Source organism: Cetorhinus maximus, chromosome 20, assembly GCF_964194155.1.
Source record: "Cetorhinus maximus chromosome 20, sCetMax3.hap1.1, whole genome shotgun sequence".
Classification (NCBI taxonomy): Eukaryota; Metazoa; Chordata; class Chondrichthyes; order Lamniformes; family Cetorhinidae; genus Cetorhinus; species Cetorhinus maximus.
Genome location: NC_135898.1, coordinates 45,686,745 through 45,975,102, shown reverse-complemented (window position 1 = coordinate 45,975,102; position 288,358 = coordinate 45,686,745). Strand labels below are relative to the sequence as shown.

The 288,358-nt window shown below is 43.3% G+C and overlaps 1 protein-coding gene across 4 annotated transcripts; it reads right to left on the bottom strand.

Moving 5' to 3' along the window:
• Positions 1–67,726: 67,726 nt before the first annotated feature.
• Positions 67,727–270,585, bottom strand: pcgf5b (polycomb group ring finger 5b). 4 transcript variants are annotated; one of them, XM_078565989.1, is made up of 10 exons: positions 270,375–270,585; positions 268,438–268,785; positions 174,985–175,081; positions 143,638–143,693; positions 125,960–126,019; positions 122,981–123,126; positions 121,953–122,051; positions 113,522–113,611; positions 94,583–94,722; positions 67,727–70,848 (listed from the first exon to the last, which is right to left on the bottom strand). In XM_078565989.1, the coding sequence occupies exons 2-10, from the start codon at positions 268,547–268,549 to the stop codon at positions 70,599–70,601; spliced, it is 1,050 nt and encodes a 349-aa protein (XP_078422115.1). In that variant the 5' UTR covers positions 268,550–268,785; positions 270,375–270,585; the 3' UTR covers positions 67,727–70,598. The 4 variants fall into 4 exon arrangements, with proteins under 4 accessions (XP_078422115.1, XP_078422117.1, XP_078422116.1 ...); XM_078565991.1 differs by lacking the exon at positions 270,375–270,585 and adding an exon at positions 269,887–270,361; XM_078565990.1 differs by lacking the exon at positions 270,375–270,585 and adding an exon at positions 270,197–270,361.
• Between the last annotated feature and the right edge of the window lie 17,773 nt (positions 270,586–288,358).

Below are 288,358 nucleotides of genomic sequence, written 5' to 3'. Positions count from 1 at the left end.
TTACAGTTGGCGGGCAGGCGGAAATGCCAAGTGGCCTTTTCCCTGTCGAGAAAACCTCATCCACAGGCAGGATGAGGCTTCCTAAAACAAATAAAAATAAAATAAAAATTTTAAAACTTAATTAATAACATGTCCCTGCTCATGTGACAGAGTCACATGAAGGGACATATTTCATGATTTTTTTTTATATAACTCTTCATCTTCCGGAGGCAGCTCTGCACCTCAGGGGGATTATGAAGTGTGCAAGCGCACGCATGCACAAAGTTCACGCTCGCCCCGCTTGCACCCCCCACCCGTACAGACAGTGCTGCACTCTGCTGCTCGGGCTTCACGCTGGGCGGGCCTTAATTGACCCTCCAGTGTGAAATCGCCTTCTGGCCTCCATTGCGGGTGGCAGTTGGCTTCCTGACCATCCCCCACCCACCACCACCACCGAGCCTACCCAGCAAGGGCAAGGGTCTGTCCTAGGGCATAGAATCTCAATGGGCTTTTATCTGAGCCACGTGAAAATTGACACAGGGACAAACAGGTTAAGGAAGTTAGATGTGGGAATGAGGAGTTGCATTTCTTGGGATACCAGCTAATACTGGGACAGGAAGGAGTTGTACCACTGGGATGAGCTCCACCTGGACCAGGTTGGGACAAGGCTCTTTGATGAAAGCATAAATAGGACAGTAGAAAGAATCTTAAATGAATGCAGTTGCAGGGAAGGGTGGTTAGAGGGGAGGACGGTGTGCAGGGAGGGTTCAGGCAGAAATAGAAGTATCCTAAAGATTAAAGAAAGGAATTGGTGTCAATCCCAAGACTTTAATAGTAATGGTAATATGAATACTTCAAGTTCAGAAAAAAAATGAAATAACAACAAAATAACTGATTAAAATATAACAGAAATGATAAACATGTTATACATGAGACATGAGAAATAAAATGTGTAATTTCGAGCGTAAATTCAGGAGTATGGCTATGGTTTTATGGTCAACACTGACCTCTCTGCAACAGGCAAAATTGGGAGATAATTATTACAGTTTTTAGAACAAAGAGGAAGATCAGCAACATTCATAAGGGGATATCAGTAATGGTAAGCAGACAGTAGAGAAACTGGACAGAATTGTGGAATAAAAAAAGAATGCAAGCCTTTGGTGAGAGTTGTTTATAGACTGCCAGATAACACAGTGATAGAGTAGTGGGATACATAAAAATGGAGATCAGAGAAGCTGGTTACAAACACAGAGTGGTTATAATGGGAGATTTCAATTTTCAGAAAAATTCAAGTCACAAAAACAGGGAATTCCTTGAGTGCATTCACAAAAGTTTCCTGGAACAATATGTTCTTGAACCAATGATAACCGAACACCTAGCTAATAGTGACCATAATGTGTGCTGGTATGTTCAATTCATAACTGCTTTATTATATACAACGAAACTATATCCAGCTACTCATGGCTAGGTGTTACACTGCTGAACATTCTCCTCCTCGACTGTTCATCATGTGTTCTCTTACATCATCATAATGGGAGGCGCTACTTACACAGTCCCACACATTAACCCTTACAAATTCTAATACTACACGGAACATGGTAGAACATTAGGTTTGAGAGGGAGAAGGGAGTCATGAACCAATGTTTTAAAATTAGGTAAGGCTGGCTTTGGAAAGTAAAGACAAAAATTGACCACAATAGACTAGGAAAATCTAATAATGGATAAAACTACAGGTGAACAATGGGAGGTGTTCAAAAAGTATTTGGTACAATACAAGTCCTGCACATGCCCAAAAAGAGAAAAAGCTCAACTATGGAACCATGAGAGGTAATATACCAAATTTATGTCAAGGCAAAGAACAGCACAGATCCCATGGACTGTACCATGAGAAGGTGCTAAATGTCAAATAATGATTTTAACCCTCAGGCTGGAAACCTAAATTGAACTTTTAAAATCTGTTGTGCCAAAGCTGATGGTAAATGCCAAGCTGCTCATATCCTAGAGGGAAACTTGAAACAGCTGCCACAACTGTTTTACAATTTGTATTTTTATTTCAAGATACATGCCTTGAATTCAGTAGGAATGAGTACACCAAGTCTTAGAGGTTTTTTACAAAACTAAATTAAACATTTATTAATAGTAGAAAAGATTTTAAGAACACACATATGTCTACAAATTACTACTATAATAACTCCTAACTCCCCTAATTAATATGACTCCCAGTTACACCTTTGTTAAGGCAATAATAAAACAACATAGGTTTCAACAGAACCAGGCGAAGTACACAATACCCTGGGCAGGGATGTTCACAATGAATTTTCTTAGCTTCGGTACCTGTCGACAACAGCTTGATGCATAGAAGCTGGAGGCTTTTCACACTTGTTAGATCTTAGAATGTCTTCTACTTATACATAACCTTATCTCCTTTATACAGGTTTCTCCCCTGTTAATATAAATTCCATTGTCCCATTATGTCTTTGCATCTTTACTTTTTCCATAAAATAAATCTTTGATAGTACTCATTATCAGTAGCCTCTGTTGGCTAGGTGTAATACCTTATCATCTCTTTGAAATTCATGACTCTGGTTTATCAAAAAATGCAAATGTTCCTCACACCTCACATTCTAAAACTTCAGCCATGTTTACATATTTAGCATTTCAAACCTAGCTTTCTTTTGATAACTCAAAAGCTCCAGACTAGCTGTCTGCAATTCAATTAAACCCCAAACGCACACACTCCTACACAAAGAGAAACTAATCTAAACCCCACTATTAACCTACCTTTACAATAAATCACAATAATATTCTGAAAATTATTACATTTTCATGACAAAACAGACATTTAGAACACAGACTAAAAAGTGACTTGAGGTTCAAGCTCAAGATGGCAACCCCAATTTTGCATTACTATACATTCCACATTCCAATTCAATTGGAATTGAGACAGCCTCTCTACAAAACCCACCAAAGACAATGACCTCCTGGGAAATATGAAGGACTCACATCTCCTACCCCATTAACAAGGCATTAAGGCAATCACCTGAGGTATTTAACTGTTGGAGATGGACCATTAAGACTAATCACTTGGACAATGGGACCCTGGTTAAGATGGCTTTCCAGACATGAGCTAATCAAGTCACCCTTGGAATACACGGGATAACAACCTTATTTGGGAATCCTCCTTGGAGTTGGAGATGGAAGATCACATGACAATCCAACCCTTTGTATGTTTTAAGCATACATTTTCTCAGCGGAGCTGGGCATAAATAGCTGAGAAGCTAAGAGAGAATACCCAAGTGTGGATCCCTCCTGCCTCCCTCTCTCTCCAACCCGCCTGGCAAGCTTCCAGCCCTGATTGCTGACTGTGACCACCCAGGGACACCACTGCTGCAGACAGAGACTTCTTAAAAAAATTCAGTACAGCACTACCATCCAAAAGAACAACCAAATCAGCCAGCTACATCTTTAAATCAGAAGCATCGGGAACAGTGAAGGAAAGTCTGAAGCCAACTGAGTCACCAAACTAGAGACTATATATTCCTTTTCACTTTTTTATGGACTCATTGAATTGGCAAGTATATCCTTTTCAAGCAAAAAGCCTTTCACGGTCAAACGAGGAAAGGGAAAAGAGTGGAGCCATTTGACCTCTCCTCACCTGGTTGTAACAACTAAGAAAGATATACGGAACAGCAAAGGGATACAAAGAAAGTAGTAAGAGAGAATATGAGATAGAGATTGTGAGGCACATCAAGGGCAACAGAAATGTTAAGAAAAATGGGTAGCTGTGAAGAGCAAGTGTGATAAGAGTAAGGAAGCATAAGTGAGATTAACTCAGAAATCATATGCCTATTACTCTAATATCAATTGTGGGGAAGTTACCAGAATCTATTATTAGGGACAGAGTGACTGCGCATTTGAACAATTATGAACTGATTAGGGAGAATCAGCATGGATTTGTCTAACAAACCTAGTTGATTTTTGAGGAGATAACTAACATGGTCATTTGGCAATGTCATTTGAATGGACTTCCAGAAAGCATTCAACAAGGTTCCATAAAAGAGAATTTTAAAAAACTGACAGGGCATGGAACTGGAGGTAACCTATTGCTTTGGATTGGGAATTGGTTAGGAGGTAGCAGACAGGGTAGGGGTAATGAGTAACTGTACTCAGACTGGTAAAATGTGGCTAGTGTCCTCCAGCATTCTCTACTGGGGCCATAGCTTTTCATCAGATTTTATAAATGATTCAGATAAAGGAACAGAGTACCATGTATCTTAGATTGCTGATAACACTAAGATAGGTGGCAGAATAAATAGTGTAGATAAGGGCAGAAATTGGAAAGGGACACTGATAGATTAAACGTGTGTATAAAACTGCAATGGATGGAATTCAGTGTGGAAAAGTAGGATGTCATCCACTTTGCAATAATCAAAAGTTGACCAGAATATTTTCTAAACTGTGCAAAGCTGAGGATTATGGATGAGCAGAGAGATTTAGAGGTCACACTACAGAAATCGCTGAAAGCTAGTGGACAAGGACAAAAATAATTAATAATGCTGATGGAATGTTGGCCTTTATCTCAAGAGGGCTGGAGTACAAAGGGGATGAAATTATGTTGTCACTGTACAGCTCTGGTGAGTCCCTGTCTGGAGTAGTTCATTCAGTTCTGGGCTTTCCCCTCTGGAAGGATATATTGCCCTTGGAGAAGGTGCATGGCAGCATCATCAGAATGATAATGGTGCTACAAGCTTAAATTATGAGGACAGCTGGAAAGGAATAGGTTTGTATTCCTTTGAATGCTGTGCAGAAAAGGTGATTAAATTGAGGTGTATTAAGTTTATTACGAAATTTGACTGACAAAAATGACTTACATTCATACTGCAAAGATAAAGTGAAACTATTTCTTCTAGAAGAAGGGGGCATAATCTTAAAATTAGAGCTAGGCTATTCAGGGATGATGTCATTCTTCTCACAAACTCTAGTGGAAATCTGGAACCCTCTCCCCCTCCCCAAACAAAAATCTGTTAAGGCTAGGAAAACTGGAAAATCTCAAAACTGAAGTTGATAGATTTTTGTCAGATAAAGGTAGTAAGGGTTATGGAACCAAGAAGGGTAGAGGAGATAAAACATAAATCAGCCATGAGCTAACTGAATGGTGGAACAGGCTCGAAGGGCTGAATGGACCACTTCTGTTCCCATGTTCCTATAAAATATGAAGACTGCTAAATGAAACCAAAGACTGTGGCTCACATTTAATCCCAAAGCTTGGAAGAATCCAAGAGGAGGATAAATTACATATAAATCACTTGGTACAAAGTATTCTGAGGGACACTGGGTATCTTACTGAAATTGTAGCTCTTGTGAAAAGCCTTTAACTTCCCTGGAATAGTGCAGCAGTCATGTATTGACAGAACATTGGCATCACTTCTCTGGTGAATACCCAAGATATCCCTGTCCACAAATGATTGTAATGACCTGCAATTTATCCAGTTATCATTTGGTTAAGTGAGTTCAGGCTCAACTACAAGATATCTACAACTCGGTGTCATAAATATAAGATAATCACAATAAAAGCAATAAAGAATTCAGGAGAAACATCTTAACCTCACGAGTGTTTAGAGCATGGAACTTGTTCCCCACAAGGTGTAGTTGAGGTGAATAGCATAGATGAGTTTAAAGGGAATCTAGATCAGCACATGAGGGTGAAAGGAATAGGAGGATATGGTGCTAGGGTTGAATGAAGTAGGATGAGAGGAGGCTCATGTGGAGCATAAACACCACCATGGACCATTTAAGCCAAATAGTCTGTAAATTCTATGTAAAATATTTCAGAACAACTGCCACATTCGCAGCCATCGCCAAAGATGCTCAAGTAGGAGGTTGCCTCAAATTATCAACAACAAAGTGACTACTTGCTGCACAAAGTATTGACATTTCTGGGTATCAATTGGCTATTACAACCTTTACTACTAGCTGGAGCATAAGTGCCCTGAGTCACTGGTCTTGTGCCGTCCATAAACTGTACTTTTTGAGGTCAGTGCAATAGTTAATTCGTAAGAAACAATGAAAGATGGTTCTCTATTCAGTTGTGTATTTCTCCAATTTCACAGCTACATGATGCCACTCGAGAATCACCCCAAAACAGAGCATTAGTTTTCACATGTACACCGATGACATCCTGCTCTACCTCATCACCGCCTCTCCTGACTCCTCTGTTGCTAAATTAATAGACTGCTTATTGAACATCCTGTACTGGATAAGCAGAAATTTCCTTTAATTAAATATTGGGAAGATTGAGGCCATTGTTTTTAGTGCCCAAAGTGAACTTCTGACCTCATATTCCACCACCACTAAGACTGCCCATTTCCACCCCTGTAACATCGCCCGACTCCACCCCATCTCAGCTCATCTGTTGCTAAAACCTTCATCCATGTCTTTGTTACTTCAAGCTTTAATTATTTCTGGCAGCCTATCATGTTCTATCCTCCATTAACTTGAGGTCATCCAAAAATTTGCTACCTCTGATTCGTACTTGCATCAAATCCCATTTTCCCTTCGTCTCTGACCTATATTGGTTCCCGGTCAAACAGCACCTTGATTTAAAATTCTCATCCTTTTTTAAAATTCCCTTAATAGCCTCACCCCTAGTTCTGTAATCTCCTCCAGCCCCACAATTCTCTGCAATAACTATGGTCAGCTAATTCTGGCCTCTTGAGCGTCCCCAATTTTAATTGCTCCACCTTTGGTGACCGTGTCTTCAGTTGCTTGACTGGGGGCCAATGTAGGTCAGCGAGCACAGGCATGAAAGGTGAATGGGAATTGGTGCGAATTAAGACATGGGAAGACAGGTTTTGGATGATTTCACATTTATGGAGAGTAGAATGTGGGAGACCAGCCAGGGAGAGTTTTGGAATAGTCATGTCTAGAGGTAACAAAGGCTTGATAGAGAGTTTCAGCACAGGATGAGCTGAGATGGGGTGAAGTCAGGCGAAGTTACGGAGATGGAAATAGACGGTCCTAACAATGACATGAACATGAGATTGGAAGATCACCTTGGGCTGCAATGTGACACCAATGTTGCAAACAGACTGGTTTAATCTCAGACTGTATCTTAATCTCAGAGCTAAGTAAACTAATAATGAAAGTTTTTTGATTTTATTTATTTTGAAAATGTAAGGTTACTCTTTGGACTCAATGTATTTTATGCCCAGCACTGGGGTGAATGGAATGTTTCTGCTTGTCAAGGGTTTTCACTCCACATTAGAGTCAATAATGAGCCATAGTAGAGGGTGTGCAGAAAGTCAGGGAACATTGGTCTGAAAGTACATAAAATTTAGATGGATTGAGATTACTTTTAGCACTTGCAGAATACATTATATGACAAGCCAAAATGTCCTTTTTGTCGTGTACTTGCAGGAAATATTCCTGTACTCTGATCAGCAGGATGAATTACAACCAGTGCTCAAATGATGAGTCAGTCAGAAGCTTTGTGTAATAATACTGCCGAGCCACTTTTTCAACTGCTAGCCCTACACTTCATAAGTTCAAAATTGTAACAATTTGAATTGAAATTTCCACCTTGGGGGCCAGGTTTGTATCTTCAAATGGAGGTGGGAATCAGGGTGCAAAACCTGGGCAGGTATTTTCCAGCCCCACCCACTCCCAGGATTTTCCAGTCTTGCCAAAAGTCAATGCACTTCTGGCTGGCCCCTATTGCGGGTCCCACCATAGCGGGACTGGAAAAACCCAGCTCTGCACTTAGAGGAAGAGCTTTTTTCAAAGGCGAAACAGCCCCTCCTCTGCCTTCCTGACCCCGCCCCATTTTCATATGGGCATTTTGTGGGTCAAAAGGCCTGGTGTGCAAAATACACATGTGCCTCTTTGGAGATCAGGATTCCCATTGCCAGGACCACAGGGAAACCCTGCACATCATTTTCATGTGGTAATTCTTGTTTTGGAAGCCCTAAAATAAATACGCTTCCTTGGAGAGTTTGTGACCCCTGAGGGAAGCCTGCTGAAGAGCCGGAAACATGCTGACAGGTAAGTGTGAAACGTTTTGACACCTTCAAATATCACTATTAGATGTTGTTTTGTAATGTAGATGTGTTTTAATGCAGTGACTCATCATAGGAATCAGCCCTGCAAGGGTAAGTTAACCCTTAGATTGACAAGCATTGTGCAATTGTTGTCATGCATTACAGTGCTTTTCCAATTGTATGCCATAATGCATTAAACAATGTAAAAAAAAAATGTCCTGTCAACCTCTGCTGTCATATTTTGTGTTGTGATTTAAATCAACTGGCAGCTCTGGCTGTTAAAAGACAGCTTGCTTTTGAAAGTTGAAAAAAAAATCTCTGTATTAACTCCCCTCCATTGTTTGATAGGCACTCTGCTTTGAAATGGAAATGCGACGACATTCTATTCTATCAACTTCAGGCAATGTAGCTGGAAACTTTTGTTCTGACAGCTGTGACCATTATGAATGCTTGGCTGGGTTTAAAAAGCTTCTAATGGCCTCAGCTCAGCCCATCAATAGATCCAACAATGATTGACACTTCTAGGAGGCTGTATAACAGAATAAGCACTTATAGGATCATATTATTTTTTACACTGGAGTATGTTTTTTTTTCTTTCCAGTCTCAGTCATAATATGTTTGAATTCAGAATTTTATTAGATTGTTAGAGATTTAATTTTTTTTCCTCAATTTTAAAATAATTGCTATTGCACAGCTCATGTGTCTATACACAGTGGATACTGGATGAGTGACTATGGAGGATACATGGGGGATCTGAGAGATTATGGAGGCTATATGGAGGTAACAAGGAGGATCTGCAGAGGCGTGGGTATGGGTGCAGGTGAGGAGACATGAAGTGGCATGTCCAATCTGAGGGGGCATGAAGTGTCAAGGGTGATCAGAGGAGGCATGGTGTGGCATTGGGGAGGGGTGAGGAAAGGGGTTGACGTGGTCTTGATGTTGGGAGCTGAGCTGCTATGTTGGAGAACTAAGCCAGGCCTTCTTACCAGCCCAGCTTTGCACCCACACTCCTCATGCACTCTATCGCAACTTCCAAAATGCATTGTAGACCCAACCCCTGTGTAAAAAGACAACTATCCCAGGCAAAGTCAGACATGGGTTAGGTATACATTTCGGAAGTGCAAAAGTGCGCAGTTCATGTTTTCCCAAGCCCAAACGAAAATCTGGCCCCTGGCATTCACACCTATTCAGTGCCCCGCTCCTCCTCATCTCTGTAAGCTTCACCAGACATACAACTTTCCGAGATCTCTGAGTCCCTCCTATCCTGGCCTCTTGTGCATCCCCCAGTTTTTCTGCCCCACCATCGGAGGCTGCGCCTTTAGTGCCTGGACCCTAAGACCTGGAATTTCCTCCCTAACTCTCTTTCCTTCTTTAAGACAATCCTTAGATCAAGCTTTTGATTACCTGTCTGAAGATTAAATTAGGTGGTGTGGTGCCAACATTTTTCTGATAATCCCATATAAATGCAAGCTATTGTTGTCATAGCTGAAAGGCATTTTGGGTTGTGCAGACCTCCAGCATTTTCTGTCCTGTTTGCATACTGTAAAAATGTGAGGAAAATAGTGCAATGCCACAGAGTAAACCAAGAATTAGGACTCATGGGCTACAAATAGTGAACGGTGAATGTAAGACACATATTGTTAAGGATGAACAACTTAATGCGAAGAATGGTCAACATTGGGAATAGGTCTTCTGAGTAGGATAGTGAAGGTTTATTCAAGATCCAGCTATATGATACATGATGGGTGGACTTTAAATCATTTGCTTGGATGGATGAGCCAAGCCTTTCACATCTATTTTATCTTATGATCTTGTGATGTATCCAGAAGGCCCTGCAATATTCCGGTCTGTAACTCCGTATATATATATATATATATATATGAACAGGACAGCAAGGAGAGTTCCGACAAATAATTATTTCAATGTGGGCTACAGGTTTTCTTAATATAGAGAAGCTCCAAACATTTGGGGTTACAGACCAGAATATATATCTATCTATCTATCTGAAGGAGAGGCTCATACTGTGTCAATATATGAGTTTCGTTACAGCATTGAAATGAGGAGTCTCCTTGCTCAGTATTTTCCACAGTTATGCATCAATTGTACAATGTCGTTAGTATATACTTCAGTAAAGAGTACAGAACCCAATAGCAAGCATCCCAGCAGGTGAGTTACTGACTGGAACTCAATCCAACAGGAGGAGAAAATGGATTAAGGCTAAGGAACCACCTACAGAAAGTTCTAATCTGCATTCAACATCTTTATTAATGGTAAAGTGCCTGCAGTGCTGCCGATGTCTCACATCCATGTGCTGTCACTTGATAATCATGTATATTGAATACATCTACCATCTAACCTAGCAATCCCTTCTAGTGGAATCCAAACCAGTTCTCAACTGGCCCAGTTTCAGTGAAAATTGAAACTGGTCCAACTGAACTGGTCCCAGTTGGCCAGTCAAGTTGGTCCAGATTGGCCAGTTGAGCTGGCCCCAGTTGTTCAGTCAGGCTTGTTCTGGTTGGTCGGCTGCATTGTTTCCAGTTGGCCAGTTGAGCAGCCTTGCTGATTCAAGTTGTGGCCAGTTAGCCTAGTTAAATTTACTGGCCCAATTGGTTCCATTCAAGGCTAGCTACCCAGGGTGACTGTGTGAAGTAAAAAAAGGAACACTTAGACCATGGGGCCAGGGTGGGGGTATTGGTTACTGTCAGGGCAGTTTGAGGGTTTGGTAATTGTGAGAATGGTGGGGGATGGTCAATATGAGAGGGGTGGCGAGGGGGATTGGGCTCTTGAGACTATAATAGCAGGAGTGGGGTTAAAATCAATTAAACTTACAATTTATCTTATTTTGTCACATTATCATCTGTCTGCTGGCTAATTCATTCACTTGCAATCCCATTCAAATCACTCAGACTGACTCTGAAGACTCCCAGGATCTGTCCCCCTTAGGCTGTCCCAGAACATACAGGACAAAAGACATCCCTTATGGGACAAACAGTCAAAGGACAATCCCTTAAAATATGGGACAGTTGATCACCCTGCAGCTATTTATTCAAAACTTGTGAAAGGGAAAATCTAGAAAATTAATTCACCCATTCCATTTGTGTAAGTACCACTAACAAATGTAAAAAAAGTACCTTTTGTGTCTGTGTGTACTGTGGGTCAGTGAAGCAACTTGACCGCACTGCACTTTAAGTTTCACATTTTGTTGTGATGCATAAAAACACAAAACCCATGAAGCAAAAATCAAATAAGTACAGAAACCAAAAAGTAAACATAGTTAAAGGGCGGAATCGTCCCTGATTTGTAGTAGGTGCAGTAGCGGGCGGGTAAAACGACATTTTGCCCATCGGCCGCGATGGCAGGTTTTCACGCTGTATCGTCCCAAACCCGCCACATTACTTATGTATTCCCGGGAAACACCCCGTTTCCATGGCGGGTAGGGTCTCATTCACCCGCCACGCCATCACCTCACCACTTCATCACACCAGGCATCACATTTAAAGTACAGCTGCGCTAAGTGCTAACAGCCCAGGGCTGCAACAAAGAAGACATGGCTGCAATAGGCAAGAAGATTGCAGTCCTCGAGCACATTTTGAATGCTGTGGAGTCCCACTGTGATGTCCTCTACTCCCGCTCTAGATGCAGGAGGGGCAGCTACATTACCACTCCGGCTTGGTAGGTGGTGGCAGTGGTGATCAGTGCCAATGCTGCACAGGAGAGGTTGGCCATCCAATGCAGATAGAGGATGAATGATCTCATCTGTGCAGCCAGGGTATGGCAACCATCTCATCACTCTAAACACACACACTCAAGCCCATCACACATTCACTGGCAACTCACTCACTGCCAGCTCAAGGGACATCGCCACCCATTCTCACACACATACCCTCAAATGTCCACCTGGCCTTATCTCCTCCTCTGGAGACTGCCTCCTCAGCCCTCACCATCTTAAAGCCATGCACAGATCAACATGTGCCCCCACACACACCCTGGGATACCCTCCTTCCCGAGCACAGCTCTTGCCCTGCAGCCTCTTCCCATGCCTGAGGCCACTTCTGCCCCTTCCTCAAGCAAGACCTTGCCCTGCAGCCATTGAAAAGCCACCCACATATGGCTGACCTGGTAGGTAGAGACCTGCCTGTGAGCCCCCTAAAAGTGATGTGTTGCTGCCTGTGAAGCCTGGCACTGATGACTGAGCGCTGACCGAAGCAAGGTAGACAAACAAACTATGAAGTCCTGAGCGAAGTGCAGCCCATCAAGTGTATGCCGTATGTATGCTGTCGTGAAACATGTCAGCATGTTTTCCCGTTAATGTGGGCGGACGATCCAGTGGAGGTGGGGGGTGGCAGATGAGTCCGGCGGGCTGGCCTTGTAATGAAATGCTGATGTATTACAATGAGGTTCCCAACGTCTGATGGGGGGGGAATGCGGCCCATCATTGGCGGGCGGAGTGGACAATCACAAACTGGTTTCATGCCATCAGAAAACCGATTTTTGGACTTCTTGCCATATCATCCACTCATGCCACCGAACACGCCCGATGCCAGTGGGCATGGAGAATCCCAGCCAATGTGCAAAAGCATTAAATTACAGCTATCATTATACAAAACTTGTAGTGTATATACATAGTTGAGATGGGAAAATTACAGCTATCATAAACAAAACTTGAACACTATTTTACATTGTTGAGACAGGATCATTCACCTCCCAATTTTCTCAAAGGTGCCAACTCCTTGCAATGAAAGAAATATAAAAGCAGTTAAACACCTAGCCAAAAAATATTTAGCACAATAAATTTCAGAAACCAAAACAAAGCTCGACACAGTGAAAGTGCAGACAGAAACCAACCAAAAAAACCCCCAGTTAAAGTGCAGGAATGTTAAATTGCAGCAGTTAATCAAAATACAGACCTTAAGCATTATTTACATTGACAATTCTGGATGGTTTGCCAGATTTTTGTCTTTTATTGGCGTCCTGAATCTTCTTGGTTATTATTCATTTTTGCGAGCTCATTCTTGAAAGGCTCCTCATTCAGCCCCTGGGTCTGGCATGCTGTAAAGTAATAGAAAAGGTTTAAGCTAGAAATTATAGTCAGAGACCTCCAGAAAAGGTGACAAAAGACCTCCAAGCTGAGAGAAATTGTATCCTCTAAGCTGCCTGCAATAAAACACTCTTCCCTTCAGTTTGCCGGATCGCCAGATACCAACAGGCAAGGATGTGACGAATAATGAATTCGTCCTTTGGCTGTGTGCCTTATTCCACACCTTCTGGTATCTCAATACTACCTGGTAGCTTTACTTGTAAGTAAAATCAGGGACTTACTCAGTATCCTACGTGTCAAATCCCTGGAACTCCCTCCTTAACAGCATTGTATGTGTACTTACATCGCATGGACTGCAGCGGTTCAAGAAGGCAGCTCTCACCACCACCTTCTCAAGGGATATTAGGGATGGGCAATAAACGCTGGCCTAGCCAGCTGCACACATCCCATTAATGAATTTTTAAAAATGTAAAATTGGAAGATAATACAGACTCAGATTAACTACAGACCCTACATGAGGTTATTCAGTAGTTCGTACGCACTGAATGACAAGCCATTAGTGATGAAGGCAAGTTTAACATTGCACCTACTGTCAAAATGATCCATTGCTTTTTGCTGGAAGCAATAATTATTATCAAATGTTTTTAAAATTAATTATAAGGAACATTATTTTGTCATCAATTGCAGTGTACAACTGCTCGCTGCCCTCTTCATGCTCCATATAAGGGCTAGTTGACTTCCTGTGTGGTGCTGGTGGTGCATCACCTTGCCTAACAACACACAAAAATAATTGGCATCATTCATATATCAGAGTTAGGAGACAATTTACACCTCTCCAATTTACTGTTTCTGATTAGACAGAGCTGCATTAGTAACAGAAAGAGATGTGGTATGTAACATTAAAAGAACAGTTGTATCTCACCTATTTTTGACAGTTCCACGATTTTGCCCTGTAGCTAGTGGTTCATAGCCTCCAGCTGCTTCTTCTTGGACTGGAAGGTTGTATTGTATCGAATCTTCCCATAGAGCCATTCTCTCTTCCATGTTGCTCTCAGGCTTCCTTTGTTCAAGCAGACCTCTCCTCAATTCTGCCAGAGAGGAGAATTTTTGAAGTCACCTAGTTCTGATTTAAGATCTTGTAAACCATTCACAATGGAAATCAATGCGAAGGTATTTACCTTGGGTGCATTTGCATCCTCAATCCTCAAGAGAGCATTTGCTCTCTTTGTCCTCCCCAGTGCAGGTGTGGGGTGGGGGGTGCGGGGGGTGCGGGTGGTGTCATGACTACTGCTGCTGTCCTCGGCATTGGGCACCCCGAACCTTGAGTCGCTCTGTTCCTTCCGTCTGATCTCTTCATAGGTGCTTATGGATCAAAAATAACATTAAAATGTAACAGCATTACACAGCACATTTTAGATTTACCTGTCCGGTCATTCAGAGCATTTTATCTGGTTTCAAGACAAAATGTTAAGATTCACGAGTCTTCTCACCCCTTTTGGCAAAAAGAAAGTTTCCTCACATCATTGAAATCTACCTGTGAACAGGAGGATCTGAGCTTAGGACTCCAAATCCTCTTTCTACTCTACCTCTTGTAGTCCACCCGCTGTTTGATGGGATCCATCGGACCTTGCAGGGATTTAATGATGGTCCCTGATGTCCTCATTGTTATGTAGAATTCGACAGACATTATCATTAAGGATCTGCTAGGCAAACTCGAGACAAACATTGAAGAATTAAGCAAAAAAGTGGTACCTAGCTATGAAAAAAAAGAGCAAAGATATATGTGAATGTTTAAAGAAGTGGTATTAAAACAGTTCCATTGCCTCAGACCTGTCTCCAGCAAAGCTGTCAAATAAAATGCTTTCCTGCTACTCCCTTCCTCTCAATTTAAATGCAAAAAACACAATTTTTTCTGCTCTCCACCCAGAACACATGCTCTGCAGGGGATGCATATGCATGGGGGCGGGGCGGGGGTGGGGAGTGGGGGGGGTGGTTGGTGGAATGCACACTGCTGATTGGCAATCACTGTGGCAAATCAGCAGCCTATTTTGGGTAAAGTTGGCCAATCAGCTCTGATCTCTTGCTCACTCTGTGCAGATAATATTGCTGTTTCTCTGCTTCCCACTTCACAGGCTATCCTCGTCCCCTTGCTCCTGCTCTCTGGTACTGGCCCCCTCCCTCCTGCTCTCCCTGGCACTTGACGCCTCTCTCCTGCTCCTCCCCAACCTCCTTCCAAATGCGGAACCCTTTGTTGCTTGGTTCGCCATTTCATTTTGGCCGCTCCTCTTCCAAACCCTTGATGTGAGTGAGTGGCTTGTGAGAGGGGTGGTCAGGAGGATGGTGAGCAAAACAACAAGGGGTTCGATGATTGGGAGGAGGTTGGGAAGGTGCGGCAGGGAGGCATCAAGTACTATGGAGAGCAGGAGGAAGCAGCCAGTACCAGGGAGCAGGAGGGAGACAGCGAGGATAGCCCACGGAGGGAAGGGTATTCGGACAGCAGAGGGTATCTTACCCTCTTATGTTTATATGTTCATTTCTTTGAGTTTTGATCCACTTGCGTCTGCCAATTTTTTCAGCTCATGCTCTTAATTGGTGTCCACCTGGGTTTTTCTTGTCATTATCCATTTCTAACAGGGGTTATCAAGAATGTGAGTTATTCCCTAATCACTCTAAAGAGGGTGTGTGAGGGATGCTGCCACTGAGTTATGACTGACACTATATCATGGCAACTAAAGGTACTTATAATGGTTAATCCTATAATGGCTTTTTTCATGTTACTCAATGAGAAAAATTCTTCTGTTTTTTTTCCTACCTTGAGAAGTTTTCAATATAAACAGTTTCTTTTGCCATCATGTGACACTTTAGGTGTGGTTGTACTCAAAATCAGAAAAATCTTGAAATTGTTGAATGCACAACATTAATAAACTTGTGTCTGTGTAACATATTCACATGTGTGAGGTGAGGAGATAAATATCATTGTGCTTTTTGTAACACATTGCAAACTTGATGTGAAAATGCTAATTGACATGCCAATGCCTTACTCAGGCAGTCTTTTGATTTAAGCCAATCCAGTTGGTTTAGGAACATAGGAACATTGGGCTTAGGAGCAGGAGTAGACCATTCAGCCCTTTGAGCATGCTCCACCATTCAAAAAGATCATGGTTGCTCTGGTTGAGGTCTCAACCACACTTTGCTGTCTGTCCTGCCCCACCATAACTCTTGATTCCCTTGTCTATCAAAAATCTGTTTAACTCTGCTTTGAATAAATTCAATGGCCCCACTTCTACTGCTTTTTGGGAAGAAAATTCCACGTACTAATGATCCTTTGAGAGAAAAAGTTTCTCCTCGGCTCTGTCTTAAACAGTGTCCCCTGGTTTCCCTCTCTCCCACAAGTGGAAACATCCTCCAGGGATCTAACCCATCAAATCCCCTCAGGATCTTTTATGCTTCAATGAGGTCACCTCTCATTCTTTTAAACTCCAATGGGTATAGGCCCAACCTGTTCAACCTTTCTTCATAAGATAAGCCCCTCACCCCAGAAATGAGTCGAGTAAACTTTCTCTAAACTGATTCTAATACAATTATGTATTTTTTCAAATAAGAAGACCAAAGCTGTACACAGTATTCCAGATGTGACAGTAAAGTTTCCAGTCCAAAGAAGCATTAAAGATACATGTAAACTGGCTCCACTTAATTCCATTGGTTCCAGTTTGCCTGTTAACTTGCCCCTGCAGCAGTCAACTGGTTCCAGTAAGATTCAACTGGTTATAGGTAAAGTCAACTGGGCGAGTGGGATCACAACTAGATTCCCATTATAAGTGCCAGTTATCCCGGCTATATACAGCTGGATCGGTCATGAAGACAACTGGTTCCAGTGGGATTCAAATGGCCCAAGTCAAAGCCAACTGGGTGAGTGGGGGCTACCAACTGGTTTCCAATTACAATCTCCAGTTGTTCCTCTTGTGTCCAATTCAAAACAGGTTCGGACCGTTTAATTCCAGTAAAAATCACTTATGACCAGTTGATATTTCTAACTAGTTTAGATTTGTGGGGGTCACGAAGGAAGTGTGGCAACTGGCTGTCCTCAAGGAACTCCTGGGAATTGTTCCGTATTTCCTCGTGCTGAGTCATTTTGGTCCTCCAAATGATCTTCAGGTGGCTGCCTGAGCCTGCCTGCATTTTTGGCTTCATATGATTCTTTAGAGTGGTGGTTTTGAGGTGTTGAGCCAACCCAGGGCAGGGCTGCATTCCGCATGCCTTCTCCTGCCAGTGCCACCTTTGGGCTTGTGTGGGTGCCTTTCCCTTGCTCTGTTCTTTTGAAATACTGTTTATGATATTATCCAGTTGTGATGAAGGCTCCACGCCTGAAAAATTAGCTTGTCCATTCTCACCATGGATCTAGTCTGAATCAGTTGAACACGATCAAGTGCTTGATTTTCCAAATGCTACCTGCCGCTGCATGGTCAGAACCTCAAAGAATCAGAGCTGATACACGGCAGAACCAAAACTGATGACCCTGACAGCTATGGTGAGGCTGACCCCAGATATCAACATAACATGTTTACAGCATGTGGAACATTTCCCTGTCAGGACAGCCTGGGGTTCTCTGCTCTGTTTTAGATGCAGAGCGATCAAATCTACACGAGATAAGTAGTGAGTTGAACTGGGAGCCTGAAGTAGCCCAAATTGAGCAATTTTGGAAGTGTCTGTGAATATCAATATCCAACTCCTGTTACTTCAAGGTTAGATGCATTGATCCTTAGAGGAATGTGGAGAACTGGACTTGACCTCTGGGCTTAAGCCAGTCACAAAAGACTTAATACTGTAGCAAGTCTAGCAGAGTATAGAAAGTACAGCTGCGAAGTCAAAATGGAAATTAGGAAAGCAAAGAGAGGATACCAAAAATATTGGCAGGTAAAATCAAAGAAAATCCTAAAACGTTTTACCAGTGCATTAAGAACAAAAGTAACTAAGGAAAAGGTAGGGCCTATCATTACATCTGAAGTGCTGTAACTTGCAAGGCTACGAACCAGGTGCTCGAAAGTGCAATAAAAATGAACGGATAGTTTCTTTTTTCTCTTTTTGGCTAGTGCAAACAGGATGGGCTGAATGGCCTCTTTCTGCACCGTAATTTTTCTATGGTTCTATCTATAATGCAGGTCACAGGATCAGGCTTAGATGTCTCACAGTATCAGGTAAAAGACCTGAGATCCAATCAGTGCCAACATGCTCAGTGCTCAGCAATGTGTATCTGAAACGCCAATTCTCGGGAACTGTGCACAAATTGTCGGCAAGGCCCATCAAAAGCCTGAAATTCCTTTAACTGGGCCAATCGCCACAATGCAACTGGAGTATCTGAGCAGCTGCCCAGTCAGTCAGCACCCATTACAAATGGCTACAGTATGAGCTATGTTCCCCTTTCTTTAGCTTGGACACAAGAAAATGCATCTATTTTCCCCTCACTCCCCTTTGGCCTTGCCAGCTGTACAGTGATTGTGGGCAAAAGGGCAAGTGGCCAATCCGCCCCCATTGCCAATCAGTACCATTCATTTCAGAACCACAACGTAGAATACACGAGTGTTAGCCTTGGCTCATTCAGTGTCAGCACTTCCACCTCTGAGACAAAAGGCCATAGAGACTTGCTTGTAAAGTGCTTTGGGAATTCCTGAGGTTGTGAAAGGTGTTATATAAATACAAGCTCTTTGTCTCCTCTTTCACTGCATTTGGTTCCCATAGCTTTTCCACCATTAAAATACCATGTACACTTTTTGAACCACACAGCTGTTTTTAATAGCATTAAAGCTGAGATGGAATTTAATCATGTGAAACAATTGGTGGATCCCTGAAGGATCACAAATTTGTTTAATGCTTTATTTAAGCCTTCCGGAGATTCAGAAGAATGCAAACCTTTGACTCAACACTTTTACAAACGTTGAACGTTCCAGTATTACAGGGATGATTGATTTTGCAGGTCGGACCAAAACAGACAATTGATAAACAATTTAGTTATGAGTTTAGGTGCTCCTACTTTCTGATATCAACCTCCTGATTCTGCAATCGCTCCCAGCTAGGAGTGACATTCTCTGACAGCGCAGGTCATGGTGCACAGCCCAGGATTTTGTGCCCATGAAGACCTTGGCCAATGGCCCACAATCTCTCAAACTATGAGGGCCACACCTCACTGGGAGCACTTGATTCTGCAATCAGCCTGAGATTTTTAAAGCATTGACAAGTACAACCCACAATCATAAACAGAGTCATTAGGGTGAATAAATAGGATCAATATCATTCTTAATCCATTGGATTCTGGGGATTAGGTTAAAGGTTTTAGCCTTTCGACAAACACACAAATTGTACGCTGTGAACAATCAAAGATTGTTCATTGTTTAACATGTCCTGTCCTTATATTGCTGCCAAAGCAGCACAGCAAGCAACATATGTATCTGACTGAAGGTGGCGGCACAATACATGGCAAGTAGAACATGTAAACTATGGCAATTGATATGCCTGGGGAGCCTGGGTTATGGATACTTGACATTACAGGGGGTATTTTAAACCCACTAACCAGCAGAAACAGTGCATGTGGGGGTAGTGGGAAAGGGGAGGGAGGGGTTACATTCCCAAACAATTGTCATCCTTCCACCATTTTAAATGACCTTAGATCAGACAGGAGAGATTTGCTTTCCCCTGAATGAGAGGCTCAGTTTAAATGGTGAAATGGGTTCCAGTGATGACTAAAGGGCAGCAAGAGCTCGGGCATCACCCTGGCTGCACGATCCAGGCGAGTTTTAAGTTTGCTTTTTACAGGTACCTGTCAGGACAGGTGGAGGAGTAGTGAACCCACTGACAGCACAAGCAGATTGTGTGGGCCTCCTGTGTCCCAGCTTCCCTGCCTCCAACCAAATTGCAAACTTTGCCAAACTCCTACCAATTACCCACACCCTTCCGCCCTTCCTCATATGGGGTCTTCTCTGTGGATCCCCAGGGACTACTTGACCACACCCCACCCACAAATTCCCCTGACTAGAAATCGGGTCTTATAAGTTTCTAGTGAGTTTCCAGGAAATTCAGACACAAAATTGAACATAAAGGCAGCCAATCACACTCTGCAATTCCACGCATTTTCCATTGAAGAGAGAAAGCCAGTTACTTTGATGCAAAGGGCTGGATTTTCCCTTGGGCTTCGGGGCCCCGATGTCGGGGTGAAATGGGGGTCTCAAGCCCGCACTTGCTGGCAGCGAGATTGGCAGGAAATCTTCCGGGAGGTGGTGTACCTGCCTCCGTGCTCACTGCCCTCACTGTCTAGGCTGCAGGCCCAGAGGGCCAGCAGCTCAGGACCTTTGGGAGAGCTGGGCGCTGCTGAGCTGGGTCGGTGGGGGGAAGGGCGAGTGTGCCTCAACATGGGGGCACTCGCGGAGTCGTGGATCCAAAGCAAAATTCACAGGGGCCGAAGATGTTAGGCCCCTCGGAGTGAAGGAGGAACCTCTTTGGGTGAATTGTTTGGGCTGTGACTGCGGCCTTTCCTGTCCACGGCCCCATCACTGAGGCCCGGAGCTGGGAACTGCTTGACTGGCGACAAACTGCCAGCAAGACTGCAAAATCGCCCCTAATTTGGGGGCCTTAACCATTTTAATGGGCTGCCTACCTCGATGGAGCAGGCAGCTGATCCTAATCTCTGCCTGCTATCTGCAAAGTTCTTGGAAGGAGGGGATAGCTGCCCATACTAATGAGCCAAAGTGATCAGCCCAAGGAAATACCACCACCGTTAGTAAATTAGCACATCATTGACAAACATCCCACAGGGAAAACTGCCACATTGCACTGCTAAAATAATAAAATGAGTGTGACTGTCTTAATAAGCTGATTATATGCATCTATACGGCAGAATACTTAAAATTTTCTTACAGAAATTTAATGGTCACATTAGGAAGCGTTGCATAAACTTATATAGTACTTAATAAAATATCATTTCAAATCTTATTTGTGGATTAAATAGTTGGTCTAATGTTTACATAATGACAATATATAGAAGACAGTGAAGCTTTCACCCTCAATAGTTTGGTATATCGTGTATTTATTACAATGTATTTCTGAACAGCAGAAACAACAGAAATTTATCACCCATTCTTGACAAAATTTAATCCTTGTTGTTTCCCGAATTAGTTCATTCACAATGGGCTGCTTCCACTGTGTGACTATCAGCAACTATTTCACTTGATGGAATAGTATAGAAGTGAAACATTGGAATTCAGTGGTGACTAGCTGTTTCTACCCAAATGTACCTGTTTATGTTTCAGTAAACAAACTAACACCTGGGCCAGGACATTGAGTTCAGCGAGTGGGGGGGGGGATGGCAGAGCCCGCTCGCCGACGCATAAAATGATGCAGGATGACATCAGGCGGAACTCCCGATGTCACCCCGCATCATTTCAATTTTCAGGTCGGCGGGGGTGCAGCTGAATCAGCTGTGCGCCCGCCGACCTGTCAACGGCCTACTGAAGCCATTTAAAAACTAATTGACTTAATTAATGGACCTGTCCGTCCAACCTTAAGGTTGGCGGGCAGACCGGAAGTCTTGGGGGGGGCTTCAGACAAAGCATGAAACCTCATCCACAGGCAGGTTGAGGTTTCATGAGGGTTTTTAGAAATTTAATAAAGGTTAGAGTTAAAGTGATGGACATGTCTCAACTCATGTGACAGTGGTACATGAGAGGACATGCCAGGGAAATTTTGTTTTTGTTCCTTTACCATTTTTAAATGTTCAGCCGATCTCCCTTAATTGGCCCCGCCACGTAAAATGGCGGCACGCCCCCGATTGGGGGCGCCGATCGGAGGCGCGCTTGCCCACGCTCGCTCCTGCACTTCCCCCCCCTAATGGGGGGAAAATTCTTCCCCTGGACTTAGAATAACCTGAAGTGGGTTAGCTCTAGTTTATTTTCCAAATAAACATATTCAGAATGATTCAGACTCCAGCTTTGGACATGCCTGTCGTTTCAGAGTAAATGGTGGCATTCATGAAAAGCTCGGGATTTCATTATTTAAAAATTGAGCTTTTTCACTTGAACTGAGAAACCCAATTGAAGTAAATAAAGGTTAAATAATGATGCGTTGTTTCCACACAATGTGAACCTGTGCTTCTGTGGTAATGAGGGGGCACAAATTTATAAAAATTAAAAGGGTGGGTGTAAAAATATTTTTCTGCACTTGTTAGAATGCAGAATTGGGACCTATAAGTACTGTTATTTCAAAATAGACAGATGTTTGTAAAAGAGGAACAGTAAAGGGTATGTGAAGCAAGCAGGAGACTGCAATTAAACATGATGGCTGTAGTGAAGAAAAAAAAACACCAAATAGTCCACTATTTGAAAGAGATGACTCCCATCTCAAAGAACTACATTAGCTGCTGCTCTTTAGATAAGGAGCGACAAGAAGGATGACATCAGCAGGAGGAGTGGAAAAATGCTCAGGAGCTGAAGGAGTAAAAACCCAGCTCCAAAATACAGCAAACAGCAAAAGGCCCAGCACACTCCAACCTCAAAACACCGAGATCAGCGAGACACCCAACATCCCCCAACCCTGGAAGCAGCGATGTGTCTAGCACATAGGAAACATAGGAACATAGGAGCAGGGATAGGCCATTCAGCCCTTTGAACCTGCTTCACAATTCAACTGATCTGGCTGATCTTCTACCCCTACACCATCTTCCCGCACTCTCCCTGTATCCATTGATATCATTGGTATCTGGAAATCTATCGACCTCTGCTTTGAATATACTCAACGACTGACCCTCCACACCCCTCTGGGGGGTGATAGGGAATTCTAAAGATTCACCATCTTCTCAACGAAAAAGTTCCTCCTCATCTCAGTCCTAAATAGTCGACCTCTTATTCTGAGTCTGTTTCCCCTAACTCTAGGCCCCCCAACCAGGAGAAACATCCTTTCTGCATCTACCCTGTTGAGCCCTGAAAGAATTTTGTACATTTCAATGAGATCACCTCTCATTCTTCTAAACCAACCATGTCCAACACACGGCCCGCAGGCTGGATGTGGCCTGTGAAGATCCCCAATGTGGCCCCTGGCAAGTGGAGTGAAAGGTTCTGAAAGAAACTGCTCCTCCAATTACAGGCCGTTCCTCTCCCGCATTTGCTGCTGATAGGCTCACCCATGAGCCTATCAGCAGCAAATGTGGAAGAGCAGCAATAGGTAGGAATCGGAAAGCTTTCCAATCAAATTTGGAGTCAGGCAGGGCTGTCCTCTTTGCCCGCCTTGTTTGTGTGGTGTATCAAACTTTTTTGCTGAGTCCATCAAGAAGGATTCAAGCATAAGAAGGGTGACAATCCCTGGCAGTAGAGGCACTCAGGCCAAAGCCTCCCCATACATGGATGATGTCACCCCATTCTGCTCAGATTCACTGTTGGTGTACAGACTGATGAGCATCTGTGATTAGTTCGAACTGGCCTCGGGAACTAAAGTAAATTGTGGCAAGAGTGAGGCCATGTTCTTTGGGAACTGGGCCGAGTACTCCTTTGTCCCCTTCACCAGAGTCAGACTGCCTGAAGGTGCTTGGGTTATGGTTCAAAGAGACCAGAACATGAGCCAAAAACTGGAAGGAACATACACCCATGATAAAATAGAAGCAGGGCACGTGAGAGCGATACTCCTTCTCCATTATGGGCAAAAGTCTGGTCTTGCCCATACCCCACTTCTGCACCATGACAATCACATGAGCCAGCTTCCACTTTGTCTGGAGATCAAAAATGGGCTGTGTTGACAGGAATGCGATTTACGTGTCTTTCGGTGGGGTGGAGGGGTAGTGGGGGTGGGGGAATGGTGAGAAAACACACCCAACATCTCCACCTTTGTGTGTGCCCTAGGTGCATAAACACCAAGTGTTGCTACGTGGTGAGGTTCCACCTGTCCTCAGTGTTGTGAAGGGGAAAGGACACTGTTTAAGCATGGTCCACCTGCCATGGTATACTGAAGGGCTGGAAATTGTGAAAAACCCCTCAGGCAGTATCTGTGTAATGGAATGTATATTGTAAATATCACATGTAATTGCAATTGTATTGAGGCACCTCAGAGTGTCACATGCTAAATGGAAAGAACTTCAACTATATTGCACTTTTGGTAATCTCCAATTTGAATGTAACTTTACAAATTTTTATCGATAAAGTATATTTTTGGAAAGAACTGTATTTGCAAGATTAAAGTCATGTAATATTCAAAATGAAAAGAGAGCTGAAGAGCAAGAGACTGAGTTGGAAGCAGAGATTTCATTGCATTAGGTACTGAGGAGAGGAGGTACTTATTCAATTAATCTTATCTTCTCTTAGTAGCCTTTGTATAAGCATACCAAATGAAACATCCAGAGAGGCCATTCCATCTGCTACCATCTTTCACCTCTGTTTGTTTATAGTAGCAATAATCCTGGAAGAGAGGCCAACATAGTTTTGCACCATCACCATCATTTGATCAAGAAAAGTTCAAAGATTAAACCAGCGTCATTAAATTACATTCTTCTGATACCTCTCCAACATTTTCAACAACATTTTGAGAAGTTTTGATTCCCTGCTATACAATATGTGGAAGAAAGCAAAAATGAAGGTAGCCTACAACAGGTAGCTGATCCCTGCTAGAGCAGCAGTATGCATGCTGAATTTGTTCTCAGAGCTGCTCAGCTAGGGGGATGACAGAGCAAGCATTCCTGTTCCTTATTACTATAATATAATTCCTTGCTAAAATCAAATTTAAGTAGATGGTGAGTGAGAGTAAGATTGGACTTGGTTGTGATGCCATTCACATTCAAACAGCCTGCTGGCTCACAGGTGAAGAATGACCATTTACACGAGGCCTGTGACAGGGTACAGCAGCCTGTCAGTGCCTTTAAGAGGGATGGGAGTAACATTCCAAGGGCATTTTTTTTGAAGTTATATAAGTCTTAATTTTTTGATGACAAATCACCCAAAGTGCATCCCATGGACAATCTCAGGTCTGGAAGCTGATTGTGATGTTTGGCTGGGAATCTGGCCTGTCCCTTTAAAGCCACCGTTCTAAATAGGCCAATCCAGGTGACTGTAGCTATTTATAAACTGCCAAGGTCAATTATAAGGAGTGGCAACAGCTCATAAATTTCAGGATTCAGGTCAATGACCAGCTTTCATTCTCTCTTAAAGACTTCTTGCATCTGTAACAGATGGTGGCATCTGGTGTGTGATGTATGGAGTTGGCAACATGCCAGCTTTTATATACATGCAAATAGATGGGTTTAGGGTGTAGCTTTCACCTGTTACAACAAATGATCAAGTTTCCTCATGCCGCCAGAAGACATGTCCCAAAATGACCCGCATTGCCTCATGGATAAGAATGTTGGATTGGAACTTGTTACGTGAAGTTATTCTCCCAACTTTCAAGATAGTTTTATAGGAACTGAATCATTACAAAGTGGAGGGAATAAATATTAAAGCACCATAGTGAAAAGTTGTTTTCAATGAGTTAAAACTCAGTGACAGCCTCAGGGAAACATTAGAAAAACAATTTTCTGATAATTGAGCACTTAGGTTATTTGTCAACTTAGCCGGATTACATTTTACTTCTTGTATTCTTAGCAGGTACAGGCATTGCATGACAATTCTTTTCCTTTTCCTTAGTGTGGAGGGGGCACAATTCCAGCTGGAGATGTGCATGTGCTTCCATATTGGACAATTAACAGGTTGATTAGTGCCTAAGAAATGGGCACTGGGGTAGCTGTGACTCTGTAGAGGAAGTTGTTTTGTTCCGATTCGATCTGGAATCAGTGAGGGCCTTCACACCCAATTTATACTTAAACTTTAACACTGGTGCAAAGTAGTTTTGGCTTTGCCCCAGTGTTAAACTTGGATAGTGAGGACACACTGTAAATTTTAGTACAGTGCAGTGTTTCAAATCCAGCTGTTCAAAAGCCAGAGTTGCCTGAAAGCCAGACATTTTTAAAATGTGCCAAGTATCAATTTTAACTGAGGAAAATTAAAAAGTTACCGGGACAATTCTGCTTGGCCCGGTATGGTGCCTGACTAGCTATCGACTTTGCCGCTAACGCCCCATTTGCAATTTTCAGGTACAGAGAGCGGACTGTCCATTTTCTTGCTCCACCCATTAATATCAAGCATGAGTGGCCTAATCAGCATAGCTATCCCATCAAGCCTGATCTGCCATTCAGGTCAGGTCATGGTTGATCTATAAATTAGCTCCATTTACCCACTTCCTCTAGATCCTTTGATACCCATACCTAATAAAATCTATCAATCCCCGTCTCGAAAACTTCAACTAAGGCAGTATTGTTATGAAAGTCAACTTACCTTCTTGTTGAGAGCAGAGGTTGGGAGCTCCCGATAGGACTTGAGGCTTCCGCGCATTCGCAGGCAAGGAGCAGACTGAACTTGTGCAGTTGTGCATTTTTAAGTTCTTTGGGCCCAGTGCGCCTGTGCAGAAATGAAAATGGTGTGAAAACCCAGATCATGTGACTGGGAGCTGAGGCCATTGAAGACAAGAGTCCCAGGCAAGGGCCAGGGAGAGGAGACAGGGAGAGGCCCCAAAAGAAGAGTTCCATTCAGGGGACAGGAACAAGAAGGGGTCCCCAGTTAAGTTAAGTTAAAAGGAGAGGAGCAGAGAAAGAAGCTCTAAGTAGGAAAGGGCTGTGGTTAGCAGACTTTAAGTGAAGAAGCATCTACAGAGCTTCTCCTGAGCCAAGTAAGCAGCAGGAAGTTGGTGACTCCATGCTGCAGGCCATTGAGGTGAAGGTAACCCTTTGGAGCAGCACTGTTCTGCTTGACGTGGCTGAAGAGCTGAGTGCTTCTGAGTTGGTGCTTCTGAGTTGGTGCTTCTGAGTTGGTGCTTCTGAGTTGGTGCTTCTGAGTTGGTGCTTCTGAGTTGGTGCTTCTGAGTTGGTGCTTCTGAGTTGGTGCTTCTGAGTTGGTGCTTCTGAGTTGGTGCTTCTGAGTTGGTGCTTTTGAGTTGGTGTTTGAGTGCAGATTCAGGAATCCAGCGAACGGAATGTGGGGGATAAGATCGAAACCCTGCGAGGTGGGCCATCATTGAGGCTATCTAAGTTGAATCGGCGTTCGGAGAGAATGCCCAGGTTAGATTTTTGAAGCTGAAGGCTGGAACTCCTCATGAGAGAGAGTTTCACAAGACTGGTTGAGTCACAGTGTCTACTGGTGTCTGGGTGGATTGTGGAGAGATCCATGAACTCTGCCTTGGTTGCATCTGCCATTTATTGTGTTCGACCACAGGTTACCTCATTCAAGTACCTCATATTAATTCTGAATTTTAGAGCATAAGATAGATATTGTAAATTGTTTTATCTTTCTGACCTTGTATAGTAAAGTTTATTTTTGTTTGTTCAAAACCTTTGGAATCTTGTGGTTTTATTCACTGAGCAAGTGTCTTGAATCTCAAACTTCGTATACTTTAAACAAAATATTATTGGTCCCCAGTTGGATCACACCAACCAGTTGGGGGTTTGGTCTAGGATTATAACAGTGTCCACAGTCTTTTGAGGGAAGAGTTCTAGATTTCTCTTCACATTGTTATGGAAAAGTGCTTCTTTATTTCACTTCCGAATGACATATCTACCTATTTATATCTAGCTAATTTCTACCTATTTAACCCCTTTATCATTTTAAAACCCCAATTAGTTAGCTCCTCTTCCTCCTAAACTCAAGGAAATAAACGCTAAATTTAAGCAGCTTGTCCTGAAAACAGTATAATTCGGGTGAATCCACACTACACCCCCTCCAAGATGATGATATCATTCCTGAGGTGCCATACCAAAAACTGATGTTATGGACATGAGGTGGGTCGATTTGAACAGCCCTGATTTCTCCTCTCACCACCCATCCGTAAACAGAAAGTTGTTTTGATTTTGATTTCCCCCTTTATAACCAGTAGCATATTTCCTAACCCCTCAGTTCTGGTGTTGTAAGGAACATATTTATTTCCATTGGACTGTTATAAAGAACATATCTTTTTATTTTATGTTGGACTGTGGATTAGAATTACAATGGCTGCAGATTGAAAGACATGTCCACTGGAACAGGATGAGAGATATATACAATGTTGCAGTCTTGGAACAGAGTGTGCAATGAAAGACAGGATGGTGCCAGAAAGGAGACCTGGACCAAGGGAGCTGCTTGACAACAGCATTTTAATTGGTTCCTGACCAGGCAACCAGTGTTTGTGTGAGAAGCAGTGCAGCTGAATAGCTTCTAGCCTAAAAGGAACAAGCCTAAAACTTATTTCTGTGTGTGTGGAAGATTCCAGCAATTCCACAATAATAGCTAGCTGGCTTTTTCTCCTCATATCTCTATAACCAGCTCTTTCTCTGAAAACCCCTGTCAAGAGGCAAAGGGGAAAATCACCATTAGAGACATTAAAAGGCAAGTGCTCAACCAGTGGACTAAATACTGAAAGTGCTGGAAGACCACCTTGTGTCACCAACAAAAACTGAAAGGAATTTGGAAGACATTGATCAAAATTGAATCCTGTATTCTGGAATTGGTGCTATTGAGCTGTTTTATCCCACCCTTAAAATTCATGTTTCTGTATGTCTTATGTGTCTTGCATGTGTGTATAGGGACTTATGAAGGGGTAAAGTTTAAGTTATAGTGTTAGAAATTAACAGTTCATATTTCTATTTTTGCCACAGGTTAACGAATTTGTTTGATAAACAGTTATTTACTTATTAAGTTTACAAATCTGGTGCTCATATTCTGTTAACCTAAATTAAACAGTTAGGTACAACTGGGGCAAGCTGGTGGTTTGATCAAAACTTTTCACATTTGTCGCGGCTCAGTGAACAGTGGAGCTTAATATTATAGTGCACTATCCCCAGTGAGTTGTGACAGTGTGGTCTAATTTCTATTAATTACCCCACAGCAAACTTGTGATAGGATGACTTCAAAGAGTTAGTTTATTTGCACAGACTCAGAATGCAGGAGGGGGTTCCCCCCTGTGCACTCGTACAATAAAAGAGGAAGGGAGAAAATAAAGATTTACAGGGCAGCGATGACAGGGAAAAGAGTTATTGTTTCTGAGTCCAGAATCAAAGTCCAATGGTGCAATCCTTCACAGAGGTCAGCAGGTTGAAGACTGATGCTGGATAATTCACTTTTCCAGTAGAGTTGACTTCCACAATGGGATAGGCACATAGAAATGAATTAGTCTTGGAGGCAATGGTATAGAAATACAGAAGTTCCAGTAGAAACAGTGTAGATGAAGGTTAGGCATTCAAACCTAGACAGAGCCCTTGTTCGGTGCTGCTGCTTGGTAGATGGAAGAAGGCAGATGGAGCTGTGCAGTTTCACAAAGCATTAATACAGGTTCCTTCAGCTGGGGGGAGGGGGGAGTCATGTCACATAATTCCCACCTTTCCACTTTGGCTTTGACAAAGGGTGTGTATCCTTTTGTATGGGTCCCTAAGAGTGTTAATGTTCCAACCACTAAGTCTTAAAGGGGAGGTTGCAGGGTCCTTTGTCCTAGCAGATAAACCAACTCTGGTTGGCCAGGCCTGGCTTATAAAATGTAGATTGCCTCTGTATAGTTCCCTTTTGAAGTTGGTCCCTGCAGCCCACAGGAGGTCATTAGGGTCTCTTCCGAGATAATGAGGTGCAAAGTTCTTCAATACTGCCAAGTAGCCCTTTTTGTTCAGGGTCACAGACAGACATAGCTTCAGCCATTTTAAAAGGTCTTTGCCCATTGTTTAAATTTTTATATATATGTTTTATAAAAATATAGAGTGTGAGGTCTTAGCCACCTGACACTGATCACAATATTCCAGGTGTGGTCTGATCAACACTCTGTACAACTTTTGCACTCCCTCACTTTGTATTCCAACTAACTTTTGGTAATGATCAATAGTCCATTCACAATTTTGGTTATTTTTTTGTACCTGTACACTAGCTAGCCTTTAGTGATTTAAATCTACTAATTCCTTTGCTTCTCCAAAAGAGTATGGTGGAGCCCCTTAGCCAGACCTGTACTGTCATCGTGAATAGTTGTCTATATTGTAGTCTACCATGGAATAAGTGAAAACTCCTGTGACATTTACAGTGAAGTCCATAGTACAGCAAAATTGTTTCTCATGAATGCTCACAGTATTGATATAAAGGTTTTTGGTTTTAATCTACAAAGTACCTTATTCTAGCTTCAACACATTAGGTGATTAGTTTGAGGAAACTTAAGAGCCATGGGTTTGCAGAACTCATTGCTGGCTAGAAACCTGCTCCCACATAGATGAGTGGCCATGCTGAGGGAGTCCCAGTAGCAATGACACTGGAGTAGGCACAGATGATGCCATATTCATCCCATCCAGCATCCCTGTGCAAGTGACTGGATGTGCCAAAAATTGGGCAGGATCAGCCAGTCACAGCAGTAACAGATGTGACTGAATTATTTTCAGGGCCTTCGCAATAAACATCCTTTGATACTACTGCTGGTCAGCCAGATGCTCCTGTAGTCCTACAGTGTGTCAACATATTTGATCCACCCATAGAAGAATCATCTAGAAGAAGTGACTGCAGGCCAGCCAGTTTAACATCAGTTTTGAGCAACCTCTTACAATCTATAAATTCAAGAAGAAGTTAATGAGCTTTTTGAAATAATCATAGACAACCAGCCTGGTTAAAGTATTACAACAGTTCAAAACACTTGAACAGTACTTCATTGGCTGTAAAGCACTTTAGGATATCCTGAGGACATGATAGGTGTTTGCTACAATCCCCATTGGGGAACCGTAAATCAAAATAACCAAATTTACCAAATGACACCCATATGAAGAAATTACCAACAAGATTTCACTTTTTATAACTTTTACTTTAGCACAAATCAGAACCAACACAAATTAAACACAAATTAACAGGCAAATGACACTTCAAATAAAAAGGTAAATTTCACTTTAAATAGCCAATACAAAGATACATCTCATACAATGGTAAGTGCCCATATCACTCCCCACAGGCATGTGGCACTGCATACAATACCAAAGTTCTTTAACAAGGCCTCTGGTACATAGGATCGCTCACATCAATTCGGCCCTTGAGTCACGTTTACCAGCAGCCGTATTCCATCTAGGGTCCCCAGAAATGGTCGCCACCCAAATGGTGCAGTCCTGCAGAACCTCCTTAGCTAGATTCACAACAGCCTTAATGGTATAGATTCCCCAGAGCCTCCTTTATCCCATTCCTTTAATAAACCCTGTTAAATTGTCTAGTCAGCTCTGGCAAAACAGTAAAATTGTCCAATTCATAATCCCTGCTCCAACTCTGCCTTTGGCTTTCTGTTCTATTTAACTATATTACACACAGCTTCTTGTAAATGTGCCCTCCCTGTTCTCTCCTCTGCTGCAGCTCCTTTGTGTCCAACCAGACAACTTTCATATGTTAAATTCCTTCCTGTTGGTGTTGCTTCCAGCTGAAGATTCACCTGATCATTTGGACCAGTATTTCTTTCATTCAAGAAAATTACAATTACAACTCAAACATTCTTAAAACCAATTACAGGTTCCACAGACATTTTAAAGAAATTATAAATTTTCCTTACTGTATTGTTTCTGGTTAAGAGTTGTCACAGTGCTACATTAATGTATGCCCTTCTTTGATTAATAAATTTGATGAAGTATGTTGAACAAGTGCTGTAAGAGACCATTGGATCATATTGAACAATGATCCTAGTAGTTACAGGGTCATTGTAATCATCACTTTGCTTCTGTCTGTGCCTCATAATTAGCCTGGACAGAAATGGGACATCTTGAAAAAGAAATTCATACATGTAACCCCGTTACATAGACTTGCATAATTTTCCCCATGGGTATCTTAGTGCAATGTTCTTCATTGATCTCATTGTAGTGGCCCTCAGGAAATTGTAATCTGTGTTGTGCCACCAGAATCAATGTGAACAAATTCCTCCCTGTGAAAGCCCATTATCCTTTTTTCCAACCTTCCTTAGCTTTTGAATACACCTGGCAGGCACAGACGATAGTCTTAAATGAAAGCATCTTTAAAGTGACTTCAATAATAAAGGCCGCAGGATCTTCCTCTGGGAATCATCCCAGTGATGCTATGTACACCTAAAGGTCCCAACGCCAAGAATTTGTTCTCACCAACTTCAATTCACTTAGAGAACAAATTACTGAATACCACAAAGGCAAAATTCAGAGAACTCACAAGCACTCAGTCAGTAACGTAAAAAGATGTGCTCCAGCAGTGACATGCATGGAGAAACACAAGGACAGATGTTTATCACTTCTGTCAGTGACAATTTTGTGCTGTTGCATATCCCTGCACAAGTGATTGCAGATGATGCCTCAAAACAATGAGCCAATAGTGATTCAAGCCAGATGTGCTACTGGCATTAATGCAGGTATATCAGCGCTGGCCACAGATACAGGTAGCAGACCTCTGATATCCTAGTTAGATAAGCATCCACATGTCACTGCAATTCCAACTGCTGAGGGAGTATGCAGGGATGTGAGTGTCGCTGGCTGTAATAAACTTGGAGAGTGCAGGAGGCGTTTATTGTAAGAAACAGAGAACTGTATTAACAAACTCCAGAGGAGACTACATGCTTGTTCCAAGACCAAGGCTAAAAAGCTCCACACCCAAGATTCCCCACACGTAGGGCTGATTGATCTATACAGTCACATGATTCCCTTAACAGTAAGAAATGGTTTAACTTACAATCATTACATTCCTCCCCCTTTACTTTAGTTTTGTAAATCAGAGGGTAAAACATCTTAACCTATATTATATACAATTATATACAGCTCATACTATTATAAATTCAGTCTTTGAGGAGGTTTTCGGATTCAGGTAGAGCGACGCAACTCTACAACTGGAGGTTCTTCCATTGGATCGACTTGCACAGGAACTGCAGCTTCAGGGACATTCCTAGGCAATGGCAGTTCAGAATTTACTTCTACAGAGACATCAGGAATGTCTATTCTTTGTCAATCTGACACCTCGGGTGTCAAAGTTTCGACTTTGATTTCAGGGGGATTAACTGGCCATTGGAGGGTTTCTCGACTTCTGAGATGATCCACGTGTTTCTGAACAATCCTGTTTTCCACTTCTACCTGATAAGATAAAGATCCTGTTTCAGAGACGATTGTACCAGGGACCCATCTCAGTCCAGTTGTAAAATTTCATATAAAAGCTGTCTCTCCCACAGTAAACTCTTGACCTTTACTGTGAACATCGTGATTCGCTTTCTGACTCCCCTGGTTTCTCTCCACCTTCTCCTCTAAATTAGGGAACACTTGACTCAATCTTGTACGAAGTCAGCGCTTCATTAACAATTCTGAAGGTGTTAAACCAGTGGTCGCATGAGGAGTTGTGCGATAGCTGAACAAGAATCTTGAAATTTGTGTTTCTAATGTTGCCTCTGATAGTTTCTTCATACCTGTTTTAAAGGTTTGTTCTGCTCTTTCTGTTAACCCATTAGACGATGGATGGTATGGTGCTGTACTGATGTGTTTAATCCCATTTAGGTTCGCGAGTCTTTACAATTCAGTGCTTGTGAAAGCTGTCCCATTATCTGATACAATAACTTCAGGTAAACCATGAAAACTGAAACTCTGAGGCAATTTTTCAATGGTTGCAGACGAAGTGGGTGATCTCACTGCAAACATGTCCATCCGTTTAGAATGTGCGTCGATAATCACCAGAAACATGTTACCTAGAAATGGGCCGACATAGTCTATATTTAGTCTAACCCAGGGTCGACCAGGCCATTCCCATGGATGCAGTGGAGCTAAAATAGGCAACTTCTGCTGTTGCTGACACTGGAGACAGTGTTTCACCACTTTTTCTACATCACTCTCTATACCTGGCCACCAGGTATAACTTTGCACGAACATCTTCATTTTCAAAATACCAGGATGTGCACTATGAAGTTCTTCCAATAACGGTTCTCTTCCTTGAAACGCCCGGCAGCAGGTTCCCACCCCAGCTGCAGAGCTGCTCCATGTTGCACACTCTCTAGAGCCTGCGAGTCCCTCTCAGCGCTCTCCATTGCTAGCGCTATCTCCATGATGCGCTTCAGGTCTATCTCAACTTCTACAAACAAATGGCACTGAATGGCATCAACATTTATGCCACAAACCAAACGATCTCGCAACATTTCATTGCAAGTATCACCGACGTCACAGTGCTCCGTTAACTGTTTTAACTTTGCGGTCGACTCATCGGGGGCTCTTACTCGAGAGTTAAACTTGAATCTTTGCACGATCACTGAGGGTTTAGGCTGAAAATGTCCTTTCATGAGGTTGACTAGCTCTGTGAAGGATCTGGAATTTGGCGCTTTCAGAGCTGTCAAGCTACAGATTAAGTTACAGGATTTGCTCCCTCAGACACTTAGGAGAACTGCCTTCTGATTCTCCTCCGCTGTTATTTCATTAGCTACAAAGTAGAACCCTGATCGCTCAATGTATTGACTCCAGTCCTCAACGGATGAGTCATACATGTCAATTCTACCAAAGTGAGGCATTGCTGGTGAGTATACTTCTTTTCTTCCCTTAAATTATCGGAATAATCACGGTTGCAAAGTGAGGTGCTGCGTTGGCGTTATTTATCCTCATCACCGGTTGTAATAAACTTGGAGTGCAGGATGGGTTTCTTGTAAGAAACAGAGAACTTTATTAACAGACTTCAGAGGAGGCTACATGCTTGTTCCAAGACCAAGGCTAAAAAGCTCCACCCCCAAGATTCCCCACGCTTAGGGCTGATTGGTCTGTACAGTCACATGATCCCCATAACAATAAGAAATGGTTTAACTTACAATCATTACACTGGCAATGTCAGCATTTATTGCCTATATCTAATTTTCCTTGAGAAAATGGTAATGAGCCGCCTTCTTGAACTGCTGCAGTCCGTGTGGTGTAGGTACACCCATTGTGCTGTTAGAGAGGGAATTCCAGGATTTTGACCCAGTGATAGTGAAGAAATGGCGATATATTTCCAAGTCAGGATGGTGTGTGACTTGGAGGGGAGCTTCCAGGTGGTGGTATTCCCATGTGTTTGATGTCCTTGTCCTTCTTGATGGTAGATGTCACAGGTTTGGAAGGTGCTGTCGAAGGAGCCTTGGGGAGTTGCTGCAGTGCATCTTGTTTTTTAGTACACACTGATGCCACCATGTAGGTGGTGGAGGAAGTGAATGCTTAAGGTGGGTGGATAGGGTGCTGATCAAGCAGCATGCTTTGTCCTGGATTGTGTCGAGCCTCTTGAGTGTTGTGGGAGCTGCACTCATCCAGGCAAATGGAGAGTATTCCATCACACTCCTGACTTGTGTGTTTGGACAGGCTTTGGAGAAACTACACGATGGGTAGCACACATTAGACAAACAAACATTTTAATGTGCTTCACTGGCAATGAATATAAGTAATTTATTTGTAATGTATCTTGGTCCTTTTTATATTTTGAATAGAAATGCCAATTGTAAAGTCAATAGAACATCTGCATATATTGGCAAAAACTGAACAGGTAAATGCACTTCACTGATTATAAATGTGCTCAATAAAAAGTAATGATGACCAACTGCCTGAAAGGACCAGTCAGTCAGACTGTCATGCACCCTGGGAGCAGTAGCTGGTCGGTTACTGGTGGCTACTTGTTTCCATTGCCTCAATAGATTTTTATTGCTTGCAACTGCTCCTCAATCAAGTCCATGGTGTGGCTTCAGTTTATAGTATACTGCTAAAATTTTGCAGAACTTCCTTGACAGAAAGTAAAATACTTCTAACTGGTCCAAATTTCTGAATTTGTGGTCCAAATTTCTGAATTTGTAGCCCAAATATCTGTTCAATGAAGGTCTTAGATTGTACCTGTCATAGCTGCTCTATGTTGGGATATAGGATCATGCAGATTCCATCATTAGCAAAAGTAGCACTGAATAGTCTGTATCTCCAAGAAACCAGCAGTCTGTTTCACATCTGGGGAGTGCAGCCAGTGCAAAGTCCACAGTTGGCTCAGTTGTACAGGCAGGGGCACGAAGAGACTGAAAGAGCAATAGTGATCGGAGATTCAGTAGTTAGCAGAACAGACAGGCATTTCTACAGCCACAGTCTGATTCCACAATGGTATGTTGTCTTTCTGGTGTCAGGATCAAAGATGTCACTGAATGGCTGCAGAGTACCCTGAGGAGGAGGGTGACTAGCCAGCAGTCATGGTCCACATCAGTACCAATGATGTAGAAAGAAAGAGGGACGTGGTCCTGCAGTCAGAATTTAGGAAGCTAGGTAAGAAATTAACAAGCAGGACCAAGTGGTAATCTCTGGATTATGCCTAGTTCCTAGGAGGATAAAGCAGATGAATGTGTGGCTGGAAAGATGGTGCAGGAAGGAGGGCTTTAAATTCCTGGGACATTTGGACCAGTTATGGGGTAGATGGGCCCTGCAGAGGCTGGACAGTTTGCATTTAAACAGAGCCAGGACCAATTTCCTTGCAGGGTTATTTGGTAGTGCTACAGGGGAGGTTTTAAACTAGCTTGGAGGGGAGTGGGAATCAGGAGGTAATGCTGGCGAGGGGTGCAATGTGCACTTAATACTGGGAGGGACAAATAGCACCAGAGTAGGAAATAGTAGGTTATTAGGTGGGTTTAGAGTAAGGGTGAAAGCAATAAAGTATAAGTTATGGTTACTGCACATGTGTGAAGTTTGGTAAATAAGATTGGTGAGTTGCAGGCACAGATGGGAATATGATGTTGTGGCTAGAACAGCAACCTGGCTCAAAGAAGGGCATAACTGTATGAAGCATTCCTGGATACAAAGTATTGAGGAAAGATTGGAAAGGAAGAAAAGAGGAGGGTTGACAGAGAGAGAGAATGAGTAAGTCACAGACAGGATTTATAGGATCTACTTGGCTACAGCTAACTAGGATAGTGGTAGTGAAAAGGGCAGAGAGGTGCAAGAGTTCCTACAGTGTGTTCAGGAGAATTTTCTACAGCAGTATGTTTCCAGTCTAATGAGAAAGGGGGCATTGCTGGACTGGGTTCTTGGGAATGAAGTGGGCCAAGTGGATTAAGTATCAGTAGGGGAACATATGTGGGAAAAGAAAGAAAAAGTGTGCTTATGAAAGGTGTCAGGTGGATTAGAGAAAATGCAGAAAAGGTTCACGAAAATAGACGAGGAACTTCAGTTACATGGGCCAGGATTTTCCGGTGGTCAGGCGGGCTCGGCAGGCAGGCCCGGGAGTGGCCGGGAAGCTGACCGGTGCTGCAATTGGGCTCTGTCTGCGATTTCACACTGGCTGGCCAATTAACGGCCAGGCAGTGTCAAACGCGCGCTACAGCGCTCAGCACTGCCGGGGTGGGGCATGAGGAGCGTGAGCGCTGAAGTTCGCGCATGTGCACGGGTACATGCAGTAAAATTTTGAAAATAAAAAATAAAGATTTTTAAAATATTAGTAACATGTCCCCTCATGTGACTCTGTCATCCTGCCCGTGGATGAGGCTTCGTAAAAAATCCAAAGGCTGCTTGGTGCCATTTTTGCCTGCCCGCCAACTGACAGGCAATGAAAAGTTTCATTTAATTATTACTTTAATGGCTTTAATAGGCCTGTTAATAGTTGGTGTGCGCACTGCTGACTCCAGCACGCACGCGCCCACTAACCAAAATATCACACGAGTGCACGATGATGTCGGGACGCTCGCCCAATATCATCGAACGTCATTATATGCTCGTTCGTGTCAGGTGCGCACCCGCCCAACGAGCGCAATATTCTGCCAAGAGAAAAGTTCGGATTGTTTTCCTAGCAGAGAAAGCTGAGAGGAGATTTGATAGAGGTATTCAAAATCTTGAGGGGCCTGGACAAAGTAGATAGGGGGAATCTGTTCCCAATAGTGGAAGGATCAAGAACCAGAAGGCACAGATTTGAGATAATTGATAAAAGAAGCAATGGTGAAATGAGGAAAAAACTTTTTCACACAGCGAGTGGTTAGGATCTGGAAAGCACTGCCTGAGGGTGTGGTGGAGGCAGGTTCAATCAAGGCATTCAAGAGGAAATTGGATTATTATCTGAAAAGGAAGTGCAGGCTATGGGGAGAGGGCAGGGGAAATGCACTGGGTGAATTGCTCTTTTGGAGTGCCAGCACAGATGAATTGGGTCGAATGGCCTCCATCTGTCTGTAATTATTCTGTGATTCAATTCTGCTACATTTGATTGGCCACTTAAAAAGTATCACATGAAGACCTTGAAAAGTGTGATCTAACTTGTATGATTTTCTGTTGACCGTCGCATTCCCTACTCACATTGAAGGATCTAACAACTATTTGTAAAATGCCTACATTACCAGTTGTAAATCCACAACAATTGACGATGTTTGTAGATCTCATGTGATCTCCCATTTAGCTCTGATTTCTTTTGCACTACAGTCATATCAACAGTCTTATTACTTCAGGCGGTGTGCGCTAAGATAATTGACTAACGAAGCAAATGTTTTTGGTTGAATTCCCAGCCAGACAAATCACAGTACATGAATACTAACAGCCTGAACATCCATTTCTGAAAGTACTTAGGATGTTGCACGTGGCTGGAAGATCTCGGCACAATTACTTCACTACTATGGGCGAAATTTTACGGCAGCAGGATTTTACAGCAGCGGGATTTTACATTCCCGCCGAAGCCAATGAGGTTTAGAATGTCTCACCACATTTTATGGCCCCCTCCCCACCGAAATTGGGCCGTAATATTCTGCCCCATGTCTTCAATAAGGTATAATACAGGCTGAAAAAGTTTCAAAGTTGAAAGACTTGCGTGGTACCAATGTGGATGAAGTGCCAGGAATAAATTCCCTTTCCAGCAGGGTTACAGGTCAAGGAGGCTTGCTGAAAGAATGGATTGGTAAATATAAAACACGGCTTTACAGCAGGCTCGAAAAAGATGCTGAAATGAAAGCTGAGAAGACTGAGAAAGCTGAAGTGTGACCCGAGACAAGTGTGTTAATACCCGAGATTAAATCACTGTCAGTTTCCTTTGCCATTGGCTGGACACTTTGCTTTCTATTAATGCTGTGTCTGACAGCCCTGTTAAGATTGGCAACATGCCATCTTGGGCAATAGTCAGAGTGAATATTAATCTAGGCAGAGGCTAAAATCTAGGACTCCCAGTCTATGAATAATTGCCGTAACGCATCTGAATTACCCATGGGGTTCCTTTAAGTTAGTTAGATCTTATAGACACTTAACGGATAGGTATTTAAAAATGTGCAGAACAGTTTTACAAATTCAGAAATGCTTATAAGAAAGTGATCATGTACTCAAAAGAAAATAATTGTGGATAGTTTGGCTGGAGGAAGTCAATATTGTCTAGATTTTGTTTAATACTAAAAACTAGAACATATTGGATAAATAAATACCCATAATAAAAACCTATTTAATTAAAAACAGGTTTAAAAATTATGAAAAGAATTTAATACTCACCCAGAAGAGGCTGGGAGGTGAAGGAGGCCATAAAGCCCAGGAGGGGAAGGGTGAAGGACATCCTTCCTACCCAGAGGCCAGTTGCCACTCAAGTAATATTCTACTAATAGTGGGCAGGGCCCACAGCACATGGGCAACTTGCCAGATTAAGCCTGGCAGCTATGTCTGCGGCTTGGTTGTGGGGTCCCTCCATTTCTGGCATCCTGAGTCCAATGGAGGGACCTGCTGGTGTGGAAACAAGGGGCCCCTCAGTGTGTCACCCACCCTTGACAATGAACCCCACTCCCACCCACCACACCTGCAAATCCCTGACTGGCCCTGGTGATCCCACACCACTCACCTGCACTCTGGGGCTCCGGCAATGATCCTTCCCCTAGGCTCCACTTTAGTATTGGCAGTGGCCACCACTCCCAGATATTTTCTCTTGGAGAAAATGATTACCTTGGAAGCATTTCTGAATTTGCAAACCCATTCTCCACGTTTTTAAATGCCCATGTGTTAAGTATTTAGAAGATCGAACTAATTTAAAAGGAAGGAGGTCTGGTGGGAAATTCCCCCCGGTGAAGTTGGGAACCTTGACGGAAGCCAGCGGCTGATCTGGTTGGGAATTGATCCCAACAGGGCACCTGGAAATGAGCCCGACAGGCTTTCCACATCGACAGGCCCACCATCACAACCAGTAAATTCGGCCTAATGACTAGAAAGAGATGTAAATATTTTTAAGCAGGATAGGAAATGGGGTGGAGGGGAGAAAAGAAAAAAAATGGGAGCTTTGTGATAGGATGGAAGCCTGAGAGCTTAAATGGCAAAAGGGATGATGGTGATGACGCAAAGCAAAAAAAGAGACAGTCATGGGACAAGTAAAGAGGACCCAAAACTGTATCAAATGGGAAAGTAGATAGTGGTTGTCCAAAAACAAAACAAAAAAAAGCACAAAAAGAGAAAAAGATTGGGGAGAGAGGTTTTGAACTGAAATTGTTGAACACAATATTGAGCCCAGAAAGCTGTAAAGGGCCTTATGGAACGTTGGGGTGCTATTTCAGAAGCTTATGTTATGAACATACAAATAAGGAGCAGGAGTAGGCCATTCAGCCCCTCAAACATGCTCCGCCATTTAATAAGATCATGGCCGATCTGATAGTAACCTCAAATCTGCATCCCACTTACCCCCGACAACCTATCACCCCCTTGCTTACCAAGAATCTATCCGCCTCACCCTTAAAAATATTCAAAGACTCTGCTTCCACCGCCTTTTCAGGAAGAGAGTTCCAAAGATTCACGACCCTCAGAAAAGTTTCACCTCATCTCTGTTTTAAAAGGGCGACCCCTTATTTTTAAACAGCGACCCCTAGTTCTAGGTTCTCCCACAAGAGATGTGGCAGAAAATGAAGAATATTTTTTTCCTATTTGTTTATGACCAGTTAGGCCAGCATTTATTGCCCATCCCTAATTGCGCTTATTCAGAGGGCATTTAAGAATCAACCACATTGCTATGGTCTGGAGTCATATAGAGGGCAAACCAGGTAAGGACAGCAGATTTCCTTCCCCAAAGGGCATTAGTGAACCAGATGGATTTTTACAACAATAATTTCATGATCATTATTAGACTTTTAATTCCAGATTTTTTATTGAATGCCAGGGTGGGATTCAAACCAAGGTCCCCAGAGCATTACCCTGGGTCTCTGGATTACCAGTCCAGTGACAATAGCACTACGCCACCACCTCTCCATTAAGCTAGTTCCGGCCAAATAAAATTGGAGTGGACTGAGATTTTTCAACTCAGAATGAAAGATCTGCAAGAATTATGACAGAAATACGCCCCTGTGTTCAGGGAAGAGCTCGGGAAGATTCAGGGACTGCAAGATAAAGTCCACGTGCATCCCGAAGTAACCCCCAGATATTTGAAGGTGAGGCCAGTCCCCTATGCATTACGAGAAAGTGGATATTGAATTGGAAAGGTTGGGAGTCTTACAACCTGTACAATTTTCCGAAGGGGCAACGCCCATATTTCCAGTACTAAAGCCTGACCAGAGTGTGCGAATATGCAGGGACTTCAAATTGATTGTTAACAAAGTGGCCAGACTTGACAGGCATCCTATACCAAAAATTGGTGAATTGTACTCCAAGCTGGCAGGGGGAACCGCATAAAGGAAACTCAACATGAGCCACACTTACCAGCAAGTCGAGCTAGAAAAGGCCTCTCAGGATTTTGTGACTATCAAATACATAGGGGGTTATACCAGTATACCAGGTTACCCTTCGGAGCCTCGTCGGCTTGTGCCATTTTCCAACGGACTATGGAAAATTTGCTCCAAAGTCTACCCCATGTGGTGGTTTATCTCGATGTCCTAGTAACAGGACTAACTGATGAAGAACACCTGGCTAACTTGGAAGAGGTATTGAAGCGTTTCTCACAAGCCGGACTACATTTGAAAAGGGAAAACTGTATCTTCCAAGCAAAAGAAGTGATTTACCTGGGTCATAGGGCCTTCACCCAATAGAAGACGAGATGAAAGCTATTCGTGAGGCAACAGCCTCAAAAAATGCCACAGGACTCGAGTCCATCTTGGGAATGGTTAACTACTACAGTCATTTTCTCCCAAATTTGTCAACAGTACTGGGTCCATTAGACGGGTTACTCAAGAAAAACCACAGGTAGACTTGGCAAGCCCCACAAGAACATTCTTTTACAGCAGTAAAGCAGTTACTTCATTCATTGGCCCTGTTGGTACATATCGACCCAAGGAAAGAATTGATTTTAACATGCAATGCATCCCCTTACGGAGTAGGGGCAGTACTCTCCCAGCAGATGGCAATGGCTGTGAGTGGCCCATTGGCTGCGTTTCAAGAACATTCATTGTGGCAGAACAAAGATACTCACAAATAGAGAAAGAAGGATTATCTATTGTATTTGGCATTGAGAAATTTCACCAATACATCCTTGGTCGCCACTTCACCATTGTATCCGACCACAAGTCACTAATAGGCTCGTTTGGGGAAGATAAGGCAATACCCCAAATCGCCTCGGCACACATCCAAAGGTGGGCACTGATTCTAGCTGCTCATGAATATACACCGACCGGGAAGCCAGATTGCCAATGCCAACACGCTGTGCCAATTACCAATAAAGGACATCAATGTGCATGTCCCCATCCCTCAAGGACTTGTGTTGTTATTAAACTTTCTGAAATCATCACCAGTGAATGCCAAACAGATCAGAAAGTGGACAGACCATGATCCAGTTTTGTCTCACATCAGGGAACAAGTCTTGCAGGGATGGTCTAACAAGCTAAAGTCGGGTAAAATGAAACCCTATTTTAACAGGAGATACGAGTTCACCTGCCCGGATGGCATCTTACTGTGGGGAGTGAGAATCACTGTGACCTCCAGAGGAATTCAACCATTATTGATAGAATTGCATAGCGCTCACCCTGGCATTTCTAGAATGAAAATGTTGGCGTGCAGCTACTTATGGTGGCCAGGGATGGTCACTGAGATCGAAAACACGGTCAAGAGCTGCATGCAGTGCCAACAGGTGCAGAAATTGCCTCCTGCTACACTGCATCCTTGGGAATGGCCAGGAAGGCCATGGGTTCACCTCCACGTTGACTACGTGGGCCTTTTTTGGGCACAACGTTCCTCTTACGCTCACTCCAAATGGATGGATGTATACGAGGTGAGATCACCCACATCTGCCGCCACCATAGACAGATTGCGTCAGAGTTTCGCAATACACGGCTTACCAGAGATAGCAGTGTCTGATAATGGAGAAACATTCACCAGCGGGGAAGTCCAAAGATTTACAACTCTAAATGGCATAACACATGTCAAGACCTTGTCATACCACCCTGCATCCAATGGGTTGGCTGAAAGGTCAGTTCAGATCTTCAAGGCTGGAATGAGAAAGCTAGAGGGAGACTCTATAGCAACGAAGTTATCATGCTTGCTGCTCAGCTACAGGACTATGCCACATATGACCACCAGTATTGCCCCCACAGGGTTATTAATGAAGAGAAGTCTCAGGACATGGTTAAGCCTCATAAGGCCAAATTTAAGGCAGAGGGTAGAGAGAAGTCAGGAGGCCTAGAATAATGAAGATGATTACCACAGTCATGAAAGAAACTTCGCTGCAGGAGAAGCTGTTTTCGCAAAGAACTTTGGAGATGGGCCCAAATGGCTATCAGGTGAAGTCAGTGCAGTGATAGGACCCCTATCCTACCATACATCCAGTTGAAGGTCAGATAATCAGGAGACAAGTAGATCACCTCAGGAAAGGGAAACAGATCCACAAAAAAAGTTGCACCAAACGTTCTCGTCGGAGTCTACACCACCGATAGAAGAAACTCCTCTTGCTTTGGAAGTACCTGTAGGACCTGTTGAGCCTGAGAGAGTTGAAGAAGCAAACTTGCAGGTTCATACTGGGGAGCCTAGTGGACAGATAACTCCTGAGAGGGAGGCATCAGATAAACCATCCAAAGTCGTAGAACTACGATAGTTGACACATTTGAAAAAGCCTCCTGAGAGACTAAGTTTGTAAATAGTTCATTGTTATAAATTGTTCATATTGTAAAATGTACTTTGAAGTAAAGGGGGAGGGATGTGGTAATCTGAGGTGTAATACACCTTTAAGAGACTGTGAGCAGATTGACCACGTGACTGTAAGACCCAATAGCTGTGTAATGTGGCTACCATGTTCATATTAGTCTAGAGTAGGGCCTGGTTGGAGAAGCACACATCATGTTAGTGCTCTGTTGTTTGTGTAAATAAATAGCATGTAAATATTATACAGGGGAGGTGATGGCGTAGTGGTATTGTCGCTGGACTAGTAATCCAGAGACCCAGGGTAATGCTCTGGAGACCCGGGGTCCAAATCCCTCCACAGCAGATAGTGGAATTTGAATCCAATAAAAATCTGGAATTAAGAGTCTAATGATGACCGTGAAACCATTGTTGATTGTTGTAAAAACCCATCTGGTTTACTTTAGAGAAGGAAATCTGTCGTCCTTACCTGGTCTGGCCTACATGTGATTCCAGACCCACAGCAATGTGCTTGACTCTTAAGTGCCCTCTGAAATGGCCGAGCAAGCCACTCAGTTGTATCAAACCACTACAAAGTCACAAAAAAGGAATGCAACTGGATGGACCACCTGGCATCGACCTAGGCACCGGAAATGACAATGGCAATCTCAGCTCTGTCGACTCTGCAAAGTCCTTACTAACATCTGGGGGCTATTGCCAAAATTGGGAGAACTGTCTCACAGACTAGTCAAGCAACAGCCTGACATAGTCATCCTCACGGAATCATATTTTACAGTCAATATCCAGACAGCACCATCACCATCCATGGGTATGTCCTGTCCCATCGGCAGGACAGACCCAGCAGAGTTGGCGGCACAGTAGTGTACAGTTGGGAGCGAGTTGCCCTGGGAGTTCTCAACATCGACTCCAGAACACATGAAGTCTCATGACATCAGGCCAAACATGGACAAGGAAACCTCCTGCTGATTACCACGTACCTGCCCTCAGCTGATGAATCAGTGCTCCTCCATGTTGAACACCACTTGGATGAAGCACTGAAGGTGGGGCAAGGGCGCAGAATGTCCTCTGGGTGGGGGAGTTCAATGTCCATCACCAAGAGTGGCTCGACCGAGCTGGCCAAGTCTTAAATGACATAGCTGCTCAACTGGGTCTGCGGCAGGTGGTGAGGGAACCAACAATGCGAAAACATACTTGACTCCATCCTCACCAACCTGTCTGCCACAGATGCATCTGTCCATGACAGTATCAGTAGGAGTGACAGTCGGTGTGGAGACAAAGTCCCGCCTTCACATTGAGGATATCCTCCGTCATGTTGTGTGGCACTACCACTGTGCTAAATGGAATAGATTTCGAACAGATCTAGCAACTCAAGACTGAGCATCCATGAGGCACTGTGGGCCATCAGCAGCAGCAGAACTGTACTCGAACACAATCTGTAATGTCATGGTCCAGCACATCCCCCACTCTACCATTACCATCACGCCAGGGGATCGACCCTGGTTCAATGAAGAGTGCGGGAGGGCATACCAGGAGCAGCACTAGGCATACCTAAAAATGAGGTATCAACCTGGTGAAGCTATAACACAGGACTACTTGCATGTCAAACAGCATAAACAGCAAGTGATTGACAGAGCTAAGTGATCCCACAACAAATGGATCAGATCTAAGCTCTGCAGTCTTGCCACATCCAGTCGTGAATGGTGGTGGACTATTAAACAACTCACTGGAGGAGGAGGCTCCACAAATATCCCCATCCTCAATGATGGAGAAGCCCAGCACAGCAGTGCAAAAGATAAGGCTGAAGCATTTGCTACAATCTTCAGCCAGAAGTGCCAAGTGGATGATCCATCTTGGCCTCCTCCAGAGGTCCCCAGCATCGCAGATGCCAGTCTTCAGCCAATTTAACACACTCCACACAATATCAAGAAATGGCTAAAGGCACTGGCTATGGGCCCTGACAATATTCCGGCAATAGTACTAAAGACTTGTTCTCCAGAATTTGCTCGCCCCCTAGCCAAGTTGTTCCAGTACAGCTACAACACTGGCATCTACCTGGCTATGTGGAAAATTGCCCAGGTATGTCCTGTACACAAGAAGCAGGACAAATCCAACCCGGCCAATTACCGTCCCATCAGTCTACTCCCGATCATCAGTATAGTAATGGAAGAGGTCATCAATAGTGCTATAAAGCAGCACTTGCTTAGCAAAAACCTGCTCACTGATGCCCAGTTTGGGTTCCACCAGGGCCACTCAAATTCTGACCTCATTACAGCCTTGGTTCAAACATGGACAAAAGAGCTGAACTCCCGAGGTAAGGTGAGAGTAACTGCCCTTGACATCAAGGCCGCATTAGACCAAGCGTGGCATCAAGGAGCCCTAGCAAAACTGGAGTCAATGGGAATCAGGGGGAAAACTCTCTGCTGGTTGGAGTCATACCTAGCACAAAGGAAGATGGTTGTGGTTGTTGGAGGTCAGCCCTCTCAGCTCCAGGACATCACTGCAGGAGTTCCTCAGGGTAGTGTCCTCGACCCAACCATCTTCAGCTGCTTCATCCATCATAAGGTCAGAAATGGGAATGTTCGCTGATGATTGCACAATGTTCAGCAACATTCGCATCAGATATTGAAGCAGTCCATGTCCAAACGCAGCAAGACCTGGACAATATGCAGGCTTGGGCTGACAAGTGGCAAGTAACATTCGTGCTACACAAGTGCCAGGCAATGAACATCTCCAAGAAGAATCAAACCATCGCCCCCTGATGTTCAATGGCATTACCATTACTGAATTCCCCACTGTCAACAGTTGACAGATAAGCGTACAACCAGTTCACGAGCAAATCGACCTCATAGTAAAACATAAAGAGAAGTTTGGCCTTTATTGATTGGAGTTTACAAGAATGGGAGGTGACCTTATTGAACAAGATTCTGAGGGGGCTTGACAGGGTACGTGCTGAGAGGATACCCCTCATGGGAGAATCTAGAACAAGAGAGTGCGGTTTAAAAACAAGGACCTCCCACTTGAGATGAAGATGAGGAGGAATTTCTTCTCTCATAGGGTCATTAGTCTTTGGAATTCTCTTGCTAGTGGAAACTGGGTCATTGAATACGTTCAAAGCTGAGTCAGAGATTTTTGAGCTACAAGGGAGTCAAAGGCTCGCGTGGGGGGTGGGGGGAAGGGAGTGCAGGCAGGAAAGTGGAGTTAAGTCCACAATTAGATCATCCATGATCTTATTGAATGGTGGCGCAGACTCGAGGGGCCAAATGGCCTGGTCCTGCTCTTAATTCTAATGTTTTTATGTTCAATGTGGAGGCTGGTAGAGTGGAATGTTACCACAAAGGGAACCAGGTTGTGGTTCTGAGATGGAGGGGAAGGGGTTAGAACAGAAATGCAGGAAGTGGGACAGACATGGTCAAGTGCCCTGTCAACCATAGTGGAAGTGTCTCAGAAACGAGGAGAAAGGAAGACATATGATGTGAAAGGTGGCATCAGGCAGTCAGAACAGATTCAATGGAGACAGCAAAACTAAGAGAATGGATTAGCGTCCATGCAGGAAGCAGGGTGTGACAAAGTGCAGTCAAGGTAATTATAGGAGTTTGTGTACCAATTGTGAATATTAGTTGATAGCTGATTTCCAGAAATGGAGACAGAAGTCAAGGAAGGGAAGGGAAGAGTTGGAATTGGTCCATGTGAAGGTGAGAGAAGGGTAGAAACTGGAAGCAAAGTTGATGAAATTTTCTAGTTCAGGACAAGAGCAGCAAACAGCACCAATACAGTCACCAATATAGCAGAAAAAGTAATAAGGGTGTAGGACTGAAACATAGAGTGTTCCACATACTCCACAAAAAGACAGGCATAGATAGAACCCAACCCAGATTCCCTTTGCAATAGCTTTATGTGGAAGTAGTAAGTGGAGTTAAGAGAGAAGATATTCAATATGAAAACATGTTTAGCGAGGAGGTGGATGGGGACTTGTTGGGTCTCCATTCAAGGCTCACACCATCCTGCTGGCGGATGGAGGTGTAGAGAGTTTGGATCAAGCTGAACAGTTACTTATCATCAAGCTCCATATACAACTTATCCTTCACATTGCTGCCACTTTACCTGTCTATTGCATAGATTCATTTTTCCTATATGGTGTGTATCAAACAACACTAGTGCCTGAAACCTACCCATCTATCTTCCTGGAGCTATCCTGATCATTCATGCTTTTAGGGCTCTCAGCTCCATACTTCTTGGTGGCAATTATATAAAGCTTAATCTCCCCTATTTAATATAAACTAAATTTTCTCAGAATTACCAGCAATTTTTGATTGTCTTGTAGCTGGGAAATAAAAATAGGCCCAATTTAAACTTGATGATTCACAATAATATCTCAGGATTTATTTGGCTCTGTTTGTAGTTGAACCCTCCCGTGTATTAATATACCTTAGGTTTTATTTGTCTTTCATTAATTATTAATTAAGCTATACTACATAAATGTAATGGCCTGCTTATGTGTATCACAACTCATTTAACCCTCTTGGAGTTTGAATCATCAATTGTTGCTCATCCCTGGCACTTATTGATTTATTTAAAGTTGACCATCGCCCTATCATACCTTTAGGCTCATTGCTCCTTACTTGTAGTTCAGCTCTTTAGTCTACTCTTCATTAGCTGTACATCTTCATCTGGTTGGCATACTTCATTACCTGGAGAGTGATTCATTCCTTTAAGTCTCCTGTTTGTTATTGCATTTCAAGCAGCTAAATACATCCCTAATATCTTCCTACAGACATCAATGAGGCAGAATTAGTTCACTTAGTTAAGTAAATAACTCATTCAATAAATTAATATCTAATCTAAATTCTTTAAACTCTTCTGAGATTAATCAAATTTTCCATCATTGAATTATCCTTCTCCACTTTATTTCAGTTCAGCAGCTGCTTACCGCTTCCAATGATCATCTTATTAATGTTTAGCCTGACCCTCCAACTCCAATTAATTCAGATTTGGCTGTCTCATCAGGTTTATTACCATCAATCATTGAGTAATTAACCAACTCTTCTCCAATTTTAAATATTAACTTATGAAACATTGTCAATCTTTTATCTGAACTTACAATTAATATATTGATAGAACAGTCAGTCCTTCATACCCCAATGTTCTTAGTAAGTTCTTAGTAAGTTGGTGTGCAACTTCCTGATCTGAAGTTAATGTGTTTATGTGGCTTTTAGCAAGGCTATATATATATATCAATGATTGAAGATTTAAATGTAGGGTGCATGATTAAGAAGTTTGCAGACGGCGTAACAAATGGATGCATGGTTGTCAGTGAGGAAGCAAGCTGTAGACTGCAGGAAGATATCAGTGTCTGGTGGGTGGAAATGTGGCAAATTAAATTCAGTCCAAAGAAATGTGAGGTAATGCATCTGACGTGGGCAAACATTGCAAGGGATACACAATAACTAGTAGGATATTGAGAAGTGTAGAGGAACAGAGAGACCTTGGAGTGCATGTCAACAAGGTAGCGGGACAGGTAAATAAGATGGTTCAAGAAGCCATATGGGAAACCTTCCTGTGTTAGCTGAGGCATAGAGTATAAGAGCAGGGTGGTTATGCTAAAACACTAGTTCGATAAAACACTAGTTAGGCCACAATTAGAGTACGGTGTACAGCTCTAGTCACCATATTACAGGAAGGATGTGATCGCAGTAGAAGCAGAGAGGAGAGAAGGAGAGAGGGTCACAGAGGAGATTGGCAAGTTTGTTGTCAGGGATGGAGAATTTTAGCTATGAGGGAAGTCTGGACAGGCAAGATTGTTTTCCTTTGAACAGAGGAAGCTGAGGGGACATTTAATTGAAGTGTATGAAATTTTGAGGGTCCTGGGGTATTTCACTTTGCAGAAAGGTCAAAAACCAGGGGTCAAAGATTTAAAGTAATTGCTAGAAGGATTGGAGGGGGGTTGAAGAGAAATATTTTCACCCAGAGGATGATGGGCTCTGGATCACACCGTCCGAAGGGATGGTAGAGGCAGAAACCCTCAGTGTATTTTTTAAAAGCGTGCTTGGATATACACTTGAAGCTCCATAACCTATAGGCTACAGACCAAGAACTGGAAAGTGGGATTAGGCTGGATTGCTCTTTATCAACTGGCACAACGTGATGAGTCATATTGAATGACCTCCTTCTGTACGGTAAATTTTGTACATTTCTATGTTTAGGCATTCATCCTCTCTTGATATAGAATTTGATGCAGCAAATTATTAAGCAATTATTTTGACTCTTGGCTATCAATAAATTACTATTTCTAATAACTCGTTCCATTGGTATACTAATTAAGGAATTAGTCCTAGCAAATCATTTTATTTGCTCCAAATTCCATACTAACCCATTCCTTTAATCACCATGACTCTTTATCCTGCTTCCTGCCTTCTCACTTTTCCAATCTATAAACTGCTGTCTTGTCATTACATCATCTGATTGGTTGCCTTTATTATCTTCATCTGTTGCCTTCTTAAGTGTTTACCAGTGTTAGGAGATTGTAATAAAATTGGAAGAAATTAGTAATATGTTTAATTGTATTGGACCTTATTAGAACGTGCAATTCAATGTTAATTAAATGAAGTGAGATAACCATTATTTCTGTGCATACAGTGAAGTTTTAGCATTGGGCTGAAGGCACGTGGCAAGGTATGGAGAAATGTGAGATTTGTGTTAAATATGGGATAATGCACAACTTGGATTATGTTGCAAGGCAGGAACACATTAGGAATTGGGTAATGAGAGTGAAAGTTATCTGAAGTCATCCAGAACCAACATTAAATGCTCTTGGATTGTGTGTGCCAAGCCCAGATGGAAAGTGAAACATTCTCTAATGCACTCAGTAGGTGCTTTATATCCAACCTCAAAAAAAGTACTAACTACTGAAGACGTGTGAACTTTTCCATTTCCTACATAAGCCATTCTTAATACCTTCCTGAATGAGACTGACAATTTATGGGCAAATTGTGCTGTTGGTCTGTGCTCACTCGAAACGGGATTAACAGTGCCCAAACCCAGAAAAAACTTACAGCTACAAAGCAACATTTTCATGTCACCAATACAGAAGTGCTAATCCTCTGCACCGCCCCAGTCCCTGACTGCTGATGGTCATTATAGGTTTCATTTCACTGTGCTTTTATTGACACTTTTTATTTCCCATCAGAACTGCTGATAGCAGTGGGATCCTCTTCCGCATTTTTGTGTGGGAGGGACTGCTGAAACATTTTCATAACTCCAAGCTCTAATTCTGACTCGAAACGTTAACGGTGCTCCCTTCCACAGATGCTGCCAGACCTGTTGAGTTTTTCCAGTTATTTTTGTTTTTGTTTTCTAATTCTGACTGGTCTGGTCAATTAAAAAGCTATGCAGCCCATGCAGGAAGAAACAGGTCCCTTTTTAGTAATAGTAAAACGCTATAGCTGGCATCATGAGTGGGAATTGATTAAACTCAAATTACTGGCGAGTGGTTGAAGCTGTGAGCCGCCAGTGAATCACAGCCCAAACCACAAGCCAGAAACATGAACAGAGTACATTCAGATCTTTACACATCATTCTGCATCAACTTACTTACACTTTTATTAACCATATACGAACAAGCCAAGTGAACAAAACAAATAAAAATATACTGGTTAATATATCAGTTTCAAATTTAAAATTAGCTTCTCTGTATTTTTAGCAAAGAAGAATGTTTTACTATGCCCAGTGTAGTTTGATTGGCAACATAAGTGGGAAGGAAAAGTTGGGGAAAAAAAAATAACATTTAAAAACCGATCAGAAACTAATAGGCACAACTATGTCTTATATGGATCTACAGGCAAATGTTTGGAATAACAAGTACAGTCTTGAGGTGCTACTGGGTGTTTGTTGTGCAATAAAATATCAGATACTGTGAAACACTGTTCATGGTCTTTGTACCTAAAGTACTGTAACTAAACTGGTCATTCATTCTTTAACAGAAAGGGAATATGCCGCAAAGACAGATGTCAAATTCATTCATGTGTCAATTCTCATAACTTACTAATTTCATTATTATTGGTAGTGTTGCACCCCTCAGGCAATTCTGTCAGTGATTGTTTCCACTAACTGAATGGGACCTTTTTCTCCTGGATAATAATCAAAGCTCGCCCATAGTTCAGAGCTCCGAGTAGAAACTTGATTTCAGGTTGGGTGCCTTTTGGCAATGAAGTTCTCATTGAAGTGTAATCACTGTTGTAATGTCCTGAAATACAGCAAAGTTGCATAAACAGCCATGAGATTAATAAACAGAGAATCTGTTCCTAGTGGTGTTGATTAAGGGATAAACATTGTTTAGGGCATCAGGAGAACTCCCTCACTCTTCTTTGAACAGTGTCATGGGATCCTTTGCATCCACCATTGGTGACTGCAAGTATTGTTAAAAGGAACACAAATTGGAATTTAGGGCTAAAGCTGTAAAACTTTGCTTTATCCCTTTTCCTTCTCTTGCCAAGTATCCTTGAGAAGTCAGCAGGACTGGGCTGTGAACATGCATCTGCACAGACAAATAACTTCAAGCATGGTCAGTTTTTGCCTTGTTTTAAAATTATTTTGCTCTCGCTGTTCACTTTCCTCCTACCCAAGAGCCATTTTTTAATCTAGCAAGTAGGCAGTACCTGCTGCCTATACTTTGCTTGTATTATTCTTAAAGCAGCTATTAGGAGATGCAATCTCTAAACCTTTCTGTATTTCTGAGAATGCTTCATATTTAGCATTCAAAAATACTAATAAAGTACAAGAGACAAGATAAAACCCATGGAAGTCTACAACAGCTTATTCGCAGGTACCCCATTAGGGAGAAATGCAAGTTTGTAAATTTGTCTGAATGGATGAGCTAGTTTGGGTTAAATGGATTCCTCATCTCCATCAATTTTGTCATCTTGTGAATCCAACTCTGCACTCCCAAAGGCTCCAGCAGTTTAATGAGCTGACCTGTCCATGGTATGTGAAGCATAATGATTAAAAGAGCTAATATTTATCAAAACCAATATTTTATAGGCTGTCAATAATTTGAAAGGATTACCATATCATTAAAATGGGCGAGGAGCATGGCATAAGGAAGTCATGCCGACAAGTTATGTAATAGTTTGGAGCTATACCAAAGCGCAGCCTTGAAATTCATGACATGGTTTTCCTCTTTTGTAATTTGTCAGTGCTTATTGAAAACCGACGAGGAGAAATCAATTTCAAATTGCTGAATTCGTGGCATATTAATGAACAGTTTCTGTTACGATTATCCAGCAAAATTCTTGTCTTGGCTTCATAAAAGATGCACCCTTTCTCATTTCATAAAATGCAAGCAGCTCATCAAGCCTCCTGCGACAGCGCCTTCCAAACATGTGGCCTCCAAGCCCTAAATGGAACAAGGGCAAGAGACATATGGGAACACCACCACCTGTAAGTTCCCCTCCGAGCCACACACCATCCCGACATGGTAATGTATCGTCTTTCCTTCACTGTCGCTGGGTCAAAATCCTGGAACTCCCTAACAGCACTATCTACATCACATGGACTGCAGTTGTTCAAGAAGGAGGCTCACCACCACCTTCTCAAGGGCAGTTAGGGAAGGGCAACAAATTCTGGGCTAGCCAGTGATGCCCATGTCCCATGAAAGAATAAATAAAAACAAGTTGGATGAGAAATGGATCCAATGTTATTAATATTGCTGCCAGTAAACAATATAAAATACGCTTAAGTTTAAAGTTTCATTTATAGGAATGATTTTATGATTTGTTTACTCGAATCCAACATATTTATTTGTAGGAAAGTTGGGTGAGTGCGGCACCATTTCACCAGTCTCTTTTGCAAACTATTTGCAATATCAAGAACACAGGCTTTTCCCCAATTGGCCTGGTCATTATCAAGTTTTCTATGGCCGGAATTTAATGTCTCCATCGGGGTGGGGATGGGACCGTAAAATGTTGGGGGAGTCATTCTAAACTCCACTGACTTCGGTGGGACCGGAATATCCCATCGGCGTAAAATTCCACCCTATATATGTAGCTTATGATTATCATATTAACTTTTGTTGCTGTTTAAATGGAGAGAAACTTCAGAATGCTTCAGTGCAGAGGGATCTGGGTGTCCTCGTGCATGAATCGCTGAAAGCTAGTATGCAGGTACAGCAGGTAATAAGGAAGGCAAACGGAATTTTGGCATTTATTGCTAAAGGAATAGATTATAAAAGTAGGAAAGTGTTGTTGCAATTGTAAAAGGCATTGGTGAGACTGCACCTGGAGTACTGTGCACAGTTTTGATCCCCTTACTTGACGAAGGATGTAGTTGCATTGGAGGCAGTTCAGAGGAGGTTCACTAGATTGGTTCCAGAGATGTGGGGCTTATCTTATTAGGAGAGATTGAGCAGTTTAGGCCTATACTCGCTAGAGTTTAGAAGGATGAGAGGAGATCTAATTGGGGTATATAAGATGCTAAAGGGGATAGACAAAGTAGACGTGGAGCAGATATTTCCCCTTGTGGGGCATTCTAGAATGAGAGGCCATAGTTTTAGGCTGAGGGGTGATAGATTTAAATCAGAGATGAGGAGGAATTACTTTTCTCAAAGGGTCGTGAATCTGTGGAATTCACTACCTCAGAGCGCAGTGGATGCCGGGACGCTGAATAAATTTAAGGAGGAGATAGACAGATTTTTAATTAGTAACGGTTTGAAAGGTTATGGGGAGAGGGCGGGAAATTGGAGTTGAGGCTGAAATGAGATCAGCCATGATCGTGTTGAATGGCGGGGCAGGCTCGAGGGGCTGAATTGCCTACTCCTGCTCCGAGTTCTTATGTTATGTTCTCTAAGTGACAGACTCGAGTTAAATTGCTCATCTATAAGTTCATTATTAATATATTCAGACAACTACCTGTACATCAATAGAGGTTGGAAAGACTCTGGAATATTTTGAAAATCATTTCCAAAATATAATAACAAGACTTCCAGTCCTTACGATCTCAAGTAAATGCCTCATCCTTATTTATAGTAAACCTCAATCTTCAAATAAAGGTTTAAGCCTAATTTTGCAAGACTGATGAAATGGTGATGCACTCACCCATGCTATGTGCCAGCAGAGGGAGAATTGAGCTCACTGAATTTTAGAAGGTAAAATCTTCTTACTTTCCATATATTACTCACCATTAAGAATGGACAGTTTCATTCAATCCTGGTTGGCTGACTGCAGAAGAGTATTTGCCAAAACAAGTTGAAGATAGTTCTCATTTGAAAAATGTTTTCATGGAGAGCCTTGTGGAAGACTCCCTCTTTTTCAGTGGAATTATTGGAGGTCCTACTGCAGGAGGTGCACCCAAGGAGGGTGATCTTCTTTGGAGCTGGAGTCCACCCTTCTGTTATTTCACAGTCCAAGCTACATGAGTGGAGGTTGCAGAGTGAGTTAGTGAAATCTCCCACATCAGACAAATTTAGAAGCTAATGCAGAAGAATTTCAGGAGTATCTGAAGTGCCAAGGTAAGTATTCCCACATTGACGTTTACTATTTATCCACAGAATGACATCAACAATGACCAACTTGCATTCAAATAATGTATTTAACAGAGGAAATTGTCCCATGGTGCTTCAAAGAAGTGTGATGCGATAAACATGGATGCCAAGCCAAAGAAATAGATACTAAGGTGGTGCATGACTAAAAGCTTGGTCAAAGGGGTGGTTTTTAAGGAAAGTGTTAAAAGGGTAGAGAAAATTGTAAAGGCAGAGGAGTTTACTGAGGGAATTCACAAGAGTAGGGCTTAGATGGCTGAAGGCTTGGCTGCCAATATGGGGTGAAGGAAGAGGCAAGAGGCCAGAGTCAGAAGAACCCTGAGTTCTCAGAGTAACGCTGGGAAAGATTATAGAGATACGGTGGGATGAGGCTATAAAGAGATTTAAACACAAAGATAAGAAAGTTAAATTTGACATTTTGCAGTATCAGAAGTCAATGTAGGTCAGTAGGGGTAATGGGTAAAAAGGACTTTTCAGGATAGGATATGGGCAGCAGAATCTTTGTTGAGTTGAAATGGGAGGCTGGTATTTTAAGTGTGATTACTGCTGTTTTGTAGGAAAGCATGGGAGGCTTTTTGCACATAGCAAAGACCAACAAACAGCAATGACCAAGTAATCCATTTTTGATGGTGATTGAGAGATGAACATTGACTAAGAGACCAGGAGAACTCCTCGCACTTCAAAAAATATCTTTGGGTGTTTCATATCTACTAAAAAAGATAGATAGGCCTTTATTTATTGTTTATTCAAATTACAGTGTAGCCCTCCCTCAGCTTAAACTCAGGTCCTGCAGAGCGGCTTAAATCACAACTTTTTAATTCAGAGGCAAAAAATATTATCACTAAGCCAAGCTGAAACAATGGGCGGAATCATCCTAGATTCGCACGAAGTTCAGTAGCGGGGCGGAAAAAGAATGTTTTACCCCCCGGCCGCAATGGCAGCTTTTCACGCTGCATCATCCAATTCCCGGTGCATCCCACCTCATTAATTATGCATTCACTGGGAACGCGCCAGATCGCTAGTAAGTGGGCTGGGATTTGCCCTCCACGCCGTGACCTCAGCACTTCCTCGCTCTGGGTGCCATATTTAAAGCGCACCAGAGCGCAGCCTATTTCCTGTCTTCAGACCAGGATTGCTCCAGGCGACAGATGGCCCCAAAACCAAAGAAGACGGCAGCCCCCAAATTTAGTTACTCCTCTCTGGGGTGTCTGCTGGATGCAGTGGAAGGCCGCTGCAATGCCCTCTACCCCTGCTCTGGCCACAGGAGGTCCAGCAGAGTCACCAATCAGGCCTGGGAGGTGGTGGCAGTGGTGGTCAGAGCCACTGGGGCACAGAGGAGGTCAGCCATCCAGTGCTGAAAGAGGATGAATGGTCTCATCCCATTCCACCAGGGTAAGTCGCTCTTCTCATCACTCTCAGCTCACACACTCACAAAACCATCAGACATCCACAGGGATCTCACACCTCAAGGGACAACACCACTAACTCTCACACACACCCTCACATCTCCATCAGGCTCATATCCTCTGGAGCTCGCGTCCTCTTCCTGCCTATGGCTCTGCTCACCACACAAAACATTCCACGCAGTGCCATGTGTCCTGCTCACACTCTGTTTTCATGCAGGAGAAGCTGGCTCACAACAACAGGGAGGGATCCCAGACTGGGGGTGGAATGGCCCACATTAGGCCCCTCACTCACTTTGAGGAGTGTGCCATCGTGCTGACTGGTGAGGACATGGACCCTGCCTGTGACAATGGTGATGTCGGCGGTGAACACCCTTGTGAGGATCCTGCATCCCATCATCCCTCTCTCAACGCAACTGCTCTCTCTCTCCTGTTTTTGACTCTGCTGCCATGCACTAATTATCTCTACTTTGGTTCACAGGGAGCTCTGCCTGGTGACCGACACCCTCAGCCAGCCAGTCCCTCAGCTCCATCCAGGTCCTCACCTCCAGCCAAGAGAACACTTCCTCCATTGATGAGCTGGAAATAAACAGCCTGGAAGACCTGTCACAGCACTTACCCACACCCTCCAGCAGCGCAGAGACACACACCTCGGTGGGACCTAGATCTAGAGCAGGCTCGGGTTCACAGTTTGGTGGTCACTGCTCAGACTGACTCTGCAGCAGGAAGAGGCAAGTTCAGCCGAGCTTCCCCGCACTCGGAGGACTGCTGGGGAAGAAGCATCTGTGAGGTCCGAGTCAGATGGCGAGCCTCTGGATTCGGCCTTCCAATACATCGTGGAGAGTCAGCAGAGGATGGGGGAACATCACACAGAGCTGTTGGAAGCCTTCAAGAGAGTGGCACATGAGTCAGAGCACTGCGCCTGACTGCTCTCTGATGAAGTGGTGCCCACATGTGCATGCATGGATGTCACCATGGCGAATGCTATAAAAACTCTGGTCTGGCAGAACACGGAGATGCATGCAGACCTGCACTCTATCACGGTGGCCATGGGTGAGTTCCTGCAGTGGCAACATGAGAGAGAAACAGGGCACTTTGATGTCCTTTCAGATGCTTCTTCCCCTCAAGGAAGCAGGCTGGGGCCCTCAGACACATGCAGGGAGAAGGAGCAGCAGCTGGACACCCCTGGGTCATACACTCAGAAACCTCAGAAGCTCTCCTCTCCTTCTGAGTCCCCTTTGCCTGTGACCCCCTTAACCTTATCCTCTGTCACTACAGAGGAGCAACTGGCCTACCAGGGGGACAGCTAAAGCAAGCCAGGGCCCTCAATGCCTTGGCTGTCCAGAGGACACACGCCAAAGTCATCAGAGTCAACAGAGCCAGTCACTGCACAGACTGTCTCCACCCCTGCTGTAGATGTCAGGGCAGCACCTAGAAGAAGTGGTAGGCCTAGAAAAGTTAATAATTCCTAATCACAAGTGGTTGCACGGGTGAACACATTTTGTCGCTTTATAATCTGAAAATATATTTACTTTCACTGATTAATGTTTAATGTTGTCTTTCAGCTTTATTTACAGGCTTCGCGAGTCCTCCCCTTGCTTGCCCCTGCACTAGCAGTTCAGTTGCATGCAGCCAAGGGAGAAGTGTGTGTAGGGCAGGGCCTTTTGGAGCTTTGTGCAAGCACTCTCCCATGCACACGGAGCCTTCCTCAATCATACTCATCTCGCTCTCCCGACCATCTTCAATGCTGCCTGTTGGAGCTCTTTTTCAGTTGTCCATCTGAGCTGACCAGCATCTCCGCCCACCCACTCATTGCACTCCCATGCAGGACCTATGCCTGTCCAACACGAGGCTCCGCTCACTTTTGATTGGAGAAAAACTGTGATTGTCAGATTTCTGCTCAGCTCCCCCACCCTTTCTCCTCCCCCAGTCACCCGTGTCCTTTCCCACATCACTGTTGACGCCCCCCCCCGACATTACCTTCCACCTCCCCACCATCACCTACCAACTCAAACCCTTGTCTTTCCAGGATGTCCAGGTGAACGTGCATGTTCCCTATCTTTCTGAGGGTCCCACCCCCATTGACATTGACCTCTCAAACCACCTCCTTCCCACTCCCAGAGTCTGAGTCAACCTCCGAGTCCCTACCAACCACACTCGCCATCCCTCCCACCGCTACCGTTGCATCCTCACCTTCCCATTCTTCGGCTCTGTCTGCCCTCCCTCATACTCACCATCCCCTCCTACCAAACCCACCCTCAGTTTGCTCCCCAGGAGGCAGTCATTGATTCAACAGACCCCTCCCTTGCACATTCGCCTAGTCATTCCCCCCTTACTCCCTCCTCCGCCCTTACTCCCTCCTCCACCCTTACTCCTTCCCCTCTCCAAACTCCTTCCTCCTTCCAGACTCCTTCAGCCCTCCAAACTCCTTTCTCCCCTGGACACCTTCCCTTCTCCGAACTTCTTCCCCCACCGAACTCCTTCCTCTCCCGGGACTCCTTCCCCCTTCCAAACTCCTTCTCCCCTCTGAACTCCTTTCCCCCTCCGAACTCCTTCCTCCTCTCAAACTCCTTCTTCCCTCCGAACTCCTTCCCCCCCTCCGAATTCCTTCCTCCCCCCAGACTCCTTCCCTGCCAAACTCCTTCCCCCCCTCCGAACTCTTTCCCTTACATCTACCTCCCACTTACCACATTCTTCTCCATTACACCCTCCTCCTCCCATAATCCCTTCTCACCCCTCCCAACCTCACCCCTCCCAAACCTGCCCACCCCCCCCCAACACCTTCGTTCCCCTCTGGACCCGCAAACTTAACTCCTCCCGCACCCCCCCACTCCCCACCCCGGCCCAGTGCTACACCTTCCTCTCCCACTTACAGCTGGACCTTCCTCTTAGCCCATGGCCAAGACCATGATGTTCCGAAGCAAGCCCAAAGCATCAACAGAGACCTCCCATCTTCTGAGAGCTGCTTCGGAGCAGAGCCATGTCCATGAGGATCCACCCAGCATGTGATGCACATGTTCCTCCAGGGTCCAGTAGCATCTTCTGCTCCTTGAATGTCTGTGATCTGAGCAAAGCCCTAATGGTAAAGAGCGACTCCTGCGCATCACACCTGTCCAGACATGTTCTGGGCTGGCGTAATGGTAAATCTGGTGTGGGCTGACGATCCTGGTCGGGTCTTACTTTGCATCCCACTAGCAGGATGCAAAGCGGGTTCACGCTGGCCTCCAGCGGGATTGATGTTCCATCATGACGGACGCCATAGGATGATTCCACTGTGCTCTCATGCCAGCATGAAACCGATTCTTGCCCTTCTCGCCATATTGTCCGTCCCCCATCTGTCATGACACCCTATGCCAACAGGGCCAGAAAATTCCAGCCAATGGCTTTTGAATCTAGTGCTAGTAATAACTGTTGAAAGATCAGATCAGTGTAGAAACAGAGACTGTGTGTGGTCCTGAGGCTGGAAAATACATAATAACCATTTCATGTGACAAATGTTTTTGAAGGTGAGTGGATAGTGCTCATGCACTGTGCACAAGGCTCATGAGGCCAAAATGCACTTACATTTGGGCAAAGGTCCCTAATATAGGTGGGGCACCTGAGAGGCTGTCCAGACATCCAAGGGAGGCCACCTGAAAAATGCATCTCCATCTATTCATCTCCTGTTAAAGAAATATGCCCAGCATAAAATGGAAATCAATTTTAAAGATTTTTTTATCCTAAGAATGCTTGGTGTGAATCCAATGCCATTTGCCCCAGTACATATCCATTGTGACATGTATAGTGAATGCTTCATACATTTAACCTAGTGCTCCTCCTAGGTGCTGTCCTAGTGAAGATAGAAGTGAGGTGGCTGGCTGATGGATGTCACCAAATAGCCCCTGTGATGAATGTGGCCCTTTGCTTCCTGCCTGAAAACCTGCCTGCCTGGGAATGTAATATTCTGCCCTTGAAAATGTTACATGTGCTTGAATGAGGTATAACTGGGTATTTAATGGTGTAATAATGTTGCAAATATCCAATTCATAATGTATACATTTTTAGGAATTAAAGTTTTAACTGTAGATAAATGTGGGTATCTGATTGATAAACTGATAACAACCCTGAAGTAAATGCAATTCAAAGATGCTTGATGTTAATTACGGTTAAAGGCTAACCTATGTTTATCCTGTAAGGTCAAAGTTGATAGTGAAAAAAAATTGAACAATAAGTGATCCATCTTTAAGTTTGTAATGGAATTAGGGATTCCGGAGAAAGGGTCATGAAGCTCCATTAACAACATAAATTATTCATATGGGTTACAGAATCAGAGTTGTATTGAAGATAAAAAAATAATTTGAATTTCTGTTTCAATCACCTCAAAACTTGTCACAATGCCATGGAGATAGTGATTCAGTGTGGAGCCTTAGTTATAAGGTCCTTCTGTTTAACTTATCTGTATGTTTGCTGACAGAAGCAAGCAGTTCAGTTTGCAAACAGTCAGTCAGTTGCAGATTTGGTCTTGTGTAGGCTGCAACTCATGCATATGAACATATGAATTAGAATCAGGAGTAGGCCACTCAACCCCTCAAGCCTGCTCTACCATTCAACAAGACCATGGTTGATCTGATTTTAACCTCAACTTCACTTTCCTGTCTATCCCTAATAACCTTTCACCCCCTTGCTTATCAAGAATCTATCTACCTCTGCCTTAATGATATTCAAAGATGCTGCCTCAACCATCCTTTGAGGAAGAGAATTCCAAAGCCTTGCAACCCTCTGAGAAATAAAATTCCTCATCTTTGTCCTAAATGGGTGATCCCTTAGTTGAAACAGTGACCCAGAGTTCTAGATTCTCCCACAAGAGGAAATACCCTTTTCATACCCACCCTGTCAAGCCCCCTCAAGATTTATACATTTCAATCAAGTCGCCTCTTACTCTTCTAAAAGTCAGCATATACAAGCCTAGTCTGTTCAACCTTTCCTCATAGGACAATCCATCCATTCCAGGTATTAATCTAGTAAACGTTCTTTGAACTGTTTCCAATGCATTTACATCTTTCCTTAAATAAAGAGACCAATACTGTACAGAGTACTCCAGGGGCAGAATTTTTGGGACGGTGGACGGCCCTAATCGGCAGGACCTGGAGTGGCCAGGAAACAGTCTGCCGCCCGCGATCGGCACCCGACCGTGATTTCCTGCTGGCTGGCCAATTTACGGCCAGTGTGAAATGTGCACTGAAAGGCTCACTGCTGCCAGGGTGGGGGCGGGAGGAGGCCGAGTGCTGAAGTCAGCATGGGCGCGGGCGAGTGTGGAAGGAAAGCTCCCTGAAGGCAGAGAGCTGCCTCAGGGAGCTGACGAATTTAAAATCGGTAAAAACAGAATGTAAAATCTGGAGAAAAAAAATCCACGCGACAGACTGAGACACCTCAACATACGACTGATGAAAATTGTTTCAAAACATTTAAATCTTTTTTTAAGTTAATCACAGAGATCTCATTCCACCCCTGGACGAGGTTTCCTCAAAGTTCCAAGGGCTGCCTGGCTGATTTGCCCACCTGCCAACAGTAATGTTGGGCAGGCAGTGAAAAATTGCCATCAATTGCTACTTTAATGGCCTTAATAGACCTCATAATTGTCGGTGGGTGGACGTGCTGACTCTTGCACGTGCCCGCTGACCGAAATATCATGCATGTGCACGATGACGATGACGTTGCGACGTTTGCCCGATGCCATCATGTGCCATTTCATGCTCAAGTGTGTCGGGTGCGCGTCCGCCCAATGCCCTGTATAACTGAAGTATAGCCTCCCTACTCTTGTATTCAATTCCCCTCACAATAAATGACAACATTCTATTAGCTTTCCTAATTACTTGCTGCACCTGCATACTAACCTTTTGCGGTTCATGTACTGGGATACCCAGATCCCTCTGAATCTCTGAGCTCTGTAATTTCTCACCATTTAGATAATATGTCTCTTTTTTATTCATCCTGCTAAAATGGACAACCTCAATTTTTCCACATTATACTCCATTTGCCAGATATTTGCCCACTCACCTAACCAATCTATATCCTTTTGTAGCCTCCTTATGTCCTCTTCACAACTTACTTTCCTACCTACCTTTGTGTCATCAACAAATTTAGCAACTATACCATCGGTCCCTTCATTCAAATTATTTATATAACTTGTAAAGAGTTAAGACCCCAGCACTAATCCCTGTCTCACATAACTCATCATATCCTGCCAACCATAAAATGAGCCATTTATGCCCACTCTCTGTTTCCTGATAGCTAGCCAATCTTCTTTCCACGCCAATATGTTACCCCCTACACCATGTGCTTCTATTTTCCACAATAACCTTTGATGAGGCACCTTATCAAATGCCTTCTGAAAATCTAAGCACAGTACCCCTTGATCAACAGGTCCTGAAACTTCTTCAAAGAACTCCAGTAAGTTGGTTAAACATGTTTTCTCTTTCACAAAACCATGTTGACTCTGCCTGATTATCTTGAATTTATCTAAGTGCCCTGTTATAAAGTCTTTAATAACAGCTTCTAACGTTTTCCCAATGACAGGTGTTAAGCTAAGTGGCCCATAGTTTCCTGCTTTCTGTCTCCCTCCCTTTTTGAATAAAGGAGTTATATTAGCTATTTTCCAACTTACTGAGTTGGGATATCCAACAGAAATGAATAATAGTCAGGCCTGCACTTAAGCAGAGAAATACTAACTTTATTGTTCACCATGTGGAATGCAGGTGGGGGCTCATGTTTAGTTTGGACTTTGCGAGGGAATAACAGCTGAAAGATTTGTTCCAGCTTGCAGCTAGTGGAAGAAATCTGAAGTGGTCCTCACAGAGCCTTATGGCAGAAAGAAGTCAGCAGAATTATTTTGGAAAGCTGTGAGAAGGCAGTTGGGCATCTGCCAGCAACTTGAACAAGGATCTGAGGCATCCATAGTTGTGAGGTCTGCAAAGAAAAGGTGGGGTGGGGTCGGTTGGTGGGGGGGGGGGTGGTGGCAGTGGCAGTCGTGTAGTCAAAAAGCTAATGGTAGGACATCCATAAAATCTTACCTGGGAGAAAAGCTGGAACACTGGCGAGAATTAGAGTGACTTCCAGAGGGCTGTGGCATATCTTTGGATTGGTCCCTAAAGAAATGAATGAACCTTCAAGATTTCACAAGATAAGAGAACTGTTGGGGTGTGGGGTTGAGGGAGGGAACTAACAAGTGCAACTGAATTTATAGCATATGTTTTTAAAAACTAAAACATTTAAAAACATTTTCTTTGTGAAATCTTGTGGCATAGTTCTGCCAGTTATTTATTGGGTGTTCAGATTTCTTCTATAAACATTAACAGTCCCAAATAGGATTGTAACACAAACTTTATAATGACTTCTATACACCTTCACTAGCCCTGAAAGCAACTTTTATATTTGTGGAATGTCAAATTTCTGCATAATTTTAAAAAGGCAACATATTTATAAAATAATGGCTTATTTTAAAGTGTATCTTTATTTCAATTCTCTATTAACCTAATCATAAATAATTTGTTTCATTAGCTGAAATTATAAATTAAAAGGGAATCAGCGCATTTAACCTCCTGGTTCCTGGAGCGAGAACACTTCAATGTGACTGGCTGCCTTCACTAGTTGCTGATGTCACTGCTGCTACATGACCGGAGATCTCCTTGACTTGTGCCAGATTTAAACTGTCATCAGGAACGGGAAAATGCACATCACAGAGATTTTTTAAAATTCATTCATGGGATGTGGGCTTCACTGGTTGGGCCAGCATTTATTGCCCATCCCTAGTTGCCCTTGAGAAGGTGGTGGTGAGCTGCCTTCTTGAACCGCTGCAGTCCATGTGGTGTAGGGACACCCACAGTGCTGTTAGGAAGGGAGTTCCAGGACTTTGACCCAGCGACAGTGAAGGAACGGTGATATATTTCCAAGTCAGGATGGTGATTGGCTTGGTGAGGAATTTCCAGGTGTTCCCACCTATCTGCTGCCCTTGTCCTTCTAGGTGGTAGTGGTCATGGGTTTGGAAGGTGCTGTCGAAGGAGCTTTGGCGAATTCCTGAAGTGCATCTTGTAGATGGTACACACTGCTGCTACTCTGCATCGATGAGGGAAGGAGTGAATGTTTGTGGGTGGGGTGCCAATCAAGCGGGCTGCTTTGTCCGGGGATGTGTCCAGTTTTATCAGTGTTCTGGGAGCTGCACTCATCCAGGCAAGTGGAGAGAATTCCATCACACTCCTGACTTGTACCTTGTAGAAGGTGGACAGGCTTTGGGGAGTCAGGAGGTGGGTTACTTATTGCAGGATTCCTAGCCTCTGACCTGCTCTTGTAGCCGCAGCATTTATATGGCTAGTCCAGTTCAGTTTCTGGTCAATGGAATCTCCCAGGATGTTGATAGCGGGGGATTCAGTGATGGTAATGCCATTGAACATCAAGGGGCGATGGTTAGATTCTCTCTTGCTGGAGATGGTCATTGCCTGACACTTGTGTGGTGTGAACATTGCTTGCCACTTGTCAGCCCTAGCCTGGATATTGTCCAGGTCTTGCTGCATTTGGACAGACTGCTTCAGTATCTGAAGAGTTGCGAATGGTGCTGAACATTGTGCAATCATCAGCGAACATCCCCACTTCTGACCTTATGATGGAAGGAAGGTCATTGATGAAGCAGATGAAGATGGTTGGAGGAACGCCTGCCATGGTGTCCTTGAGCTGAGATGGTTGACCTCCAACAACCACAAGCATCTTCCTTTGTGTTAGGTATGACTCCAACCAGTGGAGGATTTTCCCCTGAATCCCACTCACTCCAGTTTTGCTGAGGCTCCTTGATGCCACACTCATTCAAATGCTGCCTTGATGTCAAGGGCAGTCATTCTCACCTCACCTAGATTTTTGGGGGCAGCTTTTGTGATCAGCACGGAGTGGTGTTGCTCAGCTGCTGACTGAAAATCCCGGTCATTTTGAATGCTTCCTGCTCTAGGTCTAAATTTGAGTCCCTTGGAGAAGACATTGCTATACTCGTTAGTGCTTGGCCTATGTGGATCGAATGCCTCTATGTGCAATGACTCAGCATTCTCCAACACTGCATCTGCTGGTTCCTTAGGGACACTGAGGAAAACATAAGAGGAACATGCGTTAGAATAGCATCAGCAATACACTCCTCAGGCTGGATTTCACCAGCCTTTAGAGATGGGCTGGGATGCACAGGTCAACGTATCCCCCCAAACACACCCTTAGATATTCCCATACCGTCGTACAACCCTTGCCTTGCAGCCTGATCCCTTGCCTGAGGCCACTTCTCTCCCTTCCCCAAGTAAGCCCTAGCCCTGCAGCCATTGAAAATCCACCCCCGCCTTATGACAGGTCTGGTAGGTAGAGACCTGCCTGTGAGCCCCCCTAAAAATGATGTGGTGCTGACTGCAAAGCCTGGCAGTGATGACTGCAAGTGCTGCCTGAAGCAAGATAGCCAGACAAACCTCGAAGTCCCGAGTGAAGTGCAGCTTGCCAGGTGCATGTTGCTTATGTGCAGTTGTGAAACACATCGGTGTGCAATCATGCCGACGTGCCCGGATGGTCCAGTGTGAGGGATGATCCTGGCAAGCAGGGCTTATAATGAGATGCTAAAGTATTGAAATTAGGCTCCAGGTGTGCAGCAGTGGGAACTGAGGCCCACCATTGACGAGTGGAACGGATGAGCGCAAACTGGTTTTACGATGACGTGAAACCTATTTTTGTGATCTTCCGATGTTTTCTGCTCCCACCTGTTATGACGCCCACCGCAAACGGCAATGGATGATTCCGCCCTTAGTCTTTAAGCTAGTTTGAAAATAAATCACCTATTCTTGTTCTGTCTAGGTGTCTTTCAATACTGCAATCATACTGCTTCCTAGTTACTATAGGACTGAGATTACAAAACATTTGCACAGAAACGTTGATATAACGCTCCCATTATGTGAAATGTTTTGAACGTGTGGTCATTTGAAGAATAGTATATGGATTTCAAAAGCACATTTAGAAACTTAGCTTCTTGAATCTTGTCCATTTTTTAAAGGCCTATGTACTAGTCTGTTCATGTCCGGAAATATGCTAGCCTTATATGTCATTTTTTGTTAATTATTTACTATTTAAGCTATCCTTTATCAATAAAATAGTCAAAGCACTCTTTTGGTGTCTGCTAGTGGATTTGACCTTGACAAAGAGCTGTAAGCACTGTGAATTGGATCCATCCTTCGAAACCTATGAAGACATTTTCAGATCTCGGTCATTCCATTGTGAGAAGGAATGCAGCAGGTGACAACAGAGAGGTGATTCGCCCATTTAACAAAGGTGTTTCGAAAACTGATGGACTGCTATATGGATGAAAAAGGGAATATTAAATGAGATGATGTTTGAGATAAATGAGATGCCTGTTTGAGGTAACTGCAAATCACTTGGGTGTATCCAGTGAAAATATAATTGTCAGCAGGAAGGAAGGCAGCAAGATTCAAGAAATGTTGCATTTTTTAGGTGATGCTATCGTGAGATATAGAAGAGGGGAGAATAAATAAGAAAGTGTCAATGTGAAAGGCAACAATACCTTTTAGTGACCTGGAAAAGAAGTGATTTTGTTTTTGCTGTTAAATAACCATTGTATCATTATGCATGCTTAATAAGGTAAGCAGAAGCTAAGTACTTCCCTGTAGCAAAGAGGGATGTTCAGATGTCTGGGAGCAGGTCACCTGCCTAGTTGCTTGCAGTTGCTAGGCTAAGGAAGACCAGAAAACAGTAGAGCAAAGGAAATAACAAAGATTTATTATTTACATCTATAAAAATGAACCTATCTGGAAAAGAACTATCCTAAATAATAAAGGTACATTGATCATACTGCTCAGCAATTTAAAAACTTATATCATAAGTTTCATTTTTTATGCATTTAAGACAAAGTTAATCTTTGTAACTTCCCTCCTAATTAATAGTCCCGAATTTCTGTAACATCCTCTGAACTCACATATCATCCACTTGAAGTACGGTGTGCAAAATTGTTTTTTCAATATTCCAAAGGGTGGCCTCATTAATGACCTCACAAAAGTCAAGATAACGTGTTTTGCAGTCAAATGCTCAAAAGTGCACAGGAAAAATTAAAAAATATATATTTTTAACTCATTGATTTAATGACAATGGACAATAGTCCAGATCCACATAGTTCACTGACAGGACGGTGGCTTATGCCTTTACAACAGCATTTTCATAACTGGTACATTTTATTGCTTCTTTAAATTAGCAAATCACGACAAGACAGTGGGTGAATTGTGCTTCAATTGATACAATTTTCAGACACAGTATTCATTTCTCATCCCAGTGTGATTGCAAATGTACAGAACATTCACTAAAACCCAAACATGGTTAAAGAGGAATGCATGTCTGCAGCAAATACATATTAAAAAATAGAACTGCTTCTCTAAACAGTTTTTTGCAAAACATAAAATACTATTAACATCAGTATTGCAAACATTTACAATTGGTTTTGTTTACAAAAATATTTACATTTTAATAGTAGGATTTACTCATTTGTAATGATCTTCAAGTTAATTGTTCATTTAAAATTAAATGATTCTTGGACTCACTTTACAATCACAACAATTCTTTTTAAATGGAGTTTTTCAGCATAGGGTGCATTGCAAAAATATCTGGGAAGTTCAGGAATTTTTATTTTAAGGGGTATAAAAGAATGTAATACTATTAAAATGACACTCAACTGCACTGGCTTGATGATATTACAATGTTTTTAACAGGTTACAAACCCTTAGGAATTAACATTGTTCAAAGCATTCAAAAACTAATGTAACATGTTAACACAATGGAGGGATGCCATGTTGACTACAGTACATGGCTGATAGATGCTTGGTTGTGTCCTTCTAATTATGGATTACTAAAAAATATTTTAGCCAATAACTTACTGTTGTTGAAAGTAGGTGAATGCTGAACACATTTATATGACATTACTTATCAGTTATTTTTACATAGATATTGTTCCACTTATTTTAAATTGGTTAACCATTAAAATAGCAGTCAAAAGAATGTCGTATGAATGTGTTTCAGTGTTTGTCCACCAGCTTGGCCAACAGTTATTCCTCAGGTTTTCAGATCAACTAAATCCTCTTTATACTTGAACATTAGAAATCAATAGCAAACAAACCCCCATAATTTTCAGTGTCTTCACCATTGTGATCAATGATAAAATGCCATAGTAGGTTTTCGGAAGTTTTGTATTGTCCAATAGAGTATACAATTGTAATAATAAATAAAAAACATGCACTGGTGTAAACAATAGACTCCAAAGGCTGAACACAAATTCAGGCGGATTCTGTCCTAACTATCAGACAACTCAACCTATATACTCATTGACTGAAGCAAGAATGATAATCAGTAGCTACAATTTTTAGGAGTGTCTGAGAGGTAAATCACCAGTGTTACAGGTCCCACCAGCTTAGAAGGTTGACTACAAAAATCACTATTTTGTTGTTAGTTTAGCAATATAAATGTACATTTTCATAAGTTGCATCACTGATGTTCAATTCACATTCAGTCAGTGAAGCTTAGCCCACAGAGCTCACACTAAAATGTACTAAGGTTCCCGAAAACAATGTTGGACATGAATTACTTAAGGATAATGCAAATTATTGTTTAATATTGTTTAACCTTATATTCCAAAGTAAATATGACATCTGATTGTCAAGGAGGTGAAGAGTGCAGGGCAAGATAATCTAAAAAAGCTGTTTTCATTAATGTTGATTGTATTTTAGTTTAGCAACAATGAAGGAAGAGAGCTGGTTCAAGCAATCTTTCATTGTCAATCAATGCCTGATTTTAGTAATTAACTTGACGTGATAAATAGCAGGAGGTCCCAGTGATTTCAAAATTCACCAGTGAGATTTTCATAAAAGGATTAGATATCACTCACAAATTCAACTAAATAATCACTGAGTAGAGGTCATTTTGAAATTTGACTGGTTAAGGAAACATGCTTCTGATTCCAAAATCTTAATTGGTGTACATTTTTTTTCAATGTAGAACTTGATCTTGAAGTCTAATAATTTTTAATGGGCTAATTTGCTTGAAATAATCAGGCTACAATGTACCTCCATATTGGGAATGAAGCATCTCTTGGTAGGTTACTGCCTGTTCCTTTTGTGTGACATTTACAGAGCATTTTTTGCTGACTTTTTTTTTTAACTTCAAGCTACTGCTATAAAATAGCTTACTAGCTAAAGGACAGCTAGAAAAATGGTCCATCAATGTTCATAACAGAGATAATTTTGAAAGGGTTTCCCTCTCCACAAAATGCACCTACTTCCTTATGATTACAACAGTGGTATATAACGAAAACATTTTACAACTTCAAACTGTAATCTTTAGGGTTAATTAACTTACCATAAACAAAGAAAGTCAATACATATGTTAGCCGGAACATAAATTTATTCAAAGACGTAGAACAAGTTTTGCCATTTTGCTATGTTTTAGCATTAGCACAAGCACATGTATAACTTCAGGACGTAGGCTTATAGACACATGGGCAGTGAACACTGACTCTCAACTCACAGGCTATAGTGGGTGATTATTTGCAGTATTCAACACAAATATCACACAGATCGACACAAACGTTTCATGGCTCCAGTAGCAGAATAGCATTGGGCTTGTTCTTGGGAAAAATAAATGCATCTGAAAAATGGTAGACAGATACAAATTTTGTTTCTGTTCTGAAAAATCTAATTCTGTCCATTGTCCAATATATCCATTCATTGTGCAAACTGTCGATGGGTAAATTTAGTGCAGTATCCACCATAGTGGATAACAGCTGCTCTGGTCTAACCAAAGTCAATCCTTGGCCGATACTGTAGTACCATTGGATAAGACTGGAAAAAAACAAGAAAGAAATTGTAAATGATTACTGCTATAATACCAAATAACATTACATTATTTTCTGAAGGTAATGGAACTCCTTATTGTTTTGAAAAAGTATTTAACTTCTATTTAAATTTAAGTTCAATGGAATATTTTAATCATTGCAAGAGTGATTAAAATACATTTAGGAGCCCTTTGCATCATGTGCAGCTGATGTAATCAGGTTATCCTCCCCACTTTGTGATATATAAAAGCCTCATTCTGGATCACATACTTTACTGTTTTGTATCAAAAGTGGCAGCACTGATTCCCTCTAAATGAAATGAGAATCATGGAACATAAAAAATAAACAACCCTAAGCAGCATCAGAGCAAAAAGAGAAAAAGAGGTTGGGTGTGAAGCTTTGTATGTGAAGGTTTAAGTTCAGTCAAAGAATGAGAAGGAGCTTAATCATTATAGGCAATAAAGCATTCTTTTTCATTTGTTTGACTTTCACATACATATAAAAGTAAACTAAAGCAGGACAGAAACTGAAGATGGGAATTTTATTGTTTGTCTTCAGATATCTTTCAACATTGTAGTAGCAAGTGTTTATCATCAGGACTGCTAAGACTTTTTGCTGCCTTAAAGATAGCCTTGAAAAACATGTTGGCTTGTGAACTAATCACTACACGAGATGCATGAACTCTGACTTTCCATGGTATTTATGCCTAGGAGCAGCATAAAGAGATTAACTCGTTTAGCCAATTTATTAAGCTTTATTTAAGGAGAGCTTTGCCTTCACCTTCTTTCCAAAAGTAACAATTGTCTGATTGCCAAAAAATTTTCATACTATTTTATAGAGGGAGCTGACACTGCACATCAACCAAGTGATAATTGCCTTCAGTGGAAATGGCAAAATGCTGCAGATGTTATCATGATTGCCTGAGATAAACAAAAAGATAGAATTTAACTAAAATAGACAGAGGATCTAAGGATGTCCAATTATATATCATTCAAGGTCCAAGCATGTAATTTATTATAACACCAGCATAGAGAATATGCCAACTTTGCATCCAAGAAAGCATCCTTCTTAAGAGTGTAATCAGCCTTGGGGCAGAATTTTGGGGTCGGCGGGTGGGTGCGGTCGGCAGGAGCAGCCAGGAAATGGCCCGCTGCCTGCGATTGCCCCCGACCTAGATTTCACGCTGGTGAACCAATTAACTGGTCGGGAAGGGCTGAACGGGGGCAGGGACCTGTCGGCCACCAGGTCCAACAGCACCTGTCCAGCACACAAGCGGGAAGTGTGTCAGGAGGGTGGGTGGTGGGGCAAAGGAATCAAAGTCCAGATATATAAAACTCAGGAGTAACCTGTTAACAGAAATTCACTCTTTTAAAAATGTTTTGCATCAGGAAACTAATACAACTATTATTATTTTCACCAGGCTTTCAGGTTTGCTCTTTAAAATGGCAGTAGTTGTCTAGTCAATTGCAGATATTTAAAGTTATGAATATGTAACCCATTCATTTCAAAAACCAATATTTTCCATTTGAGGAATATTTACATTTATCAGTAATCTGCCCTTCCATTGCTATTTATCGTATGAGGAGAGATTGGGCCGACTAGGCCTGTATTCACTGGAGTTTAGAAGAATGAGAGGGGATCTCATTGAAACATATAAAATTCTGACAGGGCTGGACAGATGGATGCAGATGTTTCCTCTGGTTGGGGGGTTGAGAACAAGGGGTCACAATCTCAGGATATGGAGTAGGCCATTAGGACTGAGATGAGGAGAAACTTCTTCACTCAGAGGGTGGTGAGCATGTGGAATTCTCTACCACAGGGGGCCGTGGAATCCAAGTCACTGAATATATTTAAGAAGGAAATAGATAGATTTCTAGACTCTAAAGGCATCAAGGGGTATGGGGAGAGTGCAGGAGTACGGCGTTGAGACAGAGGATCAGCCATGATCATATTGAATGGCAGAGCAGGCTTGAAGGACCGAATGACCTACTCTTGCTTCTATTTTTCTATGTTTCTATTTAATGTTACCATGTTAATTGTTGCTTTTAAGCATATGCTGGTAAATATCAACAAAGATTTTTCCACTTTTAGACCTACATATTTTGGGATTCATTTTCACGTTTGTAAAGTATGAATCTCCTCTTTCTTTTTGAAATTAAATGTTCTTAAATTAAAATGCACAATTCTCATGATACATTTCCCACTAGAAACTGAATAAACCCACAAAAATGCTCATTTTTCACTTTTCAAATGGGTCAACAGCCATTAAATTGGTGTAAATAATGGAGAAAACTATTAACGGAGCTGTGAAGTAAAAATTAAATCTCAACAGTGACTTCACAAAGCCTAATTCATTGGTCAAGCCACTGAAATGCCAATGCCAAAAAGCCAAATTCTACAAGAGGCAAAGCAGTAACCTTTCTGAAGCTGTTGCGGGTAGGAACAACCATGGACTGTTGACAAATTCTGTGGCAATATGTCAGGGACTATTGATCCAAAGCTTTAACTGGTCCAGTAAAAGTTTTATTACCTAAAGAAAAGTACTATAAGCCAATGGCAATAGTAATGTACCAGAAAGGACAGATAAGGGGAGGACAGATACAAGAAACTTAAAAATTGATAAACAGGAGGTATTAGAAAGAATGGTTGTACTTAAAATTGATAAGTTACCAGGACCAAATCGAAGGATGCTGAGGGAATTAAGGGTGGAAATTGCAGAGGTACTGGTCATAATCTTCCAATCCTCCTTAGAAACAGGGGTGGTGCCAGAGGACTGGAGAATTGCAAGTATTACACCATTGTTCAAAAAACAGTGTAAGGATAAACCCAGCAACTACAGGCCAGTTAGTTTAACACGGTGAAGGGAAAGTTTTAGAAACAGTAATCCGGGATAAACTTACCAATTGGACGTGTGTGAATTAATTACAGAAAGCCAACACAGATTTGTTACCAGTAAATCATGTTTAACTAACTTAATTGAGTTTTTGATGAGGTAACAGAGAAAATCGATGAGGGTGATGTAGTTGATGTGATGTATATGGATTTCCAAAAGGTTGCCATGTAATAGACTTGCCAGCAAAGTTGAAGACCATGGAATAAAAGGGATAGTGGCATCATGGATACAAATTTGACTGATAGGGAACAGACAGTAGTGATGAATGGTTGCTTTTTGGAATGGAGGAAGGGATACCATGTCATTCCCTTCAAGAGGACAGGCAGGCTTGTGGAATGGGGGACACGTGGCAGATCAAATTTAATACATAGAAGTGCAAAGTGATATATTTTGGTATGAGGGTAGATTGGAGAAGCTGGATCTGGTGCTGGGAAATGAAGCGGGCCGAGTGAACCAAGTGCCTGTGGGAGAACGCATAACCATTGTATTATAGTGTTTAGATTAATAAAGGAGAAGAGCAAGGAACAATCTAAAGTAGAATTCTAAATTGGAAAAGGGCTAACTTCAATGTAATGAGAAGGGATCGAGCCAGGGTAAAATAGAACCAAAGGCTGACAGGAAAAACAGTAATGGAACAATGGGTGATCTTTAAGGAAGAAATGTTTCAGGTATATTCCAAAAAGAGGGAAAGGCAGGAGAGCTAAAGTCAGGGCTCCTTGAATGACAAGGGAGACAGGGAATATGATGAAACATAGAAGAGTATGTGATGCATGTCAGGTGAATTCTTCAAGCGAGAACCAGGTCAAACAGCAATCCGTGTCCATTTGCAGCAAGACCTGGACAACATTTAGCCTTGACCTAAGTGGTAAGTAAGATTCGCGCCATACAAATGACAGGCAATGACCATCTCCAACAAGAGAGAATCTAACCATTTCCCATTGACATTCAATGGCATTACCATCATTGAATCCCCAACAATCAACATCCTGGGGGTTACCACTAATAAGAAACTGATCTGGAGCAGCATATAAGTACTATAGCTACAAGGGCAGGTCAGAGGCTAGGAATCCTGTGGCGAGTAACTCGCCTCCTGACACTCCAAGGCCTGTCCACCATCTACAAGGCAGAAGTCAGCAGCGGAATATTCTCCACTTGCCTGGATGAGTGCAGCTCAAGCAACACTCAAGAAGTTTGACACCATCCAGGACAAAACAGTCACCTGATTTACCCCATTCACCACAATAAACATTTGCTCTCTACACCAGTTATGCACAGTGGCAGCAGTTTGTACCATCTACAAGACGCACTGCAGCAACTCACCAAGGCTCCTTCGACAGCATCTTCTAAACCTGCGACCTCTACCATCTAGAAGGACAATGGCAGCAGATGCATGGGAACACCACCATCTGCAAGTTCCCCTCCAAGCCACACACCATCCTGACTTGGAACTATATCACTGTTCCTTCTGGGTCAAAATCCTGGAACTCCCTTCCTAACAGCACTGTGGGCTTCCCTACACCACATGGACTGCAGCAGTTCAAGGCAGCAGCTCAACACCACCTTCTCAAGGGCAATTAGGGATGGACAATAAATGCTGGCCTAGCCAGCGACGCCCACATCCCATGACAGAATATTAAAAAGCACACAATAACTTGTGAGAGGAAGAGAAGAGGAAATTAAGAATGATAAAGTGAGAATATGAGAGTAGAATGCGGCTTAATCTAATAGATAACCCAAAAATCTTCCACTGGCATGTAAAAAGGAAGCAGGTCCTAAGAGACAGGGTGGGGCCTATTAGGGACAAAGAATGATATATGAGCAGGGCTGACCTTTCCTGTTGCTGCAAAATTGTCATCAAGGACCTCAATACCCATTTTTGTGTCAATCAAAGAGTCTGCTGTCATTACTGTGACCATATTTCCAAATCTTGCTATTCCCTCATTACAATACCAGTTCTGCATGTGAGCACAAAACTCCCTGGTCAATTATATTTCCTCCAACAGGGGGATTTTTTTCAATAAAGGGAGAAGTCATCTTGTAGGAATGATAGAAAACTTTGAATATTGGTAATAATTCTGCTTTTTCTCTCCTTTTCATGCACTTTTCTATATCCTTGGTTTGGATTTTGTGGTCTGCAATGAACAAATGGTGCATGAACAGGACAAACAGTAGTATATCTCTTAACCAGTTAGATTTAAGGATTCTTACTGAGACACGCAGCATCTAAACCAGGCAGTTTACTTAGAAGTATTAATTCAATGTCAAGTCATGTACAGAAAGCAAAATAGAGGGAAAGAAAGAAGGATGCGATTAAGATTGAGAGATAAAAGAGACAGAAATTTTTTAAATGCCCAACAATAATTAAAATCTGAAAGAATGGGACTTCACACTTGTGAAAGTTAATTTTCAGGGCTAGGGAGGCTGTTTGTCAGTAATTAAGGCTGTCAAACCATGAAAAATTCACTTACACTTGAATAGAAAAGCCCCAACAATTTTGGGGAGTTTAATGGGTGTCTATTGGGTAAATATCACAACTTCACACCCTTGATATGTTTAAATGCTGAGTCTCTGGGTCAGATAGCATTAGAGCAAAGTTTCTGATGGAGCTGGGCAATTCAGACAGCAATTTCCTAATTTCCATGTTTAACTCCACATGTCGACTACTGAAATTGCTGTCCAACTTACTCTTCAATAACAGTGAGCATTGATTACTATGTCTACAATAAAACCTGGGCCATTGTATTTAACACTTGGAAGAAATACAGTGTACTCTTGTTAGTTCAATGTTGCTAAATTTAAACAACTACATTAATTAAATTATTTTAGTGTATAAATAACTGAATTAATCATTGACCATTCAGTTATTTATGCTTACAAAGAAATCAGCTCTACCAATATATTATTCAGAGTAGAAATGAATAAAGTGTGATCTAGAAAGTCCATCCTCACGCCTTATAGAAAAGTGCTTCCAAATGAAAACAATTGATATAGATAATACAGTTGGATAAAATGTTCCAAGTTTAATTAAAAATGCAACCAGACTCTGTCTAATTACAAAGTAATTAGTAGAAGCGCATTTTGAATGTAATAATTAGCAGTTGACCTGCAATTGATTACAAAGAATTAACAGTCAAAAACTGCATTCTGAATGAAACCATCCCAATATTTCAACAACTCCTGCTGAGTGAGTTCTACCTTGAAAACCGATCAGTCGGTAACAAATAGTTTCCTTTATTCTATTATTCAATTGTTACTTATAATATTTCAATTGATTTAATGTGTTATAATAAATAAGGCCAATGAACAGCTTGATAGGCTTAACCACCTATTAAGTACTGTGATTACATGATAGTTTGCAAAAGAGCAAATTAAAATTAGGCAACATCTGTTTTATGTTGTGGAACATTAGCGTAAGTATTTGGAAAAACAAAAACAAAAAATGCCAGAAAGGGAGAGCAAATTCCTTTAAACAACTCAAGCATTCTTTGCCTTCCTTGCTTCGAGTTCAAGACATTGTTGGATTTTTGCAAATAACAATGCTTCATGACAGAGATAGTCAATAATAAGACAGATGGTTTGAAGAGGATTTAAATAAGACCCAGGAGTTAAAATACTCCAGTTTAGAGCAGTGGGTAAATTTCTAATTCATCCATTGAAAACTGGCCCAGTTAAAATTGGGCCAGAAATATTTAAGCAGCTGCAATGGGTAGGAGAAACATTATTTATTTTCCAGGAACAATTCTGATGCACTGTCTCTACATACTCCCCATATCCACACCCCAGTAATAGTGTAAAGCATAAAGTTTTTAATTTGGCTGAAAAATATCTGGAGGCTGGCCCAGAAAATGATAGTTGTGGTGGCAGGGGTCCATTCGTAGTGGGGGGTGGTATCTGGTGCAGCAGCGACCCATTTTAGCACCCCCTCTTTCCATGTCCCCAAAAAAGAAATAAAAATTTACACTTAACTTGAACTGCCAGCTGAAACTCAGAAGAGAGTGCAAGGCACCCGCTTCACACAGCTCTGTCCTCTTTTGGTTCCAGAGACATCAGAGGACCCAGCCTACATATTAAAAGGACCGATATGTCTCTTTGAAGGGGGAATTACTACAGTAGCCGCTAGCATTAGCGGAGTGGGTAAGCCATTTTCGAGGCTGATGAAATTGAGATAATATTAATTCTACAGAACGAGTCTCAATCAGTTCTTTAACTCCTTCTTGCTATGTAATGGGGATTCCCTTATCACTTGAACATTTACCCTTCATGTAAAGGAAACAATTCTCCTTGGTTTTAGAGCAGCCCCTGTAATTTCTGACCAATTGCTTTTGTGTTCCATTGACAGATTCTACAGCACAGTAAGAACACTGACTGACGCCAAAACACCACAACACATTCAGTTAGAGGATATGCCAGAAAATTTCAGGCCAGCTCAATTCACAAAAGTAGGAAATACAAAACAAATCCCCGAGAGGCTGACCTAGATTTTTCTTTTTAAATGCCGAATCATTTGATGTTAATTTTAAGCATTCATTTTGTTTATTTAATTTTGTTCTCCTGACTTGTTCACCAGGAAAGAAAAGGGATTGGTGGAGGGGATATTACTGCCAGGTCACATGAGTAAGTTTGAAATAAGAAACAATGGTGTTACACCAATTCTACACTCCTGGCGTTCTGGATGTAATGGTTAGGATTTTCCCATGGGCTCTGGGACCCTGATGTCATGACCAAATGTGGGTCCTGAGACCACCCTTGCTGGGACCTAGACCATGGGAGCTATTTTCCCAGACGCGGTCTCCTAATTAGCTGCCTCCAAGCTCACTATCCAATCTCACTGTCCAATTAAGAACGGCAGGCAGGCTCCCAATGCTGTTGGCCAAATCAGAGGCACAGCAGTCTAGAGATTCAGAATCTCCACCAGGAGAAATGGGTACTACTGAGGAGAACGCGAGGGCACCTCAAAATGGAGATGCCCTCAGAGGGTTCATAATAATTAAGTTTTTAGAGGACCGAAGCGGGCGAGCTCCTCAAAGCAGAGGGGAAATCCTTCAGTGGCAGGATTTGGGCTGCGGGAGGGGCTTTTGCTGCCGGCAGTTCCCTCTTTGGGGGATGGAGCCTCCACTCCAATGGCTCCCCAGACTGCCACCGGGAGGCCGCCTTGATTTAGTTGATGGCCTCTGCATGAGGCGGGGGCCACCGCTCTGCTGCTGGCAAAATGCCGCGAGTGATCTAGATGACCCCTAAATGAGGTCATAAAAACGCAGATTGGCTGCTTACTGTCATGCAGCAAGCAGCTAATCTGCAATCCTGTCTGTCCAAGGGAAACTTTCCTGGCAGAGGGAACGCATCGCCCAGCACAATACTGTACTGTTTTCTCAACACCCGCACCTCCAGTCCTGTTAACCTGGAACCGGGCAAGTTCTGCCCAATATGTTTGGAGAACTGAATAGAAAATCAAGTAGCAAATGGAAAAAATATATTAAAGATGTAGCATGCAGCACCAGTATGATGAACTGAATTACCTGGAAAAACTCAGTAGGTCTGGCAGCATCGGCGGAGAAGAAAAGAGTTGACGTTTCTAGTCCTCATTACCTTTCAGCAGAACTTAGTGAAGTTAGGAGAGGAGTGAAATTTAAGCTGGTTTAAGTTGTTGGGGGAGGTGGGGGGGGGGGGAGAGAAGTTGTGGGGGGCGGGGTGGTTGTAGGGACAAGCAAGCAGTGATAGGAGCAGATAATCAAAAGATGTTACAGACAAAGGAACAGAGAGGTGTTAAAAGTGGTGCAAACACCAGGAGAGAAATGGAAAGCAATGAAGGTGAACAAGGCAGAAGAGATAGGCGGAAATCCTGTCGGAGAGCAGAGCAATACTTCTTCAAGGTAGGCATTTCTTGAAGAGGAGTGGCAGTCAATTAAACACAGAGATAAAAACAAAAAACTATTGCTGATGCTGGAAATCCAAAACAAAAACAGAATTACCTGGAAAAACTCAGCAGGTCTGGCAGCATCGGCGGAGAAGAAAAGAGTTGACGTTTCGAGTCCTCATGACCCTTCAGCAGAACTGAGTGAAGTTAGGAGAGTCTCTGTGTTTAATTGACTGCCATTCCTCTTCAAGAAATGCCTACCTTGAAGAAGTATTGCTCTGCTTTTTGACAGGATTCCCGCCTGTCTCTTCTGCCTTGTTCACCTTCATTGCTTTCCATTTCTCTCCTGGTGTTTGCACCACCTTTAACACCTCTTTGTTCCTTTTGTCTGTGACATCTTTTTATTATCTGCTCCTATCGCTGCTTGCTTGTCCCTACAACCACCGCCCCCCCCACCACAACTTCTCTTCCCCAACCTTAAACCAGCTTATATTTCACCCCTTCCTAACTTCACTCAGTTCTGCTGAAGGGTCATGAGGACTCGAAACGTCAACTCTTTTCTTCTCCGCCGATGCTGCCAAACCTGCTGAGTTTTTCCAAGTAATTCTGTTTTTGTGATGAACTGAATGGCCTGCTCAGCTGTGCTGTACCTTTCATTCTAACTTCTGATTTCCCAATCAGTAACTGCTACAACAAATTTATCAACAAATAAATAGTATATGCCTCAGGCTATAACAGAAATCCACATCTCAAATATTTTTCATTCAACAGCTACACCAAGATGCTATCCTCTTGACTCATGTCTTTAAAAACTGGCCATTGACAGAAGAACAAGATCTAAAAAGGTTGCCAATCCTTCTAGAATCTGATGGCTAGACAGGCTCAAACATTCTTAGACATATATGTAGTTGCTCTTTTCACTGGCCAACTGTTATAAACGTTAAAATAAAACATTAAACCAAGTGTTCTTGTGTTCAGAATAAGTTCATAATTCTGATGAATGACCTGCAATTAGGTATTTCTAGCATCAAATATATGCAACTACTTGAAAGGCAAAACTTTCTCAATCACCTCCAAAAATGAAATAAAATTCTTCTCCGGGATGTCTCTTTCCAGCAATCTCATTGATCAATAATGATATTTTGGTGGTGTCATTTTCTTGCAGTATCATTGGACAACATGATCACGATATGGGGAGGCAATGGCACAGTGGGATTGTCACTGGACTAGTAATCCAGAGACCCAGAGAAATAGTCAGGGGACCTGGGTTCGAATCCCGCCACAGCAGGTGGTGGAATTTGAATTCAATAAAGATCTGGAATTAAAAGTCTAATGTGATGACCATGGAACCATTGTTGATTGTTGTAAAAGGCCCTGCCCTTTAGGAAGGGAAATCTGTCTTCCTTACCTAGTTGGTCTGTCTGGCCTACACGTGACTCGAGACAAAATGACCTAGCAAGCCACTCAATTGTAATAAACTGCTACAAAGTCACAAAAAAGGAATGAAACCTGATGGACCACCCAGCATCAACCTAGGCACCGGAAATGACAATAGCAATCGCAGCCCTGTTGACCCTGCAAAGTCCTCCTTAATAACATCTGGGAGCTAGTGCTGAAATTGGGAGAGCTGTCTCACAGACTAGTCAAGCAACAGCCTGACATAGTCATCCCCACAGAATCATACCTTACAGATAATGTCCAGACACCACCATCACCAACCCTGGTGGATATGTCCTGTCCCACCGGCAGCAGAGGGGCGGCACAGTGGTATATGGTCGGTAGGATGTCCTCAACATTGACTCTAGACCCCATGAAGTCACATGGCATCAGGTCAAACATGGGCAAGGAAACCTGCTGATTATCACGTACCGCCCTCTCTCAGCTAATGAATCAGTGTTCCTCCATGTTGAAAATCACATGAAGGAAGCACTGAGGGTGGCAAGGGTGCAGAATGTACTCTGGGTGGGGACTTCATCCAGAGTGACTCGGTAGCACCTGCTGACCGAGCCCTAAATGACATAACTGCTAGACTGGATCTGCGGCAGGTGGTGAGGAAACCAACAAGAGGAAAAAATGACCTCATCCTAACCTGCCTGCCGCAGATGCATCTGTCCATGGCAGTATCAGTAGGAGACAAAGTCCCGCCTCCTCATTGAGGATACCCGCCAGCGTGTTGCACTACCACTGTGCTATTTGATAGACTTCAAACAGGTCTAGCAACTCAAGACCAGGCATCCATGAGGCGCTGTGGGCCATCAGCAGAAATGCACTTGAACACAATCTGTAACCTCATGGCTCAGCATATCCCCCACTCCACCATTACCATCAAGCCAGGGGATCAACACTGGTTCAATGAAGAGTGCAGGAGGCCATGCCAGGAGCAGCACCAGGCATACTTAAAAATGAGGTATCAACTTGGTGAAGCTATAACATAGAACTACTTGCGTGTCAAAAAGCATAAGCAGTAAGTGATAGAGCTAGGCAATCCCACAACCAACGGATCAGACTGAAGTTCTGTAATCCTGCCACACTGTAAATAGTGGTGGACTATTAAGCTACTCACTGGAGGAGGAGGCTCCTCAAATATCTCCATCCTCAATGACGGAAGAGCCCAGCGGATCAGTGAAAAAGATGAGGCAAAATATTCGCAACAATCTTCAGCCAGAAGTGCCGAGTGGATGATCCAGTCATACCTAGCACAAAGGAAGGTGGTTGTGGTTGTTGGAGGACAGTCATCTCAGCTCCAGGCCATCATTGCAGGATGTCCTCGGGGTAGTGTCCTCGGCCCAACCATCTTCAGCTGCTTCATCAATGACCTTCCTTCTATCATAAGGTCAGAAGTGGGGATGTTCGCTGATGATTCCACAATGTTCAGCACCATTCGCGACTCCTCAGATACTGAAGCAGTCAATGTCCAAATGCAGCAAGACCTGGACAATATCCAGACTTGGGCTGACAAGTGGCAAGTAACATTTGCACCACACAAGTGTCAGGAAATGTCCATCTCCAACAAGAGAGAAACCAACCATCACCCCTTGATGTTCAATGGCATTATCATTACTGAATCCCCCACTATCAACATCCTGGGGGTTACCATTGACCAGAAGCTGAACTGGACTAGCCACATAAATACTGTGGCTACAAGAGCAGGTCAGAGGCTAGGAATCCTGCGGCGAGTAACTCACCTCCTGACTCCCCAAACCTGTCCACCATCTACAAAGCACAAGTCAGGAGTATGATGGAATACTCCCCACTTGCCTGGATGAGTGCAGCTCCCACACCATCCAGGACAAAGCAGCCCGCTTGATTGGCACCAAATCCAAACATTCACTCCCTCCACCACCGACGCACAGTAGCAGCAGTGTGTACCATCTACAAGATGCACTGCAAAAGTTCACCAAGGCTCCTTAGACAGCACCATCCAAACCCGAGACCACTACCATCTAGAAGGGCAAGGACAGCAGATGGATGGGAACACCACCACCTGGATTTCCTATCCAAGTCACTCACCATCCTGAGTTGGAAATATATCACTGTTCCTTCACTGTCATGGTTCAAAATCCTGGAACTCCCTTCTTAACAGCACTGTGGGTATACCCACACCACATGGACTGCAGCGGTTTAAGAAGGCAGCTCACCACCACCTTCTCAAGGGCAATTAGGGATGGGTAATAAATGCTGGCCCAGCGAGCGAAGCCCACATCCCATGAAATAATTTTAAAAATATCCATCTCGGTCTCCTCTGGAGGCCCCCAGATCACAGATTCCAGTCTTCAGCCAATTCGATTCACTCCATGTGATATCAAGAAACAGCTGAAGGCACTGGATACTGCAAAGGATATGGGCCCTGACAATATTCCAGCAATAGTACTGAAGACTTGTGCTCCAAAACTTGCCACGCCCCTCGACAAACAGCTACAACACTAGCATCTACCCGGCTATGTGTCAGAGGTCTATAGCACAGAAAAAGGCCCTTTGGCCCATCGAGTCTGCACCAGTCAAACATGTACCTAACTATTCCAATCCCATTTTCCAGCATTAGGCCCATAGCCTTGTATGCCATGGCATCGCAAGTGCACATCCAAATACTTCTTAAATGTTATGAGGGTTTCTGCCTCTACCACTCTTCCAGGCAGCGAGTTCCAGATTCCCACCACCTTCTGGGTGAAAAATTTCTTCCTCTCATCCCCTCTAAACCTCCTGCCCCTTACCTTAAATCTATGCCCCCTGGTTATTGATCCCTCCACCAAGGGGAAAAGTTTCTTCCTGTCTACCCTATCTATGCCCCTTATAATTTTATACACCTCAATCATGTCCCCCCTCAATCTCCTCTGCTCCAGGGAAAATAACTCCAGTCTATCCAATCTCTCCTCATAACTAAAACTCTCCAGCCCAGGCAACATCCTGGTAAATTTCATCTGCACTCTCTCTAGTGCAATCACATCCTTCCTATAATGCGGATTCCAGAATTGCACGGAATACTCTACCTGTGGCCTAAACAGCATTTTATACAATACCAGCATAGCCTTCCTGCTCTTATATTCTATGCCTCAGCTAATAAAGGCAAGTATCCCATATGCCTTCTTAACCACCTTATGTACCTGTCCCACTATCTTAAGAGACCGGTGGACATGCACACCAAGGTCCCGCTGATCCTCGGTACTTCCCAGGGTCCTACCATTCATCGTGTGTTCCCGTGCCTTGTTTGTCCTGCCCAAGTGCATCACCTCACACTTGTCCGGATTAAATTCCATTTGCCACTGATCAGCCCATCTGACCAGCCCGTCTATATCCTCCTGTAATCTAAGGCTGCCCTCCTCACTATTTACCGCCCCACCAATTTTCATGTCATTCGCGAACTTACTGATCAACCCTCCTACATTCAAATCTAAATCATTTATATATACCACAAACAGCAAGGGACCCAACACCGATCCCTGTGGAACCCCACTGGAAATAGGTATCCAGTCACAACCCCTCAACCCTCAACCATCACCCTCTGCTTCCTGCCAATCAGCCAATTCTGGATCTAATTTGCCAAATTGCCTTGGATCCCATGGGCTCTTATCTTCGTTATCAGTCTCCCATGCAGGACCTTATCAAAAGCCTTGCTGAAGTCCAAGTAGACTACGTCAAGTGCATTGCCCTCATCTACACACCTGGTCACCTCTTCGAAAAATTCAATCAAATTGGTCAGACATGGCCTCCCCTTAACAAAACCATGCTGACCGTCCTGGATTAATCCCTGTCTCTCCAAGTGTAGATTAATTCTGTCCCTCAGAATTGCTTCCAATTGTTTCCCCACCACTGAGGTTAGACTGACTGGCCTGTAGTTCCCTGGTTTATCCCTTCCTCCCTTCTTGAATAATGGTACCACCTTGGCTGTCCTGCAGTCCCCTGGCACCTCTCCTGTGGCCAGAGAGGTATTTAAAATTGCCTCACTCAACAGCCTGGGATACATTTCATCCAGGCCTGGAGACTTATCTACTTTTAAGCCTGCCAGACCACTTGGAACCTCCGCCCTTTCTATGCTAATTTCTGTAATTATATCATGGTCCTTCTGCCTGATTTCCATACCTACGTCGTCCCTCTCACTTGTGAACACCGACACAAAGTATTCATTTAGAACCCTGCCTACGTCTTCTGGCTCCACACATAAAATTACCATCAGGGTCCTTAATGGACCCGACTCTTTCCTTAGTTATCCTCTTACTCTTAATGTACTTGTAAAATAACTTTGGATTTTCCCTTATTTTACCTGCCAATGTTTTTTTATGCTCCCTTTTTGCTCTCCTAATTTCCTTGTTAAGGACTTTCTATACTCCTATAGGGCTTCCACTGTTTTGAGCCCTCGGTATCTGCCACAAGCCTCCCTTTTTCTCTTTATCCAATCCTGTATATCCCTTGACATCCAGGGTTCCCTGGATTTGTTGGCCCCACCCTTTATCTTTACTGGAATATGTTGGCCCTGTACTATTTCCTTCTTGAATGAGTCCCACTGCTCAGATGCAGATTTACCTAAAAGTGCTCCCAGTCCACTCTGGCCAAATCATATCTGATCTTATTAAAATCGGCCTTTCCCCAATTTAGAACTCTGATTTCTGGCCCATCCTTGTCCTTTTCCATAACAACCTTGAATCTAACGGAGTTATGATCACTATCTGCAAAATGTTCCCCCACTGATACCTCTACCAGTTGCCTGGCTTCATTCCCTAAAATTAAGTCCAGGACCGCCTCCTCTCTTGTAGGGTCTTCTATGTACTGGCTTAAAAAGCTCTCCTGGATGCATTTTAAGAATTCCGCTCCCTCTAAACCTATCACACTATGAATAACCCAGTTAATGTTGGGGAAGTTGAAATCCCCCACTATTACTACCCTATTATTTTTACACTTCTCTGAAATTTGTCTACATATCTACTCTTCTATTTCTCTCTGGCTGCTTGGGGGCATATAGTACACTCCCAGCAATGTGATTGCTCCTTTTTTGTTTTTAAGTTCTACCCATATGACTTCATTTGAGGAGCCTTGTAAGATATCATCCCTCCTTACTGCTGTAATTGATACCTTGATCAATATTGTGATACCCCCTCCTCTTTTACCTCCTTCCCTGTCTCACCTGAAGACCCTAAATCCAGCTGCCAAACCTGCCCCTCTCTCAACCATGTCTCTGTGATAACAATGACATCATACTTCTATGTGTTAATTTGTGCCCTCAACTCATCTGTCTTATTTGTCAGACTTCTTGCATTAAAATAAATACCATCCAACCTTGCCAAATTTCCTTGTGCCTTAACTGGCCTATAATTTCTTTGCCTTCCGGACTCACTTGATGAATATCATCCAGGTTCCTGGGAATAACTCATTAGACTTTTTAAATTCCAGATATTTATTGAATTCAAATTTCACCATCTGTCATGGTGGGATTTGAACCCAGGTCCCCAGAGCATTACCCTGGGTCTCTGGATTACCAGTCCAGTGACAATACCACTATGCCAACATCTCCCCGATCAATGTCTTCCCTTATCAATACCTTCCCCTATGTGGAAAATTGCCCAGGTATATCCTTTACACAAAAAGCAGGACAAATCCAACCCGGCCAATTACCGTCCCATCAGTCTACTCTTGATCATCAGTAAAGTAATGGAAGGGGTCATCAACAGTGCTATCAATTGGCACTTGCTTAGCAATAACCTGCTCACTGATGTCCAATTTGGGTTCCACCAGGGCCACTCAGCTCCTCACCTTGGTTCAAACATGGACCAAAGAGCTGATCTCCCAAGGTGAGATGAGAGTGACTGCCCTTGACATCGAAGCAGCAATTGACCGAGTGTGGCATCAAGGAGCCCTAGCAAAACTGGACTCAATGGGAATCAGGGGGGAAAACTCTCTGCTGATTGGAGTCATACCTAACACAAAGGAAAATGATTGTGGTTGTTGGAGGTCAGTCCTTTCAGCTCCAGGACGTCACTTCAGTAGTTCCTCAGGGTATTGTCCTCAGCCGAACCATCTACAGCTGCTTCATCAATGACCTTCCTTCCATCATAAGGTCAGAAGTGGGGATGTTCACTAATGATTGCACAATGTTCAGCACCATTTGCGACTCCTCAGATACTGACACTACCATCTAGAAGGAAAAGGGCAGCAGATAGATGGGAACACCACCACCTGGAAGTTCCCCTCCAAGTCACTCACTATCCTGACTTGGAAACATATCACCGTTCCTTCACCGTCGCCAGATCAAAATCTTGGAATTCCCTTCCTAACAACACTGTGGGTATACCTACACCACATGGACTGCAACGGTTCAAGAAGGCAGCTCACCATTGCCTTCTCAAGGGCAACTAGGGATGGGCAATAAATGCTGGCCCAGATAGTGAAGCCCACATCCCGTGAATGGATAAAAAAAAGGTTCCAAAATCAATAACCCTGTACTTGACTGAGATGGCTCCAAGCCAGTGGTGGTAAAGCCAAATGAGAAGTAGCCATGTACGTTTCCGTTTATATGGTTATAGTGGTCAGATCCATCTTAAAATAAAGCTGAAAAAGGGATAGGGAAATGGTAATCAGATAGATCAAAGCCAGATCAAGCAAATTAGAAATTGAAAATGCCCAAATTAAACAGCACTGAAATAGACTGAAGATTCAATGCACAGCCCTAAAAAGGAAATAAAGCTGTATCAGATCAGTTAACACAGAATGAACTTACAGTGGATGGATACCCATCAATAAACAGAGAATTCATTCTTTTCATACTAGAGGGGTAAAGTCTGGCTTTGTTGTGCTTACTTCAGGTAAGGAAAACATGGAATAAACTAGGAGAATGCTCAAGGGAGGACTGCCTTGAACTTTCCCCCCAGGATTACAGTACTGGCAGGGAAAAAAAAAAACTAGCTACTAGTTCTGACTTTGACTGATAGCTTCACGAATGGAAGTTATGTAAAGCACTCCTGTTCCAGAAGCTGAGTTACTGTGTTCCCTCACACAACAGGACAGGTGAAGACTGATTAATATTGCTGAGTGATCAAAAGACTAACACCCAACAGAAACATTAATGGAAACTGCTCAAAACTCAGCTAAGGATAGGGTTAAAATCCTGAAAAAAGAGAACTCTTAATAAAAGAACAAGAGAACTCCTGAGGCTAATTGCCCAAAAAATAACTGAGGTTCAATACAACTGGAAGCTTTTGTGGACTCAAGAAAAGGACCACCTTCCATTAGTGGTGGACAAAGATTGAAGACAGAAAACTGTAGAGTCAGAATGGAAAGACTGGAGTAAAATAGGTTGGAACTGCATTTAGCTAATCAGGTATGCTGTAGATAAACGACATCATGAATCAAATAATGGTAGATGGCCCAAGAGATCTAATCCTTTGAAGAAACTTGACCAATGTTCCAATACAGAGGAAATGGGTCAACAAGAGTATTGACAATCATGGCAATGTTTAATTTTTTTCTTGAGAATTATGGTCAACTGTAAAGATTAAGATGGTCTTGTCTCCAAACTATTAATGGCCATGAACCAGGTTTACCTTGAACTAGGAGAGACTAATCCAGTTATGTTGGATATTGGACCATTTTAATTACAACTGAGTACAATTTCTGGAGCAAATATAAATTATCCTTCTCCTTTAATTGGCAGTGTTTGTGGAATTAGGCCTCTTATTATTCCCAGGAGAGTTTAGCATACTTATAGCTACAACAGATATGACTGAGTGAGGAACTTAATCCATTTAGATGATTTTGGCAAGCAAAACCTAACCAGAGCATCATGAAAAGCTGAGGCACATATTAACATGGCTAAATAGTGCTGCTGCATAAGTCACCATGATGAAGGGTCAGTGGCATTGACAATGTGTGGAAATGTAGGATATACTATCAAACAAGATTAATTCCTACTCTAATGGACGTCTAGGCTCTTGGCCAAGAATACGTAATGAGGCTTGAGCGACAGGTTGAAACACCTGAGCCCCAGGGAAAATATTGCTTGACTGACAGCTCTGGCTCTCTGATCGATGGTGTCAATTACACAATGCTTATTTACACAAGATAAAGAGATTTCAAGTGTTTGTAGTTTCTGCTTTTGATTCTTTGAAGGGTCTGGATGATTGACACTTTTATTGGTCTGTAGCAAAAAGGAGATTTTTTTCAAGAAAGTGGAAAGTTATCAGTGAATGAATATTTTTAAAGCTTTTTTTCCCCACATCCTTCTGTCCCTATAAGGTTCAATGATTCTATACAGTGTATAGTGGGTGAATGGGCATGTAAGTGCCATACCTTGACATGGGGGCATGAGGTGCTATAGGGGTTGTTTGAGGAGGGCATAGCTTGGGATGGGAGCATGAGGTGCCACAGGGGATGGGTGAGGGGGCATACCTTGGCATCGGGACATGAGCTACTATAGGGGTTGTTTGGGGGGGCCATACCTTGGCATGGCGGCATGAGGGGCCATAGGGGTTGTTTAGGGGCATAACTTGGCATAGGGACATCGGGAGTATGGGGAGTGTTTGGGGATGAGGGGGCATTGGGGTGAGGGCTGAAGGACCTTTCTGTTTTTATTACACCTGGGATGAAGTCACACGGCACCGAGGCAGGCCTTTAAAGAGCCCACCTCTACACCTGGTAGTCCCTGTTCTAATAAATCAATTTTCAGACTTTTATTTTAATCCTTTCACTGTGGGGAACACCACTGAAGGCCCACTAGTACATAGATATGAATACCCAAGTTGATTAGGCCTCAAAAGATCATTTTAAATACATTTAGTTTCACAGTAGGTCAACTTTTCCTCTTACTAAGTTTCATTTACACATACGCACATAGAAATAAGATAAAATTTGGCTCCTCTTTTTCTCCAGTAAATGGGGAAGAATTGATCAATAATAGATAGCTGTGTGAATGTTGGTGCTATTGCAGAATAAAGCACTTTTTTGGGTTAAGTGTGAAAAGCTCCGTCCGTGGCACAGGCCTCCACTGGATGCGGGTGCACTTTGCAGCACTTGCTTTCCAGAGGCACATTTTTTTTCAGGTTGGTTGGCCCGACTGCAGACCACAATCCCCACCCCGCTCCACCAACCCCCAACCCCCACACCACACAATGAAAATCCCATTGTTGCGGGCACTTTCTCCCTAGGCAAGCGGGCTATGCTGAGAATTTTCCCGACTCCCACACGAGCCACCTCGAGGATGAAAATCCAGCCCATAAAGTTCATGTTTTTCAAAAGCTGAGAGGTTTAAGAGTGTAAAGTTGGAAAGTTCAAGGAATATAATAAAATTTACAGTTGTGTTTATGATTTGAAATTTATTCATTTATATTAAATATCTGTGCACTTTTATTGTAATTGGCAAGACTGAATAATATTAATCATAGTACCGTTTTAGATCAAAGGAGAAGGAAAACGTGTAAAGAGTGTTCCCATAGTTAATTTAACAATTAACTTTCTAAGCAAAGGGGAAAGTACAATATAATAGCCAAAGTAAAAAATGCACTGTTAATTAAAGTTGAGATGATTGTGAAAGAATGTCATTCACCATGATCAACAATAACTCAGCATGAGAGGAAGGCAGAATTGCCCAATGTGCAGCCATAGCCTCCGACCCAGGGAAAATGGCTGAACACTTTCATGCTCATGCCGCCAAAGAGGAAGCCTTACCACTGGATTCTTACCTATAGTACTTCAAATATGGATTGTAAAGTTAGTCTGCTAAGGCTGTTCTGTAATGTTGGTGCTATACAGTAATTAATCTTGTGATTGAATTAATTGCACTATAATAGATGCTGTTAAGTTGGATAGTGCCATAAATGCATCTCTGCAATTGAGGACCTTTGATGCCTAAGGCAACCAAGTGCTAAGTTGAGCATCACTGGTGTTTTAATGAAGCCATCTTTCTGCCAGAGCTATCTTGGCCAATAATCAATACCTTTTGGCCTAAGTTTCAAATTTCCAAGTAATTTAGTAATTTACATAATATATATGAAACCCTAAAAATATACATTAAATCCTGGTCTAATTTCTGATGCACGGGGATTTCTCTAATACTTGGATTTTTCCAATACAAAATTAGTAACATCTTGTGGGTGCTAAGCAGGATTTAGTATTCTAAGAAATCTTAAGGGAGTAGGTTAGGGAAAAATAAGCAAAATTGTTCTAATAAATCAATTTTCAGACTTTATTTTAATCCTTTCACTGTGGGAAACACCACTGAAGGCCCACTAGTACATAGATATGAATACCCAAGTTGATTAGACCTCAAAAGATCATTTTAAATACATTTCGTTTCACAGTAGGTCAACTTCCTCTATTACTAAGTTTCATTTACACATACGCACATAGAAAAAAGGTAAAATTTGGTTCCTCTTTTTCTCCAATAAATGGGGAAGAATTGATCATAAATAGCTGTGTGAATGTTGGTGCTATTGCAGAATAAAACACATTTTTGGGTTAAGTGTGAAAAGCTCTGTCCATGGCACAGGCTTTTACTGGAGGTGGGTGTACTTTGCAACTTGCTTTCTAAAGGCACATTAAGGTAGTGCCATATGCACACGTTGGACTTCGGGTGAGTCTTGGACTGCTCAAGCAGGCTGTCTGGCTGATATCTTCTTTTCATCGATAAACAATGGCCTGAATCTTCTGGTCGACGTGCGGGGGCGGGTCCCACTCGCCGACATGTAAAATGACGTGTGGTGACATTGGGCATGTGTCCCGACGTCACCGCGCATCATTCAGAGCTTCAGTTTGGCGGGTGCGCACCGGAGTCAGCTGCCTATTAAGGCCATTTAAATAGCAATTAAAATAATTAACTGAGCTGCCCGTCCAACCTTAATGTTGGCGGGCAGGCGAAGAACCCAGGTGGCCTTCACATTTTTCATGGAACCTCATCTACGGGCGGGATGAGGTTTCATAAAGGTTTTTAAACTTTAATAAGAATTTTTAATAAAATTCATAGACATGTCCCAGCTTATGAGAGGACATATCTGAATAATTTTTAAAAATCTTTTATTCACTTTTTCATAATGAAATTAAACTCCCTGAGGCAGCTCTGTGCCTCAGGAAGATTTCTGCGCTCTTTTGTGTGCATGCACGAAAGAGCACAGGGCCCGACTCAGCCTCCTGCCCCCACCTGCACAGGGAGTGCTCAGTGCTTCCAAGTGCGCATCAGGCTGGGTGGGCCTTAATTGACCTGTCCATGTAAAATGGCGGTGCGCAGCCGATCGCCACCCGCTCAGCCCCCGCAACGAGGAAAAATTCTCCCCAGTGAAAAAGTTTCACTTTGAACAAAGGAGAAGCAGCAGCTCTGAGGAAATTCTCTGCCATAGTTATTGTCACTTTATATGTGCACTGCGTGTGCACTACTAACTGCCTGATGCAGCAAGTGTGTCCAGAAGTCAGTTTGAAAGGATTTAGTAGTTTGAAAGCTTCATGCTGTGTTAACCTTAACTCCTCTGGTAAAAGACATGCAGTAAGTGGGATAATTCTGTGACAAGCTGTCTTGTGAAGCAAAGCTGGCAAAAACAAATGTCCTCTGACCTGTAGCTTTCACAGTAATCTCATCGATTCTAAACCACAGATCACTAGATTCACTGAATCTAATTTCACAACTTCCGATGGTGGAAATTGGACTTGTAACCTCTGGGTTCTTAGTCCAGTATTATAACTACTAAAATAAATTTAATAGGGTACAACACAACAACTGTGGCTGCATTTTTTTGTATTCATTCATGGGATACGGGCATTGCTGGCCATGCCAGCATTTATTGCCCATCCCTAATTGCCCTCAAGAAGGTGGTGGTGAGCTGCCTTCTTGAATCGCTGCAATGTGTGGTATAGGTACACCCACAGTGCTGTTAGGGAGGGAGTTCCAGGATTTTGACCCAGTGACAGTGAATGAATGGCAATATGTTTCCAAGTCAGGATGGTGAGTGGCTTGGAAGGAAGCTTTCAGGTGGTGGTGTTTCCATGTGTCTGCTGCCCTTGTCCTTCTAGTTGGTAGCAGTCGTGGGTTTGGAAAATGCTGTCTAAGAAGCCTTAGTGAGTTCCAGCAGTGTATCTTGTAGATGGTACACACTGCTGCCACTGTGCATCGGTGGTAGAGGGAGTGAATGTTTGTGGATGGGGTGCCAATCAAGTGGGCTGCTTTGTTCTGGATGGTGTCAAGCTTCTTGAGTGTTGTTGGAGCTGCACTCATCCAGGCAAGTGGAGAGTATTCCACCACACTCCTGACCTGTGCCTTGTAGATGGTGGACAGGCTTTGGGAAGTCAGGAGGTGAGTTACTCACTGCAGGATTCCTAGCTTGCAGCCTCCTATTGTAGCCACAGTATTTATATGGCTAGTCCAGTTCAGTTTCTGGTCAATGGTAAGCCCCAGGATGTTGACAGTGGTGGATTCAGTGATGGTAATGCCATTAAATGTCAAGGGATGATGGCTAGATTCTCTCTTGTTGGAGATGGTCATTGCCTGTCACTTGTGTGACGCGAATGGTACTTGCAACTTGTCAGCCCAAGCCTGGATATTGTCCAGGTCTTGCTGCATTTGGATAATGGACTGCTTCAGTATCTGAGGAGTCACAAATGGTGTTGAACATTGTGCAATCATCAGCGAACATCCCCGCTTCTGACCTTATGACAAAGGAAGGTCATTGATGAAGCAGCTGAAGATGGTTGGGCCTAGGATACTACCCTGATGAACTCCTGCAGTGATGTCCTGGAACTGAGATGATTGGCCTCCAACAACCACAACCACCTTCCTTTGTGCTAAGTCTGACTCCAACCAGTGAAGAGTTTTCCCCCTGATTCTCATTGACTCCAGTTTTGCTAGGGCTTCCTAGCAAAAGTCTGCAGGTGGTCAAATGCTGCTTTGATGTCAAGGGCAGTCATTCTCATCTCACATTAGGCATACAATATCACCATCATCTGCAACTTGGCTAGCTGATGTAATCTCTTGATGAAAGGTCGTTTTACCCCCACTAATTCAAATGTGACATATCTTACCCATCACTGTAGGTCTCTCATTTAATTATAAAATAGTAATTCAACTGAGTAGGGATCAAGGTGATATCACAAACCATCAGCAGATTATGCTCATCACAGAATCACAGTGCAGAAGAGGCCCTTCGGCCCATCGAGTCTGCACTGACACATGAGAAACACCTGACCTATCTACCTAATCCCATTTACCAGCATTTGGCCCATAGCCTTGAATGTTATGACGTGCTAAGTGCTCATCCAGGTACCTTTTAAATGATGTGAGGCAACCCGCCTCCACCACCCTCCCAGGCAGCGCATTCCAGACCATCACCACCCTCTGGGTAAAAAAGTTTTTCCTCACATCCCCCCTAAACCTCCTGCCCTCACCTTGAACTTATGCCCCTTGTGACTGACCCTTCAACTAAGGGGAACAGCTGCTCCCTATCCACCCTGTCCATGCCCCTCATAATCTTGTACACCTCGATCAGGTCGCCCCTCAGTCTTCTCTGCTCCAATGAAAACAACCCAAATCACCTTGAAATCAGAGATTGCATTTGTTTTAGAAGCTGAAGGAGATCAGATCTCCCCACCATGTGCTCACTAGCAGCTGCAGGCTCCTTACTTGTCCCTGCAGCCTGCTCCAGAGTGCTTCCGTTGACCTCTAGGCAGGGATCCTGTTAAAAAAAGATGAAGCTGCACATGGTCGAGTTAAAACTGCACTAAAGTCTTTCTGCATCCCGACCTCCCCCACTCACCAAACCTGATCTTGTCAAGATCATGGAACAAAAGTGTAGTTTTAAAAAGATAATTCACAGGGATCACATGAAACACTAATGTTTTACCTGTCTACATTGTTTACCTGATGACATTGCAAATGGTTTTCAGGAATTCCAACAATATTTGCATTTATATAGTGCATTTAACATAGTAAAACCTCCCATGACATTTCACAGCAGAGTTATCAAACAAAACTTGACACTGAGCCACATAAGGCAGGTGACCAAAAGTATGACAAAGAGGCAAGTTTGAAGAAGCGTCTTAAAGGCAACAGAAGTAGAGGCAGAGAGGTTTAGGGAGGGAATTAAAGAAAGAAAGGCTTGCAATTCAGTAGAACTTTTCACAAACATAGAAATATAGGGCAGAAAATTACACAGGGTGGGTGTTCGGGTGCAAAAGCCGGCTGAGCGTAAAATGACGTGTGATGACATTGGGCGAGCAACCCAGTTATCGCACAGTCCCACGATATTTCGCTCAGCAGGCGCGCGCCATAGTCGGCAGCACGCCCGCCAACAATTAAAAGATCTATTAAGGCCATTAAAAAGTTAATTAAATTTAAATTTAGCTGAAAAGGCCATGTGTTCTTTGCATTTTTAGGGAACCTCATCCCCGGGCGGGTTGACGTTTCCTAAAGCAAATAAAAATCACATTAAAATTTTACACTTGAATTAAAAACGTGTCCCGACTCATGTGACAGACTCACATGAGGGGACACATTTCATAACATTTATAAGATCTTTAATTTTTAATCTGAAATCATTTCTCAGAGAGCTGCCTCAGGGAGATTATGTATTTGCACTTGCGCTCATGCGCGAAGGTCACGTTCCCCCAGCTCACACTCCTCCACTGGTGTTTCACACTGGGCGGGCCTTAATTGGCCCACCAGTGTGAAATTGCCTTCCGGGCCCAATCGCGGGCGGTGGTCAGTTTCCCGACAGCCCCTGCCCGCCCCCGCCGAGCCTACACGCCAAGGGCAAAATTCTGCCCGTAGAAGCAGGAGCAAGTCATTCAGCCCTTCGAGCCTGCTCTGCCATTCAATGTGATCATGGCTGATCCTCTATTTCACGCCATATTCCCGCACTCTCTGCATACCCCTTGGCGCCTTTAGAATCTATCTATTTCCTTCTTAAATATATTCAGTGACTTGGCCTCCACAGCCCTCTGTGGTAGAGAATTCCACAGGTTCACCACCGTCTGAGTGAAGAAGTTTCTTCTCATCTCAGTCCTAAGTGACCTACCTCGTATCCTGAGACTGTGACCCCTTGTTCTCGATGCCCCAGCCAGAGGAAACATCATCTCTGCATCCAGTCTGTCCATTCCTGTCAGAACTTTATACTTTTCAATGAGGTCCCCTCTCATTCTTCTAAACTCCAGTGAATAAAGTTCTAGTCAACCCAATCTCTCCTCATACGACAATCCTGCCATCCCAGGATCAGTCTGGTGAACCTTTGCTGCACTACCTGTATGGCAAGTTTATCCTTTCTTAGGTAAGGAGACTAAAACTGCACACAATCCTATAGGTGTGGTCTCACCAAGGCCCTGTACATCTGCAATAAGACATCCTTGCACCTGTACTCAAGTCCTCTGGCAATGAAGGCCAACATGCCATTTGGCTTCTTAAATGCTTGCTGCACCTACATGCTTGCTTTTAGTGCTTTGCCTACAAGGATATCCAGGTCCCTTTGTACATCAACATTTCCCAATCTATCACCATTTAAATAATACTCTGCCATTCTGTTTTTCCTACCGAGGTGGATAACTTCGCACTTATCCACGTTATACTGCAACTGCCATGTATTTGCCCACTTGCTCAATCTGTTTAAATTGCCTTGAAGCCTCTTAACATTCTCCTCACCACTCACATTCCCACCAAGTTTTGTGTCGTCATCAAACTTGGAAATATTACATTTGCTTCCCTCATCCAAATCATTGATATATATTGTGAATAGCTGGGGCCCAAGCACTGATCCCTGTGGTACCCCACTAATTACTGCCTGCTACTCCGAAAAAGACTCATGTATTCCTACTCTCTGTTTCTTGTCTGCTAACCAATTCTCAATCCATGTCAATATATTACCCCCAATTCCATGTGTTTTAAATTTTGCACACCAACCTCTTAGACGGGATTTTATCAAAAGCTTTCTGAAAATCCAAATACACCACACCTACTGGTTCTCCCTTACCTATTCTGCTAATTATGTCCTCAAAAAATTCCAGTAGATTTGTCAAACATGATTTCCCTTTCATAAATCCATGTTGACTTTGTCTAATCCTGCTGATCTTTTCTAAGTGTCCAGTTAGCACATCCTGTATAATACTCATGCATTTTCCCTACCACTGATGTTAGGTTAACCAGTCTGTGATTTCTCTCTCCCTCCTTTTTTAAATAGTGGGATTATATTTGCCACCTTCCAATCTGCTGGGACTGTTCCAGAATCTACAGAATTTTGGAAGATGACAACCAACGCATCCACTATTTCCACGGCCACCTCCTTTAGTACCCTGGGATGTAGATTATCAAGTCCTGGGGATTTATCGGCTTTTAGTCTCATTAATTTCCCCAGCACTATTGTTTTAGTAATACTAATTCCCATCAATCCCTCCTTCTCACTAGACCCTTGGTTCCCTAGTATTTCTGGGAAGTTGCTTCCTCCATGAAGATAGAACTAAAGCAGTTGTTTAATTGCTCTACCATTGTCTATTATAAATTCTCCTGTTTTGGACTGTAAGGGACCTACATTTGTCTTCACTAATCTTTTTCTCTTTATACACTTATAGGAGCTTTTACATTCCGCTTTTATGTTCCTTGCAAGTTTACTCACGCTCTATTTTTCCCCTCATAGTCCACCTTTGCTTAATTCTAAACTGCTCCCAACCTTCAGGCTTGCTACTTTTTCTAGCAGCTTTATATGACTGCTCTTTGTATTTAATACTATCCTTAATTTCTTTTGATAGCCATGGTTGGGCCGCTTTTCGTGTTGTGTTTTTGCACCAGAAAGGGATGTATCACTGTTGCAGTGCATACATTCATTCCTTAAATATTCGCCATTGTCTATCCACAGTCATGCCTTTTAATGAAGTTCCACGAACTACCTTAGCCAACTCACACCTCATACCTTCGTAGTTTGCTTTGCTCAGATTTAGGGCCCTAGTTTTGGATCGGACTACTTCACTTTCCATCCTAACGAAGCATCCTATCATGTTATGGTCACTGTTCCCTAAAGGACCCCACACAAGATTATTAATTAACCCCTTCGCATTGCACAATACAAATCTAGGATATCCTTTTCCCCAGCTGATTCTTTGACATGCTGGTCTAAAAAACCATCTCGTACGCACTCTGGGAATTCAAGCCACAGTATTATTGCTGACTTGGTTTGCTCAGTCTATATGTAGATTAAAGTCACCCATGATTACTGTAGCATCCTTGTTACATGCATCTCTAATTTCCTGTTCAATGCCATCCCCTACCTTACCGCTATTGTTTGGAGGCCTAGAGACAATGCCTACCAATGTTTTGCACTCTTTGTTGCTTCTTAGATCCACTCAGACTGATTATATATCTAGATTTTCTAAGCCAATATCCTCCCTCACTATTGCACTGATTTCATCCTTAACTAACAACACCACCCCACCGCCTTTTCCTTTCTGCCTGTCCTTCCTAAATATCGAGTACCCTTGGATATTCAGTTCCCAGCCTTGGTCATCCTGCAGCCATGTCTCCGTAAGCACAATCATATCGTACCTGTTTACATCTATTTGCACTGTTAATTCATCTACCTTACAGTGCCTCTAGGGCTGTCTTTTTAACATTTTTACACATTTATTTTGTACAATGGCCCTATTTGTTGCTAGTCCTTGTTTTCTCTGCCTTCCACTTTTGCTTTCTACTTTTACGCCTTTCATTCCCATCTTTGTTTCTTCTCTTGTGTCTTCCTGATCAGGTTCCCATCCTCCTGACACTCTAGTTTAAACTCTCCCACAGTACTAGCGAATACCACAGCGAGGATATTGGTCTTGGTCCTGCTGGGGTGCAACCCGTCCAGCTTGTATAGGTCCCATCTTCCCCAGAATCGGCCCCAATGTCTCAGGAATCTAAATTCCTCCATCCTACACCATCTCTCCAGCCACACATTCATCTGGTCTATTCTCCTATCCCTGATCTCGCTAGCATGTGGCACTGGGAGTAATGGTGAGATTACTACCTTTGAGGTCCAGCTTTGTAATTTATTTCTTAGTTCCCTATATTCTGCTTTCAGGATCTCATCCCTCTTTTTACCTATGTCGTTGGTACCAATATGGACCACAACCTCTGGCTGTTCACCCTCCTCCTTCCGAGGTCCTGCAGTCACTCAGTGACATTCTTGACCCTGGCACCAGGGAGGCAACATACCATCCTGGTATCACGTCTGCGGCCGCAGAAATGTCTATCTATTTCCCTTACAATAGAATTCCCTTTCACAATTGCTCTCCCACTCTTTTTTTCTCCTTCCCATGCAGCTGAACCACTCATGGTGCCATGGACTTGGTTCTTGCTGCATTCTCCTGAGAAACCATCTCCCCCAGCAGAATCCAAAAAAGGAAAATCTGTTAGAGATGGAGATCGACCCAGGGGACTCCTGCACTACCTGCCTAGTGCTTTTACTCTGTCTGGCAATCACACATTCTCTTTCTGCCTGTGCACTCTTTCCCTGCAGTGTGACCACCTCATTGTATATGCCATCCACAAAGATCTCATCCTTGCAGATGCTCCACAGTGACTCCAGCCGCAGCTCCAGCTCCACAATGTAGATTTCGACTAGCTGCAGCTGGAGACACTCCCTCCGCACATGGTCACCTTGGACACTGGAAATGTCACTGACTTCCTACATCGCACAGAAGGAGCATTCCACAACCACCAGACATCTCAAAGCGCTTTACAACAAAGTTCAGAATTGGAAGAGTGGAGAGATCTTGGAGTTTTTAAAAATTCATTCACGGGATGTGGGCTTCACTGGAAGGTGCTGTCTAAAGAGCCATGGTGAATTCCTGCAGTGCATCTTGTGAATGTTCGTGGATGTGGTGCCAATCAAGTGGACTGCTTTGTTCTGGATGGTGTCCAGCTTCTTCAGTGATGTGGGAGCTGCACTCATCCAGGCAAATGGGGAGTATTCCATTCCATTCCTGACTTGTGCCTTGTAGATGGTGGACAGGCTTTGGGGAGTCAGGAGGTGAGTTACTCATAGCACGATTCCTCGCCCCTGACCTGCTCTTGCAGCCACAGTATTTATATGGCTAGTCCAGTTCAGTTTCTGGTCAATCGTAACCCCCAGGATGTTGATAGTGGGGGATTCAGTGATGGTAATGACATTGAACATCAAGGTGCAATGGTTGGATTCTCTCTTGTTGGAGATGGTCATTGCCTGACACTTGTGTGGCACGAATGTTACTTGCCACTTGTCAACCCAAGTCTGGATATTGTCCAGGTCTTGCTGCATTTGGAAATGGACTGCTTCAATATCTGAGGAGTTGTGAATGGTGCTGAACATTGTGTAACCATCAGCGAACATCCCCACTTCTGACCTTATGATGGAAGAAAGGTCATTGATGAGGAGGCTGAATATGGTTGTGCCTAGGGCACTACCCTGAGGAACTCCTCCAGTGATGTCCTAGAGCTGAGATGACTGACCTCCAACAACCACAACCATCTTCCTTTGTGCTAGGTATGACTCCAACCAGCAGAGAGTTTTCCCCCTGATTCCCATTGACTCCAGCTTTGCTGGGGCTCCTTGATGCCACACTCGGTCAAATACTGCCTTGAGGTCAAAGGCAGTCACTCTCACCTCACCTCGGGAACTCAGCTCTTTTGTCCATTTTTGAACCAAGGCTGCAATGAGGTCAGGAGCTGAGTGGCTCTGGCGGAACCCAAACTGGGCATCAGTGAGCAGGTTATTGCTAAGCAAGTGCTGCTTGACTGTTGATGACCCCTTCCATTACTTTACTGACAATTGAGAGTAGACTGATGGGGCAATTATCCACATAGCCGGGCAGATGCAAGTGTTGTGGCTGTACTGGAACAGCTTGGCTAGGAGCGCGGCAAGTCGGAATATTGTCAGGGCCCATAGCCTTTGCAGTATCCAGTGCCTTCAGTCGTTTCTTGATATCACGTGGAGTGAATCGAATTGGCTGAAGGCTGGCATCTGTGATCATCCACTCGGCACTTCTGGCTGAAGATTGTTGCGAATGCTTTAGCCTTATCTTTTGCATTGATGTGCTGGGCTCCTCCATCATTGAGGATGGGGATATTGGTGGAGCCTCCTCCTCCAGTGAGTTGTTTAATTGTCCACCACCATTCACGACTGGATGTGGCAAGACTGCAGAGCTTAGATCTGATCCATTGGTTGTGGGATCGCTTAGCTCTGTCTATCACTTGCTGCTTATGCCTGGTGCTGCTCCTAGTATGCCTCCTGTACTCCTCTTTGAACCAGGGTTGATCTCCTGGCTTGATGGTAATGGTATAGTGGGGGATATGCCGGGCCATGAGGTTACAGATTGTGTTCGAGCACAATTCTGCTGCTGCTGATGGTCCACAGTGCCTAATGGATGCCCAGTCTTGAGTTGCTAGATCTGTTCGAAATCTATCCCATTTAGCATGGTGGTAATGCCACACAACACAATGGAGGGTATCCTCAATATGAAGGCGGGACTTCACATTGAGTAAAACACAGTGAGTAAAATACTTTCCTTTCTCCCCCTTTCCATTTCTTTTCTCTTTCTGGGGGTAAACTGTTGATTGCAGGTACTGAAGGGAAAGAAAGTGAATCAATTTAAAGAAGCAGCAGCATTTGTTTTGAAAATGCTTCTGATTTTTTTAGATCCCAAGGGGATCAATGGCAGGTCCCTGATATCTGCCTGGGCGGGGGGAGGGGCACCAGACCTGGCCTCAGTGCCACAGGAGGCAAAGTCGAGGTTCTTGCTCCTCACGGTGACCCCTGGCTGGAAGGGAGCCTGGGGTCTTATTCATCAAGAGAGTATCCACCCCATGTCGGTCCTGGACAGTCAATCGGCAAATGGTGGAGCCAACATGCAGCCAGTGCCAGGATGTAAAGGGTAGACACTGAGAGGCTGTTTTCCCCTGGCTGGGGAATCTAGAACATGGGGGCACAGTCTCAGGATAAGGTTCAGATCATTTCAGACTGAGATGAGGAGAAATTTCTTCACTCAGAGGCTTGTGAATCTTTGGAATTCTCTATCCATCTGGTTCACCAATGCCCTTTAGGGAAGGAAATCTGCCGCCCTTACCTGGTCTGGCCTACATGTGACTCTGGACCCACAGTAATGTGGTTGACCCTTAACTGCCCTTGGAAACGGCCGAGCAAGACACTCAGTTGTACCAAACCACTACAGAAAAGTCAAACCTGATGGACTGCAGTGGTGGCTCAGCCCCAACTTCTTAAGGGCAATTAGGGATGGGCAACAACTATTGGCCTTTCCAGTGACAATAAAGCACTTGCGATGCCATGGCATTCAAGGCTATGGGCCTCGTGCTGGAAAATGGGATTAGAATTGTTAGGTACTTGTTTGACTGGCGCAGACTCTATGGGTCAAAAGGCCTTTTTCTGTGCTGCAGACCTCTATGACTCTATGACTTCATCTCCACAACAACTGTGCAGTGGTCACTTCTACCAATACTGTCATGGGCAGATGCATCTGCGGCAGGCAGGTTGGTGAGGATGAGGCCAAGTATGTTTTTCCCTCTTGTTGGTTCACTTACCACCTGCCGCAGACCCAGTCTAGCAGCAATGTCATTTAGGACTCGGCCAGCTCGGTCAGTAGTGGTGCTACTGAGCCACTCTTAGTAATGGACATTGAAGTCCCCCACCCAGAGTATATTCTGCGCTTTTGCCACCCTCAATGGAGGGGCACTGATTCACCAGCTGAGGGAGGGCGGTACGTGGTAATCAGCAGGAGGATTCCTTGCCCATGTTTGACCTGATGCCATGAGACTTCACAGGGTCCAGGGCCAATGTTGAGGATACCCAGGGCAACTCCCTCCCACCACTGTGCCACCACTTCTGCTGGGTTTGTCCTGCCCAAGGATGGTGATGGTGGAGTCTGGGATATTATCTGTAAGGTATGATTCCATGAGGATGACAATGTCAGGCTGTTGCTTGACTAGTCTGTGAGACAGCTCTCCCAATATTGTCACTAGCCCCCAGATGTTAGTAAGGAGGACTTTGCAGGGTCGACAGGGCTGCGATTGCCATTGTCGTGTCGTGCTGATGCCGGGTGGTCTGTCCGGTTTCATTCCTTTTTTTTGTGGCTTTGTAGCGGTTTGTTACAACTGAGTAGCTAGCTAGGCTGTGGGTCTGGAGTCACAAGTAGGCCAGACCAGGTAAGGACAACAGATTTCCTTCCCTAAAGGACATTAATGAACCAGATGGTTTTTTACAACAATTGACAATGGTTTAATTCCAGATTTTTATTGAATTCAATTGAATTCGTCTCCCCATCTGGTTGTATGGCTGAAGGAGGTTACAGAGATAGGAAAGGGCAAGACCATGGAGAAATTTGAAAACAAAGATGGGAATTTTAAAATTGAGATATTGCTGTTCTGGGAGTCCATGTAGATTAGCAAGCACAGGGTTGATGGACGAACAAGACTTAGTGCAGTTTGGATTCGCCAGAGTTTTGGATGTGCTCAGGCTAAAGGTATATGCAAGGCAGGGGAGAGGCAGGAGAGCAGTGGAATAGTCGTCTAGAAGTAGTAAAGGCAAGGATAAGGGTTTCAGCAACAAATGGGATGAACAGGGGCTGAGTCAGTCAATGTTACAGAGATGCAAATAGGCGGTCATAATGATGGCATGGACATGGGGTCGAAAGCTCATCTTAAGGTCAAATAGTATGCAAAGGTTGCAAACGGTCTGGTTCAGCTTTAAACTGTGATAAGGAGAGGGTTGAAGTTCGTGGCTAGAGAACAGAGTTAGTGGTGGAGATTGAAGACAACAGGTATAGTCTTCCCCCTGCCACTCTAGTTTAAACCCTCCCCCACAGTACTAGCGAATACCAGAAATGTAAAGGATGCCTGGCCGATTGGCCCGTTCACCAACCATAAAAGTGGACGAGCCATGAAAAATCGCTTTCAATTGACTTCTTAATGGACTTAATGGCTGGAGGAAATTTCTGCTCATCTAACACAGGACGTTGGACAAGCAGCATGACAAATCAAAGGCAATGCAGGGATTGAGACCAGTGGTGGTGAGTTAGAGCTAGATGTCATCAGCATACATGTGTAACCTGACATAATGTTTTCAGAAAATGGTATGGAGAGAAAGCATATACATGAGAAATAGGTGAGGCCAGGGATAAATCCTCGGGCCTGAATTTTGCGCTCGTTGGGCATGCGTGATTGGTGGGCCCGGGAGCAGACGGGAAATAGGCCCCCGACCGACCAATTAACGGCCAGTCATCACGAAAGGCACGCTGAGAAAGGCTCAGCACTGCCAGTGGGGCCGGGAAGAGGCGGGTGCCAACTCCACCACGGGTACTGGCGAGCGCTTCCCGTGAGCTCCCTGAAGGCAGTCAGCTGCCGTAGGGGGCTGCAGACCTCCACACGATAAACAAAACAACAAAATGCTGCAAAATATGTCCATGCGGCACAATGAAGCGCCTGAAAGCATACCTCATTAAAAAAACGTCCTCGGCTATCTCTTTTTATTTTATTGTCCCACGGAGATTTCATCCCACCCTGGATCGAGGTTTCAGCAAAAATGTAAAGACCGCCTGGCCCATTGGCCCGTCTGCCAACCGTAAAACTGGACGGGCCACAAAAAATCGCTTTCAATTGATTCCTTAATGGGCTTTATTGCCTGCTTAATTGTCGGCAGGCACGCTTCCGAGTGCCATGCGTGCCCACAAAGTGAGATATCGTGCGAGGGTGTGGCTGGATAGGTCGGGCACACACACGCACCCGCGGTACATAAAATCCTGGCCTTGGAATCTTGAGAGGTAACCGTGTAAGAGCAGGGAGAGACGTCATTGCAGATGATTATCTGGCTACAAATGGACAGATAAAATGAAACCAGATGAGGGCAGTCCCACCCAGCAGGACGGTGCAGGAGAGGTGAAAAGAATGGCGTAGTCAACCCTGTCAAAGGCTGCAGCCATATCGAAACAGATAAAGAGGGTTGTAACTGAGTACTGCAACTTGTATTGTTTCCAAAGGACAGAAATGTAGAAATATAGCCCTACCAGATTTCATTAAATAGCAATTTGAAGGCTTCTCAAACTTGTTTGATGTAATGATTCAAATAAATTATTGTACTATAACTTTAATGTGAGCACTCGCTGAATATAATAACTATTAATTCATCACAGTGCAATTTGCTGGGTGGAAGCCCATGTGTTAAATTAGTCTATCCACTGTGATTTCCACAGGAATGAGACAGAAGCCAAGATCAGGATCTGTCAATCCTATAAAAGGCCCTCATGTAACACAATTTAACAGTTTATGGGGGGGGAAAATCAGACACAGCCTGAAAATGGTTGCGGGGATAGTGATGCAGGATTAGCCAGCACCCATTTCTTCCAATACAGGTGGCACAAAAACTTTGTGCTGCCTGCTAATTTAAATGATTGGAGCACACAGCCAGTGCCAAGCATGCTATTGAGTGACTACACACCTGTGCAAGGGGGGGGATGCAAAAACATGAGAGGCTAGCAGGAATTAGAGCTAGCCTACGTAAAGTAAAGCCAGACTGTCCCTCTTAAAGGGAGGTACATTGTGGTTGCAGAAGTGCTGCATCTCATTCTAAAAGTGATTTTGGCCTGAGGAACATTCAATAATGGCATAACATGGCAGAGAGCAGGCTCCAAGGTATTCTAATGCTACACTGGAGGCCATGATGTAGGAGGTGGAGAGAAGAAATGTACACTATTCACAGAGGGCCAGAAGACCCTCCAGACAAACTTTGCAAAGGCAGTGGGACTAGGTAACTGTGACAATCAATGCCAGGAGTCAAGCCCAGAAGATCTGGATACATTGCGCAAAAGGTTCAATGACCTCACATGAGTAGCCACGGTTACTGAATGTATCTTCAAATGCCATCTCCCACCAAGTGTTACACAATGCTCAATGAACCCATGCCCCATCACCCACCTGCCAGAATCTATATCAATCATGACTTGTATCTCATAATTGTAGCTTCATCTCACCCTCACACAATTAGCACTGCTACAAGCCTCACATACACATCTCATGTACTGCCAGCTAATCAACCTTCACAAAAGCATGGCACCACACTCACTGGCACACTTCCCTTTCTCTTGCAGGACAAGATGGTTCATAACTTATGGCGGCAGCAGGGTGTAACTGGTGCGGTTGCATGTCCATGACCCCATGGAGGAGATAGTACTCACTAGCATTAAAGCGGCCATTGCAAAGATGGCACTAAAATTAGAGAAGATGATGGTGTCCTAAATTCTAAAACACTGTCTTACACCTCACATCCCCCTCATCCCTCAGTCTCTTCTGATTTACAAGCTGCAAATAGTGTAAGCATGCACTTCCTGCTTTCCCCAACTTCCTTCACTCCACACCTACCCTTGTGCCTTTCTCCTTTTAGATATCCGAGACCTGCCACCTTGCCAGGCTGTCGTACAGAGCAACAGGTGGAAGGGCAGGAAGTGATAAAGAAGGAAAACTGCCTCTCATTCTCACTCTCACGCCCACCAGCTTATGCACAGTGCATCATTTAGGGCATGCTTACCTAACCTTTTCGCGTGGGGACCACATTTCCATTTTTTTCTCACTCAAGGGGTCAGTGAGTAAATTTTTGAAAGAAAAGGTTTGGCACAACATTAAACATGAATTTCAAAAAAAAGCTGAGGTATGAAGAATAGAATCAACTTGCTGAGCAAAAATAAAGCAATGTCAAAGCAATGAATTGATAATTTAAAAAAACAGTAATTAATAAAGAATACCATTAGTGTGTGAGGGGGTCAAGTGTGTGTCTGGCTCACTCCCAGTCTCAGGGTGCTCACTCATACACTCACACCCACTCACACAGTGGTGAGAATGTGTGTTGGTGTGTGGGGATGAGGGGGAGTGAGAACCCTGAAACTGGGGAGTGAGCCAGACACACACAAATACTCTCACAGACATACACACAGTCTCACTCTGTCACACACACACCCTCTTTCTCTCTCTCTCACACACACACCCTCTTTCTCTCTCTCTCTCACACACACACACTGGGCAGAATTTTACATCCCATGGGCAGGCGTGCACCCGACCTGATCAGGCGTAAAATCACATGAGAAGACATTGGGCAAACGCTCGGATGTCATCGCACACTCAAGCAATATTTCGCTCAGGGGGCTCGCGCAAAAGTCGGAAGCGCGCCCGCTGACAATTAAGAGGCCAATTGAGCTCGTTAAAGACAACTGTCTCCAATTTTTCGTGGCCCGTCCAACTTTATGGTTGGCAGACGGTCGAATCGGCCAGGCAGCCTTTGCATTTTTCATCATTCCTCATCCAAGGGCGGGATGAGGTTTTCGTGATGAAATAAAATAAAAATAAAAATTGGTGGACAGCATTTTCATCATGAATATTTTCAGGTGCCTGATATGGATGCTTGGACATCTTTTTTCTGCTTTTCAAAACTTTTATTTATAGGTCTTCAGCTCCCTGAGGTAACTCTCTGCCTTCAGGGAGCTTTCTGTCAGCGCTGGCCCGTTCCCACTTTGACATCAGTGCCCACCCTCTCCCCACCCCCACCCCAGCAGCGCTGAGCTTCTCAGCATGCGTTTCATGCTGGCTTGCTGTTAATTGGGCAGCCAGTGTGAAATCGCGGTCGGGGGCCTGTCGTGGTCGGCGGTATATCCCCTGGCCAATCCTGGGCCTACCGATCACACCTGCCCACCGACCTAAAAATTCTGCCCTAGGAGGAGCAAACGAATTTAAGCAGGGATTTTAGGAAGTTTGTAAGAGAGGGAAACGTGGCATGTGGGAAGACTGAATTAGGTGGGATGCAAAATCTTGATTTTCAAACGGGGGTGTTGAGATGCAGAGATAAAGTCAGTGGCGTGTTTGTGGCGTGTCGAACCTCACCCTGGCCTGTGTAATACATTTTCATGCCACGAATACTGATTAGTGTAAAACTTTTAAAAATTACATCCTACCTTGAACATAAAGTCAGTGGTGCACGAGAATCTTGTGGCATCTGATACACGTTTGTTTAAAGGTGGCGTGCACCAGTCAGCTCTGTGTAGTTATGTCTGAGGTCAGCGATTTTCCTTGTTTAACTCTATGGCACAGGGGAAGGGAGCAGGATAATGGCAGATTGCATAGAGGTTTGGGACTGGCAAGGGTGAGTCAGTGGTGAGGGGGAGTGTGGAGTGGGGTCAGCGGCATGGAGGAGTGGAAGAGGGATCCAGGGAAGGACAGAGGATTTGTTCCTGGAGCATGAAGGAGGAAGTAGGAAGAGCCTGGCATTTTAAATGTGATGGGGGATGATGGGGGCAGTCAGTCAAGATAAGAAAATGAGAAGTCTAAAGGGTGGTGTCAATACTATCCACAACAAGTATCCCCCTCCTCGTGTTCCCCACGCACACTGCTGGCACTTCAAATTCCACTTCAAATTTTAATTGTAATAGCGTGGGAGCCAGCAAAAAGCAAAAGAGCTTAAGTAGCTCACATTTCTGGTTATGCAGTCAGGAACTGTACACTGCTGACAAAATCACCCACTAGTTGTCTGTGTACACTGATCACTAAAGGTTAGGTCACAAGTACAAAATATAATCAAAATGGCTAATAGAATGTTAACCTTTCCTTTAGGGAGGTCAGAATTCAAAAATGAAAAAACAATGTTTTAGTTGTACATACTTTGCTCAGTTAGTAGCTGATTTATTTCTACTGGCTGTTGCTGCAATCGTAGAGGTGTTTGGTGGTTTCCAGAGTTCTTTAAAATTGTTAAGGCCTACAGGGAGTAATGAGCACCTGTTGGAGGACTTTTCTCTGACTTCAAGAATTCTGCACCACTGTCTTCCATACATAGGGGCAGTAGAATACATTCTCCCACTAGCTAAATCATGATAGGGAGAATAAGCAGAAGTGAAAACGAGCAGGACAAGCTGCTGGAAGAGGAAGGAGAAAGAAAAGGGTCTTCAGCAGAAGGCTATATTGCACAAGGTGTTCAGAGAGCAATTCTCCTACCTGAACCACAGTGGAGAATGTTGTGTGAGGCATTTCTGCTTAACTAAGGACATTCTCATTGAAATCTGCCTCCTGCCATAGTCACAACTGCAACCTCAAGCAGTGCAATGATCACATTGCCAGTGGTCATGAATTTCTATCCATCGTTTTTTTTTCCTAGCTGGTGCAGGCGATATTTACAATTTCACCCAGCTTACAGTCCGCTATTGCATCAGGGAGGTCATGAGACTCTGGATTCCAAGAAAGGCAAATTCATTTAATTCTCTATTGGCAGGGAGACCAGCTGACAAATCAAGTATGTGGATTTGTGAAAATTGCAGGCTTTCCCTTGGTGCAAGGTGCTTTGCGGGCATCACATGTCAACTCTGAGATGTATGGCAACGCAAGTGTTCATCTCAGTCCTCTGCAGCAGAATACATGTGTGACTTTGTCCTCTGGGAAGCTGGTACACTCACTACCCTGTCCTGCCCCCATATCCTTTCCTTCTGCGCTGACTGCAGGCCACTTGTGTCCAGTGTCTCACCACATGCAACTTCCACCTCTGTGCTATCTCCTAAATCAGGCTTGTCCAACACACAGACCCTGCCATGCCTCTCAATGTGGCATCCGGAGCCAGTTTTTTTAATGCTGGTAAGTGAAGTGGAAGATTCTGAAAGGGGCTGCTCCTGCAATCACAGGCTGTTCCTCTCTCGTGTTTGCTGCTGAGAGGCTCACTAGAGAGAGAAAGAGCGTGGGCAGAATTTTACACCGGCGGGATTTTACACTCCCACCAAAGTCAATGGATTTTTGAATGGCTCGCTGCATTTTATGACCTCGCCCATGCCGTGATGGGGCTGTAAAATTCAGCCCTTTATGTGAGAGAGGGTGTGTATGTGAGAGAAAGTGTGTGTGTATGTGTGAGAGAGAGCGAGCATGTGTGTGTGAGAGACAGAAAGAGTGTGTATGTGTGAGAGAGAGAGTTGCCTGAATTTTACCTGTGACAGGTGCGTGTGATCGGTGGGAGCGGTTGAGAAACAGGCCGCCAACCATGATCGGCCCCTGACTGCAGTTTCACGCTGGCTGGCCAATTAACTGCCAGCCAGCATGAAACCTGCACTGAAACGCTCAGCGCTGCCGGGGTGGGGGCAGGAAGAGGGCAGGCGGTGACGTTTTTCCGGGCGTGGGTGAGCGCTGCGAGAAAGCTCCCTGACGGCAGACAGCTGCCTCAGGAAGCTGCAGACCTGAAAATGCCCAAATAAAGGTTTTAAAAGCTGAAAAAAAATATCATGCACCATAATCCATCACCTGAAAATATAGCTGATAAAAATGCTGCCCACAGACGTCATCTCGCGCGATTTCACGCTGGATCAGGTTGGGCGCGCACCCGCCTGATCAGCGTAAAATTCTGCCCTAGTCTGTCACTACGAAGGAACTACTTTGATTTGTCTTTCTAAGATGGAAAGTGAATGAACTCATACATTCCCACATTGAACTCCATCTGCATAGATTTGTCCATTCAGTTTATCTATGTCATCTTGTAACTTCCTGCTCCCAACCTAAGAACTTATTATGGGTGGAATCTTGTGCTCTTGCTGGTGGCGAGATTGGAGGCAGGAAGGGCATGTACTTAGGTAGGATGGTGGCACATCTGAACCCCAACGCCTTCCCGCCTCTGCCTGAATTGAGTTCTGGGCAGGATGGCCCATGGTCAACCTTCCCATCCCATTGTCAACTGAGGCTCTTAAGTGGCCAATTAAGGGCCACTTACGGGCCTCATCCTGCCACTGCTGGGATTAACCTAGCTGCTGGCGGGCCTGTCGCCTTATGGTCTGCACAACAGCTATCCTGTGGGTAGCTTGTCACCTCCAAGGGAAAGGGGGTTTCCTTGATCTTTGCCTGATTGAGGGACTGGACATTGGGAAGGGGGGACATGCTGAGAGTCTGCCCTTTGTCCTTGCTTCTGGCACCCCTGCCTTCCTCTCCCTGCAGCTCCCACCCCGCAAACCCTCAGCCACATCACTTATTTTGTTCTGGATCGCTCTACGATCCTGAGACTTGGCGGGCTGTTCTTCCAGCAGCAGTCACAGTCTCCTCTGTGAGCTGCCAGCCTCTGACTGGCCGGCAGTTCTTGCTAGGCGAGACATCCGTCCCCGGGGACCTAGTTCCAGGGGAAGGCCCACCGCTGGCCTCACCATTGCATGTGGCTTGGCAGGCCTTCCACAAAAGAGGCAGCACAGGTCTCTCGTCGGCACCCCAGCCAGTAGGCGAGACCCCTGATGCCTCAACAAGATTCTACCCTATGTCTTCTAAGTTTACCTTAATGCTGATCTCTCTCACAGGTGCCAGCAGTAATAGCAATGCCCTATACCCAGCATTGATCTCACACAAAGAACAGGATACAACCAAATTGGATCATTTCTTCTTTTGTGACATTAAATATAGAATGAGAAAACTTGAATGAAATTAAAACAGAGAATGCATGAAATCCATAATTGTTCAGTTAGCATCTGTGAGGGTAAGACTAGTAAACTTGAAGATAAATGTTTCAAATGTAACTGATTTTTCTAATGCAGATACACATCTGAAATTAACCTGCGTGTTCTCCACACACACTGCATATTTACAACATTTTCTGTTTTTGCTTCAGATTTTTGGCATTTGTGGTTTTGTTTTTCTTTTTAGTCATACTAGCACGGAGCTATTTTTGCATGGAAAATAAATGTATTTATTGTGACAACTTCAGAAGGACCTTGAAGAGAGAACAAACCATGGTGCATGCCCATATATATTGATTCAGTTACTCAGGATTTAAAAGAAATAAGTGTAACTTCAGTTAACATCAGCAAAAGGCCAACAAGCTTGAAATACTTTGTGAGAAATGTTTACACTGAAGGCGCTCTTGGGTGCAATAAATGTGCCAGCCTATATAGTAAATCACTGTATATACTTATATTTTAGCAAGAAATTTTCAGACTTTGGGTAGAATTTTTACCAGGACTGCTAAGACGGCTTTGAAGGTGAGATCAGGAGGAAAATAGGATGGGAAGGCATCGGGTCAGTGGGCCAATGAGTTCTCAATCTTTCTGGAGGCATACTGAAAGGGGTGAGGACTATCCGCCCAGCTGTGGCAAGTAGCCAATTGCAATATTTAAGTATCCAATTGTGGGCAGGTCAGGGACGCTGCTGGGATCCTCCAGCAGCGGACGGGCCCCCCCGACTGAGGCCAAAGCCTGACTGGTATCTATCTGTAAGTGGCTTGTCGGCTGCTTGCAAAGCCTCCTATACTTAACCCCTTCTGGAGCCAAAGGGGTCAGCAGGTTACAGCTGTGGCCCAAGGCCGTCCTGTAGAGGGATTTTCCCTCTACATTGGTGGTCTGGCATGACCACAGCTTATTTTTTTTTAAACGGAGATGTCAGCCGAGGGCACCTGAAGATGGAGGCATCCTTGTTGGCCCCTAAAACAGTGGCAACACCCACCTTGACCAGTTGGCTGCAGCCCTTCTAATGCTGCAGGCCCTCTGTTTGGGCTTCCCGTAAGATCACACTGGCAGGCATGCTGCCAGCAATTACTGGGGCTGGGACTTGGAAATGGTTCCAATCAGTGATTACTTTCATAGTGCATAAGATTCCACTCTTTGCATTGGATTTCCATCTGGAAGATTTCCTTGTTAGAGGTGAGTAAAGATGGGATTTCTGCTCGCTGCCTTGATCCCAATTGAATTGGATCCATTTTCTTAGGTCGGGCTTAAGTAATGATGCATGCTTGGGTCCCAGCAAGATCACTTCCACAACAAGTGTGTCCACTGCTACAAGGCAGTAGGACACAGTGGCACTGCAGCACCAAAAGGAAGAGGTGTCAGAGTTAGTGGAGAATAACAGAGAGAGAACAGAGGCATTCAATAGAGTTTTTACGAAATTAGGAAGGTAGCCCAGAATAGTCCTACAATTCCTTTGAATGAGTTTAGGAAGCAGAAGAGAGAGAGATATGAGCGATGGCTCCTAAGCCCTTTCCTTGCATTACAGCTATCTGAGTTTGTGAAAAATTTCAATCAAGACCGCAAATACACTTTAGAGCCAAGGTTCAAGTTTTCATAATTTCAATCTTATTGTACATGATTTTTATCTGTTATACTTATAGCTAGTTAATAACAATGCCATTTATAAGACAGTGGTGTCACATCAGTGTTAGAAACATCACAAAATTACAAGAATCCTATTCTTTAAGAAACACGCCACCTACTAATAGAAAACCTGGCGACAAAGATTCAACACTTTCTTGTACACAATTGTTTGTGCTTGAATATCAATATTGCTTATTCAGAAAGATTTAAAATGCTGCAAAAAGGAACCAGAGACAATGCTTCAATAGACTTAAGCCATATTGAATCTTTGTCATAAGTACACATTGCAGGTGTGGGATGCAGCCTTTATTTCTCCCTACAGTCAATGATGAAAAACTAATTTTGAAACATAAAAAAGTCATTAAAAATTTAAAAATTGGAGAACTATTTATACATACTTACATTTTCAGCTCTGAGTCTCCATCTAGTCATATATATGAATTCCATGGTATGATCCTTCCCCATAATTTCCCCATTGCATAGAACATCGAGCTATGGAAAAAAGCAATCAATCATTTTTATTTTAAACACTTAACAGGGTTAAGGCTCCTCTAACGGGGATAAAGTTTGTTTTTCTCCTTAACTATTGCCCCCTAAACAAAGCACAAAATTATGAAGTTTGCAATTTCTGAGAATGCAAGTTACATTTGTGGGATGATATTTGCAGAGAAATAGGGTGTTTTTTTGTTAAACAGAGAACTTCATCACAAGATACTATTTTTGTTTCTCTTTACAAACATGCTTATATACATACAACACACACAGCCATGCATAAAGCAATCCTAACAAGATCAAATTTAAGTTAAGAGAAAGCTGCATGGACAAATTAATTGCCCCTCTTCAATCCTGGCCACAAATTAATCCTCTTTTTTCAATTGCAACTAAAAGAAATTGACGGCAAAGGAGTTTGAACAATCAGACTGAGATATATACTCCCTGTCATAGAATCATGGGTGGGATTTAATGCCTTCCTCCATTGGGAATCTGTTGGTAGAGGTGGGGCGAAGGGCAGGAGGTGGCAGGTGGGGACCCCGCCATCTTCTAGTCTCCATCCTGATTAAGGTTGAGGTGGGGAGACCCTGGACAGCCTTTCCACTCCATGATACCACTTGAGGCTCTTACGTAGGCAATTAATGCCCACTTGGGCACCTCATTCCGCCACGGCTGGTATTAACCCAGCAGCGGGTAGGGGGCTCGCCATACAGGGAGCTCAACAAGCAAACCTGTGCAGGGTTGCTTGCAGGCTCATTGTGGGGGGAAGGGGTCCCTCGTTGTCAGACATTCAGTGCCTGGTTCAGGGACGTGGCATCAGGAGAGGGGTGAGCATTGAGAGCCACTGCCATATCCAGAAGGAAAAAACAGTAACCACGGGAAATAAGAATACTGGTCCGAATTGTCTTATATACCGTAAAATGAAACACCAGTAAAAACTGGGAAATAAGAGTACTGGTCCGAGCTGTTTTTTTCCTTCTGGATACTCTTGCTGCCAAACCCTTCCAGCCCATACCCTTCAACCCCCCAACCCGTGACCCCCCACCCCACCCCACCACCCCCACCGTCACCCACCTGCAGCCTGGGATCCAGCGATGATACTAGGCCTCAGGTGGGTATCATATTAGAAGCAGCCACCATCTCCCTTGTGGTGCTGCCTTTCAATAGAGCTGCCGGCCTCTTGATTGTCGAGCAGGACTTATGCCCCCGGGATCCTTGATTTTAGGGAAAGCTCACTGCTGTCCAGCTAAGTGCCTGAGTGGTGCTTAATACAGCAGGTCTTCCCTAAAAGAGGGGATGCGGGGCTCTCGCAGGCTCTCCAGCTGGCAGCCAGGCCCCCATTACCCAATTAAACATTGCCTAGAGAAATTTACAGCACAGGAGGGGGTCATTTGGGCCATCATGTCTGTGCTGGCCAAAAGACAGCTAGATAGACAGCTTTACAGTTCTTAGTCCTTAGCCTTGTAAGTTACAACATTTGAAGTGCATATCCAAGTACATTTTAAATGTGACGATGGTTTCTTTCTCTACCATCCTTTCAGGCAATCAGTTCCAGATGTCCATCACCCTCTGGGTAAAAAAAATTCTCCTCAGTCCCACTCTAATACTTCTACCAATTACTTTAAGCCTAAGCCCCATCTCTGCTAAGGGAAACAGGTCCTTCCTATCCACTCAACCTAGGCCCCACATAATTTTGTACAGTTCAATTAAATCTCCCTTCAGCCTCCTCTGCTCCAAACAAAACAATCCCAGAAGATCCAATCTTTCTACATAGCTGAAGTTCTTCACAATTGTCATCAACCTCGTAAATCTGCTTTGTACCCTTTCTAATGCAATGGCATCCTTCCTGTAACTAGAATAAGATGCAGTACTCTAGTTGCAGCCTAACTAGTGTTTTATAAAGTTCTAGCATAACCTACCTGCTCCCATATTCTGCGTCAGGGTCATTAAAGGAAAATATCCCTTATGGCTTCTTAACTGCTTTATCTATCTTGTGCTCCAGAACTTTCCGCGCCCCTAGCCAAGCTGTTCCAGTACAGCTACAACACTGGCATCTACCTGGCTATGTGGAAAATTGTCCAGGTATGTCCTGTACACAAAAAGCAGGACAAATCCAACCTGGCCAATTACAGCCCTGTCAGTCTACTCTCCATCATCAGTAAAGTAATGGAACGGGTGATCAACAGTGCTATCAAGAAGCACTTGCTTAGCAACAACCTGCTCACTGATGCCCAGTTTGGGTTCCGCCAGGTCCACTCAGCTCCTGTTACAGCCTTGGTTCAAACATGGACAAAAGAGCTGAACTCCCGAGGTGAGGTGAAAGTGACTGCCCTTGACATCAAGTCAGCATTTGACTGAGTGTGGCATCAAGGAGCCCTAGCAAAACTGGAGTCAATGGGGATCAGGGGGAAAACTCTCCACTGGTTAGAGTCATAGCTAGCACAAAGGGAGATGGTTGTGGTTGTTGGAGATCAGTCATCTCTGCTCCAGGACATCACTGCAGGAGTTCCTCAGGGTAGTGTCCTAGGTCCAACCACCTTCAGCTGCTTCATCAATGTCCTTCCTTCCATCATAAGGTCAGAAATGAGGATGTTCGCTGATGACTTGACAATGTTCAGCACCATTCGCGACTCCTCAGATATTGAAGCAGTCCATGTCCAAATGCAGCAAGACTTGGGCAATATCCGGGCTTGGGCTGACAAGTGGCAAGTAACATTCGCGCCACACAAGTGTCAGGCAATGACCATCTCCAACAAGAGAGAATCCACCCATTGCCCCTTGATGTTCAATGGCATTACCATCACTGAATTCCCCACTATCAACATCGTGCGGGTTACCATTCACCGAAACTGAACTGGACTAGCCATATAAGTGCTGTGGCTACAAGAGCAGGTCAGAGGTTAGGAATTCTGTGGTGAGTAACTCACCTCCTGACTCCCCAAAGCCTGTCCACCATCTACAAGGCACAGGTCAGCAATGTGCTGGAATACTCCCCACTTGTCTGGATGAGTGCAGCTCCTACAACACTGAAGAAGCTGGACACCGTCCAGGATGAAGCAATCCGCTTGATTGGCACCACAACCACGAACATTCACTCCCTCCACCACCGATGCACAGTAGCAGCAGTGTGTACCATCTACAAGATGCACTGCAGAAATTCACCAAGGCTCCTTCAGCAGCACCTTCCAAACCCATGTCCACTACCACCTAGAAGGACAAGGGCAGCAGATAGATGGAAACACTACCACCTGGAAGTTCCCCTCCAAGTCACTCACCATCCTGACTTGGAAATATATCGCCGTTCCTTCACTGTCACTGGGTCAAAATCCTGGAACTCCCTTTCTAACAGCACTGTGGGTGTACCTACACCACATGGGCTGCAGCGGTTCAAGAAGGCAGCTCATTACCACCTTCTAGGGATGGGCCCAGCCAGCGAAGCCCACATCCTGTGAATGAAAAAAAAATCTACCTGTCCTGCTACCTTCAGGGGCCGGTGGACACGCATATCAAGGTCCCGCTGTTCCTCCACACGTGATCCCTCCATTTAATTTGTATTCACTTGCCTTGTTTGCCCTTGCCAAAGGCATTACCTCATATTTCTGGGGATTGAATCCTATTTTCCACTGTTCCAGGCACCTGACCAGTCCAGTCCAGTGAAGGACAAGGGCAGCAGACACATGGGAACACCACCACCTGGAAGTTAACCTCCAAGCCACATTGGAAATATATCACTGTCACTGAGTCAAAATCCTGGAGCTCCCTCCCTAACAGCATTGTCGGTGTACCTACACCACATGGACTGCATGTCAAGAAGACAGCTCATCACCACCTCCTCAAGGGCAATAAAGGATGGGCAATAAATTCTGGCCTAGCCAGAGACACCCACATCCCATGAATGAATAAAAGAAATGATACTTTCCTGTAGTCACTGTTGCTTTTTTAGAAGTTGTTTCTGCTTAATATTTTGTTTCTCCATTAAAAAACACATGGTTTAAAAACTGCTTATCGCTACATCTCCCCTAATAGCTCAAGTCAAAGGTCAATGTACTGTGCAGTGATACAGAGCCACACAGATCTGGGAGTTTTTCTTTTGGTTGTTCATGGGATGTGAGCATTACTAGCAAGGCCAGCACTTATTGCCCTTAAGAAGGCAATGGTGAGCTACTTTCTTGAATTGCTGCAGTCCATGTTGTCTGGTAAACCCAGAGTGCTGTTAGGGAAGACGTTCCAAGATTTAGACTCAGCACCAGTTAAGGAATGTCTTTATAGCTCCAAGTCAGAATGGTGTATGCTTGGGTGAGAACATGCAGGTGAATCCATGCACTAGCTACCTTTATTCTGCTAGGTGGTAGAGGTCACAGGTTTGCAAGGTGCCGTTAAAAGGACCTTTGGTCTTGGTAACTAGATTGAATCATTGCCAAGTTGAGTGGGATATGACAAATGGCCTTAGCGTTACTGGTGCTTGAAGTCATTCTGTTGCGATTGAAGTTGCAGTTAAGTAAAGGTATTGCCAGGTTCATAATAGAAGGCTTTATTTTGCATCAAATTAATTGTTCACCTGACTGTTCTTTACTTTTAAATTGGATGGCAAAGGTGTAAATAATGATCAAAGCTTCCTCAGAGCTGCTCTCACTCCAATGCTGTAACATCCAATGAACACGGTTTCTATCAAACTCCCAGTGAAGTTATGGCGATGAAATAGGACCAACTTGGGGAAATTTCCAGCTCATGTTTAATTCCACCACACTAATACTTCCTACCTGGACAATCTTAGGAAATGCACCAGAGATTTTTGGGTTTTAAGAACTGCAATAAGAGTTAAGAGCCAATATGCAATTTTATTAATGTACATGTAAACATGGCTGGAAAATATGCTAAGATACAAAACATTACATTTTTAATTTGATTGTGTGCCTTTTGGGTGTTGCATATTAAATATTTTGCTCAGTTTATGTTTCACTCTCTTCAGATGCTCTAACTGACCCTTTCACTTTGCATCCTCTGTGTAATTTGGTACTTTTTTTAGATGTGTCATGACTTTTTTGAACAGGGCTAGTTAATACTGAGAAAACTTTTCTCTTTGCCTGTTGTACCCATAAATTCTAGAAAGGATGTTTTGAACCAAAGTACTTTGTTGGCAAATATTTCCTATTTCAAGGTTAGCAAGTCAGAGGTTTCCTACTAAATAATGTATAACTTAGAAAATCTTTCCAATTATAACAATTTTCCCTGGAGCACAGGTACAACAATCAAGGAAAAAGACCTACTGTGTAATTTTAACCAGCCTTAGAGAAAGAAACATCAGAGCGCATCCCAAAGTGCCTCGTAAAAGGAAAAAATTGAGTGTTTTTCGACTGCCAAAAGGGACAAAGTAGCTCATGTTTCTGACAAATAAAATTTCCTGACAAGTAAAATTTCACTTTACATTTGCTGTTTTATGAACATAATATTAATTTTTAAATGTAATTTTTATGAATTTCCATGGGCACTGCACGTGCTCAGATCTGCCCTCTGATCTGGGCAAAAAATATCAAGTCTGAGTCCAAACTTTTGGGAGAGACTTTGATCTTCCAGTATGAACACATGTGGAGGTATTTAAAGGCAAAAAAGACAATTTAGTGGGTAAATTGTACCATGTTATTGTATGGTTTGTCATTTTAAAATTTTCATTTAAAACATTGCTTTATACAGCGAATTTAAATTACTGAGGAAAAAATGATGGCCGATTTTTTTTTCAAAAAGCATTTTCAGTGGTTCATCAAAAAACTGTCAGTAAAATGCTTAGGTGTTTCAATAAGTTTATAAAATATGAACTTTTAGTGTTGAAATGGATCCAAATCATGCCATAATGCAAAGTTTGTGGACAGGAAGCACACATTATACACAACATTTTTAATAATATTTAGGTAGTATGATGACTGGAAGAGAACCAAGGTAGTGACAGCCAAACCATTATATAAATGTTTCTGTTCTAGTGACGCAGGACAATTGAAGGTATGTATCTCATCCTTGGGAATTAGAAAGGTTCATCCACAAAATTGATACCACTATCGCAGGCGCATTCGTGTAACTCTGGAATATACAGGCACAGTGATTTAACTCTGGAGTTTACCACTTGACATCCATAAAATTATAGAAGTTTCTAGCACAGAAGGAGGTATTCAGTCCATTATAAACAAAAACAGAATTACCTGGAAAAACTCAGCAGGCCTGGCAGCATCGGTGGAGAAGAAATCAGTTAACGTTTCGAGTCTTCATGACCTCTGTCGAAGGGTCATGAAGACTCGAAACGTTAACTGATTTCTTCTCCACCGATGCTGCCAGACCTGCTGAGTTTTTCCAGGTAATTCTGTTTTTGTTTTGGATTTCCAGCATCCGCAGTAGCTTTTAGCTTTCAGTTCATTATGTTTGTACTGACTCTTGGCAAGGGAAATTGAAAACACAATTCTGCTATCTCCTCGCAGCCTTGTATCTTCCTCTGCTTTAAATATTTTTCCCAGCTGAGACAAAGAGATATTTTTTTCCGCTGGGGTGATATCACTGCCTGAATTGCGTCTGGGTGGGACTTCCACCCAGTCAGCCTTGACCCCATTATAACTTCAACTCATTTTCCTGGGTCAGGCTCAATTAGGTAAGCAGTGCAAGTTCCTAATGGTCCTGCTGCCTTGCAGAGGGAGCCTGCCACTGCTGAGCCGATTACTCAATGCTACAAAGAAGATAAAATGGTCTCTGCGTAACTCATGGTATTAGGAGGGCAGAATACAGGGAGGGGTGGCAATAACCAGGTCATCCCTCTCTCTTCTTCAGTTATTTTTTCCCTTTCCCTCCAGTACATCAGTCAGTGTGGCTATCCCATTCTCTTGCTACTCTGGCAGAAAGCAGGTAAGTTGGCTACTTTTCCTAGCTTTAGCCTCTGTATCACTTAACTGTGGCAGAAGCATTTAAGTGGTGGGCAGGTGTTCAATATTACATAGGAACAAAAGAACAGGCCATTTAGTCCATCGAGCCTATTCTGCCATTTAATGAGATCTTGGCTGATCTGTGACCTAACTCCATACCTGGTTTTTGCCCCATATCTCTTCATATCTTTGGATTAAAAAAAATCTATCAATCTCAGACTACCCAAACTTCTACCACCCTTTGCTTGTGGAAGCGTTTCCAATTTCACTCCTAAAAGATCTGGCTCTAATTGCTAGACTATTCCAACTAGGTGGAGGGAGGGGGAAGCAGAAAATGCAAAAGAGCAGATTTAGGGATGGGGATTCGCTGGTAGGAACACTGTCCTACTTTTTCTGCTGCACCATGCTATATCCCCAAAAACTGAATGTTAGAGGCAAGTGAAATCTAGCCCATAAATTTAAATATAAAAGCAAAATACTGCGGATGCTGGAAATCTGAAATAAAAACAGAAAATGCTGGAAAAACTCAGCAGGTCTGGCAGCGTCTGTTGAGAGATAAACAGAGTTAACGTTTCGAGTCTGTGTGACTCTTCTTCCACCCAAACTGTTTATTCAGTTTTACTCTTATAAGAATCTTTATAACTGCAGCTTCAAGTTGTTGTTTTGCTATTCTTAGTTTTTGCAGGAAGATGAAAACTAGGGGTATAGTTTCAAAGTACCTCTAACACCCTTTTCCTGATTGGTTAAAAAATAGATAACTGTATAAGTAATCTGTCAAAAAACTCATCTTTGTAGCAACCTCACAGGGAGTTGCCATCATGAACCTTCTTCTTTCTTCAGCTTCTCCAGTGACAAATGTTATGAGGAAGGACCATCTTTAAAGACAGCTATGCACAAAATCATACATATATTTGAATAATGCCATTGAATAACTGAGAGTAGTATTGACAGAGACTGACAGATATGCTGATTGAATCAGACAGTGGATTCCCTTCCAATCTTCTTTGTTGAATCAGAAAACACCACTAAGCCAAACAATAATTCAAAGTTACTTCAATCTCATTAGGTCTAGAAGATGCTGCTAAAAACAAATTTATATTCAGGCATATTTCATTTTATTTGACACAACGGTCTAAGTATAGTGCCAATGTATCTGAATAGATCTATTCAGGTGCATTGGTCTGATCACACAAAATAAGAGTTGTGATCTTCTGTCTTACATGCAGCTACAAAATGACTGCAAAAAAAAAAACTGTCTTTTAAGGAGCCGAATGACATTTTCTAGCCAGTGTCAGAGCATCGGGTATCTGTGTGTATCAATTGAATGGGCATCTGAAATAAATGGACTGCATTGCTACTCATTCAACTTTCTTTCTCTACCACCTACACATAAGGTAGAGCAAATAAGTTAACATTTGACTGATTATGTTTTGAAGTCTCACCTCACAAGTGCTAGGAAGTTTTAATTTCAAACTCAGAAACTTCTTTATAGTTCCCACTGTGACTCTTGTTGAGCAGCGGATAAATTTCTTCATTAAGCCCTGTTGAGATATGACAAAAAATTTCTGTTAGCAGCAAAGGTGCATCTTAATGTGCATTGCAGTGCAATTTCTGTATTTGTCACACGCTGAACTTCAAATTCCAATAACCATAATGTTACAAAAAAACCGTTACAAAAAAAAGCACAAGCTGATAATGGCTATTCATGAAAAGAAAAAAATTGTTGAGAAATAGCTAGTGGTAAAGTGGAATTATGTTCGATTGAGGGTCCCCATAGTGCCAAATGTAATAAGATGAAATTATCTGTAACAGTGTCTCCTGGTTATTTCTTGTTACCCGATTTGGTTTGCTGGATGGCAATAGCCTGGGAAAAGACATTAATGTACAAGCTCTCCAATGGCATCTTGAGATCCTAGTCACTATAATCAACATGAAGGGGGAAATCTACCCATAACCCACTGACTCCATCTGTGGCATCAGTGAGTGGAATTTGTATCCTAAGAAAATTTTCACAGTAAAGACTAGAAAGCATTGTTGACATGAAAAATAGGGTGAATTGAGAATATTTAAACTTCTTGGATATTAAAAAGCATGCCCAATATCCAAGATTTTGCTGATTTAAGATGCGGTGAAACATAGACTCTGAATATCTTCACAACTCATCACTGAATGAGGTGGCAGAATTACTAATCCTAAACGCAATAAGCATTTAAATCCCTGTGATGTTTCAGAAATAAAATAAGAAACAGTGAGAGATAAAAACACTGTTGTTAGGAATGGAGGAAAATGACAGCCACAACCAGTGTCCTCTGACAAGCCCCTATTTCTTAGCACCATTTGTCCCTGTCACCACCTCTGCATAAATTCTACTGTAACCCTCAAAGGCATTAATTAACACTCTTGAATACATTATACATTGTTTTACCATTCATTAAGCATCTCTTAAATGAAAGCAAAGATGTGTTGGTACCTTTACAGTATTATCCCCTGATTGCCCATTGTTGCGGAGGCAGTCTAGACAAATGGCAATCTGTGGATCACTTCTGTGATAATCTTGATCTTCTTGGTCCTCTTCTTCTTCTACTTTAGCTTTCTTGGCTTTGGGGCCTTCATTATCTTTTCAGAAACGCAGACAATTATTTCAAAATATGTATAGTACATAAATTGTTGCAATAATTCTGTCATAAGTAATTTTCTGAGGCTTAATATTTTACTTCAAAAAATGTTCTTCTTTATTTTCCATAATCATGTTACAGTTTTTGGTAAATTACTGTGTCCAACTTCCAACAATTTAAATGATAAAGAGCCCTATACAACTGAAAGTTTGGTGACCAAGGTTAATTAGCTGCAAACAGTAAGATTGGAAGAAAATTGTATTAGTTACTGGTAGAATTGTCTACTCCTGCTCTCTAATCTTTGGTCATTTCTTAGCACAGTAAATGTTACAGGAAGGGGAGATAATAGCATTTTGTGTTGCATTAAAAGCTATTTGTGCGAAATAACTTACTGTTGCCTGTAATACTGACAATTTACACTGGTTTTCTGTGTAGTTGGGCAGGATCTCCTGATTTCTTATAAAGTTGCTAAAGAATCAATTATTTTGTGCAAATTTTTCATCTTTATGGAAGCCCCCTTCCCTAGCGTTCTTTAAAATGAGAGCACAAGACTTTTTCTGGATGATCATAAATAAAACTATTTTTTTATAAATAAACACTAATTTGGCAATCTCATTTAAACATATCACAGAGGGTGGAGGGGTTTTTATCAAGCCTGCAAGAACGGGAAACATGGTGTGAGGGGTGGATGAATTAGACGAGGACTGAAATTTCAATTTCCCGATGGCAATTTGAGATATAGAGATTAAGTCAGCAGTGTGTTTGTGGCATGCTGGGCCTCATGCTGTCCTGTGGCGCGTTCCCACTTGTAATACATAATACATTTACATGCCATGAATACTCATTTGTGTAAAACTTCTTTTGATTACATCCCAGCTTCAAGGTAAAGTCAACAACGCATGAGAATCTCCTGGCACCCAGTTCACATTCGTTTAAAGGTGGTGTGCAACAGATGGCTTTGTGCAGTTATGCCTGAGGTCAGCAGTTTTCCTTGTTGAACTCTGTGACCCAGGGAGGGGAGCAGGAGAATGGCAGCTTGCATGTAGGCTCGGGACTGGCAAGGGTGAGACATTGCTGAGGTGGTGCCGGACTTGTGGAATGGGGTCAGGGGAATGGAGGAGTGGAAGAGGGATCCGGGGGAGGACAGAGGATGGGATTGGGGGCATGAAGGAGTGAAGTGGAAAGGGCCTGGCATCCGGCATGTGGTGGGGGGTATGTGTGGTGGGTGGTCAGTCAAGGTAAGAAAATGAGGGGCCTAAAGGGTGACGTCAGTACTGTCCATATGCGGGTCCATCTCAGAGCTTTGAGTTCACCTCCAATATTTCAATCATCCTTGCTGAGAGTGGTGTTGGGCAATGTCCTTCACAATGCATTGAAAAGAGGGCCAGCTGAGCCTGTAAATTCAGCCATGTCCCAGAGTGGTAAGTACAACAGTGGACACTAATGTGATCATGCAATAAAGAAAGAATGCAAAAACACAGCATAGTTTCTTCCACAGTAAAGGAAATGTACTTAACTCCCTTATAACCATCAATGCATGCCAATCATGAGGCATAGCAGTATACTTAGCACTCTGACCAAGTTAATCTCAACAAATAACAATGATGCACACATGAATAAAGTGAAGCCAATCGAATGTCAAATATTTACAAGTGAAATTTAAATTTGTAAGCCACCTATGCCATCTCTATACTCTCTATAAGTTAATTTTAAGTTAAATGCAATGGAGTAGGGCAGGAAAACCGTTGCCATAATAAATTTCCTCCCTGTTTGTCCAGGAGGCTCTTTTAGAGCCCACCCGTACCTGCTACATTGTCAGCTGATGGTGGATTTCACCACTGAAAAGCTTGCTCCGCTGTGTAATTGCAGCCAGCGCTTTAAATTTTAATTGCAATCGCGTGGGAACCAGCAAAAAAGCAAGTGGCATCCACTTCCTGTTCTGCCGTTGGGAACAACGCATCACAGTTAAAATTCCACCCATGATGTGGGGAATAGAAACACTCACATAGGGACAGGCTATATTAGTCTTCACCATGTGTCTACTATGCCTCATCTGAACAAGCAGGTGGATGATCTGCTCTTGTATCTTTGCCACTGACCACTAATAGATACACAAAAAACTGAATGAAGATGATTCAACTGCAGTGTTCTTTCCAACTGGCAAAATGAACCAGGCTTGAATTAATGCTTTCTTCTAACACTACCAATAAGATCTTGCATCTCACCAGGCATTCCTGAATGTAAGCCACCTAGCTGAATCAAAGTACCAAAAATATTACTGAAAGGAATTTCTTGTGCTCTTTGGTTTTGGAATGCAGTTGGCTTATTTCTAAAATAATTCTGAAGTGGTTGTACACATTCAAGCCCTGATCATTGGTCTCTGAAAGGAGGAAGTTTTCGACTTCATACAAGAGGATTCCTCACTGGGAAGGAAGGTAATTAGTAAGAGAAATCAACCCAAGTTAACTGTTTGTGTCTCCTCGTATTCAGCAGCAGAAAGGTGCTGGTGAGTAATGTTGTTCTCAACTAAGGGACAATGAATGACATGGGGGCCTAAAAAGATGAATAATTTGAAGTAAAGATGAATAATTTGAAGCAAAGGTAGAGTTAGGATGGGTGACAAAAGCTGCACATTTTAAGCTCCCAAAATACACTATTAGAATCATACCAGCTTCAAGTTTTCCTCACCACCAATGGCTACCTTTATCAATCCCCTCTGCAAACAAATCAAGCTGTTCTAAGGCAACAGCAAAAGAGCACTTTACTCCAATACCACGAGGCCTTTAGGTCAATTCCTTAAACTAAGGATGAAGGTCAGGTTCCATTTAGTTTACCTTCTCCATTCTCTTGTGGTTTATTTTTTTTCCAGAATTCTTCTTCTTGCCTTTTTTCCACTGGTCAACAGAATATAAATATTTGTTAAGTTTTTCAACGTACTTTTCAATTTACAAATAAAAAAGTTACAAAAGCCACTAGGGCCAAGGTTTCACTTCACCATACACTGACAATTTATCTCCAAAAGGAAAAGTCAGATTTCACCAGGAATTTTGTTTTGGCAAACATCACTAAATGTTAAACATTATAAAAGTAACTTAAAGGCAAATCTTAACTTTTCCACAAACCCTTTACTTTGCAGAATAAACTCTACCAAGCAAGATAGTGGATGCATGACAGCTTGCTTCCAAAGTTTCTATATAATCCAAATCCATTAACGTCATTGAAGCAAGAACAAGTAATCAGGATCCTGTTTTAATGCTGCAGTTCCTGCTTCACAAGCATTGAGATTGTCACAGAAAGGGCATAGCAGCAAATATTTTGTTAATCCAGCTTGGGAATGCGCAAAACTCAGTCAAAACAGCTCAACAAAGATTATGCAAAGCATATTTTACATGTCAAAGGACATTCCTCAACTATTGATTTATCATGATTAGCTTTTCGGATTGGAGTCAGCTGGCATATATCCGCCTCTCCAATAAATGGACAGCCTGAGAGCACGCTAACTTCACTGGCAACTCCCGCCTAACACAATCTGAGGTGTATCAGGCAAGTAATTATCTGCTTATTTCACATTCCCACCTGGCACAATTGTATCTACTGCATTGTGTGTTGAATAATCTCTGTAAATATTGTAATTTCCAGTTTCAATTTTTGCGTGTTGGAAACACAGGGGGAAATCGCCGACCCCATTGGTAGCAGGTGTCATGGCGGGCGAGGGGGACAATATGGCGGAAAGGTCAAAAGTCGGTTCCAACCGTCCACTCCGCCCATCAAAGGCAGGCCGCTTTTCATGCCAGCCAACGTCGGGAACATAATTTAAATGCATTTGCATTTCATCATCTTGCCTGCCCACTGGAATCATCTCCCCACGTCGAATTTACCTCCCGTATCGGCGTGACTTCAGAACGATGTGATTCACAACAGCATTTAAAAGGTGTGCACATGGCGAACTGAACATCAAGAGGAACTCGAAGTTGAGTGCAAACTAATGTTGCGCAGCACTAGCAAGGATCACCCGTTCAATTTCAAGGAAGAGGCACCACGCATTCAGGCGAGGGCACAGGCAAGTCACTTTTTTCTGGCTGGCTGACAGTGTGATGCAAGGGCAATGGCTGCACTGCAGTTGGGATGAGGTGTTGGGGGGCAAGGCAGCACAGTCTGATGATAGTGCACAAGCACATGTTGGGGGGGGGGGGGAGGTAAGAGGCCACGCATTAGGGAAACCTTGTATAAAATGAGCGTTCTTTCACAGCTGAGAGAGTTCAGGCATTGACATTGACATTGACATGCTTGGAGTCGGGCCCATAGCTTAGCTGCCCACTCAAGCAATGTAGAAGCATGAAAGTGCCACCAAATGCTCCTGAGCCTTTCACTTCCTTGGGCGCAGACTGCAAATTAATGAGCATTTTAGAAGGCAGCAGAACAATTGGACAGGGAGGAGAATGCGAGAAAAGGTCCCTGAGACAGACAGTCCGTAGCACCTAGAGTAGAGTGTGAGAGGAGGACCCTGGGACAGGCAGTCAGCAGCAGCTAGTTAAGGAGCTATGGTGCAAATTAAACTGGGCATGTGGGAACGATGCTCCCTCTCCATTGCGGGTAAGAACCTGGTCATCAGGTGTGAGGCACTCTCGCTGTTGCTGTACGTGGCACAGGTCTGGCCCATTCCAGACTCCTGCGTGATAGCGATCACCCGAGCCATCTTTTGCTTTGTCTGGAGGTCGAAAATGGATCGTGTCCGCAGGGACGCGATGTACAAGCCTCTAGATAAGGGGGGAGAAAATTTGCCCAACATCGCCCTCATACTGATGGCCACCTTTGTGTGCGGCTGCATCAAGCTGTGTGTAGACCCTCGGTACGCAAACACCAAGTGTCACTACGTGCTGAGGTTCTACCTGTCCCCGGTGTTGCGAAGGATGGGTCTGGCCATGCTGCCGCGGAAAGCTCCAAGTAGTTGGCCCGTGCCGTACCACCTGTCCCTCGTGGAAAAATTTATGCAGAGAAACACCTTTGACCACAAGTCCATCAGGCAGTAGTCAGCACGTAACGTCCTAGAGGCCCTGCAGGAAAAGGAGAGAGTGGATCCTGTGGGATGGTTCCCTGAGCAGACTGTCAAAGTCATTTAGCAGAAGGCCTCATCGCCAGAACTTTCCAACAAGCACCAAGATGAAGCTTGGCTGGTGGTGAGAAAGGCCCTCCCTGTCAGATCCTTCCAACACGGCAGGAGTCTCACCCCCTCTGCACATTGCCCTCGAGGTAGCTGTGGTGGGGACGAGACCATTGTTCATCTCCTTGTGGATTGTGCCTTTGCAAAGAAAGTCTGCAGTAGTTTCTGTCAAGGTTCATCCCGAGCAGTTCTGTGACACAGGACTCTGTGCTCTACAGGCTGTTCCCAGGGACACACACCGAGACAAACATCAAGTGCAGCTGGAGGATCATCAACTCGGTGAAAGACGCTCTTTGGTCTGCCCGAAACTTGTTGGTCTTTCAGCGCAAAGAGTTGTCCCCATCTGAGTGTTGCAGACGGGCACATTCCAGAGTCCAAGACCACGTGCTGAGGGACGCACTAAAGCTTGGGACAGCCGCCGCAAAGGCGCAATGGGGAAAGGTCACTATCTAAGACCTTTCTGCCATAGTGCACCGAGGAGTTGGAACTGTTCAGAGCCCCTCGGGCTGTAAAGCTCACAATGAATGTATGCATTGAATATTAATTGTATTATAATTGTATTGAAGCACCTCAGAGTGCAACATGATGTATGTTGATAACTCCAATACCATTGTATGATTGTCTGTAATGACCATATTGAAATTATTGTAATATTTATTGATTGTATTGATGCACCTCATGATCCATGGGTAAAAGTTGAATCTGATTGTACTTTTTGTGATGGCGATTTTGAAATGTTTTGTAATGTTCTTCCAGATATTTTATGAATAAAGTATATATTTTTTTTAAAATCAGCAGCAGCTAGAGGAGAGTGCGAGAGGAGGACTTGTTTCTAACTGTCAGAGCCAAAGTGTGACATTCAAGGAAAACAGGCAGGTGATTTGGTAGGTATCTCTTTTGCGTCTCTTTAGATTGGACAAATGGTTTAAATCAGGAGAAGTTATTACACCTGAAGGGTACAGTTAAGAAATTCACTTTTAAAATATTTTACATCCAAATTAATTAATTAAATAGAATAGAGATGGCTGGGCAGGTAGTGTTTTGCAGCTGTAGTATGTGGGAGCTGGTGGATGCCGGTGCAACCCACGGTGACCATGTCTGCAGCAAGTGTTGGCCGCTCGTGGAACTTCGGCTCAGAGTTGATGAGCTGGAGTCCGAGCTGCGGACACTGTGACACATCAGGAAGGGGGAGAGTTACCCGGAAACTGTGTTTCAGGAGACAGTCACACCCCTTAGATTAATTATATCAAATTTGAACTGTGTGGGGGGAGTGTTCAATTGAAGGGAAGCTTAAAAAAAAATCAAAAAAAAAACGAGAGAGCAGAGGTGCAGGGTAGTGAACAGGTGAACGATAATCAAAGTGTGACAGGAAGGGGCAGAAAATATAAGCAGAAGAATGCAGCAGAAATCAGAACTAGAATGAGCAATAATGGTAATAAGTCAAAGCTTAAGGCTCTTTATCTGAATGCACGCAGCATTTGTAACAATATAGATGAGTTGACGGCACAAATAGAAATAAATGAATATGACTTGATAGCTATTACAGAGACGTGGTTGCAGGGTGACCAACACTGGGAACTCAATATTCAAGGGTACTCGACGTTCTGGAAAAATAGGCAAAAAGGAAAAGGAGATGGGGTAGCTTTGTTAATAAAGGAAGGTATCAGTGCAGTGGTGAGTAGTGATATAGGTGCAATAGGTCATGATGTGGAATCAGTTTGGGTGGAAATAAGGAATAGCAAGGGGACGAAGTCACGGGTGGGAGTCGTCTAGAGGCCTCCGAAGAGTTGCCTCACAGTAGGACAAAGTATAAATCCGGAAATAATGGAAGTGTGTAAGAAGGGCGCTACAATTGTTATGAGTGATTTTAATCTGCATATTGACTGGACAAATCAGATTGGCAGGGGTAACATGGAAGACGAATTTGTAGAGTGCATCAGGGATTGTTTCTTAGAGCAATACATTGCAGAACCTACCCCGGAACAGGCTATTTTAGATCTAGTAATGTGTAATGAGGTGCAATTAATAAGAGATATCGTAGTTAAGGATCCTCTAGGGGTTGGCGATCACAACATGGTAGAATTTCATATTCAGTTTGAGGGTGAGCAACTCAGGTCTCAAACCAGTGTCCTCAACTTAAATAAGGGCAATTACAGAGGCATGAAGAAAAAGTTGCCTAAATCAGGCTAGGAAAATAGATTAAGGAGGATGTGACTGGAGAATTAATAACAAGGAATATGGAAATGGCAGATAATTTAAACCAATATTTTGCATCGGCCTTCATGGTGGAGGACACTATAAACATCCCAAAGATATAAGATAAGCAAGGAGCCAATGGGAGGAAAGATCTTGTAACAGTCTCTATCAAGAGGGACAAAGTATTTGAAACTAATGGAAAGAAAGGCAGACAAGTCACCAAGACCTGATGGCCTGCATCCAAGGGTTTATTTAAAGGAAGTGGCTGCAGAGATAGTGGAGGCATTGGTCAAAATATTCCAGAACTCACTGGATTCCGGGAGGGTCCCAGCGGATTGGAAAACTGCTAATGTGACGCCCCTTTTCAAGAAGGGATGGAGACAAAAAGCAGGAAACTACAGGTCAGTCAGCCTAACATCTGTTGTTGGGAAAATGCTAGAGTCCATTCTTAAGGGAGAAATAGCAGGACATTTAGAAAAGCTTAACACAATCAAACAGAGTCAGCATGGTTTTGTGAAAGGGAATTCATGTTTGACAAATTTGCTACAGTTCTTTGAGGATATAACAAGCAGAGTTGATAAAGGGGTAGATGTAGTGTATTTGGATTTCCAGAAGGCATTCAATAAGGTGCTGCATAAAAGGTTATTGCACAAGGTAGGAGCTCATGGTATTGGGGGTAATGTATTAGCAAGGATTGAGGATTGGTTAACACACAGAAGACAGAGAGTCGGGATTAATGGGTCTTTTTCAGGTTGCAAAGATGTAACTAGTGGAGTGCCACAAGGATCAGTCCTAGGGCCTCAATTATTTACCATCTATATTAATGACTTGGAGGAGAGGGCAGAGTGTAATGTATCCAAATTCGTTGACGATACAAAAATAGGTGGGAGAGTATGTTGTGATGAGGACATAAGGAATCTGCAAGGGGGCATAGATAGGTTGAGTGAGTGGGCAAAAACTTGGCAGATGGAGTTTAATGTAGGAAAGTGTGAGGTCATGTACTTTGGTCAGAAGAATCAAATGGCAGACTATTATTTAAATGGAGAGAGACTCTAAAAAAGTGCAGCATAAAGGGATCTGGGTGTTCTTGTGCATGAAACACAAAAAGTTAGCATGCCGGTGCATCAAGTAATTAAGAAGGGAAATGGAATTTTGGCCTGTATTGCTAGAGGGTTGGAGTTTAAAAATCTTGTTACAACTGTATAGTGTGTTGGTGAGGCCTCACCTGGAGCACTGTGTACAGTTTTGGTCCTCTTATTTAAGAAAGGATATACTGGCATTGGAGGCAGTTCAAAAGTGATTCACTAGGCTGATTCCTGGGATAAAGGGGTTGGCTTATCAAGAACGGCTAAACAGGTTAGGCCTTTATTCATTAGAGTTCAGAAGAATGAGGGGTGATCTTATTGAAATGTACAAGATTCTGAAGGGGTTTGACAGGGCAGATGTTGAGAAGATGTTTCCACTAGTGGGGAAATCTCGAAACTAGGGGGCATTGTTACAGACTAAAGGGACACTCATTTAAAACCGAGATGTGAAGGAATTTCTTCTCTCAGAGGTTAGTGAATGCCTGGAATTCTCGACCCCAGAGAGTTGTGGAGGCTAGATCACTGAAAGTATTTACAGAGGAGGCAGATAGATTTTTGAAATATTGGTAAGTTGAGGGCTATGAGGAGCTGGCATGAAAGAGGAGTTGAGGCCTGGGACAGATCAGCCATGATCCTATTGAATGGCAGGGCAGGCTTGAGGGGCCAAATGCCAACTCCTGCTCCTATTTCTTATGACTGGGCAAGTTGCACAATCTCCTTGCAAAAGCTGACCATGGAGTAGTCACTGGTAGAGGCACTCACAGCCTTCATTCAGGATTGGACCAGTCTCCCCCATGGTTCAAACTAACATCGCAGCCTTGCAGAGAATGCCTGGAACTGAGCTGGGAGCACAGCATACAGTCCAGTGGGCGAAGCTGCTGCCAATCGGTCAGGTGGAGTGGGGTGGAGGTTGGTGAGGTTTCGGACAGCCATGCAGCGCACTAAACTCTGGCCATCCGAGTGGTGGCCAGCATTCTCTGGTCTACGTTGAGGAGGAGCTGGAGCCACACACATAACCGTGGGAGGTTCCTAGGAGACCAATGCTAATACATCCATCTTTCTTTCATCCTGCAGGAGGAATACAACAGGAGCATGAGGCCTGGTGGCCTAGCTGTATGCCTCATGGCTTACACGGAGATGAAAGAGAAGAGAGCAACAGAGGCGTCTGGCTGGGCAGAGGGAGGAGCAGCACCCTCAAGCAGAAGGAGTGGCTGGGGCTCCTGCACACACTGCTGAAGAGTCACAGCGAGCCATCACTTTGACGCCTAGCTAGACCCATGGTCTACAGATGGTACTTGTCATTCATGCAGATGAGCAAGCACCAGAGTCGCCAAAGACTGCACATGTCCAGGGTATTGGTCGGTCACATATGCAACCTGCTGCAGGATTTGGCGCCATGGGGACCTGGAGGGCATCCACTGCCGGTGACCATGAAAATGACCATAACGCTCAATTTGTACACCAGTGGTTCCTTCCAGGGTTCCACAGGTGACCTGTGCGGGATATCGCAAGCCTCCACACACAATTGCATCCAGGAGGTCACGGACGCCATATTCGTGAAGACACACAACTTTGTGCATTTTGCCCAGGATCAGAAAAAACAGGAAGCAAGAGTAGTGGGATTTATGCAGATCAGCTCAGCTGGTTTGCTCATAATTCCCAGGGCGGGTCCACGACTCCTACATTCTCAGGGATCTCCTCAGAGGCTACAGGGTTGGCTGCTCGGGAATACAGGCTACCTACAGAGGACGTGGCTGACGATGCCCATGCTGTGTCCTCAGGGTGCAGCAGAGAGAAGGTACAACGAGGCTCATGCTGCAACTCGCACTTTGGTGGAGCAAACCATTGGGATGTTGAAAATGAGGTCACAGTGCCTGGACCAGTCTGGTGGAGCCCTGCAATCAGGTTCACATATGGTGTCACGCATTGTCATCATCTGCTGTATCCTTCACAACCTGGCACTGCAACAAGGGGAGGAGCTGCCTGAGGAGGCGGTGCAGGAGCTGCACGTCTCCTCCGATGAGGAGGACATCAATGGGGTTGAGGGTGATGAGATCCTCGAAGACGAGAATGATGGTGATGAAGCCATCACGTTGTCCAGACAAGACAGACGCGTTGTGGAGGCCCTCATAGCCATTAGATTCGTGGAGGATGATGACAACATGCAGTGAGGACACACCATAGAGCCTCACATTGCACCTGTGAACATATGACTCCTGTCTGGCTGATGGCAGCACACATACCCTCTGTGATAAGGCTACTGTCATGGAGATGAAACGAATGCCCATAGTCCCTACATTCCAGGAGGATGATGATGACATGCAGTGGGGATGCTCCATAGATCCTCACATAGCTTATGTAAATGTCTGACTCCTGTCTGATGGAAGCTCACTTGCACCTCTGTGAACAGGGTCAGATCATGGAGATGCAGCAGGGAAACTTTACCCTCTTCTGATCCAATGGCATCCTTTGTGAGCTGAAACCTTCAGGAGCATATTATCACCGGGCAAAGATGCTGATGAGGTGCTGAGAGCACTCAGAGGAAATGATGGATTTCTGTGCCACCAGCCCAGGACATTCTGCCACCAATGATAAGCCCGATTGAGGTGCAGGCAAGACTGATGTGACCAGTGACTGTGAAGGCGCACCATCGGTGTGCTGGGAAGGTTCCACAATGCACAGGGAGGAGGCTCTGGACTGAGACACCTGCCTTTATCTTGTGCAGGGACCAAGCCTTCATTTCAGACTGACATGAACACTGCTCTTTGTAACAAGGAGCCATAATAGACAGGGTGCCATTGTTGGGAGTTTATTTATAATAGTCAACATTGTGTACAAGTGATTAACGCCTGTGCCCACGCCGTGAAACAAAATTTTCTTAACCTCCCTAACCCTGCCGCTACATCTAGGTACTGCCCTGATATCCACAGCGGAGGCGGAGGCAGCCTGCTGACTGCTACACCTTGTCTGTGATGACCTTGGCGGGTGTCCTCTGGGGAGCCTGCTTTGGGTCTCCTGCTGTGGGGCAGGTGCACCATCCTCGACCTGTGGAGCTAGAACTGATGGGGTCGCAGGAAGAGGGGAGTTGGATTGGCCGGGCATTCCCAGAGTCACCAGGCTGGATGGCCCCAGGTTTTTGAACTGCTGGCCCTCCTCCCCATGGGTCGCCGACGGCCGCTAGCTGAGTCCTTGAGAGGAAAGGGAAGTTGGAGTGCAATCCAGCTGCCCTGCACTCCTCGTGTGCTGACACTTATGGAGGCCAATTATAGCGTCAGTGATGGAGTTCAGGCTGCGCAGCAGTGCAGGCCAGATGTCCTGGATCAAGGTATCCATGGCGGCTGTCATCCTGCCAATGTTGACCATAGAACCATAGAAAAGTTATGGTGCAGAAAAAGGCTATTCAGCCCATTGTATCTGCGCCAGCCAAAAAGAGAGAAAGGAAACTAACCGTTCATTTTAATTCCACTTTCCAGCACTTGGTCTGTTGCAGGTTACAGCACTTCAGATGTAGATCCAGGTACCTTTTAAATGAGTTGAGCATTTCAGCCTCAACCACCAACTTAGGCAGTGAATTCCAGAGACCCGCCACCCTCTGGGTGAAAAAGTTTTTCCTCATGTCCCCTCTAATGCTTCTACCAATCACCTTAACTCTATGCCCCCTGGTAACTGACCGCTCAGCTAGGGGAAACAAGTCTTTCCTGCCTACCCTCATAATTTTGTACACCTCAATTAGGTCACCCCTTAGCTTCCTCTGTTCTAGGGAAAACAACCCTAACCTATCCAATCTCTCCTCATTGCTGCAATTTTCATGCCATGGCTACATTCTTGTAAATCTCCTCTGCACTTTCTCCAGAGCAATTATGTCCTTCCCATAATGTGGTGACCAGAACGGTACACAAAATTCCAGCTGTGGCCTAACCAGCATTTTATACAGTTCAAACATTACATCACTGCTTTTGTATTCGATACCTCACCCAATAAAGGAAATCAATCCATATGCTTTCTTGACCACCCTGTCCACCTGTTCTGCCACCTTCAAGGACCTGTGAACATGCACTCCAAGGTCTCTCACTTCCTCAACCCCTTTCAATAACTTTCCATTTACACAGTGTTCCCTTGCTTTGTTTGCCCTCCCCAAATGTATTACCTCACACTTTTCCGGATTGAATTCCATTTGGCATTCTCCATCCAGTTAACCGAACCTTTGATATCATTCCAGGGTCGACAGCTATCCTTTTCACTGTCAACCACACAGCCAATTTTTGTGTCATCTGCAAATTTCCCAATCATGCTTCCCACAATTAAGTCTAAATCATTAATGAATACAACAAACAGCAAGGGCCCCAAAACTGAGCCCTGTGGAACACCACTGGAAATCTTTTTCCATTCACAAAAAACATCCATCAACCATTACCCTTTATTTCCTTTCACTGAGTCAAATTTTTGGATCCAACCTGCCACCTTCCCCTGTATCCCATGAGATCTCACTTTCCTGACCAGTCTGCCGTGGGACCTTGTCAAATGCCTTACTGAAATCCATGTAGACGACATCCACTACATTACCCTAATCAATCCTCCTTGTTACTTCCTCAAAAAATTCTATTAAATTAGTAAGACATGGGGCAGAATTTTGCCCTTTGTGGGCATGCGGGCCCCACCGGCTTGGCGGCGGGCAGACAGCCGACCCCCGCCACCGAAATGGGGCCCGCCGCCATTTTGAGTGCGCTTCCTGTGTGGGGGGTGGGGGGGGGGGTGGGGGGGGAGGGAATCCCCAGCTGTCAAAGTGCGCTCTTTCACACATGCGAGCGAAAGTGCGCACTGCTCCCTGAGACAAAGTGCTGTCTCAGGGAGATTACTGACAGTCCAGAAAACTTTAAAAATAGAAAAATATTAAAATTATTAACATGTCCCCCTCATGTGACAATGTCACACGAGATGGAACATGTTAATAAATATCACATAAAATGTATTAAAGTTTTTAAAAACGGACATGAAACCTCATCCGCAGTGGATGAGGTTTCATGTATTATCAGAAGCCCGCTGGGGCTCCTAGCCTGCCCGCCAGCCTTAAAATTGGACGGGCAGGTCTTTAATTATCTTAATTACTCTGTCAATGGCCTCAATTGGCCATTGACAGGTCGGCGGGCGGACAGCTGATTTCGCCATCCGCCTGCATTCCAAAAATTTATATGGACCGGGATGACGTCGGGGGTTCCTCCCGATGTCATCCCACGTCCTTTTCCGGTCGGCGAGTGGGCCGACAGGAAAATTCAGGCCCTGATCTTCCCCTAACAAAACCATGCTGACTATCCGTGATCAAACCATGCCTTTCTAAGTGACAGCTTACCCTGTCTCTCAGAATTGTTTCCAATAATTTGCCCAGCACCGAAGTCAGATTGACCGGCCGATAATTTTATGGCCTATCCCTTGCACCCCTTTTAAATAATGGTATAACATTCGCAGACCTCCAATCCTCTGGGACCTCACCTGTACCTAGTGAGGATTGGTAAATGATCCTCAGAGCATCTGCTATTTCCTTCCTGGCTTCCTTCAACAGCCTGGGATACAATCCATCTGGTTCTGGTGATTTATCCACCTTCAAGGATGCCAGTCCCTCAAGTACGTGCCCTCTCATTATGCTTATTGTATCTAATATTTCACACTCCTCCTCTTTAACTAGAATGTCTGCATCATCCCTCTCCTTAGTGGAGACAGAGACAAAATATTCATTGAGAACCCTGCCCACATCTTCTGCATCAACCCACAAGTTACCATGTACATCTCTGATAGGCCCTACCTTTTCCTTAGTTATTCTCTTGTTCTTAATGTACTGGTAAAACATCTTAGGATTTTCTTTGATTTTACCTGCCAATATTTTTGTATCGTCTCTTTGCTTTCCTAATTTCCATTTTTACTTCACCCCTGTACTTTCTATACTCCTCTAGGCTTTCTACAATATTAAGTCTTTTGTGGCCGTCATAAGCTCTCTTTATCTGCTTTATCTTGGCTTGTATGCTTCTGGATAACCAGGGGTCTCTAGATTTGGCAGTACCACCCTTTTTCTTTGTGGGGACATGTCTACACTGTGCCCGTAGAATCTCGCCTTTGAATGCTTCCCACCGATTTGATACGGTTTTTCCTTCTAGTAGCTGTATCCAGTCCACTCTCGCCAGCTCACCTCTCAGCTTTGTAAAATTTGTCTTCCCCCAATTTAGAACTTTTATTCCTGTTCTATCTTTGTTCTTTTCCACAATGTTGCTAAATCTAACTTTTTTATGGTCACCATCTCCAAAATGGTCCCCCACTGCCACTTCATCCACTTGCCCAGCTTCATTTCATAAGACAAAATCCAGAGTTGCACCCCGTCTCGTTGGTCTTGTTACGTACTGGCTAAAAATGTTCTCTTGAATGAAGTTCAAGAATTTTGCACCCTTTGTGCCCTTCACACTGTTTGTATCCCAATTGATATTAGGGTAGTTGAAGTCCCCGAGGATTACTGCCTTATTTTTTATGCACTCGGAAATCTGTCTACATATTTGCTCTTCTAACTCCCTTTCACTATTTGGGGGTCTATAGTACATTCCTAGCAGTGTGGCTGCACCGTTTTTAGTTCTGTGCTCAACACATATGGCCTCATTTTATGCTTCATTTAGTATATCATCCCTCCTCACAGCTGTAATTGATTCTTTAACCAATAATGCTACACCCCCACCTTTTTTATCCTCCTCTCTATCCTGTCTGAAAATTCTATATCCAGGGATGTTGAGCTGCAATTTTTGCCCCTCCTTAAGCCAAGTTTCTGTTATAGCGATGAAATAATGCTGCCGTGTGTCTATCTATGCCCTTGGCTTCATTTACTATGCTCTGTGCATTTACATATATACCTTTTAACACTGCCAAATTCCTGTGCTGTACACTTTTTAACCTGTGTTGCTTTTGTCTTTTAGAGTTACTCACTAATTCTCCATCTCCCATTCCCTGCTTAGAATTTGCCCTCAGGTTCCAACCCCCTGCCAATCTTGTTTAAACGCCTCCACAACAGCACTAGCAAATCTCCCTGCAAGGATGTTTGTGCCAGTCCTGTTCAGGTGTAGACGGTCTGACTTGCACAGGTTCCACCTTCCCCAGAACCGGTCCCAATGCCTCAGAAATCTGATGCCCTCCCTCCTACACCAACTTTCCAGCCACATATTTATTTGCTCAATTCTCCTATTTTTATACTCGCACGTGGGACTGGGAGTAATCCTGAGGTTATTGCTTGAGAGCTCCTGCTTTTCAATCTCCTTCCTAGCTCCCTAAAGTTTGCTTTCAGGACCTCATCCCCTTTCCTGCCTAAGTCATTGGTACCAACATGGATCATGACCTCTGGTTGATCACCCTTCCCCAGAAGAAGGTCCTGCAGCCACTCAGTGAAATCCTTGACCCTGTCACCAGGGAGACAACATACCATCCTGGAGTCACTTCTATGGCCACAGAAACGCCTGTCTGTTCCCTTAACTAATGAATCCCCTATTGCTACTGCTCTTCCCCTCTTTTTTCTCCCTTTCTGTACAGCAGAGCTGACTGTGGTGCCACAAACTTGGCTCTGACTGCACTCCTCTGAGGAACCAATGCTTTCACCGGTATCCAAAACGGAAAACTGATTGGTGAGTGGCCCCCAGGGGACTCCTGCACTACCTGCCCAATTTTCTCGGACTGCCTGGTAGTCACTCATTCCCTTTCTGCCTCTAGGGTCCTAAGCTGTGGTGTGACCGCCTCTCTGAACGTGCTATTCATGTAGCTCTCAGCCTCGCAAATGCACCACAGTGACTCCAGCTGCCGCTCAAGTCCAAGGTTCTGCAGCTGGTGACACTTCCTGCACATGAGGTCATCTAGGACGCTTATAGTGTCCATAATTTCCCACATATTACAGGACACACATTCCACCCGACTGAACTGCCCTGTCATGGCTTCAATTTACTTCCCTTGCGCTAACTTTAAATACTTTGGTTTATTTATGCAACTTTATTTTACCTGGCCTCAACTTAACTTTATTTCCCTATTGCTTGTGTTTCTTACTTAAATGCAAGTAGCCCCTTTTAAAAAGAATGTGCTTTTCTAATTCTCAGCTACTTGATGACAATCCCTAACAGCAGTTTCTCACGAACCAATGAATTTACGTTTCTCCTGTGATGTTGGGTGCTAGGTGCTGCTGACTGCCTGGCTCAGGGTCCTCCTCTCGCATTCTCCCCTGGGTGCTGCTAACTGTTTGTCCCAGGGTCCTCCTCCTCTCAGTGAGTTGCCATGACAGCACAATCACTCGGACTGAAGACAGACGGACTCCTCCATCGTCCCTTGCAATCTGAGGAGTGCAGCTGTCATCCCTTCCTGATGTTCCCATGATTGTCACTGCAGCTCCAACAACTGATTGAGGACCGAGTCCAGAGGCTCATCATCTGACTCGGGCTCAGCAGATCTTTTGCGTCCAACAGTCCTCCGAGCGCTGGCAACCTTGGGTGTCCCTGCCTCCACCAGGTGTGGAACAAATTGTGTGCTGTGCTCACCATACAAGTGAACCCAAGCCTGCTGTACATGTAGGTCCCACCGAGGTGTGTGCTGCTGCACTGGTAGAGGGTGTGGGTGAGCGCTGTGACGGATCTTCGAGGGTGCTATCCTCAGGGTCTTCATCCAAGGTACTGCCGGCACTGGAGTCTTGCCTGAGGGTGACACAGCAGATGTGCCTATGAGAGAAAGTGGAGATTAATAGTGCATGGCCACTGCTATATAAAGAACAGTGAACTCAGTTGAGTTTCCAGAGAGATGGTCTAGTGCATGATCCTCACTTGGATGCTTGGCACCATCAGTGCAGAAACGGTTGACGTCCTCTCCCGCCAGCTCAAACACGCAATCTTTGAAGAGAGTGAGGACTTTGATGTCCGGCACTCCACCCCCTGTCTAGGGCCTCTTTTTATTGTGCAGAGTCTTGTCCTGCATAAAGACAAATGGAGAGAGTGTGAGCAAGGTGCATGCCAGGCCAAATGAGGAGGATACCAGGTGTTTGTGTGCTGAGTGAAGCCATGGATGGGATGAGCAGGCGATCTCCAGAGATGAAGCCAGATAGAGATGTGAGGGTGTGTGTGAGAGAGTGAGTGGTGATGTCCTTTGAGCTGGCAATGAGTGAGATGCCAGTGAATGTGTGATGGCCTTGTGAGTGGGTGAGTTGAGGTTAATGAGATGGTTGACTTAGCCTGGCGACTCGGATGAGATTGTTCATCCTCTTTCTGCACTGGAAGGCCGACCTCTTGTGCGCAGCTTTGGCACTGACCACCGCCTCCCAAGCCAGGTTGGTGATGTTGCTGCCTGTTCTGTGGCTAAAGCAAGAGTACAGGACATCAAGGTGGGCCTCCACAGTGTCCAAAAGGCATACCAGGAAGGTCACTGAACTGAGGGGGGCTGCAGTCTTCTTGGCTTTCAGGGCCATGTCTTCTGTGCAGTAGTCCTGCGCTGGAAGCACTTAGAGGTGTGCGCACGGCTGCAGTTTAAATATGGTACCCGGCGTGAGGAAACGGCATGGTGACGGCGTGGTGGGCGAATTGGAGGCCGTCCGCCAGCGCAACGATGTGCCCCCTGTGGGTGAATAATTAATGAGGCGAGATTGGGATGACACAGCATGAAATCCCGCCATGGCAGCCGGCAGGTAAATCGATTTTTTTCCCATCTGCTACTGCACTTTGTACAAATCTGGGACGATTCCGCCCATAGCTCCAAAAAAAAAGCAAACCTGTTACTTCTGCAAAATTACCGAATGTTTGCAGTTCAGAATGGAGCTAGTTCATCTTCAACAATCCACATATCAGTCGTTCCAGCCAAAATTTCCATCCTTAAGGATTTGAGTGTTAATTTGCGCAACGTCATTAATGTATTTTGTGTATCAGCATTGTATATTGCAATTATTTTATTCATATTTTTAAAAAGGCACCTATAACTTCATCTCCTAAGCAAATTTAAACTAGGCACTATAATATTTACAGAGATTATATTTGTTGTCCAACTATTAAGTGCTGTAGATACAAAAGTGGCATGGTGTGTTTATGGAAACAACAGGTAATTGTACCTTGAATATAATTCAAAATCAGTGGGAGTTGTACTAGATTCCAGGAGCAATGTTAATAAGAGAAATCCTCTGCACCACCTCCACTCCCCCTTCCACTGAACCCGCCATCCCAAATCTGCCACTCTTTATTTTGCAAGGGAATGCCTGCAACTTCCCTCTGAAGCACACATGATCCTAACTTGGAACTAGATCACTGATCCTTCACTAACGCTAGGTCAAAATCTTGGAGCTTCCTCCCTAACAGCATTTTGGATGTAACTCTTTTGAGTCAAAACAATAAACTAAATTAACAATAACAAGGGAGAAATTAAGCACAGCCCCTAATTCAGGTCAGCTGTAAAACCAAGGACAAAGTTTAAAGGAAACGCATTTTGGATGTACTTGCACCACATGGACTGCAGAGTTAAAAAAAGGCAGCTCACCATCACTTTTTCAAGACCATTAGGGAAAGCAATAAGTGCTGGTCTTGTCAGCGTTGCATGCATCCCATCAACAAATAACCTGAGATCTTGCTCTTCCCTTCTGTATCAACTTATATGTGACTTTGAGTAATGAATTCAAGTTTCGTATTATAAAATTGCACAATTTTCTTGAGTACCATTAATCAGTACTTCACATTCATTAGTACCCATTTTTTTTGTCAGCGAACTTTTGGAAGCTCGTTTTAACCTGGAAGCAAGACTTAGATAGTAATAAACACATGATGACGGTCAATTTCCCTTGTTCGTTAGTTCACAAACTATTTTTTTCAAAAGTTAACAAAAAGAGGAAAACGTGTCCTTTGGAACCAAATTTGCTGTTAAAAGGTTTCCACAAAAAATCTTAATTTTTTTTTGTCAGTTATAGCAATAACTTTCACACCCACAGAAGAAATCAAGAATGTGGCCTTTGCTCCTAAATTTTTATTTTTAAATGGATGTTGGCTTTGATTTCTGAAGTAGAAAGCAGTATCATCATTCAAAATAAAGGCAAAATACTACAGATGCTGGAAATCTGGAACAAAAACAAAAAATACTGGAAAAATTCAGCAGGTCTGACAGCATTTGTGGAGTGAAAGACGGAGTTAACGTTTCGAGCCCGTCTGACTCTTCTTCAGAGCTAAAGGGAAGTTGAAATGTGGTGAAATATTTCACCACATTTCTACTTCCCTTTAGCTCTGAAGTAGAGTCAGACAGACTCGAAACGTTAACTCTTGTTTATCTCTTCACAGATATCAATATTCAAAAACCAGGCTATGCATGGCACAGTAACAAAATATAACCATATTCAATTCAACACAGCAAATTTTCCTTTCAGCAACAATAGATTTAAATCACAATCTGCAAAGGAATTATTTATGGCTGACAAATTATTATTGACAAAATAGATTTGGTTGACTGTCCTGCCCACCCCGGGAGCTTTGCCTCAGCGTGGTGTGGCGTGGGTTTGTACAAGTTATTCCTCAGACCATCAACTCCCAAGCTCAGCTGTGCCTTCAAGACAGAGTTGAGCAGAGGCCAAGAATTTTTCTGTGGAAAAGTTTGAAAAAAAATCAATAAGAGAGACTGAGTCCCAATCCTGTGCATTTCCCAATGTGCAATATTCGCAGAAGCCTGTCAGCATTGCGTGCTCAGGTAAGAACATGGGCATGTATGTTAAGTGAAAGTGAGAAATATATATTAATTTTAAAAATCCTTTGGAAAATATTTATTAACCAGGTTGATTGATTGATGGGCTATTCATGAGAGGAACAAAAATAAAATCCAAACCAACCATTGTCTACACAACATACTTAAAAACAGCTGTCAGTTAACATTATAAATACTGGTACTAAAACTGTGACTAACAATTGTGCAAAATTACATTTTCAGGAGTATTTCTATTCGCCGGATTATGTAAAGTTAGAACCTTTCACTGATTAGGTATTTGACAGCTTTTAATAGGACTGAGTCTATTAAATATTAGACTGAACACTAAAGAATGAGTCGGTTCACTTACTTTCTTTAAGACCTGGCACCAGCTTAAATATAATTTCTTCTAGCGTATTGTCCAACCTTGAAAACACAGATTCAGAAAGATCACAGTTGGTTCAAGAAACAGTTGTACAACATATAAACATGTCAATCAAAGTTAATAAAAAATGTTCATGTACAGTAATTCAGTTAAAAAGAACACACAGTAAACCTAAGTTTCCTCTCCTGGTGCATATATATCTGGCCAGTGTCAGGGCACACAAGTCTATTTTGACTGGATAACATTGAGCTGCACAATAACAGCATTACACATTCTACTAACCTTCTGCTTCTTTGTACAGTTTTGGGTATAGCAAACTTCAGATAAGTGGTATATCAATTTTTAGGGTGAGGAAGAGAGGGGGAAAAGGCTTTACCATCTATTGACCTTCTTTACTTCTGTGACTTTATTTTGTACTAAATTTAAGTTCATGTGCTTCAGAGCAAGGGAGTAATCCATGTCCATACATCAGTAAGTCGCTCACTTCAAATGCTGAAATACCTGGAAGTTGAGTTGCAAGTATTGGGCTGTAATCATGGTACAATCCATTATATCATGAAAGAGGTTATTCTGTTTTGTCAAAAATCTTAGTTAGGCCTAACTTTTTTTTATTCTTTCATGGGACATGGGCATTGCTGGCTAGGCCAACATTTTTTTCCCATCCTTAATTGTCCTTGTGAAGGTGGTAGTGAGCTGCCTTCTTGAACCGCTGCAGTCCATGTGGTGTAGATGCTGTTAGGAAGTGAATTCCAGGACCTTAACAGCAAAGGAGTGGCGACATAATTTCAAGTCAGGATGGTGTCTGGTTTGGAGGGGAACTTGCAGGTGATGATGTTTCCATGCATTTGCGGCCCTTGTCCTTTTAGGTGGTAGAGATTATGGGTTTGGAAGGTGCCATTGAAGGACATTGGGCAAGTTGCTCCGATATTTGATACATGTGCTTCCGTGGTGGAGCTGTTGTTTTGCTGTTCTTAAGGAGTCTTTTGACCTGATGCATAATGACATCACAACATGTTTTGGACAGTTTAGATGAACCAGCTCACCTTTTCCTGTCTGACATTTTTGTACATGTTCTGCTGTCTATCAATTGAGCCATCTTATTCATAGCACCCACTAGTTTATTCTCTAATCCTATAAGAGTTTCTGCACTAGCGCCTGTCAGAAATGATGCTTGCATCTCAATATCAAAATTAAACTAATTATTATTGCATTAGGGCAAATATATTGAATATGTATTGATTTATATTTTCTCAAGAGCCATGAATCTCATCATTTTAGATATTGTTTAGTAAAATTCTATGAAGCCTTGATGCCAATAAAAGTATTGATGAGGAATCATCAAATCCATTTCAGACATGTCTGGTCACATGACTTAGCAAACCACTGTCAACATTCACAGGAAGACCAAAAAAAATACAAACTCAATCATGTGAAATTGGTAGATGAGTTTAGTCAGTCAACCTCAGGATGACACAATCCCTCTCATATACATATTTCTCCCTCATCCCAACAGCAGAAAAGGACTTAAATAGATAGGCTTTGTTAGTCAGTAATTGGATAATTAACAACATTCTGCTTAAAGAAACCATGTTACGCATTACAATTATTTTCTTCATCATTTTCTTTTATGATGAACAAATAAATATGGAGTCTTTTATAATGCCACAAATGGAAGGATCATAGAACTCACAAGTGATAACGCTACAAGTGAGCTATGAGAGTCATTTCTTGTGGAATTTTCTAGTCAGGCACTGAATAGTCCAAATAAATAATAACATTAAATTGGTACGAAAGCATTTTGATTTAGAAAAACTTCTAATTGAAGAGGTTGCTTTATTACCTCTCAGAAGGTTAGGTAGTAACAGGGGTATTTAAAGATTTCACAGCAAATCTTCTAAGAAACAATTTAATAAATTGGCTTTAAATAAATATTATGCATTTTAATTTGTCTTTTGCATAACTGGAAATATTTTTGGAGTCAGAAAGGTTAAAAACTTTAAGGTATACGAAAACATTAACTGGTTCCCTGGTCAACTTGAAACTTATAACTTTTTAAACCTCAATCTTGATTTAGGTTATTTTCAAACAGCTACCAGAGGAACCACTGAATGTAGTCTGCCACTAAGTTATTCCAGAAGCAATTTCAAATTCACCACATAAATGAAATTACAAGGATCAATTCACCCACTGGTTAAGTTGGCAGGTAGGGGGCTGCCACATTTTCACAGCAATGTGTGATTTTTGTCTGACTTCTGTTGCCATTGCCAACTGATTCAGACAATGTCTCAAGCAGCTTCATGTGAAACTTGGCATATAACACCTGACAATAAACATGTTTGTCATCCATTAACAAATAGCTGTAACAAACTTTTAGAGCGGTAGTACAGTGAGTTAAACACATATGGAGTATCACCTGTATTTAACAGAACACAGTTATCCGTCTCATGCCTGCCTGCACATGGGCATTTTGAACTACCTTACCCTGATAACAAAATTGAAGGTGTGCTACTTCCAATACTTGCACACACATATTGCACGTTCCATATGCATTTCCCCATTATGATCATTATAGAAAGCATATTCCAAAGTGTGTTGCAGTTCAAATATGCTATTTTGATGCTAAATAGGCCCTTTCAAAAACTGCTACAGAAAAAATATACTAGTTGAAAAGGAATGTTCATGGAAACAAATATTGCAATAGAAAATCTTTTATGGGAAACTGTATAGTGTAACTGCGCAATTTGTTAGTTGACCTCAAAGTAATCTATGTTACTTGGCAGATGGGTTTCCAAGATTATTTTAAAATGCAAGCGCTTTAATTATTGGTTTATTCTTTCCTTCTGCCTCAGCAAAAATAAAATTCTGACTATTTACATGATTATAAAAATACTTTTACTCCCTGTAGTGATTTGTAGCTCTTGCTGTAGCCGTCGCTGGTGGAAAGATGCACCTGGGTGAATTTTCCCAAGGCTGAGTCTGCAATGAGTGATTTATGTTTTCCCTGTATTTTACTGCATATGGTGAATATACAGGCAGGGAAAGAGGACTAGACAGGCAGTGCAGGAATCTCCTGTGGCTATTCCCCTGCAAAACAGATATGCCGCTTTGGATACTGTTGGGGGGAAATGGCCTCTCAGGGGAAAGCAGCAACAGCCAAATTCGTTGCACCACGGTTGGCTCTGCTGCACAGGGGAGGAGTAAAAATTGTGGGAATGCAATAGTTATTGGGGATTCAATTGTAAGGCGAATACACAGGCGTTTCTGTGGCCGCAAACGAGACTCCAGGATGGTATGTTGCCTCCCTGGTGCTAGGGTCAAGGATGTCTCAGAGCGGCTACAGGACATTCTGAAGGAGGAGGGTGAACAGCCAGTGGTCATGGTACACATTGGTACAAAAGACATAGGTAATAAAAAGGGATGAGGTCCTAAAAGCAGAATATAGGGAGTTAGGAAGTAGGTTGAAAAGTAGGACCTCAAAGGTAGTGATCTCAGGATTACTATCAGTGCCACATGCTAGTCAGAGTAGAAATAGCAGGATATATCGGATGAATACGTGGCTGAAGAGATGGTGTGAGGGGGAGGGTTTCAGATTTCTGGGACATTGGGACCGGTTCTGGGGGAGGTGGGACCAATACAAACTGGACTGGTTATACCTGGGCAGGACCGGGACTGATGTCCTAGGGGGAATATTTGCTAGAGTGGTTGGAAAGGGTTTAAACTAAATGGCAGGGGGATGGGAACCTATGCAAGGAGTCAGAGGAGGGGGAATCAAGGACAAGAACAAAAGACAGAAAGGGGAATAAGAAAAGTGATAGGCAGAGAAATCAAGGGCAAGAATCAAACAGGGCCTCAGTGAAAAATAGTGGGAACGGGACAAGTAATGTTAAAAAGACAAGCCTTAAGGCTTTGTGCCTTAACGCGAGGAACATTCGCAATAAAGTGGATGAATTAACCACGCAAATAGATATAAACAGGTATGTTATAGTCGGGAATACAGAGACATGGCTGCAAGGTAACCAGGGATGGGAACTGAACATCCAGGGGTATTCAGTATTTAGGAAAGACAGAGAAAAAGGAAGAGGCAGTGGAGTTGCATTGCTGGTTAAAGAGGAAATTAATGCAATAATGAGGAAAGATATTAGCTCCGATGATGTGGAATCTGTATGGGTAGAGCTGAGAAACGCTAAGGGCCAAAAAACATTAGTGGGGGTTGTACATTGACCCCCAAACTGTAGTGGTGATGTTGGGAATGGCATTAAACAGGAAATTCGAGACGCATGCAATAAAGGAACACCTGAAATTATGGATGACTTTAATCTGCATATAGATTGGGCAAATCAAATTAGTAACAATACCGTAGAGGAGGAATTCCTGGAGTGTATACGGGATGTTTTTATGGACCAATACGTTGAGGAGCCAACTAGAGAACAGGCCATCCTAAACTGGGTATTGTGTAATGAAAAAGGAATAATTGGCAATCTAGTTGTGCGAGGCCCCTTGGGGATGAGCGATCATAATATGACAAAATTCTTCATCAAGATGGAGAGTGACGTAGTTGATTCTGAGACTAAGGTCCTGAACTTAATAAAGGAAACTACGATAGTATGAGGAGCGAGTTGGCTATGATGGATTGGGAAATGTTTCTTAAAGGGATGACGGTGGATAGGCAATGGCAAACATTCAAAGAGCGCATGGGTGAACTGCAACAATTGTTTATTTCTGTCTGGTGCAAAAGTAAAACAGGAAAGGTGGCCAAACCATGGCTTACAAGGGAAATTAGAGATAGTATTAGATCTAAGGAAGAGGCATAAAAATTGGCTAAAAAAGACAACAGACCTGAGGATTGGGAGCAGTTTAGAATTCAGCAGAGGAGGACCAAGGGATTGATTAAGAAGGGAAAATAGAGTACAAGAGAGAGCTTGCGGGAACATAAAAACTGACTGTAAAAGTTTCTATAGGTATGAGAGGAGAAAAAGATTGGTGAAGACAAATGTAGGTCCCTTTCAGTCAGAAACAGGGGAATTTATAATGAAGAACAAAGAAATGGCTGACCAACTAAATACATACTTTGGTTCTGTCTTCACAAAGCAGGACACAAATAACATACCTGAAATGCTGGGGAACACAGGGTTTAGTGAGAGGGAGGAACTGAAAGAAATCAGTATTAGTAGGGAAATGGTGTTGGGGAAATTGATGGGATTGAAGGCCGATAAATCCCCAGGGCCTGATAATCTACATCCCAGAGTGCTTAAGGAAGTGGCCTTAGAAATAGTGGATGCATTGGTGGTTATCTTCCGAGATTCTATAGACTCTGGAACAGTTCCTACAGATTGGAGGGTCGTTAATGTAACCCCACTATTTAAAAAGGAAGGTAGTGAGAAAACAGGGAATTACAGACCAGTCAGCCTGACATCAGTAGTGGGGAAAATTCTAGAGTCCATTATAGAAGATTTAATAGCTGAGCACTTGGAAAACAGTGGCAGAATCAGACAGTCAGCATGGATTTACAAAAGGGAATTCACGCTTGACAAATCTACTGGAATTTTTCGAGAATGTAACTAGTAGAGTTGATGAGGGGGAGCCAGTGGATGTGGTTTATTTGGACTTTCAGAACGCTTTCGACAAAGGCCCACATAAGAGATTGGCGTGTAAAATTAATGTGCATGGGATTGGGGGTAGTGTAATGAGATGGATTGAAAACTGGTTGGCAGACAGGAAACAAAGAGTAGGAATAAACGGGTCTTTTCCAAATGGCAGGCAGTGACTAGTGACCCCAGCAATTCACTATATATATTAATGGTTTAGATGAGGGAACTAAGTGTAATATCTCCAAATTTGCAGATGACACAAAGCTGGGTGGGAGGGTGAGCTGTGAGGAGGATGCAGAAATGCTTCAGTGTGATTTGGACAAGCTGAGTGAGTGGGCAAATGCATGGCAGATGCAGTATAATGTGGATTGTTGTGAAGTTATCCACTTTGGTAGCAAAAATAAGAAGGCAGATTATTATCTGAATGGCTATAAATTGAGAGAGGGGAATGTGCAACGAGACCTGGGTGTCCTTGTACACCAGTCGCTGAAGGTAAGCATGCAGGTGCAGCAGGCTGTAATGAAGGCAAATGGTATGTTGGCCTTCATAGCGAGAGGATTCGAGTACAGGAGCAGGGGTGTCTTGCTGCAACTATACAGGGCCTTGGTGAGACCACACCTGGAATACTGTGTGTAGTTTTGGTCTCCTTATCTGAGGAAGGATATTCTTGCTATAGAGGGAGTGGAGCGAAGGTTTACCAGACTGATTCCTAGGATGGTGGGACTGACATTTGAGGTGAGATTGAGGTCAGTTAGGATTATATTCGCTGGAGTTCAGAAGAATGAGGGGGGGATCTCATAGAAACCTATAACATTCTAATAGGACTAGACAGGGTAGATGCAGGAAGGATGTTCCCGATGGTGGAGGAGTCCAGAGCCAGGGGTCACGGTCTGAGGATATGGGGTAGACCATTTAGGACTGAGATGAGGAGAAATTTATTCACCCAGAGGGCGGTGAGCCTGTGGAATTCGCTACCACAGAAAGTAGTTGAGGCTAAAACATTGCACGTTTTCAAGGAGTTAGATATAGCTCTTGGGGTGAAAGGGATCAAAGGATATGGGGAGAAAGCAGGAGCAGGCTATTGAGTTGGATGATCAGCCATGATCATGATGAACGGCGGAGCAGGCTCAAAGGGCCGAGTGGCCTACTCCTGCTCCTATTTTCTACATTTCTATGAATGAACCCTTATTTAGGCTGGTAGTATGCTCTGTTGTACTTACATCCAGTCAAAGCAATGTCATAGTGATTGCTATGAGGCAAAAATTACTGCAACTTACATCACAGAAGGCAATTCATAAAGCATCTTTGAATGTATTGAAGTAAGCTAAAAAACACATTTGTAACATTGGTCTGTTTCTACCTTCAATATATTTAAATTCCTTGTGCTCTTTAGCTGTGCTAGGAAGATGGTTCTCAGAGCATTGTAATCTGAACAAGAAACACAAAGAGCACTGAATTCCATGAAGCAAAATATGCTTGAACTCTTCAGTAATATGCATTAGTGCCTTACACTCAACAACAAAACAGGTTAGCTGTACCCACTATCACATACATTTTATCATTAGCAACCACTAGAACATGCAGGTTCAACTTCAGTTTTCAGAGTTTCTGAGTTTGAGTTTCACTGAATATCTGTGAGCTACACGTTTGTTGTCACGGAGGAAAATGGAAAATGAAAGTCACCATGGTCCCATAGGCTGCTCTCTCATCAGTTTAACCTGAGGGTCACCTCACGTCAGGCAAGGGGCTAGGTTGAGAAGGTAGGGCCTCAGCCAGTACAGGAATTGAACCCATGCTGTTGGCATCACTAACCAGCTAACCAGCCGTCCAGCCAACTGAGCTAACCAAGTCCCTGCAAGTCCTTCATTTTTGTGTAGCATGGAGGTGATATGTCTTCTCCATCTCTCAATCTTCAGGCTGCGCCAACACTGGCTTCTTCTTACAAACTGGTAGGCCAGAAAAATAAAGTGGACAGAGAGGCATAACAGTGAGATGGTGCGCATTGCTCTTAGAAAAGAACAGAATCACCTGGCAAAATTATACAGCAGTGCCAAACTGATTAGCTCTTGGTTTAATCCCATAATACTTATGGGCATGTGCAACTCATTTTCAAGCACAATATGGGTCTATGGTGCTGATAAAATATATCATACACTACCAAAATTGTGCAGTATCCATCTATCCAGCTTTCTGCCCCATGAAAAGTTTCATTTGACATTGGACAATCCAGGGTGTAAATGTCATAGCTGTTGCTAGGAAACGAGACCTTGGGCAGAATCATCCGGTCCCGCTGGCAGCGAACATCATTGCGGGCATGAGTGGACAATATGGTGAGATGGACAAAAATCGGTTTACACCATCGTGAAACCAGTTTGCGATTGTCTGCTCCACCCATCAATGGCAGGCCACGTTTCCCGCTGCCACATGTCGGGAACCTAATTTCAATACTTTAGCATTTCAACATAAGCCCTGCTCGCCAGAATCATCCGGGCACACTAACATATTTCACAATTGTACATAAGCAAGGTGCCCTGGCAAGCAGCACTTCGCTCGGGACTTTGAGGTTTGTTTGGCTACTTTGCTCTGGGCAGCACTCGCGTTCATCGGTGCCAGGCTTCGCAGGCAATGCCACATCATCTTTAGGGGGGCTCATGGGTAGGTCTCTACCTAATGAACTAGCCATAAGGCGGGGGTGGCTTTTCAATGGCTGCAGGGCTAGAGCTTACTTGGGGAAAGGGGAGAAGTGGTCTCAGGTAAGGGAAGCGACTGCAGGGTAAGGGCTATACTGGGGAATGGGGGTATCGCAGGATGTGTATTTGGGGACACTTTTGATCTCTGCAAGTGGCCTCAAGATGGTGAGGGATGAGGAGGCAGTCTCCAGAGGAGATGAGGCCTGATGGAGGGTGTGTGTGAGAGAGTGAGTGGTGATATTCCTTGACGTGGCAGTAAGTGAGATGCCAGTAAATGTGCGATAGCCATGTGAGTGATGAAATGGTTGCCTTACCCTGGTGGAACAGATGAGATCAATCACCCTCTTTCTGCACTGGATGGCGAACCTCTTCTGAGCAGCATCGGCACTGACCACCACTGCCACCACCTCTCAAGCTGGAGTGGTGAGATTGCTGGCCCTGCTGTGGAGGACATCATGGGCAGGCCTCCAAAAGGCATTCTAATGATGGATCACTGAACTCTTCTTGGCTTTCACTGGAGCAGCCCTGGGCTGCAAGCATTGAAAATTGTTTGCGCGGCTGCAGTTTAGATATAGCAGCCAGGGTGAGGAAATGGTGGGGTAACAATGTGGTGGGCGATTCAGAAGTCACCCGCCAGCAAGATGGTGTGTTTCCTATGGCTACATAATTAATGAGGTGGGAAGCGGATAATGCGGCATGAAAACTCACCATTGAGGCCGGCGGGTAAAACGTTTTTACGCCACTACCACACTTAGCACAAATCTGGGACGATTCGGTCCCTTGATGTGAAAAAACATAAGGGGACATATCCACTTCTGTGCTTCTGATGCATAGGTAATGATTGATTGGCATCTTTCCATCTATGAGAGATGATAACAATGCAGCCTCAGAACATTAGTGAGGTTAGGTGAGATCATCTACTGCACTTCTTTGATGACTGAACAAGCCAATTCTGGAAAGGTGAATTCTACCACAAGTGACACACATGAAACTGTCCCTTGCAAGTGGTGTGGAATGATCTCTACTGATGCTTTGTTTACAGGGTTAGCACCTGCTTTGGAGCTTCTACAACCACATATTCTCATGGTGGTGGCAAATTTCTGCCCACAGATGCTTTCGCATAGTGAGTACATTTTGGCAAACTAAACAAGGTCAACTCCTTGACTAAATGGTAGTAGACTTATCTCTCAGCCCTAGTTACCAATGCTAATCTTATTTTTTATGGGATATACTTTTCAGACACTGATATCAGTCCCATCAGTCTCGCAGAACATTCAATGGAGTAGGGTTGGCAGGATGCAGTGGGAAACTGAGAGTGAATTCCTAATTGTTGGATCCCCATTCAAACAGCGCAGCATACAGTTCGTTTGATGCGTGGGAACACCAGCACCTGCAGGTTCCCCTCCAAGCCACACACCATCCCAACATGGAACTATATCGCCGCTCCTTCCCTGTTGCTGGGTCAAAATCCTGGAATTCCCTTCCTAAGAGCACTGTGGGTGTACCTACACCACATGGACTGCAGCGGTTCAAGAAGGCAGCTCACCACCACCTTCTCAAGGGCAATTAGGGGTGGGCAATAAATGCTGGCCCAGCCAGCGACACCCACATCTCAAGAAAGAATTTTTTAAAAATGCCAGCCTCAAATGCTTTCATCCAAAATATGAAAAAGCTTAATTTAAATGTGGAATGGTATGATGACAAGCAATGATTTACACATGGAAATGAAGATGAATGTCAGGCACATTGTAGCCTTTCAGTAAGTGACCTATTAAGGGTGTGGCATATCCATGACAGATAGTAGTCTCATCCGTAACTACCACAGCCATAACAGAGCATTTAAAGTAATGTGTGAGAGCAGACTTCTGGCTAACAATAAGGACAATGAATTCTTGTGGAATAACTCATGCCATCTAAGCCCTGACATGTTGAAGCTGGAGAAGAGATTGGAGCCCAGGACCTCTATACCAAGTAGTGAAAGGATCCACAAAAGATATCCCTGCTGTGTCAAGAAACTTTGCCTTTGGGGCTCTGCTGCTGATGGTCCTGGAATTTCCACACAATTCGGTTAAACATTCCCACACAACTGCACAGCTAAGTTATGGACTCCTCTTGACTTGCTGACACACCTTGCATAGAAACAGGACCAGACAATATATTAGAATGTTATTTGTAAACAGTGCTTCAGGGCGACATACTGTGTGGTATGAGCGAGTTTTGATGAGCGAATCAGTAGATGAGAAAGGATAACAGTTAATGGGCGGTTCAATAGACCTTAGCCTGCAGAAGGCTTTTGGCTTCACTGTTCTCTAACCTCTGGATTCTGGAGAATGGCCTTTTCAAAGAGGTTTAAGGGATTAAAGTTACAGGTCCTCTTCCCATGCAGGTTTAGAAGCTCGTTCTAAGCATTGACTTGTCCAGCAAGCTGAGATGTAATATTGAGAAATTGTAAGCTTAAGAATGCAGACACAAAAATGCTCATCGTGTATTCCAGCATGTGCGTTAGTAGCTGAACATGCGACATGCATTCTTTTAGACGCCTGCTTTGTTGATTCACCACCACAGATATTAACGTGACAAATGCTTCAGTTTTAACCCGCAGTTAGAAAGTGTGTCCTACTGCACAATGGGCATGCATGTAAAGCTAAGAAAGTGCTAAAGTGCTGTAAGGTTGCTGGAGTGTTTTGCATAAAGCCCCATTCGAGGTGTAAGAGATTGAGTGGAAACTAGAGCATATATTTATTTTTCCAGATACTTTGTATTGTTATGATTCCAGCTGATGTTATAATTGGACAAGCCTGATCCCAGGGTAGAACCCAGCTTGATAGATCCTAACTTTTAATTGTTTGTTTAGATACGTTGAGAGGAGCTACTGAACAGAGTCACAGGAGTCAGCCGATGAACTTTTAACAAAAGAATAAAACATTTATTTAACAAGAAAAGATGAACTATATCACAACACTCCTTCACCCACAACTATCTTTACAGGTATATACAGATTTGTAAGGATAACACAAGTTACAAAAGCTATCTTATACTTTAATGTTCACAGTAAGTACACAGCCCATGTAAACCAATAGGCAACCTGTGGTCAGGCACACCACACTCTGAAACCAAGTGACAGATGCCACCTCAACCAGATGCTAAGGATCTCTCAACTCCCTCAACGCACGTCATTTTATGCTCGAGCAGGTCAGGCGCATGCCCGCCTGCCGAGCTAAAAATTTTGCCCTGTATGTGTGTGTGGGTGGGGCCTGCCTCTCTGGACCTCTGTTGCTAGGCAACAGCACAGTTTTTTTCTACTCTCGTGTTTGCTTTAATTTAGCTTCAAGAATCGTAAAACTCATTAGAAATGCAGGTATACAAACAGCTTCAGACCTGCTGTCTCCCTCAAAAAAGAAACTACATCTCAGGTTTCACCTTTTAAAGTGATACTAAAACTCAACTTGACCTTTTCTTAACACACAAATACAGGAGAATAACTCAAACTTAAACTTTAAAGCTAAAACTCATTCCTAACACCCACAAATACAAAGATAACTTACTTAAACTGTCTCTATTTCCTAACAGTATGGAGAACCATACTGTTTACTATTTATTAGCAGATTTTCATATGCTGCTAACTTCCATCTCATCTGTTCGTAGATCTGCCGATTGTTGAATATTACACTGACTCTATGGATAATTTTCTAAGTGCACACTGGTGGTGGTGCGTATTGAAAAATTGAGGAGTCACCATTGTACAACATGTAATGCAGCAGGATCATATTCCGCACCACCAGTACATAATTACCAAATTGACGCCTTTCTACCAACTTCCCCTCCTGTGCAGTCTAGACAATTCTCTTGGGGTTGGTCCGTGCCCAAAAGGCAGCCATCGTTTTGCCTACTCTTACTTTGTGAAATGGAGCAAGAAAACCATTTTAGATTAAATATAAATTCTCTTTTGCATTGTATAGCAAGCTTCTGTCATGTGTAGTCAATTAGCTCCCAGCTACTGGAGTAATTCAATCAATGAATTAAATAATTTTTCAACTAAACCAAACAATCCTGTAGATTTGAAAGAACATTCTATCTGGCAACTCTTAAATCAGTGCAAACACATTTAAGCAGCACTCAAACTTCATTAGATTTTTAAAAAAAATCAAACTTTCACCTCAGCTAAACCACCCAGAAGTTATGAATTACCAGTGAAATTTTAAAATAATTAAATGCAAAATTCTCACCTTGGCCATAGTAATAAAACAATAAATCCCAGATAGAGACTCCTGTAGTGTTCCATAATATAAACTTCAAATTCTTGGCAATTCCCCTTGCATAATAAGTCATGGAACTGCTAAGACGTATGATAGGTTCATACCAATTAGGTTTCAAAATCAATAGATGAACAGAAAACAGATGGTGACACTTTAATCTACCTATTCATCTATGCGAAAGTCTGGTATGGAGCAAACAGCAGCTGTTACACTTCAAAGTATCACACATGCAAGTTTGCCTCACACTTGCACACAATCAGCTCAAAGTTCATATTCAAAAAGCAAATCACACCTGAATAATCTTCAAAAGTGAGAGAAAAAATGCCATCTCTAATAGCTTCTTCAGACATGTATAATCTGGCCCACTACCTGGCCGCCTGGTACTGCCAAACTAGAAAAACATCCTCCTCAGCAATTAGCCAGCAATAACTTCAGGTTTGCTTTAAGTGGCTTTAAAAAAATAGGGCAAGTTAAACACAAATCAACCTAAGCAGCTAACTATTACAATTGAACACAGAATCCGGATTATCCATTAATATGACAGCTATTAAAATAAAACAAAACACAGGTAATAGATGAGCTTATTACAGCCATCTCTTATGATGCTTAAATAACTCTTTACAGAATGGGGATGGCATATTTTGGATGTGCAGCTATATGGGTTGATTTTAGAATCGGATTGTGTAAAATGCCCAGGCAGCACGGAGGTCTGGTGAGCGTGCCCCCCTCCAACCCTCCTCCCTTGATATCAAGGGTGATGTACTCTTCAGCTGCAGGGAAACAGAATGCCAGAGACTACAAAATTAGAAAGTACAGTATTGCCGCCCCCCCCCCCACCCCCACCTCCACCCCCCCCTCCCTCCCCCCCATTCCCCCTAATGTGCTTCACACTGGGTAATGTTTAAAAACAAGAGAAGATAAATATTTGCCTATTCCACAGTAGCTCCAAGCTGAACATCACAGGGTGAAGAGCCATCAACAGATTGGCAAATTAACTTCCTGATTATGTGTGGAGTCTTTTGGCTTATCTGATAGCAAAAGGTCAGGTCAGGGTGTTGGGATGTGACTGGCATAGGGTAGGTTTAAGGGCGTCTGGGTGGAACTGGCACAACGTGTAAGTGAGACATCTAAGTGGAACTAACAGTGTAGGAGTGGAGGAGGCTAGGTAGCTCTGACAGAATAGGGGTGGGCCAACAATTGTAGCAGACATACAGTGTAATATTTTAGCAGCTGGTGCGCCTAGTTAGGTATAAGAAAAATATATTTAGTTGTTAAATGTAGCATTCAGCTAACCCCTTCAGTGCTTATAATGAGGGAGCAGGAGATGGGCTTCATGGAAGAGCTAAGTCTAGAAAGAGTGAAGATGGAGACGACAGAAACTACAAAGTGATGAGATTCAGGCTGGTGTGGTTGGGAGTTAGGGAGTGATTGGGTGTAGTTTGAAAAGGAGGAGCACATTGTATGATTATTTTTGGTGTTGTCAGTTTTCTAGAGTTGTCAACATTTCATGTTTTGTAGGTTGACATATATGCATAGTGATTAACATTTCTGTTCCTTTTCTAGCCTGGGAAAATGGTAAATTAAGCCTCCAAAGTAGACAAGCTACCTTCTTCCATTCAACTGTTTCACATACCACTAACATTGAGAAGGGTGCACCTTAGTAAATTGAATGGAATAACTAACTACACTTAAAAACAGACGACCAAAACATATCCTCTTTAGCTGACAGATGAAGATAATGGGGGTTAATATAGGTATTGAAACTACAGCGATTCAGCAGGCTATTTTTCTGGAGGTTAACCCACGATGTGGTCACACACCTAAGGCCTAGGACTCTTGATGGCTGCCTCCCTGTCATTTGGGTGGGTCTCATTTAGAAAATTGCGTTCCAAGTCAGTGTACTTGTGGGGTACAAACAACTGAATTCTCTGAACTGAGTATTTAATTTCACATAAAAGGCTGTGTGTGTCCACATAATCCAAGTTACTATTCATTTCTAAAGAATGAAAACACATACAGAAGAAAGAGTACTAATTTTCGATTACTAATTTATCAAAAAATTACCATAAATCTGCAGTTCACAAAGAATTTCCTGCAGGCGTATTGGCATTACAATGTCAAGCTGCCTTTTAAGCTGAAGTAAAGCTGTATGGAGCATTATAATGAAAGCATCCTCCAAGTCAAATAACAATAAATAATAGTGCCCGACTTGCACCTATTGGGCCACCCTGGCAGGCACTCCATTTTACTTTGAAGTTCACAGAGCCACTTCATATGCAGAAGTCAGAATGGAGAGTGTACTGGCCCATGACATCCAGCTACACACTTAACTTCAAGCCTGTTGTTCGTCTATTCTGAGGAATGGTAGGAGTGTGGGGGAATCAGACCTAACTACCAAATTACCTGGGTCAATTCCAATCAGTCAAGATTCTCAGTTGGTTCTTGCAAATGATCTATTAATTGAAATTGATGGCATACAAAAACGTGTTCTGCATTGCTTTATTTAAAATGTTTAATTTGAACTATAAACTAATTTGATAATTTTTTAAAGAGAAAAGCAATTTTAAATTAACAGGTGCAAATTGTACTAAAGTAGAACTGACTCTCAATGTAATATAAAAGTAAAATACTGCTGATGCTGGAAATCTGAAGCAAAAACATAAATTGCTGGAAAAGCTCAGCAGGTCTGACAGCATCTGTGGAGAGAAAGACAGAGTTAACGTTTCGAGTCTGTATTACTCTTCTTCAGAACTAAAGAGAAGTAGAAATGTGGTGAAATATATACTGTTAAAGGGGGTGGAACAGGTGAAGCTGGATAGAAGGCCAGGGATAGGTGGAGGCAAAGGAGAGATTGCAAAAGATGTCATAAATAGAAGGTTGAAGGTGTGTTGTTGGTGGTGATACTGGCTAAAGGAGGTGCTAATGGTGACATTAAGAGTAGAAAGCAGGGTGAGCAAGTGACAGATGGCCCGAGTGGGGGTGGGGTTGGTGAAGGGGAACGGTGTGGGAAAAAAGATCGAAATAAGCTAAAAGGTGGGGATAAAACAATAAATGGAAATAAATTTTTAAAATAATAATAGAAATAGGTGGGAGAAAAAAATATATATAAAAAATTTAAAAATAAATATTGAAAAAAGGGGATCAAAAAGGGGTGAGGATGGAGGAGAGAGTTCATAATCTGAAGTTATTGTGCTCAGTGTTAAGTCTGGAAGGCTGTAAAGTGAGGTGGAAGATGAGGTGCTGTTCCTCCAGTTTGCGTTGAGCTTCACTGGAACATTGCAGCAGGCCAAGGGTGGACATGTGGGCATGAGAGCTGGGTGGTGTGTTGAAATGGTAAGCGACAGGACTGACCGAAGGTGTTCCAAAAAGCGATCACCCAGTCCTGCATTTGGTCTCTCCAATGTAGAGGAAACCGCACTGGGAGCAGTGAATGCAGTAGACCAAATTGAGGGAAGTGCAAGCGAAGCGCTGTCACTTGAAAGGAGTGTTTGAGCCCTTGGATGGTGAGGAGGGGGGAAGTAAAGGGGCGGGTGTTGCACCTTCTGCGATTGCATGGGAAGGTGCCGTGGGAGGGGGTTGAGGTGTAGGGTTTGATGGAGGAGTGGACCAGGGTGTCCTGGAGGGAACGGTCCTTACGGAATGCCGACAGGGGAGGGTGAAGGCATCGTGCCGGAGTTGGCGGGAATGGCAGAGGATGACCCTTTGAATGCGGAGGCTGGTGGGGTGAAAAGTGAGGACAAGGGAGACCCTATCCTGGTTCTGGGAGGGACAGGAAGGTGTGAGGGCAGAGGCGGGGGAGATGACCCCATCCCGTCTTCTAATCCCAGTCCCGGTCATGTATTCACCATACCTCCTGATCTTCCCCTCTCTGATGCTGAATGTTCAGTACTCAGCAAAGGACTCAGTTTCATACCCTTACACCCTCACCTCAATGAATTCCGGGCTCGGCACAATGCTGAACTCTTCTTCTGCCGCCTTCATCTCCGTGCGCACTTCTTTGGGCAGGATCCTCCCCCCTTTCAATGGAACCTTTCACCTGCCTCCAGTACTCTCCCTCCACCTGGACCCCTCCCTCTAGCCTCTTACCCGCTCTTGATCTTTTCATTGAGAACTGTCGGTGTGACATCGGCCGTCTCAGTTTCGCTGCTCCTCTCACCCACTCTAACCTGTCTCCTTCTGAGCTTGCCGCACTTCGTTCTCTCAGGTCCAACCCTAACTTTGTTATCAAACCTGCTGACAAGGGTGGTGCTGTTGTTGTCTGGCGTACTGACCTCTACCTCGCAGAGGCTGCGCTCCAACTCTCAGACACTTCCTCCTACCTCCACCTGGACCATGACCCCACCACCGAACATCAACCCATTGTTTCCAGAACTGTCACTGACCTCATCTCCTCTGGTGATCTTCCCTCCACGGCTTCCAACATCGCAGTCTCCCAACCTCGGACAGCCCGCTTCTACCGCCTCCCCAAAATCCACAAACGGAACTTCAGATCATGAACTGTCTCCTCCATCCTCATCCCTTTTTGATCCCCTATTTTCAATATTTATTTAAAAATTTTTATACATATACACTTTTTCCCACCTATTTCTATTATTATTTTAAAAATTTATTTCCATTCATTGTTTTATCCCCACCTTTTGGCTTATTTCGATCTTTTTTCCCACACCGTCCCCTCCCCCCACCCCACCCCCACCCCCACTAGGGCCATCTATCACTTGCTCATCCTGCTTTCTACTCTTAATGTCACCATTAGCACCTCCTTTAGCCAGCATCGCCACCACCAACACCCCTTCCATCTTCTGTTTAAGACATCTTTTGCAATCTCTCCTTTGCCTCCACCTATCCCTGGCCTTCTATCCAGCTTCACCTGTCCCACTCCCTTTTAACAGTATATATTTCACCACATTTCTACTTCTCTTTAGTTCTGAAGAAAAGTGATATGGGCTCAAAATGTTAACTTTGTCTTTCTCTCCACAGATGCTGTCAGACCTACTGAGTTTTTCCAGCAATTTTTGTTTTTGACTCTCAATGTAAATGTGCAGTCAGGCTCTTTTTCCTAAAATCTGACATAAAGTGAAGCAGGAGCACCAACTGTAGTAAAAACCTACGCCCTGAAAACCAGAGCAAATTGAATACCACATAAGCAGTTTAAAACAGGATAAGAGACCAAACAGGGGGTTAATCATTGAGGTGCTTCATTATTTTAAATTAAAATTGCAACTTGACCATCATATTATCATTCAAAGGTTTGACCATTTCTTGCCTAAACTGAAATATTAACATATTTTGATTAATTCTAAAGCAGTTACCATACTAACATTGCAGTAATTCTATGACTACCTTAATCACCCAATAATAAACTAATGTCACCTAGTCCTTCATTCACCTCAACTCCTAACTCTTCCACTATATCTGTCGCCTACCATTGAGCTCTAAAGTCCACTTAATTATTGATCATGCAGGTCTCCACATCTGAATTCCCAAAAGTTCTGAAGTTCTCTGTAAGTCAGCCAACTGGGAAGTCCTTTATTGTCTTTCCCTCATCCAACTACTGATATCAATTACCCTTCTGACTCTCCAATATGCTGGATAACTGTGCTAAATAACTGACACTATTCTAACTGGCATGGAAGCTTTCATGCTTCATTTTTCCCCCTTCTATCAGGTCTGGCACTACATTTGGTTCAATGGTTACAAATCTCTACTATCTCTCATTAAAGCTTGTCTATCATAACTGCAATCTTGATCAATCTGAAGAATCCAAGCCAATTTTAGCTCTGTTTGCAATTTTGTAAATTCATTGGGCAGAATTTACCGAGCCTGCTGGCAGTGGGTGTGATAGGTGGCGTGCGCGGAAAACGTGGCGCGACCTGCTTCGCGGCGGTGTGAAGGCAGGTTACAATCGTCCGCTCAGCCCATCGACTGCGGGCCGCATTTCCCACCATCGGTCGGCAGGAAGCTAATTGTAATACATCAGCATATAACTTAAAGGCCATCCCGCCAGCCTCTTGGAACCCCGCTGTTTCGTCCATCCACGTCGTCGGGAAAGCATGCTGATGTGTTTTACAACAGCACACAGGCGACGTGCACTTGGTGGCCTTCACTTTGGGGGAGCTGAGGTGAGTGAGCAGCAGCATTCTCCACAGCTCACCCATTGTTTACAGGCCTCAGGGGCGCCAGGGGGTGGGGGCAACTGATGCCTAGCCCCGGAGGTGACTGCTTAGGTGGGGGTTGTCTGGGAGCAAGTGCTGGCCAGCCTCAGAGGCAACTGCTGAGGGGTGAAAGGGGGGATTAAGTACTGCCCTGGCGCTGCATCCCACTCACAGGCAATCGAGGTGGGAGGCAGGGTAAGCGAGGGGAGTGGCCACGCATTAGAGACACCTGTATAAACTGACCTTGCCTCTGCAAATAAGACAGGTCAGGCGCAGCCACAGTGATATGATTGGGGTCAGGCTCCTAGTCTGCCCGTCCTTGCAAGCAACGAGGAGGCAGCAAAGGGCTGCCAAGCGCTCCATATCTTACCCACACCCGCACCCCCTGGCACAGACTTCGAGTCCGCCACCACTTTATTAGACCGCGGGGCAGTTGGACCGCACATGTTGTACAATCTCCTCACTGACACTGGCCATGTAGCAGACACTGCTGGAGGTCGCTCACAGCCCCTTGCAATCTCAGCATCCTGGTTTGGACCAGTATCCCCAATCATAGGTTGACAGGCCAGCCATGCAGCGCACTCATCTCTGGCCATCCGAGGGATAAACAGCACTCTCCGGGAAGCATTAAGAGGTGGTCACACAGGACAGGAAAGGTGCTAAGTACAGCCATGATAACCACGTCTCCCTCTCTCTCTTTCATGCTGCAGGAGGATCACGTCAGGATCATGGATCCTGGTGACCTAGCTGTATGCCTGATGGCTCACAGAGACTGTTGAAGACGGAGGAGAGAGTGACTGAGGCACCTGGCTGCACAAAGGCAGGAGCAGCAACCTCATGAAGAAGGGGCAGAAGGGGCTTCCGCACATGCTGCCCAGGAGTGACAGTGAGCCGTGGCTGGCCGGCGCCTAGTGACGCCCAGATGACTGAGAACTAGTGTCGCCAGGACCATGTCTAGGGACCTGGTGACTCACACCTGCCACTTACTGCAGGACTTGGTGCCAAGGGAACATAGAGGGCATCTACTGCCAGTGGCTGTGAAAGCGACCGCGGCGCTCAATTTCTATGCTAGTGGCTCCTTTCAGGGCTCCACAGGTGAATTCTGTGGGATTTCACAATCCGCCACCCACAAATGCATCCATGAGGTCACGGATGCCATCTTCTCCATGGCACACAACTTTATGCATTTTGCCCAGGACCAGGACAGCCAGGGAGCAGTGGATTCGCCCTGATCTCAGGATTCCCACAGATGCAGAGTGTGATTGACTGCACTCATGTGGTGCTCAGGTTTCTGTCGCTACACTCAGTGGACTTCATCAACCACAATGGATTCCACTCACTGAATGTGCAGCTGGTATGCGACCACCAGAAACACATCCTGCAGGTGTGCGCACGGATTCCAGGGAGTGTGCACGACACCTACATCCTGAGTCACTCGCAGATTCCTGCAGTCTTCCAGGATCCACAGAGGCTGCAGGGATGGCTCCTTGGGGACAAGGGGCCGTGGCTGATGACACAAAATGCAGCAGTCTCAGACTGCAGCAGAGCGATGTTATAATGAGGCTCATGCAGCAGCTCGCAACTTGGTGGAGCAGACCATCCGGATACTGCAGATGTGGTTCAGGTGCCTGGACCGGTCTGGTGGAGCCCTGTAATTAAGTACGCAGAGGGTGTCACACACCGTTGTCATCTGCCACGCAGGTTACAACCTGGCGCTGTAACAGGGTGAGGAACTGGCTGAGGAGATGGAGGAGCTGCACGTCTCCTTCAATGAAGAGGATGCCAACGGGGATGAGGGTGAGGGGGTCCTCGTTGGTGACGACAACAGGGATGAGGCTCTCGCACTGGCTCGACGAGGTAAGCGCACTTTGGAGACCCTCATAGCTGCCTGATTTGTGGAGGATGATGACGACATGCAGTGAGGTGTGCCCATAGATCCTCACATCGCAGTTGTGCACACTTGACTCTAGTCTGGCTTATCACAGCAATATCCCCTGAGAGAATGCTCCTGCCAATAGAGATGCAGTGGAGGCCTAATAGTCACTCAATTGCAGGAGGATGATGACAACATGCAGTGAGGACACTCCATAGATCTTCACATAGCCTCTGAGAATGTCTGACTCCTGTCTGGCTGAGGGCAGCTCGCTTGCACTCCATGAGCAGGGCCATCTAAGAGACGTAGCCATGAAACTTTAGACGCATCTGATGCTGTGTCCGTCTTCAGCACCTTAGCCCTTCAGGAGCTAGTGCACAGCATCACTGGTCGCAGATGCTGGTGTGATTGGGGCCAGCCCCACCTTAAAGGTGCCGAGAGCACACAGAGAGAATGAGAGAACTTTATGGAACCTGCCCACTACATTCTGGCAGCAATGACCAGCACCGCCGAGGTGCAGACATCAGTAATGCTTCCAGGGAGAGTGAGGCTGGACCATCACTGTGGTCTGAAGGCTGCACAGGGAAGAGGCCTGGACTGGGACACCTGCCTTTTATCTTGTGCAGAAAAGTTTCACATCTGAATGACAAGAACATTGTTCATCAGAACAAGGAACCACAGGCAGGGAGACATTCTTAGGAGTTTATTGACAATAGTGAACAGTATGTACAAGTGATCGGCACCTGTGGCCAGGCTGTGCAACTACTTTTACCTAACTTTTCTAACCCTGCCGCTATGTCTTGGTGTTCCCCGGATATCCACAGCAGAGGTGGAGGCAGCCTACTGACTGTGATGCCCTGTCTGTGATGGCTTTGGCAGTCGTCCTCTGGAGGGCCGAGATTTGGAGGGCCCCTGCCTGCTTTCTGGGTCTTGCTGTGTGGTAGTGGCACCCTCCTCGGCTTGTGAAGCTGAATCTGTGGAGGCCACAGGAAGATAGGATTCGGATGGGCCGGTCACTCCCAGAGCCACCTGGATGGATGGCCCCAGAGCGTGCACCTGCTGATCCTCTTCCCTATTGGTGCCCGAGGGCCTCTGGCTGACTCCGTGAGCGGAACGGGTAGCTGGAGTGAGATTTGAGCTGCCCAGAACCCCTCTCACACAAACACTGTTGGAGGCCAACTATGGCATCAGCGATGCAGTTAAGCCTGCGCAGCAGTGCAAGAGTGACATCTGGACCAAGGTCTCCATGGCAGCTACCATCCTGCCAGCGTTGACCTCAGTGCATTGCAATGCCGATGCTATCACCTCAGCCTGAAGATGGACGGAGTCCTCCATCGTGCCTAGCAATCTGAGGAGTGCAGCGGACATCCCTTCCTGTTGTTCCCTAGCTTGCCTTTGCATCTCCAGCAACTGTGACATGACTGAGTCCAGAGGCTCATCATCTAACTCGGACTCAGCAATGTTCTGGCCTCCAGCAATCCTCCAAGTGCCAGGGACCTGGAAATTCCCTGCCTCTGCCTGCTGTGGATCAGAAAGTGCAATGTGCTCACCAGATTGTGATCCCAAGGCTACTCTAAAGCTAGGTCCCACCGAGGTGTGTCTCTGCGCTGCAGAGGGTGTGGGTGAGCGCTGTGACGGGACTTCAGGGAGGGTGCCTTCAGATTACTCTTCACAGGCTTCTTCGGAGCTTGGGTCATGGACTCTGTCGGCTGTTTGGCAGATGTGCCTGCGAAAGCAAGGGGAGATAATTAGTGCATGGTAGTGGCCTGTGAAAGAGGACACATCACTCACAGCATGGTTGTCTGACGGATATTGCACTGCTGGATCCTCACTTGGTAGAGCACCGCCGACCTCACCGTCAGCACAGGACCGGTCCCGGTCATCGCCGGCCAATTGGATGGCTCTGTTTTTGAATTGTGACAGATTTCCAGCATCCCTCCACCTGTCTGCAACCTTTCCCCCCTGTTGTGAGCCAGTTTGTCCTGCATGGATAGAGATGGGGAGAGTGTATCAGGACTCCTGCTGGGCCAGGTGATAAGTATGCCTGGCTTGTGTGGGTGGTGAGCTGTCCCACGGACAGGATGAGGGCATTAACAGTGTGTGTGAAAGAGTGGACGGTGATGTCCCTTGCACTGGCAGTGAGTGAGGGCCCTGTGGATGTGTGATGGGTTTGTGAGTGTGTGAGTTGGGAGTGATGAAAAGAGTGACTTACCCTGGCGGAACGGAGGAGATCATTCATCCTTTTGTGGCACTGGATGGCTGTCCTCCTCTGCAGGGCATTCACGCTGACCACCACTGCCACTGCCTCCCAAGCCGGGTTGGTGACATTGCTGCCCATCCAGAGTGGGGGTAGAGTAAATCGGGCCTCCAAGGCATCCAGCAGTCATTCAAGGGACCTGTCGTTGAAGCGGGGGCTGCAGTCTTTTTGCTTTGCTGGCCGTGTCTCCCGGACAGCGGTGGTGAGCTGGTTTGGTGATGAGTGCTGTGCTGGCGGCTGCCTTTTAAAGATGGCAGTCGGCGTGATGCAACAGCGGGGTGATAGCGAGTGGGTGAATGACAGCCTGCCCACCATGGAAACAGCATGTTTCCCGGGAATGCATTAATAATGAGGCGGGCTTGGGAAGAAACGGCGTGAAAACCAGCCATTTCGTCGGCCAGTAGGACTCCATTTTACCCACCCGCTACCGCACTTAGTACAATTCTGGGAAAATTCACCCATTATTGGAGTTTGTAAACAATATAGCATATATTGTTAATAGCAATAGAAAAAGAGTGTCATCTGCTGTCTCACTTCCTTCAAACTACTCCTTCTGGTCCCTCAAAAAAGCCATCTCCTGTAACATAGTTTACACTCTTCTTCCAACCTGGTGATTTGGCTGCTATCTCTTCTAAAGAAAAAGTTTATCTTTTTGGGCTATTACCTCTTCCAACTTCAATCTCAGTGATCTTGATAAAGAATCTTGCACCTTAGCTTCACTTTGCTGAACATTATGACTGACATGAAGTTTTATTCCTGTGAAGTCTGTCACATGCTTTAGTCGCTGAACTCCAATAAAGTCTCCAGTTTTTGTGAAATTCACTCCATATTTGCAAATGCATGCTTCCAAACTTACTCCTACTCTATGACATCTCTTACTCTCTTTCTCAATTCTTCTCCTTGTAAGTCTTCTGGTGATCACTCTAGCCCTAATAAAGGTAATTTTTCATAGCATTCTAACTACAGGCCTATTGCTCTTGCATTGGAATTTTTAAGCCTATAGAAGCTGGCGTTAACATTCAAATTATGATCGACCTTGAACTTTCTGGTCTAACCCATATATGGTTCACAACATAGTCATTCCACTGATGCTCTTTTTCTAAGTAATGCGCTCTGGAATTCTTCTCTCAAACACTTTAATGTATCATCTTCCATTGTCTGGATAGCTCTAAATCCTCTGAAGGTCTGGTGCATTTCACTTCTGAATAAGTTACTTCACTTGGTGTCCTGCCAAAGTTACATCATGGCTATTTAGATTCATCTCAAATTACTGTACTTTGCTTCCATTGATGGCTCGTCATCTGACTCTTTCCATTGATTCAGGGATTTCCAAGGTTTATCAGTGAGGTAAGAAGGGGTGTGGCTCAAATTAAGTCATCATATAAGTGAGCAAACATAGTTATGATGATCAGTGGGGAATCTTCAAATATGAGATCAATAATACAAAATAGATATATTTGAATAAGACAAAAGGGTGCATCAAAGGATGGAATTCTGTGAACAAATAAACTAAAATCAACTGAAATTTAAAAGGGAGATAAATGATAAAATCAGAGCTATCAGAACTAAAGAAACCATGAGGGATATAGAAAGTATAATGGAGAGTTAAAAAAAGATTAGGATAAAAATTAGTATGCAAAAATGGCTAACAGATAACATAGAAATAAAGAGCAAGGGCTTTATCAGCATATTAAAAGTAAAAGAATATTTAAAGAGTGAGTAGAACAACAGTGGATTAGTCCTTGGGTCCTGATGGCCTGCCCCCCTAGGGTGCTGAAAGAATTAGAGGAAGTGGCAGAGGCTCTAACAACAACTTTTGAATTTTTCTGGAGTTGTCCTGAAGAGTAACCACCGTAACATACCTGTTTGAAAAGAGCAAGACGGATAAACCAGGATAAGCAGAGCAGTTAGCCTAATGTCAGCTGTGGGAGAATCCATATAATTCACAACCAAATTAGTATTTAGAAATGAAAGGAATAATCAAAGAAAGCCAACATGGATCTGTTAAAAGCAAGTCATGTGTGACAACTGTAAAAGAGGTTTTTAAAGAAGTTCAGATTAGATAGGTAAAGGGAATGCAGTAAATGTAGAGTAAACATAAAGACATTCAGTAAAGTGTCTTGCAAAGGAGGTGTTACAAAAATCAAGCAAATGATGTCAGGAAATGTTGCAGCATGGGTGGAAAATTGGTTGATAGGCAAGGAGTAGAATGCCAAGGTTAATTGCTATTGTTCAGGTTGCAGAAGGATGTCCTAAGGACCAGTGCTTGATTTACTTTGGTTTTCACATATGCAAGTGATTTGTCCATGGTATGGGAGCAGAATATCAAAATAGACAGGGAGTTTGGCCAGAGTACAGCAATAAAAACTTCAGGAGGACACAGACAAGTTAGCAAAATGGGGAAATGCAATTGAATGTGAGAAATGTAAGCTAATGCATTTTGAGACCAAAAAAAGCAAGAAATGGAAGAACAAATTCAATAGAAAAAGATGCTGCTGGGTATTGTGGAACAGGGTAAACTAGTTAAAAACATATACTTTGAAAGTGGGACTGCGGGTACATAAAGTGACAAAAAATGCCAATGGCATTTTTAAAATAGGGATAGAGTACAAGAGAAAAGAGAATGACATCTTTCTACAGGCAATGCTAAATTAATGGTTAGTGCAATTTGGGTACCCTCTTGCAGAAGACATTAAGCCCATACAGAACATGCAGTGCAGATTATCTCAGATAATGCCAAATATTAAAATCTAGAGTTATGAGGCGAGATTTGAAGTAGCAGGACTACTTCCAGTAGAATGCTGGTGGTCATGTTTTCAGCTATCAAGGCTTTAAGCTCTGGAATTCCATCCCTAAACCTCTCCTCTTCTCTACCACTCATTCTTCCTTTAATATGCTGCCTAAAACCCACTCTTTGACCAAGCTCTTGGTCATCTGACCTTATATCTCTTGATGTGGCTTGGTGTCAATTTTTGCTTTCGAACATTCCTGTGAAGTCCTTGGAAGGTTTTATTAGCTTAAAGGACTACAAAATGCAAGTTGTTGTGGTAAGAGCAGAGAGCTTTAGAGATGATTCAATAGAAGTTTTTTAAATTTTGAAGGATTTTGATAGGATGAACGGGGAAGGACTATTTGCTCTGGTTGAGGAATCAACTTTACCATTAAGAGAGTGAGAAATTTGTTTACATTAACAATTTCTTGAGCGTGGATTCTTTGCAGGGAACAAGTGAGACAGAAACCATTGCATTGTCATTTAAAGGGACAGAAGATATGCATTTGAAGCAGAAGGAAATGCAGGGTGATGGTAAAAGAGCAGAACTGTGGAATTAGTTTTGGATTATTCTAATAAAGACCTGGCACAAATATGATGAGCCTAAATGGCTTAACTCTGTGTTAAAACTTTTGTGGCGCTGTTTGTTCTTCATATCAATTTCCTTTTCCATTCATTGTCCAAACTTATCCATTCTTTGCTGATAATTATACCATTGTTCCATTCAGGCTTCCTGCCCTCAATGCTCAACATCCAATCCTCACACAGGAAATGAATCACCGCATCTTCACTTCTTCTGTGTTCTTCAATGGGGTAATGAAAATAATTTCTTTCAATTCTGTGAAGGCATGGTTTCTTTCTTTCACAGCTTTACTAATGCTTGTTGAGCATGCTCCACATGTAATCATCTACTTCTAGCATTCGTAATTACCATCAAACCTCTAAAGGAACTTCCACATCTCCTTCATCGCTAAAGCTGCCTCTAAAGATACTTGATCTCTTATTTCATACCAGGCACTTCTTTTTCCCTTGATAACTCAATTCCTTAGACTTGATTACTGCCCCATGCCTGGAAAAACTCTATTAGCTCTTGGCACATTCCTGAACAGGGCATTAGAAAAAGCCTGTGCCTGATCCAACTCTCAGCTCTGGTCTTTAACCCCTCTCTTTAGAAACTGTGGCCATGAAATTGGACAGTGCCCAAAAATGGGAATTGTGATGCAGGATTCCACTACATCAGTGGCCTCCAGTGCAGGCAGCATACAAACTTTGTGCTGCCTACCAATTTAATGATTGTGGAGTGCAGCCGGCCCTATATGTGCTGTTAAGTGGCGACCTGTCTCAGCAGGAGGTGCAAAATTGGGAAAGGTTAGCACAAGTTAAAGCTACCTTGCATTACTTAAAGCCAGTCTGCACCTCTTAAAGGGTAGGTGCATTGTGACTGTAGCAGGTGCTGGAAGTCATTCTACAACTGATTCTGGAAAACACAGAAGAATGCCACAACATGCAGAGAGCAGGCTGCAAGGTTTTCCAAAGCTTCACTGGAGGCTTGAGTACTGGAGATGGAGAGGAGGAAAGAAGTCATCAATCCTTGGGCAAACAGAACACCCTCCAGGCAAACTTTGCTAAGGCAGTGGGGCCAGAGAGCTGTGAAGGTTAAAGCAAGCAGTCTATCCATCCCTTCACCCCCAAGGGTTGAGATGCAATGCCACAAGAAGTTCAAATGCATTACAAGTGGTCAAAGTCAGTAAATGTAACTTCAAGTGCCTATCCAACCAACTGCACCAGTAGTCTCTCGCATTGTTGATTGCACTGCACCCCGATCATTCACCCTACAACATAATCTCTATCATTCATGATTCATACTTAACCTTCATAGCTTCATCTCGCCCTCACACACCTTGCACTGCTGAATGCCGCATCTCCACATATCGCAACATGCAAATACTGCCAGCTATTCAACTATGACAGCCACATCACTGAAATGCATTATACCACACTCACCAACACACTTCCCTCTCTCTTGCAGGACAAGGTGGCTTATAACCCAGAGGCAGCAGCACCTAACCAGTGGGGGACAGGCAAGGTCACATGTCCTTATACCTATGGAGGAGACACTGGTCGCCAGCATTGAAGTGGCCATCACTGAGCTGTGGCTAGCGGCAGGGCTGAAACAATAGAAGATGACAGTATCCTCATATCTAATCCTCCTTCTCACATTTTCATTTCTTCCTCGTCCCACAATCTTTTCCGATTTATAAGCTGCGGATGGTGTAAGAATGCACCTTTTGTATTCCCATCGCCCCTCACTATTCCTTGTGCCTTCTCCTTTCAGATAACTAAAAACTACAACCTGGCCAGGCAGTGGAGGAAGAGCAGGAAGACAAGAGATGAAAAAGAAACACTGCAGCCACCAGCTCATGGTCTGATACTGCACGTACTTTATAGGATAGATTATAGGTAGGATCTGCATGTGTCAAACACTAAGAGGGAAAAGGACAAGGGTAACAGGTGCCAGCTTCCTCGAGGACGAGGCTGCATACAGCTCATGCTGCAGAGGACTCAGATGAAGACCCAATGGGGTGGCCTATCAAAGAAATCTGATGGGTACGCACGATGAAATGCTTGGTGCATTGGCAGGCCTGCCAGAAAGATTGTGTGCAATGTCAAGGAGCATGAGGAGTTCAGCACCGACCTTGTACAGTGCTTTGTGCAGATCGTGGAGCCCATCCTTTCCAGCAGGGCAGTGGTGGCCAACTCCATTAACGCATTTGCAGACCCCCAACCATGATGCAGTGTCTGATAGCCAATGTCTCAACTTCCATTTCAGCAGAAACAGTTAAGACTGAAGTCATGCAAGTTCAGCTTGCTGCCTCAGAACCTCAGGCTGCTGCTACCATAGCTGCGGATACCACTGTTCAAAGTCATATAGGGTATCACAAAAGTCCAGTAATCTGTCCTCCAACAGTCCTTCTGGGAGAGTGGCAGTAACTCAGTAGAGCACAAACCTGCTGTTGTCTCTCTGGGCAGCAGCATTCATCCTTCCATCACTGCTATCCCACTGGTGTTCTTGCTGTTGCCTGTCTGCCAGCCAGTCCAGACTACTGCAGCTCATGCCAAGATGTGCAGTCTGAAGCTGGGCTTTCTAGAGCCACAGATGCTCGAGGTCAATCTGGAAGTTCATCTCCAGTCACCCCCACTTAAAGTCAGCAGTCTTCCACTAGCCACACTGCAGCCACTGGGATAGCACTGTGTAGGAGCATTAGGGCAGGCAAAGATTTGCAGAGGACATGCACTGTGAGAATACACAAGGGTAATTAGTTGATGTTTGCATGCTAACTTTATAAATTTGTATTGTAATTTTTATTTTCTGGTGCCTTTTATTTTTGAATTGTGGCCAATCGGGTGCTGTGATGGTCAGTAACAGAGAAGTTAAGGTGTGGGACTGTTGTTGATGGGGAATTGGAGTTGCACTTACTGTTTTCGAGCTCAGATGAGTAGATCACAGCCAGTGCAGCTAGGAAGGGGCTGTGTTAGTTACCTCCTCCTCCGCTCCTCAACTGATGGCTAGGGCTGTGCCCTAATGACAAGATTGTGCAACTTGCAGCAGATCACCATGAATCTTGACACACGCTCTGCCGAGTATTACAGTGTTCTTCCTGAGTGGTCCAGGCAGTGGAAGTGTATTTAAACATCCCAATGATCTGCACTACCTACGTTCAGTGTGGTAGTATGGCATTTGTTATATACTGTGCATTAAACAGCCCTTGTTCCCCAATAGCTACCTTCTAGTTTGTCATGGTGGCACAAATGAAGATGACACAACTCTCTGGAGTTTAGAAGAATGAAAGGTGATCTCATTGAAACATTCAAGATTATGAAGGGGCTTGACAGGATAGTTACTGAGAGGTTGTTTCCTCTGCTGGGCAATCTAGAACGGGTTCAGGATAAGGAGTCAATCATTTAGGACTGAAATGAGGATAAATTTCTTCATTCAAAGGATTGTGAAACTTTGGAATTCTCTAACCCAGAGGGTTGTGAATGAGCCATCAATGAGTATATTTAAGACTGAGATAGACAGATTTATGATCTCTCAGAGAATCAAGAGATATGGGGAGTGGGCAGAAAAGTGGAGTTGAAGCCAAAGATCATTCATGATCATACCGAATGGCGGAGCAGGGCCATATGGTCTACTCCTGCTCCTGTTTCTCATGTTCTAATGTTCCAATGTACAACAGATTGGCACTTTAAGGCTGTTGCTTTGACACCGGCATTAACCTGCATGATACGCTGTATAAAATTGCACACCAGCTGAACGCTGAGGAAGTGGAATTTCTTTTGGTTGCTCCACATCTCAGAGTTGTCATGAGCTTGCAAAGTGACATTCATGCAGTCAGTGGCACTCTGCACTGTGGGAAAACCTGCAATCCTTGCAAAGCTGTGTGTTCGCTCTGCCTGCTTCTCTCTCACAAGTGAAAATGAAATATAGAGCCTCAGTGACTGCCTTATGCAACAGTGGACAGCAAACTGGGAAACATTACATACATCATCTACTCCAGCCTGGAAGAGGCCAGACACATAAAAGTTCACGCCATGGTCACCTTCATGTTCACTGACAATGATGTCCATGGCCTGCTCTGAGGATGCAGTTGTGGCTGCAGCAGGTGGCAAATTTCAATTAGGACATCCTTACTGAAGCACAGGCGTCTGACACACTACTCCTCACTGAACAGAGGTTGAAGTGAAACAATTGCTCCCTGAACAACACCTTGGATGGATATGGCCTCCTGCTGAGAGCACTTCTCCTCCTCCTCCCTCTTCCAGCAGATTGTCCTGATCTGTGATGATTCTGCTCATTCACCCCGTCATGCTGTAACCCATGGAGGACGCATATCACTGCACCCATATCTGGGAGCAAGTGGTTTAAACAGATTTCTTAAAGTTAGGACAAAGCACATGCCATGCCATTCCAGCAACTTTAAACCACTCTAGGAACCACCAAATATTTCTACAATCAAGAACCAGTGGAAATCAATCCTGGTGTTCCTTTAAAAAGTGCTGGTGGTTAGGTGGGAGGGGTGGCAGGGTTGCTTCCTGCTGCTGCATGCATATTTAGCTGTATGAGATTAAGAAGGACATTAGCAGGAGCTTTGAGCTCCAAAACTGCAGTGTTGCTGTTAAATCAGTTTCATCAGCTCACTGACGTCACGAGCTGCTTACTATGTATATTTCCTGCAGAAGCTAGCTGCTTGTGCTCTAATGCCATCACCAAAATAGTGTTTAGCGCAGGAGCACCATAGGTGTGCACGAGTACCATAGATTTGAGTCAAAACAGCACTCATGGAGCTGAAAAACCAGGTGCGACAGAACCAAACTTCTCGGTGTTTATGTTTCTCTGTTTTATGAGTGTTGCTAAGGTCAGTGTGTCTCTTAAGTTCTGTGTTCCTTCTAATCTCCAAATATACTTGCCTTACATGATCTTCTTCTGCTGTGTGCTCACCATGTTCAAACTAAGTTTTATTGCAGAACCTCTATTATCCCACATTCCTTCCCTGCTCTTGAAAACTGTGGAACTCTCTACATTCCAAAGCCTTTTCTTCCTCATATAGTTATCATGCTATTTATCATAATTGCTACTTCACCTTGCTTTCTCTTTCATATGTTTTTCAACCTTGATGAGGTTTCTGATTTCTCAGTTTTAAAAAAAAATCTTAGAATCACAACATATTTTATATCTGAGACGTACCTTAACATTTCCAATGGATTAGTTTCATGAACTTGAATTCCACATTTTGGACAGTCATTTGTGTCTTCAAAATGTTGAACAATACAACTTTTGCAAACTGAAAAAAAAGAAAGGTATTTGAACCTACTGCTTATTGCAATGGCAGTTAAAATCATCTTTCAGTTGAAACATTTTTAGACAAATAATTTCATCAATGTTTTTCATTTGGGTTATCATTTATAAGAGGCAAAGGACAATATGTAATTGCTTTGATCTGGTACATTTAAAGTTAACGTGAAGGTGCAAGTTCTTCCGTTTGCCGCTCAATTCTAAGTGTTATAAAGGGGAGTATTTATAGGCTAGGAACTATATTGTGTGATATTATCCTACAAGCACTTTCCTCATTTGTGTGAAATTGCACTGCTCACGATTTTAAATGGGATGTAACACCTCAACTAAAACAGCAGGCCAACCTTTTGCATTAGCACATTAAGCATGATTGTATTGTGCAGTACGATTTCTGGTCATATTCTCATCAATGTTTATCAACCACTCTAGCTGCTTTTCTTTAAACTTTAAAACTGTTAATCTGTGGCATCCTGGGGACAGACATTGTTGTGTGGAACTCCTCACAGCCTGTCAGCAGCTGCTGAGAAGTAGTTTCAGTCTCCTTAGGTTGCTCACATTACGTTTTCAGCTCACACATTATGAAACTTAAAGCTAGCAATCTCAACATAACAGTAATGGCTGTTCAAACTTCAAGATTAGCTTTATGACTGCAATATTGATGCTGTACAACTAAAATGAGCAGCAGAAGAAATCAATTTCAAATAAATACATTTCAAATATCGTTCTTCAGCTTACACAGTTTTCCTGACCCCATTCTCTTCCCTTCATTTTTACCTAATTTCTAATCGGTTTCCAATAGGTATCTTAATCTATTACTATTTTCAGAAAACAAAAAGTTGGAGATTCATATATTTTATCCAGGAGAGATACCACAAAAATGGGGGAAGAAAGCAATTATAGAGGAGTAGGGTACTGATGGTACTAGCAGCCACCTTTCTCACCCTTTGAATTTTGAAACAAACAAACAGCATAAAATGGGAGTTTCAAAAACAGGGGGCTTTCTAGCTTCTTTCCACTTTCTAAGATCCAGAAAATAGCACAAAAGAGGTGTCACTCTTTAGGACTAGCTTCATAGAATCATAGAATCTTACAGCATGAGCAATTCCACCCAGTTTCTGTAATAGCTATTCAATAAGTCCCATTCTACTGCCCTTTCTGTTTTAGATTTGTTTGAAAATATTCATCCATTTCCCTGGCCGAGGAGGGTGGTGGGGGGAGGCACAATTTGGCAGAGTTCTACTCTGCCTGAGGCACAAACTTCCTTGGTTGGACAGGAGCAGCACTCCTGCCTCTCCTGGCCCCACAAAGGACTTTTTCCATATACCTTTCGAGCCTTTCCTGGATGTCTACAGGTTTCAGTGGTCAGAACAAGAAAAGCACTGCTCACAAATTATATCTGAAGGACCTGATTGCATTTTCTCTAGTAATTTGAGACTCTACAGGGCTAAGTCTACAATCTGGTGTAATGATAAAGTTTGTTCTAACTTTGACCAATGGCTGGCTAAAATTTGTCACGGGACCTATCTGAATGATAACATATTAATGAGGTGATTGACTCAAGGATGCCTCAACCGCCTGGAATTAAAATTGCTACAAGATGGTATTTGAGTGGGGAGAAAGCTGCTCAATTTTAACTCCTGTTGCACCTGGATCCTGCTGGGCAGAAGGAGTTAAAATCCTCCTTATTGAGTAGATCTCGTTAGAACGGGTTGATGGCTTTTGTTAATAATTTATGGGAAACAGTAGAACAGGATCACCTATAGACAAAATTACAGGACATGCATCAAGGTTGATGGGGGCCCACTAGTGTAAATCAAAAGCAACAAAGGCCAAATATGAAACAGAAAATGCTGGAAACACTCAGCAGGCCAGGCAGCATTGGTAGGGAGCGAAACAGAGGTAAAATTTAAGTTTGATGATCCACCAGAAAGTTCTGTTAACAGTTCACAGATCTGAAAAATTGGGCTGAATTTTCCTGGCCCATTAGTAACAGACTGGGAGGCAAAAGGACTGGAAAAATTCAGGGGAAGAAGGCCTGAAAAGGGGAGCATGACATCTTCCCGCCCCCATGCCATATGGGGTGGTGGGGAAATTGGAGGATCGGATGCCCACTGGGCAACCATTTGAGCCATTTAAGTGGCCAATTAAAGACCACTTCCCACCTCTGTGGGCATTTTACCCCAATTGGGAGGGCCCACCTCCATGTGGAGAGATGTCTCTCAGCAGGTTCCCAGGGGGGTGGCCCTCCTTTATGTGCACTTCATGGCCCATGGAGGGATCACCAGCAATGGCTGTCCTCACAGCAATGCCACCGCTGGTTCTCTATGGCTGTTTCCCTCCACAGATAGCCAGGGCCTACCTACCTGGCTCCAGCTTTCGCCAACCATATTTCTCTCTCTTCCATGGTGCCCTGCCATTGAGGCGCTCTTTCCTTGAAACCATGGCCATTGCACTAGCCATCATCAGTGATGGCATGCTGAGACTGCCAATCAGCCAGTCCTATGACTGGGCTGTAGGTCTTGGGGCAGGCGGCCCCAGGTCCCGCTGTCTGTCATAGTGGTGTCATCTCCTGCCTTCAGCATCAGCAGCGGGACTTCCAGGTGAGCAGCAAAATTCAGCTCATTAACTGTCCCCCTGTCCACTGATGCTGCCTGACCTGCTGAGTGTTTCCAAAATTTTCTGTAATTGTTTCAGATTTCCAGCATCCACAGTATTTTTCTTTTGTTTTTGAGGCCAAGCATAACAGACAAGGAATCCCGAAAAGACTCATTGATCGGGTCTGGTTCATCATTTCTGAGGAGTCATCTTTGTGGTCACAAACATAATTGTGGAACTGTGCAGATTATCCAGAGAAAGCAATTCATTTAGTTTTTTTTTGGTTAACCACACTGCATGGTTTTCTTTAGACCAGTTAACATTCAAGTTCGGGAGTGGCAGATTTAGCAAATGCAAACTCAAAATGCTCTGTAATGTATCAGACATGGAACAGGCAATTAAAATTGGTCATGCAAAATTTGTTATAGAAGTTCAAAGATGATGGAAGGAATGGATATCAGTCTGTAATTATTTGCAGCATCTGTACTGACAGATTTATGAGGTCAAACAAGTTTTCTAATTTTCTAGATATCATGATAGTGCCTTGTGTGGGAAATAAATAAACTGCCAGAAACAGTGGGTTAATAGTGACATCATTGGTTAATATCAAATCGGAGGAACTTTACACATTTGGTAGTGTTGTGTCTCGAACAGATGTGTAGAATTTTTTGTCAGATTCTTTACATATAATTAGTGAGAGCTGCTTCATTGATTAATTTCTGTTAATTTAAAGGTACATAGGGCTGAATTTTCAGCTCGGTGGGCGGACGCAATCAGCGGGGCCAGGAAATGGGTTGGCCCCCGATTGCGATTTCATTGCTAGCCAATTAACGGCCAGCCAGCATGAAGCGTGCGCTGAAAAGCTCAGTGCTGCCGAGGTGGGGGCAGGAAGAGGGCGATTACATCAACGTGGGTGCAGGCCAGTGCTGACAGAAAGCTCCCTGAAGGCAGAGAGCTACCTCAGGGAGCTGAAGACCTGAAACAGCAAAAATAAAGGTTTTGAAAGCTGAAAAAAAGTGTCCATGCATCATAATCAGTCACCTGAAAATTTAGCTAATGAAAATGCTGTCCACAGAAATTTATTTATATTTCATTTCATCACGGAAATCTAATCACACCCGTGAATGTGGTTTGATGAAAAATGCAAAGGCCGCCTGGTCAATTCGCCTGTCCGCTAACCGTAAGGTTGGATGGGCTATTTAAAATGACAGACATTTGTTACATTAATGGGCTTAATTACCTTCTTAATTATCAGCGGGCACACTTCCAACTTTTGCGTGTGCCCTCCGACCAAAATATCACCCGAGCGCCGGATAACATCGGGGCGCTCACCCAACCTGCCGCCCAATCAGCATAAAATTCAGCCCCATAAGCTTTGCTCAGACTGCTGCAAGATAGTCAGCATCTGACTTGGCATCAGCGTGCAGGAGAATCCAAGTTTAAGTCTTTTAAGGTAATGGGAATGATAGGGATTCTTTGTGAAACGATGATAACTATTAAGTATAGTTTAATGCATGCTTCCATTAAGCTTACTCGTGTTGTAGAGTTTAAGTGAAGCATTGCAGTGAGTTAATAGAATCAAGATAGATTGGGTTGGCTTGAGAATTACATTTGGAAATCTATACTTGCAAACGAGAACTGCAGGTATCCTGGGTGTTTGATTATTAATATAGTGGGAAAGAGCTCACACCAAATTACATGCGGTGTGCAATATGAAAAATGAATCTTCCGTCAGTTCTATATTGATGTATTTAATAAATGTTATATACTTTAAGCTTCTAAATGCCAACTAATTAATCCATTAAGACATGTTTTAGATTATGCCAACCAGAAGCATGACTTAATACAACTTCAGTAGGAAACCACAGATATTTAAGCAACAAATCTGCAGTCCATAGATTGTTAATGTGAACCAGTCATGGGTAGTTGGTTAGAAATGTAATGGCTTGTGATTTATCGATATTTCACCAAGTACAAGAAGCATAAGAATATCAGGGTTTAGTACTTGAGGTGATTACAAAATCCTTAACATTAGGTTTAAGTCCATGTATTAAAGACACAGTATTCTGCTTTGCTTTTCATTGTGCTGCTTTGTTCAAATTTAAGATTGAATCTTAAACTGTGTTTGGTAAAGTCAAGAGTCTTAGGTGAAAGAAAAGCTATTGTTACAGATCCTGCTTCAGACTGGCTTCAACCAATCTTTGTAATCAACATATTACAAGCTAAAAGTCAATAACATTTGAGAATTTGAAGTCTTGCGACTATCCTAATTCTGCCAATTCTTCCCCACAATCCAGTGACAAAGATGCTCAGTTATTGTCATTTCCTGAAGTAAAGTTGATCAGGTCTCATTTTGTGTTACAGGTTGGGCTTTTTCCAGCATTATTCACAGTGATAACAGTTTCTATTAACAAACTGCAACCTTTGTACACTGTCACCTGTAGTTTTTGTTCTTTACCATCCTGAGTTAGTGTAGCCCAGGACTGCAATCTACCTCTTCAGCAATGTTACTGAAAAATGGAAATTAGGATTGAGTCCAATAGGTAGAAAATATCAGGCCCTATCCCTACTTCATCTAGGCTAAAATTACAGAATGGTTTACCATGTCTGGATTGGAAAGATTTAGACTTGATTGGTAAAGGACAGCTGCACTGTGCCAAAAGCCAACCTTCTCTGTAAGTAGGTGGTAATTACGGTCAGCTTACATCAGGTTCGGCAGTTCTGGTCACTCATGTAAGCAATCCCTATATTTTAGGTTCAGGAATATGTCTGAACTGTCTAATGTCTAATCACATGATAGTGTAACCCAAAGATATGACAACAGCATCTCATTGTGATCTGAAATTTTCATTGTGTCTTTCACACATGCCCTCACATTCACTTCTCCAATTTTTCAATAGGCAGACTGAAACACAAGTGAGACAGCAACAGATATGAATCTTTCTTTAAATATATTTTCTCCTTTTTGATCTGTAAATCCTATTGTTCCACCCTCACTTTGGAAGTTACTTTTCCCAGAATATAAATCTCTTTCATGTTGTCATTAGGGCCAGCACTTTCATGAAAAATAAACTCAATAACTTTGCCTTTTTTATATTGCCAGTTGAAACCATCTTATCATGTCCCTTTGAAAATCAAACAACCTCTCAACTTATCTAAAAATGCAAATTCCATTCACACTGTATCTGCTGATACTTCATCCTAGCTTACCCATCTCCATTTCAAATGCCTGTTTTATATCTTTTGATGATTCAAACCTTGCAGTCTGTCTACAGTTTAATTAAACTAGACACACACAAACATACACACACAATACAGCCCCCATAAGCCTGCTTTAAAGTATCCCACAGCAATATTAGGGGAAAAAAATATTTCCTTTACACCTCCATCCTTATGAAAAAATTAACTTTCATAATTCTAAAAGATGGTTTAATTTTCTCAACCTATTTCGCATTATTTACTATACTTATCTATGTACACAAAACTATTACACTGCCAGGTACACGCATTAACATGACAATATATACAAAGCCTTTGTATCAACAGAGGTCATTTTAGTCCAGTCTCCACGTTTCAAATGTCCAACTTCCTTTGAACTTTAAACTCTTGACAATGCATCTGCAATTAAATTTTCTCCTCCAGCCCCATGGATAATCTGTAAATTAAACAGTTACAATAATAAACTCCATCTGAACAGTCTTGCACTTCAGCCTCGAAATTTGTCCAGAAATTTTAAAGCTTTATGGTCTGTATAAGCAATTGTTTCTGAAGAATTGCTTGCAACATACACCTCGAAATACTGCAACACTAACACCAGACCTAGAGTATCTTTTTTGATGGCTGTGTATCTTTTCTGATATACATTCAGCTTCCATGAAAAATATCCTACTGGCTTTTCAATTCCTGTTTCATCGTCTTGTAACAACACAGCACCAATACCTAAATCACTTGCATCAATTGCCAACTTAAACTGCTTGGCATAATTAAGTGCTGCTAAAACTGGTGTAGTAGTCAACACAGCTTTTAAACGGTCAAATGCATTCTGACACTCCTGTATCCATTGAAATTTCTTGTTTTTGTAGTCGTTCAGTCAATGGAGCAACCACACTGCTAAAATTTGGTAAAAATGTCCTATAAAATCCACTCATGCCCAGAAATCTCTAAACTTCCCATTTTGTTGTGGGCACTAGGAAATTCACGATGGCTTTTACTTTCACATCTCATGGGGCCAACTGACCATGTCCAATGGTATGGCCTAGATATGTAACGTGCACCTTTGAAAATTCACTCTCAGCCAAGTTCACAACCAAATTAGCTTCTTACAGTCGATCAAACAGTTCTTTCAGATGTTGTAAATGTTCCTTCCACGTTTGACTGAAAACTACAAAGTCATCATTATAAACAGCACAATTGCTCAGTCCTGCAATTACTTTCTTTGTCGGTCTTTGAAATGTTGCTGGCACATTTTTCATACCAAATGGCATAGCTTTAAACTGATATAGTCCATCTAGCATTACAAAAGCTGCTATCTCTTTTGCTCTTTCTGATAACAGAACTTGCCAATATCCATGCAGCAAGTCTTTATAATAAACTCTGATTGTCCCACTTTCTCAATATAATCTTCCAACCATGGAATAGGATATGAATCTGTTTTTGTCACTGTGTTTACTTTTCTGTAATCCACACAGTCTGTGTGTTCCATCTGGTTTTGACACCATCACGATAGATGAACTCCAATTACTGCAACTAGACTGTATGATGTCATTCTGAAGCATGAATTTGATTTCTTTTTGCATTTGAGCTAATTTTACTGGATTTAATCTATAAGGATGTTGCCTTATTGAAACTGAATCTCCCACATCTACATCATGCATAGCTGAATTTATTTTCCCCAGCTTATTCCTACAAATAGCTTTGTGTGACTGCAATAGCTTTTCCAAATCACTTTGGCACTTTTCTGTAAGGTAACTCAGTATTACAATTAAATTTTTAAGTACCCCCTCATTGTCCCATTTAATTAAAGGAAAGTCAGTTTCAGAATCGTTCATTTCTACTTCCTTTTCCTTATCTATCACTACTAATACCTCCTTTTGGTTATCTTCCCTGTCAAGGCACTTTTTAAGCATATTTACATGACACACCATCTGCTTCTTTCTTCTATCTGGAGTATTTATTAAATAATTTACTTCACTCAGTCTCTTTTCAATCCTGTAAGGCCCACTAAATCTTGCCTTTAATGATTCGCCTGACACTGGCAACAGGGCTAAAACCTTCTCTCCAGCAACAAAAGTAGAGCTTTTGCCCTATTATCCGCATTTGTCTTCATCACCTGCTGTGATATCTTTAAATGTTCCTTAGCTAACTCACGTGCTCTGTTCAATTTTTCTCTGAATTTTGTCACATAATCCAGGAGAGTCGTTTCTGATGTTTGACCCACTAGTTTCTCTAGTATCAACTAAAGTGGCCCCTTACTTCATGGCCATAGGCTAATTCAAAAGGGCTAGACCCTGTTGGTTTGTTAGGGGCATCCCTAATAGCAAATAACAAGAATGGAATCCCTTGATCCCAGTCCTGTGGGTAGTCTTGACTATATGCTCTCATCATAGTTTTCAAAGTTTAATGCCATCTCTCTAAAGCCCCTTGTGATTCAGGTTGATAAGCCGATGACTTAAACTGCTTTAGTCCTAGGCTGTTCATTATTTCCTTAAACAGTTGTGACATGAAATTCAAACCCTGATCTGACTGTATTTCTTTTGGTAACCCATATCTTGTAAAAAATTTGGTTAACTCCTCTGCATTCATAAAGGTATCGCTTCTGGAAATCTTGTAGACACATCCATGATTGTCAGCAAGTACTGATTTTCATTTTTAGTCTTAGGGAGGGGCCTTATACAATCAATCAGGACCCTGGTAAAAGGCTCCTCAAATGCTGGAATTGAAATTAAAGGTGCAGGTTTAATCACTGCTTGAGGTTTTCCTGTCACCTGACATATGTGACATGTTCTACAGAAGTTGACGACATGTTTATGCAGTCCAGGCCAATAGAAATGTTCCTACATTTTCGTCTGATTTTTTCCTAATTCCTAAATGTCCAGCTATTGGAATTTCATGAGCCACTCTCAATATTTCATTCTTGTATCCAGATATTATAATTATTTGATGTACTACCACCCACTTCTCATCTGCCAGAATGAGACGGCCTCCATTTCCTCATCAACACATTACCTTTAAGGTAATAACATTCTGGAATACATTCTGCCTCTGTTTCCGAATAAGCTATAACTTATAACTGCTTTATTCATGGATCTTTGTAATTCACTGTAACTTACCAATTTCACTGAGCTAAACACTTCAGCCTCATGCTCCTCAGCCTTCTCTTCCTGAATAATCTTTTCAAAGTCGGATCCAGCTAACTGGATGTTCGCATCCTCCCCTATCTCTTCGATTCCTCCTCTTCCTGTTTTAACCTGTGAATCTATGATCTCGTTACTATACAATCTGGAAACTATCCAGGATGCTCCTTTTGCAACATCTCTGTTGAATGCATCGCCGCAGGCTGCTCGACTACAGTAGGCATCACCAACATGTGACCCAGCTATATCATTACATAGGGTAAACTGAACCCCTACAATGGCCAATTTTTCCATTACCTCACCAATCACCCCACCTGTTTTTAATTTACTTTTTAAATTTACCTTCCACAATGGAATAGATTTAGCATCTCCATGAATTCCACTTATTACCAATCTTTTCTGCAATACCCCTCTGGACAAGAAATAGCACTATCCTATAACATTAAGGACTGACTAACCCCTGTGTCCCTTAAAGCTTTAATATCTTTGCCTGCTCCACCCTATACACATGGAAAGACTTTCCCTTAAATGTTTCTGTAACCTGCTCCTCAGAACTCCCCTTGGGTAAACAGTGAACACATTCCCACTTCTTTTCCTACCACTGATTCTTCCTGTTCCACCTGTACACTACCCACTGGTTTTTCTTGCTTCTGGATCTCAGATCCCACCGCATGTACTCTTATTTCCAGGGCTTTTCTGAGTTCCAATTACTGCAATAGGTTTTCCCCGTAACCTCCAACACATTGACTTTGTGTGCCCAACCTTATTACAATGGAAACATTTAAGCTTTTGAATGACACTTCTCCCCTCAGCATCTTCCTTTCTGGTCTGTGGAGAAATTTCCTGAGAATTTCCAACTGTCCCTTCTCTTCCCTGACTACCTGCCTTCCTTTCACCATCCACACTTCACACTTTCTATCCCTTTCAGATTTAAAAGGGTGACAAAAAAAAGATTTTGGTCAATGGACTAGCTCATAATCATGAGCTAACTCTGCCGCCTGCCTAGCCTTTTTAACCCTCTGTTCTTCCAGATGAGTTTTAACTACTGAAGGAAGTGAATCTTTAAATTCTTCCAAAATAATTACATCTCTAAGAGCTGCATATGTTGTCTCTACCTTTACTGCCCGTATCTACTGGTCAAAATTACTTTGTTTTACTCTCCCAAACTCAATGTATGTCTGTCCAGGCTGTTTCCTTACATTCCTAAATTTCTGCCTGTACCCCTCAGGTACCCAAGTCATAAGCACTCAGAATAGCCTTTTTTTACTGCATCATAATCAACAGATACTTCTGACAGCAATGCATATACTTCATGAGCTCTATCTACCAACCTAGACTGTAAAAGCAATGTCCAGATTTCTTGTACCAATTTCGTTTGCTTAGATATCTTCTCAAACGAAATAAAGAACACCTCCACATCCCTTTCCTCAAACTTCAGAAGAGCCTGTTCAAATTTAAACAACTGCGCACTGGGCCTTGGGTTGAAAGTGTTTTTTTAAAAATCCCACAGTAATATTAGGGGAAAAAAGATATTTTCTTTACACAACACAAATGTGAGTGCTCTCTCTCCTGCTTTTGACTGTGCTGCCATGCACTAATTATCTCTACTTTGGTTCATAGGGAGCTCTGCCAAGCAACCAATACGCTCAGCAAGCCAGTCCCTCAGCTCCATCCACGTCCTCACCTCCAGCCAAGAGGACTTCTCCTTCACTGAAGAGCTGGAAATAAGCAGCATAGTAGGCCCATCACAGCGCTTACCCACACCCTCCACCAGCGCAGAAACACACACCTCAGTGGGACCTAGATCTAGGCAGGCACAGGTTCACAATCTGGTGGTCACCACACGAACATGTGTCTACAGCAAGAGGAGGCATGTTCAGCCGACCGCCCCGGGATTCGGAGGAATTCAGGGGAAGAGGCATCTGTAAGGTCCAAGTCAGATGGTGAGCCTGTGGATTTGGCCTTCCAGCTCATCCTAGAGTGTCAGCAGAAGTCGGGGGAACATCACGCAGAGCAATTGGAAGCCCTCAACAGAGTGTCACGCGAGTGGGAGGAGTGCATCCACCTGTTCCCTGAAGAAGTGGTGCCCACATGTGCACATATGGAAGTCTGCATGGGAAGAATGGCAGACACCAGAGACCCTCGTTCAGCAGAATGTGGAGATGCACGCAGGCCTGCACTTCATCGCGGTAGCCACTGATGAGCTCCTGCACTGGCAATGCGAAAGGGAAACAAATCACCTCAACATTCCTCCAGGTGCTCCTCCCCCTCAAGGAGTCAGGACAGTTTTCTCATTCCTCTCTCTGGCAATCAAGTTCCACTGTGCCTGCCCTTCATTTTCCCATCTCTGTCATTAGCAGAGAATATCCCAGGATTTGGACAACTGATTAGCAAGGTAGCCACCACATTGAAAACTGCCCGAGGTTCCTTCCAACATGATCATCATACATGTAAGGGCATGAATCAGAGCACATGCTCATAAATACAGGATTAGATGCTTAATATAATTGGAAAAAGAAGACTAATGTTGCTGATGCTCTACCCCTCATTGGGCAGTAACAAAACTTTTGTTGGAATGAAAGCACATGGATCTTCTATCAAGAAAACATAAACTCTACCTGTGTTGATTTCACAGCAGCTTGGTTTGCGGTTTCCTATACCTAAATGACTAAAGATTGCCCCACAATGTCAGTCACCTCCCCTAATTCTATTCATATCCAAGTCCCGTTTAGGATGCTGTACTAAAGGGGCTATAAAAGCACAAGTTGTCGCTGTTTTTCCACATTTAATAATAGTTAGTTGAAGCCTAGGGCAAGGCTTTGCCTTTCATCAAGTCCAGAAGCCTGAAGTCATTTAGGGCACAGTGATGTCACAAACATCCTAAAATGTGACACGCTGCCTGCTTACGCCAGCAGTTTGTGAAGGATGCTGTATAGGTGAAAAGCGAAAATGTTACCAGGGTAAGTAATCCTTCTTTATGTTATCATCATTTGATCACAAAGCATCTTCAGGACTACTAGCCTTTGCACATCTACTAGAAGGTGGAATACTTTAAGGTGTGTCAGCTGTGGCTTAGTTGGTAGCACACTTGTCCCTAAATCACAAGGTTCCTGGTTCAAGTCCCACTCTAGGGCTTAAGCATAAAAATCAAGGCTGACACTCCAGTGCAGAACTGAGGGACCACTGTACTGTCAGAGGTGCCATATTTCAGATGAGATCCCAACTGCCTGCCCAGGTGGATAGGAGATATCCCATGGCACTTTTTTTGAGGAACAGAAGGGGAGTTATCACCAGTGTCCTGACTAATATTTATCCCTCAATCAACACCACAATGACCAGATGATCTGTTTTTTTATCACATTGCTATTTGTGGGAGTTTGCAGAATGAAAATTAGCTACGCATTTCCTACGACAGTGACTCTCCTCCTTCAGGTACAAGCCCTAAGAGGGCATTGGCTACCATGGATTGGTCCATAATTATGCTTGGCAAAATACTGCAGCGGGTTGCCGTTGTCTTCTTCAGTATGGCTGACCGGGAAACTCTCCTGCTCTTACCACCTGCCATTAGGCGTATTGGAAGGATTTACAGGCCGATAATCAACCTGTGTTGCCACATTATAACTGCACAAAGGTGACTACGCCCTTCAAGAAGTGCTTCATTGGCTGTAAAGTGCTTTGAGACATCCAGATGGCGTAAAAGGCACTCTACAAATGCAAATCTTTCTTTAACTGAATATAACAACTACACCAAAAGCTGTCTTTAAAGCTTCACTCTTGTTCAACGTACAAAAAAGGGGCATATTTTCAACATCCAATTGTGAGAATGAAAATCAGGCAGTTTCTATAAGAGTCAAAATTCAACAGGTTTTACGTGCAGTCTGCAAGATGAAAGTCTATCCCATAGTACTTTAGTTTAAGGTCTTTTCAAAGATTTCACATCTCATTAGAGCAGAAGAATTTAATTTTATTTAACAACTTTTAAAGCCATGTTAGAAATCTGCTTGAATGGTTCAACATCAGCATGAATCCATCACATAAGACTAAAGGATGCATACACCAAATTTAGGATCATTCAATTATTGAACTCAATACTACGCTTAAAAATGTATAATGTTAAAGTAGGATAACTCTAACTCCTAATTTAATTCACTAAATCAGCACAAATAGGAATCTTATTTATAAGTTATAACGAGTAAGTCTCTTTGCATGACCTTGTTCATTGTTATTTGAATAAGATGGTATATGTTGTATCTGTGTTTGTTGTAACAGACCGAGTTGGGTTACAGCGCCATGTCTGGAGCAACGAAGAACGACTGTTCTTGTAATGCTATGTTTGCTTTTAAAAAGTGGTTACAAGAAGCAACTTTGGAATAATTAAGAAAATAGGCATTACTGTTACTGCATTACATATTGACTTCAATGGGCTGAAGGCATCACAGTGGTACTATTTTAACAATTATAACACATATCTAGTGAAACTCCCATGGCATTGCTCACAGTTAGATGAAATGATGCTCGTTTTAGCTCTTTTTGTTGTGACAGTGAGAGAGAAGTTATAGCACCTTCTCTGGAATGAGTATGGCTAATAAGCGCTCCTTTACTTCTGTGCTTCTAAAGTAGTAACAGCACCGTCCTCAAAAAGAAGTAAAATGACTAGAATTACCGTGACACTGTGCCAGCGAATCTTGCACCTTCTCGGCCCACTATCCTCCTCTGCAGCAAATGCAGCAGGAACTGCCAGAGTGGAGTTCCTGAACCACACCAGGCAATGCTTAACACTTGACTTGACCACCACAGTGCAAACAATCATCTTACGAGATGGAAGGTTGCCACCACTCAATGGACTGGGGCATGCAAGGGTTGTCAATTCAAGGATTTCATATAAGCACACAACACGCAGATATCATTGACACATTTCTTCACACAAATTAAGTACAGGTTGCTTTTATAAATTTGACAGTCTGAACATTAAATTATCCCCATATAAAATTTCATTATTTACTTTCTGTTATTCATTGTTGAGTTCTCATGAAGGTTAATAGATAAGGAATGAAGTTAGTGAGGCACAATATATATAACAATGCTTCCATGCTGTATCAGGAATAAACACCACATAAAAAGCACATAATACAATTTTTAGCAATTCTTTAAAAATTATTTTTGTGTTGTTTTTGCCATTTTAACTGCAATAACTTAATTTACAGAAAATTTCAATTCCCCACAAGTTTCCAAGTTGCCTACATGATTACTTCCTAAGAGATGTACAGAGTTATGGTCCACTCCTGACTGTTCAGTAATTCTTCACAATAGGTTAAAATTATACAGGAATTCAAATTAACTGACTTTGAATTAAAAGGAGTAGATGGTACATGGTATCTGTGATTTCATTTTGAAGAATCAAAGTTTTGTGTTAACATTGAAAATCAGTGTTCAGTTCAAAGATGAACTGTGGCAAATAGCCAAAGGCATTAGAGGGTAATGCAGAAGATGGTAACTAACAATGTGAGTTTAGTATTCATATAATCAATTAATGAACTATCCAGGTTGAATAGTATAATTGTATTATAGATATTCTGTGATTCTATAACATCTACAGCTGTTGTATTATTCAAGCTGAGCAGTTCATTAATTGATTATGAAATTCCCTTTTTAAAATGATATTAAAAGAGAGAGACTAAAATAAAATAAAATTTTGTGGATTTAATTCTTAATAGGTAGTAAATTTAATTTCTTCGGAATCATAAGGTGACCTATTCTCCACAATGAGTTATGCTGCGTTATTCTCTTAGTTGCAGCCTCTGTACACATTTCTGCACCATCATTTCATGGTACATTACGTCAAAACTAACCAGGGCCAAACATATGAAGACATACATCTTGTGTTTTCAATGCTTTGCTCTGCTCCCAGTCACTCCCCATTTCACAGTAACATTCATAAAGTAATTTTGGAAGTCAGTAACTATGGAAGTGTACAGTGTAGTTCAAAACAAAGAGTGTTCTGTAGCAAATCTGTAAGAAATTTTTCTCTAAAGACTATAGTGCTATTTGTGCATATGAATAATTTGAGCAAATGAAAAATATCTAGGGGCGGAATCATCCGATCCCGTTGGTGGCAAGCGTCATGATGGGCGTGAGCAGACAATATAGCAAGGGGGTCAAAAATCGGTTTCACACCGTTGTGAAACCAGTTTGCAATCATCGGCTCCGCTCCACCCGTCAATGGCGGTCCGCATTTCCTGCCACCGCATGTTGGGAACCTAATTTCAATGCTCATTTTAAGCCCTGCTCGCTAGAATCATCCCCGTGTCAAATTTACCACCCACGACAGTGTGACTTCAGAACAACATGCTTCACAACTCCCTTTAAAAGGCGTGCACCTGGCAAGCTAAACTTCAAGGGAAACTTGGAGGTGAGTGCACACAACCTTGTGCAGCGCTCGCAAGCATCATCCATAGGACATCAAGGAGGAGCTGCCGCACATTTTTTTTTTGGGGGGGGGGGGGGCGGTGGCAGGAACAGGCAAGTCGCTTTATCCCAACTGGCTTTCAGTGTGGTGCCGGGGCAAGGACTCCAGTGTAGGTGAGGCCAGGTGGGAGGGGGTGGGGGTGAGGGAAGCGGCCACCCACTTGGAAAAGCTTGTCAAAAATGAGCATTCTGTTCACCAGCGGCTCCATTGGCATGCTTGGAGTCAGACATCTGAAGCTTTTCTGCCCATTCAAGCAACGCAAAAGCATGAATGTGCCACCAAATACTCCAGATCATTCCACCCCTCAAGGGTAGACTGCAAATTAATGTGCATTTTAGGGGGCAGCAAAACACTGGATGCTTGGGAAAGCTGTCGAATCCCCTTGTGAAAGGTGGCCATTGTGCAGTCACTGGTGGAGGTGCTCAGAGCCCCTTGCAATGTCTTTATTAAGATTTGGACGAGTATCCCTCCTTGGTTCAAGCTAACAGCGCAGCCTTACAGTGCAGGTTAGAAGAATGCCTGTGCCTGAACTGAGAACACAGCATGCAGTCAAGTGGCCAAAGCTGCCGCCAATCAGCCAAGTGGAGTGGGGCGGAGGTGGATGCCATTTCGGACAGCTATGAAGCGCTCTACACACTGGCATCCAAGTGGTGGCCAGCACTACCCAACATGCATGAAGGGGCCTTCAGACTTAACCAAGACAGGTGCTTAGCACACATATGCTAACCCACGCGTCTCTCTCTCTTTGATCCTGCAGGAGAATAATATCAGGATCATAGAGCCTGGTAATTTAATGGTATGCCTCATGGGTAATAGGGAACTGAAGAAGAAGAAGAGAGCAGCAGAGGCACCTGGCTAGGCAAAGGAAGGAGCAGCCCCCTCAAGATGAAGGAGCGGCAGGGCCTGTTGCTCATGCAGCTGAAGATCCACAGAGAGTCATTACTCGTAGGCACTTCACTAGACCCAGGGTTTATAGACACCGCTTGTCAATCCCTCAGATGACTGAAAACCAGCGTCACCAAAAACTGCGCATGTCTAGGGAACTTGTCATTCACATATTCCACCTGCTGCAGGATTTGGCACCATGGGGATATGGAGGGCATCCACTGCCACTGGCCTTGAAAGTGACTGCGGCACTCAATTTTTACGCCAGTGGCTCCTTCCACGGCTCCACAGGTGACCTGTGCAGGATCTCTCAAGCCTCCATGCACAAGTATATCCAGGAGGACACGGATGCCATCTTTGCAAAGGCACAGAACTTTGTGCATATTGACCGGGATCAGGAAAGCCAGGGAGCAAGAACGCTGGGATTTGCGCAGATCTCAGGTTTCTCACAGGTGCAGGGTGCTATTGACTGCACTCACATGGCACTTAGATCTCCATGGCAATAAGCAGTTAACTACGTCAACTGCAAGGGCTTCCACTCAATGAATGTTTATCTGGTGTGCAGCCACCACAAAAACATCCTACAGGTTTGCCCACAATTCCCAGGGAGCGTCCATGACTCCTACATCCTTAGCAGGTCTCAAGTCCCTGACATCTTCCATGCTCCACAGAGGCACAGTGGCTCCTCGGGGACAAGGACTACCCACAGAGAACGTGACTAATGACGCTCGTGTGGTGGCTTCAGTCTGCAGCACAGCAATGATGTAATGAGGCTCATGCCGTGACCCGGGCTTTGGTGGAGCAAACAATAGGCACCTTGAAAATGAGGCTCCAGTGCCTCAAAAGGTCCGGTGGAGCACTGCAGTACAGTCTACCGAGGGTGTCCTGCATCATCTGACCTTGCTGTGTGCTACGCAACCTGGCCCTGCAATGGGGTGAGGGCCTGGCTGAGGAGGAGATGGAAGAGCTGCATGTCTCCTCCAATGAGGAGGACTTCAAAGAGGGTGACGGTGATGAGGTCCTCGAAGGCATGGATGCTAGAGATCAGGCCATCGCACTGGCCAGAGGAGGCAGGCATGCTTGGGAGGCCCTCATAGCCTCAAGATTCGTGGGGGATGATGACAAGATGCAGTGAGGATAGTCCAGAGTGTGTCCAGTGAGTGTGAAGCCAGACCATCACTTTAGTCCTGTGAACGTTTGACTCCTGTGTGGCTGATAACAACGCACATACCACCCGTGCTCAGGCTCATGTCATGGAGACACAGTGGAGGTCCTAACTGTCGCTGGATTCCAGGAGAATGATGATACATGCAGTGAGGACAGTCCACAGATCTTCACATTGCCCCTCTGAATGTCTGACTCCTGTCTGGCTGAGGGCAAATTGCTTGCGCTCTGCGATCAGGGTCATATCATGGAGATGCAGCCGTGAAACTTTCAATGCATCTGATCCTTTGTCAGACTTCAGCACCTGTCCCCTTCAGGATCACACCATCACCGGTCACAGATGCTGAAGAGAAGGGGGGCCAGCCCCATCTCAAAGATGCTGAGAGCAAGCAGAGAGAATGACGGAACTCTGTGATGGCTGTCCATGACATTCTTGGCAGCACTGTCAAGCAGATCAAGGTGCAGGCATTACTGATGTGTCCAGTGGGTGTGAAGCCACACCATCACTTCAGTCTGAAGGTTACACATTGCACAGGGAAGAGGCCCTGGACTGAGATACCTGCTTTTATCTTGTGCAGGAACCAAGGTTTCATATCTGAGTGACACGAACACTGCTAATCATAACAAGGAGCCATAGGCAAGCAGATATTCTTGGGGGAGTTTATTTACCATAGAAAACATTATGTACAAGTGATTAACAACCGTGCCCAGGCTGTGCAGCTTTATCTTCTTAACCTTCCTAACCCTGCCGCTACGTCTTGGTGCTCCCCTGGCATCCACAGTGGAGGTGGAGGCAGCCCGCTGACTGCTACAGTACATCTGTGATGAACTCGGTGGACGTTCTCAGGACAGCCGAGACCTGAAGGGCCCCAGCCTGCTTTGGGAGTCTTGCTGTGGGCCAGCTGCACCCTCTCGGCCTGTGGAGCAGGAGCTGCGGGGTTCATAGGAAGAGGGGATTTAGATCAGCTGGACATTCCCAGAGTCACCTGGGTGGATGGCCCTGGGGTGTCAAACCGCTGGCCCTCCATCCTATGGGTGCCTCATGGCCCCTGGCTGACTCCTTGAGGAGAAGGTGAAGCTGGAGTGAGATTGAGCTGCCCCACACCCCTCCTGAGGTGGCACTGTTGATGGCCAACTTTGGTGTCAGTGATGAAGTTCAGCCCGCGCAGCAGTGCAGTACCAACGTCCTGGACCAAGGTCTCCATGGCGTCCGCCATCCTGCCAGTGTTGACCTCAATGCATTGCCACACCAGCGCGATCACTTCAGACTGAAGGCGAACAGTATCCTCCATCGTCCCTTGCAATCTGAGGAGTGCACTAGGCATCCCTTCCTGATGTTCCCGCGATTGTCGTTGGAACTCCACCATCTAATTGAGGACCGAGTCCAGAGGTTATCATCTGACTCAGACTCAGCAGATTCCTTGTCTCCAGCAGTCTTCCGCGTGCCGGCAACCAAGGATGTCCCTGTCTCCACGTGGACGTGGAACAGATTGTGTGATGTGCATACCAGATTGTGATCCCGAGGCCACTCTACATCTAGGTCCTGAGGTGTGTCCCTGCTGGGAACGTGGGTGAGCACCATGGCGGGTCTTCAATGGTACTGCCCTCAGGGTCCTCATCCGAAGTGCTCTTGGCACTGTGGTCAGGCACAAGGCTACCTGAGGGTGGCGTGTCAGATGTGCCTCGGAGAGAAAGTGGAGATTATTAGTGCTTGGCAGCCACATTGACTACAGAACAGTGGACTCAGAGTAGTGTTGAGGGAGGGATCATGTGGTGAAGGATTCTCACCGTCCAGCTCAAGGTCGTTTGCCACCACCTCACCGTCCATCTCCAACACGCGACGCTTGAACAGAGTGAGGACCTTGATGTCCGGCACTCCACCCTCGGTCTGGGACCTCTCCTGATATTGTGCGCGATCTTGTCCTGTATAAAGGCAGATGGAGAGAGTGTGAGCAAGGTGCATGTCAGGCCAAATGAGAAGGATGCCAGATGTACATGCATGTGTGCTGAGTGGAGCTATTGGCGGGATGAGGAGGCGATCTCCAGGGGTAATTAGGCTAGATGGAAATGTGAAGATGTGTGTGAGTAAGTGAGTGGTGACGTCCCTTGAGCTAGCAGTGAGTGAGATGCCAGTAAATGTATGATGAGTTGTGAGTGGAATTGATGAGATGGTTGACTTACCCATTCATCCATTTTCTGCACTGGATGGCGAACCTCTTTGTAAAGTGTTGGCACTGACCAGCTCTGCCACTGCCTCCCAAGCTGGAGTGGTGAGACTGTTGGGCCTCCTGCGGCCAGAGTGGGAGTAGAGAATTTCGCAACAGGCCTCCATGGTGTCCAGAAGGTGTCCCAGGCATTCATATCTGAATCGGGGGGCTGCAATCTTCCTTGCTTTCGAGGACACCTTCACCGGAGCAGTCCTGGGCTGCAAGTGTTGAGAAGTGTGCACGCGGCTACATCTTAAATATGGCATCTGGCGTGAGGAAGCGGCAGGGTAACGCCATGACAGGCCAATCGGAGGCTGCCCATCAGCAATCTAGCGTGTTTTCCATGACTACATAATTTATGTAGCGGAGACAATTCGGCGCAAAAATCCGCCATTGCGGCTGCTGGGTAAAATGTCATTTTTCATGCCCGCTACCGCACTTAGTGCAAATCTGGGACAATTCAGCCCTAGGTTTTATACTATGAAAAGTCTTGATTTTAACATATACTGAATAATATCCACTGACTGTGATGGTACATGAACATTATCTGGGATCTGGCAATGTTATGTGGTTAACTGTCAACTTTACTGATGGAGTATAACTCTGCATCCATTGTAGCAAGGGCTTACTGGAAGTTTACATAGTTTAAACTTAGACATATTCTTCAGCTCCCTGTACATGGTCTGAAGTCCCTTACATTATAGTTTGTAAAAAAATAGAGTCCTGCCTCAAACTTCACTGATGTAGCTAATGATTTTGTGCATTCATATTTACAAAGACAATGTGATTTCAATGAGGTAATGAATGGTGTGAGTCCAAGTCTGTTTGCCTTTACTTGCTTCAAATGCTCATAGAAGCTTCACTAGTAAAACTCAATTTACACACTACCACACCACCAGCGCCCCCACCCCCAAACCCCGTGCCAAAAGCATAATACAGGCCACTGACAGCATTACTACCCTTAGGGGTAGCTCTGGGCTCCTTTAGTATATCAACTATTCTCAGCAAATTTCCAAGAAAATTATCATCCAAAATTCATGCAAACAAAAGTATACTTTTGGCATATTAACACATTAAACTAAAGAATAATATTGAAATCTTTTTGCAGAAAATGTGATAGAACAGTTAGATCTGTAAATCATAGAAATATCTACATAATCAAGTTCAATAAAGAGCATTTTAAAGATAAATTGTATTGCAATATGTACTTGAGACGATTTTATATTTCGCTCTCGTATGCAATTTTGTGTTGCGCAATCATTTTATAACATAAATTATCTATTGGCATACAATTCCACCACCAGACTCAACTTCTCTCCACGAGCTAATATTATGTTGCTGCTATCATCAATCATATCTGAGATCCACCAATTTTTGGTGTGCTATAATGTGTATACTGAACTAAGAATTGTATGTCCTCTAGGATTAATATAAGTGATGGCCATTTTTTTCCAATAACTTATGGGCTATATTTCATACTTGGTTTATAATCAGAATAAATACAAAAAGCCAGATAATGCTCAGTAGAGACAAAGTGGCTCTTGATCACCCTGGAGTGCCTTCTTTCATGCAGTGTCATTGCAAGTATGATGTACTGTGACAGTGTGCTTCTCTGCATTGGTTAGGCAGGTATCCACACATCTAAAGGGTGACATCAGGTCTGCTGACCTTATTTCTATTCAGAGGAAGAGCCTCGGCTTGCATTAATCATCTGCCAAAGTGAAGGACGTTCATCCTTGGATTCAAGATATGGGTGTGTGCTTTCGGGGACATGTCTTCACTGGAGCAGTCCTGGGCTGCAAGCACTGAGAAGTGTGCACGCAGCTGCATTTTAAATATGGCATCCAGCGTGAGGAAGTGGCGAGGTAATACCGTGACAGGCCACGCCTTGGAGGCAATACAGCAGATTCACTCGACTGGTTCCTGGAATGAGAGGATTGTACTACGATGAGAAGCTCAGTAATTTGGGCTTATACTCCCTGGAGTTTAGAAAGAGCGCTGATCTCATCAAAACATACAAGATCCTGAAGTGGCATGACAGGGTATTGACCGAGAGGTTGTTTTCCCTGGCTGGGGAATCTGGAACACGAGCACAGCCTAGGAATAAGGTGCCAATCATTTGGCACTGAGATGAGAAGAAATGTCTTCATTCAGCGGGTGAGACTGATAGATTTTTGACTCTTGGGAATCAAGGGATATGAGGAGTGGGCAGGAAAGTGGGAGTTGAGGCAGAAGATCAGCCGTGATCGTACTGAATGGTGAAGCAGGCTCAAAGGGCTGAATAGGCTGCTCCTGCTCCTATTCCTTATGTTCCAGCAAGGCAAGAGGGACCAGAAACTTAACTGACCCAGTAACATAAATACTGTGACTACAAAAACAGGCAAAAGGTTGGATATTCTATGGCAAGGGGACTTGGTTTTTGACTCCCAAAGCCTGTCCACCATCTACAAGGCACAAGTCAGGAGTGTGATGGAATTCTCTCCCCTCTCCTGGATGAGTGCAGCTCCAACAGCACTCAAGAAGAGCGACAACATCCAGGTAAAACAACCCACTTGATTGGCACCCCATCCACCACCTTAAACATTTGCTCGCTCCACTATCACCACACAGTGGCAGCAGTGTGTCCTAACCACAAGATGCACTGCAGTAACTCACCAAGACTTCTTCCATAACACCTCCCAAACCCACAGTGTCTACTACCTAGAAGGAGAAGTGCAGCAGGTGCATGGGAACACCATCACCTGCAATTTCCTCTCCAAGCCATGCACTGCTCAGACTTAAAACCATGGTGCTCCTTCACTGTCATTGGGTCAAAATCCTAAAACACTCTCCCTAAAAGCACTGTTGAAGTACCATATCACATTGATTGCAATGGTTCAAAAAGGCAGTTTACCACCATATTCTCAAGGACAATTTGGAATGGGCAATGATTGCTGGCTTTGACAACCACTCACACATTCCATGAATGCATTAAAAAAAAAGCATAACAGCTCTGAAGGGTAAATTTAAGACTGATGTTGGGAGCTTTCCCTTCACACAGAAAGGTGATCAACAATTGGACCAAGCTACCGGAAACTGGCTGAGACCAGGGCCCCAGGGCAGGTAGCTCGAATTGGGACATTTCCCAACTCAGCAGACCCACTTTGGTAAAAAATACCCCAAATTGCAAGATTTACACTCCCAGTGGGGGGCATGTGCAGGATGGAGTTGGGCCTGTTTTAAAAGATTTTAGGCTCTCTATCCCTCATATCCCCTCAGCAGACCACCCCCCACCCAGCCCCATGGCTCCCCATACCCTCCATGACAAATCATGGCCAACTCATGCATCCCATCAATCACCACCGCCCCCCCCCATCTTTGGCCCCCTCATACACTCATGCTAAATACTACCTGATGCCACCTAACCAACCCCCCCATCCCCCCTCATGCCCACCATGTCAACTGAATAGTCAACTCACCCAGTATCCACCATGGGAATCTCAGGAGCCACATGGAGATGAAGTAAAATAAACTTTTAGAAATCTAATTCAGCTCTCATTATACAGACATGATAGGGAAAAATACTCCCATTCATGAAAGCAAAGCTTTTAAATCTCAAGTGGTTAATCTGTTATAAATACAACCATCTGTTCATACCCCTAATCCTTTAACAGCCTCTTTAAGCTTTCAATCAAACTGTGAACTCAGAACACCCTGAGGTAATTGTAGATTTTGAAACTCAGCCAAGCATTCACAATGAATAGCACTTAAGGAAATGTCAACGAAGAACTCTATTGAAACTGCTTGAACAGATGTTGGCCTGTCAATCAAAGCAGACCAGCAGAGGTTTTCGTTTAACAGTCACTGACAGCTGCAGCCAGTTTACTTTTACAGTTTAAAGAACAAGAGATTTAAAAAACTTCAGATCATGACAGGTAATAGGCCTTATTTGCCCTCCAAGAGTGTTTACGTCTACCCCATAAATTTGAGACTCCAACACTGCAGGTTAAGGCCCTTGAAACAGCCAAAATGGGGTGTGTTTGAAGTCAGCTCTAAGTTCAAATGGCCCTGCTGAATCTGTGTCATACACTCCCTGCCCCCTTTCCCCTAACAGCAAAAATGGGATCAGTCGGAAATGGGATGGGACCTCCACTTCCAGGTCCCGTCGGCACTTTTAACAGACCGCAGAGTTTTTCTGACTCTTAAAAGAACTGCTAGGACACTGAAGGTTCATTCTCTTGTGTAGGAAGAGAGCAAAGCAGCCTTTCAGAGCCAAAGTCCTTCAGGACAAATAAGTTGAGTGACTCTATAATAACCATAAAAGCTGATTCTAATTTTGGGGCCCCAGGTGTACCTGCTGTATGTGGAGCTTTACATCGAGTGAGGCAGAGAAGCCATTTTAAAGTCTTTGAGAAAGGAACAGCATTTGCTACTGTACATTACAGAGGTAAAATTGCTTTCCTTGTCTTGGGGTTTGCTTGGGTGAAAAATACAGAGTGCAGTACTTTTCGGGAGCCTGATTCTGCAATTTTCAGGTTAATTTTGGAGCCTCACACCTGGCCCTTGTTCAACTCTGCAGCAGGTGAGGCAGAAGCCATTTTAAAGCCAGTAAGAGAATCCAGCATTGAGGTGCTAATCACTCAAAAACCTCCACTGAAATGCTTTAGGGATGCCCTCAAGGCATCCCTGAAGAAGGAAAACATCTCCACCAACTCATGGTCACTGACCAAAATAAAGGTGGTTCATTTGGGAAGACACCAAACACAGAAAGACTTCATCAAGAACATGCAGAGGTGACATCAAAGTATCAGAGAGAGTGCAAAAACCTCCAAACAACTCATCCAACTGACCCTCCAAGCAACACCTGCCCCACATGTGGCAGAGTCTACAGATCAAGCATTGGACATATCAGCCATCTCAAAACCTATCAAACCAGTGTGGAAGCAAGTCATCCCCGAACCCGAGGGACTGCCTAAGAAGAAAAAGAGACTGACAAGTGTTATATAATTTGAATGTATACAGTAATTCTTTTAAATTTAGTGACTTATTCTATTTTGGGCAAGTTACTTCAGCTAGGGATACACAGTGCTGCACATGTACAACACAGTATTTCAACCTACATGTTGTTTTTTCCAGGTGAGAAATGTCCAAAGGAACATAACTCCAGTTTTAACACTGATTCCTTATGGATCCTATGATTTGCTTTAAGTTGATTCACTTAAAGTTGTGATTCTTGGGAACACAAACTTCAAATGAGGGCTTACTGTATCAATGAAAAGGCCTTAGGCCTCAGCATCTGATAATATGGGTCCCTGGTCACATTAATGGCAGCACTTTTCAGTCTATGAAAATATGCAATTTTCTTAACACTTCTCTGACTTCCACATTTCCAATTTAAAAGTGTTTTTTTGGTTCCGAATTAGAATTTCTACCAAAATAGGGAGGGCGGGGTTGGCGGTTGGGGGGAGAAACATTTGTCTACACTTTGCAGAAGTTGTCACAATGCAACTGTTTTTTGTTTGTTACTTTCACTTTAAAAAGGAAACATCTTACATATCTGAGATTAGTCATTTTAGCACTGCAAAGTTAAATAAGAATCTATACTAAAAATGCCATCTGTAGAAATAAACATTAAGCAAACTGAACTATTTTGGGTTTATACAGAAAGGACTGAAAATTGACCCGGATATGCTGGTAACTTTATATATGCTTTCTGTAAATATATATGCAGAAGTGGAGAAAAAAACCTCTACATATATGGAGTGACAGTGACAAATGCACTACTTTAACACTACTCAGTAATTAGTAGATAAATGCACCATATGGTGTGGTTTTTGAAGCATACAACCTAGGAGGGTCCCAGGTTAATACCAGGCCGGTGCTCCCTAGTTAGCTGTTGATAGCCAGAAGGGCAGAGATGGTATTTATTTATCTTAGAATTGTTAGGCTAGAGAAAAACTGTTTTGGATCTTCCCTTGATCACTATTTAGTGAGTTCTTATAAAATTACAGTTGTGAGGATGTCACGTAAGGGCAAGTTCAATATCTGCTGCAATGTGTTCTGTAGCCAAACAGCCAGTCAGCACCCACACTAGACTTTTGTGTAAGGAATGGCTGTTTGAACAAGATGCTAGAAGTCTGCTAGCAGCTGGGGGACCATACCGCAGCATTCATCAGCTTCACAACAAGAAAGATAAGAGGGTAGACAACCAAACCCTCGGAAAACACTTCACCAAATGACTACAATAGTTCTTTCAGGATGAGTGATTATTGAGCACCTCCCAGGTTAATCATTAATGTGCTGTGATCCACAAAATCTACACTAGACTTCATGGTTAGGAGACCAGGTAACTCCTGAAAAACATTTCTGCATCCATATGGTAGCTAATTGTCAGGAAGGTATAATAATGTTATTGGAATTTATTGTAAAATAGTGGTATCTGTGTCTAAAACAAAAATAAAAATACCTGGAAAAACTCAGCAGGTCTGGCATCATCTGCGGAGAGGAACACAGTTAACGTTTCGAGTCCGTATGACTCTTCAACAGAACTAAGTAAAAATAGAAAAGAGGTGAAATATAAGCTGGTTTGGGGGGGGGGGTGAGACAAGTAGAGCTGGATAGAGGGCCAGTGATAGGTGGAGATAGCCAAAAGATGTCATAGACCAAAGGCCAAAGAGGTGTTGAAGGTGGTGATATTATCTCAGGAATTTGCTAATTAAGGGTAGAAAGCAGGACAAGCAAGGTACAGATAGCCCTAGTGGGGGTGGGGTGGGGTGAAGGGAAGGGATGGAAACAGGCTAAAAGGTAAAAAAGATAAAACAATGGATGGAAATACATTTAAAAATAATGGAAATATGTGGGAAAAGAAAAATCTACATAAATTATTGGGAAAAAAAGGGGGATTGGAAAGGGGGTGGGGATGGAGGAGAGGGTTCATGATCTAAAATTGTTGAACTCAATATTCAGTCCGGAAGGCTGTAAAGTGCCTAGTCGGAAAATGAGGTGCTGTTTCTCCAGTTTGCGTTGAGCTTCACTGGAACAATGCAGCAGGCCAAGGACGGACATGTGGGCATGAGAGCAAGGTGGAGTGTTGAAATGGCAAGCGACAGGGAGGTCTGGATCATGCTTGCGGACAGACCGAAGGTGTTATGCAAAGCAGTCACCCAGTCTGCGTTTGGTCTCTCTAATGTAGAGGAAACAGCATTGGGAGCAACGAATGCAGTAGACTAAATTGAGGGAAGTGCAAGTGAAATGCTGCTTCACTTGAAAGGAGTGTTTGGGCCCTTGGACGGTGAGGAGAGGGGAAGTGTTGCACCTTCTGCTGTTGCATGGGAAGGTGCCGTGGGAGGGGGTTGACATGTAGGGGGTGATGGAGGAGTGGACCAGGGTGTCCCAGAGGGAACGATCCCTGCGGAATGTCGCCAGGGGGGTGAAGGGAAGATGTGTTTGGTGGTGGCATCATGTTGGAGTTGGCGGAAATGGCAGAGGATGATCCTTTGAATGCTGGTGGGGTGATAAGTGAGGACAAGGGGGACCCTATCATGGTTCTGGGAGGGAGAGGAAGGTGTGAGGGCAGATGCGCGGGAGATGGGCTGGACACGGTTGAATGCCCTGTCAACCACCGTGGCTGGAAAACCTCGGTTAAGGAAGAAGGAAGACATGTCAGAGGAACTGTTTTTGAAAGTGGCATCATCAGAACAGATGCGCCAGAGGTGAAGGAACTGAGAGAATGGGATGGAGTCCTTACAGGAAATGGGGTATGAGGAGCTGTAGTCAAGGTAACTGTGGGTGTCGGTAGGCTTGTAATGAATATTGGTGGACAGTCTATCACCAGAAATTGAGACAGAGAGGTCAAGGAAGGGAAGGGCAGTGTCAGAGATGGACCATGTGAAAATGATGGAGGGGTGGAAATTGGAAGCAAAATTAATAAATTTTTCCAGGTCCAGACGAGAGCATGAAGCAGCACCAAAGCAATCATCGATGTACCGGAGAAAGAGTTGCGGGAGGGGGCCAGAGTAGGACTGGAACAAGGAATGTTCCACATATCCTATAAAGAGACAGGCATAACTGGGGCCCATTCGGGTACCCATAGCCACACCTTTTATTTGGAGGAAGTGAGAGGAGTTTAAGGAGAAATTGTTCAGTGAGAGAACAAGTTCAGCCAGACGGAGGAGAGTAGTGGTGGATGGGGATTGTTCGGGCCTCTGTTCGAGGAAGAAGCGGAGAGCCATCAGACCATCCCGGTGGGGGATGGAGGTTTAGAGGGATTTGACGTCCATGGTGAAGAGGAGGTGGTTGGGGCCAGGGAACTGGAAATTGTTGATATGATGTAGGGTGTCAGAGGAATCACGGATGTAGATGGGAAGGGACTGGACAAGGGAAGAGAGAATAGAGTCAAGATAGCAAGAAATGAGTTCCGTGGGGAAGGAACAGGATGACACGATCGGTCTGCCAGGACAGTCCTGTTTGTGGATTTTGGGTAGGAGGTAGAAGCGGGCCGTCCGAGGTTGGGAGACTATGAGGTTGGAAGCTGTGGAAGGAAGATCTCCAGAGGAGATGAGGTCAGAAACAGTCCTGGAAACAATGGCTTGATGTTCAGTGATGGGGTCATGTTCCAGTGGGAGGTAGGAGGAAGTGTCTGCAAGTTGACGCTCAGCCTCTGCGAGGTAGAGGTCAATGCGCCAGACAACAACAGCACCACCCTTGTCAGCAGGTTTGATGACAATGTCAGGGTTGAACCTGAGAGAACGGAGTGCAGCAATTTCAGAGAAAGACAGGTTAGAGTGGGTGAGAGGAGCAGAGAAATTGAGACGACTAATATCACGCCGACAGTTCTCAATGAAAAGATCAAGAGAAGGTAAGAATCCAGAGGGAGGGGTCCAGGTGGAGAATATTGGAGGCGGGTAAAAGGGTCCGTTGAACGGGGAGAGGACTCCTGCCCAAAGAAGTGAGCACGGAGACGAAGGCGGCAGAAGAAGAGTTCAGCATCATGCCAAGCCCGAAATTCATTGAGATGAGGGCGCAAGGGTTTGAAACTAAGTCCTTTGCTGAGCACTGAACATTCAGCATCGGAGAGGGGAAGGTCAGAGGGTATGGTGAATACACGGCATGGGCTGGGATTGGAAGATGGGATGGGGACAGAGGGACAGGCAGGGGTGGAGGGTCCTGGATGGGTGTTGGTGTCGATGAGTTGTTGGAGCTTGCATTCCTTTGCACCTGAAAGAAGGAGACAAAGTTTCTTGTTGAGGCGTCGGATGAGACGAAGAATAAAATGAAACTGGGGGCACGGGCAGCTTAGAAATAGGCTGCGGCGGTGCTGCTGGAGGGAGAGGTCGAGTGTGTTCATATGGCAGCGCATGGCACTGAGTGTGGATCTCAGAATGCGACGAGAACAGCAGTCCAAGGAGCATTGTATGTCCTGGAGATACCTGTAATCCTGGGTGGGTTCGAAACATGAACAGTTGAAATCCACGTGGGGTAAGTCGGAGACGGAGACAGTCACTGAGGAAGGAATCTGTGTCTATATGTATGTGTGTGTGTGTGTGTGTGTGAGAGAGAGACTTAATTGGATTAAAGGCAGCTGGTCTGAAGGCTTTGATGTATTAAAAGGATAAGCTAGGTTTGAAGTGTTAAGTAGGTAAACATGGGTGAAGTTTAGAATGTAAGGTGTAAAAGGACATTTGCATTTTTAAATAAACTAGGCTAGATTATTTTCAAAGGAGGGGTGAAATGTGTCACCTAGCTAGGTGAAGTTCAGAAAGTGTGGATATTTTTCCCAAAGATTACTGTAAAATTAGTACTATGAGAGATTTTTATGATCAAGGAAGCAAAGTCCAAAGACAGTGAAACAATGGGAATTTGCATTCAAAGGGAAGTATATATGTATAAATATATGTTTAAAGGAGCGAAGGCTGTGTGTAAGGGTAGGAATTTTAAGATCTAACAAGTGTGAAAAGCCTTTAGCATCAACGCCTCAAGCTGCTGTATACAAAGAATTGAAGTTAAGGAAACTTCACTTCAAATTGGATTGTTCAGGGATCATGTTTCTTTGCCTGGGTCTCTTATAATCTATGCACAACACTTTTCCCCCCGTTGGGGGGGGATGTGCGGGAGTGGGTACTGGGGGGCGGTTTCCCAATCGGCACCCCCAATTGGGGGCACGCCACCATTTTACATGGGTGGGCCAATTAAGGCCCGCCCAGCGTGACATCCGGTCGGAGGTGCTGTGCGCTCCCTGTGCAGGCAAGGGGGGGTTCCTTGAGCCAGGAGTGCAAGCACACTTTTGATGCTAGCCACATCGGATGCTATTTGAGTGAGGATATTAGTGCCATGTGCAGGGAACATTGACCAGATGTATGTAGAGTAGGCAGACTGTGAGTTCAAACATAATGTCATGCTGATTTGATGCCAGCATTGCCATTTTGCAGCTCAACATTCCAGCTAATGCCCTCACTTAAACCTTGCACAGCTGAACATGCATTCAGCAGCGGGAAGGAGCTGCCCCAGCGCTATTTAAAGGAATCATCAACTACATTCAGATTAATTGCTAATTCATTTCTATTGGCTCTTGTTGCAATTGTAGAAGCATTTGCTGGTTTCTAGAGCTCTTTGAAGTTGCTGAAGTCTACAGGTAGTGGCGTGCAACGTGCTGTAAAACTTCGTCCTGACTTCAAGGATTCTGCACAAACCACTTGTTCCCACACAAGAGTATGGTAGCATTCATCCCCATTGGACTACAGCATGACAGGGAGAATAACACAGGCAACAAAGAGCTGAACAACCAGATTGAAAAAGGGGAATTGGAGAGAAAGAGGGCGCTCAGCAAGAGATCATATCCACCCAGGGTGCTCAGGGAACAATTCTCCTACCTAAACCTCAGCAAGGGCGTCAAACATCACCACTTCACAAAGGGCGCATTTACTAAAATCTATCGCCTGCTGCAGCCACAATTGTATTTCAAATCATGGTGAGGACAGTATTGCCAGTGGCTGTGAAGGTGATCATAGTCATAAACTTTTATGCATCTGGTTTTCCAAGTTAGAGCAGGCAATTTTGTAACACCGTCCAATTTACCATTAGTGTTACAGAGGCTCTGAATTCCAAGAGAGCTAAATACATTTTACTGTTTCTTGCGAGGAGCAGGGAGTGCGAGCACAGCCTTGTGAGGCTTTTGTCATCAATAATTTCAAAATCACTTGACTGACAGTATTCTAAACTTTCCAAATGCATTCAATAATGATAAATTTCAATTATATTCTTATTATCAACTTTGGCATTCAATTATTAACCCTCCTTGCCTCTTTATCCTCTTCCTCAATCATAGTGTCAACTGTTTAATTCCCTGTCACCCTAATTTCAGATAAGTACACAAATGACTCCTCACCTCACTTTCCTCCACCTCCATTTCTTCTAGTTTTTTGCATAAAATCCAAGATACAACTTGTCTATTACATCAGTTTTAATTTTTCATCTGTCCATCATGTTTAGCGATTAACACCTCCATGAACACTTTCTTTGTACTAATACAACTTTTTGAAAAGTATGTAAAAATGGTAAAGAAAAATGTAAAAGCCAGTGGCAATCTGGGGAATAAACAGACTGCCAGGCATTGTACAGTTTCTTTGTGCCCATTATGATATAGAACATAAATGCAATCATAGTTACTCAGCTTGCCTCAGGGATTGTACAAATACTTCCATGCAAATAGATTTAGATATTCTCCCGTGTTCTTGGTTCTTGATACAAACACTTGTAAGTCAATTAAGTTACTCAATTAACATGTTAAATGTCTTAACTATTTTTTCTTTGAGCCATTAAAACCTATTGATACAAAAATAGTTGGAATAGAAATGAGTGCAAGTCAGTTGACTTAAAAAGCCAATTTTTTTAAAATCCATTTACGCTTCTTTTAAAGGATCAGAGGAATGTGGAACAAGTAGGCCAAGCATTCATACGCTAATATTGCAACAGTAATTTCTACCCTTGTGCTCTACAGCGTTATTTCCTTTCCAATCACATTGTATCCTGGAGTTCTCAAAAACTGCATTACAAATAATTACATGCAGAAATCCTCCACTGAAAGCACAAACTGATAGACATCAGTACTCCCTCCAGAATTATTAATTTACATGCGAACATTTCAGTTTTGGCAAAGTCTCAGCTTCCATTCTTATTCACAGACTGTCCTGAAGATAGGCTAAGTTTGAGAATTCAACATCACCAGAAACAGGTACCACACAGAGGTCAGAAGGAATCATTGCTAACAGCTGGCAACATATCCTTACAAATGCCATAAATCAAATGGAGAAATTATAGTATCTGAGGCTGCAGTCCCACAGAGGCAGCATATTCAATGTCGCAATATAGTCTTCATTCAATCTCAGAAGATTTTTTTTTTCATTCTCAGAATGTGGGCATCACTGGCAAGGCTAGCATTTATTGTCCATCCCAAATTGCCCTTTTCTGAATGGTTGGCTAGGTCAATTCAGATGACAATTAAAAACCAAATGTGTTAGTTAGGACTGAAATCACATTTCATCCAGGTCCAGTAAGGACAGCAGTTATCTTCCCCTAAAGAAAATAAGTTGAAACAGGTTTTTACAACAATTTGACAGCTTCATGGTCACTTCTACTGATACCAGTTTTTTACTTCTATATTTTTCTTTGCAAAAGCACAGGCCACTTACTATTATTACTCTGAAAGGATAAAGATGGTAGTAAATGAGAAAATTGTATTTATTTTATTATTCCTATTATTTCTGGAATATTTATTAAACATGTAATTCACTTTGTTTCCAATTTCTGTAGTATGAAGATCACATTTGTGATGACAAAGGTATTTAATGGGTAAAATAATTAATAATTTACAAATACCCTGGTTAGGTGGCATCTATGCTAGGATGCTGAAAGAAACTAGGGGCATTTGACAGGGATGGAAAATGCTGGCTGTTTCTTAAAAAGTATTGTCATGTAGGCACTCTTCCAACTTGAGAATTTCCATTATTTTATCTCTTATTGATGTTCGATTGTTGGGCTTACAAAAGTTATATCAGCCAGACATGTTGCCCCTTTAAAATTTAGTCACTGCATTTTTTATTTCCAATCTTATAGAACATCTCTCAAATGTAATGATCTATAAATCAAGGCTTTATTTGCCAATTTCCAGCATTGCTATGTAGCTGAGTATAAACGATAGCTGTCAACAAGCAAAACGCTTTGGTGTTGAAGCTGGTGGACAATTCCAGCTGATTCACCGGACCGCCAGAAGCCTAAAGTTTTCAACCATGAAATAATTTTAGCTCTGAGAAAATGCTCATCCTTCATTTTGTGCTAACTGCTAGAGATTTTTCTTTATACCTTTTTCCATGTAGAATCAGCCAGAAAGTGCATGACCACATTCCACGTTTGGTAACATGTACGTAGTGCGTAGTTCATCCAGAGGTATGGAACAACTGTTAGAAGTATTCTGTATTCAAGGGATTTGGTTTCCAGGATCAGGAAAGGGGTCAGTAAGTTTAGTCGCCTAGCTAAATACTGCCCTGAAGTGAATCAGAAAGGACTTCATATCTTCCAACACATCAGTGAAGGTTTCTACATTTGTAGTTAGCTTGTGGGTTGGTCAGACTTCACTTGGAGATCAAGGTTTTTTAAGTTTATTTCTCATATGTATTTTTCCATGGGTGAATCTGTGCTAAATGTTTCCACATCAGACATGTTGCACTATAAGATGATAATGCAACAATGTTGTTGATCGAAAGGATTTTGGTGCCCACCAGAACCAGCTTCTTTGCTACAAGGTCACAGAAGGAAAAGAGACCCAAAAAAACAGAATGATTTAAAGCATCCTGAGATACACTGAACCCACTGCTGATCATGGTGCCACCTTCAATGCACTGCTTTATCTTTCTGACCAATGCACTATTTTCCGCCAGATACTTGCACTTGAGATTGTCTGCAGAAATAAGATTTTCGCAGCAGGTTAGTACTGTAGCATAAAGTCACCGATGAGTCATCAGGTTTTCCAGAAAAGCCAAGTGGATATGCAAACTCATTCATAATCTCTATCCTGGTTTCTGTCTTTCTGCTGCAACTAAAGGTGGCTATCATGCCCTTCTTGTTCTGAGCATGTGTCTCAGCCTTCAGTTAATCATGCTGCTTGATGCCAAGGTGTTACCCAATTTGGTCTTCACTGCAGTCAACTTCAAGGGAGAACATTGGTAAGGAAGTACCTCCTCTACTTCTCCCTTGCAAGTTTTTGGTTTCTCACACATGTTGAAATCCTCCATTCTCATGCACAGTCTTCCCTTTTCTTTCCTTGGACTTTGGAATTGGGAAACTTGTTCTGTGCATGAAGAGAAAGCACAAGATTTTAACTGGAAGCAGTGTCCCAGTTCAAATTATGATTTTAAAATGGGTTTTTAAATCACAGTAAAAAGCACTATAAAAACATGTGGCTGAGAATGGAGGGAAAAGAATGGGGGGGGAGGGGGGAACTGTCCGTATAAAATGAAAAAGCAAAGTTCTAAATGTACAGACACAGAAAAAAATATTTCCACTGAATTGTATTTCTTTATACACATCCTAACTCTTCAAGCTATCCCCACCATATTATTGCAATCCTCAGGGTAGAGCTTTCAATATTGGTGTGGGCGCAAAACAAGCAATGGCAAATCAATTGCCCATTATATACTCTGCTCAAATCAGGTTGGGTGTACAAAGGGTGGCCAAATTCATTACCGTCCATCTTACACCCCCAAAGTTGAAAGTTCAATGTACAAGATAAATAATGTGCTGCTTTCATCTAGTTCCCTATCCTCACAAGTGGTGCCCAAAGCTGCTGTCTCCAAGTGAATCCTCAAGGCTAACTCCTCTCCCATCTGAATGTCCAATTCTTTCGAAGTGACTCTAATATGCCTTGTTAATATGGGGCTGGTGGGCTCTGGCAGAAAATCAAGCTGTTGCCTTTCTTCAAATAATCACTTTATTGCCACATTGTAAAAAGCAACTAACATACCAACAAACTTTTTTTTCTTCATTGTAAACTGATAATTCATGTTTGTGCAGTATTTATGCAAAAGTTAGTGCACTTAATTCAGGCCATTTAAAAATGCATATTATAGGCGGAAATTCATTGTAAGCAGATTAATCGTAAATGAGGTCTTAGATCAAAAGTCTTGCATATAGCAGGTATTTCCCCCAGCTGTTAAACTTGCTTCCTGTAACATTTTTTCCCATTACATGTTATTCATAAGACCCTCCACCCCCAACACAACAGTTAAATTTTCTGTCTGGCAAAGCAAGTTGGCAGGAAATCTCAAAGTATTTTATTATTCTTACAATACATACATTTCATCATTGGAGTTCAGCAGTTTAGGGTGGGAGGGGGCTCCTTGGGTTTGGCAGACGTGTCCAAGGGCTTGAAAGTTTCACAGCGATGAAGGGTGGGGGGGGTGGTCAGGATGCCAATACTGGAGTTTACATTTAGGAGGGAGGTCCTGAAATTTGAGAGCATTGACGGGGGAGGGTCCTGGCATCTAGCAGCATAGCGGTGTCCTGGTGTTTGACAACATTGCAGTAGAGAGCCTCAGTAATTGTAACACTGGGGACTTAAGTTTTAACTGCAGGGCTACCCACCCGCACACAGCAGGCAGCTGATTAGAGTGATTAAATGCCATTTAAGGCTCATTAATGGAGGCTGCCTGGAATTTCCCAATCATCACCCAGATTCCGGGCGGGGGGGGGGCGGTGTGTGCAGTTCAGCTGCCTAGAGGCAGCCTCCTGACAGATCAGGGATGGAGGCAGTTCTCCAGGCAAGCTCAGAGATCCTCCCTGCCTGTCTGCATTCAGCAGCGCAGTCACAGGACACCATTTAGAGAGGCTCTGCCATCACAGTGGTGGCCTGACTGCAAAAGCCATTTTTTATTTGCACTTTGGAGAGATGGTGCCTCCAATTTGAAGCACTTCTCCTTCACTTAACTGTCACTGCATTTTGCTGCCCCTTTCAAGCAGGTAGAGGTGTCAGCTGTGGCTCAGTTCATAGCACCCTCGCCTTTGAATCAGAGGGTTGTGGGTTCATGTCCCACTCCCGGAAAACCAAGAACTGTGATTGTACTCGAAAGAGTTGCAATCTGTGACTGTTGATAACTCGAAAGAGTTTCAAGCTGGTAGGCCTCTGATTAGCCCTCCAGCTTCAAGAGCCTACCCGCCATCCTTAATTGGACAGCGAGCCCACCCATTCCCAGGAAAAACACAATGACTATTTTCTACATGGTGCGGGCTTCTGACCCACATTTGAGCCTGCTGGCAGGATTCAGAAGCCCACAGAGAAATTCCTTCCCACAGAGGCATGGAACAGGTAGAGAGAAAGGACAGCAAGTCTGCTACAAAACAGAAAACACAGAGTTAAGGGTTATAACTCTTTCGAGTACATTCACGTTCTTGACTTTTTTTTTGTTCAAAGTCCTGGAGTGGGACATGAACCCACAACCTTCTGACTCAAAGGTGAGGGTGCTATGAACTGAGGTTATAGTTACTCAGCTTGCTAAACGGTGAAAAGTGATGTTCCACAAGGATTGGTGCTTGGATTATTATTGTTCAACATTTACATAATTGATTTGGACTCAGGAGTACAAATTCAAAATTTTTGAATAATGCCAAATTAGGGGTGTAGTTATTACAGATAAGGATTGCAACAAAATGCCATAATAAGCTTCTAGAGTAGACATTTAATTAGCAAATAAACTTCAAAATGGTTAAGTATGAGGCTAGGAAAAACAAGGAGGCCTTGTAAATAAGTGCCTGAATGTAGGAGAGGATTAAGACATGAGTGCAGATACACAAATCATGAAAAGTAGGGATGCAGGGCATTAAGGCCATTACAAAAAAGGTAAACAATGGACTGCAGTTCATTTCTAGAGGGATAGAACTAAAAAGCAGAGATGTTATTTTAAACGTGTACAGACCTTCCATTTTCAGTAAAAACAACCTTGACACATCTTTGCACAGGCTATAATAGAATCATAGAATGGATCATTTTGGTTTTGTAAATGATTTTGAAAACATAAGATGAATCGAGTCAAGCCATTTGAGGTCCTTTTTTATTTCAAAAAGTGAGGTTTATGGAGACGAATGAGTAGGATGTCCAAGAAACCTGAGCTTAAATTATTTAAACTTTACATTTCAAAACAATTTTTTAATATAATGAGTATTTAATTGCACAGCTGTTTATTAAGCTACAATGTCTAAGGAAACATAAGTTTTCATATCCAGGCCCACTCCAGTTCTGCCAAACCCTAGAACAGTAACATCTTGTTCACATGCACCTAAACTCTATGATCATTCCCTCCTCCCCAGAGCTGCAAAAACAAAACAGATCCCCACCTCTGGCTGGTAAATTTTATCTATTGTGAGATGAAAGTTGTCTATATGGATTTTATGAAAGTGTTTGGCAAGATACCACAGAAAAGGCTCATTAACAAAATTGAGGCTTATAGAATTGGAGGGTCAGTATGCAATTGGATAAAAAAAATTGTTTTAAGGACAGAAAGCAGCAAGTCGTGGTAGATGGTTGTTTTGTGGACTAGAGGATGGTGGACAGTGGTGTTCCTGAAGGGTCAGTGCTAGGACCACTGCTTTTTTTGCTATATATAAATGACTTGGATCTTGGAACACAAAACAAAATTTCCAAATTTGCCAACAATGTCTGTTACGACCAGTACGAGAGGAGTCCGCAGTTTATCTAGCCCCACTACTCCACAGGTTGCAACATTTGCATAAATGTTTAATTCACTTACCAAATGGCCAGTGGTTTACCTTCGCTATTGTTAGACCCAGAATAAAAGAGACTTTAACTAGGCTTCTTTCAATAAATTCAGAATGATTGATTTAGTGTAAAACAGCTTTTTTTTAAAAAAAACAAGTTGCAAGAACTAGTTAACACACAATTTGTAACATGGAAGTGTAACAATCTATGCCTTTTAAAATTGCCCAGCATTCCGCGCGCGTGGGCACACACACACACAAATGGGGTCTCTGCAGAGATGGGCGGTTGAAGAAAAAAACTTTATAAAAAGGAAGGTTGCATGGTTGTGACGCTGTCAATCTGATGCTCCTTTGAGCAAGGACGAGTCGCTAATCCCAACAGATATCTGGAGATATCAACAATGGAGCTTCAGCTTGGAGGAAAATAGAGTTGGATCAATCCTTCTCGTCTCAGCCTCTTGGGTTTCCAAATACAGACAAGTTCCCCTGAGATGAGGGTTCCTAGCTGGATACTGGTAACGACACTGTTTCATGCAAGGCAAGGAGCGTGAGCTGGGCAGCTTTCCCCCTTCTTAATTCATTCCCAACTGAGTTCAAAACAAGAAGTTTAAAACATAAAACTCCTCTGTCAGGTGATTTCCAGTAAATCACTTTGCGTTTAAAATATTTTTTTTCCATCAATTAAAGCGATTGCAGTTCAAATAAACAAATAGCTCTCCTCCACATTTGCCACACTAGTCATTTAGCTGATACCACGTGATTTCTTGGAAAAGGCGTGCTTGCACCAGTCTAAGATGAACCTGTGGCCTTTTTTTAAAAAGAAAATCCAGGTCAGCTCCTAAGTGTCCAAATAATGCAATGTCCCTCCAAATTTTAAATGAAAATATAGTTGTTGCAGATATTGTTCTAACATATCAAACTTGGAGGCATGATAAACAGTGAGGAAGATTTGAATTGTCTGCAGCAGGCCATAGGCTGGCAGAATGGGCACATAAGTGGCAAGGTGTGAGGTTAAACATTTTGGCAGAAGGGATGGGGAAAAGCAACATAAACTTAATGGCGCAATTCTAAAATGTTTGCAGGAACAACAGGACCTGGGGTGCACATGCATCGATTGTTGAAGGTGGCAGGAAATAGTGAGAAAGTGGTTAGCAAAGCGTACATGATCTTGGGCTTCGAGGCAAAAGCAGGGAAGTCATGCTGAACATATGTACAGCTCTGGTGAGACCCCAACTGGAATGCTGTGACCAATTCTGGTCACCACATTTTAGCAAAAACGTGAAGTTCCTTGAGAGGGTGCAGAGGAGATTTACCAGAATGATTCCAGGAATGGGGGTATTAATTACAAGGTTAGGGTGGAAAGGCTGGGATTGTTCTCCTTGGAGCTAAGGAGATTATAAAAAGCAGGCTGTAAAAGCTTCTATAAGTATGTAAAAATAAAAAGATTAGTGAAGACAAAAGTAGGTCCCTTCCAGTCTGAAATGGGAGAATTTACAATAGAAAACAAGGAAATGGGATAGCAATTAAACAACTACTTTAGTGTCTTAACAGAGGAAGACACAAATAACTTCCCAGAAATACTAGGGAACCAAGGGTCTAGTGAGGAGGAATTGAAGGAAATTATATTACTAAAACAATAGTGCTGAAGAAATTAATGGAACTGAAAGCCAATAAATCCCCAGGACCTGATAATCTACATCCCAGGGTACTAAACGAGGTGGCTATGGAAACAGTAGATGCGTTGGTTGTCATCTTCCAAAATTCTGTAGATTCTGGAACAGACCCAGCAGATTGGAGGCAAATGTAACCCCACTATTTAAAAAAAGGAGAAAACAGCGAATTACAGACCAGTTAGCCTAACCTCAGTAGTAGGGAAAATGCAGAGAATATTATAAAGTATGTGATAACAGGACACTTAGAAAATATCAACGGGATTAGACAAAGTCAACATGGATTTATGAAAGGGAAATCATGTTTGACAAACCCGCTGGAGTTATTTGAGGACGTAACTAGCAGAATACATAAGGGAGAACTAGTAGATGTGGGGCAGAATTTTCCTGTCAGAGGGATTGGGGGGGTTGTGCGAGGGCAGGCAGGAGCAAGCGCGAACCCAGTTGGCGCCCCCGATCAGGTGCGCACCGCCAATTTTACATGGGCGGGCCAATTAAGGCCCACCCAGCATGATGCACACCCAGAAGCGCTGTGCGCTCCCTGTGCGGGCAGGGGGGGATTCCCTGAGTGGGGGCTGCCCACCCACTGAACTGACAATCTAAATGATCCGCGGTGACGTCAGGACGTGCGCCCGACGTCACCGTGCGCCATTTTACGCGTCGGCAAGCGGGCCTCGCCCCTGCTCGCTGACAGGAAAATTCTTCCCGTGGTATATTTGGATTTTCAGAAAAAAGTCCCACATAAGAGGTTAGTGTATAAAATTAAAGCACATGCGATTGGGGGCAATATATTGGCATGGATTGAGAATTGGTTAGCAGACAGGAAACAGAGAGCAGGAATAAATGGGTGTTCTTCAGAGTAGCAGTTGGTGACTAGTGGAGTACTGCAGGGATCAGTGCTTGGGCCCCAGCTATTCACAATATATATCAATGATTTGGTTGAGGGAACCAAATGTAATATTTCCAAGTTTGCTAACGATATGAAACTTGGTGAGAATGTGAGCGATGAGGAGGGTGTTAAGAGGCTTCAAGGCAATTTAGACAGGTTGAGTGAAATACATGGCAGTTGCAGTATAACGTGGATAAGTGTGAAGTTATCCACTTTGGTAGGAAAACCAGAATGGCAGGGTATTAGTTAAATGGTGATAGATTGGGAAATGTTGATGTACAAAGGGATCTGGGTGGCCTTGTACACCAGTCACTGAACGCAAGCATGCAGGTTCAGCAAGCAGTTAAGAAGGCAAATGGTATGTTGGCCTTCATTGCAAGAGGACTTGAATACAGGAGCAAGGATGTCTTACTGCAGCTGTACAGGCCTTTGGTGAGACCACACCTGGAGTACTGTATACCTTATTGGTCTCCTTACCTAAGAAAGTATATACTTGCCATAGGGGGAGTGCAGCGAAGGTTTACCAAACTGATTCCTGGGATGGCAGGACTGTCGTACGAGGAGAGATTGGGCCAACTAGGCCTGTATTCACTGGAGTTTAAAAGAATGAGAGGAGATCTCACTGAAACATATAAAATTCTGTCATGGATGGACAGACTGGATGCAGGAATGATATTTCCTCTGGCTGGGGAGTCTAGAACAAGGGGCCACAGTCTCAGGATATGGGGTAGACCATTTAGGACTGAGATGAGTAGAAACTTCTTCACTCAAAGGGCAGTGAACCTATGGAATTCTCTACCACAGAAGGCTGTGGAGGCCAAGTCACTGAATATATCTATGAAGGAAATAGATAGATTTCTGGACTCTAAAGGCATCAAGGGGTATAGGGAGAGTGCAGGAGTACGGCGTTGAGGTAGAGGATCAGCCATGATCATATTGAATGGTGGAGCAAGCTCGAAGGGCCCAATTACCTACTCCTGCTCCTTTTTTGTATGTTTCAACGATTGAGTGGAGATATGATGGAGGTATACATGACAGGCTTAGGGAGGTAGGCAAGGAAAAACTCTTCCCATTAACTGATTGCACAAGGACCAGGGGATACAGATTTAAGATTTTGGGCCAAAGATGCAGCAGGAATGTGTAAGGAAAAATTTTTTTGCATAGCGAGTGGCAATGACCTGGAATACTCTGTCCACAAGGTTGGTCGATGTGGAAATTATCAATCATTTCAAAAGGAAATTGGATTGGCACTTGAAAGAAGTAAACTTCCAGGGCTATGCGGACTGACCAGGGGAGTGGGACTGACTTTGTATGGCCTCATTCTGTGCTGTAAATGGCTCTATGACTTTGATTAAATCACGCTTCGAGTACGTAAACAATTCAGGTCTCCAGATTACAAAAGATAGAGATGCACAGGAGAAGATTGAAAACAGCCTCTATTGAAGACCTTGAGTAAAGAATGCAAAATGACTTAATATAGTATCTGTAAAGAAGATATTTCCACTTGTGGGCTAAACCAGTACAAGAGGCCATAAATATAAGACCGTCACTATAAATCCAATTGAGAATTCAGAAAATAAAACATCCTTATCCAAAGAGTGGTGAGAATGTGAAACTCAATGCTACAAGGGAGTAGTTGAGATGAATAGATGCACAGAGGTAAAAAGGAATAGAACGATATGTTAATGGTGTTAGATGACAAAAGGTGGGAAGAGGCTCATGTGGAGCATAAATATTGACCTGTTGGCCTTAATGTTTCTACATGCCATAAATTGTATGTAAAATATTATGTAACTTCAGATCACATACAATTTATATGATAGGAGATCAGATAAATTGCAGAGCATCCGAAATGAGACAAGTATTCACAAGAAAAACTAATTGCAAAACTTCTGGAAAATTTCTCCCTGACCTTGAAAGGTAAATAAAAATACTCAAGGACAAAGTTTAAACCAAGATCCAAAAATTCACTATATGTTTGTCCTTGCTACTGCACTCAAAATAATAGAGATAAAATTTTGTTAGGATTTGGGGCTCAGTTTTCATTTTCACTGTGGTGCAGGTACGTCCTACAGGAATGTCTAATAGTTCTAGGCTATATCATGAAAGACCGCCTTGTAATGCTGGACCATGACCTGTTTTATTCCGCACAAAACATCCCAATGTTATAAACAAAACTTAAACTGCATGATTCATTGTTTGCCTATCTATACTCATGAAAGTTATAAGGACATAATAAAAGATTTCATTCCAGAGTTATCTAGCACCTCAAATAGAAAATATGATCTTATTAAAACTTATAGCCCTCTTATTTAAAACCAAGATTTGGGGTTCTAATTTTCTTGTTGAGACATTCATTTCTAAGTCGTGGTGCCATTTTTGGCTCAGTGACAGTTTGGGAGTTCAAGTTCCACTCCAGAAACATGCGGCGGAATCGTCCCAGATTTGCACTGAGTGCAGTAGTGGGTGGGAAAAACATTTTACCCGCTGACCACAATGGCAGCTTCTCACACCGTATCGTCCCAATTCCGCCACATTAGTTGTGCATTCCCAGGAAAAAGCCGTTTCAATGGAGGCCGGGATCTTATTCACCCACCATGCCATCACTTCGCAACTTCATCACACCAGGCGCCATATTCAAAGTGCAGCCACGCACACAAACCTCTCAGTACTTCCAGCCATGACTGCTGCAAAGAAGACATGACCCCGAAAGGCAAGAGAATGGCAGCCCCCCACCCCCTTCCGGTTTAATGATGCATCCCTCGAGCGCCTTTGGATGTAGTGGAGGCCCACGGTGATGTCCTCTACACCCGCTCTGGCTGCAGGATGTGGGCAGCAGCAACACTAATCCAGCATGGGAGGTGATGGAGACGATGGCAATGGTGTTCAGTGCCAATGCCCTGCAAAAGAGGGCAGCCACCCAAGTGCCGCAACAGGATGAATGGTCTCATCCATTCCGCCAGAGTAAGTCACTGTTCTCATCACTCTCAACTCACACACTCTCAAACCCATCACACATCCACAGGGATCTCACACGTCAAGGGACAACACCACGAACTCTCACACACACCCTCACATCTTCGGCAGGCTCATATCCTCTAGAGCTCACGTCCTCATCCCGTCCATGTCTCTGCTCCCCACATAAACATTCCACGCAGTGCCATGTGTCCTGCTCACACTCTCTTCATCTTTTTCAGGCAGGAGAAGCTGGTTCGAAACAGCAGGGAGATGTCCCAGGTCGGGGATGGAGTAGCCCACATTAGATCCCTCACTCACTTTGAAAGCGTGCCATCGTGCTGACTGGTGAGATGTGGACTGTGCCTGCGACGACTGTGAGGTCGGCGGTGAACACCCACGTGAGGATCCTGCACCCCTTCATCCCTCTCACAACATAAATGTGAGTGCTCTCTCTCCTACTTTTGACTCTGCTGCCATGCACTAATTATCTCTACTTTGGTTCACAGGGAGCTCTGCCAAGCGACTGACACCCTCAGCCAGCAAGTCCCTCAGCTCCATCTAAGTCCTCACCTCCAGCCAAGACGACACCTCCTCCATTGAAGAGCTGGAACTAAAAAGCCTGGAAGACCCGTCACAACGTTTACCCACACCCACTGCCAACACAAAGACACACACCTTGGTGGGACCTAGATCTAGAGCAGGCTCGGGTTCACAATCCGGTGGTCACCGCACAGACACGTGTCCACAGCAGGAGGAGGCAGGTTCAGTCGAGCTCCCCAGCACTCTGGGGAAGAGGCATCTGTCAGGTCCAAGTCAGATGACGAGCCTCTGGATTTGACTTTCCAACTCATCCTGGAGAGTCAGCACAAGGCGAAGGAACATCATGCAGAGCTGTTGGAAGCCCTCAACAGAGTGGCACGCGAGTCAAAAGAATGATTCTTTCCACACTCTCTGATGAAGTGGTGTCCACTTGTGCACATATGGAGGTCTCTATGGAGAGGATGGCAGATGCCATGGAAACCATGTTCCAGCAAAATGCAGAGATGTGTGCAGAACTGCATTCCATCGCGGTAGCCATGGGTGAGTTCCTGCAATGGCGACGCAAGAGGGAAATGGGTCACCTCAACGTCCCCCCAGATGCTCCTTCACCTCATGGAGACAGGCTGGGATCCCCAGGCACCCGAAGGGAGGAGGCGCGGCAGCTGAGCACTCCTGGGTCATCCGCTCAGGAACCTCAGAGGCTGTCCACTCCCTCTAAGTCCCCTTTGCCCATGACCCCCTCAACCTCAGCCTCTGTCACTACAGAGGGTGTAGCTGGCCAACAGGAGGAAAGCCAAAGCAAGACGGGGCTCCCAAGGCCTCGGCTCTCCAGAGCACCCACACCGAAGGCATCAGAGACCACCATTGCACAGACCGTCTCCACGGATGTCAAGACAGTAACTAGAAATCTAAGGCATTCAAAGGTTAAGAAATTCTGATCACAGTTGATTACATGGGTGAACACATTTTGTCATTTTACAATCTGGAAATATATTCCCTTTCACTGAATAATGTATAAAGGTGTCTTTCAGCTTCATTGACAGGCTTCGCGAGTCCTCCCACTGCATCCCATTCCCCCCCTCCTCCCCACTAGCAGTTCAGCTGCATGCAGCCAGGCCACGAGTGATTCTGGACTAAGAAGTGTGTGCACGGCAGGGACTTTTGGAGCCTCGTGCAAGCACTCTCCCATGCACGTGAAACATTCCCACATCACACTCATCTCAATGTCCTGAGCATTTTCAATGCTGCCTGCTGGGGTTCGCTTTCAGTTATCCATCTGAGCTGACCTGCACCTTGGCCCACCCACTGATCACATTCCCAGGCAGCACCTGATCTTGCCCACCATGACTCTCGTTTCACTTTCGATTTAGCCAGCATGATAGAGCTACAGTTTTTCTTTCATTCCCCCGTCCTTTCCCTCTCCCAGTCACCCATTTCCTTTCCCCATCACTGTTGATCTCCCTGGCATCACCTTCCACCTCCCCTCTGTGACCTACAAGCCACAACCCTTTTCTTTCGGAGATATCCAGGTGAACGTGCACATTCCCTTCCTTCCCGAAAATCCCACCCCCAACCACATTAACCTGCCCGACATCCTCCTTCCCACCCCACAGGTCTGTGTCTTCTTCCAAGTCCCCACCAACCACCCTCGCCATCCCTTCTACCGATATCGTCGAACTCTCACTCTCCTACCCTACCGCTCCACTCTGCCCTTGATCATTCTCACCATTCCCTTGTACCATGCCCACCCTCAGTTCACTCCTCAGGAGGTAGTCGTGGACTCATCAGAGCCCTCCCTTGCACATTCATCTGGATATCCCTCCACCCTCCCCCACCGGATTGCTTCCCCCCACCTGACCCCGGAACCCCTAATCTCACTGCCCCCAACACCTTTGTTTCCACCCCTCCCAACCTCACTCCTCCGACACCTTCGTTCCCCCCCTAGCAATTTCAACACCCCCACCAACACCTCCTCCTCTCCCAGTCAATCCTAGACCTTCCTCTCCCATCCCCCAATACATCTTCCTCTCCCAAACATAGCTGGACCTTCCTCTCCACCCACTCGACCATCATCCGTTTTGAGCAGACCCTCAATGGAGCTTTTCCACCTTCCATGCGCTGCTTCGCAGCAGAGCCATGTCCATGACAATCTACCCAGCATGCCATGGACATTCTTTCAGGGTCCTGTTGCTGTTGGGCTCCAGCATCTTCTGCTCCTTGGATGTCCATGATGTGAGCAAGGCCTTGGTGGTAAGTCCCAACTTCTGCACGTCACGCTTGTCAAGGTGTGTTCTGCACCAGCATGTTTTCCTGTCAATGTGGGCGGACGATCCAGCATAGGGGGATGATTCCAGCAGGCTGATCTTATAATGATGTCCAGATGCAATACAATGAGGTTCCTGACGTCCCATAGCGAGAAGTGCGGCCTGCCATTGACAGGCAGAGCAGACGATTACAAACTGGTTTCATGACGTTGTGAAACTGATTTTTGGCCTTCTCACCATATTGTCGCTCAAGCTGCCGAACACACCCGTCGCCAGCGGGCATGGAAAACTCTGCCCATGACCAATAATCAAGGTTGGTACTTCAATGCACTACTGAGTGAAAGCTGCATTGTCAATGGTACCATCTTTCAAATGAGACATTAAATCAAGGCCCCACCTTCCTTCTTAAGTTGAGTTAAAAGGTTCCACAGCTCTACAGCTCTATTTGAAGAAGAGCAGGGAAGTTCTATCCTGGCCAATATTTATCCTTCAATCATCATCAATAAAACAGGTTAGTCATTATCACATTACTATTTGTTGGACCTTGCTGTGCACAGTTTGGCTGTTGTGTTTGCAACACTGGCTACACCTCAAAAGTACTTTATTGGCATCAAAGCATCTTTGCATGTCCTGAGGTTATGAAAAGCATTGTATAAATGAAACTCTTCCCAAAATCCCAAAATTTTACTGATAGATACTAGGTTGCAGGAACTTAACACATTATTCTGAAATTCTTCCCTCTGCTACTTGAAGGACAGTAGTAACCCAGTTCAAATAACTCTTATTTTAGTGAAGATGGTAACAGAGGGGAATTTCAGCTGAATGCATTAAGCCTTCTCATCCTAATATTCCAAGGTCTTCATTTATACAAGGAACAAGGACAGAGTATTTTGCTCACAGGACTTGATTTGAAAGTTACAAGGCCAAACTACACTGGTTTATAACTATATAAAAGCAAAAAACTGCAGATGCTGGAAATCCAAAACACAAATAAAAATACCTGGAAAAACTCAGCAGGTCTGGCAGCATCTGTGGAGAGGAACACAGTTGACGTTTCGAGTCCGAATGACCCTTCAACAGAACTAAGTAAAAATAGAAGAGAGGTGAAATATAAGCTGGTTTAAGGAGGGGTGGGACAGGTAGAGCTGGATAGCCAAAAGATGTCACAGACAAAAGGACAAAGAGGTGTTGAAGGTGGTGATATTATCTAAGGAATGTGCTAATTAAGGGTGGAAAGCAGGACGAGCAAGGTACAGATAGCCCTAGTGGGGGTAGGGTGGGGTGAAGGAATCGAAAAAGGCTAAAAGGTAGAGATAAAACAATGCATGGAAATACATTTAAAAATAATGGAAATAGGTGGGAAAAGAAAAATCTATATAAATTATTGGAAAAAACAAAAAGGAGGGGGAAAATCGGAAAGGGGGTGGGGATGGAGGAGAGAATTCATGACCTAAAATTGTTGAACTCAATATTCAGTCCGGAAGGCTGTAAAGTGCCTAGTCAGAAGATGAGGTGCTGTTCCTCCAATTTGCATTGAGCTTCACTGGAACAATGCAGCAAGCCAAGGACAGACATGTGGGCATGAGAGCAGGGTGGAGTGTTGAAATGGCAAGCGACAGGGAGGTCTGGGTCATGCTTGCGGACAGACCGAAGGTGTTCTGCAAAGCGGTCACCCAGTCTGCGTTTGTAATGTAGAGGAAACCGCATTGGGAGCAACGAATGCAGTAGACTAAGTTGAGGGAAGTGCAAGTGAAATGCTGCTTCACTTGAAAGGAGTGTTTGGGCCCTTGGACGGTGAGGAGAGGGGAAGAAAAGGGGCAGGTGTTGCAACTTCTGCGGTTACATGGGAAGGTGCCGTGGGCGGGGGTTGAGGTGTAGGGGATGATGGAGGTGTGGACCAGGGTGTCACGGAGGGAACGATCCCTACGGAATGCCGCCAGGAGGGGGTGAAGGGAAGATGTGTTTGATGGTGGCATCATGCTGGAGTTGGTGGAAATGGCGGAGGATGATCCTTTGAATGTGGAGGCTGGTGGGGTGATAAGTGAGGACAAGGGGGACCCTATCATGTTTCTGGGAGGGAGAAGAAGGTGTGAGGGCGGATGCGCGGGAGATGGGCTGGGCACAGTTGAGGGCCCTGTCAACCATCGTGGGTGGAAAACCTCGGTTAAGGAAGAAGGAAGACATGTCAGAGGAACTGTTTTTGAAAGTGGCATCATCAGAACAGATGCGACGGAGGCGAAGGAACTGAGAGAATTGGATGAAGTCCAGGAAGCGGGGTGTGAGGAGCTGTAGTCGAGGTAGCTATGGGAGTCGGTAGGCTTGTAATGGATATTGGTGGACAGTCTATCACCAGAAATTGAGACAGAGAGGTCAAGGAAGGGAAAGGAAGTGTCAGAGATGGACCATGGTTTACACCTGTTGGTTTAAATTTATTGGATACCAGCTAAACGAAAAAGTCCACGATAAACAGAGTAGATTTAACAGCATACATCCTGTTGATATATCACAAGAATTGGGATCCAGAAAAATGTTACCAATTTACAGCACTCCACAATTTAATGAAGGCTGTTCTGACCTGCAGGAGATAGCAGGACAGATTTTCTTCTAGAATTACAAACAACTTATTCCTTATGTAGCTTGTGCTATAACGTTATATTAAATTCACACTAATTTCACTGCAATATAGACCTGACTAAATGTACAGGCAGTCCTCGACTTTATGACGTTCAACTTACAATGAACGGCACTTACGACGTTTATAAATTGACACCCTGTTTTGATGTTCCTATGTCAGTTTCGACTTTACAGCACCATGCCAGCGAACAAGTTCAAACATTCATACTTACACATTGAAGTTCTGCGCTACCTATCTCCCTGATTCAAGATGCTCAGTTGCTGTTCCAATGCCATTAGTACGGTACTGTACTATATTTCCATATGTATTTTTACCTTATTATGTGATTGATGTCAAATGTATAAGTACATTAACATTACTCATCTATAATTGATTGAGTACAAAATTCTGGGTTATTTTGGTGAAAATAGACTATCAGGCCTTGGTTCAGGGACCAATCCCCCATTTTAACTTTGTTCTTATGGGAAAATCGATTCCGAGTTACGATGTTTCGACTTAAGATGCGATTTTCAGGAAGCAATTGTCATGAGTCCAAGGACTGCCTGTATATGTGTTGAAAGTTTAATTGGCATTATCTATTGCTATAACAACATGCAAAGGGTTAAACATACTTAGGTTATTTCTCAATGAAGCCACGAGCTCAAAGGAGAGACAGGCTGATGAGATTCAGGTTCACAGCGTGTGAAGTACTGGGGAAAGAAAATAAGTTTAGGGTATAATCGGGTGAAATATCTGTAGATTTCACATTACACAGAAACATTATATACCAAAGATTAACTATATACTTGCTTTTTGATGATATAAATGTAACCTGTTGCTTCAGTAAAATTCAAAGGGGTTTGGGCTGCATTTCCATGGTAAGCCTGTTTTACCTGGGAGTCATCTAAATGTAGGGGTCAGATGGACATTCTACATTTTTAGCCACCATAAAATTTTTGTGCTTGGTGCCAACCAGCAGAGAAGCTGGGCCAGTCTTGAAATTGAAGCATATTTCAACACAGGGATGGTGGCATAGTGATAATGTTACTGGACTAATACAGTACTTCAGAGGTCCAATGCTAATTGCTCTGGGGACACAAGTTCAAATCCCGCCACAGTAGCTGGTGGAATTAAAATTCAATTAATTAAATAAGTATGAAACAAAAGCTAGTCTCATGGTAACCATGAAACTACCAGATTGTCGTAAAAAACAATCTGGAAGGAAAAATGCCATCCTTATCCAGTCAGGCCTACATGTGACTTCAGATCCACAGCAATGTGATTAACTTTTTAACCTCCCTCTGAAATGGCCTAACAAGCCACTCAGTTGTACCAAATCACTACAGTCAACCCGGCCAAGTCCTCCTTACTAACATCTGGGGCTTTTGTGTCAAATTTGGGAGAGCTGTCCCACATACTCACCAAATCCTACTTTGCAGCCAATGTCCCAAATTCCTCCATCATCATTACTATCAGCGGCAGCACAGTAGTATACAGTCAAGAAGCAGTTGCCCTCCAGACTTCAAGCATTGACACCAGACTCCAAACATTGACATCTCATGGCATCAGGTTAAACAAAGGCAAGGAGCCTCTGATTACCACCTACCAGCCTCCCTCAGCTGATGAGCACCACTTGCAAGAAGCACAGAGGGTGGCAAGGGTGTGTACTCTGTTGGGACTTCAATGCCCTTCACCATGAATGGCTGTGCAGAACCACTACGAACTGAGCTGGCTAGGTCCTGAAGGACATATGTGCCAGACTGGGCCTGCAGTAGATGGTGACCAGGCCTGCAGGAGGTGGTGAGATGGCCAACAAGAGGAACTTGCAATCCACCTGTTCCAGATGCATCTGCCTCTGACAGTATTGGTAGGAGTGACTACCACACAGTCCTTGCAGAGACAAAGTCACTGAGGATACCCTCCATTGTGCTGTGGTGGCACTACCATTGTGCTAAATAGAATAGATTCAAATAGATTTAGCAGCTGAAAACTGGGCATCCATGAGCCATTGTGGGCCATCAGCAGCAGCAGAATTGTATTCAACCACTTCATGCCCAGAATATTCCTCACTGTACCATTACCATCAAGCCAGGAGATCAACTCTGGTTCAATGAGCAGTGTAGGAGAGTATGCCAGGTGCAGCACCAGACATATCTAAAAATGAAGTATCAACTTGGGGAAGCTATAACACAGGATTATATGCATGCTAAACAGCAGAAGCAATATGCATAGACAGAACTAAACAATCCCACAACCAATGGATCTAAACAATATTCTGCAGTCCTGCCATATCCAGTCGTGAATGGCGGTGGACAATTAAATACCTAACTGAAGGAGGAGGCTCCACAAATATCCCCATCCTCAATGATGGGGGAGCCCAACACATCAGTGCAAAGGACAAGGCTGAAGCATTCACAACTATCTTCAGCCAGGTTTACCAAGTGGATGATCCATCTCAGCCTCCTCCTGAGATCCCCAGCATCACAAATGCCAGTCTTCATCCAATTTGATTAATTCCACATGATATCAATAAACAGCTGAAGGCACTGGATACAGCAAAGGCTATGAGCCCTGACAACATCCTGGCATTAGTACAGAAGACTTGTGATCCAGAACTAGCTGCGCCCCTAGCTAAGCTGTTCCAGTATAGATAGACATGGCAGTTTCCCAACAATGCGGAAAATTGACCTGGCATGTTCTGTCCCCAAAAAGCAGGACAAATCCAATTCAACCAAATACCCCCTCCAATCTACTCTCGATCATCAAAGTGAGGAAAGTGCCATTGACAGTGCTATTAAACAGCACTTACTCAGGAATAACGTGGTCAGAGATGCTGAGTTTGGGTTCAAGCAGGGCCAACTCCTGACCTAATTAAAGCCTTGGTCCAAATATGCACAAAAGAGCTGAGCTCAAGAAGTGAGGTGAGAGTGACTGCTCTGACATCAAGGCAATATTTCACCAAAGGTGGCATCAAGGAGTCCAAGCAAAATTAAAAACAATGGAAATCAGGGCGAAATCTCTCCACTGGTTGGAGTCATACCGAGGACAAAGGAAGATGGTTTTTGTGGTTGTTGGAGGCCAACCATCTCAGCCTCAGGACATCACTGCAGGCATTCCTCAGGGTAATGTCCTAGGTCCAAACATCTTCAGCTGCTTCGTCATTGACCTTCACTTCATCATAAGGTCTGAAGTGAGGATGTTCGCCAATGAGTGCAGTATTCAGTTCAATTCGTGACTCCTCAGATACCAAAGCAGTGTGTGTATCCATATGCAGTAAGATATGGATAACATTCAAGTTTTGACCAATAAGTAGCATGTAACATTCGTGCCACAGAAGTGCCAGCCAATGACCATTTGTAACAAGAGAGAACATAACCGTCTCCCCTTGACATTCAACGGCATTACCAGCGCTGAATCCCCCACCACTGGTTACCACTGACCAGGAACTTAACTAGACCAGCCATATAAATACTTTGGCTACAAGACCAGGTCAGAGGCTGGGAATTCTGTGATGAATAACTCACCTCCCGAATCCCCCAAGCTTGTCCACCATCTACAAGGCACAAGTCAGGAGTATGATGGAATATCTTCCACTGCCCTGGATGATTGTAGCTCCAACACTCAAGAAACTCAACACATTCCAGGACAGAGCAGCCCTCTTGTTCAGCACCCCATCCACCATATTAAACAATCACTCCCGCCACTATCAGCACACAGTTCCAGCAGTGTGTAGCATAAACAAGATGCACTGCAGCAATTTGCCAAGCCTCTTCACAGCACCTTCTAAACCTGCATCTTCTACCACCTAGATGAACAAAGACACTCAGACACTTGAGAAAATCACCAGCTGTAAGTTCCCCTCAAAGCCAACACACCTGACTTGGAACTAAATTGCCTTTGCTTCACTGTGAGTGGATGGAAAACCTGCAACTCCCTTCCTAACAGCACTGTGGGTGAACCTGCAGCAGATGAACTGTAGCGGTTCAAGGAGGCAACTCACCACCAACTTCTCAAGGGAAATTAGGGAAGGGCAGCAAATGCTGGACTTGCCACCAGCATTCACATCCCATGAAAGAATAAAAAAAAGTGACAAGGGAGTATATACAGACAATGAGTGGCATTTTTATTATTTTATATTGAGAGGGACAATGAGGTACATGACTCATTGTTTTATATTGCATACTATTCGCTTATCTGTTTTTTCTAAATAAAGCATCAATCAATTTAGAGCCAGAGTCTCTGATTGATGCACTTTTTGAAGAATGACGAATCACACACTGGCAGGTGATATATTACTGTAGCTGATGTTTACAGTAAGGTTTCTGTGGGCAGAATTTTCCAGAAAATGCAGCGAGCCGTTCAAAACTCCATTGGCTTCAGGGGACCAGAATATCCCACCAATGGGAGGGGTCGTAAAATTCCACCCTATGTTGTAAACCCAAAATCTCTATCATTTACCTAAATATTAAGCAGGGGTTAAGGCATGCTGCAGGTCACAGGAGACATGAGATCATTATGTTTCAGTGTAGAGTTGTTCAAGAACACCACCAGTTTCTCATCATTAAAATCAAACTAATTGTAAGTAAACAGGTCAGTGCGACCTGTTCAAATTCACACTTGGTTACATCTGTTTAGAAAAATCTTGAGAGTCCCATTCATCAAATAATGAGTTTCATTGGATTCTGCAGCTCTTTTTTCATGGGTCAACAGTAATTGTAAACAGTTTTACATTAGTCATGATATTAGTTTTAAGCTGTAACATCCTCTGTATATGATGCCAGAGAATCAGGTTTATTGTCAATATCATGATCAGAACTTTCCTCCTGTTAAATGAGATTGGCTTTATAAAGAAATACTGTTCTGGTTTTTCATGGCTAGAGTTGTTACGGTTTGGATTTTTCAATGTGCAACCATTCAACAATTTAATTGTCAGTTACGTCGATATCCTCAGTGACAAATGCTCCAGTAAATCTTTTATTAGCTCAGTTCCACCCATTTGTTCACTGGATATTTATCCTGCTCCTTTCATCTAAATCAAATGACTGTTTGGATGCTTACTTTACTTCAGAAAAGACCAAGCCACAAATCCTGTACAGTACATGCACGGAATATTTTTTCTTGGGGAAAATAATAAATCCTGTCATTAAGAAATGCTTGTTCTTCTGGTATTGATCTAGCAAAATACTTTAGAATTTTGTTCACATGATGTCCATGAATTTTTGGAACAAATATATCAATCTAAGCATTCTTGGAATTGCAATTGTTGTACAACAATGGCAAGTTGGACATATTCATGTGATGGAAACGTCTTCACTGGACATTTTGGCTATTGTGTCATTGTCTTAACTGATGACTCTTCTGTTGTTTGCCAGAAATAAAAATGTAATTGTCGTTGCTTTGTAATGCTCTTGTGGTAATTCGCTTTGGAGTAAATTTCTGGGTACAGCTGCTTCAGCTTATTCATCGTGACTGGTTTACATTTCTTTATCATTCATGATCAATTGGATCTAAAGTCACTTCAATAATTTTTTGCTATATCCATTGTGTCATTGTTAGTGTAACCACAACAAATGGAAACCTGTTGATACTCCTGGTTACAATGGCTCAATAGCATACAGCACACATTTGAAATAAGGTAACTGAATATCATTCTGGTCTCCATGAAGTTAATCTTCCAAGTGCTGAAATCCAGTTTAGAAAAGAGAAAATTAAGCAGCTGAATAGGGACAGTGGGTTGGCACATGGCTGTTTCACATTGGGATTTTTTTTCAATAATCAGTGCAACTTGATGCCATAAAAGATGGAAACCTCTGCAGCTGTAGGGATCCTATGTCTAACAAGTTGGGAAATTACATAGGATTACATAGGATACATAGCACAGAAATAGGCCATTTGGGGCAACCTAGCTGGTGCTTATGCTCTACTTGAGCCACCTCCCACCTTTTCTCATCTACACCTACTGTCATAACCACCTATTCTCTTCTCACTTAAATGCTAGTCTAGTTTCACCTTAAATGCATTAATACTATTTGCTTCAACCACTCCCTGTGCTCACCAGTTCCACATTCTTACTACTCTTTTTTGAAGAGGTTTCTTCTGGATTCCCTATTAGATTTCTTGGTGACAATCTTATATTGATGGCTTCTAGTTATGCTCTTCCCCACAAGAAGAAACATTCTCACTGTATCCACACTATCAAAACATAAGACCTCTACTAGGTCACTCCTCAGCCTTCTTTTTTTCAACAAAGAGACCCAGCCTGTCAGTCCTTTCCTGATATGTATACCCACACATCTTTGATATCAATCTTCTCTGCACCCTCTCCAGTGCCTCGGTATTTTTTATAATACGGTAGCCAGATGGCAACGCAGTACTCTAACCATGGTTCAATCAGGTTAAGCATAACTTTACTTTTCAATTCTGTCCCTCTAGAAATAAAACTTAGGGCACAGTTTTCTGCTCCGGTTGGCGGTGGCCCTGTTTGGCGGCGTGAGCGGACAATATGGTGAGAAAGCCAAAAATCAGTTTTACCCTGTCGTGAAATCAAATTGCGATCGCCCGCTTCACCCGTCAATGGCGGGCCACGTTTCCTGCTGTCCAATGTCAGGAACTCAATTTTAATGTACTTGCATCTCATGTTCCTGCACACCAGAATCATCCCCCCAAGTCAGTGTAACTTCAGAACGGTGTTATTTACAACTGCCTTTAAAAGGCGTGCACCTGGTGAGCTGAACTTCAAGGGGAACTTGGAGGTGAGTGCACACAAACTTGCACAGCGCTCGCAAAGATCGCCCATAGGACATCAAGGGAGGGCGCCGCGCATTTGGGGGAGGGGAGGGAGTGCAAAGGAAGAGGTACCTTGCATTTGGGCTGTCGGGGGAGCGGGCACAGGCTTTTTCGTGGCTGGCTTTCAGCGCGTGCGGGGACAAGGGCTCCAGTGCAAGTTGCTGGTTGCGGGGTGGGGGGTGGTGTCGAGTTAGAGGCTTGCCAAAAGTGAGCACTTTTCCACAGCTGACACTGTTCAGCAACAGCTCCATTCAGATGCTTCAAGTCGGGCCTCTAAAGCATTTCTGCCCGCTCAAGCAATGCAAAAGCATGAATGTGCCATCAAATGCTCCAGAACTTTTCACCCCTCGGGCGCAGACTGCAAATTAATGTGCGTTTAAGGGGGCTGCAGAACAATTGGACGACGGGACAAGTTATAGAATCCCTTTGTGAAAGGTGGCAATGGAGCAGTCACTGGTGGAGGCGCTCAGAGCCCCTTGCAATGTCTTTATTCAAGTTTGGATCAGTATCCCTCATGGTCCAAGCTAACAGCGCAGTCTTGCAGTGCGGGCTAGGAGAATGCCTGCACCTGAGCTGAGAGCACAGCATGCAGTCAAGTGACTGAAGCTGCCACCAACTGGTCTAGTGGAGTGGGGCGGAGGCAGGTGGGGTTTTGGACAGCCATGAAGCGCAATACATACTGGCTATGCAAGTGGTGGCCAGCACTATCTGGCATGCGTGAAAGGGCCTTGAGACGCAGCACAAACACATCCTGCCGGTCTGCGCACGATTCCACGAGTGTCCACGAACGACCACGACTCATACATCCTCAGCAGGTCTCAGATCCCTGACATCTTCCAGAGTCCATAGTGGCTGCAGAGTTGGCACCTCGGGGTCAGGGGCTCCCAGAGAGGACTTGGCTGATGACGCCCGTGCTGCGCCCTCAGACTGCAGCAGAGAGATGGTATAATAAGGCTCGTGCAGCAACCCAGGCTTTGGGTGGAGCAAACAATTTGCATCTTGAAAATGAGGTTCCGGTGCCTTGACAGGTCTGATGGAGCACTGCAGTACAGTACCAGAGGGTGTCACATATCATCGCAACTTGTTGCACGCTACACAACCTGGTGCTGCAATGGGGGTGGACCTGCCTGAGGAGGAGATGGAAGAACTGCATGTTTGCTCTGATAAGGAGGACGTTGAAGGGGATGAGGGTGATGAGGTCCTCAAAGGTAAGGATGCTGGTGATGAGGCTATCGCACCAGCCAGATGAGACAGGCATGCTCGTGAGGCCCTAATAGCCGCAAGATTCGTGGAGGATGATGGCGAGATGCAGTGAGGGCAGTCCTGACATTCAAAACTTGCTCTGTGAACATGACTCCCGTGCAGCTGATGGCAGTGAGCATACCCCTCAATGCTCAGGCTCATATCATGGAGACGCGGCAGAGGCCCTAGTAGTCACGAGATTCCAGGGGAATGATGATGACATGCAGTGAGGACATTCTATAGATCTTCACATTGTGAACATTTGACTCCTGTTTGGCTGATGGCAGCTCGCCTGCACTTAGTGAAAAGGGTCATATCATGGAGACGCAGCCGTGAAACTTTAAGTGTACCTGATCCTTTGGCAGCCTTCAGCACCTGTACCCTTCAGGACCACACCATCACCAGACACAGATGGAACTCTGTGACATCTGCCCACGTCATTCTGGCAGCAATGACATGACATCAAGGTGCAGGCATCAATGATGTGTCCAGTGAGTGTGAAGCTGGCCCATCACTTTGCTCTGAAGGTTACACACTGCACAGGGAAGAGGCCCTATATCCTAGACTGAGACACTTGCCTTTATATCATGCAAAAACCAAGGTTTCACATCTAAATGACACAAACACTGCTTTTCATAACATAGAGCCATAGACAAATAGTCATTCTTGGGAGTCTACTTATAATAGTGAACATTATGTGCAGGTGATAAACACCTGTGCCTATGTGGTGCAACTACATCTTCTCAACTTTCCTAACCCTGCCGCTACATCTTGGTGCTCCCCCGACATCCATAGTGGAGGTGGAGGCGGAGGCAGCCTGTTGACTACTATGCCCTGTCTGTGTTGACTCTGGCTGGCATCCTCTGGAGGGCCGAGACCTGCAGGGCCCTAGCCTGCTTTGGGTATCCTGCTGTGGGCCAGGTGCACCCTCCACGGTCTGTGGCCCACGCCCTCTCAGGCCAGCTCCAACACACAACCCTTGAATGGAGTGAGGACCTTGATGTCTGGGACCTCTCCTGTTGATTGTGTATGATCTTGTCCTGCATAAAGCCAGATGGAGACAGTTTGAATAAGGCACATGCCAAGCCAAATTAGAAGGATGCCAGGCATGCACATGTGCTGAATGGAGCCACGGACAGAATGAGGGGGAAATCTCCAGAAGAGATGATGCCAGATGGAGATGTGAGGGTGTGTGTGAGAGAGTCAGTGGTGATGTCACTTGAGCAGACAGTGAGTGAGATGCCAGTGAATGTATGATGGGCTTGTGTGGGTGAGTTTAGAGTGATGAGATTGTTGGCTTACCCTGGCAGCACGGATGAAATAATTCCTTTTTTCTGCACTGGATGGCCGACCTCGTGTGTGCAGCATTGGCACTGACCACTGCTGCCACCGCCTCCCAAGCCAGAGTGGTGAGACTGATGGGCTTCCGGACGCCAGAGTGGGAATAGAGGACATTGTGGCGGGCATCCAAAAGGTGTTCCACGGATGCGTCACTGATTTGGCAGACTGCACTCTTCTTGTCTTTTGGGGCAGTACTGGGCTGCAAGCATTGAAAACCATGCGTGCAGCTGCAGTTTAAATATTGATCCCGGAGTGAGGAAGTGGTGAGATAACGGTGTGGCAGGAAAATCGGTGGCTGCCAGCTAGCAAGACGGCGTGTTTCCCCTGACTGCATAATTTATGAGGTGGGAAGGGGACAATACGGCACGAAAACCCGTCATTGCAACCGGCAGGTAAAACGTCGTTTTCCACACCCACTACGGCGCTTAGTGAATTCTGGGATGATTCCGCCCTTAGTGTTTCATTGGCTTTTCTTATGGTCTTGCTAACCTGTGGCAAAACTTTTAGTGATTGATGTATTTGTACTCCGAAATCCCTCTGTTCCTCAACCCCACTCAGGCTTGCACATTCAAGCAATAAATGACCTCCCTATTGTTACTACCCAAATGTAGTACCTCATATTTATCTGTTGAATATGATTTTCCAATTATTTGCCCATTCAGCAATGTTCTTAGTTGCTATGGGACAACAGCACAAACACCAGGAATGAGCAAACCTCATTGAGGATAGTTGGTACCTGTACTGACTGCAAAAACACTCATGGTGGTAAAATTAGGTGAAGCTACTTTGAAGTTGAGGTTAAAGCATATTGCTGGAGTAACATATTGTATTTCTGGCCTGTACTATTATCAACCTTGCAAGAAAATCCACACCTTGATTAACAAATTAAATGTCCTTGATCTACCTGGACTTTGATCCTAGCAGTTACAGCAGAATCATGCTCACCAATGCCCTTGCAACATATGTGGGGTCACTGAGAAGACATCTTATCCATATGGTGCATTTCAGGTGCCAGTTATCCCTAGACTGCCAGAGATTCTGCTGACAGCTGTTGATAATTTTTTCAAACCTTCAGCAGTTGTTCAGGAGTTCAGGCTACTTCCTTGGCCTGGGCACCCTGTGGACCAACTTTCACCCTTTAAAGCCAGGATGACATTTCACCAAGCGTACCAGCCTCTTGAGTTATGGAACTCCCAGTTTAGGGAGTTCTGGCCCAAGCTCCAGCTCCAGCTCCAGAGCACAGGTGCAAAGTTTCTGCCCTTTACAAGGCCAAGTTGGATCTCCCAGCATAGGCCAAGACTGGTGTTGCAGCAGGGATGCACCAAAAGAGCAGAGCAAATTAGATCGCAAAATCGCTAAAATGTGTGGGTAATTCGGTATATGAAGCTGAAAAATTCAGAATTTTCCAGCAGAATAAATTAAACAGTGGAGCAAAACACATCACTTATTGGAGAAAAATACTAAACTTAGCAACATGCCTAACAGTGTAAGATGACGATGTTATTCATTTGAAGAGAGGGAATGCAATAAATAAGTAACAGAAATAAATGTTAAATTACTCCCAAAATATTTATGACATACATTAGCAAATTTGTATTCAATTTGTCTGTACACTATTTAACCTCTGTAAACTAAATTTGTTAATTACAACTAGAGTAATTTCAACCATATGGTTTCAAATACAGAAAGTTATTTGCAACATTAAATTTGTGAAACACAACACAGTGTCAGCATGCTGAATAAAAGTACAGCATAATTATCTCATATAATGAAATATGAACCATTAGAGTCAACAGGACAGTTTGTCCTAATATGCCCCCATCTGCCCAGTATTAGTTAGGAATTGTGCAGTACAAGGATGCTGAGATTTCTTATCCCAAACCACAGTTAAATTGTGCCATAGCCTCTGAGATCAGAGCTCTCTGGTTGCTGATGGCACAAATTGCCCATCAAGACCCCTACAGCTATTATCACTTGCCTTCGACTTGTCCCCCCAAGCCTCCACCAACTAGAGAATAGGCCAGTACTCCAGTTTTACCAGTGCCATCAGAAACATTACTTTCTGCCTGACTAGAGTGTTATCACCACATTGGTGCCTATTCAGCACCATGTCCTCTGATCAGGAATGCCAAAATGCGCATACTCCAGTTGCGATGGGCAGGAAAATCAGCCCTTATTTCTCCAACAGCCATTGAATGTCTGCTTTTTAGACTGTTTTAGAGTGTCTGAATTTTTAGATGTGTTCTATTTTAAGCTTTTCTCTTATTCTCCAGCCATCACAAACAAACTCTACCCAATCAAGATGATTAATTGCCAACAACCACAGTGATAGCAATGGGCATTTCCAGCAGAACCCAGCAAACAATTGACAGCAACCTGCTGTACTCTTAAAGGATAATGACAGCAATTGGTTGTCAATGTTGAAGATCTAGTTACTGGTACATTACATTAGATCACATCATCATATATTTTATAATCATACAAACTAAAAATGTGACTTCATGGATCAAATTGAAAATTATAAGTCTTAATTTTAGATATACCGTATGCAGCTTTCATATTGATACAGATCTACTGATACACTATCTTATTTAAATTACTAAACTGCTATGTCTATGTACAGTTCCTGTTTGTCACACTTCAGGCATCAAACTACGTTGACTGGCTCGACGTAAAACAGTGACAAATTAGAACTGATATGATAGGCAACCAATGAATTAAAAGCAAGGAAATGGTTAGAAGACTAACATAAAAACTGCTGAACGCCAACTGACCAATCTACTGCTGTGACAGAAGATATATTGTGACAAGAACTAAGTAATTCCTTCAGTGGTCTTGTTCATGTTGTTTGTACACCTACTGCGCCCTAGGCCTAATCTTCTGCCTCAAGGGTATCAGCCTCTACCTTTCCCCTCCACTGCTGACAATTCTAGGTCATTTTCAAGAGTGAAACAGTGGAGGCTAAACCAGTAGGTTCCAATTCATGCAGCAGTGCCAGCAGCATATTTTGGGGCAACAACCCCCACACACCACCCTCCCCCCCACCCCCTCAACCTATGCAGCCATCTGAAATGATCTTTATAGGATCCCTAATATTTGATCTAATTGAATCCTGGTATTGATGTGCAGATCATTGGAGAAGTCCTTTGCAGCAACGGTGGTCTGATACAGTGGTGATATGAGCTATAGGAGGTGCCACCCTAACACTTGCCCTTAATTTTGAAAGAGAGTAGTGGTACTGGACTGCCAGATGATGAAAGTATCATAAGCATATCTTGCATCAACATGCACATCAGATAGTGCTAGTAATTGCACAGTGATAATATATTCAAGGAGAAAAATCTATTTGTGTAGATGTAATGCAGTGGCATTTATAGCCACACAAATATAGTTGATTGTCCAAAGAACTCCGGAAAATTCTGCAACTCTATCAAACTTTATAGCACATTCATTCATTTGCCTGGCAGCAGTGGCAGTTTTATACCTTGGTCAGTCCTGGCAAACAAGGTGTTTGTGAATTGCCTAATGCAAGCACACACAACAAATTGACTTGCATGGCGATGTCACCAGTGGCTCCCTAGAATAAGTCTGTCACAAAAATAAATTCAATGCTGTTCCAACCTTCTCCACAACTGCAAGTGTGGTCCTTGTCCTTTAGCTGGTCTGGAAATCTTGCTGAGCAAAGATCATTCAGCTCTTCTGGGCTGAATCACGGCTTCTTAAGACACAACTCAAGTGAAAAATCTAGGATTATATATCCTGTTAGTTGTGTGTTGTTGGTCAAATTCAGTTCTTCTTTGGTGCTGCCTGCTTATACATGCTGCCAGTTTGATTCTTGTCCTCCTCAAAGTGGTAAATCATTTATCATTGTATTCCCATTGGGAAGCCTATTATTGCAATCTTCAGAGATTTTTTTCTCTCCATAGAGAGTAGAAGTTGAAGCCAATTCTAAGAATCCCACAGCCTACCTGCAACCTGGTGTACCTTTCTTCCCATCTTCCTATTTATCTTTTACTTAACAGCCAATAAATAATAAATCATCAAGGAGGTGAATTTATATTTAGTAGAAAAACATACAAAATTGTTAAATCATTCCAAAATTGTTAAATCGCTGAAATCTCAAATAAGAGTCCCAGGATATAATTTAGTAAGAGGCAATTTGACTCTGAAAATCACTGATTCCCATAATGGAGATGCCAGCTTTGTTCAGTTGGGATCACTCTTACCATTGTTATGTGTTCAAGTTCCACTACAGCACATAATATAAGCTAATTAGACAGGCTATAAGCATAAAATGGCCATCATAATACAATGTATGTTGCCTGGCATGATTAAGTCTCACACCTTTGCTGTCACAATTTTGATTGACTTATAGTAAAGCAGCCATAAATCAGAATTGAACAACTAACGAATAAGATCGGAAAGTGACTAGAAAGGTACAAATAAAAAAAACTTAATGTTCTATTCCAGAAAGCCAGTTAGTAAAGGATAACATCGGAACCAATCATTACTCAGTCTTACATTTATTTACAGAGTGAAATATTACAAGCATTCACCACGTTTTACATGCTCAAGCAAAACCTCAATTAATGCCCTCCACCTGCATATAATTAAACATAACTGATACACAATTAACAAATTCCATTCTTTCTCTTTAAATAAAACCTAGCTAATGTGCATAACTAACATTTCAAAATAAATGAATTCAAAAAAACTTCCACATTGTGTGAAGAGAGTCATCCTTCTTTATAGGATCCACAACAATTTCTTCCTACAAGCATTTATTTTTGTTAAACAGACAGTTGAGGACTTGCATCCACCCATTCAATTTTAGAGATTTCCTTTCTCTCCCCAACATTTGTTTCAAACCAGCAAGGTCAATCCATGACCTCTTCTACTCACACTTTTCAGGGAGTGTACATTATCCCACAATTAATGAGTATTTATTTAACATTCAATAAGTGTAGTATCTTCAATATACTCCTTACAAAGAATCACACTTAAAATATTTGACAAATAGAACCCCATATCCACTGCCTCCACAAGAGCCATTGTTTCAGCAATTCAAGTGCTTTTAACAACCTCTTTTATGTTTTTAGCTTCCCAATTTCACCCATATATGAAGCCAACTGTACTTGAATATTCATCAGGAAGATTAGCACGTGAAGCATCGCTAAAAATTACTAGTTCCATGTTCTATGAGTCACCTAAGCATGAGAACTTAGTATACATTTCTCTAGATTTAATTCTTTAATTGTTTTAGGCCATTAAAACATTCTCAACTTTAGGTGTATCATCATACTACTTAACGCCAACACATCAAAACTAGGATATGGTCCAGTCTGAGTGCACAGTCAACTGACCAATTAAGCTGCAGAAATGCTCTCTTTAGATAGAACATCATTTTTCTATGATGGCCTAGCATGATTAACCAGGATGGGAGTAACACTCACTAAATAGGATTGTTGATTTAAAGTTATTCAGGCCAACTTTGCTCAATATCTACACCAGTATATTTAAAGCCCCAGAAGCCTAGTTCACAATTTTAAATTCCATTCTAATGTCATTAATAACACATTTCTCAAATTCCACAGTACCACCCCATAAGAAGTCATCAACATGCATTACAAAGATGCTTGAAAGTCTCCCTTTAAACCAATAACACATAATGGAACTGCTTTTATTCACACAAACCCTATCTTCAGCAAAATGGATCTTACCAAAAAATACAACAACTTGAAAGCACGATTTAAGCCAGAAGCATTCATTTAGTTTCCATAATTGTCTTTCTGTATCTGCTGCCTTTTTGGGTGGTTTCATAAACACTCTTTGAAAAGTATAGCCCTGCAGAAACACGGCTTTTATGTTCATTGATCTAAACTCTCATGAACATGCAGTCAAAAGAGCTAAAGAGATTTTCAAGATTACTTATCCGCTGTGGAAGAGTCCACTCTAAAATTGTACCATCCAGTCGCTTTTCAAAACCCCAGGCAACTAGTCTGGCTTTAGCTTTATAAGTCCCATCTTCAAAGGCTTTTTTAGTACAAATCCACCTATGTGACAAGGACCTTATCTCTTGCCTCAGAATAAATTTCAAACTCTCTCCAATTATCTAATTCCTTTTGTTTTGCCTCTCACATTAGTTTATCATCAAGTTTATGGGCAGCTACCAAAACTGCACAGTCATGAGGGCTTCTGCGAGAGGGAGATCTCATGCTATCAGAGATTCTTTCTCTGGTACATGATCACTTTCTGAGACAAGCGTCACTTCTGGATCCAATATCAAAACTTTCTCTTCCACCCCATTCTGCCAATCCACGGACCTACTTCTTGTCCATCATCCTGAACATTCAACCAATATTTAAACTTGCCAGCAGCTTTGCCTGCGTGAGCCACAAGTGTTGCATCCCCCCATTTATTAGAGCCCCGTGGAATATATGGCACACAAGTATCCACTTCAGGCAATTGGTCTTTGGATGTGATAGCTGTCCTGTGCATCAAGATCATTACCACTATCCAGCCCTTGAAATACCATATTCTGTTCCTCAGGACTTTAATCAGAAAACACATCAGCTTTAGAGGTACAAGGTGCCTCCTTTACTTCTATCAGCTGCTCAGAGTACAAGATTTTGCAATTAATTCTTATTAATGGTGAGGAATAAACCTTAAACAGGTGATTGCCATGTTTGGTAAGTACTGTCTTACCAATATGACCTATTATCTTACCAGGGAACCTTCCATTCCCCTATGACCCTCGCTTTTATTATACACTAAATCTCCTGAATTAACTTCTGTCTCAGATGATCTTGTACAATGCCTCAGAGCTCTCCAAATTTTCTCAGATACCTCGACCTTGAAGGAAGCCCATCCCCGTGCATGTAAAGCACTCAAATGTGCAGAAAATTGGAACTAATTGTGTATCAGTTAGAGCAGGCAGACTATTGCACAGCACAGAAGGCAATTTGGATTTTTTCCCATAGACTAATTGGTAGGGACTATGCCCTCAAATCATCTAAAGCAAATTCTTTGCGTGAACCACCCATGCCACGATGGCTATCAACCTGCAGCCTGGTTATCAGTTAAGATTTTATGCTGCATTTTATCTCTCATCACATGATTTGTTTCACAGTCCATTGCTGAAAGGACTTTCAGCTGTGGTATTCATGACCGTAATGGTTATGTTTTCACACGTCTCTGGACTCGTCATTGGAAAATTCCCCTCTGTAATCAGTCAGAAACTTAGCTGATGCCCCAAATCCAGTCCCTATCCAGTCATCCATGATTTTGTCTTTAATAATCCTTTTGTCCTTACCAAGATTATTGTAGGAAGACCAAATCTGGTTGCCAGGTCTATAAAATATTAAGTGAAAATACTTCTTTAGATCCATGGTAACTATCTTGTTAAAGCCACGTGCCAATGGAAGGCTTACAAAAGGACATAGCAGCATGCTCTGATACACTTTCTTGCTTTTTTGATAAATTCACACTTCTCACTAATCTCCTCCATTAGCCTTGTATATTCTTCATCAACACCACCTGCATCCTTTATCACAGTTTTTAATCTTTGACAAGCAGGATTAAGAAAGAGTATTTGTAATTTTAGAACTTAGCTTTTTACCCTCCCTGTTGCCATTAATATTTCTCTAACACTCTTAGACATGAAATATCAGGTTTTATTAAGGGGATACAATAATGTCCTCATTGGAAAAACTGAAGATCCACTGACTTCCCAAAATTAATTGCCCTATCTTGTTCCATGTCAGGTTTCATTTGTGCCTTTTGCATAGAAGGTTTGCTCAACAGCAAATAGCAACAATATCTCATTAAAGACTACATCAGTACTGATAGAAGTACCTTACTCCAGGTATTTTACATGAAATTACAACTCTCTTTGGTGATGACAACGCCTTGTCAGCAGCAAACCTAAATCCTTAACCTTGTATTGATCCTCATTACTTAGTGAATGCTAGTGAGTGCTTAGTGTATTTTAATCAATCTGGTTCATATCCTTTCAAAGTAAAATAACTATCTAGCACTGCACAGTTAAATGAGTTGGCAACTAACACATTCATCGCAGGATTAAAACTCTTTATGACCAGTACAATTCATTTGGATTCATCATTATCTTCATCTTCTGTCTCAAAATTCTCTGCCATGTGCATTTCAAAGACCCTGCCTCTCCACTTTGAGCAGTTCATCGCATAATGATCCTTTAAGTCACAGCTGAAGTACCTATCACATATTCCTTGGGCACTCCTGTGATTCCTTTGCCTATTATTGGCATTTCAATTCTGTCTTCGGCTGTATTACCCAGATCTGCTAAAGTTACTTTGATCCTCATTTCATCCTTCCATTGAACTGATGCTTGCGCCCAGTATCATATTGAAATCTAGCAATCATCGAATCCTCTATTCTTTGTGTCATCGCAGAATATCCCATCTGTTCCATCATGGCTGCAGGAAATGATTGTTACCTCAGGCATCTTTTTCAAGGTAGCAGACATCTGATCCAAAAAAAAGTCTCTCTCTCTCCCGAGAACTGAACACCAGTTAGAATTGTCCAAATGCAACACCCTAGCACAATCCAGCAATGTTAGCGCTAATGCTGAACCAGGGGATCTTTAAATTGAATTTCCTCAATCTTTTATAGTCTGTCAAAGTCCATGGTATATTCCTCCATTGAATAAGCATCTGCTTTCCAGAATCTATCAAAGTCTGACAATGCCTCAAAGGCATTTAATAAATCATCTAACTTGCAAACTTCATCCAAGAACTCGAATAGAAGATCCAGAGCTTCTTCAGTATCCAAATGACGGGCATCCAGTCTTCATCATACTTTACTTCTGGTAGGAAGTGACAATGCCAAGAAAATACCTTGTTTTATCTTTGTTTGGGACATTACCTGTGTCCAAATAGCAACTACATTCTTCCACTGGTCACATGGTTCAGACTCCAAGAGCATCAAATGCTAATCATACCCCTACAATTTACACCTGCTTTCTGCCATTTCTCAAGATTGCTACTGGGATTGTAGTCTTCTTTTTGATTTTTCTTTTAGCTTCCAACCTTCACCTTTAGGCAATCATGTTCTAATCTGTAAAGACAGTTGGTGAAGAATAGTATTGGAGCCAATCTTTACTCAGTCTTACATTTATTTACAGTGAAACATTACAAGCATACACCTCCTAACTCAACCACATCACAGTTTCAGTAAGGGTCTCTTTATATATGTGTTCAAGTGAGACCCTGATTAATGCTCTCCATCTGCCTATAATTAAACACAATTGATATACAACTTAACACCTATGATTTCTGAAAACAATCAATCTTGAATGATAAATCAGCAGAATATACCATTAAAAATACAGCTGAAGTCACATCAATAAAAGAACTGTTTGAAAACAGTTCATCGCCCATTTTATTTGTCACTGGCTAGAATTCTGCATGCCCAAAATATAGTTTGTATAATTAAAAAGTGTAAAACATAAATAACACGATTAAGTTTAACCATGAAGTTGTTTATAGTTAACAGTAACCATTACTGTTTTTACTTGAAGGCTTTAGCCTCACATAGCTGATTGTATGGAGGTAAAATTCAAATGTAATTCAATTACAAAACAGATGGTAGTGAATCAACCACCCATGATACATTCCACTAAACTTGCCTTTAAATTTTCCTCAGAAAGGAAATTGGAGCCAGCGTAAAAATGAGTAGCTGATCCACGACTGGCCAATGCTTTCCCCCACTAAAAATGATTTTTAACGACTATGTTTTTGCCAATACCTGTGAAACTGTCAGCAGAAATTAAACCCTGAAATCTTAGAAGCATTCAACCAACCCACCTGGAAAAACTATCTGAAAATTTAAGGAAAACTTTCAAAAACTTTACGCGAGTATTGACTGTTTTCCTTAAATATAAAAAGTTGTGTGCATTCTCAGGTCTGGTAGACAGAATACAATTATCAAATGTGAGATTACAGATTACTTTAACTTTTCTGTTTGAACTATTAACATTCTTTTTATTTTTTGCAGGACAGAGAAACTATGGCTAACAGTATTGCAACATGATTTATCACATTGATTGAATACAAACTGGACAATGATCTTGAGTAGGTTTCCAACGAAATTTTCTAAATATGAACTTTCTTTAAAAAAACCTCAGGAGCCGCATCGAGCAGAGAAAAACAGAGACATCGTCCCATTGCTTACATTGATTTTTACAACTGTTATGGATGAGTAAATTTATTTTTGCTGCTCAGTGAAAAATTCCAGATGTCTAAGATGACCACTTTTGTATATTATCCCGACGACAAAAAACATTTTATTATTTTCAGATCTTTAAAGGCAAAAAATGTTTGTGACTCGTATCTTGGAATAATAATGTTTTTCCAGGGCACTTCTTGGCAAGCTTTTTTGATTGACAAGGAGACTGCACAGTTATGAGTAATTTGTTTGCAAACCCCATCATATCTCACTACTTTCTAAGACATTCTAACATTGCTGACTGAATTTTGCTACTTGAAAAAAATGTTGAAGCAGGCATGTGTTTACAGTTCCAGAGAAGCAGAGTGGAATTTGTATATTTATTTATGCAGCTTTACTAAATGCCAGAACAAATAAAACACAAGTTCTTCAAATAAAACATAAAATCTACAATGATTTCTGAAACAATTTTGATTGAAAACCTATGCATTATAAAGATACAATTCCCACAATTACAGTCAACAGGTATGGAAGGAGAGCCTAATGCGGATATAGCTGAAGAAGAGATGGTGAAACTCTGTTAGTAAAAACTGAAAACAGGTCTTCATATTTTGTGATTTTTGCATAATGATTACCCTAGCTGTATATTTCATGTATTTATGCTTATATTGCTAATATGTGAGCAGTAATAGAAGGAATATCTCATTGAAGTTTAGAGAGAGAATCGGCAAATTTAATCAGAAACTTTTGGTAACATTCATACAGAAAAGAAAGAAAAATACAAAATTGGTTTCTAAAGTTTGGTAACTTTGGAATTTTGCTGGAAATATTGTTGCGATCTGGTTAGGGACCATTAACACTTAAATAGAAACCCAAACTCCTCGTTTTAACTAGAACTACGCCACAACATTTCACTTTTTTAAAACAAAACACAAACTTAATTATATATTAAAGAATTGAAAACAAGCACTGTTAGCTTAACACTCGTTTATAACTACGTATGCTACACATCCAGGTTCACTTCTTACTTCCCCCAAGAATTCTCTTACATTTTATGATATCTTGGAGTTATTTACTTCTGTAGGGACCACCCATAAATGTGCCACAGTCCTCTGGAGAATTCTCCTCAGCTCCAGCTATTCTCAGACGTAGGGCTTTCATTTACCATCTCTTGATTGTGGATGCTTCAGCCCCTTGTTCTGGTTACTTTTTCAATACTTCCAAGCTAATTTGCTTGTTGCTAATTTGCTTTCTTTGGCACAAGACTCTGTAGAGGACCACTGCAGATTCTTCCACTAGTTTCAAACTAGGCACTCTTCCAGCTTCTGTTCCCTCACAAAATTCAAAGTGAGATTAAGCCTTACTCGCATTCCACATGGGGAATGATAAAGTTAGTTTTATTTTGCTCTGCTCACAGTGCAGGTCTATAAAACTGGCATTTACTTTGGCTACCTTCTCTCAATGAGATCCAAGCCACATGAGGTCCAAACTGAAAGTACCTCTTTCAGTAAATACACAGATAAATTGAAACCAGACTACCGTTGTAAGCTTCACCCACCACCATAACAACATAGCCTGCTCTGGGCTGTCCTCAAACTGACCTTTAGATTAATCATTCCTCATTTACAATTTCTTCTTTGGTCTGATGAAGTAAATGGGTTTTACGACCTTTCAGGGTTCAACGAACACTTCTAAACTAATTTAGCTCTAACTCCCAAAATAAAACATCTCTCTGGGATGCCCTTAGTGCAAGGATTGCAGACATCAAGTGTCCAGTTCTTTAGCTAAGTAAACCCACCTGCTGTTTTATGATCTACCCTTTCTTGCTGTTAACCTCTTAAGCCAACATAGCCCCAACCTTTAAGAATAATAGACTCCAAGGTTGCTTTAATTTCTACAATTTTCTACAATTAAAGTTTAATTCTTAAAACAAAAAGTTATAGACATTTTAAAAATCGTTTATGGGATGTGAGCCTTGCTGGCTAGGCTAACATTTAGTGCTCATCCCTAATTGCCCTTGAGAAGATGGTGGTGAACTGCCTTCTTGAACCGCTGCAGCCCATGTGGTGTAGGTACACACACATTGCTGTTAAGGAGGGACTTCCAGGATTTCGACCCAGCAAGTGTGAAGGAACGGCAATATATTTCCAAGTCAGGATGGTAAGTGGCTTGGAGGGGAACTTCCAGATGGTGGTGTTCCCATGTATCTGCTGCCCTGGTCCTTCTGAATGGTAGCGGTCGTGAGTTTGGAAGGTGCTGTCTTTGGAGCCTTGGTGAGTACACACTGTTGCCACTGTTCGTTAGTGGCAGAGGGAGTGAATGTTTGTCGAAGGGATGTCAAATCAAGCGGGCTGCTTTGTCCTGGATAGTGTCGAGCTTCTTGAGTGTTGTTGGAGCTGCATTCATCCAGGCAAGTAGAGAGTACTCCATCACACTCTTGACTTATGCCTTGTAGATGGTGGACAGACTTTGGGGAGTCAGGTGGTGAGTTACTCGCCACAGGATTCCTAACCTCTGAGTTGCTCTTGTAGCTACAGTATTTATATGGCTAGTCCAGTTCAGTTGAATGTCAAGGGGCGATGGTTAGATTCTCTCTTGTTGGAGATGATCATTGCCTGGCGCATGTGTGGCGCGAATGTTACTTGTCACTTGTCAGCCCAAGCCTGGATATTGTCCAGGTCTTGCTGCATTTGGACATGGACTGCTTCAGTATCTGAGGAGTTGTGAATGGTGCTGAACATTGTGCAATCATCAGCAAACATCCCCACTTCTGACCTTATGATGGAAAGAAGGTCATTGATGAAGCAGCTGAAGATGGTTGGGCCTAGGACACCACCCTGAGGAACTAAAACACATGAACCATGAACTAGATATTCTCAATACCTCCCTACCAGAAGTAAATGAATATGCATCAATGTGATGCATTTTCATTTATACCATTTAGTATATTTTAACTCACAATATGTTATATATCTTAACAATTATTTTAGCACATGTAATGCACACAATAACCCTCCTCCCATGATCCAATGAAATTCAGAAGTCCATCATCACACTGCTGAATTCCATGTCCATGAATCACAGTCACATTGGATGAAAAATATTACTTTTTGCAATGTTTTCTGAACGTTTTCTTCTACATATATGAAAATCCATTTCACTAATAGGATGAGACCCCTTATCAGCATGCTCATGTGAAATCGCAAGCACAGTCCGCGAATTTCCAGGTTCAATTTTTAAAACAGGTTGGTCAGCTGTCAACTTTTGATTATCCTTTTCCACGTCTGCAGTTTTCACGTTGTTCAACTCTACAAAGAAAGTCTCAGTTAAATCCATAGTTAAAATGTTGTGTTTTTACTCCATTGTAGCTGTATCTTCAAAACTGACTCAAACATTTTAATTTTCCTTTTTGGGATAATGAGTTACATATAGTTTCTTTTGTGCCACCAACTCATGCCTCCTCTGGTCAAAATCATTTTTGATTGCTCGAAGAATGTCATTGAGATGCTTTTTATGTTCAAGCAAAAAGGTTTGATATCCTTGTCTGGCCTGATCTCTGAACATTTAAAAATCTTTCAGTTTCTCCTGATCCCATTCAGATCAAATTTTATTTAATTCTTTCTGAACAATATTGACAGGTTAGTCATTTTGGGCTTTCAATTTTCTTTCTAATACTTTGAATTTTCCAGGCAGTTCACAAATTACTTTATTCCAACCATTTTGAGGTTGTAAGCAGCCTTTTGAACTCAGCACAGTTGCTTGGATTTTTGCAGCTGTATTCTGTATCTCAACGTTGACAGGCATTGTCAGCACTTATGTGCTGTCTCATCACTAACAGAACCATTTAATTCAGTGTTAACTGACATTAACCCTTTAGGGTCACTCTGAGGTCCTAATCCTTTCTATGATGAATTTTGATTTGGAAATTCTGCAGACGCTTTTGATGCCAGTCCATTACTAGATTATTATTACTATTCCATCAGCATTTTTTCTTGCATCAGTTTGTTTCTTAACTGGATTGCAGATAAGCGAGGAGTTTTTACTCAAAGGAACCATTCCTGAACTATGACATACTGTCCCAAATTGTGGAAAGGCAACATTGCCCGCTTTATCATTCCCCAATATAAAATCTACATTTTTAATCGATAATTCAGAAACCATTCCAACCACAAAAGACCTCTTTACCAAAGCACAATTTAAATTCCCTCTACACAATGGGATCAGTACACGCTTCCCATCAATACTCCTTACTAACAATCTGCACTGATGAGTGCAAGATGACAAGCTTTGACAACATATGTCCTTTTTCAGCAATATAGTTTTATTCAGCAAACTGTTTGAAAATTCTAAATTTTGAGCTAACAATTACCTTTGAGCTGAACCAGTATCCCATACAATAACAACTTTTTAAGGTTATTCCTTGGACAATAATCGAATGACATCCGCTTCAAATATAAATCCCTTGTAATCCTTTGCATCTCTATCTACTTCCACTATAAAACATCAGAAGCAGTTTCTTGCAAGCTTCACTTTCTGATGCACCTTTTCCTGTTCTTATTTTCTACTATTCTTTCCACTATAATTAAATTCTGGCTCATTTTCATGAGGTTTATTTTTCTACCCTCTTTCACCATGTAACCTAAGCTTTTCTATTTCCAGGGTAAACTGTCTCTCTTCTCCTTCTCTGTCTCTCTCTTTTTCTTCCCTTAATAACCTCCCTTTCTGGAGTTCAATTTCAAAGCCTTTGCATTTCCATTTCTTTTTCCATTTCAAGCTGCTACACCTGCAACAGAATTTGAGCTAACTCAACTGAATTGTTGTCCGGATTAACTTTTCCTTCTTCCAATCACAAATTCTGTGCTATTGCTTCAATTATTGCTGTTTTTTTAGCATCCCTGCTTTTAACTCTAACTGCAACTTATCTATTAATGCCATTAAACCTAACCCTTTGTTAATTGTTGTAAATCACTCAGGGATAAAGTTTCCCTCTCGAGAAAAGTTTTAGCAAGTAGCAATGTCATAATGGCTTCTCAATAAATAGAATAAAAGTTGACTGAAATCTTGTTAGCTTAAACCTTAGCCAATTTCCGAGCTCACCTCGCATAACTCCTTGGTTTCAAAATCCTGGACAAGCCCCTAGTTTTGTTCCAAACCGGTTAGGGACCGTAAACATTTAAGGAGAAATGCAAACACCTTGTTTTAATCAATATAACTATGCCTCAAAATTTAACAGAATTTAACAATTCACAAAACACAAGCTTTGTTGTATATGAAAGAATTAAACAAAACTAGCATTTTTAACCTAAAGTATGGTCTATAATTATGTATGTTATGAACTCAGGTTTACTTCTTACTTCCCCCAAGAATTCTCTTGTATTTTATGATATCTTAAGAGTTATTTATTTCTGTAGGGGCCAACTGTAAATATGCCACAGTCCTCTGGAGAATTCTCCTGAGCTCCAGCTATTCTCAGAGGTAAAACTTTCATTTACCATCTCGGGTATGTGGATACCTCAGTCCCTTATTCTTGTTCCTCTTTCAGTACTTTCAAGCTAATCTGCTTGTTGCATTCTTTGGCACAAGATTCTGTGGATGACCACTGTAGATTCTTCCACTAATTTTGAATTAGGTAATCTTTCATATGAATTTGGAGCAGGGGTAGGCCGTTTAGCCCTTTGAGCCTGCTCCGGCATTTAATAAGATCATGGCTGATCTGATAGTAACCTGAAATCTGCATTCCACCTACTGCCAACCTATCACCCCTTGCATACCAAGAATGTATCCACCTCTGCCTTAAAAATATTCAAAGACTCTGTTTCCACCACCTTTCCGGGAAGAGAGTTCCAAAGACTCTCAACTCTCTGAGTGAAAAAAATTCACCTCATCTCTGTTTTAAATGGATGACCCCTTATTTTTAAACAGTGGCCCCTAATTCTAGATTCTCCCACAAGAGGAAGCACCCTCTCCACATCCACCTTGTTTCAATCAAGTCGCTTCTTAGTCTTCTAAATTCCAGTGGATACAAGCCTAGTCTGCCCAACCTTTCCTCATAAGATAACCCGCCCATTCCAGATATTAATCTGGTAAACCTTTTCTGAACTGCTTCTAACGCGTTTACATCCTTTCTTAAATAAGGTGACCATTACTGTACTGTATACTGTATAGGGCATTGTACTGTTTCAGCTTCTGTTCCCTCATAAAAAAACTGAGATTAAGCCTCACTCACAGGCGAATGCAGTTTATTTTTCACTCTGCTCACAGTGTAGGTCTATCTAACTGGCATTTGCTTTTGCTATCTTCTCTCAGTGAGATCCAAAGCACATGAGGTCCAAACTGAAACTGCCTCTTTCAGAAAACACACAGAAAAACTGACACCAGATAACCTTCCTAAGCTCAACCTTTCTCTATAACCTGCTCTGGGCTGTCCTCAAACCGACCTTCAGATTAATTACCACTCATTTACAATTTCTTCTTTGATCCGATGAAGTAAATAGGTTTTACAACCTTTCAGGGTTCAAGGTATGCTTTTGAGCTAATTTAGCTCTAACCCCCAAAACAAAACATATCTCTGGAATGCCTTTACCACAAGAATTTCAAACATTACGGGCAGTATTTTACCCTCGGTGAGCGGGGTTAGGGCCCACTCGCCGACGCATAAAATAACACGCGGTGAAGTTGGGGGGAACCACGCCCGATTTAAATTTTCAGGAAGGCGGGAGCGCAGCAAAATCAGCTGCACACCCGCCGACCTGTCAATGGCCAATTGAGCAATTAAAGGACCTGCCCATCCAACCTTAAGGTTGGTGGACAGGCCAGGAGCCCTGGCGGGAACGAGAAAAAACATGAAACCTCATCCACCGACGGGATGAGGTTTCATGTAGGGTTTTAAAAATTTTAATAAAGTTGTTATGGAAATTATGAACATGTCCCAACTCATGTGACATTTTTTTTTCTATTTTTAATATTGTTGAAAGTAGAGGCGATCTCCCTGAGGCAGCACTTAGCCTCAGGGATATCAGTGCGCTCTTTCGTGCACATGCGCGAAAGAGCGCACTCTCGATTTTAGGCATTCCCCCCCGCCCGCACAGGGAGCGCATGGTGCTTCCCTGCGGACGTCACGCTGGGCGGGCCTTAATTGGTCCACCTGCGTAAAATGCCGCTGCGTCTCCGATCGGGGGTGCCAATCGGAAGTGCGCCCACACATGCCCGCCCATCAACTTCCCTCCCAATGAGGGGAAAATTCTGCCCTATGTCTCCAGTTTTTTAGCTAAGTAAGCCCACCTGTTGTTTATGATCTTACCTTTCTAGGTGTTAACCTCTTAATCCCAAATCCTAAAAGTAATAGTCTCCAGGTTTGCTTTAATTGTGTTTATCTCATTTTCTACAGTTAAACTTTAATTCTTAAAACTAAAAATTATTGGCTAAAACACATGAACCATGAACAAGATATTCACAATATCCACTCCCTAAACAACTTAACAGTATAAAGAGTTGCTCCCTCATAGTAAATTTTTTACATATAAATAAGACTTCTAGGAGAAACAATTTTTCTGATCTACCTGCAATGGATAGGAAAAATACTATTTAATTTAGCATTAAATTTAAAAAACAAACTTCTGAGAAATTACTTGCAAAGCTCTTTCCAAACCTTTCAACTGAAAACATGCATCCCTCACCCACTTCCACACCCATACAAGCAACATCCCACCACCCACAACCCTGTGTAACAGGGAAGAATAAATGCCCTATTTCATAGTGTCTTCTTCATTCTTTGAAGTTATGACCTTCACATTTTATTGCAGATGAGCCACTTCCCGACTAACATTCTAGAAAAACATATGATATGCGACAGCCTCAGCTGGTGATTTGGATGTCATCACATTCTGGCATTTTCATGCCTCATACCACATTCTACTCTGTAGAAGAATAACAACATTGAAAATCAAATTAAAAACCCATTCATTCACCCCTCAAAAAGAACCGAATGGATATCCAGGTTGGATGAGCGCGTGGAGAATAAAATAAAGATGACTCTACAATTCAATGGATCTTTCTCTTCATACTGCAGACTGCTAAAGACTAACCAGTAATGCTTCTAGGAATTGGAGGGGTCAAGCTATTACAGAGGGGCATGGGCCCTAGCGACCAGCACAGATCTCTGATAAGTAGTGACATAAAGTTTAAATAAAATATTGTTGATGGTATATGGATTGCTCCACCTAGAAGCTTTACAGATCCTGTATTACATCCAGAGATTTATTTTATGGATGGTCAAGAAACAGATTGAATGCCACATCACAGGGTCATTAGTATTCCTGCCAATGAGGTGGTAACAGTGGAAAATATGTTCCACCATTTTCAGTCTTTTTGATACTGTTTGCTTACTAGGTTAGGGTCATAGGCAACAATCATTATTGATGGAAGGAATTTGTTCACTCTATATAGAATATTATTGCCATAGAGGAAATGTCAATTCTTCTTGGGATTATCAGATGGTGAATGAAAAGGCATCAAGAGTTCCCGACAGATAGAAGTAGGAAACAATCTTTGACAGGAAATCCAAGTGTGTCCAATGAAATGCTCAGTTAGAATGCTAAATTCAATAAGGCTGATTTGCAATAAATGCTTCCACTTAACCAACCTTGTAAACTGAAATCAGAGCCATCAAGGAACCAGTCCTCCGCCAGAGTCTAAATTTACAGGTGCTAAGAGATTCAAAAGGAGTGTTAAAATTCAGGCCACTCCCAATATTCTACACTGGTGCTCATGACAACAGACAACTTCTATAAACAGGCCTGGACCTATTTAATTTCATGCATGTTCAGAAACTGAACTGGACTAGCCATACAAATACTGTCACTACCAGGGCAGGTCAGGGGCTAGGAATCTTGTGGCGAGTAACTCGCCTCCTGGCTCCCCAAAGCCTGTCCACCATCTACAAGGCACAGGTCAAGAGTGTGATGGAATATTCTCCACTTGCCTGGAAGAGTGCAGCTCCAACAACACTCAAGAAGTTCAACACCATCCAGGACAAAGCAGCCCACTTGATTGGCACCCTATCCACAAACATTCAATCCCTCCAACACCGACACACAGTGGCAGCAGTGTATACAATCTACAAGATGCACTGCAGGAGCTCACCAAGGCTCCTTAGACAGCTCTTTCCAAACCCACGACCGCTACCAACTAGAAGGTCAAGATCAGCAGATAGATGGGAACACCACGACCTGCAAGTTACCCTCCAAGCCACTCACCATCCTGACTTGGAAATATTTCGCCGTTCATTCACTGTCCTGGGTCAAAATCCTGGAACTCCCTCCCTAATAGCACTGTGGGTGTATCTACACCACATAGACTGCAGCAGTTCAAGAGGTAGCTCACCACCACCTTCTCAAGGGCAATAATGAATGGGCAATAAATGCTGGCCTGTGATACCCATGACCCATAAACAATGAATTAAAAAAAAATGTAGTGAATGAGATGTAGCATGGCTCAGGGCTGACATACTGGTGCAGTATAGTACAGATCAGCAGGCCTGTACTCCTGATCTAGCCCACTAACTTCCACACATGATTGTTGCAGGGTCTGCACCAGGAAAACTAACTCATGTCATTTACCTTTATTGTTCAAATTTTATGTGAAAAGATGGATCTCAGGCCAGCAACAAGGAGGCTATATCGATTTTGGATTACTCGGTTTAAATCCCATTTTGGGATAAGTGCTGGTCTGTTGGGATGCAAACATTCCCATCTACCTTCACAAAACAATATACGAGCAGATGTTTTTCTAATAAACCCCAAAGGCTCATGGAAAACAAATTTCTGCCAGCTGAAACCAAATGAAGCTGAGTTCCACAGAAGGTAAACCAAAGGAGACAACGGGCGCGAAATTCATTCACCCTGACTTTTCAGCACAGAGGCCGTGATTCATGGCTTGCCCTCACAAGTTGGAAACGAGGTGGGAAAGACCCAAATTTTATCCACCCACCTCATTTTCAGGATTGCATCGTGGCCATGAGCGGCTCTGCACAGTCTCGGACTCCATTTCAGTGCAGGCATCCTCTGCACACTCCGGGGGTTGTATCCTTGTTCAGAAACGGAGTGCAGCTGACTAACAGAGTGAAGATTTGGAGTTTGATGAGAGGGGAGTTTTAAATGTTAATTTTGTTCTTAAATTTTGCTCTTAAAATCTAATCTAGTCTGTAATTAGCAGTAACTGGAAAGTACTGTGTAAGCAGGCTAAGTTCTTTCTTGTAGTTTAAATAGGGTAAACTCACTCTCAGCTCTGGGAGCTGAGTAGGTAATTAGCTAACTGGTTAAATCTGGTTTCTGTAGCCCTAGTTCAGTTTACCATAAATTTAGGATTCTTTAGTGCAGCCTTGGCGAATGGAGTGCAGCTGACTAACTGAGTGAAGACTTGGGATTTGGTGAGAGGAGAGTTCGGTGAAGGGGAGAAGGAGTTGTTCATTGCCCCTTCTATCTTTCTCACCCCAGAGAAATTGGTTCTTGCTCTACTACAGGGAAAGGAGCTAGCTGTTTGGTGAGTATCTGGTAAGTGGGTAAGCTCTATTCTATCCCTAAGGTTTAAATAGTACACAAATTGGTGGTAAAGTTTATAAGAAAGCAACATAAATAAGTGATTAATACAATTAAGTAATTATTTAAAACGCATTAAGGATGGCAGGACAGGTGATGTGTCAAGGCTGCAGCATGTGGGGGCTCCTGTGATCCAGGGCAAATGCGTCTGCAGCAAGTGTTTGCGGCTTGACGACCTTTGGCTCAGGTCACTGAGCTGGAAGCTTCAGCTGCAGACTCTGCGACACATCAGGGAGGGGGGAAATTACCTAGGTGCTTTATAGCAGGAGGCAGTCACACCACTTAGGATAGGGTCTTCTGATTTGGTCAGTGGCCAGGGACAGGAGGATGTGACTGCGAGTGAGGCATGTAAAGGGACGCAGAGGGCAGGAGTGCAAGCCTCTGCAATTGTCCAATAGCTTTGAGGTTCTCTCAGCTTGTTTGGATGAGCAACTGACCATGGAACCGTGGTACAGAAAGCCACCCAATTGAGGGGAGTAAAAAGGAATGTAGTGGTAGCAGGGGGCAGTATAGCAAGAGGGATTGACACTGTTCTCTGTAGCAAAAAGCAAGAGTCCAGACGGCTTTGTTGCCTGCCGATACCAGAGTTCAGGACATCTGCTCAGAGCTGGAGAGGAACTTGCAGTGGGAGGGGGAGGATCCTGTTGTCGTAGTCCATGTAGGTACCAACGACATAGGCAGGATGAGGGAGGAGGCTCTGCATAGTCAGTATGACTAGCTAGGCACCAAATTAAGAAGCAGAACCTCAAGGCTATAATTTCTGGATTATTACCTGAGCCACATGCAAATTGGCATAAGACAAATAAGATGAGAGAAATGAATGCATGTCTCAAAGGGTGGTGTGGGAGAAGTGGGTTCTGGTTTGTGGGGCACTGGCACCAGTATTGGGGAAAGTGGGATATGTACAACTGAGATGGTTTACACCTGAACTGTGCTGGGACTGGTGTCCTCGCAAGCTGTCTAACTAGGGAAGTCGAGAGGATTTTAAACTGAATAGTGGGGGCAAGAGATCAAATTTGGGAAGATGTGGTAAACCAAAGAGTAGAAACAAAGCAAGAGAGACAGGTATTAATATGGGAAATGATAAACAGACTGTGACAGGAAGGGACAGAGAATACAAATCTAAGGGTAAATCGGCAGATAAGGCTAGATGCTACAAAAATAATAAAAGGACAAAACTAAAGGCTCCGTATCTAAATGCACGTAGCATTCAAAACGAAACAGATGAACTGATAGCGCAAATAGAAATAAGTACGATCTGATAGCCATTACAGAGACATAGCTACAGGATGACATAGATTGGGAACTGAATATTGAATGGTATGTGACATTTAGGAAGGACAGGAAGTTAGGAAAAGGTGGAGGGGTGGCTCTGTTATTTAAAGATGGTATTAGCACATTAGATAGGGATGACCTAAGTTCAGGATACCAGGATGTAGAAGTGGTTTGGGTTGAGTGAGGAATGATAAAAGCAAGAAGTCACTTTAGGGAGTGAGAGTGGTGTACAGGCCCCTTAATTGTAACAGCACAGTAGGACAGTGCATAAAAGAAGAGATAAAGGGAACCTGCCAGAAAGGTACAGCAATAACCATGGGGTCCCATTTAATCTGCATATAGAATGGAAAAATCAGATGGGCAAAGGTAGCGTAGATGAAGAGTTCATAGAATGTTTTCGGGATAGTTTCTTAGAACAGCATGTTCTGGAGTCACCCAGACAGCAGGTGATACTAGGCCTGGTATTGTGCAATGAGATAGGATTAATTGATGACCTCCTAGTGGAGGCATTCCTAGGTAGCAGCAATCATATGATTGAATTTTACATTCATTTTGAGGGAGAAACGAGTGCGTCCAAGACTAGTATTTTAAATTTAAATAAGGGCAATTATGAGGGCGTGAAAGCAGAGCTAGCTAAAGTGAACTGACAAATGAGGTTAAGGGATTTGTCAATAGAAGTTCAGTGGCAGACATTTAAAGGGATATTTCAGAATACACAATATTGTCATGAAACTAACATTTTTTTCATAATATTGTTCTGGTTTATTGTGAAGTAGGTTTATGGAAGTAAGTATAGTTGGGTCTGTGTGTGATTTAATTACATTTTGTAGTCAAGCAGAGTGCAAGCTTTAAATCATCAAAATAAGCTAGGTGCTTGACATGCTAATGAGTAAACATGGATGTTGGCTTAGCATGTAAATTGAGAAGGGAATTTGCATTTTTAGATAAATGAACGGAGATTTGGATTGCAAAGGGATCTTAGTCTGTTTAGCTAGCCAAATAAGTAAGGCTAAGGAATGTGTTTATTTTTCCCAAAGGTTACTGACAATATATAGTGGCAACATGAAAGTTCTTATATTATGAGGAATATATAGTTTCAAAGACATATGGAACAATAGAATTTACATATTAAAAATGAAGAAACATATATGGAGGTGGAAAGGCTATGTGTCAGAAGGCCATGTAAGATCTAACAGGAGTATGTGAAATAGCCTTAATGAAGCCTCCAGCATTTGTGCATAAGTCTGCTATCTAACAAAACTGAAGCTAGAGAAAAGTCATTTGGAATTCCACTGTCCAGGATATTGTGTTAACTTGATGAGTTTATTTTAAATCTAAAATCTATTGTGAACTATTACCTTAAAGGGAGCATAACTGGGATTCAGGTTAATTAGGAATTTTAGGAGTTCTGTTAGTAGTAATTGTAGTCTTATGTATGTGCTTGACATCTTTTATTTTGTTAATAAATATTTTAGTTTATTTTTTAAATCTCTAAAGGTCTTGGTGGACTTATTACTTCTGAATTCAGTGCACACATCTCGTAATAAATATAAATTGCATAACTGTTTTGATAGCATGACCATGTTTCCCTTGTGGATTTTGTCTGCCTGGCACACATCACCTGCCACGTCATAACAATATATACATTCCAATGAGAAAGAAAAATTCCTAGGGGTGGGCCCACCATCCGTGGTTAACTAAAAAGTTAAAGACAGTATCAAACTTAAAGAAAATGCATATAATTACGCAAAGACAGGTGGCAGGTCAGAAGATTGGAAAGAATATAAAGAACAGCAAAGAATGACATAAAGATTAATAAGGAGGGAAAAATTAGAGCATGAGAGAAAGCTAGCTAGTAACATAAAGACGAATAGTACGAGTTTCTATAGATACTTAAATATGAAAAGAATTAACAAAGTGAACGTTGGTCCTATAGAGAGTGCATCAGGGGAATTGATAATGGAAAGTAGGGAGATGGCAGATGAATTAAACAGGTATTTTGCTTCGGTCTTCACTATAGAGGACACAAGTAACATCCCAGAAATAGCTGTAAATCAGGAAATGGAAGGGAGGGAGGAACTCAGGAAAATTACAATCACCAGGGAAGTGGTATTAAGCAAATTGTTGAGGCTGCAGGCTGACAAATCTCCAGGTCCGAATAGACTTCACCCTAAGGTCTTGAAAGAAGTGGCTAGTGATATAGTTGATGTACTGGTTTTAATTTTCCAAAATTCTTAGATTCAGGGAAGGTTCCATTCGATTGGAAAATAGAAAATATAACTCCTTTATTCAAAAAGGGAGACAGAAAGTAGGAAACTATAGGCCTAACTTCTGTCATAGGGAAAATATTAGAAGCTATTATTAAAGATGTTAGAGCAGGGCACTTAGAAAAATTCAAAGCAATCAGGCAGAGTCAACATGATTTTGTAGAAGGAAAATCATGTTTAACTAATTTATTGGAGTTCTTTGAAGGATTCACATGTGCTGTGGGTAAAAGGTGGATGTACTGTATTTAGATTTCCAGAGGGCATCTGATAAAGTACCACATCAAGGGTTATTGCAGAAAATAAAAGCTCTTAGTGTAGGGGGTAACAAATTGGCATGGATAGAACATTGGCTAGCTAACAGGAAACAGAGAGTTGATTTAAATGGGTCTTTTTCTGGTTGGCAGGGTGTGACGAGTGGTGTGCCACAGGGATCAGTGCTAGGGTGTCAACTTTTTACAATTTATATAAATGACTTGGATGGAGGAACCGAAGGAATGGCTGCTAAATTTGCTGACGACACAAAGATAGATCAGAAAGTAAATCATGAAGAGGATATAAGGAGGCTACAAAGTGACATAGATAGGTTAATTGAGTGGGCAAAGATCTGGCAAATGGAGTATAATGCGGGCAAATGTGAAATTGTTCATTTTGGCAGGAGTAGGCTTGTCTCCACTGGAATTTAGATGAGTAAGAGGCAACTTAATTGAAATGTTTAAGATCCTGAGGGGTCTTGACAGGGTGGATGTGGAGAGGATGTTTCCTCTTGTGGGAGAATCTAGAACTAGGGGTCACTATTAAAAAATAAAGGGTCGCTAATTTAAGACAGAGACGAGGAGAATTTTTTTTCTCTCAGAGGGTTGACAGTCTTTGGAACTCTTTTCCTCAAAAGGCGGTGGAAGCAGAGTCTTTGAATATTTTTAAGGCAGAGCTAGATAGATTCTTGCTTAACAAAAAGGTGAAAGGTTATCAGGGGTAGGCAGGAATGTGGGGTCGAGGTTACATTCAGATCAGCCGTGTTCTTATTGAATGGCAGAGCAGGCTTGAGGGGCCAAGTGGCCTACTCCTGCTCCTAATTAAATGTACGTTCATATGTAGAAACCATGTACTCCAGGCAGCCTCCCCTTTTTAAAGGCGCAGTCTCTATAAGAGGGAAGTTGCAAAAATGTACTGCAAATTGTAGTAACATTATCAATATGCCACCATCCCCATTGTCTCAGCTTCCACTGTAGCACAGGTGGGAAGCCTCCCAATATACCAGTGTTGCAGTGGAAGGTCAAACAGAAGTCGTGAGATCCCTGGCTTGAAGGCTCGGATTGGTGCTACCCAGTTTCAGACTGCCTCCAGGCACCACCATCATGGATAAAAATCTCAGTACTCAATGGGGCATGCATGCTTGTACAGCAATCCAGCAATCTGTGCTCCAGAAAATTACAAGGACTGATGAGGTGCCACCTGAGGGGAGTGGCAATGGCAGTGAGAAACACAAACCTACTGCCTTCTCTCAGGGTGACAACATTCATGCTCCCACCACTGCCACTCATCCATTTCCTTGCTGTTGCCTCTCAGCCAGCGAGCCAACGCAGCTACCACCCATACTGAGGTGGTGCAGTCCAAAGCCAGGCCTTTAATTAGGGCATTTTCCATGGCTATCCTCCCTCAGTCTTCACCAGTGAAAGTCAGCAGCCTTCCACCAGCCAAAGGTTTTGCTATTGGCCTTTAAGCGATGTTGACCAACTCTTTCTCATGGGGAGTCTGACATGGATGTACAAAGGAATGATGGGTCCATGTTGTGGGTGGGGAAGTTCCTTTTAACTGAAGCAAAGCCTCACTATGTGGTCCCTCTCGCTTTATCCAACTGCATGTGCTGCATGTGGTCTTCTCCCTTCCTCCTCATCTGGTGGTGTCCTTATCCCAGAGTTGGTGGTTGAGGTCATAATTGAGGTTATGGAGGTATAACATCTACAAAGCACAAGTCTGGAATGCTCTCCACTTGCCTGGATGAGTGCAGCTCCAACAACATTCAAGAAGCTCGACGCCATCCAGGACAAAGCAGCCCGCTTTACTGGAACCTTAAACATCCACTCCCTCCACCACCGACACACAGCAGCAGCAGTGTGTACCATCTACAAGGTGCACTTCAGCAACTCACCAATGCTCCTTCGACAGCACCTTTCAAACCCGCGACCTCTACCACCTAAAAGGACAAGGACAGCAGATACATGAGAACACCTCCACCTGCAAGTTCCTCTCCAAGTCACAAAACATCCTGACTTGGTGTTATATCAGCATTCCTTCACTGTCACTGGGGTCAAAATCCTGGAATTCCCTTCCTAACAGCACTGTGAGTATTCCTACAACACATGGACTGCAGCGGTTCAAGAAGGCAGCACACCACCACCTTCTCAAGGGCAATTAGGGATGGGCAGTAAGCGACGTCCACACCCCATGAACAAATGAAAAGAAAGACCCTCTTCAAAATAGGACCTTCTAAGGAAAGCCCTCCTTCTTCTCTCTCCTCAGAGCTTCTCCTCTCTGCCTCCTCCTCTGCATGTCCTGCTCATGTTGTAGAGAAAGTGGCACTGCAACATACCTATGCAAGGCAATGTTATTTTCTGCCTTTCTGTGGTCAGCAGAAACCTCCAAATTCCTCCAGCAGTGCTTCAACCAACTTTGCCTGTGCACAAGAAACTCAAAAGCACATCAGCCGCAACTTGTTAAGTAGCCTTAAATAGCCCTGGAACAGGGACAATCTCTTGCTGGTTTCTGGAATAAGGAAGGTGTTCCCTGCACAATTGTTGACCAATTTTGGTATTCCTACATTGTGTAAGCCCATCGGTACAGTGACATCAAGATTATGCACATTTAGTGACTTCAGTCAAACATAGGGATTGAAACCACGTGCACCATTCCAGCTGATTCATGCTGGACAGATAACAGCCAGCAACATCTCCTGTGTTACAAATCAGCAGGAAGGGCTGCTTAGCACCTCTAGAAGCACACTTTTTTTTTTAAAGTGGAAAGATTATTTAAGAAATTTCGTTCAATTCACATTATAGGCTCTACGATTAGGTGATTTATAAAATACAAGTGGAGCATTCACTACAAATGGTCTAATAAGCATTCTCTCTCAGCAGCCAAGCTGTCAATTAGAAACCTGGTGGATGCTGGTGTGGAATCAAACCTGACAGTTGAGGGAGGGCTGCCTACAGGGTATTGAGATTGGGTAGGCGCTCTTCAAAGCTACATCTAGTATGGAATCACCTTTGTTCTTTCAGTAGTGATTTTCATAAACTGTCAGAAATAATGCAGAAACAGGAAACACACAAGAAAAGAGGCTATCCAGTCCATGCTGACTTGTGTATAGTTCTTATGCAGAAGAAAGGGAACTGATAATTGCCCAGTGTCATAGACAAATAGAGTCAGACTTCTGCGCCACCTCACTATGCATTGGCAAGCAACTGAGGACATTGGCCATTGTAGTATCAATCTGAGATTATTATGACCTGACAGAGGAATTGAGTGAGTCCCAGTACCAGGCAATCAACATATATGTCCAAAGGCATGACTGCTTTCCTTCCAGTACAACTTGAATGGGAAATTTACTATTCAAAACTCATGCTAGTTGATGTACCTTCACAGTGGCCCTGCCATGAACCTATTTGCTTTCTAAATAGATTTGCCATCTGTACAGCAGTGCATCCACTGCCAGTGTTAGGTGAGGCTTGGGACAGAACCAATAAGGAAATCCCATTATGCTTGGTACGAGGGACAAAACCATGACTTATTTCTTAATTTTCACTCGATGATCCTATTTATAAAACCCAAAATATTGTTGGCCTTTTTGTGGTTGTATCCACCTGCATTCACACACAAGAACACACAAAAATTAAGAGCAGAGTAGGCCATTCGGCCCCTTGAGCCTGCTCCACCATTCAATAAGATCATGGCTAACCTGATTGCAGCCTCAACTCCACTTTCTTGCCTGTCCCCATAAGTTTTGACTCCTTTGAGCTAGGTATTTGAATACTTAGGTCTCTGTCCATGCACATCCTTCTGCATCTTTCCATTTAGTGTATTATGCCACTGCTTGTTTTTTCTCTCAAAATATATTACCTCAGATTTGTCCTTGTTAATTTGCATCTGCCATCTGTCTGCCCCATATGCTAATTTGGCGATATCTTCCAGAATTCTTTTACAGTCTCCCTCACTGTTTGCTAAACCTGCTACTTTTTATGCTCTCAGCAAAGTGAGATTGAGCACCCTGTGTCCAAGTCCAAGTTATTTTTATTTACCAAGAACAAAAGTATCCCTTAGGGTACATCATTTTCAAAACTTCTCTAATTCCACACCAATTTACCTGTTTGACTGTCAGCCAATTTTCAATCTATGCTCCCACAATTCCTACTCTTCCCACATTGTTTCCTTTATTCTAGTCTGTATTGGAATTATTAAAATCATCCAATATTATTTCCCTATTTTTCTTTAAAAATTTTATGTCATTCTATCTCATCTTGACAATTTGGCGGTCTGTAATGCATACTTAGAACTGTACCATTTCCTTTTGTATTTCTTAGGTGGATGTGGATTTACCTCCCTAGGACAGCTTTATGTTCTAGTGCTGTGACCACCACTGCCATCCACCCTTCTTTTTCTGCCTCTGTATATCTGTCATGAAATTATTATAATTATTAAGTTCTCAGTCCTATCCAAACCCAGGACATGTCTCCATTATAGCCATATCATCTTGCCATAATTATTAGTCCTTCTAATAATCCAGCTTTGTTTTGGACACTTTGAACATTCACATACATAACAATCAATTCAAACTCTTTTTCCTTGTTTCCAATTGATTTTTTGATATTCCTTTCCTCTACCACAAGCTTTTTTTACTTCTCATTACCTATCTTTCTGTTTCTTTTTTACTTTGACAATAGTCTTTTACTTTGACAATAGTCCATCCCTTTTTATTTCAGCAAAGTGTTTTGCTTATGCTCCAACAGGTTTATTAACCCCGCTCTTGTTACACTCTTGCCATATTAGTTTAAATCTTCCTCCACCGCTCTAATAACCCTCCCTGCAAGGAGGTTGGGTGCCATTTTGGGTCTGATGACAATCAGTTCTTTGTTATGGATTTCATTTATTCCAAAGCTCTTCCAAATGACCCAAGCATGTGAACCCTTCCTTGCACACCAGGCCTACTGCCATATTTTAGCGATCTGCTCCTTAGTTTGTCCAACACTGGACACAAGAAGCAAATCAGAGATTACCATTCTTGAGGTCTTGTGGCTTTTCAAGCCAGCTTTGAAAGTGCCTAACTCCTTAGACTCCCTCTGCAAGACCTCAAATATACTCCTAAGTCACTGATGAGAACATACACCTTGATTTTTGACAGTTCTCTTCACCTTTGCATAAATTTCTCCACCCATTCATTGATGCCCAGCACAAGGGATGCAACAAAAAAAAGTTTGGATTTTCGGTCACAACTGCAAAAAAATGTTGAATATTCCCCTGAACATAGAATTTCCCACCAGTACCATTCTCCTAATCCTAGAACCCTTTGTTTACCTGAATGACAGAAAACATAGTTAGTGCTATTCTTAATTCCCTCCAGTACCCAAACATTTGCAACAATCAAATTCTACTTCCATACTTCTTGCAAGTCTTAACTATAGAGGAAAGTTCCTGTCCAAGTGCAAATCAAGGCTAAAATCCTGAGAGTCTGAGCCCTCATTCTATCCCCACACTCTCATGGTCTTTTATAACTCAATATTAATTTTATGCTAGTAAGCTCAAACCAAGACTGACTTGACTTACAGAATTGCCTAACTCGGACAGGGAAAAACAGTTTGAAACAACTCATCACAACACAAAAAGGTGTTATATAAATGCCAAACTTATTATAGAAGAAAACATCCCAATATGCTTCACAAGAGCACTTATCAGCCACAATTTGACACCAAGCAACGCAAGGAGAGGTTAGGACAGGTGAACAAAAACTTGGTCAAAGTGGTAGATGTCAAGTCTCAAAAGAAGAGAGTGAGAGCAAGAACAAGAGGTAGAAGTAGAGCTAGAGGCGCAATGAAGTTTAGGGAGGAAATTTCAGAGCCTAGAGCCATGGTAACTGATGGTGGAGCAAAGAAAATCAGAGCTGCACAAAAGCCAGAATTAGAGGAACACAGAATTGGAGGGTTATAGAGCTGGAAGACATTACAGGGACAGAGATGGGTGAGGCCATGAGGGGATTTGAAAACACGAATTAGAATTTTAAAATCAAGGTGTTACTTGATCAGAAACCAATGGAGATCAGCAAACACAAGGGGACTGCGTGAACGCTTTTGTAAACAATCAATTAACCTGTTACCAGCTGAAATCAGAGTTAAGGCAGTAAATAAACATGTTTAAACAACTGCTAGTATTGAACAACTAAAATAAAACTCAAAATAGAGTCAACTAAATTAAATATCAGTAAATATGTCCTCATCCAATACTTCCCAAACTTTTTTCCACTGTGACTCCATTTTAATGCTTGAAAATAGGTGCGACTCAAGAGTGAGTGTGATTGGGGGGTAGGGTGGTGGGTGGAATGGGGGGAGTTGTTGAGCTGGGACGGGGGAAAGAGTTGTTGAACGGGAAGTGGGGGGGCAGGGGGGTGGAGAGTTGCTGAACGGGAGCCAAAGGTTTACTCCACAATCGTTCTGAAGACTCTGATGGAGCCTCAGAGCTAAGACTCATGCCTGCGCATTTAATGAAGCCTCAATGCCGATCCCTGGACTGTCCCGCCACAGTCTCCACTTGGCAGTCACCATTGCTGCTTCGAAGCTTGGGACCCAAAATAATCATCCCTTAACCTCCAAGGGTGGTTGTAACCCACCGTTTGCGAACCCCTGCCTGAATCACCCTCACTAAGACTGCACTCCATATTCTCCCAGCCTTTACACTATGCCCAATTATCAAACCTAGAATACTATATTTTCTTTTAAATATACTGGTTTATGTGCAATCAGTAATCTGGGCACAACTGCACTTGACACTCTGTTGGTTTTTTGAAGTGAAATGATGGTTCGAGTTTTCATCCAAAACCATTAGCATAATCAAATGTAAAAACCTCCATGAACCGGCGCAATCAGGCAGCATAATAGAACATAATTGTTTATTTTTTTCCTTGCATTAAAAAAAATATACATATGGTAACCTGGTGAAGTTTTAAGAACACAGCTTAAAATAGGTTTATAACCAAGAGAACAGTTTTAAGAGTGTCTAGTCCATTACCTGTGAGTAGTCTGATTTTAAAATCACTGAAATGACTTATAAAATGAAACTGAACTATTTACTAATTTCACTGGTGTACTAATAAGTTTATTAATTACTTTTTAATATTTAAATTTTTTTTTATGTGCCTACTAGTGCCTTTTTAAAAAAAAGCTCAATTTGAAGAACATCTTTGAACGATTGCAAATGAATAGAATGCCAGAAATTCGCCATGCTTCTTATTCTGATTTGGGGCATAGCCACTTTTATGGGTATGGCCAGCTTCCAGCATAATTTTTTTTTAAAGCAGTGTTAAAGTTCAGGTACACCTGACTTGCACTCAATTCAACACGTGCCTAAAACCAATCATTGTATGCTGGTTGGCCAATTTCAGGCAAATTATTGCAGAAAGTCTAGACCATTAACTTCTCCTCCCACTTTGAAAGCTCTATGTATCTAAAATCCTTAAGTTTCACTGGTCTTTTGCCCTTTATAAAATGTTGCCTTTTCATGTTCTTTACTTATTCTTCTTCATTAAATGTATCAGCTCAGATTTCTCCGTGTTAAATTTTATCTTGCATTCATCTGTCCAAACTACTAATTCGCCTAAGTCCTCCTCAAGGCATTTATATGACTTTTCCTTGCACTTCAGTTTTCCCCACTTTATTTGTGGTGTCTGCCTATCTTGTTATTGTGCCCCTATAGCCAAGATCAGGTCCCCTAGAGTACACCACTGCTTACAACCTTCCAGCCTGAAAAAGCATCCCTAGCCAATTAATTGTTTTCTGTCCTTTGGTCAGCTTCCTATCCTAGCTGCTTTCTATTTAATGTGTCTTAATTTTTATCTACAAGGCACCTTATCACTTTTTTGAAAATTCACATGGATAATATCCATGCATTTTTTTTTATTTCCTCTCCATGTCAACACATGCAGATATTTCATGACTTTGTCATCTTCCTTCCCATGAACAGTGACAGGAGCAATTCACATGTGAATGTTTGTGTGGGTTTGAATCTGTCACAAGTTGTCTGTCAAACGTTAGGTGACAATTTATATAAAAGGACCAACAAGTCACTTACAAACTTAAAGCTAATCAACAAGGAGGCCATCATTTCCTGCATTTTTTTTTGCTCTGATTTCCCAAAGAAAGGGTAAAACAGATGGAAATTTGAAGAAATGTTCACTGCAACAGAAATTGGCCATAAATTAACCCCATAATGAGTCTATTTAGATCTCTTTCATATATGAAGCTTTTGGGTAGTCACTCAAATGGGACTGCTAATACTATAGGGACAGACAGACTAGGTCAGTGACTAAACATCTAAACACTGCTCCTGTCTTCAAATTCCTTATGAGTAACAAGACAGGAGATCAGCTAACTAATTTTTAAATGTACACATCACATTTTTTAAACCAAAGCACTATATCCAACCGCACATGAATTCTGATGGTTGGGTAATCATCATCCAGGGTAGTGATCATGTGATGCATCACTCAATACATAGTAAAACTGAAGAAGAAAATGCCACTTACATTCCAAATGTACTTTAAAAGCAGCGAAGTCAACAACTAAATAAGAATGAATAGTAAACATAAAAGCTATCTGAAAAAGGGATTTTCTTTTTAATGAAGAAAGGGGAAGGTAACCTGTGACCCCCTGCAAGGTAGGAGAATCTTTGTTCCTGGATTTAAAAAAATGCACACTCAATCCCTTTGCGGCACATTCAATCCCTCCGCGACACACTCAATCCCTCCGCGGCACACTCAATCCCTCCGCGGCATACTCAATCCCTCCGCGGCACACTCAATCCCTCCGCGGCACACTCAATCCCTCCGCGGCACACTCAATCCCTCAGCTGCAGCTTCAACCTTTTTTATTATATGGAAATATAATGACATCAAAGATGACACTAATCACATATTTCCCCAGAAGAACTTGCATCTATATAACTCAGCTTTAGCGAGGGAATGAAAGAGAATCAGTTAAAGGTTTGATCAAAGAATTCAAATTTATGGAGTTTTAAAGGTATAAGGAGAAGTAGAAGAAAGGAGTGGTTTAGGGAAGAAAGTCCAGGGATTAAAGAGGAAGTCCAAAACATGAAGAATCTGCCTTTGGTAATGCACCAGAGGCAAGGAGGAGAAGTACAGGAGTCCAATGTCAGAAAGAAATGGCAGAGATGCAAGACTGAAGGTTAATGGAAGGCTAGAGAAAGTTGCATCACGAAGGTGGGCAGGGCAGATGAAGCAATGATGGAATTTGCAGATGAGGATTTAAAACTCAATATACTAAAGACCAGGAGCCAATGTACATCAGCAAGGACAGGAATTTTGATAATTGGCACTGAATACGGAACATAATGTTAGTGGCAGAAATCCAAGCAAGTTGGAATTTATTGAGAGTAAAGTTTGGAAAGCCTGCTAATCCAGCGGCAACAACATCACTGACTCAGATTTTGGTGGCAGCAAAGTAGGTGCAGATAAAGGCAATCCTGTGAAGATGCAATTCAGCAAGCTTTATGATGGACAGCATAAGGAGTTTGAAACTCAGCTTTGCATCATACAGAACTCAGAGGGTGGGCACAATCTGATTCAGCCATGGAAGCTGTGATGTCAGTAGTAAATGAGCAAGATTTCTGGTGGGGGCCAAGTTCAATGGCGCTCTCAATGTTCAGCTGAAGGAAATTCTGGCTACCTTATGACAGGCAATCTAGGAAAACAGAGGGGACAAGTAAAGCAAAGAAGGGTTGGGGCCTGTCGTTACCGCATATATGGAAGTTGACCTGACACCAAAAGGACATGCAGATGAGAGTAGGGGCAAAGGTTGATCTTTGGAACTCCGGGATAAACAATATCTAGGCAGCAAGAGACACCATTGCTGGCAATCTATTAGCTCTGTTAAGACAAATAAGAGAAGCAACAAGGAGGCAGAGGAAAAAGAATGCTATAATCAGTCATATCAAGCATTGCACAAAGATCAAGCAGGGCACGAAGTCAGAAGGTGTAAGAGGTTAGAATGTCTCCAGTAATGGGGAAAATCAGTCCAAAAGCTAGGCTTCTGTCAGGGTCAACATATCAATACATTTATCATCAATATGCTAGAAAATAACAAAGGCCTTATTTTACAGGGAAATTAGTGCACTGGGTGGGGAGGTGATGGTGCCAAGCAGTGGATAATGTACACTATCAGCAAAGGGGGAAGTGAAGAGGCAATAGGGATGAGAAGAATATTAGAGAGGTTAATCTCCAAGGTGCAAATTAAGCAGCATGCTCACCAGGAATTGGATGAAGCAGCTGAGATATCTGTCTGAAAGAGCCAGCAGCAGGTGTAATGGATGTTGAAAAGAAAACCAAGGGATAAGTAGCAGATCATCTAGGAGGATGCTTAAGCCTGGCCTTCAGCAGGAGATAAGGTCAGCTAGGATGCTGAATGGGGTAAAACCCAGTTAGGGAATGTTGCTGGAAATGTGGATGGCTTGGGGCCAGATGTCACAGCAGAGATATTGGGAAAATGGTGCTCAAAGACTCAGATCCAGAGTGATAGCCAATATACACACCCAGATGAAAATCTTGGGATACATACATAAGTGGAAGACAGCAAGGGAGTTCTTAGAATAGGAGCTTGATGAGGTGAAAATCAGTACTCTAATTACCATTGGCCAACAACTGCCAATAGTATGCTTTGTTTTTCTGGTAACAAGATTAATTTGTGCAATACAGTGAAATCCCATTAACCAGGCAGCCATGGTAGAAAAAGAATCATCCCATTCTAAAGTTCATTCCTATTAACAGAAAACAGCAACAGTTTTACTAATGTTGAGAATCAGCTGTTGTTGTAAGAAACTGTCTCCATTTATTGCCACCAACTGTGCTTTTAAGTATTTTCTGCTACTGTCACAATATTCCAGCAAGTATGGTTTCGATATGGTATTTTCATTTTTTTTGTTATATGCAAGAATTGACGGTGAATTGTTTATCAAGTCTGATCCAATACTCCCAGACTATTATTCAGAAACATATATCATAATTCTTGCAGCATTACTTACAAGTGTGTAGACACTCAGTCACTGTAGTTGGCTTGATAAGATAGCCCTTGCAGATGTAACAAGTGATGAAGGCATTAAATTCTCTCACTAGGTATTTCCTTTGTGTAGCCATTGTTGGACAAGGTAACAGTAAAAGAACAGGAAAATCAGGCCAGAGTTGACAGGTAGCTCTATGCTTAAAGAACTTGCTGTGCTGCACGGCACAGCTGCACTTCTCCAGGCATCTGTCTGAGAAATTTGTTGGAATAAATTTGAAGCAAATCAACTTCTCCAGGAGCACATTGTCCTTTAGTCAAGGATCAAGGTTATGCTTTTCTCTTCTTCTGTATTGTACAAAGTGTCCCAAACCTACAGCATTACAAGATAAAGATGTTAACTGTACATTAAATCATAGCTGAAAAACAATGCAGTGATTGGCTATCGAAGTGCTGTAAAACTACCAATTTACTCATTCAGAATGTTTTTTTGAAGTTTAAGTTGTTCCTGAAGCAACTAACATTTTTAAATATAAATTACTTCCATGTTACTGATCTAATACCAACAATTTACTGTAAAATGTGCATATGGTGGGGTTGAGGGTGGGAACGGAGGTGTGTTACCAAATCAGTCTCTCTCTATTTTGGCACACAGCAAATCATAATCCCAACATTAAGTCATAAACATCTTTCATGGTAATTATGTTTAGATATTGCCGTCAACAGAAATAATGCCCAAATGAAAGAATGCTCCAGAATAATGTAACTAGTGTACTTGAGCATTTTAGTGAAAGGTTTATATTATAGTAAATGGTGCTTATTTTGGAATTAATTATGAATCAAATTCAATCAAGATTTTAAAAAATAAGAATAAAGTACCTTTCATAAATGGTCTAGCAAAAAAATGTGAAATACAATAAATTGAAAATAACAGTCAAAATATCAGGTAAAGGGATGTTATTCTCTCATTAGGAAATTTTCAACTAGGCTTAACTCACAGTAAAGCCAGAGCATCATGCTATGAAGCCATTAAATCACAAGTCATCTTGATGTCCAAGGCAAGTCTGCAAAGTAACAGCACAGACTGTTCCAATGCAGTTTACTTTCAGTTTTAGAAATTTAGCACAAATAAAAAAAGTTAATACATCACGTAAATTATTGCAAACTTAACCATTCTTTGATTCAATAATTTACCACATGACATTTTTCATTTAAATTAAACTTGGTTACTTTAAGGAGCCTACCCGTCTTTCTCAATTAAATTGTGTAAATGTGACACACATTTCTGAAAAATACTGGGAGTTTGGGAGTAAATTCTTCAACCATTTCTCTGAATTTCCAAAATTTAATTTGTTACAATATTCTGATGGGATGATTTTTAGAATTTCACCAATGACTCTGCGTTTTGAAACTTTAAATTCCTGCAAACTGACGGACCCCACTGCATTATAAATCATTTCAAAATGCCGTTTACCCTGTACTGCCCCACAACTTCCAGACAAACGCACATGAAGCCTTCACATGAATGCTACTTGTGCATCGTCACGCAGCGAAAGGGTGTAAGATGCAGCCTTGTGTAAAAGTAGGCCGTATCGCAATGCTGGCCACCAATCGGGTATCCTCAGTGTTCAAAGAGGCGCTCTTGCCTTCTTTGCCGAGCAGCAAATTGATGGGTACGCTGTGGAAGCTGAACACGTGGAGCCCTGACAGTTTGACTCGGTGTGCTGTAGTTATTATGTGCGCAGGTGTGTGCGTGGATCTAGTGTGGAGCGCACTGCACTTACTTAAGAAGCTGTTCCCATTTCAGTACACAGTCCAGGCAATGCTGTGTCCCTCTCTCTCTAAATATATATATATATTATATTTATATAATATATATAAATCAGCTGACACACTACGCACTGAATTCTATCCCTGGGCTAACTAGAGTACAGTTTATCCACAAACATAAACTCATCTCACCACTTGTATCTGGCAATGGAGATGAACCGATTGCTTTCCTCCCTCCCTGGGAAATTTAAAAAAAACCAACTACGCAGCAGCATGATGTAGCATGAAGCGACAGGCAAGGGGAAAGCGAAAGTCCGCTTTCTCCTGTAGTGCTGAGCGGTACCGAGCGCCCTGTGTGTCGTCTCTGTCTCTCATCAGGAAGCCACCAGCGTCACTATTTGCGTCAGCCTGCAAGAGAGAGAGAGAGAGAAGGGGGGAAAATACACACACACACAGGTCTGCTCCGAGCCGGAGCCGCAATCAAACTGGGAAAGTCGCTTCTTCCATCGGATCCAAGCCGGTGGGAGGCAGCGAGAGAGAGAGAGGGTGGTACTAGGATTATTTGGGTGGTGGGGGGCATCCAAGCCCCCAGCCAGCTCTCCACTCCACCTCTCCCTCCCCTCTCTCTATCTCCATAGATATAAAAAAAGCCCTAGAAGTTTCCAACACAGTTTTTTTGTGTGTGTGTGTGGCGCATTATTTATTTCCGAGCTGCCCGGGCACCTTAACTTCAAGGCTGCCTGCCGCACCAGCACTAACGGCAAGGTCGCTCGGCGTCTGCCTGGGCAACTTGATCCTGACACATGATCGCATCCAACACAAACTTTACGGTGGCTGGAGACAAGAGCCAGCTCAGCTCAGCTCAACTCGGCTCGGCTCAGGCAGACAGACCACCTCGTTTCCCCCTCTGCCTCGGTTTTTTTTTGGCGACTGCGTTTCTTACCTTATTTTTTTTTTCTCAAGAGGCCATAGTGATTACAAGAGGGCTAGAGTTTTTTTTTTGGAAAAAAAAAACATTTTTTTTTGTGGTGTTGGTGGTGGGGATCACGGCCGGATGATGCCCTCAAATCATCAAGGAATGAATAAACACCCAGGGAGGGAGAGGGAGGGAGAAGGGGCCAAGTTTGTCAGTGGGTGAATGGCACTCAGCACTTGCTACACTGTAAGAGGCAGGAGTGAAATCACGGAAATACTCCGAGGGAGGGCGGAGGAGTTTTAGTTCTGCGCTTGTTTACGCATCGCCCGGGCATTCCACAGCCAGGCCGCGCTGATTGGACAGAAACTAGGGCGCTCGCTTTGAATCCGCTCCCCGGTCCCCCCCCGCTCCGCTCCCCGGTCCACCTCCACACCCCTTCGCCCGGGCCCCGGCTCCCGGTTCCGATCCTCGGTCCCCAGACCCACCCCCACCCTGCATCAGCAGGCTCCGCTCAGTGTGACCGCCCCCACCCCAGGCCGCGGCCTGGTCCCTCGCCCGCTGCCCCTGGTAGCACACACTCCCCACCTCCAGAACAAGCCTGCACCGCTAGGTCCTGTCACAAAAGTTGCCTTGGGGGGGGGGGGGGGGAGGAGGGGCGGAACTGTACCTGAGGGCCCGGGGGGGGAGGGGGGAGAGACTGTACCTGAGGGCCCGGGGGGTGGGGGAAAGACTGTACCTGAGGGCCCGGGGGGGGGGGGAGAGACTGTACCTGAGGGCCCGGGGGGGGAGAGACTGTACCTGAGGGCCCGGGGGGGAGAGAGACTGTACCTGAGGGCCCGGGGGGGGGGGAGGGAAGACCGTACCTGAGGGCCCAGGGGGGGGGGAGACTGTACCTGAGGGCCCGGGGGGAAGACTACCTGAGGGCTGGAGTGTGGTGGGGGGGTCGGGGGAGACTATACCTGAGTGGTGAGGGGGGGAGGCTGTATTGAGGGGTGGGGAAACCTGGGGGGAGGGAACTGTACCTGAGGGCTTGGAGGGGGAATGTACCTGAGGGCTCAGGGGAAAGGGGGAACTGTACCTGAGGGCTCAGGGGGCGGGGGGGTGGGGGGTGGAGACTGTACCTGAGGGCTGTAGTGTTGGGGGGGGGGGCGCAGACTGTACCTGAGGGCTGGAGTGGGGGGGGGGGTGCAGACTGTACTGAGGGGTGGGGAAACCTGGGGGGATGGAACTGTACCTGAGGGCTTGGAGGGGGAATGTACCTGAGGGCTTGGAGGGGGGGGTAGAGGGGGAATGTACCTGAGGGCTTGGGGGGGGGTGGGGGAATGTACCTGAGGGCTTGGGGGGAAGGGGACAGGGGGAACTGTACCTGAGGGCTCAGGAGGTGGCGGGGGGGTGTGGAGGAACTGTACCTGAGGGCTCAGGGGGATGGGGAAACTTGGGGGGAGGGAACTGTACCTGAGGGCCCAGGGTGGGGGGGGGAGGGATTGTACCTGAGGGTCCGTGGGGGTGGGGGTTGACCTTACAGTACCTGGCGGGCCGGGGGGAGTGGTGACTATACTGTACCTGAGGGGCCGCCGGCTCTGCCTGTTTGGTGGAGGGTGGGAGGAACCAACCCAATTCAAAGACTCAGTCTTTGTGATGTAATTAGCATAGCAACGGCAGGGTCCAGCATGACATCATCACCTTAGCAACCTGCAAAACACATGATGTAATCACCTTAGCAACCTACCAAACACATGATGTCATTGCAGTGCGGGTAATGACATCATCACCTTGATGACCTAATATTCACATTTTGCATCATCAGCTCACTGATTACATCATCACCCTGGGAACCTGGAATTTATTCAATTATATCATCATAGTCATCAAGAATTCATATAATTACATCATCTCATAATCTGGAATTTGTGTAATTACACCATGGTAACCTGGAATTCAGAAAATTACTTCATCACCATGTTAATCAGGTTTAATTTAATTACGCCATTCACCTTTGTAACAGGAATAAAAAGAACAGATTATCACTTTAATAGTATGTGGGAGTTATAAAATTACCATGAGCATAGTAATAGGACTACTAAATCAAGGCTGAAGCACCTGCAACCATCTTCAGCCAGATATGAATAAATGATCCATTGTAACCTCCTGCTGAGGTCCGCACCATCACAGATGCCTGCCTTCAGCCTTTTTGATTCACTCCATTTGACATCAAGAAATGGCTGAATGCACAAAACCCAGCATAGGCAGGCTATGGGCCTGACAAAATTTAAGCTGTAGCACCATAAACCTGAGTAGGTCTGGCACAGTGGGTAGCGTGCCTGCCCCTGAGCTAGAAGTCCTGGGTTCAAGTCACATCCTCAGGCCTTGGTGGCTAAGGAAAGTACATTCATAATGTGGCCAAAGAGGTTGATTATCAACCTGCAAATTCTTTCAACGTACACCAGTGGCAGGTAGTAAAAGCAGGAAACATTCCTAGTCAGCCATGTGATGGAAAGAAAGTTGCAGCCTCTATCATCACTATCCAGAGCTCCAGACTACAACATGTGTGTAAAAGAGCATGTTGCCACAGCAACTTGGACTCTGTGAATGAATTGTAGCACACAACTGTGTATGTGTGCTGCAATCCTAGCTTCACCCATAGCTAAGCTGTTCCAGTACAGCTGCAACATTGCACTTACTCAATAATATTAAAAAATCAGCATATCCTGTCCAGAAAAAGGATCAATATAGATATAGAGAAACAAATTTACAAAGAAATTAGAGAGGTGCGTAATTATAGTGGGGGATTTTAATTGTCCTTATATAGACTGGAAGAATATAAAAGGGTGAAGAGCTCATAAAGTTTCAGGAGAATTTTCTAGATCAGACCGTTCCTGGCCTAATCAGGAAGGAGACATTGCTGGATCTGGTTTTGGGGAGTGAGGTGCGCCAAATGGATCTAGTACCAGTAGGAAAATATTTAGGGGACAATGATCACAGAATCGTAATGTTTAGGTTAGCTATGGAAAAGGACAAGAAGCAATTTCAATGGGATGAAAATGGATCTGGTCCAAGTAAATTGGAATCAAACTTTGATAGGCAAAACTGTGATCGAACAATGAGCTGCCTTTAAAGTGTACAATCGAGATACATTCCCACACGGGGGAAAGATAGGACAACTAAAACCAGAGCAACCTGGATGATGAAAGAGATAGAGGACAGAATCGTCCCAGATTTGCACTAAGTGCGGTAGCGGGTGGGTAAAACAACGTTTTACCCACCGGCTGCAATGGCGGGTTTTCATGCCTTATCATTCCAAACCCAAACCCAAACCCGCCACAACATCCTGGGGGGAAAGAAGGGTCACCATTGATAACCTCTTTTGACGAGCTACATACATGCCATGGCAACTACAGAAAGTCAGAGACTGGATATTCTGCAGTAAATACCCCATCTCCTAACTCCCCAAAGCCTCTTCACTAACTACATGGCACAAATCCTCAGTGATAGAATATTATCCACTTGCCTGAATGAATACGGATGCAACAACATTCAAGAAATTCAAGCTAAAAGTGAAATACTGCAGATGCTGGAAATCTGAAATAAAAACAGAAAATGCTGGAAAAACTCAGCAGGTCTAGCAGCATCTGTGGAGAGAGAAGCAGAGTTAATGTTTCAAGTCCGTATGACCCTTCTTCAGAGTTTCAAGAAATTCAACACCACCCAGGACAAGGCAGCCTACTTGATCATCACCTAATCAGTAGCCTAAACATTCACCTATTCCACCACCATACTTCAGCGTAGGGTGTACTCTCTAACTTTTATCCACTACAGCAACTCACCAAGACTTATTTGACAGCACCTCCAAAACCCACAATCTCTATCACTTAGAAGGACAAGGGGAACAGCTACAAGTGAATATCATTAATTCCAAATTACACATCAGCCTAACTTGGTCATATATCACTGTTATTATGAAAGGTAACAGACCTGAAACATTAACTCTGTTTCTCACTCTACAGATGTTACCAGACCTGCTGAATATTTCCAGCAGTTTCCTTTTTTATTTCAGATTTCCAGCATCCATAGTATTTTGCTTTTGTATTGGTTTCCTTCATTGTCGGTGGGTCAAAATCCTGGAACATTTTACCTAACAGCATTTTGGGAATGCCTGCACTACATGGACTGCAACAGTTTAAGAGGAAGGCCTATCCCAAGGACAATTAGCGACGGGCAATAAACACTGGCCTTGCCAGTGTGCCCACAGCCTGAGAATAATAAAAAATTACATAAATTATAGCAGGATATCATTACCTTAGAAACTGGGCTGTAGTTGAATTGCATCATTACCTTTGTAACTGAGGTTGGAAATTAATTATAGTATCACAAGGATGGCATATAAATACATATCAGCCTGGTAACTGAGATATCATAAAATTATATGGCCACTTTAATAACTGGGAAAACCAATGAGTAACTGAGTATATAATATCAAGGTGTAGCTTTACAACTGGGTTTAATATGGTCACTGGTTAATCTAGTTTATTGTTCCAATTCCCATCTGCTTTGATCTTGCTTAAATGGTTAAAAATTACTTATGTGTTTGAAAACTGAAAGCGAAGGACACAAAATGTTGAGGAGCATGATCACCATGCAAGACACTTTATTACTGCTGTAATTAATGAAATTACAATTGCACATGTCACAAAATTCCAGGTACAAATTCTTTGTTTTATGCTATTCATAAAAAACTAAATTTGGAGAAGTCCACAGTGACAGGAATGATAAAAACAAAAAGCTAAAAGCTACTGCGGATGCTGGAAATCCAAAACAAAAACAGAATTACCTGGAAAAACTCAGCAGGTCTGGCAGCATCGGCGGAGAAGAAATCAGTTGATGCTGCCAGACCTGCTGAGTTTTTCCAGGTAATTCTGTTTTTGTGACAGGAATGACGATAGTTCTGCCTTTCTCAATGCATCCACTACAACAATTGTTTTTATCACCCCGACATGAGGTGTGGCCTTCACTGGCGAGGCCAGCATTTACTGTCATCCCTATTTGAGAAGGTGATGGTAAGCTGTCTTCTTGAATAATTGAAGTTTGTGAGCTGAAAGTACTCCCACAGTGTTGTCAGGGAGGGAGCTCCAGGGTTTTGACCCACTGATGATGAAGGAACAGTAATATATTTCCAAGCCAGGATGGTGTGTGGCTTGGAGAAGAGCTTGCAAGTGATGGTTTTCCCATGCACCTGCTGTCCAAGTCCTTCTAGGTGCTGGAGTTTATGAGTTTGGGCGGTGCTGTCAAAGAAACCTTAGCGAGTTTCTGCAATGCATCTTACAAATGGTGCACACTGCAGCTACAATGCGCTGGTGGTGAGGGAGTGAATGCTTAATGTGATGGATGGGGTGCTGATCAAGCGGACTGCTTTGCCTGGCATGATGTCAAGTTTCTTGAGTTTTGCTGGAATTGCATTCATGCAGTCAAATGGAGAGTATTCTATTACACTCCTGACTTGTGCCTTGTAGAAGGTGGACAGACTTTGGAGAGTCGGGAGGTAAGTTACTCACCTCAGAATTCCCAGCCTCTGACCTGCTCTTGTAGCCACAGTATTTATATGGTTGGCCCAGTTAAATGTCTGGTCTATGGTAACTTCCATTGTGTTGATGGTGGGAGATTCAGCGATGGTTAGATTCTCTTTAGTTGGGAATGGTCATTGCCTGGCACTTGTGTGGCACAAATGTTACTTGCCACTTATCAGCCAAAGACTGAATGTTGTCCAGGTCTTGATACAGTTGGGCATGGACTGCCTCAGTATCTGAGGAATCAAGAATACTACTGAAATCTATGCAATCTTCAGCAAGCGTCCCCACGTCTGACATTATGATGGAGGGGAGGTTGTTGATGAGACAGTTGGAGATGGTTGGGCTTAGGACATTTTCCTGAGGAACTCCTGCAGTGTTGTCCGGTGGCTCAGGTAATTAACCTCCAACAACCACAACCATCCTCCTTGATGCTAGGCATGACGCCAGTCAGTGAAAAGTTTTCTTCCTGATTTCCATTTACTTTAGTTTTACAAGGGCTCCTTGTTGCCACACTTGGAAAAACGCCGTCTTGATATCAAGGTCATTCACTCTCACCTCTCTTCTGGAATTCAGCTGTTTTGTCCATTTTAGACCAAGGCTGTATTGAGATCGGAAGCCAAGTGGTCCTTTTAGAACCCAAATAGAGCATTAGTGAGCAGGTTATTTATGAGTAAATGCTGCTTAATAACAATGTCAATGCTTATCTTTCATCGCTTTATTAATGATTGAGAGAAGACTGATTCCAGAAGCATACAGGCCAAGATAAAACAGAAAAAGAAAGCTTATGACAGTCACAAAAGACTTAATACTGTAGAAAGCTTAGAGGAGTATAGAAAGTACAGGGGTGAAGTAAAAATGGAAATTAGGAAAGCAAAGAGAGGATATGGAAAAATATTGGCAGGTAATATCAAAGAAAATCCTAAAATATTTAATTTGTACATTAAGAGCAAGGCGATGACATTGTGGTATTATCGCTGGACTAGTAATCCAGAATCCGGATAATGCTCTGGAGACTTGGGTTTGAACCCTGCCACACCAGACAGTGGAATTTGAATCCAATAAAAATCTGCAATTAAAAATCTAATGATGACCGTGATTGTTGTAAAAGCCCATTTGGTTCACTAATGTCCTTTAGGGAAGGAAATCTGCTGGCCTACATGTGACTCCAAACCCACAGCAATGTGGTTGGCTCTTAAGTGCTGTCTGAACAAGAAATGCCCACATACCATGAATGAATAAAAAAAGGGAATAACTAAGGAAAAGGTAGGGCCTATCAGAGATGTACATGATAACTTGTGGGATGATGCAGAAGACGTGGGCAGGATTCTCAATGAATACTTTGTCTCTGCCTTAGGAGAGAGATGATGCAGACATTCTAGTTAAAGAGGAGGAGTGTGAAATATTTAGATACAATAAGCATAGTGAGAGAGTAAGTACTGGAGGGCCTGGCATCCTTCAAGGGCCAGATAGATTGTATCCCAGGCTGTTGAAGAAGCCAGGAAGGAAATAGCAGATGCTCTGAGGATCATTTTCCAATCCTCATGAGATACAGGTGAGGTCCCAGACGACTAGAGGTCTGCAAACATTGTACCATTATTTAAAAGGGTGCAAGGGTTAGGCCAGAAAATTAAAGGCCGGTCAGTCTGACTTTGGTGGTGGGCAAATTATTGGAAATAATTCTGACAGACAGGATAAACTGCCATTTAGGCACGGATTGATCAGGGATAGTCAGCATTACTTTGTTAGGGAAAGATCGTGTCTTACTAACTTAACAGAATTTTTTGAGGAAGTAACAAAGAGGATTGATGAGGATTGATTGATGACTACGCAGTGGATGTTGTCTACATGTATTTCAGTAAGGCATTTAACAAGGTCCCACATGGCAGACTGGTCAGGAAAGTGAGATTTCATGGGATACAAGGGAAGGTGGCAGGTTGGATCCAAAATTGGTTCAATGACAGGAAACAAAGGGTAATGGTTGATGGTTATTTTTGTGAATGGAAAACAGTTTCCAGTGGCGTTCCACAGAGTTGCATTGAGGCCCTTGCTGCATATTGTATATATTAATGATTTAGACTTAAATGTGGGTGGCATGATTGGGAAACTTGCAGATGACACAAAAATTGACTGTGTAGTTGATAGTGAAGAGAAAAGCTGTTAAGTCCAGAATGATATCAATGGTTTAGTTGAGTGGGTGGAGAAGTGGCAAATAGAATTCAAACCGGAAAAGCATGAGGTAATGCATTTTGGGAGGGCAAACAAAGCAAGGGAATACTCAATAAACAGGAAGTTATTAAGAGGGGCTGAGGAAGTGAGAGTTGGAGTGCACGCCCACAGGTCCTTGAAGGTGGCAGAACAGGTGGACAAGGTCTTCAAGAAAGCATATGGAATGCTTTCCTTTATTGGATGAGGTATTGAATACAAAAGCAGGAATGTAATGATGGAACTGTATAAAATGCTGGTTAAGCCACAGCTGGAATTTTGTGTACAGTTCTGGCCACCACATTACAGGAAGGACATAATTGCTCTGGAGAGAGTGCAGAGGAGATTTACAAGAATGTTGCCAGGGCTTGAAAATTGCAGCTATGAGGAAAGATTGGATAGGCTGGGATTCTTTTCCTTAGAACAGAGGAAGCTAAGGGGTGACCTAATTGGGGTGTACAAAATTATGAGGGGCCTAGATAGGGTGGACAGGAAAGATTTGTTTCCCCTAGTTGCGGGGTCCCAATTACCAGGGGCATAGATTTAAGGTGATTGGTAGAACGATTAGATGGGACATGAAGAAATGCTTTTTCACCCAGAGGGTGGTGGGTGCCTGGAATTCACTGCCTAAGTTGGTGGTTGAGGCTGAAATGCTCAACTCATTTAAAAGGTACCTGGATCTGCATCTGAAATGCTGTAACCTGCAAAGCTACAGCCCAGGTGCTGGGAAGTGGGGTTAAAATGAGCATCTTGCTTCTTTTTGCTCTTTTTCCGCTTGCGCAGACATGATGGGCTGAATGGCCTCTTTCTGCACCGTAACTTTTATATGGTTCCGTGGGAAAGTAATTGGCCAGATTAGATTTGTCCTGCTTTTTGAGGACATGGCACCATGGACAATTTTCCACTTTTTTATATGGATATTAGCATTGTGGCTATATTTTTATATAAAACATCACAGGGCACGTCACAGGAGCATTATAAACAAAGTATAACATTGACCCACATAAGGAGATATTTGGTCAGATGTCCAAAAATTTGCTGAAAGAAGTAGGTTTTAAGGAGTGTCTTAAAGGAGGAGAATGAGGTAGAGCGGGGGAGATATGCAGGAACGACATTTCAGAGGTTGGAGTCCAGGCAAGACTGAAGGAACGACCACCAATGTGGACTGATTAATATTGGGGATGCACAAGAAGCCACCATTAAAGGATTGCAGATATCTCGGAGGCTGTGGGATTGGGGGAGGTTGCAGAGATAGGGTGGGATGAGGCCATGAAGGGATTTGAAAGCAAGGATGACAATTTTAAAATTATGATATTGATTTGCCAGGAGCCAATGTATGTAAGCAAGAACAAGGGTGATAGGGGAACAAGACTTGGAGCAAGTTAAGACACGAGCAGCAGAGTTTTGGATGACCTTTAGTTTACGGAGGGTAGAACGTGGGAGACCAGCCAGGTGTGCGTTGAAATAGTCATGTCTAGAGTAATGAAGGCTTAAATGAGGGTTTCAGCAGCAGATGAATAATAATATCTCCAAGTTCCTCATTTTCACTGGACCCTTGGTTCACCAGTATTTCTGAAATATTATTACTGTGAAGACAGATACAAAGCATTTGTTTAATTTCTCTGCCAATCCCTTGCTCCCCATTATAATTTTTCTGCCTCTGCCAATAACCATTCTTTGCTTACTTTTGTGAAGCCCTTTTTAAATACCAATAGAAGCATTTATGTCTCTTGCTAGTTTACTCTCATGTGGTCTTTCTTTATCATTTCTTTATTGTCCTTTGCTGAATTCTAAAGTTAAGAGGTACCATTGCTGGGGCCTTTGCTATTTGCAAGATGTAAATATGACTTGTTAATGGGGACAAATATAAAGCTGTCTAAGTTGACAGATGACACCAAATTGGAGGAACTTTCAAATACATACAAGAAAAACTAAATACAAAGAAACCTCAGTTTGTTGGGATTACAGGCTGTTTACTCATTCTGGCTGACCAGGAGACTCTCCCACTCTTACCGCCTGCCATCAGACGTATTGGAAGGATTTCCAGGCTGATAATCAACCTGTTTGGCCATATTATGAACACACCTTCCATGGCCATCAAGTCCTGAAGTGGGACTCGAACCCGGACCTAATGGCTCAGAGGTAGGGGCACTAAGGAGTGTGTCACAAAACCCCCACCAGGATCTTGCATCTCCCTTCATTTTAATGATGGATAAGGGATCTCCCTCCATTTTATTGTTGGGAAAGGGATCTCCCTCCATTTTAATGATGATGAAGGGATCTCCCTCCATTTGAAAGATGTTGAAGGGATCTCCCTTCATTTTAAAGATATTGAAGGGATCTCCCTCTATTTTAAAGATGTTGAAGGGATCTCCCTCCATTTTAAAGATGGAGAAGTGATCTCCCGCCATTTTAAAGATGGAGAAGTGATCTGCCTACATTTTGAAGATGGAGAAGTGATCTGAGGGGTGACCTGATCGAAGTGTACAAGATTATGAGGGGCATGGGCAGGGTGGATAGGGGGCAGCTGTTCCCCTTAGTTGAAGGGTCAGTCACAAGGGGACACAAGTTCACGGAAAGGGGCAGGAGGCTTAGGGGGATGTGAGGAAAAGCTTTTTTACGCAGAGTGGTGACGGTCTGGAATGCGCTGCCTGGGAGGGTGGTGGAGGCGGGTTGCCTCACATCCTTTAAAAAGTACCTGGATGAGCACTTGGCACATCATAACATTCAAGGGCGAAGTGCTGGTAAATGGGATTAGGTAGGTAGGTCAGGTGTTTTTTACATGTCGGTGCAGACTCGATGGGCCAAAGGCCTATTCTGCACTGTGTGATTCTGTGATTCTGTGATTCGTGGGATGTAGGCGTCGCTAGCTAACCAAGCATTTGTTGCCATCCCTGATTCCCTAATTGCTCTTGAGAAGGTGGTGGTGAGCTGCCTTCTTGAACTACTGCAGTCCATGTGATGCAAGTACATCCACAGTGCTGTTAGGGAGGAAGTTCTGGGATTTTGACCCAGCGACAGTGAGGGAACAGCAATATATTTCCAAGTCAGGATGGTGAGCAACTTGGAGGGGAATTTCCAAGTGGTGGTGTTTCCATGTGTCTGCTGCCCTTTTCCTTCTAGATGGTAGTGGTTGTGGGTTTGGGGTGTGCTGTTGAAGGAGCCATTGTGAGTTCCTGCAGTGCATCTTGTAGATGGTACACATTGCTGCTACTGTGCATCGGTGGTGGAGGGAGTGTATGTTTGTGGGTAGGGTACCAATCAAGTGGGGGTTATTTCATCACACTCCTGACTTGTGCCTTGTAGATGATGAACAGGCTTTGGGGAGTCAGGATGTGAGTTACTCGCGCAAGATTCTTAGCCTCTCACCTGCTCTTGTAGCCACAGTATTTAAATGGCTAGTGCAGTTCAGTTTCTGGTCAATGGTAACCCCCAGGATGTTGATAGTGAGGGTTCTTGACTGAACGTTAGCATTTAATATGGATGAATATAAGGCAGTGAGACTAGAGAGGAGTATTATAATGTGGTAATATAAATTAATAGGTTCCAAGCTATAAGAAGTAGCAAAGGAAGGTATTTGTGGATATTAGTGGATAGTTCATTATGTCAACAATGTGTTTCAGTAGTAAAGAAACTGGATATTGGGATATGTAATGTGCCGAGTAAAGTCAGTTTAAAGTGTGCAATTCTAATACCACAACAAGGATCGGTTGGTGCTGAAGGCAGTGCAGAGAAGGACAAACCAACTCAAAGTTTGTGAACTATCAGGAGATGTTGAGAACTACCTGAAGAAGAGAGTTCAAGTATCCAAGGTCCTAAACAGAATGAATTGAGTTGCAACAATGTGCTAGTTTATCATAAGCTCACGAATTAGAGAACGCAGATTCAACACTACAAGAGAGATGACTCTTCACATTAACTATGGAAAGAGAGAGGCAAATATGCAAAACAGAATGGAGGGATTCCCGGGAGTGAATGGGGGAAGATGGTGTCAATTTAGACATTCTGGTTTGTTTCAGTGTGGACACTTCGGTTTGTGTCAGCATGGAGTCCACTTGTGTCAGGGTGGACTGGTCAGTTTGAGTCAGTGTGGACAGGTCAGTTTGAGACAGTGTTGACTGGTCAGTTTGTGTCAGTGTGGACTGGTCAGTTTGTGTCAGTGTGGACGGGTCAGTTTCTGTCGGTGTGGTCTGGCTTGTTTAATTCAGTGTGGCCTGATCGGCTTGTTTAAGTGTGGACTGGTCAGTTTGTGTCAGTGTGGACTGGTCGGTTTGTGTCAGTGTGGACTGGCCAATTTATATCAGTGTGGAATGGTCAGCTTGTGTCACTCTGGACTGGTCAGTTTCTGTCGGTGTGGTCTGGCTTGTTTAATTCAGTGTGGCCTGATCGACTTGTTTAAGTGTGGACTGGTCAGTTTGTGTCAGTGTGGACAGGTCAGTTTGTGTCATTGTGGACTGGTCGCTTTGTGACAGTATGGACTGGTCAGTTTGTGGCAGGGTGGACTCGTCATTTTGTGTCAGTGTGGACTGGTCCGTTTGTGGCAGGGTGGACTCGTCATTTTGTGTCAGTGTGGACTGGTCATTTTGAGTCCGTGTGGACTGCTTGGTTTGTGTCAGTGTGGACTGGTCATTTTTTGTCAGTGTAGACTAATCAGTTTGTGTCAGTGTGGATGGGCCAGTTTCGGTCAGTGTAGACTGGTCAGTTTGTTTCTGCATGGTCTGGTCTGTTTATGTCAGTGTGTACTGGTCAGTTTGTGTTAGTGTGGACGGGCCATTTGGTGTCTGTGTGGACAGTGTAGGGGGTGGTGGTGTGTGTCAGCTTCACCTCTGACTTCTGAGCGGTCCGAATTGCTCCCAACCCTGGGTTCTAGACCTTGGACTTATTTGGGGGTTGTGACAAAGTGCAGCAGACAACTGGTTTTGGTGGAAGGAAAAAAAAACTGCGTTTATTGAAGTCACAATGAACTTATAACATTAGGATTACACTGAGATTATACAGACTTACAAAGTACACTTAGTTAAGAATGGGGAACACATGGCATAACGAGGGAAAATCACGCTACTAATCCCCTTACCCTTATCCCACCCCCAAAACCTAACTAAATTGAACTAGGAGAGGTCAGGGATCATGATCATCAACCAGGGTTCCTTGACAGTTCGAAATCCAGCCAGGTAAGCCGGTTGCAGTTTTGGGGTACGCTCTTTGTGTCCTCTGGGGCTTGCCGTCCCCACGTGGTCCTGGTCTGTGGAATCTGAGAAGGTTCTTCAGTTGGGTGGAGGGCGTGGTTGTGGGTGGTCGATCTTCGTGGAGGGCTGTGGTTGTGGCCTTGTTGTCTTCGGTTGAGCCTGCCACCCCGTGCCCCTCGCCGTGATGTTGCCTGCGGGCCTGCAGACCTCCTGATCTCCTCCCTCCGCTTGGCGCAGCTACCTCTCCCTGCTTAAACTCTGCTTCAACCGCTCCAAAACTGCTCACCCTCCTCCCCTTCATAACTGGTGGCCCAGTTATACTGTTTTTCGAATTTCTTATCTGAATTCAAATCAAGGTTAGTTCTTTGTCTGATTTTGATGGGCTTCTTCGGGTGATTGTTGTCTCGTTGTTTTTAATGGGCTCGCATGATGTTTATCGTTGTCTTCCTGTCCCCGTAACTAGTCTTGAACTGAAAACCATTGTACATGTGGAGTATTGATGGGTTCGCATATTTGCATTGATTGCTGCCTTCTAGCCTTAGTAGTTAGTAGCGATTATTTATGCAAGACTTTGATGGGCTTCAGTTTTGCGTCAGATGAAGTCTTTCTCTGGGTTGATTGTTTTAAAGGGAAGAATGCGTATTCTGTCTCTTCTCATTGTCTGGCTTCAGGCAACAATCCACACTGCACTCAACAAGACCGGGCATGTCCAGTCCCAGGCCTTCATGGGCCTAGCCTCCTGTCTGCAGGGTTCTACACTTAACCCAGCAGTTGGGTCCTCTGCCATAAAAGTCCAAAAGTCATATCCTCATTTCATTGATGATATGAAAAATGTGTGAATTTTGAGAACCCTTCAACCGGTCAGTTTGAGTCAGTGTGGACTGATCGGTTTGTGTAGGTGTGGTCTGGTCAGTTTGTGTCAGTATGGACTGGTGAGTTTGTGTCAGTGTGGACTGGTTGATTTGTGCCAGCGTGGACTAGTCAGGTTATGTCAATGTGGACTGGTCAGTTTGTGTCAGTGTGGACTGATCATTTTGTGTCAGTGTTGACTGGTCAGTTTATGTCAGCGTGGAAAGTTCGATTTGTGTCATTGTGGACTGGTCAGTTTGTGTCAGTGTGGGCTGGTCAGTTTGTGTCATTGTGGACTAATCGGTTTGTGTAGGTGTGGTCTGGTCGGTTTGTGTCAGTATGGACCGGTCAGTTTGTGTCAGTGTGGACTGGTCGATTGTGTCAGCGTGGACGAGTCAGGTTATGTCAATGTGGACTGGTCAGTTTGTGTTAGCGTGGACTGGTCAGTTTGTGACACTGTGTACTGGTCAGTTTTAGTCAGTGTGTACTGGTCAGTTTGTGTAAGTGTGGTCTGTTCAGTTTGTGTCAGTGTGGTCGGGCTTGTTTAATTCGGTGTGGCCAGATCGGCTTGTTCAAGTGTGGACTGGTCAGTTTGTGTCAATGTGGACTCATCATTTTGTGTCAGTGTGGACTGCTCAAAAATTTGTGTCAGCGTGAACTGGTCAGTTTCTGTCGGGGTGGTCTAGCTTGTTTAATTCAGTGTGGCATGATCGGCTTGTGTTAGTGTTGACTGGTGAGTTTGTGTTAGTGTGGACTGGTCAGTTTGTGTCGGTATGGACTGGTCAGTTTGTGTCAGTGTGCACTAATCAGTTTGTGTCAGTGTGGATGGGCCAGTTTCGGTCAGTGTAGACTGGTCAATTTGAGTCAGCATGGTATGGGCTGTTCATGTCCGTGTGTACTGGTCAGTTTGTGTCATTGTGGATGGGCCATTTGGTGTCTGTGTGGACAGGTCAGTTTGTGTCAGTGTGGACTGGTCAGTTTGTATCAGTGTGGTCTGTTCAGTTTGTGTCAGTGTGGACTGGTCAATTTATATCAGTGTGGACTGATCAGCTTATGTCAGTGTAGACTGGTCGGTTTTGTCAGTGTGGACTGGTCAATTTATGTCAATGTAGACTGGTCTGTTTGTGTCAGTGTGGACTGGTCAGTTTATGTTAATATAGACTGGTCTCTTCCTGTTAGTGTGGACTGGGCAGTTTATGTCAGTGTGGACTGGTTCATTAGTGTCAGTGTGGACTGGTCAGTTTATGTCAATGTGGGCTGGTCCATTTGTGTCATTGTGGACAGGTCGATTTGTGTCAGTGTGGACTGGTCAGTTTGTGTCAGTGTGAACTGGTCAGTTTGTGTCAGTGTGGATGGGCCAGTTTCGGCCAATGTAGACTGGTCAGTTTCTTTCGGTATGGTCTGGTCTGTTTATGTCAGTGTATACTGGTCAGTTTGTGTCATTGTGGATGGGCCATTTGGTGTCTGTGTGGACTGGTCAGTTTGTGTCAGTGTGGACTGGTCAGTTTGTATTAGTGTGGTCTGTTCAGTTTGTGTCATTGTGGACTTTTCGGTTTGCATCAGTGTGGACTTGTCACTTGGTGTCAGTGTTGACTGGTCAGTGTGTGTCAGCATGGACTGGTCAGCTTGTGTCAGTGTGGACTTGTCGGTTGGTGTCAGTTTGGACTGATCGATTTGTGTCAGTGTGGGCTGGTCAGTTTATATCAGCATGTACTGGTCAGTTTGTGTCAGTGTGGACTGGCCGGTTTGTGTCGGTGTGGACTGGTCAGTTTATGTCAGTGTGGACTAATCATTTTGTGTCAGTGTGGATGGGCCTGTTTCGGTCAGTATAGACTGGTTAGTTTGTTTGGGCCTTTTCTGGTCTGTTTATATCAGTGTGGACTGGTCAGTTTCTGTCGGTGTGGTCTGGCTTGTTTAATTTAGTGTGGCCTTATCGGCTTTTGTCAGTGTTGAGTGGTCAGTTTGTGTCAGTGTGGACTGGTCATTTTTTGCCATTGTGGACTCGTCAGTTTGTTTCAGTGTGGACTGGTCAGTTTGTGTCTGTGTGGAATGGTCGGTTTGTGTCAGTGTGGACTTGTCACTTGGTGTCAGTGTTAACTGGTCAGTGTGTGTCAGCATGGACTGGTCAGTTTGTGTCAGTGTGGACTGGTCAGATTGTGTCACTCTGGGTTGGCCAGTTTGTGTCAGTGTGGACTGGTCGGTTTGTGTCAGTTTTGACTGGTCAGATTGTGTTGGTGTGGACTTTTTATTTTGTGTCAGTGTGGACTAGTCAGTTTGTATCAGTGTAGAACTAGTCAGTTTGTGTCAGCATGTACTGGTCAGTTTGTATCAGCATGTACTGGTCAGTTTGTGTCAGTGTGGACTGGCTGGTTTGTGTTGGTGTGGACTGGTCAGCTTATGTCAGTGTGGACTAATCAGTTTGTGCCGGTGTGGTCTGGTCAGTTTATGTCAGAATGGACCAGTCAGTTTGTGTCAGTGTGGGCTGGTCAGTTTGTGTCAGTGTGGGCTGGTCAGTTTGTATCAGCGTGAACTGGTTAGTTTGTGTCAGTGTGGGCTGGTCAGTTTGTATAAGCGTGAACTGGTCAGTTTGTGTCAATGTGGGCTGGTCAGTTTGTATCTGTGTGGGCTGGTCAGTTTGTATCAGCATGGACTGGTCTGTTTATATCAGTGTGGACTGGTCAGTTTCTGCCGGTGTGGTCTGGCTTGTTTATTTCAGTGAGGCCTTATCAGCTTTTGTCAGTGTTGACTGGTCAGTTTGTGTCAGTGTGGACTGGTCATTTTTTGTCATTGTGGACTCGTCAGTTTGTGTCAGTGTGGACTTGTCGGTTTGTGTCGGTGTGGACTGGGCAGTTTGTATCAGTGTGTACTGGTCAGTTTGTGTCCGTGTGGACTGGTCAAGTTCGATCGGTGTGGACCTGTCAGTTTGTGTCAGTGTGGACTGATTGTTTTGTGTCATTGTGGACTGGTCGGTTTGTGTCAGTGTGGACTGGTCAGCATGTGTCAGTGTGTACTGTTCGGGTTGTGTCAGTTTGGACTGGTCACTTTGTGTCACTGTGGATGAGTTAATTTGTGTCAGTGTAGACTGTTCGGTTTGTGTCAGTGTGGACTGGTCAGTTTGTGTCAGTGTTGGCTGGTCAGCTTGTATCAGTGATGACTGGTCGGTTTGTGTCAGTGTGGACTGGTCAGCATGTGTCGGTGTGTACTGCTCGGGTTGTGTACGTTTGGACTGGTCACTTTGTGTCACTGTGGATGAGTTAATTTGTGTCAGTGTAGACAGTTCGGTTTGTGTCAGTATGGACTTGACAATTTCAGTCAATGAGGATTGGTCAGTTTGTGTCAGTGTGGACTGGTCAGGTTGTGTCAGTGTGGACTGGTCAGGTTGTGTCAGTGTGGACTGGTCAATTTATGTCAGTGCGGACTGGTCAGGTTGTGTCAGTGCAGACTGGTCAGTTTATGTCA

What these genes read in the sequence shown, in the direction of transcription:
- pcgf5b (XM_078565989.1), bottom strand. Translation starts at nt 268,549, where the DNA reads ATGGCTACACAAAGGAAATACCTAGTGAGAGAATTTAATGCCTTCATC. An exon ending in GGAGACTCAGAGCTGAAAAT is followed by an intron (nt 94,723 to 113,521) that starts GTAAGTATGTAT and finishes TTTTTTTAACAG; the next exon opens with GATCCCTGCCTAGAGGTCAA. An exon ending in ATGCAATCTCTGATTTCAAG is followed by an intron (nt 70,849 to 94,582) that starts GTGATTTGGGTT and finishes GTTTTTTTCCAG; the next exon opens with TCTTATCCAATGGTACTACA.